At 47.7% G+C, this 283,681-nt stretch overlaps 7 protein-coding genes and 2 long non-coding RNA genes across 21 annotated transcripts; 4 read left to right on the forward strand and 5 right to left on the reverse strand.

Moving 5' to 3' along the window:
* Window positions 1–9,790: 9,790 nt before the first annotated feature.
* On the forward strand, window positions 9,791–19,069 carry KCNG1 (potassium voltage-gated channel modifier subfamily G member 1). 3 transcript variants are annotated; one of them, XM_053958897.1, is made up of 5 exons: window positions 9,791–10,178; window positions 13,292–13,405; window positions 14,356–14,544; window positions 14,689–15,493; window positions 15,979–19,069. In XM_053958897.1, the coding sequence occupies exons 3-5, from the start codon at window positions 14,459–14,461 to the stop codon at window positions 16,747–16,749; spliced, it is 1,662 nt and encodes a 553-aa protein (XP_053814872.1). In that variant the 5' UTR covers window positions 9,791–10,178; window positions 13,292–13,405; window positions 14,356–14,458; the 3' UTR covers window positions 16,750–19,069. The 3 variants fall into 3 exon arrangements, with proteins under 3 accessions (XP_053814872.1, XP_053814873.1, XP_053814874.1); XM_053958898.1 differs by having other exon boundaries at window positions 14,692–15,493; XM_053958899.1 differs by lacking the exon at window positions 14,356–14,544.
* An 8,275-nt stretch (window positions 19,070–27,344) lies between these two features.
* Window positions 27,345–29,430, reverse strand: MOCS3 (molybdenum cofactor synthesis 3). Its single transcript, XM_053958954.1, has one exon. It carries the CDS (start codon window positions 29,428–29,430, stop codon window positions 27,754–27,756), a length of 1,677 nt encoding a protein of 558 aa, XP_053814929.1. The 3' UTR covers window positions 27,345–27,753.
* Window positions 29,431–29,465: 35 nt separating this feature from the next.
* On the forward strand, window positions 29,466–35,273 carry DPM1 (dolichyl-phosphate mannosyltransferase subunit 1, catalytic). The gene is made up of 9 exons (XM_053958598.1): window positions 29,466–29,599; window positions 29,928–30,027; window positions 30,692–30,725; window positions 31,161–31,237; window positions 31,349–31,374; window positions 31,679–31,774; window positions 32,272–32,340; window positions 32,619–32,733; window positions 34,896–35,273. Exons 1-9 carry the CDS (start codon window positions 29,493–29,495, stop codon window positions 34,998–35,000), a joined length of 729 nt encoding a protein of 242 aa, XP_053814573.1. The 5' UTR covers window positions 29,466–29,492; the 3' UTR covers window positions 35,001–35,273.
* Window positions 35,274–38,133: 2,860 nt separating this feature from the next.
* On the reverse strand, window positions 38,134–42,028 carry LOC128796697 (uncharacterized). The gene is made up of 2 exons (XR_008433865.1): window positions 39,824–42,028; window positions 38,134–39,101 (listed from the first exon to the last, which is right to left on the reverse strand). It is a non-coding gene; the product is annotated as an uncharacterized LOC128796697 (long non-coding RNA).
* A 455-nt stretch (window positions 42,029–42,483) lies between these two features.
* Window positions 42,484–66,552, forward strand: ADNP (activity dependent neuroprotector homeobox). Of its 4 annotated transcripts, XM_053958228.1 has the most exons (13): window positions 42,484–42,876; window positions 43,982–44,164; window positions 44,258–44,315; window positions 44,872–45,011; window positions 47,280–47,400; window positions 48,929–49,017; window positions 52,184–52,337; window positions 53,582–53,627; window positions 54,005–54,083; window positions 54,751–55,057; window positions 59,100–59,212; window positions 60,263–60,355; window positions 62,229–66,552. In XM_053958228.1, the coding sequence occupies exons 7-13, from the start codon at window positions 52,301–52,303 to the stop codon at window positions 65,355–65,357; spliced, it is 3,804 nt and encodes a 1,267-aa protein (XP_053814203.1). In that variant the 5' UTR covers window positions 42,484–42,876; window positions 43,982–44,164; window positions 44,258–44,315; window positions 44,872–45,011; window positions 47,280–47,400; window positions 48,929–49,017; window positions 52,184–52,300; the 3' UTR covers window positions 65,358–66,552. The 4 variants fall into 4 exon arrangements, with proteins under 4 accessions (XP_053814203.1, XP_053814204.1, XP_053814205.1 ...); XM_053958229.1 differs by lacking the exons at window positions 44,258–44,315; window positions 44,872–45,011; window positions 47,280–47,400; window positions 54,005–54,083; XM_053958230.1 differs by lacking the exons at window positions 44,258–44,315; window positions 44,872–45,011; window positions 47,280–47,400; window positions 53,582–53,627; window positions 54,005–54,083.
* A 26,055-nt stretch (window positions 66,553–92,607) lies between these two features.
* On the reverse strand, window positions 92,608–110,927 carry PARD6B (par-6 family cell polarity regulator beta). The gene is made up of 3 exons (XM_053958243.1): window positions 110,765–110,927; window positions 105,887–106,109; window positions 92,608–99,266 (listed from the first exon to the last, which is right to left on the reverse strand). Exons 1-3 carry the CDS (start codon window positions 110,828–110,830, stop codon window positions 98,437–98,439), a joined length of 1,119 nt encoding a protein of 372 aa, XP_053814218.1. The 5' UTR covers window positions 110,831–110,927; the 3' UTR covers window positions 92,608–98,436.
* Window positions 110,928–120,442: 9,515 nt separating this feature from the next.
* RIPOR3 (RIPOR family member 3) lies at window positions 120,443–162,599 on the forward strand. Of its 7 annotated transcripts, none has more exons than XM_053958234.1 (24): window positions 124,447–124,821; window positions 125,351–125,557; window positions 137,446–137,574; window positions 141,009–141,071; window positions 141,882–142,028; window positions 144,113–144,191; window positions 144,583–144,606; window positions 144,742–144,795; window positions 145,439–145,588; window positions 146,038–146,101; window positions 146,475–146,518; window positions 147,152–147,277; window positions 148,414–148,559; window positions 153,549–153,678; window positions 154,050–154,634; window positions 155,582–155,718; window positions 155,975–156,107; window positions 156,552–156,660; window positions 157,768–157,932; window positions 158,087–158,245; window positions 158,979–159,181; window positions 159,858–159,941; window positions 160,768–160,858; window positions 161,636–162,599. In XM_053958234.1, the coding sequence occupies exons 3-24, from the start codon at window positions 137,474–137,476 to the stop codon at window positions 161,731–161,733; spliced, it is 2,892 nt and encodes a 963-aa protein (XP_053814209.1). In that variant the 5' UTR covers window positions 124,447–124,821; window positions 125,351–125,557; window positions 137,446–137,473; the 3' UTR covers window positions 161,734–162,599. The 7 variants fall into 7 exon arrangements, with proteins under 7 accessions (XP_053814212.1, XP_053814209.1, XP_053814210.1 ...); XM_053958235.1 differs by having other exon boundaries at window positions 125,351–125,414; XM_053958237.1 differs by lacking the exons at window positions 124,447–124,821; window positions 125,351–125,557 and adding an exon at window positions 120,443–120,530.
* LOC128796516 (uncharacterized) lies at window positions 122,067–124,578 on the reverse strand. Its single transcript, XR_008433829.1, has 3 exons — window positions 124,551–124,578; window positions 124,225–124,271; window positions 122,067–122,641 (listed from the first exon to the last, which is right to left on the reverse strand). It is a non-coding gene; the product is annotated as an uncharacterized LOC128796516 (long non-coding RNA).
* A 504-nt stretch (window positions 162,600–163,103) lies between the features above and the next one.
* Window positions 163,104–194,763, reverse strand: PTPN1 (protein tyrosine phosphatase non-receptor type 1). Of its 2 annotated transcripts, none has more exons than XM_053958240.1 (9): window positions 194,624–194,763; window positions 173,351–173,441; window positions 171,663–171,763; window positions 170,331–170,429; window positions 168,795–168,932; window positions 168,145–168,354; window positions 167,602–167,763; window positions 166,755–166,990; window positions 163,104–166,257 (listed from the first exon to the last, which is right to left on the reverse strand). In XM_053958240.1, the coding sequence occupies exons 1-9, from the start codon at window positions 194,684–194,686 to the stop codon at window positions 166,053–166,055; spliced, it is 1,305 nt and encodes a 434-aa protein (XP_053814215.1). In that variant the 5' UTR covers window positions 194,687–194,763; the 3' UTR covers window positions 163,104–166,052. The 2 variants fall into 2 exon arrangements, with proteins under 2 accessions (XP_053814215.1, XP_053814216.1); XM_053958241.1 differs by lacking the exon at window positions 194,624–194,763 and adding an exon at window positions 179,472–179,524.
* Window positions 194,764–283,681: the final 88,918 nt, after the last annotated feature.

The following is a 283,681-nucleotide window of genomic DNA, read 5'->3' on the forward strand; positions in this document are numbered from 1 at the left end:
CAGTGGCTGGAAAACCATAAACCAGGAGGAATGAGACTGAGAAACAAACGCAGGCAGAATCCAGTACAAAACACCCCGAAGCATATCCATAAAAACAACTGCCTGAATTAATTATTAAAGTAATTTTGTACACTCTACACTACAAATTGCAGAACTACTTAAGTGACTCCCAGATATCCCCAGTGAAGCACTTCTGAGAATCCCTGCTGCAATCAGTTCTGTTCTGCACCTCCTGGCCCTGCCACCCTCCCCACGAGAGGACAGTTCAGTCACTTACGGAAAGGCAGGAGATGGGAGCTCTCCCCCACACGCTCTGCTGGTGCTCCAGTGCCCATTTCCCAATTAAACTGGCCCAGTTCATCTTCCTGTATGACAGAAAAAAGAGTAGCAGCCAAGAACTCATTAATGTCTTTCTATCAGGGCACTGCTAAGCTAAGATCTGATCAGCAAAGCAATCAGACTTGTTATAGCTATGACATGGCATTGCAGAGATTGTTTAAAGACTGAAAATGTGGAGATTTCTCTTAAATTTGTATAAAATCAAATCAATCTTCACCTTTTGCTGTCCTAGAATTGCCTGCAGATGCTGGGGAGCAGAGTGACCTCAGAGTGTGTGTGTTCCTGGAGAGGAACCATCCATTTGTGAGTTATTCCAACAGATTTGTCAAGAGATTGCTGGTTTATCTATTTTATGAGAGAAACAACACATGCTAACATTGTTCTTCAGTTCCCAACAGCCATGAGACCCAACAGAGAACTCAGTGGTTCAGTGCACCCCCCCAGCCCCCCAGCTTTGACAGAGTAAACACAGAAGTGGCAAAAAGCACAGATTTCTTGGGCTCATGCTGGAAAATTACTCTTCTTTATTTGTTTTGTGGCAGCTTCAGGAGCCACAGCAGCGGAGCCCATCCCCGCTGCACGAGGACAAACAATTCACAGTGCTAATTAAACCTCAATTTGCTCAGAATCTGAGCCAAAAGAAAAAAAAAAAAAAGCCAAATTAAAAGAACTGTGATCATCTGTGAACTTCCCTTCTGTCCACACCACGCCAACAGAGCAGGAAAAGCTCTGGATGCCACGAGACCGACAGAGCAAGAGGGACAGAGGAGCCTCAGATCTGTCTGAGCCTGGGCCAGGATGGAGCTGGGACCCCCCAGCAGCTCCCACTGGCTCCAAGGCAGCAATTTCAACAGCAAAACAAGCCCAAAGCTGCCATGCCCGAGCTCCAAAGGTTTGCAGCTGCAGCCTGCTGCTAGGAGGGCTCCATCAAACAGGAAATGCCAAAAAGTACTGCTGATTTTTAGATAAATCCATCAGCTTCTAAAGTGCAGAAAATGTGAATAGCTAGCCCACAGTAAACTGCCAGTGAAGAACCCGACCTTATTCTCATGACTTCTACAAGAATTATTCTCAGAGCAATATTTCATGAACTTATTAAGAAGGAAAAGGATCTTATTAAGCAGAAAGCTGGTCTACATTTGGTGGTGATTTTGCTGTAAGCAAGTCACCCAGCTGAGCAGTAATTAGGTGTAATAACTGCATTATGCAAGTCTTGCCTCTTGTATGTGTGGTTCCATGTCTGAATTGTAAGAATCACACATAGGTTTAACTTTGAATTTATTTATATTGATTTTATCACGTACTAGGAAAGCTAAACCTCTCCATGAGATATCTTACCTGGTCTCTACTGCCTTTTCTTTTATCAACTGTTAATAGTTTCAGCAGTTATTGAATCATAATAAGGTGAAGATAATAGTCTGGATTTAGCAAAAGAGATGTTCAGGTTCACCATAGAGCCATGTGGAAGATTTATTTACTATTTTAGAAAGAAAACAGTATTATGGAGCTATATACTTCCCCCCCCCCAAAAAAGAGTAACCCACTAGGAAATTTTAGAAGCAGGATCAAAAGCATTTCTTTCAGAGCTGCATACAGCTAAAAATTAATGAGTTCCTGTATTATTTGCACTGCCAGGTTTATCTGAGATAAACACAAGTTTATGTGTTTATAATAATTACAAGTTCATGTACGTGGGAGTTTCACAGAGCTGCACCTCTCTTTCACAAAGAAAGAACTGAAGAGGTCAGAAGGGAACTCCATCAAAGCCAAGGGGCACTGAAACTCAGCAAAGCCAAGGGGCACTGGCACCTGGGAGCCCCCGGGAGCCCCCGGGGTCCGGCAGGGTCCGGCAGGGTCCGGCAGGGTGCAGGGGCACAGAGCTCCCCACTGCAGCTCCCTCTGGCCATGGCATGCAGGGCCACTGCAGGAGGCTCCTCGGGGAAATGCCTTTGCTCCCAGAGAACAAAGCCCTGACTCTGAAATGCTCCTTAGAGATCATGGGATCACAGCATGGTTTGGGTGGGAAGGGCCTTGAAGCCCCCCTCCTGTGCCACCCCCCAGCAGGGACACCTGTCCCAGGTGCTCCAAGCATCCAGCCTGGCCTTGGACACCTGCAGGGATCCAGGGGCAGCCACAGCTGCTCTGGGCACCTGTGCCTTTCCTTCTGTAGGTAAATTTACCTTTTCCTCTTCGGATAGCAGCTCTCATCCCAGACTCTGCCTCTCTCGTGGGCCAAATTCACCCTGGAGTGTGAATGACTCACAAGAAGTTTAGAAGTTTAGGGCATCACCTCCCTCCCCGGGAGGAGTTTCTCCTGCAGATCCAGCCTGAGGCAGAGTGAAGCCATTGCCCGTCCCTGGCTCTGTCGGGGGTGTGGGATTGCCCTGAGCCTGGAGGCAGAGCAGTGGTGGATGTCAAAACCTCCATCCCTGCACCCAGGCTGTGCTGCCCCCTCCAGAGCCATGATCCAGCCGGGCACAGTCCCATGGGAGCAGCAGGACACAGCCAGCAGCAGGGATTCCCTGTGCCCACCTGCCTGCCACAAACCAGCCCTGGAGAGGCTGGGAGCTCCTCTCTGCTGTGCCCAGCCTCAGCCTGGGCACAGGGCTGGGAAATTCCTGTGTGTTTGCTGTGCCCAGCCTCAGCCTGGGCACAGGGCTGGGAAATTCCTCTGTTTGCTGTGCCCAGCCTCAGCCCAGGCACAGAGCTGGGAAATTCCTCTGTGTTTGCTGTGCCCAGCATCAGCCTGGGCACAGGGCTGGGAAATTCCTCTGTGTTTGCTGTGCCCAGCCTCAGCCTGGGCACAGGGCTGGGAAATTCCTCTGTGTTTGCTGTGCCCAGCATCAGCCTGGGCACAGGGCTGGGAAATTCCTCTGTGTTTGCTGTGCCCAGCATCAGCCTGGGCACAGGGCTGGGAAATTCCTCTGTGTTTGCTGTGCCCAGCCTCAGCCTGGGCACAGAGCTGGGAAATTCCTCTCTTTGCTGTGCCCAGCCTCAGCCTGGGCACAGAGCTGGGAAATTCCTGTGCCAACGGCCCCAGAGACGTGCCTGGGATTTGGGACTGTGATTACAGCACCGACTCTGCTCCACACTGAATTATCCACACCTCCCACCGAGCCTGAGAGCTCTCCCTGGGCCCGTTCCACCAGTTGCTCTCCAGAGGATTCCCTTTCCAAAGGGAAGCTCTCCAGCAGTGAACATGTGCATTTTTTTGCTGTTGAAAATGTTCTGCTTTGCAGACACAACAAACGACAGAGGGAAAATCAGCCCAGGCTGAGCAGGAATTTCCCCGGTGCCCAGAGGAACTCAGATCTCTCTGTCCCATCTCCCCATGTCCTATCCACTGCCTTATTTGCAGAAATACTGAGACAGAAATCATTTCCATTCTACTGCATCCCCCCAGCTTTTAGTAACAGCAATTACAGGAGTCGTGCACGATGGCTTTTGCCTAATAAATTTTTTCCTTTATACTGTCAAAATCATTTTAAAAGCTGCAACACAATATATATTTTCGTATGAATCAAAAGTGTTATGACTAAGATAATTATTTCCCATTCACTGAATATATCACCAGTATTAAAAATTGACTGAGCTAGAAACAGAGATGTAATGGAAGTTGATCTCCTCTTCTGTATACTTCTGAACAGAAATAAATGACTGAAAATGTCAGAAATAAATGACTGTGCCAGGTGACATTTGACAGTTTAAGTGATCTATCGTCAGGGAACCGGTAGATTCAGTTTGGAGTTAAGGACCCTCTTGCCCTTGAAGTGCTCCAGGGCACAGGTTCTGTTCAGGCTCTAACCTGAGGCAGATGCAGTAATGAAGTATTTAGGAGCATCATCCATTCTCACTCATAAAGCTGAACAATGCTGCTGCTTAAGCACATGCTTGGGAAGGCATTTCTCAAATCCTTGCAAGGCTCTTTCAGTTCAGTAATCTGAAAGAAACCATGATATGTTTTGGGAAGCCTGCCAGAGTCATTATAAATAATCCACTGGTCCTGATAATTTCAATACAACAGTTCCCTGAAACTCATTTCAGCCTGAGAACCTCCCTCTCCTGTAAACATTTTCCACTGCTCTTGATACACAATATAAATTAGTTATTTAAACACACTCGAATTTCTGCATTTTACCATTTTGGAATAGAAGCGTTTTTAAAGCTGGTTCCTGGTTATGTGCCACAGTTACAATCGCGTTCCTCGGCTGCAAAGGAATCCAAAGGGACAAGAGTCACCTGCAGACAGAAACTCTCCTGTTCACCCTTTGCTAGGGAGTTACTCACACACTCAGAGTAGGCAGGAGTTATGCTAAGCACACAAACGTATGCATGCAGAGGTTCCTCTCCTCGCTCACGCAGTCCCAGCGTTTTCCAGGCTGGGTTTTCCAGGCTGGATGCAGCCTGGACTGGAGCAGAGGCTGCACAGCCAAACACTTGAGAAATCCCTGAGGAGGAAAAGCTGCACAGCTGAAACCAACCCCCGGGGAGGCTCTCTGAGCACATCCACACCTCCCCACTTCTTCAAATTAAAGAGTTTTCTGCCCAATTGACTTCTCTCTGGTTTCCAGTTCATTTCCTGCTCGTTTCCCAGTTTCTTGGCAGAGGAAGGGTTGATGCTGGTGCGGGTGTCCCAGGCAGCCTCTCCTGCTCAGACACTTTGCAGCAGCCCCCAGGTGCCAGCACACACCATCCAGCCAGGGGAGGATCCAGAACACTTCCCCGTGGATCTGCAGAGTGAATATGGGGGAGGCTGGCAGCACGAGGCACTGGAGTAAAATCTCAAGGGTTTGTAAATTAATTTTAGTCGCACCGGGCACCTTGCAAACACAAACACAACGTCCCCAGAGCTGTGTTTGGAGGAGGGATGTGTTACTCCTCGCTCCTCCAGTGCCACTAACACGACACAGACGTGCAGGAGCTCCTCAGGAGCTCTCCTGGATGATTTGCAGCAAGGACAAACAGAAGCAGAATGGGAGAAGAGCCTGGTGCAGCCTGTGCACAAACACAAAAGCTGTACAGGGAATAAGGCTAAAGGAAAGCTTCTCTGTCAATACAAACCCGAGGAGTTGTTAAATGATTAAAAGTGAGAGTAAGATACCTCAGTGTAATCCCCTCTCTGCTGCAGACCTCCTGTGATCTAATCCAGGTGATGGCAGGTGGGATCCTGCCGACCAGAAGTGAACATCAGTGCCAGAATTGTGTAAAATGCCCTTACAGTGAAATGAGCCCTGAGTCACCCATTGAGACAGCACCGTTTATTCATGCTGGGCACCCACATTGCCTCCAAAGCACCTCAGCTGGCAATAAAGGGACCACAAGGGGATTAAATTCATGTTTATCTCAAGCAGGGCAGGTGAGGAAACCTTTACCATTCCTTGGCAAAAGGCACCAAACCCAAACGCTCCTGTACCTGCTCCATGTGCTCGAGGGGAGCTGCACTGAGAGCTTTGAGAGCCACTCGGAACAGCAGCTCTGAGGCTTTTGGGCAATTCCTGGTGGCTGGCAGAGCCCTCCCTTCCGTGGGCACTGCAGGGGCACAGGAGGGGCTGGCAGGGACGGGTGCCCAGGCAGGGCTGGCAGAGCTCCTGTGGATCATGGTCTGCAGGCATGAAGGGCTCTGCTGAGGGCTGGTTCCAGTGGCAGGAGGGGATGCAGGACGAGGGGAGCAGGAACTGTGGCTTGCTGAGTGCAGCCCCCTGCTGTGGAGCCCTGAGTGATAATCCCTTTGGATCCAAGCATCTCTGAGCTCCAGCACGGGGTAAATTGCTGGCTTGGCTGGGTTATTTGTAACACAGCTCAGGGGCAGGTTTGGAAGCTCTATCCGTAGGAAGGTGCACTCCAGAGGCACTGCTCTGAGAGTAATGGAGCTGTTCATGAGAACAGACAAGAGAAGCAAGCAACAAAAATGCCTGCATCGGCCATAAATCAGCAAAGAAATGTATCACCATGCAGTGACAGGAGGATTGGATCCACTTGCAGGAAATCTGCTCACCTGGAGGGGCCAGAGCTGCCCTCAGTGCAGTCTCCTTGATCTCAGGGGATGATCTCAGGCAGCAATATTGCAAACAGCAATTACCTCCCACCCAAAATCATTCAGGCTGGCACAACCCTTTTGGAAAAGCTTTTCTTTGGCACTGGAAGCCATCAGGAGCCCCCAGAGCCATCTCTTCTCCAGGCTGCACAAGTCCAACCCCAGTGTCCCAGCAGAGCAGGCGTTCCATGCACTGACAATCCTGGTGCACCTTTTTGAACACACTCCAGCCTGGGGATGTTTTCCTGCCCTGAGTGCCCAAAATGAATGCAGTTCTTCAGAAGAAAGGAATTTAGCCTCCTGATTTGTTTGGGTGGTGGGAGGTGAAAGGTGCTGTGAAGTTGGAATTCCTTGTTTTGCTGGCAGCACTGCTCCTGAGTGCAGAATGATGCTGGAATTATCTTAAAAAGCCAGGGAAACTGATAGAATAGGATTTCAATGTCAGCAATCAAAGGGACAGAAGGAAAAGCAGCCACAGGCTATAAAGGTAATGAAAGTGGGTTTAAATTTTTTCTCTGCAGCACTGCCAGTTCCTCAAGGAGCACGAAGCAGTTGATTGACTCCAGGAATCCTTGGCCAGTCCTCCATGCACAGCTGATCACTGCAGAAAAACTGCTGGGGCACTCGTGGTCACCGTCAGGAGCAGGGACCATGTCTGGTTCCCCCAGGAATTCTGTGCTCGTGAAGGACGTGGTGAGACAGGCCTGAAGGGGGAAGACCCCCATTTGCCAGAGCAGATCTAATATTGGCCACAGTCAGTGAGCTCACAGCCACTCCTCACACTGATGCCCACAAAGTCCTTGGCCTCACCTGGACCTGCCAAGGCAGAGTCCAAAGGGGAGGAGGAGTCCTACAGTGGGCACCAAGCAGGGTGCAGGACATAATTCATATTAACACTGACCACAATAATAACCATTTCCAGTCACTATTGCCCAAAACTGCACTTGAGAACTGCTTACTTGCAGTGGAGAGCTCCACTCCTTCCACTCCTGTCTGTCTCCAGATGGAAATGGGATCCTGATCCAAACAGCACAGTCGGGGATGATTTATTGGACAGCAGGAAAGCTCTGCATTAATCATATGCGGTGGTACTGAGTTGTCCTTTTGTGCCACCTCCTTTAGGATTGCTGTAACTCCATGGGCAACCAGAACTCACAGAAATAGGGGCTGGCAAGTGAAGGTTGCTGGAAATCTCCCCTGCCCCAGGCATGGTCACGGCCAGTCCTGAGAGCTCTTTGCCCAATCTTTTCTCTAAATCTCCACTGAACAGATTTACAACCTCCTGAGATTCCAGCTACTCTCCAGCTACTCGCAGGGCAATAGTTTTGTCTGGTTTGTTTGTTTTTTCTCCCCTGATATCTAAAGTAATCTCCCTAATTGCACTTCAGCAAATTGCTTTTTGTCCCATCATTTGTGGTCAGGGGACAAGTGTTTACTGTCATCTTCGCAAATGTGTTTATACATTTGAAGACAGTTGTTGAGTCCTTACATTGTGTTTTCTTTTCCAGCTCAAATAATGAATTCCAGCCTTGCGCACAGCTTACATTTCCAAGCCTCTTGCAGTTGTGGTTGCTGTTCTCTCTGCTTTGCCCACATCTCTCTGTCAGGGTGAGTGCAACGCCCGAGACTGGACAGAGCGCTCCAGCCGAGCCCGGCCAGCGCTGACTGAACAGAAATGCCGCCCTCTGATGTCTCCCGGCTGCTCCTCCTGCTCTGAGCGCTGCCAGCAGCACGGCTGCCCTGCAGCACTGCCCGGGCTGCGAGACTTCAGTCTGAGAGCCTCCTCTGCAGCCTGTGTCCCTCAGAGCGCTCATCTGACGTGCGACATTCCTCCTTTGTGGCACAGCGCTTCGTTTTGTCTCCTGCAGTTTCGCTGTGTTGCGTTCAGACAGGCTCTGCAGTACCTCGGGGTCATTGGAAATCTCAGCCTTGCGCCCCGTGCTGGAATCACTGCACAGGTTCTAGAAATGCCCTCCATTCTGTCTCCCAAGTTATTACAGCAAACGCTGACCAGAACCGTTCCCAGATTACTCCCTGCGAGACCCTACTTAATGTGTCCTTCCTCTTGGACAGCAAAGACTTTTAAAATGCAGGCTTTTGTTAGCGTGGTGCTACAGACTGTTGTACAAAAGCCAAAACTCTCGTACCTGTCACTGTGGCCAGCAAAACCAGTCACCTCCCTGCTACAGACAAAAGCCGAGATCCTGCTCAGAAACCTTTCCAAAGTCAAACAAAAATCCTGTGCAATATCAGCGAAAAGCAGCCCAAGCTGACAGCCCTCTACACAACTGCTGTTCAACAGCTCCGGCTGAGGAATATCAGCACGACTATTCCTGTGTGCCCACACAATCCTGAACCACAGTCCGATTTAGTTTAGGGGGAGAAAAGAGGTGTTTTGCTAAAATTACCGTAGTATAGATTTTTCATTTGTATTACCATAGCAACAAAGGACTTGGCTTGAAACGAGACCCCTCAGTGAAGGGGTGAAGGGCACAGTACCCCCAGGAACAGACAGCCCTTGTCCCTTTGAGGTGGCTGTCCCCATCACCTGCAGGAAATTCCCTCCGAGAGCAGTGCCTCGGAAGGGAAGGGAAATCAGAGCCCAGAGGTGTCGCGACCTCTGCACCCACGGGGGGACAGCAGCACACGGGGTGGGAGCGTTCTCTCGAGAGTCTGTGACAGAGCTTGAGCTGCTGGTGGCTCCTTAACCCTGGCACCGAGATTCAGCTCGCTGCTTTCAAATGGAGATTACATCCACACAGAGGAACTTCCAGCCAGATGTCAATCAAATGTCATTGTAAAGTAGAGCTAGCAAGCAAGTCTGTGACAATGACCCCGTGCGCTGATTGCTGCCGTGCGCTGCAAGGGCGCCCCGGGAACAAAGCACGGGCTTGGCTCTCCTGGAGCCGCTGCGCAGAGCGGGGAGAGAGTCGGGATGGGATTTGTGCTTTCATTTGTAATCCCACTTCTCCCAGCAGCGAGCGCCCGGTCCGCGCGGCAGGGGCAGAGCAGCGGGAGCTGCCGGCGGCCGGGGCAGCCCGGGATGCCACCTGTGCGCGGCGGGCGCGGGGCAGGGCTGCGGGCGGCCCCGGCTGCGCTCCTCCTCGGCTCCGGGAGCTCCTCCTCCTGCTCCTGCTGCCGCTGCCGCTGCTCGTCCGGCGCGGGCGGTGCGGGGCAGCGCGGCCCGGGCGCTGTTCCGGTGCCGGTGCCGCACGATGCGCGGGGCCGGGGCTCGGCCGGAGCGCGCCCGTCCCGCCCCCGCCCGCGGCCCCGGCGCTCGGCGCGGCGGAGGCGCAGCGCGGTAGCGCCCGGTGCCCGCCCAGCCGCGGGGGGCTCCGCGCTCGCCGCCCGCCGCCGCCGCCGCGGGCAACTTGCGGGCAACTTCGGGCAACTCGCCTGGCTCCCGGCGAGCCGCGGGGCAGCCGCGGGGGCAGCGCCCGGCCGGGGGTGGCCGGAGCCGCCGAGCCCCCGGAGCGGGCGGGGCCCCCTCGGCTGCAGCAACAGGTTCTGTCCCTCGGCAGGGATGGAAGGGAGGGAGCGGCCGGCATTCCCTGCCGGAGCCGGGCTGGCCGCGCCGCCGGCAGCGGGAGGGGCTCGGCTGCTCCCCGGGACCGCTCGGCTCGTTCGTGCCCTGCCCCGGCCCCGCCGCGGAGGAGGCTGACGGCGCTCCAGGCTCATCCAGCGGGCTCGCTTCGTGCTGCTCGGGCTTCCCCTGGCCGGCTCTGCCGCTCCCCGCGTCCTGGGGCTGCACAGCGCAGGATGGAGGCTCGCGTTTCCAATTTCTTCCGCCTTGCCTAATCTGAAGGTCCTTTATAGCTTTCATTTCTAAATAATTAAGGGATGTCTTTTATGTTGGTGTATTTACTGACTTCTGCTCGTTGGTGACTGACAGACACATCAAGTGAACTGTTCTTGATAGGCAATGTCTTCCCGGTAGATTTTTTTTCATTGGAAAAGACTTGGGGAGGGGTTGAGGACAGGACGAGCATGAAAGAACTCTTCCATGACTACGTATCTTAATTTCGGTAGCAAAATATTTATCAATACAAGTAAATGTCAAATCCTTTACTTTTTAAAATTATGTTTAAGAGATTGCTATTAATGTGACTTTGTTTGAAAAATGTGTTGACATAAATATGTTTCACAGCAGGAGAGTAACTGCAGTTATTAATCCTGATGTATTTTGGAACATTCTCCTGGGGATATAAGTTATCTGCAAAGTTATTTCACTTCCGATTATTATCAGTAGAATAAGGCTCAGCTTTATAAAACCAAACAGTGAGTAACATATTTGACATAATTCTCTTTGTGGGTTGTCATAAGATGCCACAATTGTCCAGCTCAGGGAGAGCAAGACAGAGCATATTTTTTTCATCTTACCTACTTTTCAGGAGAGTTTTATTTCATGTTATATGTTGACCTTTCTGAGTTTTACTTGGATTTGGCTGGAAGTGCAGTTTTGCAAGCAGAGTTGAAGTTTGAGATCTGTTCTTAGGCTGTAAAGAGCTGCAGGAGTACGGCGTGAAGTGTGGCAGGAGGCACCTGGCAGTGAGGTACAGCAGAGAAATCCTGTGCCAGGAGAGAGCTGAGTGTGGCACTGCTTGGAAATGCTGCCTGCTTGACTAAGGAAAGACTAAAGGAGGAGGGATCAGTACATTGTTCCTTATGGAATTCTTTCCAAAAATTCACTATATTCATGTTCAACCTGCACTGAAATCTGAAACTTTTTTTAATGGCTTTTTAAACTTAATTTACAAATGGTAAAAAGGAACAGAGATGAATTGCAGGCACTGGAGTTGATAGAAGAGACTGGGGGAAGGTCTGCATCTTCTTTGCAGGCTTGTTATCATCCAGGCACAACTTTGAATTGTCTGTGCCGTGGAGCAGGAGCAGGACTCCTTGCAGGAGCTCTGATTACATCAGAGATGCACTGCAGAATTCAAAATACTGCAGCGGACACTGGGGGGGGGGAACAACACTTGCAGTGGAATTTTATCATGTTTCTCATGAGTTCTATTTGCTTCCCTCAGAAGGGCATCTTTAATAATTCTTTTCCCATTGCCTCGGAGTCTGGCATCCTTCCTGAATTTTGGCTGCAAGTAAGGGCAGTACGGATTTCTAATTTGATTTCTTCAGCAGACATAATGGATATCATCTTGTGCGGGACAGATTTTTGAAAATACGTCCTCTCTTACTTGCCATGCACAATCCATACACAATCCATGGACAATCTTGGAGTCACCCAGAGCCCTTGCCCTAGGCCAGTTATTCTCTGTTGCTGCAGGTTCTAAAAGCCAGAGCAATTCCCAGGCTGGATAATGCAGGAAGAGACAGTTCTTGCCCCAGTAAGTTTACAGAACATGAGAGTAACGATGCTCAGAGAGCAGGGATTTGCCCAGGAGGAGAGCACAGTGCCAGCAGGGCAGCCAGGAAGCTGAGCTGGGCTTCAGTGAGTCCCAGGCATTCCAAGGGCAGGGTGCAGCTCAGACCTCTGGCCAGGAGGGCTTTTACCATTGGGCCTGACTTAGCCAGAGCAGAGCAGAGGTTTTTTCTGTTACAGCAGAGCCTTAAAGTTCACCTTGTTTAGTTGCTGGGAAGGCTGGGGCTCTAGGCTCATGTGTATGTCTGACCTTCCATTGCTGTGTGTTGTCTCTACTCCTGAAGGCATTTCTTACCAGCTGTCCCCAGTGTCATCAGGCTGCTATGGAGGAGTAAAGCAGCTTGCTTGGGCTTTAAGCTCAGTAGCAAGGAGTCCTTCCATTAATTAGATCTCTGTCATCCTATAGCAATGCTGACCATCATTCTGTCGAGGCACCCTCAGAAGGAAAAGAAGAAAGACACAGAGAAATGCATTGGTTTATTTTGTCTCCTTTCTCCCTTCCTTCAAGTCAGGCCACGTTTATTATTGTCCTTATTCTCCTCCTACTCTTCCCCTGTAGATATGATGCTGCGTGTATCTGAGGCAAGGAACATGAAAATAACCCATGTGGAGCATCAGATCCTACGTGGGATTTGGAGGCTTGCCAGCTCTGGTTATGGCAAACCAAGGAGCAACCTTTTCTAAGTGCAGCCACTCAGTGTGGCACACGGGGGATTCATTTGTCCAATTTGTTGTCTCACACAGGTCGAGGAGCTGGCAGCAAGGAAAGAAATCCCTTTTTCTTTGCTCTGCTCTTTCACAGTTGCTGCCTCAGGGTTACAGCGTGTGTCTGACACACGCAGAACATTTACATTTCCCTCTCTCCATTTCTTCCCATTGTGTCAACTGTGGATGTGCTGGGAGATCAAACCAGTGACAGAGATGAGCTGCCTCCTCATTTTTCCTGGCTGAGATTCAGAGGATAAGTTGTTGCTAACCAACATCATCTGGTATTACAGAAGGGAAAATGGTTAACAGCTCCCACTTACCCATATCTTATATCAGTCATAATCTTCATTCTGTTTGGACCAGCCCTGCATTAGACATGGCTGAGGCAGAAGGGAAAAGGCATTTTTAAATCAAACAGCAGTTGGTCTGGGAGATGAAGCCCTACATAAACATCCATTAGGCAGCCCTGGTTTCCATATCAAACCATAGCTTGCACTCCAGTGGCATTTCTTCTGCTGATCCATGGCAGGGGGTGGGACAAGATGAGCTTTAAGGTTCCTTCCAACCCAAACCATTCTGTGATTCTGGACGAGTGAGGAGTCAGGAGATAACTCTCCACCCAAAGCTGACCTGGGGCCACCTGTTTGTCAGTGTGCACAGAGCTGCTCTGTTCAGCCCAATCCCCCCGGGAAGCTCAGGAGCAGGACTGAGAGAGTTTTTAATTGAAGCACTGTAAGTACCCTTGCAGCAAGGAGAGCTCTTAAACTGATATGCAGCTGTGCTTTGAGTCCTTTGCTGTTGTGTAATCATGGGTTTTTCTTCTTTAATAGGTATGTTCCACTCCTGGTGTGGTTTATAAACCCAGCTTCTGAAAAGGAGGGTTCTGTGGCTCAGCAAGTGGCCCTAGCAGGGGGTGTATCCCTGGGGTGCACATCCAAGGGGAGGTAAGTGCAGCCAGGACAAGAACAAAACTCTACTGAAGTTCCAATCAACTGGAATATTTATTCCTTTTCTGTGAACCGGAGGCCAGAAAGCCAAAATACTGGTGCATATTTAATGTCTCTGTATTGTACAAGCTCCTCAATAAATAAATACTCTTATCCAGTGAAACTCGGGGACTCCATGCACTAAGCTGAGGCTGAGTGTGCAGATGAAAGGTCTTGGAGCAGTGCTGCTGAGCCTCCTGTGGGTCTTGGAGCAGTGCTGCTGAGCCTCCTGTGGAGGAGCAGGTTCCAGGCTGACACTTAAAGTGCAGTGACTTAGGGAGGCCAGAAGTTTGAACACGTCCAGCTCCTGTGTTTGATACCCAGCTGACCTCTGTTCTCTTCACTCCCTGGACTTCACGCCAGTGCTGCATGAGCTGAATTTGAACAGGATTTTCCAAGTTGTCATTGGAAATGTTTGGGTTCTTACAATCAGAGGTAAAGGCAGCTTGGCTCAGCATACTGCAAGGACAAAGCCCTACTACTGCATGTAGGGTGTCAGTGATGACTGAAACAGCGCTCCAAGGTTTGTATGGAAATCCTGTGTTTCTCTGCAATCTTTTGTAAATGAGGCCATAAAAAGGGAGTTGCCATGTCATTAATTGTGTATAAACTCTATAAAAATGTTTATGTGATCACCAATACAAGTGAGCTTTTTTCCCCCAGGTTGTTTCCAGATGGCCTTTTACAAATTAGTCTTGTACTAACTGGTTTTTAGAAGTGTGTATGTACTGAATTACAACATAATTGACTTCTGATTCTTTCTATATATTGCATGGGTGCTAAAATACTCAAAGGTTTTATGAGTAATACTTTAAAAAATTATACTATTTCATTTTCTACAAAACACACTTGAATTCTGTGTCCTAATGTGATACTGTCATCATTTTTATACCTCCACTCTGAACCAGAAACATCCTGCCATGTGGAGGAATTATTCCTGGTTTCCATCTTTATCTACTGGGAAGTGAGACCTCTGTATCTGAGACAGGAGAAGCCTCCAGTGTGATAAATATGCCAGGCAGAGCTCCTGAACCAGACACGGCCCCTGGCACGGGGTCAGTGCTGCCCAGCTGGACAAACCCAGCCTGCCCAGAAAGGTCTGACCATGCTCAGCCACTGCTGTTTCCTTTCCAATTGCTCTCATCATCCATAAATGCTTTTGAGCTCCAACCACTACATTTGCTCAAAACCTGAAAGCAGCCTGCCATTTCCTCACCCCCCGTGTCTGTTTTCTGTTCCAGAAGACACTTGCAGAAGCAGCGAAGGGATGCAAAGCCGTCTTCCAAGATGACTCTTATGCCTGGAGAAAATTCCGACTATGACTACAGCGCCCTGAGCTGTACTTCAGATGCTTCCTTCAACCACACGTTCTTTCCAGAATCTGAAACCCTCAAGGGAGTGTTTTACCAAAGAGCCAGGCTAATCCACCCTCAGGAGGATCTCCTCAAAGGCTTCCACCCCGACGACCGCAAGCGTCACATAATCATCAACGTGGGGGGCATCAAGTACTTGCTCCCCTGGACCACGCTCGATGAGTTCCCCCTGACACGTCTGGGACAACTCAAGTTCTGTACCAATTTTGACGACATTCTGAACATCTGTGACGATTATGATGTGACGTGCAATGAATTCTTCTTCGACCGCAACCCGGGGGCGTTCAGGACAATCCTGACCTTCCTGCGGGTTGGCAAACTCCGGCTCTTGCGGGAGATGTGTGCGCTGTCCTTCCAAGAGGAGCTGCTCTACTGGGGCATTGAGGAAGACAACTTGGACTGGTGTTGTAAAAGGAGATACCTGCAAAAAATGGAGGAGCTCACAGAGATTAATGAACGGGAGGATGACCTCCTAGAAAATGAAACAACAGGTGAAACAGTAGAGGAGACAAAAATTGGTTTGTGCATGAAAAAGTTGCAAGACATGGTGGAAAGGCCCCAGTCTGGCCTTCCTGGAAAGGTGTTTGCGTGTTTGTCTGTTTTGTTTGTAACTATTACAGCAGTGAACTTATCCATCAGCACCATGCCTGCCCTGAGGGAGGAGGAGGAAAAGGTAAGTTAGCTTTCAGGATGCCAAGTGGTATGTGCTGGGAAGAGCAGAGCCAGTACAAGGTCTGAGGTTATTGACTTCAATGGGGATTCTGCAGCTGTCTTTAGAGGGAGGAAAATGTTGTGAAGAATATTTGAAAATGTTAAATGACTCTTCAATTACTTGTAAGAGAACTAATCATATCCAGTTTTATGTCCAAAGTAAATTCCCTTAGCGTGCACTCTTGTGTATATTACCTTGTTAGACTTTGTATTTGCTATGTAGAAAGCCTGAAATTCCTGAGCAATATCTTCTGTGGAATAAGCAGTGCCTAAGTTTTGCATTTAGCATGTTCCAAACTGCCAACGTGTTCCCCCGTAGCAACAGCTTCAATTCCTTTAATATTTTGGGTTTAAAAAAACCAACACAGAAGCCTCCCCTCCTGTCACCGCACCGACTAAAACAGTTATTACCCAGAGCCGATTACAAACTCCTCCTCTTTCCTGCAGGGTGAGTGCTCCCAGATGTGCTACAATATTTTCATTGTGGAGTCTGTGTGTGTGGCATGGTTCTCCCTGGAGTTCCTGCTCAGATTCATCCAGGCCAGGAGCAAGTTCGCGTTCCTGCGGAGGCCCCTGACACTGATAGACATAATCGCCATCCTGCCCTACTACATCACCCTGCTGGTGGACACGGGCTCCGAGGGCTCCAAGAAGCCCAGCTCGGGCAACATCTACCTGGACAAGGTGGGGCTGGTGCTGCGGATCCTGCGGGCGCTGCGCATCCTGTACGTGATGCGGCTGGCGCGGCACTCGCTGGGGCTGCAGACGCTGGGGCTGACGGCGCGGCGCTGCACCCGCGAGTTCGGGCTGCTGCTGCTCTTCCTGTGCGTGGCCATCGCGCTCTTCGCGCCCCTGCTCTACGTCATCGAGAACGAGATGGCCGACTCGCAGGAGTTCACCAGCATCCCCGCCTGCTACTGGTGGGCCGTCATCACCATGACCACCGTGGGCTACGGGGACATGGTGCCCAGGAGCATCCCCGGGCAGGTGGTGGCCCTGAGCAGCATCCTGAGCGGCATCCTCCTCATGGCGTTCCCGGTCACCTCCATCTTCCACACCTTCTCACGCTCCTACCTGGAGCTGAAGCAGGAGCAGGAGAGGATCATGTACAGGAGAGCACAGTTCTTACTGAAAGCCAAGTCTCAGATGAGCAATGAGTCACAAGGCAGCGAGGTTTTGTTCACCACTCTCTCTTCCGAGGCTAGGGACAATGAATGAGATTTACGTTGCTGTTTCTTTTGCTGTCGTTGTTATCAGATTCCATCTTTTAATTCGCTCTGGAAGCACCTTACAAAGGTAATCCTCGTATTGAAACGAAGAGAAGGGGCTCTAACTGGGACCTGATGTGGTTTAAGAAGTCTGTTATTATGCTGTTCCTTCCCCCCCATATAATGTATAGGGCAGAACTTTCACTGAAATCATGCAGTGGGATTTAAGGAATTCAAACTTCTCTGGCAACAACAAAAAAAAAAAAAAAAAAAAAAAAAGAGCAACATATAATTATGCACTTGACAGGCTGTTTTGCCATTTGTAATACACATTTTTCCAACCGAATCACAATGTACATAATCATTAAACAGGCTACCATTTTTCTTGTTCCTCTTGTATATAAATAATGTAAATACATCAGGATTAATGGCTAAATTGTCTCCCAGTAACACGCCTTAGAGCGTAATGGAAATAACCACAGATGTTTGTCCCATTGTGCTTTTAAGAAACGTCAAGTAAGATTTGTCACTCAGCACAGAACCAGCTCTTTCTTTGCCAGTCAGCCCTAACCACAGCAGAACAGAAGAATCGAGCTGTTTATAGCCTAACCTTGCTAAAGATGTAAATACCCAGAGCTCACCAGCTTCAAAATTTAATTGATGTTATAGCATTGATCCGATGCCATGGAATGCAACATTCCAAGGAACAAAGCCTTGGAGTTTTGCAGCACTTAATGTTATTATCAAGAGGTGACTAGCTGCAAATCCAGTGAAATATGCATGAGGAGATGCCAGCCTTCCCCACCATCTGTTCCCAGCCTCACTCTCCCCCGGCTCTGAAAGGGAACTGGGAGAGGGCAGTTTCCAGGGACTCCCAAACTGGGGCCACCCCTTGCCACGAGCTCTCGCTTGGGTGGCAGGAGCAGGAGCTCTGTGCCCGTGGGAAGCTGCCGGGGTGGGAAGAAGAAAATCTGAGTCATGAAGAGGCACACAGAGAGCTTTGTGCTTCCCCGTCCTCCATCAGGACAGGATTCACCTCACCTCTGCCATGGTTGCTCACCTGGTGGCAATGGGGAGGGTTTTAAATAGGACAGGAAAAAGCAATGAACACCCTAAAGCAGCACCAGGTGTTGTTCCTCTTGGTGCAGGCTCTGTGCTGAGGTCACTGTGCAGGTTTCTGTGCAGGTTCGTGACAGACCCTGTTTGTTTTAGAGGGAATGACCCTGACTTGCAGAACAGCTCAGGAGAAAAACTCCAGAACTTCAAAAATAATGAAATCCACTTGTTTGACTTCAGGTGTGCTTAGAGGTAAAGAAAAGCTGATTTAAAGAGTTTCACCTATTTTACACTCTTTTCCAGTAAAATGACTTACTGGCAGTTAAAAGCTTGGGGAATTTAGAAGTGCCCATCACACTGACCAATGCTTCCTTGTCTTAATTTTCAGAAATACTATTTCTTATTGGCATTTCTGAAGCAGGTTGCAAGAAATGTCAGAATGCATAATGGTTTTATGGTTTAAATGAAGGCCAAGGACACAATATTGTCCTTCCAAAAAAAGTAAAATCAGTTTCTCAGTCTGTGCTGTTTGGCCAAACCCACAGCACACTGATTTTCTGTTCAAATGTCTTTAAAATACAATTTGAAGCTGTTCTGATATGCTTATTCCTGAAGGAAAATTCCAAAACTTTTAAAAATGCACTTTACAAATAATTAGGGCTCTAGCATTCTCCAGCCTGCGGTAGGGAAATGTGCCTATGGAACATTGCTGCAGAGTGCTAAAATATCCAGTCTAAACTCTTGGCAATTAACTCTGTGCCAAAGCTGCAAATGAAGCAGCTTTTCACTCTTGTTCTTCATCTTTAATTAGAGTTGGACAAAAAACAGGAACATCGTGACAAAAAATTCTTCTCCCCATTTTTTTTTAAATTTCAGAACTGTTTGATCATCTGGAGCATTGGCTGCAGCACAAGTGCTATGCATCTTCTACCTTTGTGTCAATATTCGTTATAAAAAGAACTGGTAATTAGATTAGTCCTGTGAGCAACAGTTGCTTATCTAAGAATGTGTTTGACAGGCTGAGCCATAAATAAGGAACTGTACGTGAATATAAGGAGAAATCAAGACTTACCAAATAAAATCTAAGCTCATTCCCATGTTCTGCTAGCTAATAAATGCTGTAGGGCCATCCATTTTCTCACTGTCTTTACATTCATGTTCATTTATTTCATGTATCACTGAATTTTTTTATCCCAAAACTAGAGCTTGATTCTAAAGCCCTTGTCCAATAAAAATAAAATAAAAACACCACCCTGGAGTTGGGTGTTGGTTGAGCCAAACTGTGAAAGCGTGTTGCCTGTTGCAAGCTGTGCCAAGGCAGGGACAGAGAAGCTGTCGGGGATGTGCCCACCCTGTGTGAGTTGTGCTTGGCAGCAGATGCTTGTGACCAGCTGGACGTGTGTGACTGGATGGCTGGAACCACCACCCTGGTGTGTTTTACAGGGGCAACTCTTGCTGTAGTCCTCGTGCTAAATAAACCCAGCACAGAGCACAGCCTCAGTGTGAGCCCCACCTGCTGGGTCCCAGCTTTCCTGGGGGTCTCCACACTCTATTATCTGGATCTTTAGTCAAATCCATGAAAATTACGGCTTGGCTCAAAAGCTGGCTGTTTCCTGTGAGCCAGCTGAGGGCTGTCACTCCTGTTTGGCCTTTCAGCAGCACGTGCAGCCTCCAGGACAGCTCCAACCCAAGCACTGGGTGCTTTGGTGAAGCCAGAAGGGCAGTGCCTGTCTGCAGCAGCAGGGGCTGGCATTGCTCTGATTCCTGCTCTGGGTGCTCTGGCCAGCTGGAATCCCACAGCAGGAGCTGTGTCCTTGCATTAATAAAGTGGTGGGCTCTCCCTGCCTGTCCCTGTGCTCCTTCAGGAACAGAGGGCTGGAGGGTGGCACAGGGAGTGGGGCTGGGGCACAGCTCGGCTCTGAGCAGGGCCAGAAAGCCCCAGCAAAGGAAATGATCCCCCTGCAGGAAAATCCAGGTACAAGATTGTACAGGGACACCTCTTCCTTGTGTGCTGTCCCCAGAATCACAATCACAGCTCTTTGGGACAGAACTTTAGCATATTTTAACAAAAAATACGTCCGAATCAGAAGAGAAGGAGGAAGGACCTGTAAAATCTGAGACAGAAAAGTCCCTGCTGAAAGCAGAATTTCCAGGTAAGGCGGTACATTAAATTACTTTTGCTAAAATCCTTCCCTTTCCAGCCTCCTCCTGCCTCAAAACCAACACAAGCCCCTTGGTGGGCGCAACACAGAAATGAAGGCAGAGCCACGTGGCTCCTCTAACAGCACACCAGAGAAGGTGAGCTGAAACCATTCCTAGTGCACTGACAATCACTACGGCTCAAGGTCTTCAAAAATTCTCTGTAGGGAATATTTAGAGCTCGCCTCCATTTGCCCCTTTACAATGTTCCCACTGTAATTCAGTACCCCAGATCTCCACAGTCAGAGGCTTCAGGAGTGTCACTGAACAGGCAGAGGCTTCAGCAATGTCTGATTAAAGGAGAAGCTCACGCAGGGCTGAGTCACGGATTCCCACACCGTCAGATGCACGTCTGGGAAGGAAACCTGGTGTGCTCCATACATCCCTGGCTCGTGTGGGAAGAGTTTCACTGCGGGCTCAGCCTGATGCAAAAGCAACATTGTTCGCTGCAAAATTTCACACCCCTCTTTTGGGTTTGCAACGGGCTGAAAACTGGAGTAGATACTTCTAAACCTACACAGAGTGGGTTGGCTGTTTAATGATTAGAATTTAAGCTAGAATAATTAGAAATGAAACAATAAAAGAAGTGTCAAATGTGACTTTGAAGGCCATGACAGCAATCCCTGCTCACACCAGTCGGTGCCATCAGCCCCTGCCCTGAGCAGCTGACTCTGGCTGGGGTGTCAGAGATGTCACCATGTTCACAATCATTACTCACCATTTACTACCGGGAGTTGGTACAATACTGCATGGCCCATTTTTCCTGTGTTAATAGTTCTGTTGGCTACCTCATGCAAGATTTGACAGTAGATTTAATATCTATTTATCCAAAAGGTGACAGTGGTACCAAAATACAGGCGGGAAAAGATCCCAAGTCCCACGAGCTGGTGGATCTGGAGTATCCCAGACACAGAGAGTGCAGCCTGCAGAATCCCAAAAGATCTGAAGGCATGGAACTAGGGTCATTCATCTGACTGCAGGTGTCAACAAAAATGCACCTCCAAAGTTCTATTGCTACAGCAGAAATTGCAAACCACTGGATTTACCCCCTCACATCCTCTGTGGCATCTTAACCATCCCCTTCCAGCATCCCTCCTGATCTCAGCGTTCCTGACACAGCAATGCTCAGAGCCAAAGGAAGGTGAAGGCCAGCTTAGATGGCAAATGTGTTCCCTGACTGGAAGCAGCTCTGTGTGAGTCCTCAGAACAGGACTCCTTGTCTGGCTGTCAGTCACTCTGCAAAACCATACACCACTAATAAAGATACATTTCTACACCACGAATAAAGGCAAGGAGAATTTTGTGTGCTGCCACCCTGAAAGTGTTCAGAGTTTGCCCTATTAATTTTTAACAATAAAGCTAGTCCTCCTTTTTGCTCATTGTTTTACTTTGTCATTTCCCAGTGTCTCACATCTCTGAAATACTCCCTAGAAATCCCTAATGAGATGAGGAATGTTATTAGCCATGAGCCTGCCAGGAGCACGGTGAGGAAACTGCAGGATTGGGATATCAGGGGATCTTCTGCCCTCTTCAGCAGGGCTTTTACTTTTTCTTTGCCTGCAGGAACTAATCCAGAAGCAAATGTCACTTGAACAGAAATTAAGTTCTGCCATAACTGGAACCACAGCAGGCCAGTTAGGGTAATTAGAGCATATTTGCTACACTTTATAAATATTCATTCGTTATCCCTGTAGCCCTTGTGACAGGAGCTGGAGCCTTGGGCAGCACCAGAGGCAGGCAGGGCACAGAAACCTGTGTAACTCTGTCAGGCTGAGGTCTCAGCTCCTCCTTTGTCAGGGCCCCTCATTAATGACAGCAGCTTTGTAGCCATCCTTAATTATGGTCATAATTTAACTCGTACATTCCGTGTGGGTCCAGAAAAGCTGGGCTGTAAACCACAATAATTAGCCTGCTCAAGGGACAGACCTGGAATATAAGAAATTGCCAGCCATCATCTGCAGATTGGGATTTTTAAAAAAACTTTACAGCTCATCTGACAGCTCTCAGTCATGCAAGTGAAGTGGTCAGCAAGATAATAATGTTTATCTTTTTGTTCAAGATAACAATATAATTGTAATGGTCCCACTTCAGGAACAAAGTAGACACCAGCATAAATTTCTATAGTTAATTCTATAGAGAAATGAAGTTTTGACACAGACTTGCTGAATGATAAATTGAAGTGCTGCTCTCATTCTCATTAGGGATGCACCTCATGTCACAAAGCAGCTGAGAGAAATCATCCGTAACTTTCACAGTGCTGGCAGCTCCCAGGTCAGCCAAGGAAAAGATGACTCAGTTTCTTTCACTCACAAAGAAAAGCACATTTTGGGAAATCGATAAATATTATCCTCATGCAAACCAAACCAAACAGCGCAGTTTCAGGTGACTTTAATTTTGGAGAGGGATATTTCTGGGGACAGCATCTGTGAGCAAAGTGAAGGCTGCAAAGCATCTCATGGCAGAGTGAGGGGAGGCTTCCAGAAGCCCTGAAATTGGTTTGAGAAAACTTTCCTTTGAGAGGGACCTGGGGAAAGCCACAGGTGCATTTTGTCCCTGCTGCCTCCTCACTCTCCACCTGGAGCAGGAGCTCCAGCACACAGCTGCAGTGCTGCAAGCACCTGCACAGCACCATGAGAATTCCAGAGGAATTTCCCCATGGAAGGGGTGCTCAGGCCTTGGCAGGGGCTGCCCAGGGAGGGTTGGAGTGCCCATCCCTGCAGGTGTCCCAGGAATTCCTGGAGGTGGCACTCAGAGCTCTGGGCTGGGGACAGGGTGGGGATGGGGCACAGCTGGGACTGGATGTTCCTTGGAGGTCTTTTCCAACCTCAGTGACTCTGGGATTCTGGAATTCTGGGATTCTGGGATGCTGGGATGAGGTTACATTTTTGCACATTGCTGACAGGCAAAGCCAAAGGACAAGTGTTCCCTGTAAATGCAGCTCTGGTGATGTTCTGTACTGTGGATATTCATCACTAGGAGAGGGACAGTGCCCCAAATGCCCACCTGGCCCCAGAGGTGGCTCCGTGCTGCTGGAAGAGTCAAGAATCGCTGGGAACCGCCACAAACCCAGGCGTGAGCCGGAGTTTGGGGAACTGAACGGGATTTCATCCAGCAGGAGCACGCCCGATCCAAGCATCCTACATTGCCATCTACGGGCCGCTCCCGGCAAACTCCTGTCCTGAAGCACCCACCTGCACCAGCCGGCTCCAAAAGGGTGGATAAAATGTTTTGGGAAGTTCTTTTTAAAAATCCAGAAGAAAACATTCAATCCATTGCTTCCAGAGCGGGCTGGTGGATCTGCAAGGAAACAAGGATGAAGATATCATCATCATCACTTCTGGGAAGGGTGAAACTCCTGGAAGTATTTATGCAACATTTATTTGCTTGCAATATTGACAAGTGATACTTTTCAAAAGGCTAATGCAACTTTAGCTGACTAAAATTAAGATTTTCAAGGTCACATGGGCAACGTCAACACCTCCATCACCTGTACAAGAGCAGCCTGGTAAGTTATGGTTTTATTTATAAAAGAAATGACAAAATCTACTTCAAGTGATTAAAAAAAATTAGTAATCTAATTGAGGATGAGAAGGCAGCTATAAAGAGCTTTAATGAGTTCCAATCACTGTCACACCTGCTACCTCCCACTACTCCAGTAGTAAAGTGAAACTGAGAGCAGAGTTTCAGAAGCGTGTTTGAAATGACAACATGCAAGTCCTGGAAATGACCTCAGTAAATTCTGCCTAAAACATCTCTGTCCCCCATCTGGAATACCTCTCTGTGTGCAGATACATATGTGTGCATATAAATACATATATAAAAGGGCAAGTTTAAACACTTCAATGATTTTTGATAATTTCAAACCCTTACATAGTGACGTTAGAAATGTGCTTTACAAAATGAGAACTTTTCAGCAGGGCCTGGAGCAATAGGACAAGGGGAATTGATTTTAACTAAAAAGGGTAGATTCAGAATAAAGATAAGGAAGATTTTTATTAATGTGAGCGTGGGGAGGCCCTGGCACAGGTGCCCAGAGAAGCTGTGGCTGCCCCTGGATCTCTGGAAGTGTCCAAGGCCAGGCTGGACAGGGCTTGGAGCAGCCTGGGATGGTGGAAGGTGGGTTGGGATGAGATGAGCTTTAAGATCCTTTCCCACCCAAACCATCCTGTGATTCCATTCTCCTTCCACTGCTCCTGAGCAGGTAAATGCCCATTTGCCTAAGGGACTTCATTTCCCAATCAAATTGCTAAGGAGCCATTTTAAATTTGGAGAGAACCTTTCCTCACCAGCAGGGATTCGGTCTCCTAGCAACAGCACGAACACCTTGTGAGCCCAGCTACAGCTTCCTCTCCCAGCAGGGCCCCGGGAACATCCCACTGCTGGTCCTTCCTCCAGAGAGTCCAGCAAAGGGCCAGGGCAGCAAATGTGACAGCCAGCACCCAGCTGAGGGTCCCAGGGAGCAGGACAGCAGCTGGGCTGTGCACAGGGTGCTTTCACAGCCTGCTGCCTGTGGCTGCAGCTGTAGCCTGCCTCTGGGTCCCAGTGGATGCCATCATTTTCATTATCCCTAATGCAGACTAGGAATGGTTTCTTCTCTGGCTGGAAAACTTTGTACCACAGCAGGACTAGACTGAATTTGTATCAGCTTGCTTTTCTGGTAAGGTTCACATGACAGCCATCAGTTTGGAGGGCAGCTATTTTTTGTTCTTAGCAGGAGTATGAAATACCAGAATTGCAGGTACTTCACAATGAGAAGAACAAGAGGGCAAAGCAGCACCATCACACAGATACATTTCAGTTGGCTCTGAATCAATCACATGAAATATACTGTAAAGGGTATCAAACGAGCACAGTCAATGCTAAAAGCCTGGAGAGTGGGCAAACAGAAGTGATTTTCTTTTCCTGTGTTGAGAGCAGTGTCCCAGTTGCTTTGCTGCTGCCAGGGGAGCACAGAGAGTGCAGCTCTGTCAGTGCTCCCATCAGAGCAGGTGCAATGCCCCACTGCCTCGTCCAAGTCCCACAGTCCATGAATTTGAGCTATTACAGCTTTTAGAACATCCTTATTAAATTGGTTCCTTGGAACCTGCTCACTGGAGTAAGATTTCAACATAACACACACGGAGCAGAGACTGGGGGAAAAGGGATGTGCACCAGAAGGGTGCAGAATAAAACTTTGTAACCTCTGCATTTCTTCTCTGCCTTTTGCCTTATTCTGCTTTTCTCTGCTTCTTTTCCTGCCCTGTACATATTTCCTCACCAAGATGTTGAAGCTGCAGAGTGAGGTAAAGCAGCAGGGCTGCTATATTTAACCAAGCAACACAAACCACAAAAGGCTAATGAAACAAACCAATTTTTTGTGCATTTTCCTGTTGTTTACATTGCTCCAAATTTTGCTACCCTAACCCATGTTAATATGCAACTCCATTTTATTTTATTTCCCTGGTCTTTTTTTCAAAAGACCTGCACAATGATGGATTTGATGCACACCTCAGCTCTTGCTAAGCTTGAATTGCATCTCTCAAGCTCAGGAGTGCTGTGGTTTGTTAACTTGCAGTGCCACCTAGCACAAAACCCTCACATTATTACTTTCTGTAGTTTCACAAAGGACAGCTCAAAGCTTTTGCATTAAAAAAAAAAGAATAAACTTATGCTTGGATTATTCTAAGGACCTAATGCAAAGTTTTGTTTTGAACAGTTAAGTTTTTATTAGAAAATGCAATCCCATGACATCGAGGGCAAAGGCCAAGATCTTGCCCTGACCTCATCCCTCCTGATAACAGAGCCCAGCCACGCTCAGAGCCCCCTGGCCAAAGCAGCTTCTCTTCATTCACAATGTCCACACACCCCAACCTTTCACCAGTGCTTTGGCAGCAAAACAAATCATGAAGTTTTAGTGCTTCTCTTAGAATTTTTAAGTAGAATTTCTCCCAGTGAACATAGAAACCACTACATGTTTGGAATTCAAGAATTAAAGCACGTCAAAACAAAAGATAAGCCAGCAATAATAAGAATGGTTTGGGCTTAGTTATGATTTTATGATCCTTGATTGTTCAGCCTCTCTTCAAAGAGTCCAGCACTGCCAAGAACTGCACTGCCAGGAGAACACGTAGGCAAAACAATCTTGGAACAAGGGAATACACTTCACACACAATTTCTACACACAGATTTAGAATCAAAGAGTTTTTCCCTTCTCGCCAAATCCTTGGGTTCACCTTGCTTGGAATGACTGAAAGGAATCCCTTTGTGAGGGCAGAGGGACGTGTGACACAGCACTCACTGCGGGTATTACAGAATTACTGCTACTGCTGCCTTTTCCATTTCAGTTTCTTCTTGACATCAGAACGAAGAAAGAAAAATTTCAACCCAGGTCAGGCATTTCAAACAAATCCCCCTGGTTTCTAATTCCCAAGAGAGGAAACCCCAGAATCCAGACATTGTGACTGAGCTGTGCCTCCACAACCCAATGACTCTTGGGCACGCACCACAAACACTGAAGTTGACTTTAAGTCCTGGCCTTTCATGTTTTCATTGTCCTCTAAAGCGCAGGATCTGACTCTCTGTTTACAAATTCACTGCTGTTCCTTCACGAGACTGCCCTTGCTAGAACCATGGCACGTTATAATGCAGCTGGGAGTGTGGCTGTTCTCAAATTTACTTTACCAAAACACACCTTTTCAACTACTAATTATAATGGCACTCTTCCTTTTTTTTCCCCCGGTACAATGTGAAGATTAGTCATGACAGGTGTTTTTTTTTCCTCCTCAGGAAGAAATCCATACCTTAATTAATATAAGGAGATAATTACTATGCTGAGGTGATGAGGCCTCAAGCAGCTCTGTTGAGAAGCTATTTATTTCTCTTTCTTTTCATTCAGTTAAGTACAGACACTCCCCAGATGTGCAGAGCTCTTCATGCCAGCGAGGAAATCCAACTGGGGAGGTGCCACTGCCACAGCAACAGGGAGAAAAGTCAGGAAACAGGTCTTTGTCCTTGCAGGAGGGAGGATAAACACCTATTTTTTTCCTCTCTCACCTCCTCATTATCGCTCAAACTCTGAAATCTTCTAAGCACTGATAAAAGCATTTTCTGTCTGTTTTACCAACTTTCCGGGGTCAAACTTATGCCTTATTAACAGTTAACCTCAGTTTCTCTATTCAAGCTGGGGAATCCACTGCTTTGCCATCCAACAAATGAGGATGGATGGCTCTGGAAGTTTTTAACACCCTGGTGCTCTTCTAGTCCATAAATACACACGGCTTCTACAGAGAACTGAAAGGTGTTGACCACCATGGTCTCATTAGTGCTGTCCTGGCAATTCCCTGGGACAGATTAATAGTGCTACAGACCAGCTAGAGATTAACAGTAATTATTTTTTATTCATTTCATGCACTGTTTCAATTTGTTAAGCAGTCCAGAGACTGAGTAATAACATGATTCCCCTGTTTTGTTGTTTTCCAGGTTACAATTGCTAATTAGGATATTCTCAATCATCACGTGCACAAGTCAGTAGTTATGCCAAGCTTTTACTATTAAATCATAACCAAGGAACACATTTCTTTCCACTTTCATGGACAGATTTACATATTTATAAAAATAATCAGACAGCTACAAAAATAAGCATTTTTCTTAGGAAAAAAAGGTTACATAAAAAAGCAGTATGGTATCTGGTTTTTCCATGTGATATAGCCATTACACAGAGGAGATGGAACCCTACAGAACTTACTCTGAAAATACGTGGGTTTTTTCACCATTTAAAATTCTAGTACTGAGGAAACGTTGAGTCAATTTTAGCGGCCCAAGCCATGAGCCCCCCTTTAATATCCTTAGCTGACACAGCACCAAATTCTTTGGCAGGTAACTCCTGCAGAATTTTTACAGCCTTCTGGGAATCATTTCCTAACTTGCAAACAACGTATACAGGGAGAGACATTTGGCCATCAGTTCTCTGCTTTTCTTCGCAAATTCTTTTTTGTAAACGCTGCAGAGATTCTTCATCTTTCTCCTCCAGCTTCCTCAGCGGGATGTGGAGAGCGTGCTGCAGGCGGCAGATCTCCACCTCCACCTGCGGCCGGACATCCAGCAGCACGTGCGGGACCCGCGCATCCAGCAGCTCCTTGTACTGCCGCACGGAGATCCTGTCCCCGCCGGGCAGCAGCTGCAGAGTCCTGCACTTGTCCGTGGCAGAGGAGCCGCAGAACGCCTCGTAATCCTGCAGGCGGGTGATGCTGGGGTTGTCCCCGCACACGGCACAGTCCGCTTTCTTCGGCCGCAGCTTGATGTTGCGGAACGTCCCCTCGAGGGCATCGAACATCAGCATGTAGCGGTGGAAGGAGCAGCCCATGCCCGAGGCGATCTTGAGCACCTCCAGCGCCTGCAGGCAGCCGATGATGCCGGGGACGACGCCGAGCACGCCGCCATCGGCGCAGTTGGTGACGGCGTCGGGCGGCGGCGGCTCGGGGAACAGGCAGCGGTAGCAGGGCCCGCCGCCGTAGTTGTACACCACGAGCTGCCCCTCGAGGCGCAGGGCGCTGCCGGACACCAGCGGCTTGCCGGCCAGCACGCAGGCATCGCTGACCAGGTAGCGGGTGGGGACGTTGTCGGAGCAGTCGGCCACGATGTCGTACTGGCGCACGAGGCGCAGCGCGGAGCGCGGCCGCAGCGCCCCGCGGTACGGCACGTACTGCACGGCCGAGTTGAGCCGCCGCAGCGCCGCGGCCGCCGAGCGCGCCTTGGGCCGCCCGCGCCGCGCCTCGCCGTGCAGCACCTGCCGCTGCAGGTTGCTCGTCTCCACCACGTCGTGATCCACCAGCCCCAGGCGGCCCACGCCGGCCGCCGCCAGGTACTGCGCCAGCGGACAGCCCAGCCCGCCGCAGCCCACCACGAGCACGGAGCTCCGCGCCAGGCGCAGCTGCCCGCGCACGCCCAGCTCGGGCAGCACCAGCTGCCGGCTGTACCGCAGGATCTCCGCCGCGCTCAGCGCCGACCGCGCCGGCAGCGGCGGCAGCTCCGCGGGGAAGCCGAGGGCTCCCTCCTCCTCCTCCTCCTCCTCCTCGTCATCATCCTCATCCTCCTCGTCGGCATCCCCCGAGTCCCCCCGCGCCAGCTCGGCCGCCAGCCGCTCCCGCAGCCCGCGGGCTCCGTCCTCATCCTCGGCATCCCCCGCGTGCCCCCGCGCCGGCTCGGCCGCCAGCCGCTCCCGCAGCCCGCGGGCTCCGTCCTCATCCTCGGCATCCCCCGCGTGCCCCCGCGCCGGCTCGGCCGCCGAGGGCTGCCGCACGCCGCAGGCTCCCTCGTCCCGCTCCCGCTCTCCGTCCTCCTCCTGCTCGGCCGTGTCCCCCCGCGCCAGCTCGGCCGCCAGCCGCTCGCGCAGCCCGCGCAGCTCGCGCTCCCGCCGGCGGATCTCGGCCCGCAGCCGCGCCGCCGCTGCCCCCGCCATGGCCGCCGCCGCCGCCGCCGCCGGCCCCGCCGCTTCCGGCGCGGCGCCGCGTCACTGCCGCCATGGCGGCGCGGGGCCCCGGCCGCGTCTCCGTGCTGCTGCCCACCTACAACGAGCGCGACAACCTGCCCCTCGTCGTGTGGCTGCTGGCGCGCACCTTCAGCGACAGGTACCGCGGGCACCGCAGCCGGGCGCAGAGCCGCGGGGGGCCGGGGCGCGGAGCGGGAGGAACGCTCCCGGTGCGGGCAGGGTTGCGGGGTGGCGGCTGTGTCTGTAGGGCTGGGAGTGATCCGACCATAAAGTGACCCAGGTGTTCCTGTGTCACACGGCGCTCGGCTGGGAATGCCTCCCAGAACGTCCCGTCCCAGCCGTGCCCCATGCCCAGCACAGGGCCCTCAGTGCCGCCTCCAGCCCTTCCCGGGACACCTGCAGGGGTGGGCACTCCGAACCTGCCTGGGCAGCGCCGCCTGCTCATGGGGAAATCGTTCTCCTTTCAGTGGGATCGACTTTGAAATTATCATCGTAGATGATGGAAGCCCGGATGGGACACAGGAAGTTGCTCAGCAACTGGAAAAAATATATGGATCAGATAAAATAGTGAGTTGTGTATTGGGTAATTTTTTTTTCTATCTTTTTTGTATTGGAAAGTACTGTAAGTCCTTGGGAGCTGGGAGGGATTCCCTGGATTCTGCCCTTTCTTCACATCCTTACACAAGTTGTTGTACACTTGAGACAAGTGTAAGCTCAGGATAGTTCATTCTGACCAAACATGCAAGATCATGAATTGTTTGCAAAGCGTTGCCAATCCTTGGTGCGTTGCTGTGTGCTCCTGAGCAATGACTGGTGAGTGTTGCTGTACTTGGTGCAGGCCTGAGGGAAAGATGGGCTTTGCATAAGATTTAATTTCATTTTAATTGACTGCAGGAGTAAGGAAATTGGAAAGATGAAAGCTGGGCTGGGTTTATGATTTATTTTTAATATGTCTCATTGCATTCCTCAATAACAGGAGTTTTTGGGGTTTTTTAATCTATGTAATATATTATTGCATAACGCTTAATTATATACAAGATGCTGTCATTTACTTAGTGGCAGTCAGATACTTTTTCAGTCTGTTACTGCATAAATGCCAAGATTTTCAAAGTATTTCTGGACTAAGTTGCATTTATGAAGATTGTTTTAAGGAAAAAATATATAAGAAATAACAGAGTCTTTTTTAAAACTGTGAAGCAAGTAATTTATCTGTTTTTTATATCTCCTGTAGCTTCTGAGACCCAGAGCAAGGAAGTTGGGCCTGGGTAAGTCCTTTTTAAACTCTGATCAGTAAAAGTAAATAAAAGAATCTGCTGTATACTTTGATTGATCCAGTGTATTAAGGTCCAGAAAAAAAATCACAGTAAAGCCCAAAAGCAGAAACACATTTTCATCCAGTTGTTTGTAAGCAAACAAGCTTAAAAAATGCACATAAAAATCCCAGTGTGTTTCTAAAAGGTTTCCCAGAGCCTCGGACCAGCTCCTGGGTGGTGCCCTGCACCCACGGAGCCCAGGATGGGGCTGTGAAGGATCGGTGATGATTTGGAGCCCAGTCTGTTTCCTCAGGCTCCGGGGTGCAGGCGGTGCTTTCACAAATGTCAGTGTGCAAGACATCTCAAGTAGTGGCCCATCCTCCAGTGAAGTTTCTCTGTGCATTTCTGTGTTAAAAGAGTGAGGGCAATTGTTTCTGTGTCCATCAGGCACTGCTTACATTCATGGAATGAAGTATGCCACTGGGAATTTCATCGTCATTATGGATGCTGACCTCTCCCACCACGTAAGGCTGCGTTCCGTGTACTGTGGGCACAGTCTCTTGTAACTCAGTTCTCAGTGCTTGCTCTTATTTTACCCCCGCCCTTTCTTCTGACCTGTCTTTCTTTCATTTCAGCCAAAATTTATTCCTGAGTTTATCAGGTAGGTGCCGATTATAGTATGGAAGTTGATCTTTATAAATTATTTATGAGGCAGCCTATGAAATTCTATGCCATAGTGGGTAAAAGATAATGATTAGATTCCCTGAAGTAGCTCTTCATAAGAGAACAATCAACAGGTGTTTGAATAATGCTCATAGCCACCCTAACTATTGCTTTCCTCTCTTCTTATTTGTTCAGAAGTTTGTAAAATACAGGTTTTGTACTGAAAGAGTGATTGTTCTTGCTTTGAAATTTGAACTTTGAAACATTCCTCCAGTTTTTCTGATAAAACCAATTGTTTATAGAAAGCAGCAAGAAGGCAATTTTGATATTGTATCTGGAACAAGATATAAAGGAAATGGAGGAGTGTATGGCTGGGATTTGAAAAGAAAGTTAATCAGGTTAGTACTTTTCAGCTCTTCACACAGAAATTTGTTACTTGCAAATAATAATTCCAAGTACTCTGAACTCAGAACTGCTGTACCTGCTGGGCACTGCAGAGTCACACTAAATACCAGAAGCACCCGCCACTGGCCAGTTCTTTGGTTCAAATCCACCAAGAAGGACTGGAATGACACAGGTGGGCTTGGAAAATGGGTTGGAACAGTGGCCTCAGGCTGGGACACACATCCAGCTCCACCAGCCAGGGAACAAGCTGCCTCTGAGACCTGGCAGGTGTGAGGGACACCCTCAGCCTGCACAGCTGGAATGCTCCTGGCCCTCCCAGAGAACAGGCAGACGTTCACGTTGATTTATTTATCCTGCAAAGAGACTGGAGCACAAGCTGTGTTACAGTCTGATCTGCAGGTGGATTTGGATTGTTCCTGGTGTTTAGGGCTGGAGTAAGTGCCCATCTTTTTGTACTAAACACCTCTGACATCGATGTTTTCTTTCACAGTCGTGGAGCCAATTTTCTGACTCAGGTCTTGCTGAGACCAGGGGCATCGGATCTAACAGGGAGTTTCAGGTAGGGGTCTGCAATTCCTAACGTTTATTGGAAGTTCAGAAACTGCTGCACAAGGAACTGGAGTAAGAACAGATGTTCTTTTCTGAGGACTGTGAAATCTGTTTGGAAAGGGTGGAAGTGGATTAGATTGCAAGAACTGCTGCTCCCATGACCTCGTTAGGGAGTTTTATAAATAGTAATGAGCTGAGTGATTGCAGTTCAGATTCCTACACACTGTCTGGATTTCTAAATTCCAGCAATTGGGCTTCAGGCTTTATTTCCTTTGGAATTGTTTACAGGTTGTACAGAAAAGAAGTCTTACAGAAGCTGATGGAGAAGTGTGTTTCTAAAGGATACGTCTTCCAGATGGAGATGATTGTCCGGGCTAGGCAGCTGGGATTCACCGTTGGAGAGGTATGGGGCAGGCTGGGAGAAGTGCACTGGGCCTCCCTCCCAAGGGACACACAGACACCTCACTTCTGGGTACTTCCAAGAAGCAGCCAGGATTTTCAATTTAATAGAGAAGTTACATGTGTAGAGTTCTATTTTTCCAGCTTTGTCAGGTGAGTGCCAGACCTGACGTGCAGTTATTTATTCCCCTGGCTTCTCAGATCCTTCCTCTCTTCCTGTTGCCATTCCTTCGGCAGCACACAATTTTACAAGGTTCTTCAAAGGAGGGAAAGAAGTCAAAATACACCACAAAGCTGCTCTGAGCCTTTTCTTCCCTGCTTCCTATTGTACAGACATCTCAAGTTTTTACAAATAATTTCATTTTTCCAGCAGCCTGATTCTATTTCAGATTTGTTCTCTGTCAACTATCACCTTGTTATTTTCCAACTTTCACAACTTTCAGCTCTCACAACTTTCTGCTTCTAAACTCCATGAATGTGCTGTCTACAGTCAGTGAAAAAACCCCATGCAATTGTTAGATTCTCTGTCTCCAGCAGTCTGCTGCCTTTTTTATTTCATTGAATTGCTCTTGCTGCATCTTTAAAGATGCTTCACTGGGAATCTCTCTGCAGGAGAATTTCAGAGCCAGTTCTTCATCCTCGTTTCCAGGACTATGAATTGTCAGAGAATTCTGGTGCTTGTACTTCTCTCTCTAAACTTCATGTGTGGCACTTCTCCGTCGACACAGGGTAGAGCATTTCCTCCCAACAAGCAGCTCTTTTCTCCCACCTTTTTTGCTTGTGGAACAGCATCCCAGGGAAAAATATTTCTTCAGCAAAGCTGAGAATTGAGATTGAGCTGTGCCAGTTTAAAAGGAGTAAATGGCTGATGAGAACTGACACAGGCTGTACCTGAAGAGCTGCATGCACATCTCTCCTGTTCTGCTGTCCTTCACCAGGTGTGCAGTGTCCTCCAGCACATGGAATAGAGCCCTGGGAAATGCTGCCTGTGAGGCCAGTGAGGGAACCTCTTGTGCAAGGAAGGCAGAGGTACAGAAACAACTCAGTGCTCAATTCCTGTGCTGAAGGGTAACACTGGAGTCCCCTCATTAGATGAGATATTAACTGTTCTTCATCCTGGTCAGGAAATGCCATCCTGCCATCCTGCCCTGGCTCCATACTCAGTGACTTCTGCCCATTTCCTGTAGCCCAGCTGAGTGAAGTTGCCAGGATTGTCGTTGGGATCATCAAGGTGACACTGCTGAGACAGCAGAGTCATTGCTGAGTCTCTCTGCCTGCCTTTCTGGGCATCTTCTTCCCGTCTTGTCCTGGGCTCTTTTCTGTCTTGGCCTGACCTGCTGGAATTGTGAGAGACCCTCTGGCACATGTGCAAGGGGCTGGGTGTTTGTGTGTTCCTCTTGCCACTGCCACTCTTGACACTGCCAGTGAAACACCAAGCCAATTTTTTAGTGCCTATTGCAATTGCAATTCTTTATTTTAGTTCCTGAAGTATTTCAGTTTTGCAGACAAACATTATGGAAATGGTTGACAATTCTAACATGGGGTTGGCAGAATGTCCTGTCACATGTCCCTTGTGTGTGCTCGGAAGAGTGAAAGCAAAACATTCCCAACATCTCATGAGCAGTGAGTTCATCTGGACAGTGTCACTTTGTGAAGGAGACCAAAATTAATGTGTTAAATGCCCATAAATGCTGCAAATAATCTATAAAATGGCCAAAGGCTGATAAAAACAGGTCTTGTCATGGACTGATAAAAATAGGCACTGCCATGTTCTGAAGTCATCTCCCAGGCAGGGTGAGGTTGAGCTGTTCTGTGCTGGGGGCAGATTTGTGCTTCCTGAGGCACTGACTCAAAGGCTCTGAGTCTGGCTGACAAGGAAATGCTGCAGGCTTTGTGAGCTGTTAGTTTGCTCTGCCTGGCTGGATCATCCAGCCATGAGTAATGTCTTTGGATCAGCTTGAAAGGTGATAAACCAGGTAATTCCATGCTCCCCAGCTATGGGGCACCGCTAAAGGCCCCGGTGAGAGCTGCCACAAAGGAGCCAGCCTGGTGCTTGCCTCCTCCCCGTGCCTGAACAAGCTCCAGCTCAAAGGCCCTTCTTTTGTCCCCAGAATTTCTGATGGTTTCGATTTTGAACCTCAAAACCAATTCTGCTTGTTTCAACAGGTTCCCATCTCGTTTGTGGACCGTGTCTATGGAGAATCCAAACTGGGAGGCAATGAAATTGTCTCCTTCCTAAAGGGGCTCTTGACCTTGTTTGCTACAACCTGAGAGTTCATCCTAAAGTAATTGCTAGACAAACATTTTCTGATGTCTGTGTAGATTTAAACATAATGGCAAAAGCTTGATAATTTGTGTGGTGGCCAGAAGACCTGCTATGACCTAACAATTAAACAGCCACCAACAATAAATCAAACATTCTGCAGCCCAGAATGCTCCTTCCGACAGAAATGGACTGTATGTTAAACTAAAAATTAATAAAAGCTAATGCTTTTCTATTTTTGTAAGAATAATTGTCTTAATAAAGAACACAAAGCTAAATGATCTTTTGCACTTGGAAATGAATCATTATTCAGCAGAACCTAAGGATAATTTTGAAATAAAGCCGAGCAAGGACAAAAAAAACCTGGAATGTGTCCTGTCTTTGTCCTGTGGTTTGTAGATATTAATTTAAAAGATACTAATGAGTGTCCTTTCTTTCCCTCAGCACATGTACACATTGTCATGAAGCAGCTCCAAAGAACTGCTCATGGCTGGGGCAGTTTAAGAGGAAATCAAAGTTCAGTGTTTGTGCCTTGACTGGGAAGAAGGAATATCCTTTGGATAGGAAAGGGAACCATATGTGTGGAATACTTTTGTATTCTGTGTGTTTGTCCAAAAGCAGACGAGTCTCTTTCCTTCCCTTCTTTATAAACTAAACCTATTTAGAGTCTGTGAAATGGGACCTCACCAGGTTTAGGGGAACAGAAGACCCCATTCACTCAGGGAAGACACTGCAGATTTTTCCCTTATGTCAAGTACCAGTTAGCAAGGTAAGTCTGTATTTGCTCCAGATCCTGAGGGAGGAAGTACAGACAGAGCAATGCAAGTTTTTGTTTCATGGCCAGAACTCAGAAATTATGAAGCTCTTGTAATTAAATTGCATTTGGGACGAGAATGAGATTATTCCAGTAACGGCTTTATATATATATATATATATAAAAAATATGTCCTTTTTTTTTTTTGTGGATACCTGTGGAATTTGTGGACACCTGGATCAGAAAATTAATGGTGTGACAGGGGAAGCAACAAGTATCTTAAAAATGCTGCTTGTTTTGCTCATGTTTGTCTACATTCCTTTAGCACACTAGGTGTTAATGTTAGAAAAAAATTTAGAAAGTCTGTAGATAAATGATAAATTTATATTTCACAGTCATTTCATTGATAAAAATAATTCAACAAAACTTGCAATAAAGGTTATTTTCTAGTGGACTGCTTTGGATCTAGTCCTCTGTTCTCTAGTGGGGTAGTACAGATTCTGATAGCTTCTCCTTTGCTGACTGTCCAAAGCAAATGCTACAGATGGAATTTGCTTTAAAATAATAAAAGATGCAGGTTTTGAATCCTCATGTAACTGGATCACAATGACTGAACTGTATATTTTGTGACATTTGCCCGGACTTTTCCAGAAAATTACATACAATTTCATTTGCTGCAGACTAATCAGAGCAATAATATATACAGAAATACATTTCTGGATTTAAGGCCCAGTGAAATATGCAGTTAATAGGTTTTATCTATTTATATCTCATTTGGAGATTTAATGGCAAAAAGCATTATTTTAAGTTAAAAATAGTTACACAGTTTTTAATGACCAAATAATGAGGGTTTAGATATTTTTTTTTAATCTACATAATGCAGATCATTTGCTGGAATGCAAATTAAGCCTCATGAAGTTAATCTTTTCCTCATTTTTATGTAGGGATATATAACTGAAGTCCAGTGTATGAATTATTCATCATCTGACTGCTGTGAATTGGCGTTCAGCTTTTAGAAGGTTCATGGCTACTTTTTTAATGATGAAAATTACCTGGTAAAATTCCTTCATTTATTGATGAGATCACGTTTGGAGGAAGGTGCTTTCACACACCAGTCAGGGTCATAGTACAGGAGTATTTTGTGTGCTGCAGTCTGTGAAAGATTGAAATGTGACAGGGCAACAGTCAGGTTTTAGGTAAATAGGTGAAATTTCTCACTATGCTTAAAGGTAATGGATTTATCAGGAAAAAAAGTGCTATAAAGGAATAAACCCAAGAGCTCCATGGCATCAGGACATGGGCAGACAGCACAAGAGTGCCTGAAAGAAGGAAAACTGATCTCAGTCTGCACCCACCTGCTTGCAGGAAGCCCCTCTGAAGGAACTAATCCATGGATCCCATGGGCAGGGGAAGCATTAGGAACATCCAGGCTTTCCTGCCTTGGTGGGATCTACACACACACATTTCACCACACACACCACGGAAACCATTTGGCTTTTCCTAGCAAAAGAAAGTCTTGTGATCTTGCTGTTCTCAAAATGTTAGTAACAGACTATAGTGGAACAGCACTTCTATAATCTTTGGGGATCAGGTGCTGGAACTCCATATAATGTCTTAAATATTCATGTACTAGGGATTTATATAGTGGCATTTTAATTCTCAGTTCCTTAATACCATTGCAATACTCTCCTTGCCTTGTTTTGGCCACCACAAAACACTGACTTGACATTTACTGAGAATTTTTCATTTTATGTCCTTGGCTTTACAGTTCCACTTAAATCAGCTTTTCTTAATTACATCCATATTCATTTCCTATGAAGGCACAAATACTCTGCTAAGGCACTTTCTCTATTATCCTTTCTCAGGAATCTGTGTCTGCAAGCACTCAATCATCTGGCAGGAGCAGGAGCTTTAATTGCTGCCTGGCTGCCAGCAGTTCAGAGCAGGGCTGGAGCTGGGCATGTTTCATGCATGGGGAGAAGGTAACTCAGGTTTGGCACCGTGACTTCCCTGGCCCTGAGCAGATTTAGGGGGTCAGGCACAAGCCCCAGCAGTCCAGTCACTCTGACACAGAGGATGCTGAAGCTGGGACAACCACTCAGAGCCCAAGGCCTGGCTTATTGGTGTTCTGGGATGTGAATCCAGAGTCAGTCCCAGACCCCTAGCTGCTCTCTTTGGTGAGGATTTGTCTGCTCTGAGCTTCAAGGGAGTCAGCTTCACTTTTGCTTTGGGTTTTTGACAAAATCTGAGGCTTTAACCTCAGCCTGCAACGAAGATGAACCTCACTGCCAAGATAAACACTATAATCAAACAGATTTTCCAGTGGACTATGTAGAAATCCAACTGCAAGGCTCCACAACCTTCTGCATATCAACAGTAAAAAATAATGATGACTAATGAATAATATTTATTTGAGGGTCTATCAGGATCCCAAGTACAAGCCGGGATTGGAATCTTGGCAGAAATGAATTCAGTGACAGATTGCCTGCTGAGTTCAGTGCAGGGATGACTTCACAACACATTTCAGTGGCTGGCATTCCAGAGCTGAGGCAAATGCTGCTAGCAGGATCAGCAGGAGCAGGGGGTGTGCAGGGGACAGGACTGCTTATCAAACTCTTCCTTGCTTTAGAACATGTTTATTACCTCCCCTGTGCTGCAGGAGACATGGGCAAAGAAAGTAACTAGTGCCAAGCACAGCAACTTTGAGCATCTTCTCCTCCTCTGTTCCTGCCACATTTTACCCTCTCTCTCCAGGCATTGTGGCAATTAAAAACTTTCTTATAGACTGGTTGTTACTGTTCAGGAGGAAATGTATTGGAACCAGAAAAATGAATTGCACCTTTTAATCCAAAACTAGGTCTGAAAACTCAGCCATTGAGAGGGATTTCAACAAAGCAGAGAGCACAAAATGGGAAGTTATCCCTGCAAGGTGGTGGCACTGACTGTTCAACAGAAACTGGCACCAATGCTGGCAGGTGATGAAGTGTCTGATCAGCACAGGAGCTGGGTGGCTTAGTGGGTCTTAAAGATCATTGTGAGACCAGTGGTCCTAATGCTGATTAACTTACTTGTATTTATTAAATAATGAATTATGTTGTGTGTAAAACCATCAATAGTTGTCTTAATTATTTTGTATTTGAATCAAACCCAAGCATGACACTGCTCCTGAGCTGGTACTAGAATGAATCTGGGCACAGTTTTGACCTGAAGCAGCAGCACAACGCATGTGCAATTAAACCTATTCAGCTTGGGAGTGCTAATTGTCTCCCCTCTGGTGTGAAGTGTTTCGTCTCTTACAATGCAGTGATTTTACTGATTTTTCCAGTGGCTGTATTGTGAGAAACAATACCCACTTCTGCAATAGAAAAAGTAGATTAAGACTATTAGCATCAACTTCTGTTTCATTTTGTTCACTCTGTACACACAGGAGAAAAATGATGTCAAGACTCCTTTTCTCCTTCTTCCCCACTGCTTGAATTTTAGCTTTACCATCAATCTTTCCACACAAACTTTGTAAATTCTCATCTTTCTTCCCCAGCTCTCTGTTGACAGCTGTCACACTGCAAACCGCCCCAAGAACCCTCCTGAGCTGAATGAGAACAAGATCTTGTCCATCATTCAGGACTGCTTTCACACCCTCTCAGCCTTCCCCCCATTTTCTCAGCCCTGTCACTGCAGATTTTACCCCGAGGCAGGCAGTGGCTCCCTTCTGCTCCAGCTTCTGCTGCCACATCTCCTTTCCCTCCTCTTCTCTCCCCTACCCTAAAATCCTCTGCCTGCACTACCCCTCTTGTGCACTGAGTGAGTATTTCTGCCTCCCGACACTCTCCTTTCTATCTGGGTCTAATTCTATCCCCTCCCATGCCAAATTCCAGTTCCTAAACTCTTCACAAATGGTTTTCCATACTGTAATCATGGGCTGAGTACCAACACCATGGCTGGGAGTGTTCCCAGCTGGAAACTCCTTGATACTGCTGCTCTGGGGGAACTCTCTAGCCACCTCTATTTCCATCCCAACCTTATCTTACCTTGTCTTCTGATAAGTATATTCAGCAAGATAGAAATTTACTCAGATACCTTCACTTGCTCCCAGAATTCAGGGCAGGGAATGATGCCCAACAGCCTGTTCAGTTCTCCTGTCTGGATCCCAAGTCTCTGTGTTTGAGCTGTTGTGTCCTTTGCACAGATCTTTGTGTTGTGTTCACTCCCTCCAGTATCTCTCAGATATCATTTCTGTCTCCAGCTGCATTGTCACGTCCCACTACACTCAGTTCCTCCAACCTTCAGACACTTCTGCCTACTCAAATCCAGCCCTTAGAGCAGGTCTGTGGGTTGTTCTTCTGGAGCTGTTGTATTTTTTTATATTAAGTGATGGCTAAAAAGTGGTCAGTGGAAAGGCACAAATTGAATAGTGTTGAAATAGGAAGGTGCTCAGGTTTGGGGCTGTGTATCTTAGGCAGGAGCAGACTGGCTCAAGCAGCCATGAAGTTAATTGAGAGTTTCTGAATATGGTCCTGGCTTAGTGACGTTTCAGAATGTTTCCCAACATGCTTCAATAACATGCTTCAATAATTGTGCCATCAGAGAAAAAATATCTACTCTTGGAAGGCAAAATTATGTTGTTATAGGAAAACCAAACCAGCTCTTTTTGCTTTCCTTCCTTGAGACAGATGCCACACATGTCTCAGGGAGCTCTCAAAGTACCTCAGTTCTTTCTTTAACACCAAAGCACCAGCTTTGGTTTCCAAGTTTTGTGTATTTCCTGGTTTTTAAATTTACATTTCCATGTAAAAAGATTTTGTGGCTTCCTGACTCTTATGACCACTGATGTGAAGATGCCATGGGAGCACCCAGCGAAACCCAGGTGTGACTTGCAGCCACAAGCAGGGGATTTCTATGTCCCACTGAGCCAGAAAGTCTCAAAGCAGCCTCAGAGACACAATAAAATGTCACTAAATTCTTCATAAACACTACTTAAGTGGATTGTGATAAACAGCATATACAGATTGTCAGGACACCAGTCACCTGAAAATGCAGGAGATCCTTAAGTTACATGAAGTCTAAAGAATTGGTGACAACTTTTCTCTGCTTCTATACTTCAGGCAAGGAATCAAATTTCCTTTCTGGCATTGTGAGGTTGAACTCCAGTGTGTCACTGAACCAGAGAGGGTGTGAACACTGACGATGGAGGGAATTTCACTTTACTTCCTCCTCCAACTGCTTGTGTCTTTCTGAAGTAACAAAAGCCTGTCACTCCTAGAGGGTTTTTTTTTAGAATTCATCCTCGTTTGTTAAAGAGATCTTGAGCAGTGCCACGATCCACAAGTGGGGTCTTGTCCTGATCCAATGTTCCTGCTGCGAAGTGGGATGTCCAGTGGCTCTGCACAGCTGTGTGTGACCACACGTGCACAGGGCTCACTAGAAAGATCACAGCCCCGCCTCTGGGGCTTGTTCTCAGGGTGTTAACCCCAAGTGTGAAGGCACACGGAGGGATTCTTGGGGCTATCCTGTGCAGGGCCAGCAGCTGGACTCGATGGTCCTGGTGGGTGCCTTCCAGCTCAGCGTATTCTGTGGTTCTGTGACGAATTCGGATTTCAGAGCGCGGCAGCGCGTAAATCACACAGCTCCTGTGTGATTCCCTAGCAGTGCCGCTGTCCCAGCCCGTGGCAAGTTTGCCAAAGGCTGTCCCAGCGAGGCTCCCCCATGGCCATCGCCTCACACGACGCCTCCTTCCCTCCCCGGGCTTGGGCCGCAGCAGCCCGGCCAGGCTGGATGGGCACAACCCAGAGGGACGCGATGGCTCAGCCGGTGCCACCTCCCTGCTCCGCCAGGGCCACCCCAGAGCACGTGCCACAGGACTAGCCCAGACTGTTCTGGAATCCGACCCCACAGCCTCTCTGGCCTCTGCTCAGGGCTGGCACTGCCCAGGGCAGCAGCTCTGCCTCCTGTGCAGGGGGAATTGCTGGGCTCAGGCCCTGCCCGTGGCTCTGGTGCCACTGCTGGACCCCGGAGCAGAGCCTGGGCCTGCTCTGCCCCTCCCTGCACACAGGGACAGCCAGGGACGGACTGGGACACACAGACAGGGACAGCCAGGGACGGACTGGGACAGCCAGGGCTGAGGGCCCCTCTCACTGGGGCTCCTCACCAGGCTGGGCAGCCCCAGCTCCCTCAGCCTCTCCTGGGCACGGAGACGCTCCAGGCCCTTCAGCATCCTCTCAACCTGCGACGGATGGTGACGGCGCGCCCGGGCCGCCTCGAGGCCGGGGCGGCAGGGCAGGCCGTGCCGTGCCGTGCCGTGCCGTGCCGTGCCGAGTGGGGCCGCCCCGGGGCCCGCGGGGCCGGCCCGGCCGCTGCCCTGAGGCGCCGCTGCCCTGAGGCGCCGCTGCCGCCGCCGCACGAGGCCCGCGCGCGCTCCCGGGGCCGCCCCGCGGTCACGTGCCCCGCCCCGCTCGCGCCCCCGCCCCGGCGGCGGCGGCCCCTCAGGACGGGATGTAGTCCCGGCCGGGGGCGCGGCGGAGGGATCCCCGCGCCGGACCCAGCCGCAGGGCGCGGCGCCTCCTAGCGGGGCCGGGGTAGATCCCGCCGCCGCCGCCGCCACCGCCGCCATGGCCGCGGCCGCCCCCGGTGCTGCCCGCGGGGGCCCCCCCGCGGCGGGGCCGTGTCGCCGCCCGGTGCCGCGGTCGCGATCGGGGCCGGTCCCGCGGGGACCCCCGGGGCTCCCCCCGCCCCCCCGGGGCGCGGCCCCCTCCCCTCCCGCCGGACAATGAGTCCCGTATGCTAATGAGGGTCTGGCGTCACTTCCGCTCTTTCTCGGCCGCCATCTTGGCCCGGGCAGGCTCTGGGCAGCGGGACCCGGCTGTATTGTCTGAGGGGCCCGGGCGCTGCCCCCGCCCGCGCCCCCGCCCCGGGCACCCGGCCCAGTGACCGCCGCCCCCGCCCCCGGGGCCGCTTCGCACCGCCCGCCCCGCACACTGCACCCCTCCCCGTCATTTCCCCCCTTTGTCTCCCCCGCGCCGCCGGCGGCTCCGCTCCGCCCGCCCGCCCCGGGACCGGGCGGCGCCGGGGAGGGTCCGGCGCCCCCCCCCCACCCCCGCCCCAGCCCGCCCTCGCTGCGAGGAGAGCCCGGTCAGGTAGGTGCGAGCGCGGGTCCGCGGTGCGACCCGGGCGGGGACAGCGCCCGACCGCCCCCTCCCTCCCCTGGGCATCCCGCGCCGTGCCCGCCGCCCTGCCCGCCGCACCGGGCGTGCGGAGCTGGCAGCGGCCCCTCCCCGCCCGCACACATGTTGAGGAGCCCCGGCGGCTGCGGGCACCGCGGCGCTGCTCCCTCCCCGCCGCCGGCCCCGGCCGCCTCCCTTCCCCACACGGACGTGTCCCGGCAGCCCGAGGGAGCGGGACCGCGAGCTGCCGGCCGCGTCCGGCATCCCGGTGTGCAGCTGCACCGGGCCCCGCCGGCGGAGTTGGTGCTGGAGCGGCGCCGGGGATGCGATGAATGGGAGCAGCCGGGGGGTCCCTGCCCGCGGGAAAAAGGCGGGATCCGCCGCTGCCATCCCGAGCCGCAGCTGCGGGATGGAGCGCCGTTGCCTCACCCATCCCCTGCCCCGGGCTACGGTTACCGACACCCGTTTCACAGACAAAGGCGGGGGGACACCAAACCCGGAGCCTCGCAGCCGCACCGGACAGACGCCCCCGTGCCACGCACCCCCTTCCCCCGGCGGCCGCGGCCCGGGCGCGGGGGGGTGGTTCTAGCACAAGTGCGTGCGCGGTGCCGGGGTGTGGGCGCAGCCCCGGTGCCTCGGGGCAGCGGCCGCGGGCGTGACACCCCGGCCCCCCCCGGGATCCACCGCAGCCCGGCCGGGGCGCTGCGCGGCGGCAGCCGGCAGGGGGCGCCCTGCGCGCCGGGCACCGCTGCGGCGGGGGGAGGGGGCCGGAGCGGGGGCACCGGGCGGCTCGGGCCCGGCGGCGGGCCCGGCTCTGCGCATCGCCTGCAGCCCCCGGTGCGCGGCGAGCCTCGAGGGGCTTTGTGCGGGACCGCAGGGCAGAGCCCCCGTGGCGTAGCTGGGCGCTCCCAGGTGTTGGTGGTCGTTGTTTGCTGGGTGCATTTAAGCCGTTTTGTCGGTGTCAGAGAGGTTTTGCATTCCGTGTAGAGAAATCCCCCTTTTTCTTAAGTTTGGGGTTTTTTTTTCCCTATCTACGTTTCTATTTATTTTTGCTGCTATTTTCTATTTCTGTTTGGAGGTGTGAGGTAACGGAGGCAGAGGATTCCCACCTGTCAGGGTAGTGTGGACCCACCTTAGCTGGCTGCTGTGCAGCTCAGCCTTGTGTGCCTCAGCAGTGCTCCATCCTGCAGGGTCTCCTACTCGGGAAAACTTTCACTTCAGGACTCTGCGAACTCATAATCACAAGCTGTCATCCTTCTAGGTGAGAAAGATGGATCAGTCTACTTAAGAAACAGAAAAGCCTTTTTTTCCTGCTTTTAATAACAAACCAAACCAAAGCTTGGTTCCCTTGCAGATGTGCAGTTGCAGATGTTGGGTAGTAATCTGATATCAGTGGATGGACATCCACCATGGTATGTGCTGAAATCTTAAAAGAGCCAACAGACCAGAAGCACCCTGTTGTTAAGAGAATTGCACCAGATGCTGATGGGTTGTAACATAATGGTTACCTTTTCTGAAGACTGTTACAGCAAATACTTCCAACTTCAGTCAAAATAGAGATGTCCTTTTTGACACACAACAAATAACTTCTTCTGCAAAACTGATACTAAGCTAGATGTTTTTGCACTATTTTTGGTGGTTAGCTGCCCTTTGCTCAACAGCATTATTTCTTAGTTAGCATTCAAGAGTGACTTTTTGGTATCCAGTAGATGTGAGATGCTCCCAGGGGATGTCTCTGAGATCATTGAAAACTGATACCGTTTTAGTGCCCCATTACTAAAAATAAGTTTTTTTGTTTTGAATTGAAGTCCATCAGGCAGGCTTGTAGAAGGCATCTCTTTAGGTTACCACTGTTTAAGCTTCAGGGTGTATTGTCATGAAGAGCCTGCAGTTCACTTGTGTTGGGCTGTGGGAGGTAGATGCTGTTGGATGTGCAGGGAAAGTGAAAGGCGACTCCTTTGCCTGTAGGTGAGACAGACCCAGTGTCACAGTTGGGAATGAAAAGCCTTCACAGGAGAGGAAGACTGAAGAGGAACTTCCTGACTGTCTTGGAAAGTTCATGCCCTGCAGTGCTAAGCATCAGCTGCACAAACACAGCACCCAGGAAGGTGTGTGTGCTCCCCGGGCTGAGAGGAGGAACGTGATGGATTTTCTGTGTAGGGCAGAAGTTGCCAGTGGTCAGAAGTGTTCCCTGACCCAGTGGTCCCTGTTATTGCCACAGCGCGTGGGTTAAGTGTGAACTCTCACTTGTTGGTGCTGCCCAGAGTCCCTGTGGCTGTAGGGAAATGCAGGACACGTGTTCTGGGGCAGGTGGGTTGTGCTGCTCACGCACTGCAGGGTGAATAATGGCTGATTACTCCCAGCTCAGCTTTGCCACTCTGTAATAACATAAATACTGAAAGTAAACATGGACGTTTACAGTAGAATTCCTGGAATACGGAAACATATCAGGATCTTATCAGTAGTCATAAGTGATATGGTGTGAATGTATATTTTATAGCTTGTTATTAAGACAGCAGCTGATTTGATTGATGCAAAGAAAGAAGTTGAAACGAGTGATTTTGTGGAAGCAAAGCTGGTGCTCCTGGGTTAATGTGTTTGCTTTGAGGTAGTTGCAAATAACATTTAGCAACTTAATAGGAGATGTGTTGGGGTGGTTTTTGTGGGGTTTTATTTTCAGAAAGGGAAAGTCATCTTTGCTCCACTACTTGAGATGTTTAAGGGAGACAAAATTCTGATGGGAATGAACAAAGCAGTATCAGACCTGAGGAGGACCAGTTTAAAGACTGCAGGAGAGGTGCCAGGAGAGGCAGGGAGCAGCCCTGGGGCTGCAGCTGCTCAGTGTTGTTTCACAGGTGCCATTGGAGCTGCTCTACCTGCATGGGCAAAATTGGCAAATTTTTAAAAGTCATTAGTGCAGCTGAGTTTGTATATTAATAATGCTACATTTTGTGGGATTATTGTCTTTAAGATGCATGCACCATGCTTGTTTAAAAAGGCAACAGCTGACTATGTTGGCCTGTATCTAAACAAGCATCACACGATTTTGTTTTTTTTGTTATATTGAGTCAAGAGCTGCTCTGTGCCCAGATTTATATATATATATATATATATATATATATATATATATACATATATATGTATAAGGTATGGTTCCTATGAACGTAATTGTAACAGGGTAATTTTTAATGTGGAGATAGTTCTGCTCATATAAATAAATCTGTTGCTAGTGATGTTTCTTGATAGTGTAAGAGATGGGATGACAATGAAAGGTGCTGCTCTGAGTCTCTGCATTGGAAAAAAAAGAACCCTTGTTGATGTTAATTTAGTTTTATTAAAAATAAATCCTGTACCTTCATTATATGTGGGAGGTTTATTTTGCCTCAGCTGACACGTTTGGGAAGAACGCCCTTGCTCTCCTAGGCAGGATGGCCAAATTGGCCTGTTCCTTTTGAGCTTTCAGGGAGAACTTAAGTCTGGTTTGAAAATCAGATGGGTGTTCCAGATTTAAATAGACTTCTTCCAGAGGGTGTAATTCCTGTTTATCTACCTGAGGGCCATGTACCTCAGGGCAAGAAGTGCATTGTTCAGAGCTTCACTGCAGCTCTGGTGTCAGAAGGCAAACGGGAGCTTGTATGTAGTGTCTCTGATTTCTCTGTAGTGCTCTTGAATGTGAATGAGGGTTGATGGTTTGGAGTAAGAATGGAGTAAATATCATTTTTTCTGCAGTGAGTCACTTTCAGTTACCACCATTTATATCCTTACTGTTTTTTTAATTTTTTTAAGGTGGCATTAGAGATTATTTAGATGAATACTGACAGTGGCTGTTGAGTCCAAGGCCTGTGTAGTTGACCTTGTGGACACATCACACCTGCAGATGTATGCAGATCACGTGGCAGAAATCTTTCATTTAATATCTACTTCTCAAGTAGTATCTAAAACAATTTACAAGAAACAAAAATAAAGCAACTTCGTGAGCAGCTGTTCCCTGAGGGAGCACTCCAACTCCTCCAGTCCTGCAGGTGGAGGAAAGGGCCTGCTCTCAGGCCTGCCTTCACTTTTGGCTGTTTCTCCCCTGCCCCAGCTCCTCTCCCAGGTCTCAGCCAATGCTTTCTCTCATCCCATTCTCCCTCTGTGTGCACTGATTTCTGATGGGACTCTGGCTGTCACAGCTTGTGCTCGTGCTGCAGCTGGGCCAAGGAAGCTGTTGGTGATGCGGCTTCATAGCAGCAACAGTAAGGGGACAAAATGGCTCTGGAAGTCTAAGTAGGCAAGACAGTGGTCTCAGAATGCTTTTTTCACCTAAATAGTCAAACTCAAGTTTGTGATCTTCTTTTTTGTTTTGTTTCCCCATTGCTGCTGCTGTTGCTATGAAGCCCTTTGCCTGTTGAAGGTTCCTGAGGCAGATGGAAGACAGCAGTAGCTGAGGTGGACTAATGCTGGAATGTAGGCAGGGATTGGAGGCCTTGGGAGCCATGCTTAGACAGAAAGGGAGAGGTAAGAAATGTGCAGTGTAAGACTGATCTGAAGCTCTTGTTTACAGCCTTTCCCCGTGTTGTAATGGCAGCGTTTGTGCCTCGCGTGTGTGAAGTGTAAGGCAAGGGAAAACAAGCGGCACCAGCCTCCTTCAGTGCCTATTTTTACCCTCGGAAAACTCAGATGCAGCCAGTTGGCGAGATCCCTCCAGTATCTGATGGATCTGCTGTCTGAGACAGCCTGGATTGGCGGGGCTTTGGATGAGCTGGGGAAAGTATTCCTGTGCTCTTTTGTGTGCTGGTTTGTGTGCCGAGGGCACAGCAGGGCTGCTCTGGGTGTGAATACCTGAGTGTCTGTGTGTGTGTGCGCCTGTGTCTCTGTGCCTGTGTCTCTGTGTTTGTGTGTGTCTGAGTGTGTCTGTGTCTGTGTGTGTGGGAGCTGCCAGGGCAGGGCTGGAGCTGCTTCCTGCTGCCTGGGGGCTTGGCCGGGGCCCAGCACCGCTGTTTGGGTGAGGGAAGGAGCTGCTCTGCCCCAAACCACTCCTCTGGCTGCATCAGGGCTCTGCTCTGGCTGTTGACACAGTGCTGATGTCAGGAAACATGACACAGAGGGCAGGGGACCATTTTCACTTGCAGTCTAATCTGGCTGCAGTTTGCCAGTCAGTGTAATCCAATCATAAATTACGTGTATATTGATTATTTGCTTTGTTCTTGCACGTTTTACAGCAACTACTGTGCTGCTTTGTTTAATTACACAAATGTTTTTGTGAGCTTTGGATTGAAAATTTTAAGATGATTCTTGATTTAATTTAAATGGTAACTGCTCATTCATTAATCATGCTTCTATTTCCAAAATTATTTTTATTCTGGGATTGTTCATGCTTAGCTACAATCTAGATGAGGATTATTTTGGAATTGTAGAGCATATTCATGCAGCCGTTTTTCCTGATCACTGAAGTGTGGATATCATGGTGTAAGCAAATAATATCCTTTGTGCTTCAATGATCTCCACTCTGGATTTCAAATTCCTGCAAGATGTGCAGGCTTTATTGCATTTCACACCAAAATCTTTTAGAAATAGCCCTGAACAAGCCTGGCTCTCACACTGAGGATGTGTATTGAATATTGATTTAACTGCCCATGTTGTGTGCATATAAACATTTATCTGTGGAGGTCTTGAACAGTCACTAAAGATATTCTCTAAGATGGCAGGAGGTGTGCAAGCCTAATTCTGGAGCTATGAGTGTCTCTTAATTCAGGATTTCTTGTGTCCTAGAGAATGAACACGATTTCAAAGTGCTGTTCAGAATGCAGCAGAGGTTGCCAGAGTTGATGTGGCCTTTATCATGTGTGTTGAAAAGATCCCTTAGAAAACATTCGACCAGACTACAGTTCCCAGCATTCTTTAACATACCTCAGCCTACATCATCAAAATCAGAAAATCCACCAGGAGGTCCCAGCAGAGCCTAGGGAAGCAGATTGTTCATCAGAACAGAAATGAGGACTTGTGGTTCCCAGAGCAATCAAAATTTGACCATTTTGTATTTCAGATTGGGGCATAGAGATGCCACAGTGCCTAGGACTCCTCCTGCTGAACCGAAGTTGATGAGGAAACAGTTAATTCCTGCTCAGTTTTGCAGTGAGTGTCCACACCCACCAGATGGAGCTTCGGGCTCCAGTGGAAAATTCCAGAAATTGAGCAAGAATGAGAAGTGTGTGAATGACTTAGGAGATCCCTGTCTGCAGGACTGCAGAGGGTGGTTTTTTAGCCTTTAAATAAAGAATGAATGGAGACTGAGGTTTATCAGCCTTACTGATTCCTTTCACTACAACTGCCTTCCATAGTTCTTCCTTGGATGGGAAGTTGGGAGTTCTTAATGCAAGAGTCAAGCTGAGGCTAGGCAGCAAGCCCAAACAAAAAGGTATAAACCAGAGTTTCATAAACCTTTGCTGAAAATTGCCTGTAACCACTGAAGCAGGATGTTAAACGTTTTTAGTCTCAGAATTTCCTCCCAAGGATAAGGTGAGGTTTTCTTTAGTACCACATTTTAGATGGACTTCTCTCCTGAGGCCATGTTTGTGTAGGATGCCCCGAAAGTGGTGTGAAATGGTCCTTTTTTTTTAACACACAACTTGAAACTGGTTTTGGAAGTTGCTGATCTAATCTCTGAAGTGGTTTTTAACATTTTGAACTCCTTGGCTTTTTGACAAAGGGGCTGCTAACAAACTGCCTGTTTGCCTGTGAGGGAGAGCTGGAGTGTGTCCTGTGCACAGCGTGGCTCAGCTCTCACAGTGCTTTGGCCAGGCAGCAGCTTGCAGCTGGGGATTTCCATCAGCTCGATAACCTCAGCTTTAAAGCTGGGGTTTTCAGAGGGTTTGTGTTGATTCCTCTTTCATGTGCCCAGTCCTGTTTTGGGTACAGACCCGAGCAGGAGGGCTGGGGCTCACTCAGAGCAGGTGCTGGCTCTGCACCCCAAATCCCTGTAATAACAGAAATGTGCTGGAGCTGAGCTGTGAGCAGCTCACCCTGCTCCTGGGCAGGAGCCTTGTGCTGCAGGTGGCCCAGGGGCCAGGCTGAGGAGGTGCTGCCAGCTGGAAATGTCCCTGTTACAAAACAGGCTCCCTCCGGGATTACAGGGGATGGCAAAAGGAGCCCTCAGTTGTCTGGGGTTTCAGATGTGCTGCTGAACTGCAAATCTCATTACCTTCACAGGAGTGTGGGTGCACAGCCCTCACAAAACTAGGCCAGAAACGCTTAAATAAGGAGGAAAGGGAAGAGTCCCAGGGAAGAAAGTGAAAATGCTCAATGTCAGACAGTGAGAGGTGTGTTGGAAGAGACTCTTCAATCACTCTCTCTACAGCCAGCAGAGAGATTTAATTGCAACTCTTACTTTCAATGAAGCTCTCAGTAGTTTCTGTTCTCCCAAATTCTCTCTTCTCTCTGATACTCCTATTCCTTTTTTCTGATACTTTGTTTCTGATACTTTTTATTCTGATACTCCTATTCCACTTGCTCGCTCTTCCCTGAGATAATCCTTGTGCTTCCTGTCTATCACAGTTCCTTGCTCAGCTGTCCAGGAATCATCAGGTCCCAGGGACAGGCCATCACTGTCCTCATGTGAATATAGAATATTCTACACCGTCACACCACAGAGCATCATTTAACCTGCATGTACAGAGAGACAGCTTTTCTGTTGCTGTGGGAACCACAGGTCCATTTTCTTGCCTATTTTCCCTGTATTTTAAGAGATTTCACTCAGTGTTGCACTACAGCCTTCTCTGCAAATCTGTTTCATGGCTGGCTTTTGGAGCATGCTATGAAAGGCAGTGTGCTGGGCAAATTGTTAAAAGTTACCTTGTTTCAAAAGCAGTTGGAGTAGGGAAATAAAACACGCAGTATCAAGAAACCAAGTCTTGTTTCATCTTGCCCAGGAACCCAGAGCTGCTGCCAGCTCTGATGTATGATTCTGTCTTGGGCTGTTAGGTATAAACCAGTAACTTCTTCAGCTTGAAATACTGGCAAAATACTGGCTAAAATCAAAGGAATCTGGGTGCCATAATATAAGGAGCATGCCAGATGCTTGGGTATCCTTGTCAGCAGCCCAGCACAGGGAAATGATCCTCAGTGTTTGGGAGACCCAGCATGGGATGAAGTACTTCCCTGAGCTCAGTATCATCAGGCTGATGCAGTAATTGCCACTGATCTGCTCTCGAGGCTGATGGGTCCTCACCCAGAAGTGTGTTTGCTGCAGGGAGGACTCCCTGGGAGAGAGTTCATTTGGACTTGCTAGACACACAGGGACACAAAGGCTGCCTTCTGGTCAGAAAATGACCCAGTGTGGAACAAAATAACTCAACATCCATCTTTGAGTGGCTGCGGGTATGGATGATGCTCTTGTTAAATAAAGCACATGCAATATTCCAGTATTCAGGTTTGCTGCCACGTGAAGTATTTTAAGGATGTTGTTTTTTTAATTTCTTAAAATGTTGTAGTGTCTTGTCTTGGAAGTGTACTTGCCAAAGAAAAGCACTCTGTACTTCAGGCTATTCTGTCTGAGTAATCAAGAGATTAAAATCTAACAATTTATATTGCCCTATTCTCTGGCAGAGGAATTATTAATGACTCAACAAGTTTTGCTTTAATAAACTTTAGATTTGGTAGTTTCAGATTTTATGGTTCTGATGTTACCTGTTGTGTTTCCAGTATGTGCAAGACTGACTTTCTGTCCGTGGGTGATGTCAGTTGAAGAGGGATCACTTCCAGCAAAGTGTGATCCTTTACATGCCATTCCCCCAAACTCCCCATCCTCTGCCGGTTTTAATCTGACTGCCTCCCAGAGGAATGTGTGTCCCCAGGGTTGTGGCTGAAGGCCATGTCACCTGTTTGATGTCCCATTGTCTTGTAAAGTGGGACCTTTTTGTATGGGAACCTCCAAGGCAGTGTCCAAGGATGGTACCAGTGTCCCTGAGGTGCCCAGGTGCAGCTGTGCTGTGGTGCTGAGAGCTCAGGTGAGGTGCTCATGGGGGTGAGCCAGGCACTGCAGAGGGGGGATGGAGTGTGAGGAGGAGCATTCCCAGCCTCTGCACTGCTGGGTTTCTGAGCTGGGTACCTGAGCTGAAATCTGAGCGCTGCAGAGTTCCCCCAGCAGAATCGGTTGCTGGAGCACAGACCTGCTCAGACTTGCTGCAGCACAGCTGCCCTGCAGCCCCAGGCGAGGCAGGGGCTGCGGTTTGTACCTGTCAGTGTGACACTGCCCTTATCACACCTCTTATCTCTTGTCTCTGCTCTCTGTTCTGTCCAGCAGGATATGAGCCTTCCTCTGTGCCCGGGCTTTGGGCTCACCCAGGGGGTGTAACAGAGCCCTGAGGGGGCGTTCTGCAAGGAGAATTGGCTTTGGAAGCTTGTGCTTGAAACTTGTCCAATGAGTCTGAGACGCCCAAGCACCATTCATTTTGGAGGTAAATGCCTCATCAGAAGTACTGCAGAGATGGGGAGGAGAAAAGATTTTCATTTGGCAAAGTATGGGCAAAAAAAAGGATAGTTTTGACTGTTCACTTCTGAGGTTTGGACATTTTGAACTTAAAGGAACACCAACTTGGACTCTAGAAAAATTGAGAGGTTGGGGGGCTTTGGGTTCAATCACTCTGGCAGCTTCACTGCAGATTAATGGGTTTCCTGGTTTAAAATTTTCCCTCTTGTGTCGGTTTAAAACCATCAGAGGTGAAAGTGAAAGCTGGTTTAGACTGCAAGAGAGATAATTCTGGTATGCTAAACAAACTGGGGGAAACTCTGACTTGGGAGAGGGAAGTTCAGAGATCTGCAATTTAAGTTGGATGTCCCTTTAAGTTATTCCTTGGAATGTGACATGACTTATTTGAATCTCAAGTGAAATGTTTAATTTTGGAAATTCAGCTGAAATGCTCTTTATTGAGGTATTTTCTATCATTTGTCTATAAACTGATCAGTCAAAGTGGGCTGTATAAATGGAGGGGAGAATCCTGTGAACCGATAAATCCAAAGGGGGAAAAGCCCCCAACAGCAAACCAAACAGAAACAAATGAAAGAAAATACAATGACAAATTGAAATCTTGGTACTTGCCTTGGGTGGGGGAGGGAAAATCATTTGCATGATGTGTTTCGTGTTATTGTTACTGAAATTGAACCAGGTTACTGATAAAATTGTAATGATAATGTACATTTACAAAGTTAATGAGCTAAGTTTGCTCTAGTAAACAGCAGTAATGTCCTGGCACCCAGCCCACAGAGCTGAAACTATGGTACAGATTTGCAATGTCTGGGTTGCACTGAGGATGCTGATCCTGGGTTCCCATTGCTTTTTGATTTTAATGCCAACTGTTACTGAGAAATATTTAATACCCAAACCCAGGCTGTCTGGTAGAGCTACCCTTTTAATGAAGTAATTTTTAGCATAATCTGAATTTTATGTACTAATGTGTTACCACACTGCATTAATTTTTTTTTATTATGGTGTTTGACTCTGCTGCAGCCCTTCACTTTTAGCATTATTATGGATATTAAGAAATTTGGGGTTGAATTATTGGAATGAAAGCCATGGGATCATGATACAGACCTAACAAAGGCAACAGACCAGAGCAGAGGGTAGAGTGGGTGGGGTGGGGTGTATTGTAGGGGAAAGGAACAGCTTTTAGAATAAGGGTTTGAAACATTGCTTTTTCTGTAGGAAAAAGATGGAGTATTGCATGCTGGGAACAAGTGCTTTCCATAAGGTAGCTAAATTTTAAAAGTACATTTGTTTCATTTTGTTTTAGGCTTTGCTTAAGTATTGCAATTTAGTAATTTTGTCCTTTCTGCAGTTTTCATTTTGATTAGACCTCTGCAAATCTTTCTTCAAAACTTAACAAAAACCCAACCAAAAAACTCAAACCTGGCCTACAACTGCAGCTTTCCATTTGTGAAACATTGCTCAGTGTGTACAGAAAAATACTTAAAGGTTATCAATAATGGTATAAATTCTTCCATGATTTCAAAATTGTAGGTACTAACACTTTTACATTTGAAAATGTGAATGTGTCGGGTGGCTACAGAGAAATGACCAAAAGTAAAAGCAATTTGTTAAATGTAGTCTCCATTGACACCTCTTTAGAAACAAAAAGCCCAAGCCTCAAAACACCAACCCCAAGAAGCCTTCCACTCCTCAGGAATGCTGTCAGCAGAAACTCCAAGTAAATAGTCTCATTTTTTTTCCCTTTGTTCCTGTGAATAGCAAGACATAACACACTTGGAGGAAGTCTGGGTAGATGAGTCAGGACTTATTTCATTAACTGCAGTTAAATGTTTTGGCCAGGTTTCCCCAGGAAACAAAGCTTACACAATTTTTCAGATTGTGGCTTGTCTCCTAATCCTCCCTCCCTCCTCCCAGCCAAGAGAGCCATTTTCACCCAAATTGGGTGGATATGGAGGTCTGGAAAGAAAAATGAGGACCTTTAAGTTGGATTAAATGTATCTCTCCAGGAAGAGAGGGGACTGGTTTGAAGGTCCCCAAGTTCCCTTCACACCTCTGTCCACCCACAGCCTGTTCCTCAGCGGGAGCAGCAAAGCCAAGGGGCTGCCAGAGGCTCTGGGGGAGGAGGAGCTGCAGGGAGGGGACAGAAATGCCACTGCCACTGCTCAGCTGGGGCTCCTGGGGTCACAGCCCGCTGCTGCCATGTCCCCCTGGAGCTGGCCAGCCTGGCCTGACCCAGCTTGGAGCGAGCCCAGGCTCAGGAGGGAAGAGGAGGAGCAGGGCATTGCCTTACTGCGTGTGTGAGGTGTGGAGCTCCAAATGAGGAGTTGTGCCTGACTGAGTGCATGTACAGAGTGCATTATTCCATGGATACGATATTATTGCAGGTACAGCAGCAGCTCATGATGCCCCGTAAAGCTTTTCTTTCCCAGAAAGAAAAGCAGGCTCGTGCCAGGGAAAGGGATATGTTAAAAAAGAGGAGGAGGCGACAAGACTATCTCAAAAGAAGCGTGGAGCCGCAGAAAAATACAGAAACAATAAAATGGCACAGGGATGATGAGAAGAGGAGAGAAAATGAGCAAGTTAAGGACAAAGATATCAAGAAGCGGTGGAGACAGGATGAGAGAGAACGACGAAAGAATGTGGACGCTATGAATTGGCACAGGGAAGAGGAGAAGAGGGAAAATGAGCGAGGTAAGGACCAAGAAGGCCAAGAACCAGCAAAGAAAGGAGGAGAGGGGGAAAGAGCACTTGAAAGGATGGACCTTGTGAAGCAGCAGAGGATGATGAGGGGGAGAGGGGAAAACAGAGAGTAAGAGCTGTTGTGTTTTATAAGCGTGCACAGAAATAACAGCAAATAGTATCTTTTAGTTCAAAATTGATTAAAAATCTGCTTTAATGAACTAGAGTTCTTACACTGCTGATTATTTTAGTAAGACAAGATTGAGCTGAGTCACGATGGGACAGAACAGGCTGGGTTTGCACCTTGCTTATACAAATGTCTGCTTTGCACACTGGTTCACACCTAATGCTTTGTTCAACAGGGTAGTTGGTAATTCTGATTGTCAGATCACCAAAAAGTTCAGGTTTTCTCAGTTTTCATAATAGGAATAAGTGAGAACATTAGGAAGGGAAGGGTCAGCCTCATGTGCTCATAAGAGAAGGTAAAACTGATGCTATATTTCATTCTTTTTAATCATGTCCGAGAGGGCTGTAATCGTGTCTGCAGTTTTATTCTGAGGTCACTTATTTAGTGAAAGTTGAATGGAAGTGTAAATTTCACAGAATGCTTTTAAGAAACATTCAGCTCAAGAGATAAAAAGAAGAAATTAGAAGACATTAAGAAGAAATTCTTTCTTATGAGCCCCTGACAGAGGTATCCCAGAGCAGCTGTGGCTGCCCCATCCCTGGAAGTGTCCAGGGCTGGGTTGGACGGGGCTTGGAGCAACCTGGAATAGGGGAAGGTGTCCCTGCCCATGGCAGGGGTGGAACTGGATGAGCTTTAATGTCCCTTCCCACCCAGGCCATTCCATGGTGATCCTATGAAGAAATTAGCTTAGTGCAGGAGGGGTAGCTGGAGTGGCCTCTGTGAAGAGCCCTGTCCAGCTCATACAGGTCTGGGGTGCCTGAACAAGATAAAAGGCACTGGGCACTAGGGGGTTTGTTTACAGCTTTTGGGGATTCCATAATTGGTTTTCACTTGCCATTTCCCAGTGGTGCTGTCCCCAGAGCCTACTGTGGGCAGGCTCCTGCTCAGTGCAGTGCTCAGGGTCCCCCACGTTCTGTACCAGGCCTCCCTGGCAGTGGGCAGGACATGGTGGCATTTCCAGTTAAGCATATATAGAATAAAACCTAGACTAGATTTGCTAGAAAACTAGAGTGGTGCTGTCATGGCTCCTTTACACAGCAGCATCTTCCTCCAGATGATTTCTTTAGCTCTTTATTTCTGGCTGAAAACCATTGTTTTACTCTGCAGCCTGTGACAGTAGAAGTCCATTGTGCTTGGTTGTTCTGTACCAAAGCTGAGACATCAACCAAGCACAGGGAGCATCCTGAATAATGTCCAGGCATGAAAGGAACACAGCGGGGCACATCTGGAATATTGGCTGAAGATTTCAGCAGAGAGAAAAAGGCTGGGTTGGTGTGAAGCTGGTGCACCTTTCCCAGAGTCACAGCAGCCATGATCACTGTGGCTGCTGTGAAGCTGCACGTGGGAAGATGCTCCTTTTCCTGGGTCAGAGCAGGAACAGCCCAGCACCTCTTACCTGGGGCATCAGAGGGGGGTGCTGACCAGGGCCAAAGTACAAAAGAACCACTGGAGAATTAAGAATTCAGTTGCATTAAAAGAAACAGCAGCTGAAGTGTAGAGACGGGTGCGGGCTTTCTGTCCTTTAGCCCCTCTGATGATTTGACTGCTGTGAAAGTTTGGTGTTTCTCCCTGTGTCTCTGAGCTGTGGGGTCAGAGTGCAGTGCTGGGGCTGAGATCAGAGGGAGGGCTCTGTGCACTGGCACAGGAATGTAGTGAAGAAAACATTCACTGTTGTAAATGTGAAATGAGATCTTAGAGTGCGGTGCTTCTAAGCTAGTTTTCTTCTGTTCTTTGATAGCTTGTCTTTCTGCATCCACTTGGCTTCTGAATTGTTCTAGGAGTCAGTACCTGTCTGGTACTGCTGGGAACTGCACAAACAGAGCAAAGGAAGGTTCCAGATACTGCTCATAGTCACAGTGCTTCCTTTGCCATCCCCTGGTGACTGGTGCAGCCAGACAGTTTGTGTACACGCACACTGGACATGAGGGAGAGCTTTGGGATATGCCTTCTGAGGCACCTGAAGATCCCACCTGGATATTTCTAGTCAGGGTGTTGTTGGGGTTGGTTTTAAGCAGTCATTTATTCATTCCACTCAGCACTTCAGTGTAGATTGATGTGGTCAGAGATGCTCCAGGTGTCTTCCCTTAAACATCAGCTTTTGATCAGATAAAGGATTCCTCATTTCCAGGGCAGTATTAATGCCTAGATGGTGATTTGAGAGGCTGTTTAATCCCAACTGCTTTTATGTCCCCATCCAAGGAGGTGCCAGCAGAGTGATGTTTACATTACAACTGGAGTTACTTGCTGTAAATAGAAATGGATGGAGATGCTAAAAGCCTTTGTTGGAGTCACAGCCTGTAACAATATCAGACTGTATCTGGCTCTCCACTCACTATGATTAAATAGTCAGACATTTCCTAAATAAAATGAACTGTGTATGCCTAAGGATGAGGGGTTTTGTTACAATTAGGTGAGTTGGATTCAGCTGTCCAGCAGAATTTGCAAAGTAAGGTTGATGTTAAAAGCTGACATTTAAAAGTTCAGGATTCAGGTGTGAAGATCTAACTCTGTCCTCTGTTATGATCCAGGGAATTTCATGTCTTTAAAATTTGACTGAGGCAGACAAAGGGCAGAGGCAAGAAGATGCTGCAGATAGACCAGAGATGTTGTTTTCAGGCAGTTGTAAACAGTTTGCTCTCTTTGAGTTTCTGTATGTCATGGTACCTGTGGCCTGTTCAGCTGTATTGGACACAGGAATTAAGAGAAAGCATTTGATGCCTTTGCTGAAGAAGTTCAGTGGCATTTTGAAATTAGCTGTTAGATATCAAGCAGTATTTTGAGACTTGTGGCTGACTCAGGTGTACAAGTGATCAGTGCCTAAAGACAAGCTCTGCACTGACTCTGGCTGTGTCATGACACAAAAAATGCTTTTCTTTGCAAGCACAGGGGTTCACTCTTCAAGTGGGGACTTGGGTTTCGACAAAAGCAGCCCGGATTGCCAGGAGCTTTAACATGCACTATGTTCATGCACTGCTCTTTGTGCAGTTCATATTAATTACCAGGAATAACATTTCTGATGATCTCATTGGATTTGAAATTCACTTGAAAATATTAACTCAAATCCTGACCATACTTGATTGAGCTGCTTCACTGAATTTGTTCTGAGAAATGGGATCGTGCAGTGACTGGAGGTGTTTCTGAAGCACTGAAATCAGTCTTCATCTTTAAAAGGGACCTGGCTTGCTCTAGGTTGTATTAGACATTATTTTCACAGTACAGATGAGGATGGATAGAGCATAGGAAAAGAGCAGTTCATGAGTTGGATTCCCTTTCAGCTGGGCAGCCCCAGCTCTCTGGAGGGATCTAACCAAGCTTTCAGGTCCCCTCTTCCTAGGAGAGTGTTTGCTGAACAGCTTCAGCCAGTTGAAGCTCTGAGTACAGTGGAGGGAGGAAACAGCATTAATTTCTTACCCTACCTACAGCAGAATAGAAGAAGCATCTTTTATCACTGAAGAGACACTGAAATCTCTTGCAAGGCTGACACAAACCTTGAAGCTCAGCTTGCCAGTTTTCAGATCAGTTAGGATACATTGCACAGGAGAGAATTGAGTTCTGAGGTACTTCAGTGTAGGGGTTGGTAAAGACAGACACTCTAAAGAAATGACAGTTATTTCCAGAGGCAGCCCATTGCTCCTGCAATAGCTGTTCATCAGTTTGTTGTCCTTTCAGAAGTGCCCCCTGCAGCCTCGTGGGCAGCCTCAGCAAGGAAGAAGCCAGAGAATGTAACAGTGTGTTAGGGGATGCTACAGCTCTGGTACCAGTTCTGTGGGGGAACGAGGCAGGCAATTACTGATAATTAAAACTGCAGCATTATCAGACAAAACACATTTGACTTAAACCTTTTCTCTTACTCTTCTTTCCCAATAGAAACTATGTTCCAACTTCCTGTCAACAACCTTGGCAGTTTAAGAAAGGCCCGGAAAACTGTGAAAAAAATACTTAGTGACATTGGTTTGGAATACTGTAAAGAACATATAGAAGTAAGTATGGCACCTCCAAGGGTTAGAGCTAAAATGCTGCAGAGTTAGGGGGACAGGGAGGTATTTGTGTATGCCATGATAAGATCCACACAAAGTAGGAGTTAATTAGAAACTTGAGATATAATGTACCTGTAAACACTTCTAGAAACATTAGTGGCTACTGAAATCCAGGAATGCTGGAAGAACCAGGACTGGTGTGGGATGTTGGGGCAGAAATGGGTCTGAGGTTTTCAGGAAGTGTCTGTGCTGCAGCAGGTCCTGAAGTTACAGAATCACCTCTGTGCCTGGGTCAGTTCCTGCAAGGGAAAGGTGTTTGTGCTGCTCTGCTGGACAAACTCCATCGCTGAGGCTTTGCCTGGTCTTTCAGTGTCTCTCTAAATAACATTTAAATGAGATGTGTAAGAAAAAAATGCCAGTCCTTCCTGCTTACAGAATTTGTGGAGCAAGTCTCATGTTTAAGGAGAGAATTCTGAACTGGGATGATGTTACTTGCATTATTCATTTCAGTGGAAGTGTTATTTTTGAGTCCTTATGTGCTGCTGACTTCATGCCAAACATTAAATGCCAAAGAAATGCTTTATAAGATAATTTTTAAAATAAGAATTAGGTGTCTTGGACATCACACATGTCCAACTTTAAAAGCTTCCTGTGTGAAATTAATTAAAAGCCAAACAAAACCAATCAAACAAAATAAATACCACACCACCACTCCCAGAAAAAGCAGCCAAAAAACCCCAAACTCACACATCAGTTTGGGAGCACTTTTCTCCAGGATTGCTTTTGGAATGAGACGAGTTTGTAACTACAGTGTTGGGCTGGTCAGGAGGATGAGTGGTGAAGATGTTCTGCAGGTGTTTTGTGATGTGGAGAATATTCAGTGCTCTCCCCCTCCCAGGAGGTGCCCTCCCTACTCCCCCCCTGCCCTGAGTGATGATTCTGCCTTGGCCAGCAGCACCTGGGAGGGTGCAGGGGTGCTCAGGGATTGCTCGAGGGAGCCCTTGGGCTTTGCTTCTGACTCTCTGTCCTCTCTTCCCATCTTCCCTTCTCCAGGATTTTAAGCAGTTTGAACCTAATGACTTTTATTTGAAAAACACTACATGGGAGGATGTGGGACTGTGGGACCCATCGCTTACAAAAAACCAGGTTGGTAAGAGTTTCAGTTCACACTGAGGCTGGAGATGGGTCGTGCCGAAGGGCACTTCCCAGACATGCCAAGAGCTTTTCCTGCACTTTTCTCACTGACTTTCAGGTGTTGGCAGCTCAAGGGGCAGCAAAAAGCTATGGGCTTTTTTTCTTAGTTTTGAAGTTGTTTTTCTGGTGTGTATCTCAGGAGCCTGGGTGGCCAGTGCTGCAGAGCTGATGGGTCCTTGCTCAAGTCAAACATTTGCACATTAGGAGCTCATTCCCACCTGTTCCCAAGCCTAGCACAATTTCACCAGCCCTCTAACCAAAGGATCAACAACTTTATACAATTGGCAATGAGTCTTTTACCTTTCCTTAAATGTTTTATTCCTGGTTTCCATCCCTTCCAAAGCTGCTTCACTCTGCTGCTTGCTGCAGGGTCACTGTCAATGCAGCTCTGGGTCCCACAGGCTGTGTCCCACATCTGCTTTGGGCATTTCTAGTTCTGCACAGCAGCTCAGTGACACTAGAAAAACTGCTGTTGTGATGTTTCTGAGCCAGTAATAAAGGAATTTTGAGTTGAGCCAGCACTGGAGGGAGGAAATGATGCTGTTGGTTCAAGCAAATGGTGTGGGCTGCAGCAGCCTCTGCTGGGGCTGCAGGACAGAGTCACCCCAGCAGTGACAGGTCAGAAACCTCTCTGCAAAGGAATCCCTGTGTGAGCGCCTCAGAGCTCAGGTACTGCTCTCAGAGGAAACTGGGACCTATCCTGTCATGGGTTCCTCCTGTGAATCTGAATGAAAATTGCCATTTGGTACTGGCTTGCATAAAATACACTGATGTCCCTTTTTCTAGGTAACCCAGAATAAAAATTGTAATATAAAAGGAGACAGCTCTTGGTTGGTTGGTTGGTTTGTTTGTTGGGGCCAGTCTCCACAGGTGTGTGAGGCTTCAGCAGGTGGCCAGAGCAGATATTTCAGCTTCCTTCTACGGAGGGAGAGTGCAGCTCTCCAGCACCCTCACCTGTGACCTGTGTGTAGCTCGGTGCACAGGACTTGTTCTGACACTCAGGAGGAATCTCTGTAACTCTGAACTCCTCGTGTTACCCCACCTGAAGTGCCAGGCTGCTTGTGGATGTCCCTAAGGCCAGTGGCACTTCAGACTGTGCTACAGCAGTTGACAAGGGCTGCATTGGCACCATGTTAAATGGGACAAAAGCTCCAGGCAAACTACAAGGGTGGAATTCCCAAATTTTTGGTTCCTCATTTGAGATTGGTTTAAAAATCAGGTTTGTGCTTTGATCACAAGGAAGAGGCTTGGTGACTTCAAGGGCTTGTATAGCCTGTGTCTTGGTAAGCTTACATCCTTCTGTTCACCAAAAAAAAATGTTTGGAATTCCATCGTTGCTGTTAAAGCGTGTAATGGATAAAGACACTGAAATAGCTTAAGTTACAGCTCTATATTACATCTATCAAGTTTGGCAGATTCAGGTGGGCAGTATCTCATCTGCATACAGTCTCATTTCCTCAAACAGTCTTGCTTGGCTTTCCCCCAGAAAGGAGCTCACAGGGACCTTCTCTTGCAGCTCAGCTGCAGGGAGGAGGCTTTTTGTGACCGATAGGGAAAGACACTTCTGACTCAGCCTCACCTGCCAAGGCCATGGTTAAACCCTTGAGGGACCCCTTGGCACTCACCACTTGGTGTGTATGTTCATGTGATCAGCTTTTTAGGGGCTGATCTGCAAGCCAGAAATGGGAGAGAAGTGAATTGAAGGTTTCAGGCAGTTGCAGGGGGCTCGTGAGTGTTGTTTAGAAAGGTAGTGTAGAGACTATCATGGGTGTTATTTTGCTAAGTGCAGTTGAATATTTAGTCCGTGCTCTGTTCTCTGTTCAAGGACTATCGGACAAAGCCCTTTTGCTGCAGTGCATGTCCCTTCTCCTCGAAGTTCTTTTCAGCCTACAAAAGCCACTTCCGGAATGTTCACAGCGAAGACTTTGAGAACAGGATCCTGCTCAACTGCCCCTACTGTACCTTCAACGCGGACAAAAAGACTTTGGAAACGCACATTAAAATATTCCATGCTCCCAATGCCAATACACCGAGTGGAGGCATCAGCACTTTCAAAGATAAAAACAAACACGAGAGCCTTAAACCCAAGCAGGCTGACAGTGTGGAACAAGCTGTTTATTACTGTAAGAAGTGCACTTACCGTGACCCGCTCTACGAAATCGTTCGAAAGCACATTTACAGGGAACATTTTCAGCACGTTGCTGCTCCTTACGTAGCCAAGGGAGGCGAAAAGTCCCTCAATGGTGCGGTTCCGTTGAGCTCCAGTGCCCGAGAGGAGGGGGGTATCCACTGCAAACGATGCCTTTTCATGCCGAAATCCTACGAAGCTTTAGTCCAGCACGTGATCGAAGACCACGAACGGATCGGATACCAGGTCACGGCAATGATAGGTCACACCAACGTAGTGGTTCCGAGATCCAAACCTTTGATGCTAATAGCTCCCAAACCCCAGGATAAAAAGCCTATGGGACTCCCTCAGAGGATGGGTGCCCTCTCTGCTGGCAGTGTCCGCTCGCTCTCGTCACAGCAGATGATGAACAGACTCACTATACCAAAGCCCACGTTAAATTCTGCGGGAGTCAATATGATGTCAAATGTTCACCTACAGCAGAACAATTACGGGGTTAAATCAGTCCCCCCCAGTTACGTTGGTCAGCCAGGGGGGAGGCTCAGCCTCAGTGGCAATGCACCTGTTTCTCTTTCCCAACAATCACAAAGCATGAAACAGTTTTCAGCGAGTGGCAATGGAAGGCCTTACACTCTGGGAGGGGAGCAGAGGTCCCAGGCCTCAGCCAGGTACTCGCTGCAGTCTGCCAACTCCTCCTCGCTGTCCTCGGCGCAGCTCAAACAGACGTCGCTGTCGCAGTCCCAGGCAGCATCCAGAGCTCTGGGTCAGTCTGGCTCCAAATCCCCCGTGGCTGCTACAGGTCCTTCCGCTGTCAACACCTCGTCCACGCAGAAGTGGAAAATCTGTACAATCTGCAATGAGCTGTTCCCTGAAAATGTGTACAGTGTCCACTTTGAGAAGGAGCACAAGGCCGAGAAGGTGCCTGCGGTGGCCAACTACATCATGAAAATCCACAACTTCACGAGCAAATGTCTCTACTGTAACCGCTACCTGCCCACGGACACGCTGCTCAATCACATGCTGATCCACGGGCTGTCCTGCCCCTACTGCCGCTCCACCTTCAACGACGTGGAGAAGATGGCTGCCCACATGCGCATGGTGCACGTGGACGAGGAGATGGGACCTAAAACTGACTCCACCCTGACCTTTGATTTGACATTGCAGCAGGGCAGCCACACGAACATACACCTCCTTGTCACCACCTACAACCTGCGGGATGCTCCTGCCGAATCCGTAGCTTACCACGCTCAGAACACTCCCCCTGTCCCGCCAAAACCACAGCCCAAAATCCAGGAGAAATCTGACGTACCCGTCAAAAGTTCTCCACAAGCAGCAGTGCCCTACAAAAAAGACGTGGGGAAAACTCTGTGTCCTCTGTGCTTTTCAATCCTAAAAGGCCCCATCTCTGACGCGCTGGCACATCACCTCCGGGAGAGGCACCAGGTGATTCAGACGGTTCACCCCGTGGAGAAGAAGCTGACCTACAAGTGCATCCACTGCCTGGGCGTGTACACGAGCAACATGACGGCCTCCACCATAACGCTGCACCTGGTGCACTGCAGGGGCGTGGGCAAGACCCAGAACGGGCAGGACAAGGGGACATCGTCCCGGCTGGGCCAGTCCCCGTCGGCCGCGCCGGTGAAACGCGCCTACGAACACATGGAGTTCCCCCTGATGAAGAAGAGGAAGATGGACGACGATGACTCCCCCTCTGCCTTTGAGGAGAAGCCTGAAGAACCTGTAGTCCTAGCACTGGACCCCAAGGGTCACGAAGATGATTCATACGAAGCCAGGAAAACATTTCTTACAAAATATTTCAATAAGCAGCCCTACCCCACTCGGAGGGAGATCGAAAAGCTGGCGGCCAGTTTGTGGCTCTGGAAATCTGACATTGCATCTCACTTCAGCAACAAAAGGAAGAAATGTGTTAGGGATTGTGAAAAATACAAACCCGGGGTGCTGCTGGGCTTCAACATGAAAGAGCTGAACAAAGTCAAACACGAGATGGATTTTGATGCTGAATGGCTGTTTGAAAACCACGACGAGAAGAATTCCAGAATCAATGTCAGTAAGACTGTTGATAAAAAAATCAACTTAGAAAAAGACAATGACAGTTCCTCAGACAGCTACGAAAACCTAGAGGAGGAATACGGCGAAAGCCGCAGTCCCTTTGGCCAGCACGTCTCTGACGTGGGTGGGAAGCCCTCGTCCGACAGCACGGTGCAGAACCCCCAGGACAGCCTAGCCAAGGAAATCATGGAGGAAAACACGTTACAGCCTCCAGAGAAGGCTGAGCAAAAACAAGAGGAAAGCTCTAAATACGAAGAGATGATTGCTGCTGAAGAGCCAACAAAACTGGTAGGTGACGTTTCAGATAGCGAAGGTGATCAGGATGACCAGGATGATGCAGTGGAATGGAAAGATGGAGCTTCCCAGTCTGAAAGCGGGCCTGGCTCCCAGCAGGTTTCGGATTTTGAAGATAATGCCTTGGAGGTAAAACCAGAAGTGTGGACAGATGAATCTTCCCAAAGCGAAGATGCCGGGAGCAGTAAACCCACTGTGGAGGCCAAAGGGGGTGGATCTGAAAGTGATGAAGAACAGTCAAAGTGGAAGAATCGTTCCTATGGAAAAGTAGAAGGGTTTTGGTCCAAGGACCAGTCGCAATGGAAAAACACCTCCGAGCTGGAGGAGAGCCTGGCCAGCGAGCAGATGGAGTGGCAGAGCAGCACAATGGACAGCGAGGACGGCGAGGGCTTCGGGGCCGTGGGGGCCGAGCCCATGCACGGCAGCCTGCCCGGGGTGGAGCTCAGCAGCCAGCAGGCGTGAGCGGCTCTGCCCTGCTGGGCACTGCTCCCCTGCCAGCTGCTCCTGCCCTGGGCACTGCTGGGCACTGCTCCCCTGCCAACTGCTCCTGCCCCGGGGCATGGCCGGGCACTGCTGGGCACTGCTCTCCTGCCAACTGCTCCTGCCCCGGGGCATGGCCGGGCACTGCTGGGCACTGCTCCCCTGCCAGCTGCTCCTGCCCCAGGCACTGCTGGGCACTGCTGCCAGCTGCTCCTGCCCTGGGCCCTGCCATGGCACTGCTCCCCTGCCAGCTGCTCCTGCCCCGGGGCACGGCCGGGCCGGGGCCGTGTACAGACCTGCTGGCCAAGGGGCTGGGAGCTCCTGCTGGGATGAGCACAGTAGCTTAATGTGAAAATGGATACGCTGGTGGCTCCAGAATGCACACAGAGAAAAGCAGAGGATTATTTTATCTGCATTTTCAACCCTCCTTTCACCTTGTCCATGTTGAGTTGTGTCTTTCCAAGAGGCCCCTGTCCGGTAGCGCCGTGCCAGTGACCCGGTGCCCTGTATAGCAGACTCTGGGGAAATGGAGTTTTCATGTATCATTCTGAATAGTTGAAATGTATATTTGTACAGTCTTTTAGACCTATTCAAGTGAAGCTTATGGAACTGTTCTTGTGTACCCATCATAGATCTGTTTCTCTTTTTTAGTGTTGCCCTGCTGTGTAATAAATGCTGTATCTAGTTTCCCTAGCAAAGCTTGAGACTGCTCTAGTATGAATTTTGACAGACTTAGTTTTTGCACATAACCTTGTACAATCTCCAACCAGAGGCCAGCAACATAAGAATATATCTGGGCTCTGTTGTATTATAGAATTTTCTTGTTCTGAATATCCTTGACATGACAACTGATGACAAACATATTTCAGAGCCATTTTCTGAAATCTTTTAAGCTAAAAAAGAAAAATCACATGCAAGAAACAAGTTTGCAGCTACTAATTTTGACACCTTTTAGATCTGTATAAAAGTGTATTGTGTTGAAGCAGCACACTGAGACAAAGTGCTGGGTTTGGATATTTAGTTTTATCTTTAGTTAACACCAACAAGGTGTTGTATTCATTTATACCATCTAATATATGACACACTGTTGTAGTATGTATAATTTTGTGATCTTTATTTCCCTTTGTATTCTTCATTTAAGCATCTAAATAAATTGCTGTATTGTGCTTAATGTAAATATTTGCTTTATTACATGCAAGTGTTCCATTCCTGATTGGTAAATCCCACCTCACTACATTCATTCCCCCTTTTTTGCCTCTGTTTTTCCAAGTGCTCCCCAGCCCTGCTGGGGCCTCTCTGTTTAGTACTTACTGAATACTTATCTCCTTCAAGGTTACTGAGAATCTGCAGAGTAACTTGGGCTGAAATGTGTTGTTCCTGTTCAGTGCTGTAGAACACAGTTATAAATAGCTTTGTACTGGTTTGCTTGCTCTGCATCCTGGGGAAAGGAGGTCTGTGAATTGCTCGATGAACAGGGCTTTGATTTCACCTGGGAAATCCTCCCCTGGGTGTCCAGAGCCTGGGCCTGGGGGCCAGGAGGGCAGTGCTTTGGAATACTGCCCCTTCCCACGGGGAGGAGCGCCCGCCTGGAAGGTAAAGTAAACTGAGCACCAGAAAAACTGAAACGGAGTTTGTTCAAAGCTGTGCTTGGTTTGGCCAGGCCAGGCCTGCAGGGTGGCCCCCGTGCAGGGAGCTGAGGAGGGGATTCACTGAGGGCACTCTGCTGTGATGAGAAAAAAACCTCTTCCTCAGTGCATGGGGAAGTGCAGCAGCCTTTATCTGTTTAGCAATGACACAAGCAATTTGGTAGCCTTTTATCAATGTGCATCACATTTGTCTCAGTACCTGGTAAGGTAATCTTGATATTAGCAAAGTCTGTAGTTACAAATCAGATTTCAATGTTCTGAACTCCTGGGTGTAGTCAGTGAAGAGTAAGACTGAAATATGAACTCATTAGGAGTGTTTCATTTGCCAGAAAATTCCAGGAAATACCATTTTATACCGTGATTAAATTAAAGGTCTTGTACACAACCATTCTCTTACCAGGATATCAAGAAGGATGGAGGGTGGTTATTTTAAGTCTTGGCATATAAACTTTCTAGTATTTCAAATCAGTCACTCTTCAAATCTGGCTTTGAGGCTGTTCACTGATTCCTCTCCAGATTTGAGGCTAACCACACTTTTGAAGAAGTCAGAAAGGGGAAGAAAATAGCTCAGTAAAACTGGAAGCACCTTAACCCGATGTGTGTAATTTAGGATGTGGTACCGTGAGCTGTACGGGCTGGCAGTTCCTCGTGTCTCAGTCCTGGTGCAGATCCCCAGGCAGGCAGATCCCAGCGCTGCAGGGAGCAGCCCGAGCTGGCCCTGACCCTGTGCTGGCCCCGGGGCTTCGGGAGCTCCCCGGGGCAGGGAGCAGCAGGACTCTGCTCCGAAGCTGGTTTCAGCTGGCCCGAGGGAAGGTGCGTTCTCTGTCCGCCGTGCCCAGCGCTGCCGAGGCTCAGGGCAGGCTGGCAGCACGGGCAGCGTTGCCAGGCTCGCAGCCGCTGAGCTGTGCCCTGCAGGGGCTGTCACCTGCAGGGTGGGGACACCGGGGGGTGCTGAGGCAGCCGCAGCCCGCTGCACTGCTGGGGTTGGTGCTGTGGCTGCAGGGTCAGGCAGAGCCGAGGTGCTGAAGCCCTGTTCCTGCGCAGGCTGCACTGAGCTGAGCAGGGATTTCCCGGCGGGGACACACACACAGCTCTGTCCGTGAATCACAGCCCAAAGCCGCCCTTCCCCTCAGCGCCTTCCTGCGGGCCGCGGCTGAATCCTCCCCCGGCTCTGGGGCTGCTGCTCGGTCAAAGCCTTTCTGATGTCAGAGCCGTGCAGTGAAGGCTCATTGCTCTGACCCTCCCTGAAACCAGCTCCAGTGCCATCTGCTGCTGCTGTCCCCCTGCCCCGCGCTGACAGCTCCCTGACAGCAACTCACCAGTCAGTACTTGAGCCTTTGACACGTATTTTCATGGCAAACCTGAATATTCACCCAGTATTTTTGTAGGAAAATTCTGTCATTCTTGCCACTAAGAAATTAGCAGGTTTCAAATACTCACTAGTACAGTTACAGGAAAGTTTCCCATTGTGTAGAACACATTTCACACACAGCTGTGGTAGGAAAACAAATTAATTTCCATTTTAGTCAGAACCAAAAGATTTCAGGAATATGTCATGTGCTTTGTCTCTCCAGTTCTGTTAATAAAGAAGCTGATATTTGCATAAGCAGGTTGGTATAACCAGGAGTATTTTGTTCCTTTTGTGGCTGATTTGCCTCTCTGTAACCCCAGCTCATTTGTGATGATCCATTACAAGAACCTGCATTGCAGGGGCAGAGGCAGCCACTCGCTCTTGTCTCTATTGCTTTATATTTTAATTTGACTTTATCTTTCATCATCAGTCCCACTAATAAATATGAAAAGGTTGTATTCATTTATTTCTGCATCAGAAGAGCTTTGGTCTCCATGGTTACAGCCATGCAGCTTTACTTTCACCATAAGCTTGGTGCTTTTTTTTCCCTTTACAGACTTTGCAGTGGGTTCTCCATCTTGAGCTTTTCCACATGCATTTTTAAAACAAGCATTTTTTTTCCATTTCTCCATATTGTACTTGATGCAAAGCCAATCATCTAAAAGGTACATCCCCTCCTCTCTTCCCTATTCAAAGAGCTAAGGGGGTTTAGTGTTCCTGGGCCAATTTTGAATTTAAAATGCTACAGGTGCAGGGATGGGCTGTGCTGCTGGTGGTCCTGGCTAAATCACACCTACACTGCAAAATGGCACATCCAAAGGCCCAGAAGAGCTGCACAGAAAGTTTATTTCTATCATTCAGGTTATATCACACAACAGCTTGTAAAACACTGCTCCTGGTGCAAAGGGTGTGCTGCAGGCTTCAGCCAGGTGGTGTTTATGGCATTTTAAAATTCTGCCATTGGCTTCAAATTCTCCTGCAAAATGGGAGTGTTTGTGGAGCTGGCAGTGTTGGCACAGGGCTGGCAGGTTTGACAGGCTGCACTGGAGCACTCTTCAAACCCCTGATCATCTCAAATATTAAACATGAAGGTAAACAAAGTGAGATTTTGGACATTGTCTTCACTGACTTTGGAAACTCAACCAAGTACAGACTCCTGGGATCAAATCTTGGAATAAATCTTCCCTCTCCACAGAGCTACAACAGGGTCAGAAATCTGTGCTTCCCCTTAGGGGTACCAGCCAAAGACCTGAGAGGTAACAGAGTCAGGATGTCCTGAAGGATGAACCGTTCAGAATAAACTCAGGCACCTTTCCTAGAAACCTCTTGGTTATCAAGAACGACTTACTTTGATTTTTGGTACCTACACAGTTCCCAGGAGAAAGGCTTCAGCTGGGGAGGCTCTGCAGGTCAGAGGGGTGAGGTGCTGGCAGGGGATGGCTCTGAAACAGAAACAGGGCAGAAATTCAGCTTCTTGCTCAAGAACAGGAAATAATACTTGAGGGAATTATCTGCTAAAAGAGACAAGGGGGTGGAATCATCATCTCAGAACTGAAGTTGCTCTCCAGTAATAATAACTGACTTTGTAAGCAGTGCTGAAAATGTGAAGTTGTTTACTCTCACACCTGATTCTACAGACTTTGAAATCATCTTAGCTGGGTTAATATTGAACAGATAAAAATAGAGTAGAACACAGGGGAAATTAGTTTTAAAGCACAGAGAAATGCAAATGAATTAGTACCACTTGAAAATACTGACTACAGAAGAAATACAGAGAGGGATTTAGGTTTGCTTCTGGGGTTTTTAAGAACTCAAATAATTGATTAATCCCGAATTGAGGAGATAAAACAATTTCTTTCTGTAGTGCAGCAATCCAAACCTCTGGCTAAAACCGCAGTCTCGATGGAAAAGGAGCCTGTCTTTCCCCTGAGGCTGATGCTCTCCAGGCCCTAAACTTCACCTATTTCCAGAGGCCAGTTTGCTATTTAGATTAAATCCTCTCATGTATTTGTGTGCAATTCTCCTCCCTGTGTTTCATCACCTCCTTCCCATGGCCACAACTTTCAATGTAACACAAACCCAAGTTTTTCTTCTCCGACTCTCAGCCTTCACAAGCACTGGTAAGACAAGCTGAGGAATCTGAACTGACCATGGAAGTGCTGCCAGTCATGTCGTGCACCCCTGTGAAACAGAAAGGACAAAAAGCCTGAAGCAAAAAGCTGTGAGAATATCCAGCTGTAATAATTCATGGTGGGATATGAACACTGTCACTGACATCCCCAAAATAAAAGCAGAGAGAAGGAAAAGACCGCTCCAGTTTGCCAAGTAAAATCACCTGTCCCTCATTTCTGGGGCAGCACTGCCAGGGGTCACCCCGGGAGCAAACGGGCAGAAATTGGGCTGTGAATGACACAGAAAAAAAAAACTAATTAAGCTTAACGAGCTGGGTGCCAGTCTGCTTGCAGGAAGCTCTGGCCAGAGCAAGCAGCGTCACTCTGGGCACAGCCTCTCCCACCAGCCTTAAAAGCAGCCTCTGGCTTTCCCACAGCTCATGACACCTCTGTCCCACTCGGCTTTGTAACCAATACTTGAGAGTTTGTGAGAGCACTTACTATCCAAAATTCCTCCAAAAAGGTGATGCCACAGTTGCAATGAGAATTTACTATTTTTTTTTTTAGATCCCTGCGATAGTAGATCTGATGCTTTGATATCTAATACTTTACTGTTTCTATAACATTGCAGCTTTTTTGACTCACACCTTCCCCTCTGACCTGCAGGTACCACGTTCTCTGTACCCCCTTGCCATGGGGCATTTTTGGGGGTCACTTCCCAGAACCATGCCATAACCATTTCCAAACCCACTCGTCCTTTGGCTGCATCCCCAGACTCAGGGAGGAACTCTTGTTACCAGGTGGAGTTAAAGGAACCACTTCATTCTTACCTGAGCTTCAGCTGCTGAATCCCTGGGAAATGAGGCAAAGCTCCCAGTCCACACAAGGTTTTCCAAAGAGGGCCCAAGGAAAGCTTTTCCACAGTGGGACAAATGTCCCCCAGGGCAGGAGGAATCTCTGTGCTGTGCAGATGAAATAATTCCTTTGTGGTCAGGCTGCTGGGAAACTCAAAGGAGAAATGAGGTGGTTGCCTGCTAAGCAGGAGGGGGATGTGGGGAAGAGGGAGAAAATGTCTTGAAATTCCAAAGGCTCTTGAAATGATCAAAAGAGAAAGGCTTAAGTAGGAGCAAAAAGCTTTTTGCCTCCAGATCACTGATTCCTCTGTGTCCCCAGATCATAAAGGCCAGATCACGCTGAGCTGGAAGCAGATCTCTCTTGACCTTCCCCTGTATTCTATTAACTTAAAGATCCAACAATGAGGGAATAAACTGAGAAAATAAAGATTAAAGGAATTACAGAGGAATTTAGCATTTGGAAGGCAGTATAGCATGTTCAGATGAGGCCTGATCAAATAATAGCAACGAAAGGATTAAAACATTTGCGAGAGCTTTTGAAAAATCAAGCACACACCACTCTGCACTTGCAGGCAAATAAAAGCACTGGCATGCAGAATCATGCCTGGAAGATTAAAACTTCGGGTGGCAGCTTTAGAGACTTCAGTCAGCTGCATTTTAACAGGCAGCCAGGTTATCCAGGGAGACAATTTGTGTGACACACTGTGGAAGGCACTAAAAGCACCCTGGAGAAACACAGCTGGAAGCCCCAGGCCCCAGATGGCACAGCAAACACAAGGAGCAGAGAGAAAATGACCCATTTAAGGGCAGAGTGGTCACTCTGACAACTGCAGCCCAGCATCAGAACAGCAAAGCTGGGTCTAAAGGTGATCACTTCCAGGGTACATCACATCCAGGCAGAAATTCTCTTCAGGACAGGAGTAGTTTCTGTCCTAAGGCAAGCACAGCAATGTCAAATCACTCCAACTTTCAGAGCACAAGCCTTGGAGCCCAATTTTTGCTTTCCTCCCACACTACATATCCTTCACCCAGCATTCCCTGGATTCCATTCTCCATATAGAGCACCTTTATTATCACAGAAAGGCAAAGGAATCAAACTACTGCTCTGTAAGCCCAAAATGACCCTATGAGGAGCACAAGCTGCAGGATTTTCTTCCTGGAGAAACACAAAAGTCCTTTCCTTCCTGTTGTTCTAAACTTTTCTGTGCAAGCACTTTGGAACAAAGTCAATTCCACGCAAGCTCCAGAAAGCATCACATAGATCCTGTTGACTGAAACTGGTCATTAATGATAACCTTTCACTTACAACATATAATTTCCTCGAGACAAGGATAAATCAGGCTTCCCTTGTGAAGTACACTGCCATGACAATACAAAAAAATCTGCCAAAGAGTTATTTGTATTTCATAAATAATAATGAGATACATGAAGTCAAGAGAATTTAGAAAAAACACAGGAGAAAAAAACAACAACCATGTCCCACTTTTCCACCCTCAGTCTCTTCAGAGCTGTTCAACAGCTGCAATAATGATCTGCACAGATCAATAATCTTGCAGAAGCCTTGGGAGCTCAGTTCATTGGCTGCTTGGTAAGAGACAGGAGGCAAGGATGCACACAGGAGTGTGGGATGCAGCAGAGGCAGGACACCACAAAATGTGCTCTGAGTGTACAGTCCCAGACGTGGTGTTTGGTCTGTTGCACACCAGGTGATGCATTCAGCTCCTCACGAATAGAATCATTTCATTTCCCCAGGATGCTGTTGCCAGAAGAGGAGCAAGTCCTTTCCAAGAGAAGGTCTGGATGTGTTTTGTTGCCATTTGTGGCTGGTGTGACAATCTGTGTCTGTGGGGCTTCCTCGGGCAGCCAGCCCTGCCTGTGGCTTGCCCAGACTCCCAACTGCCTCGTGCTCAGCTTCAGGAAAGCCAAGAGGGAACTGGATTGAAACAAGGAATGAGACAAACCAAGATAAATAAAAACCAACAGTCTGAGCATCTCAGCCTCCAGGGGCAGCAGAGGCAGAGACCTTCACAGCATCCTGCTAGCACAAATACTCTCATTTTATCAGTAAGGTAACTCCATGCATTCTTTGCCCTGGCTTTTACTGCCAGCTCTGCTCTCAGGTTCCCAGGTCCCTGTCCAGTGGGACAATCTAAGGAAGTGCCTAGGACAGGCAGATCTAGAGAGGAACTACTACAGCAAGCTGGTAAAAGAAAAGAAAACAAAAAACAAAACAAAAAACAAACAAACAAACAAACAAAAAAAAACACTAACAAAACCTTTGGGACCAGACGATGCATTTGGGGATGCTAAAGCTGCTGGTTCACAGCATTGTGAGGCTGCTGTCAGTCAGCTTCAATGCCAGGGCAATCAGAGCAGGGTCTTGATGACTGGAAAAAAGCCAAATGTCATATTCAGCTTCCAGAAGGCTGAGGAGGAAGAACTGCAGCATGTTCAGCCTAACCTCAGTCCCAACAAAAATATAGAGCAAAACCTTTTGGAATCCATTTGCAGCACTCCAAAGGAAAGGGGATGACCAGAAAGAGTCAGCACAGCTCTGGCAAGGGTGAGCAGTGGGCAGTGACCCTAATTGCCAGCTCTGCGGGCAGGGCTGGTGCCCCTCAGAGAGCAGCAGCTGCCCTGATCAGCAGCCTCTGGCAGGGGACAGGTGACAGCGGGGATGGGGACCAGCACAGCCGGGCTGCGCGGTGGCCACGGCTCAGGAGCTGCGGGCCCGGGGCTGCCAGGCCGGGAGGGCTGGACTGACACCCTGGGGCAGTCAGCACGGGACGATCGGCGTGCTCAGAGGGCTGGACACGCCCGGCAGGAGCCGAGGCTGAGCCAGCTGCTCCCTCAGCCCGAGGGAAAGCACCTTGGACACTCCAGTAAATCCTGCAAGTGTCAGATTTAGCCTGGCAAAGTACTCAATATTCTCATGCTCATTGGGAAGGCATTCAGACAGACAGAGACTGACCCACCCACAAGTCACAGGAGATGGAAAATCACGCTCATTTTCCAAGAGTAATACAGCAGGAAATAAAGACCAGTGAGGGCTGGCTTGTATGCCAACTCTAGTGAGCAGCTGGGATGCTGTTCTGTGGTGGTACAGCAGAAATTTGCCCACAAATACAAGAATAGCCAGCATGGCTGCACTGTCCAACAAAGCTGAGGAACTTGTTTCCAGCTGAGACCAACAGCTGATGCTCAGAGTATAAAAACAGGGCAAGTATGCAGCATTCCTGCCTGAAATACTCCCCGAACCTATAGGAATTTGCAGCATAAGAGTTCCTAGAAAAAGAAAGATAACTTTGCTAAACAACTTTGGTGAATTTTAACATCTATAAATCTTCTTTCAGTTACAACTGCAACAGTAAGTTCCAAACTTCAGTGACACATCACATGTCAAAACCCCTCCCTTAGTTCATTTGGAGACCATTTCTTGATAATTTCTACTTACTGTCTCGTGCAATTTCAGATTTCATAAACTCTACTGGATTCTTGTTCAGCGTGGAAAAGAGAAGACTAAAATCTGCTTAGCTGTTTCCCAAAGGGATGTGGTTCCTGACTCCTGCTCCAGATGCCTTTTCCAGTCCTGCTGCAACAGGATCAGGACTCCAGTCAAAGACGAAACCACAGATGCAGAGAGGGACACAAGATGGTTTTGATTTTCCATCTTCACACTTTTCCTAACAGTTCCTAACTTTCAATTCTTTCTTGCCTGTACCTGACCTGTGAGCTGAAGGTTTTCCTGAGGCCATCCTGGCTTACTTCATGATCTCTTTCTTTAATGGAAAATGCTGGTTCATGGACCAACACCACTCACGTGAGGCTCCCTCTCATCAGCCCCAACTGCATCATAATTTATCGACACCTTGTTTTGGCCAGAGTTTTCCTCTCAGTCTGTCAGTGTTGCAAGGTCTCTCTGCAGCTCTTTGCAGTTGCCATTCCCTTTTGTGATCTCAAAATAACCATGTCAACAACCTTTCTCACCTCATGGTTTGCCTCTTTTTCCAAATCCTTTGTGATCCACTGAGCAGCCTGCTACAGAGACAGAGAGCACCTGAAAGGCTTCTTGCCAAGCCTCCTAGCTCAGGAGCATGTGAAATATTTGTGATCCCAAGAGGATGAAGGAACCAGCACTGCACTTCCACACTTTGCAGGCCCATCATGGAACATATTTGAATATGTGTCTTTTAGCAACCTGACAAGAGCACAGCCACAGTGCTTAGGTGGGAGGAGAACAGCCCAGACAGTCCCTCCCCTGATACAGGCCTCTGTTTCTTTCTTTTGTAAAAAGAAATCATGTTTTCTCTTATGGGCTGGAAATGAGAATAGTTTTGCAATGCCACAAGGTCCTGCTGCCGAGGGCACTCGGGAAAGGAAAGAGTTCAGCATGAATGGTGGGGTCTCCGCACGGATTAATCAGACTTTTCTGGAAGGGACAGCACCAGGGAGCAGCGCTCCTTCAGCTGTGTCAGCAGAGCAGGGCACAGCAGGGCCGGGGGGGCCAGGGCACCCGAACCCGGCCCGAGCCCGCCAGCCCGGCCAGGGCAGCGAGGGGAGCCCCGCGGCAGGCAGGCCGGCTGCTGGGGCACACGGACAGACACACGGGCACACAGAGACACACGGACACATGGGCACAGGGATGGGCACACGGACAGACACACGGGCACAGGACGGACACACGGACACAGGGACAGAGACACGGACACAGGGACAGAGACACGGACACACGGACACATGGGCACAGGGATGGGCACACGGACAGACACACGGACACACAGAGACACACGGACAGACACACGGGCACACGGACAGACACACGGGCACACGGACACACGGACACAGGGACACACGGATGGGCACACGGACAGACACACGGGCACACGGACACACGGACAGACACACGGGCACACAGACACACGGACACAGGGACACACAGATGGGCACACGGACAGACACACGGGCACACGGACACACGGACAGACACACGGGCACACGGACACACGGACACAGGGACACACAGATGGGCACACGGACAGACACACGGGCACACAGAGACACACGGACACAGGGACACACGGATGGGCACACGGACAGACACACGGACACACAGAGACACACGGACACAGGGACACACAGATGGGCACACGGACAGACACACGGACACACAGAGACACACGGACAGACACATGGGCACAGGACGGACACACGGACGGACACATGGACGGACACACGGACAGACAGAGACACACGGACAGACACACGGGCACACGGACACACGGACACAGGGACACACGGATGGGCACACGGACAGACACACGGGCACACAGAGACACACGGACAGACACACGGGCACACGGACACACGGACAGAGACACGGACACACGGACGGACACACGGACACAGGGACAGACACACGGGCACAGGACGGACACACGAGCACAGGACGGACAGACACAGGGACAGAGACACGGAGACACGGACACAGGGACACATGGATGGGCACACGGACACAGGGACAGACACACGGGCACACAGACACAGGGATGGGCACACACACGGATACACACACGGACACACGGACACAGGGACACACGGATGGGCACACGGACAGACACACGGACACACAGAGACACACGGACAGACACACGGGCACACGGACACACGGACACAGGGACACACAGATGGGCACACGGACAGACACACGGGCACACAGAGACACACGGACAGACACACGGGCACACGGACACACGGACAGAGACACGGACACACGGACGGACACACGGACACAGGGACAGACACACGGGCACAGGACGGACACACGAGCACAGGACGGACAGACACAGGGACAGAGACACGGACACACGGACACAGGGACACATGGATGGGCACACGGACACACGGACACAGGGACAGACACACGGGCACACGGACACACGGACACAGGGACACATGGATGGGCACACGGACACACGGACACAGGGACAGACACACGGGCACACAGACACAGGGATGGGCACACACACGGATACACACACGGACACACGGACACACGTCCACACACAGACAGACACACACACATTCTGTTGCTGGCAGGGCACGGGGCAGTCCCTGCAGGTGTGCCCGGGCAGGTGTGCCCGGCAGCTGTGCCCAGGCAGCTGTGCCCAGGCAGGTGTGGCCAGGCAGGTGTGCTCAGGCAGGTGTGCCCAAGCAGGTGTGCCCAAGCAGGTGTGCCCAGGCAGGTGTGCCCAGGCAGGTGTGCCCGGCAGGTGTGGCCAGGCAGGTGTGGCCAGGCAGGTGTGCCCAAGCAGGTGTGCCCGGCAGGTGTGCTCAGGCAGGTGTGCCCGGCAGGTGTGCCCGGCAGGTGTGCCCAGGCAGGTGTGCCCGGCAGGTGTGCCCAAGCAGGTGTACCCAGCAGGTGTGCTCAGGCAGGTGTGCTCAGGCAGGTGTGCTCAGCAGGTGTGCCCAGCAGGTGTGCCCAGGCAGGTGTGCCCAAGCAGGTGTACCCAGCAGGTGTGCTCAGGCAGGTGTGCTCAGGCAGGTGTGCCCAGCAGGTGTGCCCAGGCAGGTGTGCCCGGCAGGTGTGCTCAGGCCGGCACACCCCGCAGGGAGCACGCCCAGACCGCCCTGAGTGCGATTCCCTCCGCAGCAGAGCTGGCTCCCGCGGCGTTTCAGCGCCCAACCGAGGGCAAACACGCCATGCTCATACCTGTCCCTTTTTTCCCCCATACTGACACATGGACTCTGCGACAAAATGAATGCTACTGAAGCCCAAAAATATCTGCACTGACTATAAATACATGATGAAAGAGCTTTAAACTCTGCCCTGAAGCACTTCCCGATTGGCTGCCAGTGATGTCACACAGCCCCGGAGCCCAGCGGAGCGCCGGGCTGGGGAGGCTCCGCTCCGCTCGGAGCTGCCGGCAGCGGGAGCGCGCACCGCGGGGGCGAGCACGGTGTAACCGCGGTGTAACCACGGTGTAACCTCACCGTGTAACCAGAGTGTAACCACGGTGTAACCTGACAGTGTAACCACGGTGTAACCGCACCGTGTAACCAGAGTGTAACCACGGTGTAACCACACTGTGTAACCCTACTGTAACCACGGTGTAACCGCACCATAACACCACTGTAACCACACCATGTCACTCCAGTGTAACCCCAGTGTAACCCCCCTGTAACCCCACGCTCACTGCCCCCTACCCACACCTGCAGCAGACCTGCCCCTTCTCCCAGGAGCCGCTGTGCCCTCAGGCCCGGCGGTGGTCACAGCCCGATCCCAAGGCACAGGACAGCACTTTACTTGGAGAGAAACCTTCCTAAAGGGTAGAGAAAATCAGCATTTGGGTATTAAAGACACACTTGTGCACGTTCAGAGCAAGTAGTTTGGTCTTTCCCAGCAGTTGTCACCTTACATTTCTAGTCAAAGGTGAGCTAAGTACTGTGCCCTTCCCTTTCCCAACAGGCACCTGGCCTTCACTCCCGTTTGAATAAACTGCTATGGAAGTGAGGAACATTTTACACAAACTCTAACAAGAACACTGTCCCAGGCTGCTCCCAGCCCTGTCCAGCCTGGGCTTGGACACTTCCAGGGATCCAGGGGCAGCCACATCTTCTCTGGGCAACCTGTACCAGGGCATCACCATGCTCACAGCAAAGAATTTCTTCCCAGTATCCCATCTAACATTGCTCCCCGGCCATTGCCCCTTGTCCTGTCACTCCAGGCCCTTTTAAACAGTCCCTTTCCATCTTTCTTGTTGGCACCTTCAAGTGAAGGCTGCATATTGTTATCCACTGTTGTCCCTTCTGCCTTTCTTTGCAGTTTCATATTAAAGACAAATGTGCTAAAATCAGTCACAGGGAAAAAAGCCCCACGAGCTCAGTGTCTGAAAAACTCCCGCTTTCCTCGATTACTCCTAAAGGACGTCTTGACCGCTGAACCCAGCACATACCACGGGTTATTTCGAGTGGAACAAGTCCATTAACTTGTAAACACTCCTGGAAAGCGGGAGGCAGCGCCAGCCCGGCTCCCTGCTCCCGGCTCAGGCAGAGCCGCAGTCCGTGTGCTCACACTCGCCATCTGCTCGGCTGCGTTTGTACCACAGGAGAAAATGGGACTGCTGAGTAAAGACTCCTCAGGAGCGCGAGAGGATAACCCGACCTCACCGAGCCATAAACTCGGGCTTATTTGGATTTTCCTTCGAGCCGCCCAGCCCTCTCTCTCTCACCGCCCAGCGCAGAGGCACCTGTGTAAAACGGGCTGCTCCGCACCGCTGCCTGGCAGGGGCGGCGCTGGGAAACCGGGCCAAGCCAGCCCGAGCCCGGCCGTGCGGAGCGCGGGCAGCCAGGGACCGGGCGGGGACAGGCGGGGCCGGGCGGCGGGCGGAGCGCGGGGATGCGCGGGGATGCGCGGGGATGCGCGGATGAACGCCCGGATGCGCGGGCGAGCGCGGGGATGAGCAGGGATGCTCAGAGATGTTCAGGGATGCGCGGGGATGCTCAGGGATGCGCGGGTGAGCGCGGGGATGCTCAGGGATGCGCGGGTGAGCGCGGGGATGAGCAGGGATGCTCAGGGATGCTCAGGGATGCGCGGGTGAACACAGGGATGCTCAGGGATGCGCGGGTGAGCGCGGGGATGAGCAGGGATGCTCAGGGATGCTCAGGGATGCACGGGTGAACACAGGGATGCTCAGGGATGCGCGGGTGAGTGCGGGGATGCGCGGGTGAGCACAGGGATGCTCAGGGATGCGCGGGTGAGCGCGGGGATGAGCAGGGATGCTCAGGGATGCTCAGGGATGCGCGGGTGAGCGCGGGGATGAGCAGGGATGCATGGGTGAGCGCGGGAATGAGCAGGGATGCACAGGGATGTTCAGGGATGCACGGGTGAGCACAGGGATGCTCAGGGATGCGCGGGTGAGCGTGGGGATGAGCAGGGATGCTCAGGGGCACACGCGGAGCTGCCGCTGCTGTGCAGCAAAGCCCCTTCCCCGGAACACCAGGACATCTGCCCAGAGTGCCCGAGGCCATGGGACCGGTGATGGAATGTGCTCCATTTCGGGAAACAGGCATGGGTTAAATTATTTTTTTTCCAAAAATTAGATTTACAGTACAAATCCCTTCTCACTCTCTGGAAAACTAAGGAAGATCAATTCTTTGCCCCAAAAGTCACACACCGCTGAGAAAAAGGGCTTTAGCAGGATACCACAAACACCTGAGCACAAGGCATTCTTTAGACTGAAAACTCCTTCACGTGGTCCCAGGTCCTTCATGCTTCACACCCACACCCTTTTACTGCCAGTCCAGCTCTCTCCTCTGCGCAAAGGAGCCCAGGTGTTTCTTGAATTCACTTTGCCTTTCCAACACCTCACTCCTTACTGTATTAATGAAACCCATATGGTTAAGTATTACTGCCCTCCCTGTCTTCCTCAAGGTCCTTTTCCAGAGACTTGAATTCACTTTATAACTAGCTTTCCCTGTACTACAAAAAGTTGCAGAGGTTTTATGAGCACCTTTCACGATTCTGAAGGCTACTATAAAATGGCTTATTTACTTGAGCCCATTTGAACACGAGAAACTAAAGATGAGTGTCTCCTATTTTCAAAAGCATCTTTGTCCAAGATCACCCCTTTTACAGCTTTCCACTTAAGAGCCACTTCAAGAATTTATGTGGCAGACTGCATATATTAAACTAGAAGCTCAGAGACAGAACAGCTTGCATGAAGAGAGCTGCAGTGATTTTCAACGCCAATTGAATCCTGAGTATAAATTATGAACTTGTTTTTATAAAGCAAAATGTTTGTAAACAGATAATAATTTTATAGCTTTTTTTTTTCCTGTGCAGAAATAAAAATAGGAACAGAATAAACACAGCAATTTTTGCTTTTGTCACACTGAGACCACAATTTCCACAGACATTCCTCTGATGGGACACCATTCCAGAAGTATCTATTACATGGTTACAGCAGTAAGGAGAGGAGCATAACGTGCTTGGAGTCAATAATCCACAGAACTATGGTAAAACAAAGTTCCCAACACGCTCACCACAACTATGGCTGGCAAGAACAGAAATTCTTCGTGTACTAACAAAATCCATTGGAAATGTTTAACCCTAACATCATACAATCTGGAGGATGTTTCCTCATCTCAGCAGGAATAGAACGTGTAGCTGGTAGAGTACAGACCAAGAAAAACAGTATAACCAAAGAAACCCGGAAACAGGAGACAGAGCCAGCCTTGCCTAGTAAGGCAATTCTAATATTTGGGAAATGTGGTTATTTTATCTTAACAGCTGCTGTATAAATGGCACACCTGTAATGAAGTTGCAGCCCAGGTTTATGAAGAGGAGCCCTGACCCGTAAGTGTTTCACACACATCCTTTTGTAACACGGAGCACCCCCAGCCCTGTCTGACAGTGTAAATGTGGCACTGAGCCTGTTCTGCAGGCAGAAATGCAAGTACAGACAGCAAAGCTGCTGCAGCTGCAGCCACCTCCCCTGCCCCAGCAGCCAGGCCTGCAGAGCTGCAGTGGAACATGCAAACACTTCCATCAGTGTGTGAGCAGCAGCTCTGCTGCTGCATTCCTGACAGGGACTGGGGTGAGGAGACGATTCCTGCTCTGTAAGCAATTCACTTTAACTCTGCACAGGGCAGTGTTATGTAAAATGCTGCCAAAGGAAGATTTTCCCTGCTTTTCAAGAGCAAGCATCAAAGCCAGCACCCGTGTGCTGCAGAGTGCATTTCAAGCTGAACTAACCAATAGTCCTGGCACTGACATGGGGGAGGAGCTCTGGTTCCGATTTTCTGGCACAGATCAGACCGGCTTACAGAAAGGCAGCATTTTACAAATCTTTACATATGTAGCCAGAAGCTTCTGTCAGTGAGATCCAATTATAGCTTAAAACCAACTCCTATGACAGAAAAGAGACGAGAGCACTAATGAAGGTGTCTCTCTGACAAATCAAAGTTTTTTCTAGTTGTTTTTGTTCATTCATTTGATCGCAGCACTGGAATTTTGTAACAAGAATTGGCTCCGTATCTTTCAAAATATAAAGGGCCTAATCCCTCCCATTAGAGAACAGGAAGTCAGAAGCCAATCTTAGCACTGACTAAAAAAAGGAATCTGGATTGTTATTTTAGCTTCTTTGTTGCACATAAATGAGACCATTTTTTCCTTGGTGCCACCGCAGCATGATGGCTCAATTAAAAGCTGATTCTCCCCAACAAGTGGCACCTGTTTACACAAGAGCTTTGCCCCAGGTGCCGTCTCTGGAGCAGGGCTGGCTCTGCAGTGCTCGCCCTTGCTGTGTGTGTAACTGCTGATGGTTGTGCCTGTGCTGCCCTGCCTGGCACAGGGTGACAAGGACACGTCTGCTGCAGAGCCTTTTCACACTGCTGGGAGTGCAGTCCAACACAATCCGTTCAGGTGGGACAGGCAGTACTTGTGTGTTTTGACTTCTGCTCCTGCCCACCTGAAAACTGCAAACTGTCACTGTCGCAGCACTGTGACAGCTGAAATCTTGACTTCTGGGCCTAGTGCATGCTCTTCTTTGAATGTTCCCACTTTAAACTATTTCTTTCTCAACACACAACAGCTAGGGCTCTCAAACCAGTTAATGCATCAGTCCAGGACAATGGCACTGGATGAACTTCAAGTGTAGCTGCAGGTAAAATAAACTGAACATCCCCCTAAAGTTCTTAACATTAAATATTTAAGCATGTGCTAGATTTTTTTGTTTTCCCCATTACTAAAAAAAAAAAAAATAAAATGGCCTGTAGTACTCAGCACTTGAAAATTAATGAGTTTTAAATATGAACATAGTACACCCCCAGTTTTGAAATATTCTGCTCTATTTTCCCTCCTCTCATCTTTCCCATCTGGTATGGTTTAGCATTAATTTAACAAATATTTTTCTTCAAGACTGTCAGAAAAATCTCATAGCACTTTGAAAACACCAAATATTATCTTGTGAGGTAAATTAGGACACAAAAAGTAGTGTGACATACATGTGATCACACATTGTCAGTGGCAAATAATAACAGAAATTGCAATATGTGCTGCTCTGGAGTCTTCAAGAAGAGAAACTGCTAATATACAGCAAAGAGTGAGGCTGACACCTCCCTCAAGTTCCATTTGAAGGATGATCCACAAAAGTTAAAAAGTGCAAAGTCTCACATAGGAAAGATTTCTTACTCCAGTGATTTATTTCTGATAAGCCACAGCTTGCTGTCTTCTACGTGAAGCAGAACCTGAACTCCACAGAGCTCCTCAGCTCTCCTGAGCTTTGTTCTGCCACAGAAGGGGGCTCCTGGCAATCTGTGGACACTGCAGCCAGCAGAGTGGGATGCCACAACCACTGGGAAGCCCCGTTAAGCACAGGTCTCTTTCCCAGGTGCTCCAGTCAGACTCATCAAGAACTCCTGCTCCTTACTGGCCTCAGGTGAACCACTAAAGCAACACAGAGAAAGTTCCATATCCCACTCTCAATTTCCCACTTCCATTTCTGAGAATCAGCTCCAGGTGTCAGGAAAAACCAGCAGCCAGCACCTCAGCCAGGACAAGAGAGCAAACCTCAGAGGAGCAGCTGCTGGTCTACAGATGACAATATTTGTATGGGAAAAAAAGACCTCTAGAACAATTATCTAATAAATGTGCACTTTTTCTTCATACCAACAGCATGAGATTTTTTTTTTTTTAGGGTATGTTTTATAAGTCTGCAATTATATAAGGGTTAAAAAATATTCTTTAAATAAATATTTGACAAGATTCTCAGCCAATGCCATTGAAAGAAAATTTCCAGCTTTAAGAACACAACTGCTATTACGAGCTGAAAACAGCAAGAGCTGCTAATGTCCAGCTTTCTTCCATCTGAAGATACAAGTGGTTTCTTTAAACTCCACATGCTGAAGTTCTCTAAAATAGATTTATTGTCCTTTCTCTAAAACTTCTGCACCCCATTCAGACAGGACACAGATAACATCTTTGAAGAAAAATGTCTGAAATTACGGTTTCGGCCATATGAAGTTCAAGCTTTACAGCAGAAAAGCTTTTCTGCCACAGAACTGCAAACTTCACAAGAGAAGGCTCCTTCCCCTGTTCTGCTCCCTCTGGAGCTGTTTTATTCTTACAAGCCAGCAGTCTTACCCAGCCATGTTTGTAATTTATATTTAGTACAAGGTCCTTTCTGTTCAGCCCACCCTGGATGTTCCAAACACAAAGAGTGAATCCTGGTAACTCACTTTTCTCCTATGGATTAGATCCCTTTCTCTTTTCTTCACTAATGACATCATTCCAAGGTGCTTGCAAGCATGAATACACCATTATGCAAAATTTCAACATTAAAAAAAAAAAAAAAGTGAAAGCACTGCACTTGTTCAAGCCCAGCTCAAGGAGGTTTCTGTGTTTCCAGCCTGGCCTTCATGTTCTTACTGGTGTCCCAGTTACACAACATTGTTTGTATGGGCAGCCCAGCCCTGCAGAACCTCCAGCTTGGATCTTTTTCCCAGATTGGGTATTTGCTGCAGGTTTAACAGTTTTGGAAAGTTTTAGGGAATAAAACCAAATCGATTCAGATAATGAAATTAAGGAAAAGTATGTGTTGTTTAGCTCTTTTGAAAAGCCCTGATGCCTTCATAAGCTACAGCAGAGATTTTAAATTGGCAGAAAAACTACCCTCATCTGGGACATATTTTCCCGTTTCAGGAAAATATGATGGAATTTGGCCAAGTTACAATTCTTTACTGAATTCTTTAGTCTACATAAACTGTGTTTTCCTGAAGATTCACTGGAGTCTGACAGCTGAGGATGAAATCAGAGTGCACCATCTCCTGTGCATGCCACATGGAGCAGCCAGTATTCTCCTGGCAGCTCCTCTGTGCCCTGCACCTGCAGGAACTGCAAGGGATTCTTCGTGCAGCTGACAGAGCGGTGAATTTGTGCAGCTGCACCCAGTGCTCAGTGGCAGGGCTGAGGTCACCAGGGCTACCTGGAGCTGGGAGAAAACCTTCTCTGGCCACACAGAAAAGAGCGTGGATCTTTCAGCTAGAATGGGGAGAACCTGGCACTGGGCTAATAGTGCAGGGAATTTTTTTGGCATTTTCAATTATTTAATCTAGAATCTCAAAGCATAAATGACCTCTGTAGATCATTTAATCCATGGATCAAGCTTTACAAACTCCACCAGCTACTTGTACATTTTACTGATTTATTTGTACATTTACATTTTACTCCAACAGGTACCTGTACATTTTTACTTCCCAAAAAGCAAAGTCACACGAGTCACATTTTTCACAAAATGCGAAACATTTTTCACAAAATGTGACTCATTTGTGTCTTTGCTTATTTTAGGTAGTTGTGTTTTTAACAACTGAGTATAAACAGAACAATACAATATATAATTACTCCTAGTAAGATTTTATGGTATTTTTATTACCAGAAGGAGTAGATCAATGCAGATCAAGTGCTTTTATAGTGCTCTAAGTGTTCTGCAATAGCAGACCAAGCAGCAGAAGCCTTCTCCTGTAAACAAACCAAGAGTGTCCCCTGCACTAGTGGTGTCAGCAGTGCAGCCCCAACGCACACCCAGGCACTCCTGCAGCAGTGGCACCACTGCAGCCCCAGACACTGGGGTGTCTTTGCAGGATGTCCTGCAGAGCCAGCAGAAAGGGGTCTGTAGGGGCTTCTAGGGGTCTGGGGGTATTTTTGTAGGGGTCTGTAGGGGCTTCTAGGGGTCTGGGGGTATTTTTGTAGGGGTCTGTAGGGGCTTCTAGGGGTCTGGGGGTATTTTTGTAGGGGTCTGTAGGGGTTTCTAGGGGTCTGGGGGTATTTTTAGGGGTGTGGAGATGTCTGTAGGTGTCTGTAGGGGTCTATAGGGGTATTTGTAGGGGTCTGTAGGGGTTTCTAGGGGTCTGGGGGTATTTTTGTAGGGGTCTGTAGGGGTTTCTAGGGGTCTGGGGGTATTTTTGTAGGGGTCTGTAGGGGTTTCTAGGGGTCTGGGGGTATTTTTGTAGGGGTCTGTAGGGGTTTATAGGTGTCTGGGGGTATTTTTGTAGGGGTCTGTAGGGGTTTCTAGGGGTCTGGGGGTATTTTTGTAGGGGTCTATAGGGGTTTCTAGGGGTCTGGGGGTATTTTTGTAGGGGTCTATAGGGGTTTCTAGGGGTCTGGGGGTATTTTTGTAGGGGTCTATAGGGGTTTCTAGGTGTCTGTGGGTATTTGTAGGGGTCTGTAGGGGTTTCTAGGGGTCTGTAGGTATTTTTAGGGGTGTGTAGATGTCTGTAGGTGTCTGTAGGGGTCTGTGGGTGTTTTTGTAGGGGTCTGTAGGGGTTTCTAGGGGTCTGGGGGTATTTTTGTAGGGGTCTGTAGGGGTTTCTAGGGGTCAGGGGGTATTTTTGTAGGGGTTTCTAGGGGTCAGGGGTATTTTTGTAGGGGTCTGTAGGGGTTTCTAGGGGTCTGGGGGTATTTTTGTAGGGGTCTGTAGGGGCTTCTAGGGGTCTGGGGGTATTTTTGTAGGGGTCTGTAGGGGTTTCTAGGGGTCTGGGGGTATTTTTGTAGGGGTCTGTAGGGGTTTATAGGGGTCTGGGGGTATTTTTGTAGGGGTCTGTAGGGGTTTCTAGGGGTCTGGGGGTATTTTTGTAGGGGTCTGTAGGGGTTTCTAGGGGTCTGGGGGTATTTTTGTAGGGGTCTGTAGGGGTTTCTAGGGGTCTGGGGGTGTTTTTGTAGGGGTCTGTAGGGGTTTCTAGGGGTCAGGGGGTATTTTTGTAGGGGTTTCTAGGGGTCTGGGGGTATTTTTGTAGGGGTCTGTAGGGGTTTCTAGGGGTCTGGGGGTATTTTTGTAGGGGTCTGTAGGGGTTTCTAGGGGTCTGGGGGTATTTTTGTAGGGGTCTGTAGGGGTTTCTAGGGGTCTGGGGGTATTTTTGTAGGGTCTGTAGGGGTTTCTAGGGGTCTGTGGGTGTTTTTGTAGGGGTCTGTAGGGGTTTCTAGGGGTCTGGGGGTATTTTTGTAGGGGTCTGTAGGGGTTTCTAGGGGTCAGGGGGTATTTTTGTAGGGGTTTCTAGGGGTCTGTGGGTATTTTTGTAGGGGTCTGTAGGGGTTTGTAGCTATTTCTAGGGGTCTGTAGGTATTTGTAGGGGCATGTAGGGGTCTGTAGGTGTCTGTAGGGGTATTTGTAGGGGCGTGTCAGGGTGTTTTTAGGGGTCTGATGGGGTGTCTCGGGGTCTGTAGGGGTGTGCAGGGCTGTGTCAGGGTCTGTACAAGTCTGTAGGGCTGTGTCAGGGTGCAGAGCAGTGTTTTAGGGTTTTTTGTAGCCTCCGGAGGTGTTTGCAGGGCAGTGCCGGGGTGCAGAGCAGGTTTTCAGGGGTTTTTAAGGGTTTTTTTAGGGTTTTCTGTAGGTCCTGGAGGTGTTCTCAAAGCAGTGCCAGGGTGCAGAGCGGGTTTTTAGGGGTTTTTTAGGTTTTTCTGTAGGCCCCAGAGATGTTTGCAGGGCAGTGCCAGGGTGCAGAGTGGGTTTTTAGGTTTTTTTTAGGGTTTTTTAGTGTTTTTTATGGTTTTCTGTAGGCCCTGGAGGTGTTCTCAAAGCAGTGCTGGGGTGCAGAGCGGGTTTTTAGGGATTTTTTAGGGTTTTCTGTAGGCCCCAGAGGTGTTCTCAGGGCAGTGTCGGGGTGCAGAGCGGGTTTTTAGGGTTTTTTTAGGGTTTTTTAGTGTTTTTTATGGTTTTCTGTAGGCCCCAGAGGTGTTCTCAAGGCAGTGCCGGGGTGCAGAGCAGGTTTTAAGGGGTTTTTAGGGTTTTTTTAAGGTTTTCTGTAGGTCCCGGAGATGTTCGCCTGGCAGTGCCAGGGTGCAGAGAGGGTTTTTAGGGTTTTTTTAGGGTTTTTTAGTGTTTTTTATGGTTTTCTGTAAGCCCCGGAGGTGTTCTCAAAGCAGTGCCGGGGTGCAGAGCAGGTTTTTAGGAGGTTTTTTTTTAGTGGTTTTTAGTGTTTTTTATGTTTTTTTGTAGGCCCCGGAGATGTTTGCAGAGCAGTGCCAGGGTGCAGAGCGGGTTTTTAGGGATTTTTAGGGTTTTCTGTAGGCCCCGGAGGTGTTCTCAGGGCAGTGCCGGGGTGCAGAGCGGATTTTTTGGGTTTTTTTTAGGGTTTTTTAGGGATTTTTAGGGTTTTCTGTAGACCCCGGAGGTGTTCTCAGGGCAGTGCCGGGGTGCAGAGCGGGTTTTTTGGGGTTTTTTTAGGGTTTTTTAGGGATTTTTAGGGTTTTCTGTAGGCCCCGGAGGTGTTCTCAGGGCAGTGCCGGGGTGCAGAGCGGGTTTTAGGGTTTTTTCAGGTTTTTTGTAGGCCCTGGAGATGTTTGCAGAGCAGTGCCAGGGTGCAGAGCGGGTTTTTAGGGTTTTTTTTTAGTGTTTTTTAGTGTTTTTTAGTGTTTTTTGCAGGCCCCGGAGGCGCTCGTTTCGGGCCCGGCCCTCAGGCGGCCCCGCGCGCGCCCCGGCGCCCCCTGGCGGCGGCGGCCCCGCAGCGCCGCCCGCGGCCAAGATGGCGGCCTGAGGGCCCGGGCGCCGAGCGGGGCCTGGCCCGGCCGAGCCCGGGCCGTGAGGGGACAGAGCGAGCGGAACGGCGCCGGTACCTCCGCAGAGCCTGGCCCAGCCTCCGCCCAGGCACACTCGCAGCGGGCACAGCGATGTCCTGCGGCAGAGGCGCGAGAGCTTCCGCCGGGCAAAGCCTTCTGCGGGACCGTGCAAAGCTCACCAGGAGCGCGGCGGCTTCGGGAATTAAAGGTCAGGATGAACATCAGAAGCTGTTCCTAACTGAAAATGTGAAAAACGCAACAGCAAGGCAACTCTCGGCGAAAAGGGGCCGAAAGCCCCGTTCCCGTTTCTAAGGTGCAGGGCCAGGCCCAGCCAGAGGGATGCTCAAGAAAACGCAGCCACAAAAGCTGTGATCAGTTCTCAAGCAGGAAAACACCCGGATTACACGGCGGCTTGGAGCACGCTACCGGGATGTGCGAGGATCAAGAGAGGTCAGCACTAAAACAGGTGTTTAATTCCAGCTGAAGAGTCTGAAGGGAACAGGATGACTTCCAAGGAGCAAAGAACATCAATGATTTCTGTATTTCTCATCAGAACTAACAGGCACTCACTTGCTGCACAGCACTGCACTGGAAAGTTGCTGGTGTCTTCTTTATTTCTTATTTAACGCCAGTACGAGTGGCACTTGACTGCACCAATAGACTCCAGCTGACACGAACTAATATTTGAATGAAACTTGTTCCCTACTAAATAATTCACTTTACAACATCGTCTTAATCAAGCTTGAAAATTCATTATTCATTTTTTCATAAATGTAAACAGCGTTAACGAGATGTGTGTCTTGCCCACGCTGCAGATGACAGAAGTAAGGCAAACACTGTCGGTGGTTTAACCACATGAAAATGATGTGGGTATCCTGGACCAAGCATTGTGCCATCACCTTGAAAATGCTGAACACAAAACCAAAGCAAAGATCCCAGGATGTGGATATGTGTAAGTGGTCTGATTATTGCAAATCATTGACAACCACATATGAAAAGATGATGCCAAGGAAAAAATTCTCTGAATAATTAAACTGAACAAGTTTCCCTTTTTTTCCCCTTGGAGACAGAAGTAAATCACATCAACATTTTACTGTCAAAATGAAGGAAGGGGGTGAGGGGAAACTATTTAAAAGGTTGGGTTAGGAGCATCTTTTATCATGACAAGAGAAAATTTTAAATAAACTGCCCCAAAAGAATATGACCAACTTTACATCACCACCAGGCTCCGGTGAGATATCAGCTTCCTGCACGGCACAAAGGGAGCACTTGGGGCTTTGGAGCCTTCCTCTCTCTTTTGGTGGTGGGGAAGTGTCTCAGCCTACAAAGGGCAAACCAAAACCTCAGTCTCTGCCTTCAGGGGTCCTTCGGGCCCTGTTGCTCAGCAGTGGAGCTCAGCAGCTGGCAGGGAGCCGGCTGCACCTCGGGTCCTGCAGCTGCACATGGTCCCACTCAGTCACTCCGGCCCTGGAGCCCAGCCTCGCACACCAGCGGGCTTCATTCCTACAGACCAAACAGCCGGTACCAGCCACGGCAATTAACGAGGAAAAAAAAATCTAAACAAACAAATGCATGCAAATACTTACCCAGCAGCAGCTCAGCTCCACCCAGCACTGCATCCCAGCCACGGGAGTCCCGCGGACCCGTCTCTGCTCATCCCGAGGGAATCCCGGCAGCTCACGGAGCATCGGCCGGGCCGGGGCCGCTCCTGGCCGGAACCGCCGCGCCGAGGGCTCGGTCCGGGCACAGGAACCTCCGCGGCTGCAGCGGGACCCGGCCGGGCCCTGCCGGGACCCCCGGCCGCACCTGCGGCCCCCGTCCGTGCCCCCGGTAGGAGCGGCTCGGGAGACAGCGCCCCCTCCTCCGCACCCACCTCCTCCCGGGCCGGGGCTGCTCCGGCCGCGCATCCCGAGCGCTCCCGGGGCATGCCGTGCGCTTCCCGTCCATCCCGAGCGCTCCCCGTCCATCCCGAGCGCTCCCCGTGCATCCCGAGCGCTCCCCGTGCATCCCGAGTGCTCCCGGGGCATGCCGAGCGCTCCCTGTCCATCCCGAGCGCTCCCGGGTCATGCCGAGCGCTTCGGTCCAACCCGAGTGCTCCCCGTGCATCCCGAGCGCTCCCGGTCCAACCCGAGTGCTCCCGGGGCATGCCGAGCGCTCCCGGTCCATCCCGAGCGCTCCCGGTCCATCCCGAGCGCTCCCGGGGCATGCCGTACGCTCCCTGCGCATTCCGAGTGCTCCCCGTGCATCCCGAGCGCTCCCCGCGCATCCCGAGCGCTCCCGGGGCATGCCGAGCGCTCCCGGTCCATCCCGAGCGCTCCCGGGGCATGCCGAGCGCTCCCGGTCCATCCCGAGCGCTCCCCGTGCATCCCGAGCACTCCCCGTCCATCCCGAGCGCTCCCGGGTCCATCCCGAGCGCTCCCGGGTCCATCCCGAGCACTCCCGGTCCATCCCGAGCGCTCCCCGTCCATCCCGAGCGCTCCCCGTGCATCCCGAGCACTCCCGGTCCATCCCGAGCACTCCCGGTCCATCCCGAGCGCTCCCCGTGCATCCCGAGCACTCCCGGTCCATCCCGAGCACTCCCGGTCCATCCCGAGCGCTCCCCGTGCATCCCGAGCACTCCCGGTCCATCCCGAGCACTCCCGGTCCATCCCGAGCGCTCCCCGTGCATCCCGAGCACTCCCGGTCCATCCCGAGCGCTCCCGGGTCCATCCCGAGCACTCCCGGTCCATCCCGAGCGCTCCCGGTGCGCTCCGGGCCCGGCTGAGCCCAGCGCGCCGAGCGCGGCACCCGGCGGTGCGGGGCGGGCGCGGCTGCGGGAGCGGGGCGGGCGCGGCTCTGGTTTTAGTCACCGGGAAATGAAAGGGCTGCAGAGGAAAACGTAGCTCCCGGTGCTCGGTATTTGTCCGTCCCCGTTTGTGGCTACTGAAAGGATTTGAGGTTACAGACGTGCCTGGTGCAGGTCCTGTCCTTACCCCCTTCCTCCTCCCTTTCTACACCACAGAGATCTAGTTAATGACCACCTGAAGCGTATCTGAAAGTTAATAGCATGTTTAATAAAACCCAAGTGGTCTTTTGCGAGGAGTTTTTTGCTTTAAGTTTCAGCTCATTTACAAACTCATGAGTTTGCAAAAAATATATCTACTTTTCTCATTTGGCTGCACAGGACAGAGTATGAATGGCAGATTTAGTAACAAGGTTTTCACAAGATTTAAGCAATTAGGTATTTAAATTTCAGAATTACAACACCAAGCATTTTTTGTAATGTCATGCAGCATTCAGAAAGTCAGAGAAATTTATGTTTCTATATTCAGCTCATTCTCCTCAACATTTTCAGAATTTCAAATAATTTGTGTTCTCCAACAGAAAAGAGAATCCCATTTTTTTAAAAAAACATTGGTACACAATATCCAGAACAATAGCAAAGAAGCAAAAGAAAAAAAAAGGCAAAAAGTCTTGAGAAATTCCAGTGTCTCACCAGAAGAATACTCTTCTCATGCCTAGAATTTACTGCTACAGCTATGAGGGTCTGAAGGGACCAGGCTTGCAGCTAGAGATAGGATATTTTCTTTGACCAACTTCTACAGCTTCATGGAACAGACAAACTTGTGGCCATTGCAGAATTATGTATTCCTTTCTGCAGCGTTTGGGACTCTCACCTCCTTCATTAGTTAATTGCTTCCTGCTCTTTATTTTTTCTCCATTTTCTCTTGCAGCTGTGGACATTAGGCCACTTTCAGCACTGATTTAGACAGGACAGACTGTGATACACACCAGCTTTGTGTGTTGTAAGCACACCAGCCAAGTGTCATTTATAAAAGCACGACCCCTGCACTGGGTGCTGTCCCTTCCTTCTCTGGCTCCTTTCACATCAGCTGCTGCTCTCCGTTCCTCAGCTCTGAGCGCTGCCGTTCCGTTTGTGATTACCAAAAAGCCATTTTCAGTACCTGGGCATTGCCAGGTGCTCACGAGGGCACTCTGGAGAAGTCACTGCACCTCACAGGACAAGAACCACGTTCTGATATGGGGACAGCAAAGACACTCATACACCTTCAACATAACACCCCAGAGCCTGGAACAACATTCTCTCACTGATGAAATGCAAGGTATTTCCTTCTGCTATCAGGTAATAAAATAGCAGTTCAATAGAAAGGAATGTTAATTGGAAAGACAGGAAATGATACATTATTAGCAACACTTCTGAACTGGGTATAAGAAGTGCTGGTTTGATACCACAGCACTGCAATTGCTTTGTGCTTCATGGCTCTAAAGCACTTTTAAATCAAGCACACGCCATCAAGTCCCCAAAGACAAATTTATCTCCTGTGTGAGAGCAAAGTACACAAGTGATCTATGAGAGCTGCACAAGGAGTCTGAATTCCTACATCTTGGCTGCAGTCTCGCCTCCCCAAGGACCAGCTGTGCCATTTATTGCATACTTCTAACAGCATCCAAGAATATTGTTACCATCCAACCCATCTTCCCTCCTGTTAGCATTGGAAGCCATTTATGAAGCTACCTTAAAGCTGATTTTTCCTCTCTAGCATTAACCACATACAACTACACTCCAGTATCTGAGTGTGACACTTGTTTTGCAAGGAACACATGCTCAGAAGACTTCTGGAAAGTCTGTAACTAGAATGCCACAGGTAATTTGAAGAAAACAAAAAAATCTTCAAATGGGTATTTAGCACTAGCCTGTATCTGTAAGCATGCATGAATTTTCAATTTCATAAAATAACCCAAGTCCTAATGCCTTGTTAAGAGCTCATCACCTTGAGAAAAGTGAAATGCTCCTGGGTTTAAAGGACAGATGAAGTTAACAGCTGCATTCCTTCCTCAAGGAGGCAGCAGTAGGGAAAGTTAGTCTTCCTTTAAATAAGTTTCTCAGTTTTCAGAAAACTGTTGTGGGTAGGAGTGCTGTGTAGCAGCAGCATTGCTGACCTGTGAGCGCACTCGAGCCTCATCCCCTGGCAGTCTGTGCTGTGCCTCCTCTGCAGAGCCAGCCTCGCTCCATCCTCCCAGACAGGCATTCCCCAGGACGGGCCCTCAGTCTTTGCTCCTGCTGCCTCCGTGGGTGACCCCAGGGCCGTGCCCGAGCCAGGGAAACTGCAGAGGATGCACGGCAGAGCTCACACCATTCCAGGAATGCCACTCTGCTCCCAGCATTCCTTCCGAGTGTCCTGTGCAGAGAGAACTCCCCCAGCTCCAAGCCACTCACGCTCCAGTGCCCAGGGCAGCAGCCTGGCTGCACTCTGAGTCACTGCTGATCCCAGTCTTGCTGTCCCCTCCCCGAGGCTCCGTCTGCAGGCATGGAAAGCCCTGAGCACACAAACCAACCAGTCCCACAGAGAGGAGGGAGGTGCAGAGCAGAACTCTGCTCAGCCCCAAAGCTGCAGAAACAAAAGCCACACACGAAGGGCTGAGTGCAGCCCGAGTCTCTCCTCCCTGGGTAAACGTGTACAAGGGCTGCCAAGGCAAGAGGTGGGAGGAAACAGCTGTAAGTGAAAAGGGTTTGAGTTCAAGCTGTCCCATGGACTCTTCCAGATACTCCCAGCAGCAGTGACAGCGTCCCAGCAGCACCTGACACAGGTGACAGGAGGCACCTGAACTGTCCCAGGAGCAGCCCTCAGGCAAGGCAGGCAGTGAAGGGTCCCTGCTGCTGCAGGCACAGCACAGAGAGCAGCAGCACTGCGGGACACCCGGCTGGGAGTGCCCAGGGCACGGCTCTGCTCCAGGGGAGGGACACAGAGAGACCATCCCTGCAAACACAGCCTCGCCCGCTGGCCAGGAGAGACATATTAAGCCCATCTGTTGTCACACTTGAGAAAAAGGATACATTCTTCCTCATTTTATCTGACAAAGTAATTGAAAAAAAACCCATTTTATTTCTATATCCATTTATTATTTTGGTCTGTAAAAATATAAGACTAATATACAACTACATCTAGCTTGATTTTTGTAAAATCAATCTTCATTCGGTGAGATACCAATGTACATTATACATTAAAGTTGTAAGAAAAATACTGATATTTGACATTTTAAACAAGTTCATTCATGTAAAAATCACATTGCAAGTAAAATTTAATTAGAAAATACATAATATTCACAAAAATACACATGTTAAAGACAGCTTGTGAGAACATTGTCCTAAATTTAATTCAGGTGTGGAAAAAAAAATGATTCACAGTTAGGCTTGACTTCTCCAGTACCACAGCAGAACTTTAAAGTAAATGCATCTTAATTCTATTAAGAATTTGTTCTTTCTATTAAGGTGCACTTGGATCTCCCAGCCACCAGGGAGGAATCACTTGTCCCCCTCTGTGCATGTACACAACATATAACACTAGTCAAAGGAATTTTAGTTTTTCATTCCATTCTGAAGTAATTTGGGAATTTCATAAATTAATTTATAAAACCTGGATTGAAAATACAATTTACACACACAGGATACTTAATACACAGATTACATCAATAGCAGCGTAATATTGTCAATCATGCGCAGCATCCTCACTATCACCTCTGGATTTTTTTCTCCTTTTTTTAGCTATAGATAAAATCTATATAAAACAGTCAAGCCTTTAAGTATTGTCTTCCAGGGAGAAAACAGTATAGATGTTAAAAATTTAGGAGGTAGTGAATGAAAGGCTAACAATATCAGCATATTTTAAAAAAATCTTATACTGAACTCCAGTATCATTTATATATAAAATTAAATTTAGCCACTCATAATCAACCATTGATCATCCCTAAGTAGCAATTTTTAAATCTTCTGTAATTAACAGTGTATGTATTAGTAAGATATGGAAGAACTTTAGAAACTTTATGGTAACTGCAGCGTTAAGCAATTACATGCTCTGCAGTCTGTCACTGTACCTGTAAATACACATTCTTTACATTTATTCTTTTAAGTTTTTATCAAGTCCCAAATGCTTATGTCACCAAATTTCTGTGAAACAGAAGAGAATCTATGTCAAAAAGAACATTATCTCATGTTTAGATTACTCGGTTTGCAGGAAAGGTCCCAAGAGATGAAGTCTCATGCAGTTTAGAGTAGGACCTCAGTTAAATTTCCACAAGTCCCTAATACTGGCATAAATATTATTCAAACTACCCACGCACGTGCCTGGCAGCACAGCAGCCTCGGGGCTGGGACCTGCCCAGCTTCCTGGCCAGACTCAGCCCTCCCAGCTGTGATCTGAGCTGCAAAATCCTCACGGGCCACACCAGCCCCAGAGTGGATTTGCATGGAATGAAAACGTTACACCTGCATTAAGTGCACTACCAGTTCCTTCTCTGTACCTCTGGACCTCTCTTCTCTTCCCATCCAAGTGCCTTTATTCCTTGGATTAGTCACAATACATTCAAGTAAACCAAAGGCACAGAAGTGCAAACTAGCAGAATAATGAATCTCACCCTCCACTGGTGATTTCATGCAGGAAGGAAAGTCTTTTGACAAAGGAAAATAAAGATATTTTCAAAGTAAACAATCTTCCGTAAAGAAAGGAAGCATAGAGCAGCACTGAGAGAAAACACGTACAGGTAAAGTCTCACGTTGCAGAATGAACATTTCTTTTTCTCATTTCACACTAAGGGAATGTAGTTACTTCATTTTTAATAATTATTAGCAATAAAGTGAAACACTTGAAAGAGCTTGCTCTTGTAAAAGGGCTCTCCACACACACACAGAGAAACCATAAATAAGTGTAGCAAAAGAGGCCCTCACCTGTATTTGCAGAGTACCACTGCCTGCTGTGCCTATTCTCCATAAATCCTAAGGGGATGAATGCCTCCCTCGGCATCTTGGACTCCAATGGCATTGGAGGTTTGAGAAAACTACTGCTCATCAGATACTAATTTCAAATGTGCACTTTGTCACATCAAACAGCAGGGAGTTGTTTCTGCATCATCACAAAAACCTGAAACAAACACAGGTTTAGCCTCCGATACTCTGTGACAACTTTTACAGATGCCCTACCATTAAGTTGAGTTGGTCGCCCATTAGTAAAGTTACCAGAGGTAGATTTTCCTCAAATAGGCTGAGGAGAAAAAAAGAAAGGGGTCAGTCTCCCTTCCCACTCATCACATCTTCCCAGAGGGTGGAACAGGCTCCCAAGCACCTGACTGCTGCTCTGGGGAGCACAGGAGCACAGGACAGAACTGGTGGCACCCTACTCCCCCTGACAGAGGCCACAGCAGCCCTGGGGAGATCCTTCTCCCCAGTCCTATTAGTCCCCAGCTCATTTTCCTGCCACAACTTCTGTTCCCAGAGGAGAGTCAGGTTTGGAACCAAGGGCCAAAGGGATAAAGCAAGAGATACAAAAAGGGGAAGGATAAAAACAATGCTAGAAGGCTCCCCTGCAGCTGTCCCAGTGAGTGCAGTGGTTACACACACCACCTCTGCTCTTGCAGCATCAGGACTTGTCATCAGTGTTTTCACACAGAGCAACACTGTAATATCCACAACACCCAGTCAGGGGCACACAGCAATCTGCATTTACTGGTAATGAATAAGTTAATATCACATGGCTCAAACAAGGTGTAGTAAAGCCTCATTCTGATTTAAAACTTCTTTTAATCCAGGGATTCAGACTGTTCTAACTTTTCAGGTTTGAAGAAAGTCACTTTTATATAATCCAGACTCATTCCAACAAACCTTTGCTAGTAGAAATCATTACAGTTTCTACTAGGACTGCAATTGTAACAGAGATTACATGATGCTATTTCCATAGCATTAAGTTTACATTTGATTTGTTTGTAATGTACTGGGATTAGTACCTAAATCCAGTGATATCCTTAAATATTGCAAACTAGAATGAGAACAGGTCTTTGATGCATTAGTGTTAAGACTTTCACATCTGAATTTCAAAATCAGAGTCATTAAAAGCAAGCTTGCCTGGCCATTAAAACCAGTAATGGTGCCTGACTAACCCACCTGTGGTTGCACATTCACTCACAAAGGAACAGTGACCTCCAGAGCCCTGCTGGCCCTGTGTCAGCCAGGACCAGACCAGTCACCCCCATCTCCTCCCAGCCCACCTCTGGCTTTCTCCCAGTTGCCTCTTGCTCAGAGCCCACACACAGCCCTGCCAGCAGAGCAGCAGCAGGACAGGAGTGAGGGGGCTGCAGCAGCTCCATCACACGTCAGAGGAACGTGACACCACAGTCCACGAGACGGTCGGCCGCACACGGAAGGAAGTTTACTTCTATAGGACCAGTAGTATACGGCATTAAAAAATAATAAAAATCAAGTACCTTTAAAAGAAAGCTCACAGTCATCTCTTAGCTATCCTTCATTTTCAATTTAAATTTTCCTCATTCAATTTCAGCTATTTATCAATTATCATCCAGCTTTGTGAATTATTTACATTGAAGTGCAGAATTAATGAAGTTAGTCAACTTATGTAATTTTGAATTTCTTGAATTTACTTTTTTCCCTCCTTTTAATCTAACTGCAGTGCTTGGTAGATGGAGAGGTATAAGATGTGTTACATATTAAGCCCAATTTAAACACGTATGGCATCCTTACTTATACAAAGTACACCAAAGTCATTTCATAGCGTTATTATAGTTCCATCTTCTTCTAAGGACTTACGCCCTGGCTCTGGGACTTCATACTCCATGCTAATGCTGCCTGCTGAGTGATTCAAGTTCATCTCACTGGAAGGAAGGAATCCATTTTGTGTGGACTCGTGGAGGAGTTCAATTTGTGATAAGGATTCTATGCTTTCGCTGGCAGGCGCAGCTTTTGGGATCTGCTGTGGCTCGCCACTGTCTTCAATAATAATGTCCTCCTCATCGCTCTCCTCTTCTCCTTGCAGCAGACTCCCCAGAATGTTTGGAGTGCTGCTGGGAAGGCTGGACTCAGTGGACTGGCCGGAGCTGCCCGAAGTCCGACTGTTCCTCACGACGTTGTTCCTCTGGTTGGCGGGTCTGACCGTGATGATCAGGTTGCGGCTGTTCGCAATCATCATGTCTGTAACTTGATCGAGGCTTTTTCCTGACACCTCTATCCCGTTCACCTCCAGCACCTCATCATTGACAGCCAGCAGGCCCGTGCTCTGAGCCAGCCCCCCGGGGACCAGCCTGGATATGAAAATGCCCGGCACCTTCTCCAGCCCGTGCGGGGTGACCCTGACGCTGGAGCCGTCGCGGATGTAGAAGCCCAGGGGTTTGTCGGTGCCGTACTTGTAGAGCCGCACCCTGCGGTGGGTCTCGGGCAGAATATCCACGTCTATGATGGAGGACACGGGCCTGAAGTCCTGGGGCATGCTAATGACAATGTGGGGTTTCTTCTTGTGGTTATCCGGACGTAGCACGTTGGATAAGACGTTCTTCTTCCTCGTCATGGTATCCGTCCCGAAGGCACTGTAGTCTGCATCTTCTGTAAGACAGAGCACACGGGGATTAGAGCCCGCAGACAGCCGGGTCACACTGCTCCCATGTGTCAAACAGCTCATCTGGAAGGTGTTAGCCCTACTATCAGAGAAACCTTTCTCTCCTCTCACGAAATGAAAGCTTTAATGTTATGAAACACGAAGTTTAGAATACTTTTGGTTTTCTACTACCGAAGGAAAGAGTGTGCGCAAAAGAAATTAAAACCAGTTAGCAGCAGCAGACACAAAGAGCTACAGCTGCCTGAGAAAGGGTAGAATGGAAAGAATGAGTACATTCCTAGAAACAATTTTATTCAGAGTAATTCCACTTGCTAGTTTTCGCTCCTCAGGTTTCAGATCATTGGAAAAGAAAGAATGAAAAAGGGAAAGCAGCCAGTGTGCCTATTATTGCCTAGTTACTGGGAGCCAGCCAAGTGACCTGGATTCAAACTCCAGAAAGCTTATTCCATTCTGCACTCTTCCCTGCCCCCACGCCATGTAGGTAAAATGGCTGTGGAGCAGAAACAAAGAGACCTCGCACACAAATACTTCAAGCAAAATTCTTCATGCAAGCAATGCTGTAACTGCCACAACTTGATACAGGAATAGGCAAATGGCTTAGAGCTTAAAAGAAATCCAAAAGAAGTATTACTCCTACAACTACTTTCAAGGGACAAGAAAACATGTTCTGTGGAAGCAATACTGATTTCTGAAATGCTTATTTTTCAAGGGTTTCATTTTCCTTTTTAATATGCAATAATTCACCAAAAAGAATCAACCTAAATACATTTGGATCTGAGCCTCCTCAGATTTACACTCATCCTTATTGCACACATCTTTGGTCTACAGGGGAAAACCCCCAATAATCATGCAGAACCAGACTGCACTAACCCCAGGACACAGAGAAGTTGGGGTTTCTTTGTATTATCCCATTCAGATGCCATTGGTACAGCCAAGAAAGTGGAAGAATGGCTATACATTTCAATCTGTGGACTGGGCTGACTGTGGCAATGCTGCCCTGGTGGCATTTCAGGACAGCTGCCAGCTGCTGAGGAAATCAATGAGTGCACTTGTTTCTGAGGCCGAGATATACAGATATGAACCAGTTGAATTTGGACTTTTCAGATGCTTCAAGCAAAATGGAACAGAGAAAGTACTCCTAGAGCAACAGGCTAGCACTACTGCAGCATGTAACACCAACTCTTCCCTTCCCAGCCTTTAGGGCTGCTGAAAACAAGAACAGTCCTTTGGCTGCTCTAGGAAGGCAGCCTTGGACCTCGTACTCTAAAAGATAAAGAACAAGAGGAAAAGAAACAAATTTAAATTAGCCCACAAAAAAAAACTCAAAGGGATTTATTGTCAACTACTGGCTTGTGTGTACACAATGGTTCATCAACATGTTTTAGAAAAATGTGTCCTGATGAAGGCCTCATTTACATTTCTTTTTTATTTCCTTTGTTTTAAAAAAATAATTACTCCATAAGGAAGGCAAAGCTCTTGCTTAGCTGTTTGCTAAACACAGAGCATCTTTTGCACTGATGTTTACAGCTAAAGTTGTTCAACAATTTAACTCACAGTTATTTCTGAAGATACCTGATTCACACAGCCCTACTATAGCCTGAAGTCACTTCTGTAGCAATCTCAGTTACTTTGCAATTTAAGGTTTAATTAACACAGCATTAGATCTTAACATCAAGCACAAAGACTTTAGGAATAGCCTAAAACCTGATCTTCACATATAAGAGTGTTAGGTCAGATGTGTTGAAGAGCTAGTGCATTAAAGAACAACTCAATCTCCCAGCCAAAGCATTTTAACAGGTGAACAGTGTTGAAGTAAAACACCTACAGAAATGCAAACTCAGCCTTTTCCCTGTAGAAGGCCCTTTGGAATGTCTGCCTAAGATCAGCTGGTTAAACCCCTGTACTCCATCCACTGCTGACAACTAACATGCTGACTTTTCAGACAACATGGAACAATTCTTGTTTGCTAAAAATTTATGATCAAAGGGAAAAGTAGAGAAGCTTTGCCCTTATCTCCCCTGACAACCCATCCAACCAGTTTCCAGTTAGACATCTGGTGTTTCATTGAAAGGATTTTTGCAATTCAATGAGGTGCAATAACTTCTCTTTTTTTATTCAGAAGTACAACTGTTTACAAAACAACCTGGAAAGGACAATTGTGAAATCAGATCCTAGACAGGTCTTACTTTAAATACCTCTTGCTGCTTTAAATACAAGGTAACACTTGCACTCATTCCTGCTGAAGTGCAAGTTGCAGATAACAGCTCCAGGATACAGGGCTCAACAGACTGGTGCCAGTCAAGCACTTGGCTCCTGCTGCTCTTAGTACAACAGCTGGTTTAGAAAAAGACACGAGGAAACAGGACAGCAAAGCTTCGTCGGGATTGATTTTGTCATGTGCATTGCAAGATTAAAAGGTATTCAATCGATGAGGTTTTCTCCTTAAATTCAAAGAGCACAAATTCTACCAGAATCAGACAGACTCTGGTATTTTACCTATTCTGTCATATCAAATATGTAAAGCATTCAGTGGTCCCAGCCTGCCACAGTGGCTATAAGGCTTCTTCACCTTCATGGCACGACACACACCCTGCAGGAAGTCTGGCACAAACTGGATCTACAAACACATTTATTACATCCAAGTAGATCTATCATGTCCTGTAAATGATCAAAGACAGTTTGTGCTCTTTACTCAAGTTAGATTTAGAACTGTTCCCAACTTCCTTCACAGAAACCACCTCCCAGCCTGCCTTCCACAACTATCAGCTGGTAACTTCTGTCCAAATCAAATTTTTCCACTTAGCAGAGAAACACGAAGATCAGCTGCAACAGGATTGGCTTCAAAAGAAATACTATGTGAATGTCTGCATGCAAATAACAGATTCCAAAGGACTTTTTAAACAAAAACTAAGAGCAGAAAAACACTTCTTGGAAAAGAAAGGAATTTTAAAAGTCTCTTTCAGAAGACAAATCAGAAATCTTAAACTGAGCTGGTGGTTTTGTTTTTAGTAACTTTCTTAAGTTACAGGACACATGGCTGAAATAAAGCCATCCCAAAACTGCAAGCCAGATGTCAAAACATTTAAGAAACTCTGACAAACCAGAGGGAAAGTTTTTTTCATTATAACTGCTCTTAATAGTTAAATAATTCAGAACTAGCACGAACCTTAAGATAGACAGTTAAGGTTAGAGAATTTGTGAAGAAAAAGTAGTGGAAGGTTGATAAACTCATCTCCCCAAATCTCAGCAGAACAGCACACTCTGGGTAACCTCTCTTCCACTACTAAACAAGTTTTCTAAAGCAATACTCTCAAGTACAAAGGCATCTTTGTTCTGGCACCTCACTAATCAGTTTAAAGCCCCAGCGAAAAATATTTTGGCCTAAAGCCAAAGGACAAGGTGTTAACTACAGATAGTGTGAAGGAGAACTCCACACGGTGCAGGAAGGATTTCTCCCCTCAGCAGTTTCAAGCTCAAGGTGGCACCAATCTGTACAGACTTATTACATGAAATTGAAAACAAAAGCCCACAAATGCCAAATCTGGTTTCAATTTAATGTTATTGAAGACAGATTTTTGAAATATTTTCCTGACCCATTTGCAAATCAATGTAGAGTTACCCTTTGAGAACTAAACTTTCAAAGCCCCCAAGTAGTAAGTGTATTTGAATAGAGATGCAATTTAGCATTTTCTAAATACGACTCAACAAACCTCCTCTTATTTAAAACTCACAAAATAAAACAAAATATGGTTTTAGGAAATCAACCTGTGTTTTTAGGAAGAGGCCTCAGATTAGCCAGGCTAGTCCACAAAGAGCTGTTTAAAAAGCCAACTGCTCTTACTTCTCAGCAAAGTAAAGCTTCTCAGTGACAAAGTGTCTCTCAAGAGGCACAAGTGGATTAACCAAAGAATCCACTTCTCACTAAATACAGCCACATCCATACAGAAATTGCAGGAGTTGGATATTGTAATTTCGAATCCTTTGAGGGACTGTTAAGGATATTATAATGAAATGTATCTTCTCTTATCTCTGTTGTTCTCGATTTCCAATGCAAAGCTCCCCACATCAAGCTGCCCTTCAGCCCGTGCAGACTGTTTCCCTCCATTTTCTCTTCAGAAGGGTTTTTCTCACAGACAGAGTGACTCCCATACATCTGGATTTAATCACAATACATCAGTTTAACCTTTAAATACCAGATGTCAACAGTACCTGTTAATCTGTTAAACTGCAGAATGGAATTCCAGTGAGGAATGTTTTCTGCAAGCTGACAGCCAATCCTGACTTGTGCAACATCAAGCCCCAGTTTAGATTTTAGCACTGGAGCAGTTTATTTTAAAGGAATTTTGTGAAATACAATTAGAGGAGCCTAAGAGGAATAATTTGTGATTTCATTACAGGGCCTCTAGGTTTTTTACCATATCAACCAAGGCACATAAATGTTCAGGACAAACAGAGCTTTCAGAGTCAACAGGAGAGAGAAGAGTTCTTACTCTGGCATAACATTTCCCAAATTCTGGAGTCCCATTATCACAACCATTGCTTATCAATAGAAGCAAAACCATCTTGCAGCTCCCATTTCAGCCCCTCAAGGTATTCCTTGGATGCAATATACTAAGAAGTTAATACTATTTACATTAGATTTCACTGCAGTCTGCTCATACCTCAAGTTAGCTTTGCACAAATTGCATGTAGTTGCTAAATAGTTAAGACAGTATGATAAAAATTTCATACATTACAAGGAATCAAAACAATCTCTCTTCCCCACAGTGGCTTTTTGTCAAAGATCTTAAATTCCCAACTACTGCTGCTGGAAATACAAAAGAAGTCAAAGTTCCATTACAAAACCCACAAAAACTCTTCAGCTCATTGAAGAGAATGCATGAAAGCCACAGGTGGAGAAGTAACTTGTATCACTTATTATAGCTCCAAACCAGCCCAGATCAAAGCAGCCCCATCAATAGCAGGTATTTGCTAAGACATTTCTTTTCCATTCCAGAGGCAGAGCCAGTAAGGTTGCTGCAATCTGAGAATTAAGGACACTTAAATCATGCTGCACAAAATATGAACCATCCGTAACTCCACCAATCCAACTTTGGTTACAGGCAAATCATCACAAATAACATACAGAATAAAGTTATTTCTGTGTTTTCCATCAAACAAACATCTACTCTATATGCAAAGGTGTCAGTGAAGGCAAAGCCTCAATTTCATCAACAGATGTGATCAGTGTGATCACAAGTAATTCCCAGCAAAGTGCAGGGGGACTGTGGTGCCAGCCTGGGCTCTTTATTCCCTGGAGCTCCACAGGCAGAAGGCTCTCGTGTCCAAGGGAAGGCAGTGACACCTGGCACTTCCTACACAGCCTTTCCTGCTCGTCACTTCTTGTTCTGCTAAAGTAAAATGGATTCATCATCTACTACTTTTGTGCATTATATCAACTCCTGGCACCACAGTAGTAACAAATAACCCACCTGGATCAAATCAAGGTAAGTAATTGTAGGAAACTAAAGAAGCATTACAAATGCAACATTAGGAACTGGCAACGTTAGACCTGTCACAGTAGGAACAATCTAAAAACATATGGTGTTAAAATACAAACTCAATAATCCCAGGCTGACAAAGTGGCTTATCCCTTCCTGTCATATGGTTACTGTAGGGATTAGATGGAATCATAGGCCTTGTCTCCCTCCAGGTTCTGCTAAAGCAAATGCTTCATGCCTTTGGCATTTCAGCACTGAGAGCACAGGCCTTACCAGTCTATACTATCAACACAAACAAACATTTTGCAGGCACTCAGCAGCTGCTGAGCAGCCACACTGGTTATGAATATTGGGTTTGTGTCAGGCTCTTGTGGAGTTGTTCATTTTTTGGAGTGGGAGTTGATAAAAGGTTCTGATGCCCAAGCATTTTCTAAGGAAAAGATGCCTGTCTTAGCAACAACCAGGAACAACACCACAAGAACAAATACAAACTTCTAACTGGATTTTTTTTCCCTTCATGAACAAAAGCAGACAGTAGGAACACACAACCAGAGCAGACACACTAATTTTAAAGGCAAGCCAACAAAGCAAGCAGCCCTCACTCCTGAGGTTTGCTAACTGATACAAGCTTGTCAACTGAAAACTTCAAAATGTTTTATTAGGAAAGTGTGATAAGAGTAGCATATTACAAAGTTAGCCTTAAATTTATACTTTAATATTGCATTTAATACTTCATGTAATAACATTCTTAATATTACTTTCCATCCTGTAACGGTCTCTCTTCTTGTCTGATCAAGATTGGAATTTTAAGTGAAAAGTATCCAACATACAGAGCAGAAAAGCTTAGAGGTTAAAAGTTTATTTTCATTTGCGTACATAAAACCAGAAAGAAGCATTTGCTAGAGATTAAACTTGACTTTAGCTCAACTAAATATAAGCAAAACATCACAAAGTATAAATAGGTTGCCTGAGGAAGCCCTTGCAAGAGAGACAAGTTGTGAATACCTTTCATGACCCATAATTATTACGGAATTTGACATGAAGAAATAGGACTGAAGAGTTTTTTCTTCCATACATCACACCATAACTGGATAAATAGATGATTCACATTCTTCAAGTGCTCTTACCTTTTCTCTGAATGAAAATCCTGAGGAGAGGATTGGCTGTAGAAACTGCTTTGTGATAATTGTCATCATTATTGATAGGCAGCAGGTCTCCGTGAACGTCCGTGTATCCCACCAGAACATCAACGTTTGGGATCTTGTGCACGTGCTGCAATAATCCATAGAACTCCTCAAACTTTCCAGGTTTGGATCTCTCCAGAGAAAATCGTCGAAATTCTGCCCCAAACTACAACAAAATATATCTTACATCATTAATATGGAAGCAACAATTATTTTATGTTAAACCAGAAATGTTATGGAATTTAAAGTGCACTAAGAACTACAACAAATGATTTTGACATGGTATAAAACAGTCAGTGAAAACAGTTGTTTTTTTCCCCAAATTATAACTAGTTTTATACCTGGTCAAACAGGTACCTTTGAGCATGCCAAGGCTGTTCGGTTGCTCCATTTAACGGGAGCTCACCAGGACTAAGGTGACAAACCGGTGCAGGGATTGCTGCAGATTCTCAGAGGCTCATGAAGCAACCACGCCGGGCAAGGGACAGAAGCGAGAGGCGGCAGGACTGTGACTAACATCCTGTGGTATGTGACCACCTGGAATTTGGTTCCGAGAACTACCAGTGCCCTTGAGAACAGCGTGTGGAGATTGTTACACAACTGTGGGTCACCCACGCAGGGCTGAGCAGCCTTCACACCCCCAGCTCTTTGGGCAGGAAGTGAAAATGCCCCTTGGCTGTGAAGACCACAAAGAATTGCCGCTGCTTTTCAGCACAACCCGCGCGCAGCGCAGCTCTGGGGAGCCGATCTCAGGTCCACTCTGCTCCTACCTGAAGAGATAACAGAGGCAACCAGCCACTGCCTTTAAGAGCATTCAGAAGATTGCTGCAATCAAACTTTGAGCCTTACTCATGCAAGCCAGTCTTTTGAATCAGGGTTCTATCCAGGGTATAGAACCTGGATTTTCCAAATCTGGCAAGGCTCAGAAAATATGGGAAAAAAAAATATTAGTTACTGACACTAGTTTCAGGGGTAGGATTTGCTTATAGTCAACATAATCATTCAACAAAAAAACCCAGCTCACAAATCCACTCAAGCTGAGTCTCCTAAATCATCTCTAAAGCAAACACTTATTAAAACACGTTGCTTATTAAGGCAATGATACAGTGGGGGCAGGCAGAGACTCAACTGCATGCCAAGAAAAGGATGAGCAGTTGATGTAGACTAGACAAATAGTGGTTTTTATCACACATAGCTAGTAAAATGTTGGTGTTCTGCCTAATAAGGGCAGGACCCAAAGCAAACAGAATATTGGATAAAAATTACTCCAAATCCTCCATATCGGGCACATACACAACATACCAGAGATGTCAAAAGGAATTCAGAGATAGCAGCAGCCAGGTTACAAAAACCAGAGCAGACTGTATACCAGTTAAAGGATAATAAGCTAATAATTCAAAAAACCTCTGTCGGCTGAGTTTTTTTTTTTTGTGTGTGTGAATTCTATTGCTGATCTACAGTGAAAAGAAAGACTTTAAATAATTTCTTTAGCAAGTTTGGTTTTAAGCAGAGCAGGACACAAAATGCTCTGAGTGCACGTTTGAGCCTCAGTATCACATACTTTGGTGTATGTTACACACAAGAGATGTGGAGGTGCACTTTACCTCACACCTGATTACAATCTTTTGGAGAATAAAAGCCTTGCAGCTCTCACATACAAACAACGCGCTGAAAATCAGGGGACAAGGACCTCGTTGTTAGCACGTTAACACCACGCTAACTCAAAACAAGCTACACCTTCAACACCCCACCTTCCTCCAAAAGCTTCAAAGAAAGGAATTATCTGGGAACATTCCTGCTCTAAAAAAACCTGCAATTACCCTAACATTAACTAATGAGGCAGAAGGGATGATTCGTACCTGCTTACAAACAAAGCCCAGCCCACGGGAGGAACTCCCACACGTCAGAGGCAGCACAGCTCAATCGTGACATCAGTGCAGGACTTCGTCCTGTCTCAGATCCGAGCCCCACAGGAACTGTCCATGCATGGCAGCAATCGAAATGGTTTGGCTTTCAAGGATTACATACTTTAAACATAATTCAGTAATATTTTTTAAAAATATTTTTTAAAAAGTTTTAAAAAGCCAACAACCTCACCCTCAGGTTGGAATGGTGAATATTATCACAGCAAGCAAAGGGGCAGATTTTCAAACGTGTGATTTTTATTTTTTCCATGTTATTTTATACATATTTGGTGCAAACACCAGAAGACTCATAACTCACTCGTATTCCCTAAGACAGTTTGCTCAATATTATTAGAAAGCAGGTAAAAGACAAGTCCAACGGTGCAATTCCATTATTTGAATCCCTGAAATGTCTGCATTTTCTACCAGACGCTGCCCTCCATCCCATGAAACAGGCCAGCACTGAGGTTCTAGAGGAGCTGAGACACTGGAGGAGTAACTTAAGCAGAGAAGGCTCCTTGCCACCTGAGCTCTTTAGAAGCCCGTGCTGCTCCCCTGTAACTCCCCCGGGAGAAGGCATGGCAGCACACCAGGAAGGCACCCGGGATGCCCACTTAACACTCATTTTTGGGTCATGTTTTTAAGTCCTCTGAAACACAGCACGGAGCTGCTCTGTGCAAGTCTCCATCATTGACAGAACATGAGCTGCAGTGACCTTTGGCTTAGCAGTTATTAAGATTTTACTCAGAAAAACATATTATTCCAAGTCATGAGAAAGGGGGAAAACATGAATTTTAATATATAGAGAACTAGAAGCTTATTTTGGGGATCCCATACCATCAGCAGAACTCTAGTCTGGGGTATAAAGTTTTGTTTTCCATGACAAGAAAATGGACTGACAAGAAAATGGCTGGGAATTCAAGTACCATGGGGAGTCGCCAGGGCAGGCTCAGAGCAGTTACCCAAACTGAATAAACTAAACTAACAAAAGGATTGTGCTCATGTAACTGCAACCACAGTTGGGCTGTGCTGGCCCAGCCTTGTCAGCTGAGGCACAATTATTGATTTGGAATATCTAAATAAAGAGCTGCACATCACGGAGCAGCCTTCAAAGCCCAGGCCACTGCACAGGAATGGTCCTCCACCTCCCACACAGGCATTTCTTCTTTCTCTTCAGAATTGCTCATTTTCATAGAAGGAAGATGACTCCTCTGCGATATTAAATTGAGGTGCTGTTAAATAATGCATTAGCAGCAAGTAGTTCTAGGAATGCCTTGAATCCTGCTCCATAATACGCACTTGAGGGACAATCCCTGTTCATCAGGGCTACACTTCTCTGTACAAACACCCAGAACACATCACATGGCTGATTCCCTAGATGTATTTTAAATCAAGGAAAACACACAGCAGGGAAAACAGTAAACCTAGAGTTCTGGGCTGAGGAAACAAGTGATTTGGTTTTATAAGCACATCATCCCGATTCTTTTCAACCTTCTAATAAAAGACTTCACCATCACAGTGCTAACTTACCTGGTATTTGAAATAACAGCTACCAGATATTCCTGTGCTTGCTGGTTTAGACCACATGAAAAATGAGCACTTTAAAGGAAATCATCCTCATTCAAGTAGAGACCAACTCACACTCTCCAGAAGTTCCAGCACTATGATGCATTATCCTTAAACATCCACACAGCTCAAGTCCTGACTGCTTCACCTGCACTGCTGCTGTAACACCTCACTAGCAGGAAAGGAGGGGACAGAACACAGGCTGCTCCCCACTTCAGAAAACAACCCAAGAGATCCATGTGTCCACCAATGGAAAACACATTCCCACGTGAATGCACTTACAATCTGCCTAGGCAACAAAAAAGGGGTTTCAACTCAACATTTATTTAACTAACAGTGACACTCCACCTCATACTGTACATCCAGCAGTTTTACAATTGGAAATTATTACAAATATAAAGCAGAACAAAAAAAAAAATCTAATTTCTCTCAGAATATCTAAGTTTTGTCAGAAAGACTTTGCCTTACCAGCAAAAAAAAAAAAAATTAAAAATAGAAGAGCTGTGGATACTCGCACGGGAGAATTTACAGAGCTGGGCAAAGCTGTGAACACCTGACAGCGGTGATCTCTGCGGGAACACACAGGTACACACTCCTGCAACACTGACAGGGTAAAAGTCTCTCGGGGCCTCTAAGAGAAGGCAAACTCCACTTTCGGATAAGCTAGCCAGGGCTCACCTCCACCTCTACTGAGAGCCTACGCTGTACCGCACAAAAAGCTACAGAAAGACATAATCATTAGGGGAAAGAAGGTAACTACAGAAACAGTCACTAACAAACGCACTCACTGCAATTCGGACAAAGAGAGGGTCTCGACGCTTGCGAATTATCACAGAACTTTTAGGGCTGGAAGGGACCTCTGGAGATCATGTACTCCACTCCCCAAGTATGTCTCTAAACACCTCTTTTGGCCCAGTGATCCCACACTTCCCCTACAGCACATATTTGTACGTCTTTCAGTCTGTCCAGAAACTCAGGGGCCAACTCCACTTACCTGTTTTTGGGTTTTTTTTTGGTTTTTTTTTGTTTTTTTTTTTAACCAAAACCATTTATGCTTTCTCCCCGCAGACAGCGCACGCGGCAAGCGGCCCCACCGCCCCTTCGGCAGCCGCGGCCCCGGCGGGCAGAGGGACAGGTGGGGAGGGAGCGCCGGGGCCCGCCCGAGCCCGCTGGCCTGCGGAGCGCTCAGGCCCCGGCGGGGCCGTGCCCCGGCGGCCCCTCGGGCAGGTGAGTCGGCAGCCGTCCCCGTCCCTGTCCCCGCAGCCACACCGCGGCCCCACGGCCCCGCAGGGCCGGCCCGGTCCTTCCCCCGCGCCCGCGGCCCTCAGGCGGCGGCGGCGGCAGCTCCCACCTTGCTCTTCACCTCCATGGTGCCCAGGCCGCGGCTGCCCGCGGCCCCGCGCTGAGCCCGGTTCATGCCGCGCGCGGTCGCTGCTCCCGCTCCTCTCTCCGCCGGAGCGCTGCGGGACGGGCAGCGGCGCGGCCCAGCCAAGAGCCCCGGCAGCCGCGGCCGCTCCGCCGCCTCCGCCTCAGCGCGGCCGGGCCGGGGCGGGGCCGCGCGGCTCCGGCACCTGCCGGGGACCGGGGCGGGGCCGCGCCTGCGCCGCCTCCGCGGGGCCGCGCACGGGCGGGGCCGCGCACCTGCCCCGCAGCGCAAGATGGAGGCGGCGGCGCGGGGGCCGCGCGGGGCTCTCTGCTCCTGTGCCCGCAGCAGGTGCGGGCCGTGCCTCCGGTGCGGGCCGTCCCGCGGCTGTGCGCGCACGGGGCTGCAGCGCGGCTGAGCTCCCGCTGCTTCCACGCGCACCTCCCGCCCCGGGGAGCCGCCATCCCGCGGCTCCGCATGCTCTGGAGGCTGCATGGCGAGCTCCGGCTCCGCATCCTCTGGAGGCTGCATGGCGAGCTCCGGGTCCTCCGCAGCCCTGAGGAGCCAGCCCTGACCCTCCCAGAGCCGCGGGAGCCTCCGTGCCCGCTGCCGCTCCTCCGCAGCCCTGAGGAGCCGTCCCGCGGCCCTGCGCCCCTCACGGCCCCGGAGCCCCCCGGGCAGGCTGCCCTGAAGGCTCCGAGCCCTCAGACATCGAGCTGGGGATGGACTGAACGACCTGCAGAGAACGATCCCTTCCAGCCCCAGCGACTCTGTGATTCGGGGATCTCGGGATCCCACGGATGTAACACACAAACCGCACCAGTGTTAGCTGATGTTTGCGCGTTACAGGAATAAACCTTGGTCAGGCCAAAAGGGTGAAGTCTCCCTCTCAGGATGTGGCTCTGTGTCCGTCCTGTGAACGTAAAGCTGTTCATGGAGCTTGTTTTCATTTTAGTCACAAATAAGATTGCAGGATCTGGTAATGTCAGAGCTAACCTTCCTTACTGTATTAATTCTGAGACAGATCAACTTCATTCAAAGGCCAGTTAAGCTACCCTGACAAAAGTACAAAGTTTACAAAAAGAGATTGTAAACTGTCTGAAAAAAAAAATGACTTCTCACATGTGTATGGACAAGAAGAAAGCATGTACATTAATCTCATTATGTCAACAGACCTTTGAATTACAGGTCTCTCCATTATCTATAAACCTGATAGGAGAGAGCGCTGTGTGAGGTTTCATCATGTACATCTTGTGTGGATGGCTGTGATGGGAGCTCAAACAATGCCTTGCACCTGAGGCACGCCGTGGGTGTCTAGTCAGCTCTCAAGTCTCAGTTGTCAATCAGTAATTAAATAAAAAGCATCCAGTGCTGAATCACTTCTAAGTCGGTGCTGATTTTTGTACAGTTGATCTTCCTCCCATCACGCCAAAGGCAAAGGAATTGCAGCTCTCACTCGAGCCAAGACAAGCTGTAATTAGCACAGAGGATATTGTTAATAGTTAAGTATAGTTTGCTGCCAGACGGCGTCTAGGCTGATTCAAGTCTTCTCATCCTTCACCCAGCATGTTTTGGTTTTACACTGCAGAAGGACACAATTCAACCTGTAAATTCAGATAGAATCTGTGATCCTGGTGCAGTAGAAGGCAGATTACAGCTATGAGAGCAAGACCAGGATAAAACCTCTTATTCTGTCACTTTGTAATTATAACAATGAAAAGAGTTTGGACTGCTTTCCTTATCTGTCTTCTACAGCTCTGTTCAACAAGCTGAGCACAGAGAAGAGTGCAAGAGACAAGGGAACAGTGATTCCTCTGGGGCTTTAAAGCTGTTGGGTTGGCTCTTTTCTCCTGAGGAAAGGGAGGAAAAACCTCCCGAAGCTGATTTCTGCTTGGAGCCGTTGTGCAGTTAATTTTACTGCTATAGATTTATGAGGTATCGCCTAAGATAATTTGTTTTCTATTGTGCATTCCTGGCATGGCTGGAGTGCCAGGCAGTGGGTGTGGGAGCGAGCCTGAGGAGTCAGGGCAAATTCATTTCAAGTCACTGGAACCAACCTAATAAAATGTATTAATCACTGGCTGGCTTTCATCACAAGGAGCTGACGTATGAGGAAGGAATGTGATAAACAATTTGATGTGAGATAAAGGTGGGGAGCGGGGCAGGCTCTTTGTGCCTGTTGGAAGGTAAGCTTATAGAGCTATTTTAGTCACAAGTTCCGTACAGCCTGTGATTCAGACCTGATCAAGCTATTCATGGCACGTTCAGTTTCTGTGAAGTTGAAAGACAGGTTGGGTTTCCTGATCTCTGAGCAGCTGGGGAAGCTTTTTTTGGGAGGCCTTTTTTCCCCCCTTTGTTTGTTTTGGTGTAGAAGTTCCATCACTTAGGTCTGCCACGCACTATAGTGAGATTGTGCCGAGATGTTGCTTTCCTATCCCAGATTTCCCAGATTTTAAGTGGAATTGTATTCCATATTAAGTGGAATTGTATTCTATCCATATATTCCATCACTTAGGTCCGCCACGCACTATAGTGAGATTGTGCCAAGATGTTCTTTCCTATCCCAGATTTTAAGTGGAATTGTATTCCATACAGCCCTCCTGGGATTTCACAGAGTATTTCCAAGAATAAAGCACAGAAAATTGCTGCCAGCATAGGTTGACTGCTATTGATGATCCACCTAATCTTTTATTGCATAGTTCAGGGCTTATGCTGATTTCATATTTAACATAAAGTAGTCTTTATTTACATTGTCAGTGCCAGCTCAGAGGAGTGATTGTTGGGTGCACTAGATTGTAATCTGATCTTGTCTTGGAGTTGATGAGAGACTGGAGAGTTTTTTGATGGGTAGAGAAAACTAAAAGGGAAAAGGAGAAGCTTTATTTTCAAAATGATAATAAGGCCCTGCTTTCTTTAAAAAATAAATCCTGTACTTACAGGCTTTCTTATTGATACCTTATGCAATTTTGATACATTAATCTTGTGCCCCAGTTACATTTCCCATTTTCAACAGCAGTGAATGCACTGGGATACTCCATTTTCACATTAGGGACCAGCGTGACCTCAAATTGCTTTTGCCCTCCCCTTGATAAGTGAGAGGTGCAGACAAACCAGTGTGTCATGAAGGCATCTGATGTTCACAGATGCAAAAATATTGTAGAGCTCTACTTCTGGGTCCCCATGAATCCAGGGAAATACATTGAAACCTCTCTGCTGATAGTGCTGATCCTGAGGCAGAATGTGAGTTCTCAAGTGCTGCATCAGAGAGGAAGAATCTGAGAAGGGGAGCTTGTTCCATTTTATCTCCATGGAACACACTCCATACCAACAGCTCTGCACAAACACACGAGCAAGGCTCAGCAAGTAAACCCCAGGGCATGGCAACTTAGCTGCTTCATTAATAGCGGGAGTTTTTGAATAGCACTTGTGTAATTAAAATATTATTTCTTACCCTGAAATTGTGGCAGTTACAGGATTTTAATTTGGGGGTGGGTTTTTTTGTTTATTTGTTTGAGTTTTTAAATTTTTATTTTATTGCGGGGGGGAAACAATAGTTGGGTTAGTAATGAGTTTTTGTGTTTGTTTCTGCCTTTGCTTTCTTCTTTCCTGTCAGGAAAACTAGCAGCATTTTTTCCTTCTGCACTCCTCCTCCAGGAACCTTTAGTTGTTACTTTGATGCAATATTTACTTACCTGTCTGTGACAAAATAAATTTATTGTTTTCCAAGTTCATATATGAGATATTTTCCAATAAAATATTTATAGTTTCCTAGGGTTGGGGGGGTTTTCTTTCGTTTTGTACTTTTATTTTGTCTGCCTTTTTGGGAAAGCTTGTCTTCATACCATGCTGCCTGTGAAAGAAACATTTGTTTCAGGTGTGTTATAAATCCAGTTATGAACTAGGTCCAGCAATAAACTCGTGAAGCTTTCTGAAAACACTTTCCTAGCAAGTCAAAAGCCGATATTGATGCATTCATTTAAATTCTCTGGGGTTTCTAGCTAAAATAATGAAAAGCTTTTAAAGCTTTTTCTTTCCCTTCATCTAGTAATCCATTTGTGTCCAATGACTCTGAATTCCTTTGGAATTCCCCCTTGTTTAACAGGGCAGCCGTGAGCCCAGCTGACACCTCACACTTGCACTCGTGTGGGGTTTAATGATTTAACTCTCCTGCACGCTGGTGCTGAGCTGCCCAGGTCAGTGGGAAACACTTCTGGGCTTCTTTACACGAAAGAATTCGTGAACATTTCCTGTTTGGTTTCCACTACTCACTGAGTATTCCTGGTCCAGAATTTTAGTGGGGGAGGAAAAAAAGGGCAAATCAAAGGAATAATTGCTGCAAAATTTACTTTAAACTTCGTTTGGTACAGATTGGGATTTTAATTTTGTCATATGCTTAGATAAAAAGTTCTGCCTAATAAGCCTTTTGGAATAAAACCTTTGCTGTTAAGCTTATCTGGAGAACATATTATGGCTATTTGTGAAGACCACTCTGCCCTCTGCTAGTGACTGTCACCCAGTAAATGTGACATAAGTGACACTTTTAAGTGCCAGCACTGAATAAGGAGCACTTGTACCTTTTGCCACAAAGGAACATTTGTACATGAAAGGTGGTTGATAGACCTCAAAACTGAAGTGGAGCAGCCTCTGTGGACTCCCCAGCTCTGTGAGCACCAGCTCCTGCTCCAGTGCCTGGCGTGGCCCGTGCTGTGCCGTGTCCCCTGTCCCCAGGTGTGCTGGGTGAACACGGCTGTCATTTTGGCCTCCCTTTGTGAGTTTGTGTAGTGCTCCCATGGCCAAATCGCTCCTGCCCCACGCTTTAGGTGCCGTTCCAGAAACCTTGCATCGAACTCTTTTCTTGAGCTGACGAGGCTTTTATGTCTGCCTTTCTCAGGGCTGCTACAGCGCATTTGTGCCCTGCGAGTCAAAGGCTGTGACAGAAACGCGTGAGGAGGGCAGCTCATGGCAGGGACTGTTCCCGTGTCTGACTGAGACAATGAATGCATCTTGCAAATGATTCCTGCATCCGGCTGCAAAAATGACGGTAGCTTTTAGACAGTAATGAACTATTCCTTGTTGAGGATGAATTATTATCGGACGGCACACGAGTCACGCAGGAGCGCTCACACAGGCTCGGAGCAGGAGCGGGCAGCGCCGCAGTGCTTGAGAAGGGGATCGGACAGTGCTTGGGAAGGGAATCGCCGGGGACTGGCCGTGTCCGTGCGGGGCCTGGGTCGCCGCTGTCGCGACTGTCGCCGCTGTCGCCACCGTCCGCCCCCGCGGGTGCAGCGGGAGCCGCCGCCGCCAGAGGGCGCTGTGCCCGCGCCGTCCCGGTCACCCCGGGCTGCTGTGGCCGGAGCGACGTCCGTTAATTACACCATTAATTACACCGTTAATTAATTACGACAGCGGCCTTGGCTGCACCAGACTGCCCAGGACATTAACTGCTCCCATAGCCTTACCTGTATTTGTAATGGCTGTATCACATTCCTGTTACCGGGCTTTAAAATGTCTCTCATGAAATCACAGAATGGCTCGGGTGGGAGAGGACCATAGAGCTCATCCCATTCCACCCCCTGCCACGGACAACTCCCGCTGTCCCGGGCTGCTCCAAGCCCCATCCAAGCTGCCCTTGGACACCTCCAGGGATGGGACAACGTTCCCAGGGACGGTGCACAGCCATTTGATTTCTTTGATTTGTCGTAGGCTTCTTGTTGCAATCATAAGATGAAGTTACCAACACTTTAGGAGAATGTAAAACAATTATAAGGAACAAAAATTTTTTTAGGGAAATATGAAACTTTTATTATAATTAGATGATCAGATTAATTTAGGTTTTTTTTGTCTCAGTATTTTATGCGTCCATACACAAACAAGCCAACCCCCTGTGAGACCCCAGAGAGTAAACAGACAGGTGTGCACACATTAATGCAACAGTTTAATAAACAACGTTTATTAACCAGATAGTGCTGGGGCAGCGGTCATAAGTAAAACTACAAAAGTACAAGCCAAGGAGACTTGAAAAGTAATTCAAATTTTCCATGCATGTCACATTTGGAAATACTGGATCCTGTGAGTTCAGCCACTGTCCCAGTTGTGTTGAGGTTTTAGAAGATACTCTTTGCTTCTGTTGGCAGGTCTCTTAGCTTCCCTCCTGAGTTATAATAGCAGGAACTAAACACTCCAGCACAGATAGATGCACAAAGAGGGAAAAATAATCATGTGCTTGGACCTGGGGATGTGTATTTACAGCTCAATCTCACTCTAACCCCCCCTCAGAGGCTCAGAGCAAATGCTCTGTGCAGGGATGCTTTGCTGGAACATGCTCTGCAATTTGCTGTGTTACAGCAGTGAAAGTGCCTGGTCAACACAGCGATAGACTGAGGGAAAATCCACTTCTATGCAGATCACTCCACATGATGAAGATGTAAAGTAGCATTCTAAAATTAAAAAAAATATAAACTAGAAAAGGGTGGGGTGGAGCCACGGGCAAATGTTGGCATACATATTGCTTGCATTAGGAGCAGCAAGAATTATTGTCTCTGCAAGTCAGCCTGGCGCAAAGGATCACAGTAACAGGCCCAGCTACTGAGTTATTAGCTCTTGCTTTTATAAACAGAGTTCTGGGTTACAGCAGCCTTTCTAAAAGTCAGTTTAGTCTGGATCTTCCTGAGAAGGCTGGGCTGGTCTGCTCGCAGGGTTGGCTGCCTGTAATCTGGTCCATTTAGGAAACAAACAATACCTACTTTATTCAGGACTTAAACAATAAAGTTATGATTAACCTGATCATGCCAGAACGCTGGTGATGCTGAAACACTAAATGTGTAATGTTGTTGCAACCACGGCGAAAGCATTGTTGTAAAATGATCTTTGTGTATCATTGGCTTATAGTGATGGATGTTGAGTGGCTGAATTTGGGAAGGGTTTTTGTGAAGCGTGCCAAGATCTTGGAGGAAACACACTGGCATTTTTTTTTTCATGTCCCTTTAGGTCTGAGACACATCAGAGTGCGTTTTATTTTTTCACTGTAAATATTATAATGGTGCCAGCAATGCAGTATTTACTGCTTTTCATATGCGTGAGAATACTAAACATATGTATTTCTAAAGGAAATTCCAGAAGAATGTGAAACTAGCTTGTAGCAATAATTTGTAAGTTTGTGTCCATTGTTTTCAGGAATATGTAAATTGTTACATTATAGAACTCACTTTGAACCCTGCTGCATAATTAGCTGCACTAAACATCAGTATTCAATTTGGGAAATCTGTAGCCAAGTGTTTTATTAGAATTTCGTGGAAAAGGAGAATGTGAACAAAACCATAGAGCAAATGATCTGAAATGCAGTTAAAAATAATGAAAACCAAGCACCAGCCACATAAACACACCAGATGAAGACGCAGCAAATGAAGACCATAAAAAGTAAATGCATAAAGCCATTCCTCAGCTGAAGTAAATGGGGACATCTGCACCAGGAGTGAGGGAACCGTGGTCACTGGTGTTTGCTGAGGGGCTGCTCTGTGAATTTGGTTGAAAGGCTCATGGTTAGGAGGAAATGACATTAACAGTAATGGCTTTTTGGGCAACTGGTTGCACAGGGCTCCTGCAGAGATTTGGTGTTGTGACAAATGTCCTCCTGCAAATCCAGCTGATTTCAGCTCGTCCCAGTGTGCTCCACCCTGCTGTGGGGCCAGCACTGGGGCCAGGGACCTGCTGCAGTGACAGCAGCGTTCCAGCAGCGTCCGGAGCTGCAGGAGCTGCTGCGGCACCACCCTCTGCCTGAGGCTGGGGCACGCAGCCACTGCTGCCTGCCTCGTCAGCCTGGAAAGCCCCACGGAGCAGCAGGACAGCTGCAGCTGCCTTTGCTGGGGAGGATTCTTCAAGCACCCAGTGGGTGTGATCATAACCCCCCAAAATACCAGGAAAACCAAGCCAGGAGTTAATAGGGTTACCATGACTGGAATGGCACGTACTCACCTGTACACATCCGTGTGTTTGCATCTCCTTGCTTTGTGTTCCAGGTGCCCCAGCTGTGACATCCATGGTGTGCCATCACTGCCATTTGCAGTGCTCCAAGCCCCAACCATTTTGAAGGCCTGGTGTGAAACCCACTTGTGCTTGTGTCTCAGGACAGTTCTGTCCAACACAAACAAAACCCAGAGTGCTTGAATCGTTGGCTCAGGCAGCTCCATCTGCCCATCTGGTTTTGTGTCTTACTGCTCTCACTTTCACGTGTCAGTTCCCTCATGCCTCTCCTCACAGTCGTGTTCAGCTGTGCAAGAGATCTTCCTCTGCCTCCTTCCAGGCTGTTCTTCAAACGTGTGCACAGGAAAATACAAATCCTGACCAACTTCATAAAGAGCTGCGAAAGAAGGCAGTAACCCTGCCCTGAGAGGTTCTTGCATGGCATCTCTGGTCAGCTGGAGCTTTGAGAACGTCACTTTGTGTTTCAGCCTCCTGCAGTGGGGTGGGTTTCAGGATGTGCGAGCCGGATGCTGCAGAGCGGGCTCCAAAGGGAAGAAAACACCATTACTAATAAAGTTCTGGTAAGGGCATGGCCAGATTCCGTGCAGTCAGCTCATTTTGCCCGTGGGGAGTGTCTGGCTGCCTGTGCTGTCAGTCAGTCAGCACGGGGAAGTGCTGCTAGAAACCAGGGGAACATGGAAGATGGATGAGGCACAGCGGAGGCCAAGTGCTGTGCCCAGGCAGGGACATGTTTGTGTGGGCTGTTTGCAAAAGGCCCGGCCAGGCATTGTTCAGGAGAGAGGTGTGAGTGCGGGGTGCACGGGCTGAGACAAGGAACAGGGAGATCCCAGCCCGCTTCCCACACGACAGCTTCACCTCCCTCTGCCAGGATTACCTGGAAGGCTCTCGGAAGGGAGCTCGTGCCCAAGGAGCAGTACCTGCCCGCAGAAGCAAGGAGGAGGTCAGTAGTGGGTGCAGCAGGAAGGACTCGGAGAAGGATTTGGCCAACAGAGAATCAAAGAGAACAAATGACATCTCCTCAGCACCAGCAAACCTATGGAAGGGCGGGATGGGAAAGGCAGGAGGCAATGAGAGAAACAAAGGCGGTGATGATGATGATGATGATGATGATGATGATTAGCGTTGTATGACCGAGGGCTGCAAGAGGAGGGGACCTTTAAAGGGACGGTGAAGAGGCAGCGTTGGGTGAGGGCAGAGGAGGAGGGAGCAATGGATGGGGAAGGTGGGAAAGGCGGGATCTGGGCACGGCAGAAAAGGCCTGAGCAGAAGAGGTGAGAGCTGGGGGCAGAGGAACGGGGGAGCTGCCGGGGCAGCAGGGACGGGTGTCCGGCGGGGGGAGCGGGGGGAGCGGGGGGAGCGGGGAGAGGGCGCCCGGGATGCTCCTGATTAACAGCAGAGGGTCGGGGCCGTGACCGCCGGCTCGGCATGTGCTGGAGGCGCGGCGCGTTCCCAGCCCCCCTGCCAGCGCCAGGGGGGTCGGAGGGGGAGCGGGGGAGAGAGGGAGGGAAGGAGGGAGGGGGAGCGAAGGGAAGCAGCGAGCGGCACGGAGCCCTCGGCATCCAGCGGCAAACGAGCGCTCCGGAGCCGCGGCTTCCTGGAAGCGGAGCCCGGCTGGGCGGCGATAAGCGGCGATAAGCGGCGATAAGCGGCGGCTCTCCGGGCCCTCCCGGCCGCCCGCGACAGCCGCGACAGCCGCGACAGCCGCGACAGCCGCCACGGCAGCGGAGCCGAGCCGCGCTCCGCGCCCGCCGGCCCGAGCGCAGGTGGGGCACAGGTAGGGCACACCTGGGCACAGCTGGGCACACCCGGGCACGGAGCGGGGCTCGGGGGGCGCGGGGCACCCGCTCCGGCCGCAGGGGAGAGCTGCGGTGCCGGCAGGGGACATCCCCTGGCGGGGACACGGACACCTGAGCCGGGACTCGGTCACCTGCGGGGATGCGGTCACCTGCGGGGCAGGCGAGCGTCTGTAAGCGGGCAAGGTTCAAAGGATGCCGAGGCTCCTGCAGAGGCTGCAGCCGCGCAGAGGCTCGCTCGCTTTTTATCCGGGGTGAAGGCATTCCCGGCAGGAAACACCCCGGAACCCCCCGGCAGGACAGCACCTGGCTGGAGCAGGTGGAACAGTGACAGGAGCAGGATGAGGTTTATGCCATCCCGTCGAGTTTGCCTTTTGGAGGTGTTGTTGCATGGGCTGGTTATATTTTAGTTAACTCTCTTTGTCTGTGCAAAGATTACATTTTATTTGCCTTTTTTTTTTTTTTTATTGCTTATTCGTGTAAATACAAGTTGTGGTTTTGGGTCACAGCCCAGTTACATTTTGATTCAGACAGAGTTTAATTTCCCCTTTTAAAAAGTGTTTTAAATAAGTTGGGCCATATGGAAGTAGAGTTGTTAATCAACCAAAGAAACTTGAAGGAGTTTGAAAAATAAGGTTATATATTTCTGGAGCCATTTCTTGAGTATTGAACCAGCACCAGTACTCAAACTCCTGATTCAGTCATTTCCTTTGTTGGGATCAAGACTTAATCTGTCCATACCTGTGTTTTCACAGCTGCAAAATGGGAGCTACACCTATTGATGAGGTGCTTACTTTTTTTTTTTTTTTTTTTTGAAAACTCTTAATTAAAAACAAGAAAAGCAGAGGAAGATCATTTGCAAGGGTAGTAAACAGTGCAAAATATGTCTGAGGGAATATTGCATGTTGAATGGAGAGGGTCACCAAAGATGCTGTGGCTGAAGGAGTGTGCAGTGAGGAGCTCCCTCCCTGTTGTATTCCCGGGTCATGCAGTTCATCCCTTCCCTGCTCCGAACCCTGCCCAGTGAATGACACGAGCACCACGTGTAGCAGTGCAGGAAAAGCTGCACAAACCCTGCCAAAATGGGCTGGAGCTGTCCTGAGTGGCAGGCCCAGCCTCTTTGTGCCCCAGGTCTGGAGAGGAACGTGTGAGATGCAACACGTGTGAGCTGGTGGTGCACGTTAACCTGGCAGCTTTCTCCTGCAGTCAGAGCCTGGACACCCTCTGGGGCAGTGAAAGGGCTTCCCTGAGGTGACAGGTCCTCGTCCTGAGCCAGGGCTCCGTCCTGGAGTCACTCAGGAGCTGCAGGGGTGTGCTGTCAGCAGCACGGGGCCAGGGCCGAGGAGGGGGAGGCCAGAAGGGAGTTATGTAATGGATTCCCCAAGGACAGGGGAAGGATGGGATGGTTTCCTTCTGTCAGGACAAGGAGCAGCTGCACAGCTGCTCTACAGTGTTCTCCCCAGCCCTGGGTTCCTGTGCAGCAATCCAGGCAGGGAGCTGGGATCCTGTAACAGCACATCCACCAATGCCACTTTATTCCCTTCCAAGCCAATTCCTTCACAAATGCTCCTTTGCAATATCCTCATAAAGAGTCTGAGAAATGGACCTGAGCCACTCTGGCTAGAAAGGGAAACCAGGCTCAGTCTGTGGGCAGGGGAAAGTTGTGATCCTCGTGTGTCTCTCAGGGGTCTGAGGAGTGACAGTGTGGGGTTACAGAGCACCAGGACAAGGCAGAGGCTCTGGGTATAGAAAGTTATCCAAGATAAAGCAAAGGAGGGAGAACTGTCTCAGAAGGATTATTAATTGGTTCCATTTGGATGAAATAAATAGACTGGAATTGAAGGAGATAATTTGTGTAAAATAGTAGGTTTCATATTATTTGAATCTGCACACATGATATTAGCCAAAAGTGTGAGAAAGAGTGAACAGAGTTGAATTATCCAGACTGTTGTTGGCCAGCACTGGCTTTTGAAAGGTGACTGGCTGGTGACAATCCAGAATTATAGAGAGTGAGTTGTGCAAGGACATCAGGCAGCCTTTAATGGCTACAGGTGCTCAGGGCTCTGGCTTCAGTTCCCATCCTCGGATGTGCCTGCAGAAGCACAAAAGGGACATATGTGAAATACCAGGTTTAATCCACTTTTTTCAACTTTTCCATTTCTGCTGCCAGTTTATTCTCCCTGAGGACAGACTGCTTTAAACCAGTATGTCTTCAAAGATAGAATGCCCGAAAACTATCATTTTTATTCAGTTCAACTTTTTAGAGCAAAAACTTGGTTTTCAGACAGACACAAGGCATTTAATCACCAGTAATTCAGAAGATCAGAACACTGAGATGATCTTGTCATTAATACAGAAATACCCTAAGTGTAGTTAGCAAACAGATTTATATGTAACTGCTCTAGATGTGAATTTAGCTGTTTCAAATTAAATAATAAAAACTATTTTATGGAGAACATATGCAATTATTATTGGGACAGTAACTGTGTAATTTTATTGCTCATGTTCTCTCTGTGAATCCATCCCTGATCTGCTTGATGAAGTAGCAAAAATCTATTTCCGTTGTTTCCATAATGTAAAATCTCTTGGTCCTCAAGAGCTTGAAGAGCCCAGGGCTGCCAGTTTTGGGAAGAATTTTTTTCACTGGAAGGGTCTCGGGCCCTGGCAGGGGCTGCCCGGGGGGGTTTGGAGTGCCCATCCCTGGAGGTGTCCCAGGAATTCCTGGAGGTGGCACTCGGAGCTGCGGGCTGGGGACAGGGTGGGGATGGGGCACAGCTGGGACTGGATGTTCTGGGAGGGATTTCCAGCGTTAATGGTTCTGTGATTCTGGGAGGGGTAGCTCGGTCTGGGGCAGATGAGTTTTACAGACACTTGAAGGGGTTTTGGCCTCGTGTGCTCCTGACAGGTCAGGTGTGAAATGGTGATGATAGAGCAGTGTTTGTGCAGTGCTGGGAGATAAGAGAGCAACATCAGTCTTGCTCCACTGCAAAGGGAGAGTTATGTTTATGATTAGGGAATGAACCTTGTTCCTCTCAGCTGGATAATTTCTTTACTTCACACGGTAGGAACAGCAGTAGCAAAGCACTCATCATTTTATTTTAAAAAACCCCTGACTTATAGACTGTGTTTACCATGAGGGTTTTCTCTAACCATTGTTGAAATGTTTTAAAACTTGCAATTTTAAGCTATGCACGAATAGCCACAGCTGATGTTCTGTGTGCCTGGGGAGGCAGGAGGGGTGACCTGGTTACGTGTGCTCACAGATCTCTCTCTGCTTCACGATCTTGCAGACAGAACAACAACATAACTTTCTTCTTTCAGGATAGTTAATGTTCTGGCCCAGAATTACAGCACCAGATGTGTTGCCACAGAAACAATTTAAAGGGAGAAGGAATTGTAAGCAAATTGTCTTTCTTGTGGAAAATGTTTGAGAGCCTCTCCTTGGTTTCCCTGTTTCTATCTATGTGTGTGCACAGCAGAGAATAAGGGACAATTTTGCTTTTGTTTCGTACATCTGCTATTGGTTTAAAATTCTCTATACAGGGTTGAAAATTGAAAAATATTCTATTATGGGCATGACTTATGTACCTCAGAGACATTTTTTATTAAATCCTGATTCATTTTTAGAAGCTTTTTTCCTTTAAAAATGTGCTGTGTGCTAGCTGATTTACTTACCTCCACTTGCAACATGCTTTGGAAAATATTTCCAGTCGCAGTTGTTTCTGTGAAAGTAAGAAAACATTTGACTTTATAGTTATCCCAGATTTGGATGCTGAGAATTAGGATCACATTCTCCTTACTACAAGTGACATGCTGATGAAAAGAGGGAATGTTTATAGGAAATATTTTGATTTAATTTTGCCTAGGAAGCCTTAAAGTAGCCAAAGCCCTTGATTTTAGCTAGCGTTTCTTTTTCTCAAAGCAGTGGATGCTCTATTCAACACACTCTTTTCTCAGCTGTTATGAAAATATTTGTCTGAACAAAATGCAATGTGAATTACCTTTATTGTCCTTTTGACATTTTTGACCACAGCATAACATCTTTATCCTGCAGGTTTGCATTCTGTTTGGGGAGAGTAACGAGAGGAACATCCAGGAGGGTCCCAGCCCTGGCAGAATTTTCAAAAGGCCACAATCCAGACACAAAGAGCCTTGTTTCCACAGTTCTTTGTGCTTCATGCATTTGGGAGGCCTTTGTCCCTGCACATTTTGAAATACTGCTGGCTGTGGAACTGAGAGAGCCAGAACTGGTTTATCCTACCAAAAGCCAAGGTGAAGTTTGGGTCTCTTTGGAGCGATGGGAAGATTTTGCCATATGCAGTTGTGTGCATGATGCTGCCCATGGCTGGGAGGGAATGGACACACAGGGTTATCCTGAGAAACCTCCTGTCCTTACTTGTCTGTTCAGTATTCCCCTGTGTGAGAGTTATGATTATTAAATCTGTTTTCTTACAGCCAGACTTTCAAATGCCCCTGAGTCTGGAAATGCACAATTTATTCCCTTTTTTACTCATTCTTGTACAAATCTGGGGTCTTCACTTTTCCTTTGATGAAAATTTTTTATAACAGAAACATACCCAGGTGTCCCCGAGTTAGGAGCAGCTGCTTGTGCTTCAGAAAGCAGTTTTACCTTATTGCAAGTGTCCTGCCAGAGCACTGGATTGCAGCCTCAGAGCTCTGGAGCTAGGCTGCATGCCGTGTCCCACACTGCAGTCCTGGCAGCTCCACAGGCATCTACATCACCCAACAAGATCTGCCAGGCCGATAAGAAACTCATTTCTCTCTTGCATTCCTTCTCCAGGCACAACTCCAGCCCTGGGTGTGGAAGGAATGCAGAGCTGGGCCTGGAGCTTGTGTCTGCACAGGTTAGAAATGAACTTGCAGTGGGAAATGTGGCTGGATCTGCATCCCTGCTTGCCTGGGACACCGCAGCTATTTGCATCCAGGTTTCTGCTCTGGGAGCTCTGCGGGGTGGAATCAGCCCTTGTGTTCACAGCCTGATCCAAAGGTGCCCTTAATTAGTTCACATCTCTGCTGTTTGATCCCATGAGAAGGCAGCTTGGTGTTTCCTTAGGCAGTGGAGCTTTCCCAGACAGGCACTGTAAACTGGAAATATAGGTACTTGTAATTTTCTTAAAAACCTCCTTTGGGCCTGAAATGTCTTGTGCTTGGTTTCAATCCAGTATTGACTAAGACTGGAAAGTGTGAATAATGTCAGTTCAGCTGTATTTGAGTTATTCAAATGAATTTTAAAACGATGTATTTTCCACTTATATTGTTCCATAATTCTCTGCACTTACATAACCTCTGTTTTATTATTGAAATTGCTACAGACTTGAAGAGGGAACTATAATTTTCCAATACTGGGCCTGAACAGATAAACAGGGAGGCAATTCCAAGGCCTCAGTGTGCTTTAAAGTCTGAATGTTTGCTGCTTTAATGTTGGCGTGAGTAGGTTTGTACTTTTACTGGTGCAGAAGAACCTCCATAACCTTCCTGAACTCATGAGATGTTTCCATTACGTAATTGAAATTTCACAAAAAGAGTTTAGAAGATTTCTCCAGGTTGTGAGGAAGGATTTTGTTGGAAGGGCTCTGTAAGTTAGAATAGCAGGCCGGGGTTTTCCAAAGGGACATTCCCAGTGCAGCTCCTTGAGCCAGCACTGCAGCCCAGGGCACGTGGCTGAGACTGGGTCTCTACCCAAGGTTCATTGGCTTTGCTAAAGTTTTGAAGGCAAGTGGTTTGTAGCAAGTTAGTGACGTGGTTTTTTAGAAAGGCAGACAAGAGAAGAGCATTTACACTGGGGGGGATTGTGTGTGGAAATGCCTGAGTTCTGCAGTAACACACTGCTGTGTAAGTTTGTTGTAAATGTAACTGCACGTTCCTTAGTGCTGTTAGTGCAGCACCAAATGCCCAGACTGGATGGAAATGTGTCACTGTTGTCTGAAATGGAGCCCCAGACACTGACCTGGAAGGTGAGGCCCCTCTGAAGAGCCCTGACATACAGCAAGGTTCCTTCAGTTAGGCACAAGAGGCACTGGGACAATAGAGCTGTCCTTTGTGTAACTCTGCTGAGCTCATTGGAGCTCCTTCCTAATTCCACTGAGGCCGAGTTGTGCCTCTCCCTTTTTCTGAAGGGTTCACATGCCAATGTGTTGTGCAACAACATAATTTGTTAACAAATAAAGAAGAATTTAAATAACCTTAGACAATCTGTGCGGGCATCCCAGCTGCCTGCAAACAAACAGCAGAAGTGCAAAACATTTAAGTAGCAATGCAAAGTATCTCAAAATTGCTTGAGCTTGGGTTCTTCAAGAACAAAACCACAACTGTAAGGAGAGCATGCTCTGCAGGAGAAGGCTCTGGATGAGAACACACACTGCATCTTCTGGTAAGGTTCAGACATAATTTCTGTGCTGTTTTCCCCAGAGCTCTAGTAACACATGATGAATCTTTTCCCCATGTGTCTATGTATGACTTTGACTACTTTTAGTTTCATTTAAAGCAATAAGTGAGGATACTTTGACCTGTAATTGTCAAATTATGTTTACAATACAGTAAAACTGTATCTTCTTGTAAAATATCTGTCTTGAGGAAGCCAAGTCATATGGAGCAAAACTCGACATTTCTGTTAGGACATGGAATGCACTGCCTGCCCCTGCTGCTGTAATTGTGTCAGTCTGCATTTAGTCCTGGTGTGTTGCTGGAATCACTTGTCAGTATGTCTTGGATCTGAATTTGGAAGGGAGCCCAAGGGTGCCTTTCTGCCAGCAAGGTCCCTGCTCTGTGCATTGTCCATGGCAGCTCTGCAGAGCATCTCCAGTGGGGGTTCAGGAGATCACTGGCCCAGAGATGCTGAGTAAACCAGTCCAAGGTCTAAGAAAAACTCCTTGTGATGCTGAAAAATAGGAAACACTAAGCAGATGTGTTAGTTGCAGCAAAAGCTTTGGGTCCTCAGGGAACAAACAGTTGGGTTCACAGTCTTTGAAGAAGTCTGAGACAGAGAGCTGATTGATTTTTTTTGTGCACAAAGCTGAAATGCATTTTCATGAGTGACTCTTGCCGTGTTTGTTGATGGTATTCATAACATTTCAAGGGACCTTAAATTACATTAGCTTTTGGCCTAAATGTTGAAGTAGTTTGATCTTGACTGATCCTGCTGAGCAACTTCTGCTTAGCACTTCCAGTTGTGTCTGCCTTTTTCTTCCAGGGAGCAGCTCTCGTGTGCTTGGGCTGGGTGTTCTGGGGGCCCTGACAATTCCAGGAATTTGTTATCTCTGGCAGAGGCCTCGTCACTGTCAGTCATTGATAAGTGGGAAAGTAAACATGTTGCTGATGAGACAGTGCCCCTTCAGTGGCTGAGCACCAGTCTGGTTCCATTGCACGCTGTGCTCCTCCGGAGAAGAATTCTTCTACCACTCATTAATTTTTTAAAATTGTTTTTACGGTATGATTTTTGTTATGACTTATCTGCTCTTGCTCCCTTTTAACGTAGAGGGGTTTTTCTTGTTTGCAAATTTCAGTCACGTTAGAGCCATCACTTCCTAGTCTTGCTAGAAACACTTCTGAAATAAATGTGGCAACTATTTAACTTCTAATGAATGTGGGAAGGAGTTTTCACATGACCAAACAGATTCTTTCTATTTGCTGCCTGTGAAACACTTGAATGGAATAGCAGTGACAAAGCCCCAGGGCTGAAGGAAGGGAGTGTGCAGAGGGCAGGGCAGGTCTCAGTCAGGTGCTCTGGTGGAAGCACAGCCACCCTCCTGTGGAGATGTGCTGTCAGAACTGGTCTGGGGAGCCCTCCCGAGCAGACTTGCAGGAAAACAACTGCCTCAGAAAAGCCACATGAAACGGCCCTTGCTAGGATGTGTTCTCCAGGCTGGAGGAGATTGAAGGGGCACTCAGGAAGCAGCAATCCCTGTAGGTTTGGTAGGGTTTCCTGGGCAAATGATGCCCAGAAGTCAGTACACAAGTTTGCCTCCTCTGATTTTATAACTTTCCAGAGAGTGTTGCTGTAATTCTGTTTAGGCTTGAAACAATCCAAAGCTGTCTCCTAGGCAGGGCCAGACTGACTAGACTTGAATATCTGGTTTAAAAGTAAATGTAGTCCAGTTTAGACTGCATTTTCCTCAGCTGCTCAGTGCACCATTTGTATCCTAATGCACATTAGTCTTTCAGCTGTTTCCAAAGCCATCTCCTTTTGAATGTTTAATATCTAAGAACCAATTAGTTCCATTTTGTTTTCCTTGGATAGTTTGCAATTAAACATTCTTTCAAGTGGGCTTTATTTAGCTAATTCCATCACAAAAATAAGCTCTAAGGGAATGAAGAGAAGTTCAAGCTAGCCAATGTTTATTTTTATTATTAATAATTTATATTATGGGAGTCCCCAGGGGAACCAGGGCCCCACTAAACCCAGTTTGCTCTGCATGCAGTGACTGTGTCTCACAAGACTTTATTCAGCAGAAGATTCCTTCTTGCTGCTGTGGCTCAGTGCAAGGGACCTGCTCCACACTGCAGGGAAAGGACTGAAGAAGAGCACATAAAACCAAATCAAGAATCATAGTTTCAAAGAAGCTTAAGCTAGACACCAGAGGGAGAATCTGATGCGTCTTTTCGAAAAAAGAAAAAAGCCACACTTATGTATTTTTCCAGTCTGAGTGCCAAATCATGACCTCCAAGGTCTCGTTGATCATGTCTGAAGTGATGGCAATGCTCCCAGTGACTCTGAGGGAGCGAGGCTGGGCAGAGAAGTGATGGTCCTAAAAATCTTATCTCTTTCTGAACTAGCAGCAGGGGGCTCTTTATATTTCAAACACACGCTGATGGGCAAAGCTAGTTTAAAAATGCTCTTGTTTAGTCGGATTTCTATCAGAAGTTATGGTTTTCACAGCATGCAGTCCTCAGGAGTTGGTCTGCTTTGTGTTTTACAGAAGCCTTGAGAGGAGCAGTTTAGAGTCCCTTCAGAGGTGCTGAATGCAAAGGTGGCCAGAGCCAGCCCTGGGTTTCTGGAAATGGCTGAGCAGAGTCAGAGCAGCTCCCATCACCTGGGGGATCCTGCTCCCTCTGGGATCCTGGGTGGGTTAAGGGGTAGAAGTGACTTTGGGGTGAGCAGGGCTGTGGGGTGCAAGTGCCTCCAAGCAAGTGCAGCATTTTCCTCCTGGAGGAATTCCCATCCTCCTCCCTTTCCCTTCTGTGGCAGCTTCAGGCTTTGCAGCACTCTTTCCATAATTCCAGAGGCACGACCTAGACAGGAGTTTTCCTGACCATGCTCCTGTCCTCATTAGCTCAGTTTAAAGGGGGTGAGACATCTGGCTCCCAGTGCAGCTGTGTGGTTGGGATGGGGGCTTTTTCTCTCCACAGGAAAAAAATCACTAAATCTGGCCATTTAAGACACAGATTTTATAGGAGCTAGAGCTGGGCTGTGCAAAGTTCACCTCATTAAAAACAAGCCCAAACCAAATAAAAGCAGAGAATAACAGAATAAAAAAATGTGGGCCATGAAAGTCAGAGCATGTGTATTAGGAACTGGTAAGAAGTGAAGGGAAAAGTACAGCTATACCCACATACCTTCAAAGTTCTTGGGTTTTTCCACAAGTAAATATTTGGCTTTAAAGCATAAACCTTTTGTCCCTTGTATCTCTCTTCCATGAAATTTTATATACTTTTCCTCTTTTTCCAGTGTTCTTTGGGATACTGATCCTAACTTATCAACTTCTTTATTTCTGTGGCACAAGATTGTCTTGGTAATGTTTATGGGAATAAACCATGTTTGCCACAGGAAGTGGGATGGTTCAATTCCTGGTAAAGGGACAGTTTTTCTGGTCAGACAGGTAAATGACACAGGGTTTGTCCCACTTCAGAAGCAGCAGGGTGCTGTGATTCACAGAATTCAGGTTTTGGAGATAACAAATTACATCCCCCATGCTGTTGGACATCAGATTTCACTCCTGCGGGAAGTTTGTCAGCTGATTTGGTTAAATACTCTTCTCAGTGTAATAACCAAAGCATTTATCTGTCCATCGTGGTGCTGCCATTGAAACTTAGCCTTGGGGCTTTCCACAACCCTAAGGCTGAGACGAAGGACTTCCTCATGTCTTCATCAACCTGGAGATGGCTCCTGCATGAGAAGGCTGGACCACACCTGAGACAGGACACACCTGAGAAGTGCTGGTAGCACACACTGAGGCACAGGCTGGGGAAAGCAGGGAGAATGAGGTCTGCATGACAGAGGGATGATCCTTGGGGCTCACCATTAATAAGGAGGAGTCTCTCACGGCCAGAGCTGGTGGGATTCAGTGCCAGGCAAGTTTTCCTTTGTCCCAAATGGAGGAGCCTTGTAAAAGCCTTGTAAGTGCACCACTTGTAAACTGCTCTGCCTTGGTGGGGTTCACAGCCAGCTGTGACTCCCAGAGCCACATTTCCAAGAGGGAAAAGGGCACAGCCCGTGGGGTGATCCATGCTGAGCTCCCCCAGCGCTCCCTGGCAGCTGCTGCTGCTGGGAGGCACCGAGAGGCCACGGCATCGTGTCTTGGAAAATAATTTCCAGGTCATTAACTAGGTCAGGCCAACTCCTGCTGCCGGATTCTGCTGGGAATCTGGAATAAATGGCTGATTAATTTCCTCTGGATGTGCACACTGTCACTGAGAGCAGAACTTGGAGCTGCGTGCTGAGATGGAAAATGATTGCAAACACAGGAACATTTGGGGTGCAGGCTTGAAAAGCAGCTCGCCCTGGACTTGAAATTTGAGTCCTGTGTTCAAAGAACCCCCCAGAAATGGGGCCATCAGACCTGACCTCCAGCACGGGACAAGCTGTCTGAGAGCACTGCCTGTGATATTCAAATTTATTGCTGCCTAGGAAGCCTGGACTCCAGAATGCCATTTCCAGAAGCTGGCAAGGAGCTATGGGAGGGCCTAATGAGGAAAGCAATAACTTGGATCAAAGCTGTTTATCTGATTTTCTTTCAGTGACTTAAGTATGGCTAGGAGGAAAGTATGTCAGATGTGCAGTATTTAAATATATATTCAAGAGCTGAATCTGCATAGATAAAATTTGCAAAAGTACCAAAACTAGTTACACACTGAAGTCCTCTTTCTAAACAATGCAAGCTCTGAATGTAATTGTTATTAAAAATCAATTGAAGTTGCTCTTAAGAGCCTAAAGTACCTATGAGAGTGGGGGCTATATTCCTGAATCATTTGATGTTTTCAAAATAGGACGTGACAGATGTAAGCTTGGTGCAGAGTAAAGGGCCCATCTCATAATTTGAGTTAAACAGGCTTAGGTCAAGAAGTTCTGTGGAACATGTGCAGCTACACAGGGCAGCAAAAGCTCCCATCTAGAGCAAAACTGTGATGTAATTGCTCACATTGCTCAATCTTAACCCAGCAGCAAGGTCTGGTGAATGGGTGGCAGCTGTTTGTGTCCCTCCTCTCCCTTTTCAGTAATCTGTTTTGCCAGATGGAGCTCGACCTGAAGCACACATTTCCCGTGCCTGCAGGGGCTCTGCCCAGTGTGTGCTGGGCAGCTCAGCTCCCACAGCTGCACAGCAGGGACAGCCACAGGCCAGAGTCCCTGCTGCAGGAATTGCACCAAACCCCCTCAGATTCTGCTGGGAATCCTGGTGCTGGGAGTTCTTGCCACAGGCTGGATTTGTCTGAAGAAAAGATTCCTGTTTGGGTGGGATGTTGTGTTAAAATACCCATTTTGAGATGCATTCTGAGACCAAGGGCTGTGTGTCTCCCTAATTCAAATGATTTTTTTTTTTTCTTTTGACAGATAAAATTTTCTTCGTTCTGCCCATAACTGTATAAATAGAATGTTTGTCAAACAGCTGAACAAAACCACTTGAAATGTAAGGGGTCTGAATGATAAATTTGGAATGTTTATGTAGCACAGTAGACATTGCTCCTGAGGTCAGTGGTTTTCCTGAGGAATGCTGGAGAGCAGGGATTGAGCTCAGGGTGTGTTTTCCCAGGGGATTCAGCCCCGGGCTGTGCCCAGAGGGTCACTGCACTGCTGCTGCACCCAGCCTCCAGCACAGCCCCCTGGGGGTGCCAGGGACCTTCTCAGTCACCCCTCACTCATTTGTGCTCTGGGTGCTCCGCGAGCCCAGCGCTGCCCAGTGCGAGGCAGTGCCTGAAACCACAAAACCTGCACTGGGTCAGGCCTAGAGCAGCCCTGAGGCTGTGACAGGATTGCAATCCAGGGTGGAAAACGGATTTGTTTCTTTATCAGCGTCGTGAAAGACCAATGCCATTGTCTGCTGTGATACCACCCCTCAGCAGCACCCAGAGGGGGCAGTTAAATCCACTGTCCCTGTCTTTGGAAATAAGCAAGAAGAAAAATAATGGTGATTACATCAATGTGTTGTAAACATAGTCCAGTCTGCAAAATCAGTCTTCAATTTAACTTACGCTAGAGATTTTATGCTAGGGTTGTCTTTTCACCCATGAAGTGCTTGCAGTATGTATTTCTTTCAGCTAAAACCCTGGTGCTGATGCAATTCTAGCAGCAGAACTGTTGTTCTGTTAGGATTTATAATAAATTCAGGGAAGCAGAATGAAAACCACAGCTTTGACTGACTTTTTTTTGAAACAGCTGATGATTAGTTGGAATCACAGCTCATTCCTGAAGTCCAGGGAAGGTCTCTGAAGGCCCTAAACGTTCATGTAGTGGATCACTGCTGATTTTGGTTCTGTGCAGCCAAAGCTGGGTTTCAGCAGAGATGGTGCAGAGCAGGCACAGCCCAATGTCACCTTTGTCTGGCTGTCATGAAGTGAATTTTATAAAAACATGCTATAAGAGACATCAATTCCAGGTGGCAAGTCTGCAACAAGCTGACGTGCTCTGCTGTGCACAGGGGAGTCTCCTGACAGCACAAATCTAAGCCCCAGAGTTTAGCAGGAAGGCTCCAGTGCCCCCAATAAACTGTTGGGCTCCCCAGACGCTGAATTAAGTTTTATGTTGTGATAGTACAAAATGAAATGAACTCTGCTGGGTTCCCACAACTAGAAGGTAAAATGGCTCTCTTGTCTTTCCAAGTAAAGCGAGTGCAATATTTACAAATGAAATGTACAAAAACCACAAGGGTCTAAAAGCATGAGGAGGAGGCTTGACCAGGCAGTGGAAGGCAAATTGCCACGATCACAAAACGTCTCCACAATCACAGGTGAGCCTCAGCCACTGGAGTCACTCACAGCCGGTGTCTGTCAGTAATTGTGTCATTTTCTATAGTGACAATGATTTGATTTCAGAGCAGGGGTGCCTGCTGGTGAGGCCCTCCAACAGCCCAGGCAAGCAGGAGCTGCTGCAGAAACACAGCCAGGAGAAAGTGTCTCCTACCCAGTGCCCATTCCCAGCTGGAACTTCACAAACTTTAGGGAGGCATGAACTCTTGCCCCTAGCAAGGATTCACCGAGTGGACCTCTCAGAGAGGCCAACACAAAATCATGGCCACTCACTGAAAGCTGAGCAGAAACATTTTGCAAGTGGGTGAGTCATATTTTCCTCATAAAATTGTTGAAACCATTGTGCCCAGAAACAATTAAAGATGTGAGTAGGACTGGAAAAGCTTAGCCATAAACACAAACAGACACCATGATTTTGTTTGTAGAGGGTGAAGGTCACTTGGCTCGAGGAGCACCCTCAGCCTCAGGCAGAGGGAGCAGGAGGTGCAGTTTGTGTGTCCTGGCTGCCCAGGGGAGCCCCAGCCTGCCTGGACACTTGGTCACACCAAAACCTGTCATGGCAAACGGAGCACTGATACAGGCCCAGACAAAGCCACTCATTTAAGCTGAAAACAATTCTGTTTTGACTTGAAGATCCATTTCTGAGACCCGGCGTCTCAGTTGTACAAATCCCACGTGTTAAAGCATCCCAGTCAGTGAGCCCCTGGCAGCTGGGAGCTGTGCCCAGGGCTCACAAGCTCTGCAAGGCCTTGCCCAGGCTTTCCCAGTCGTTTGGTGTTCCAGCTGCCCCTGGCAATGGGCTCCTTTATTTTGTGCTGCTGTTTTTGTGCTCTGCATATGCAGCCCCTGGCTCGCTGCTGCGCTCACCTTCCTGCTTTTGGGGAAGAGCAAAGGGGAGGAAGTTCCTCTGCTCCCCAGGGCATAATCCCTGGTTTTGTGAGATTTGGACACTCTGGCCTCCCAGCAGAGGTTTCAGGTTGGGAGGCAGATTTGAACTGAGCTTTGTCGGGGTCCTTATCTGATTTATTCCTACCCCAAAGGGAGGGTAGAATTTGAGATGTGTCCAGATGCTTTTTCTCAGGGACACTTGTGTAACTCAGCACTTTTATACTGACACTCCAGCTAGCAAACCCTCTGTTTAAACAACTGCATTTATAAGTCTTTCTTACAAATAAAATGTTTTATTGACATCCAACTTACAGTCTTCTGCTCAGGAGTGTGAAATGAGCCATAGGATTCCTAGGTCACCACAAAAAATCCACGTGCAAGTGTGTATCAAGGCACTGAGATCGTTGGCATTATTTTGAAGCAATAACCCCTTGAATGGTGCTTTATTTAAATCCTCTTCATTCTCAGGCAGTTGGAAGATGTGCTTGTGGGTTGCTGTTGAGAGGAGCAGTGCATTAGGGCAGGGCAGGGCAGGGTCAGTGGCCTTAGGGACTCAGCTTTGGGCAGTGACAGAAAGCAAATGACCCCAGAGGGGCTGACATGATTTTGGCCATGCCCATGTGAGGGCCAAGGCATCTCTGGCTTCTGCTGAATTACAACAGTGCATCTCCTGGAAATCCAGAATTACACTGGATTTACAAACACACGTGGTCAGGTCTGGGCAATTTGGGCAATTTAGGAGTTTTGGGGGTCTGTACATTTCCCACATAGTCCTTCACATCTAGAGCTCCGTGCCACAGATTTTACTTCAGGAGTCTTCTCATAATTTCCCCCTTTCTGTCCCCTGCCAAGGGTCTGCCTGGTTGTGTTTGTTCCATATCTGTGTGCTCCAAAGGCCTTCAGTGTCAACTTAGGCAGGCTTTAGAGCAGCAGCTCTTGCACTTTCCTCCTCCCTTTTACCCATGAACTGAGTTTCCCAGGTTAAAGAGCTGAAAAATAGATCCTGGGAATCTGGCTTAGCCTTGATGAGGGATGTGGTCAATAACCACAAGGCTATTCCTTTTATTTCTTCCTTTAACAGCTTGTTGTGCAATTACATTTTTCAGTAAGTTGCATGCTTTCTTCAGGCTAATGATCCTTTTGATGGGGTGACAGTTCACAGACTTACAAGCATCTGAAACCTAGAGGGAAGGATGGAAAACATTTTGAAGCTTCAGCTGTGATATGATGCCAGTCCGAGCTCTGGTGAAGGGTGTTGAGGGGGATCTTTTCAAAGCAAGGCAGTGCAAGGCTGTATGGTTTGGTTAAGGGGTGGGGGAGAGGCACCTGAATTTTGTGTGACAGATTTCTGTGGATCCTCCTGAGGCTGTGGGGTCCCAAGGACTCTGCTCCTCTCAGCAGGGAGGTGCCTGGCCATGCCCAGCTCCTCTTGGCTTGCAGAGCAGGTGTCTCTTGGCTCTGCTATCACTGTCACATCTGGTTCTGCAGGGTTCTGCCTGCTCTCCCCAGGTGTACTCCTGAGCTGGGCACAGCCCACAGAACAGGCAAGGAGATGGGAGTTTAAACCCAGCCCAGGGAAGGACTGAGAGGCTTCTCCTGACCAGGCAGGATCTCTGCTCCTGGAAATCCAGGAGAGCTTTTGTTCCTGCTCTGGGTGATGGTCACTGGCAGTAATTCCCTGTACTTGTAGAGTAGCCCAGACTTAGCAAACCCCTCTCCAGTCCCTTGGGATGCACTGAACCAGTCAGCCCCTTGCAGGCAGGGAGGAGGTTGCTCTCCACGTTAGTGGCAGAGCCAGCACAGAGCCTGGCACTGACTCTTCTGGGCTTGTAGTCTGGCTAGTGGTAGCCATGCTAAAAGGGTCATGGCAGGCACAAGGGCTGAGTGCAGAGCTCCTCTCCAGCACCCACTCTGAGGGATTAGGAGTGTTCTTCAGTGTTCATTACATCCTGTAATGTGGGACAAACCTCTGCGTGGAGCATTCAGAGCTCCTTCTTGGAGTTTGTACTTCTCCCTCCAAACACATCCTCCAGCTTTTTGTTATACCCAGATTTACTCACTTGTGGTGTTTACATTACAGCAGCTTGAGGGGGAAAGGAAGGGAATTTTTCTGTATATGAACTGTCTGGGTGATTTTCTACAGCTGCTTTGAAGGATATGTCTGTTACTTATACTGGGACTTGGATTCTGTAGACATATGGCAGGGAACACAATTCTCCAAAAAGCAAAAGAGTTTGACTGATGGAAAACAAGAGAGCAATCCAAGAGAAACCCTGCCAGAGGAGGAGCATGAACCTGAAATTCACTGTTGAAACCAGACTTCTGCCTTGGGCTTAAGCACCACACAGCCAATCCCACCACTGGCTGCAGTGTGGCTCTGCACACATGCAAGGAGCTGCTTTTGGGACCCAGCTGAGTCTGGAGCTTAAGTATTGTTCTGGCATCCACCCTGGTTTGGAAATGCACAGGTTGGCCCCAACTCCTGAAGCACTGGGACAATTACAGGGTTTTTAAAAAGTCAGAAATGTAGAGAGCCTCTGAATTGAGCCTATTCTGGCTTTTGCACAGTGAGTTTGTAAAATCAATCAGAAATTGAAGAGGGCATGAGAGATTTCATTTTAGACTATTCAATCCTTTATTAATTGCACCGTGGATGGCAACACAGGAAACGTGAATTGCAGACGAGTCCTTTTTTCCAATGTATTCTGCTGTGTGTTGTTTTGACTTCCCACTTCCCTGCAGCTCACCACTTGCAGCAGCACGAGAACACCAAGAAGGTTTGGCCTCATCTGGTTTTGTGTTTTGTTGCAGGAGCCAGCGGCCTCACTGAGTGGGAGCCATGTCGGTGAAGCTCACGTTTGTGTCCCCTGGGGACGGGGGTGGGATCAGCAGGAGCTGCTCCTTCACTGGGTTCAGCACCGTGCAGAGCAGGAAACTGGGGTAAGTGACAGCAGGCTGGCAGTGCAGTGCTCCCCCTGCCCTTCCTCCTGTGCCCCTGGAGCTGCTGCGTGCCCATGGCTGAGCTCCCAGCGCTGGGCACTGCCCAGTGCTGGGCACTGCCCAGTGCTGGGCACTGCCTGCAGGGATGGGCCAGCCTGGAAATCCCATTTCTGCTGGGAAGTGAAGGGCTGCAGCCCTTCCTGCTGCCAGCCAGGTGAGCTCTCACTGAGCCTTCCGACAGCCACGGGAACCAAAACCCTCCTGGGCGCGCTCCTGGTGAATCCAGATGTGGAACTGAGCCCCGGCCAAATCCTCCTGGAGCTGCTGGGGCAGAGCAGCACCACAGGGAGGAAGGGCAGGGTCCTGGCAGTGCCACAGAGGGAAGGGAGGGCTCAAACACTGCCAATTCCCTGCTCCCACAGCAGCCCAGAGCCCAGCAAGGCTGCAGCCCAGCACTGAGTCCCAGCTGGCCCCGGGAGCTGCTGAACCATCCTGCACTGCTGGTCCCACTTTGCTTTCCATGACTCGTTGGGCAGCACTGCTCAGAGTAGTAACTGCAGCTTTTCCACTAAAAATCCCGTGCTTTTTGGGAATTTAGCAATCCCCATAAATCCCCATAGATCTTGAGTGCTTTTAGAAGATATGACCTATAAATGGAAAATTAATACAATCTCTGACTGCCAGTGCATGCTAGAGCAATAACAAAGGGGATCATTTAGCAGCACCAGATAGAAGTACTGGGTGTGTGCCTCAGGAGTGCTGTACTCAAAAAAAAATCCTGCTGTGTATCAGTAAAATACCTGACTCAGGTAATGAAATATCCTTTCAGAGAACCAGATGATTGAATTAAACTTTTGGTTAAACACAGCATGGTAAAGTGTGAGCAAAAAATGAAATCCCTGTATGATTGTGATGCATCTGAGGAGTGTTTAATTTGAATAAATTAATCTGTTGGTGAAAGTGAAAATTAATGTTACCCCAGCAAAGATCAGTTGTCTAAAATCACACCAAGATCTGGAAAAAAACTCTGTCAGACTGTGTAGGAAAGTTCTGTCAGATTGAACAGAAAAGCTCTGTCAGACTGTATAGGAAAGTTCTGTCAGATTGTACAGAAAAGCTCTGTCAGATTGTACAGAAAAACTCTGTCAGATTGAACAGAAAAACTCTGTCAGACTGTATAGGAAAGTTCTGTCAGATTGTACAGAAAAGCTCTGTCAGACTGTATAGGAAAGTTCTGTCAGATTGTACAGAAAGCTCTGTCAGATTGAACAGAAAAACTCTGTCAGATTGAACAGAAAAGCTCTGTCAGACTGTACAGAAAAACTCTGTCAGACTGTACAGAAAAACTCTGTCAGACTGTATAGGAAAGTTCTGTCAGATTGTACAGAAAAGCTCTGTCAGATTGAACAGAAAAGCTCTGTCAGATTGAACAGAAAAACTCTTGACAGATTGAACAGAAAAGCTCTGTCAGACTGTACAGGAAAGCTCTGTCAGACTGTATAGGAAAGCTCTGTCAGACTGTACAGAAAAGCTCTGTCAGACTGTATAGGAAAGCTCTGTCAGACTGTACAGAAAAGCTCTGTCAGATTGAACAGAAAAGCTCTGTCAGACTGTACAGTAAGGCTGTGTCAGACTGTACAGGAAAGCTCTGTCAGACTGTACAGGAAAGCTCTGTCAGACTGTACAGAAAAGCTCTGTCAGACTGTATAGGAAAGCTCTGTCAGACTGTACAGAAAAGCTCTGTCAGACTGTACAGGAAAGCTCTGTCAGACTGTACAGAAAAGCTCTGTCAGACTGTACAGGAAAGCTCTGTCAGATTGAACAGAAAAGCTCTGTCAGACTGTACAGAAAAGCTCTGTCAGACTGTACAGGAAAGCTCTGTCAGATTGAACAGAAAAGCTCTGTCAGACTGTATAGGAAAGCTCTGTCAGACTGTAGCCCAGGCTTGAGCTGCAGTCCGAGCAGGGGTCCCTGCAGGAAAGCTTCTACCAGGAGCAGGGCTGAGCAGCTGTTCCTCCAAGGGGCACAGCCCAGCAGGGTCCCAGAGCTCCAGCCAGGATAATTCACATGTCCCTTAGGGCTATCCTAGCTGCAAAGCTTTCCTGACCGAGTGCCTCTCTCTAAGCCCCTCTCTGATGTTGTTTTTCAATATTTGAGTGTTTAGACAGACAGTTTTGTTCAGGAATCACTGCAATAAGGAAGATTTCTGTCCTAGACACTCAGTCACAGCCCAGTGAGCATGAGAGCCTGCCCTGGCACGGACCAGAAATTTTTAAATCACCCTTTCCTGACTTATCTCTCCCTCAGGCACTGTTGCAAAACGCAGCAGGAGCTCGCAGGGGCCCTGTGCAAGGTCTGTCCAAGGATGACACACAAATCAGGCCCACATGGACATTCTTCTGCAGATGCTAAATATACTTTTGCTTTTCTTTAGCAGCTTCCCCTTGGGTCTCTCAGTCAGACACGATTTTGTATTTCCCCACCACGGTCTCCACAGGAAGTAAATGTTATTACTGTTATCTGTAAAGTGGGAAATCTGATCCTGAAATTACCAGGTTCACAAGGGAAAGCAGCATGAGAACATCCAGCTTTTAGCTACTGGCTCTCCAGGCCATGTCAGCTCCTTCCCTTTTGTGTGAAATGTATGGAAATGGGATTAACAGCACCAGGGCTCAGGTGGGCTGCAGCTAGTGGGAGAGAAGGGGGAGTGGGAAATCCCAGCCTCCCTGTGTGCAGGACTGAGATGCTGCACAAGGGAAGCCACTTCCAGAATTTAGGATCTGCACTCCAAAAATCTGAAGGTCAATTCCACAATGAAACAAAACCCGGGAGTATTTGGGTTTTTAATTTCAAAATTAATTTTAATTTGAGCTTTTAATTTCAAAACAGAATTATCTTGTCTCTTCTATTTTATATCTTGCTAATTAGAGTACTCTAGATCTTGGAATTAGATGCTATTTCTTCTTAGCATGAAAGAATTTTAAGCAATGAGCATTCTAGGAGACTTTTTCAACTGCTCTTATTGGTCAGACGGCCCCTTCCAGTGTTATTCCTGTTGAAACTCTCTCACTTTGCATGGAATTCCTGAAGATATATTATCATAGTAAAGTGATATTAATGTGAGGTTCTAATTTAACAGTTATGTTCCTTGTAGGTAACCTGAGCTCCAAATGGTTTGGTTAATTAACACTTTCCATTAAAGCAGTATAAAAAACCAAGATAATCTGTGCTGTGAAGAAATTAAGTGTCCAGCAATGTTTGGCAACCCTTGGTTTATCAGATTTTTTTTGCAGAACAGGTGTTAAAAACTGGAGTAAAGTGGCAGTTTAGGACAAGGATAATTAAGGCACTCAAGGGATTCTCTAACAGGACTAGGGACAGCTCTCAGGTGTGCTGGGCCTGGCCTTTCATCACCCACACACTCATCCCCTCAGGCCTGGAACTGAAAGCAGCCACTGGGTAACTGCTGAGCCTGATGGAGTTGATAATTTCTCCAGGTGAGTAGAATTTAGGATGGAAACTGTGGAGAAGGTAGAAAGCTTTTCAGAGAGCAGCTGGCTGGTTTGGCTTGCTTTGGGAGATGGGAAACTTCTCCAGGTAATGTTATTTTAGAGGCTTTACTTACAGGGGTTATTAACAAACCTATGTAAAAATAGCCAAGACTTGGGGGAGGATTTAGAGAGAGGTAAGCCAGACAGGAATTATTTGCAGAGAGCTCATTTTCTGCTTTAAAGCTGTTTCTAACTGATGGTTCAGGGTGTTCTAACTCCTTAGGGTGGCACAAAAAAGTCTGTGTGGGGGACTTCCTGTAGAAACAATATTTAATTTTGATTTTGCAGTTGCTTTTAAAAGTAATTAGCTGAGGTGTTAGAGGCTGAAAAAAAAAAAAAAAACCCTTGATAATTATGCCTTGTGTGCAGTCTGGGCCTGGCTTTTGGAAACTGAGTAGTGCCCTGAGCATGGTTTAAATGGGAGTGCAGGCCAGGAACCAGCAGCTTCTGAAGGCTCTTTAGGGGAGCTGTGCCCCTTGCACCTGGAGCAGTCAAAGTTGTGTGCCTGGCTGGCAGGAGGGGCAGGGGGGGCTGTCCTGGCCCTCAGCAGGGCTCTCTGGGGGTGCCCCAGGCTGTGGGCACACAGAGCCAGCTCTGTGGGGTCTCTCTTGCTGCCAGGGTGCTCCCAGGAGCCCCAAGAACTCGGCGATTTTGGGGTGAGTGTGTATGGGATTGGTGGAGCTGTGCCCTGAGGGTGTGTGCCTCAGGCACCTCTGGGCTTTGCACCTTCCCTGAATCTCCTTTCTCTTCCTACAGCAAGTCCCTCAGCAGAAGCTCAGTGAGATCAAGGATGTCACTGAAGCCCCCCAAGGCCTATAATTCCCTGCAGAAGGGGGCACTCATCTGGGATCCAAAGCCACTGCAGGTGAAGAAAATTTTTGAAGCTTTGAAGAAAGGACTTAAGTAAGGACTTTTTCAATATTGTCATTTGCCCTACCCAGTCACGCTGCTGAAGTGTGTGTGGCACTGTGCTCTGGCTCCAGCTGGCACCCCTGAACTCGTGTGGTGATCCCCACACCTGGGACCCTGGAAAGAGAATTTCATTCACTCCCAGTCTGCTGCGAGCACAGGGCTCTGCTGTTTTGTGGGCTCCTGGTTTGCTGCACTCTAAAAAGTGACAGTGAGCACTGCCCATGTCCTGGGGAGCAGCTGAGGGTGGGCACGGCTCAGCCAGGCCTGGGGAGTGACGGGCACAGAGCTCCTGGACAGGGAACTGCCCGGAGTTTGCTTCAGCTCAAAAAGCTGACTTAAAACCGAGTCTGAAAGTGGGGCTGTGCCCTGCAAAGGCGGCTCATCAAGCACTTCTCTTCTCCTTGTGCTAATTACTGCACTAGTTACAGAGTCAGCTGTTCTAAGAGGGTGTCAGGATGGGTCTTTTGGTTTTTTTTCTTTATTTTTTTTCTCCCTCTTTTAATAGAATTAAACTCTGAAGTTCAGAATAACTCTGTGATCTCTGGGTGCCTTGTAAGGCAAAGGTCTAAGCAGGCTCACCTGAAAACTTCAGCTTTTTGATTTCCCAGAATGTTCTGAGTCTATTATCACAGGAACTTCATTTACAGCCTGCAGCTGCTATCAGAAGATAAAATACCTTTTCCTGGATTTGTGAACCCTGGAGCTCTTTGTGCTGGCACCCTCCTGACAGTTCCTGCAGTGTGTTACTGCTGTCCTCCACATTTGGCTACTGAACTCATTTTGGTCATAGTGTGTTTTCTTAAGCAAAGAACATCAAATGCACTGTAGTGACACTTTATAAAGTCAGAAGTGTCACCTTTTCAGTCCAATAAAAGACTATGAAGTCTTCGCCCTAAAAATATCCACCAATGTCTTATTAGAGGATTTAGGTTTAAAAGAAACCAGGAAACCAAATGTTTTTGCAGAGCTGAGAATTTATCTGAGCTCAGGGAGGAGAAGCTATAAAGTGGGTCAGAATTAGTTCCCAGTTCTGCAGCGAGTGCCACATGAGCAGCCTCCTGCCAGCAGTGAGTGGCTGACTAATTGACTGAAGCAACCTACAGAAAACAACTGTATCAAATAGCAATGCAGAGGCCAAATTTTAAGTAAATGCAGACAAAGTCCACTCGCTGCTGGAGTGACTTGAGTTTTCAGTGCAGAACATATTTTACGTGCCTGTTTCTTTATAGCTGTAGAAAATACCTCTTTATTCTGTTAACCATCTGGCTGCCATTCCATCAAGCTGGTAATTCTAACATACTTAAAGCTAAAAGTGATGAAGCTTTTCTGAAAGATGTCTTGGGGGACTTGGTTTTGGAGCAGCGAGAAAACGAAATGCATCAAAGCGAATGTGAGGAAGTGTAGCTGTCCAAAATGAAGTTATTTTGACTGCTCAGAGACAGTGTCTAAGAATGTAGTGTTTACCAGGTGATTCTGGTCCCTTTTAAACACTGGAGGAAAAAGTTACCTAAGTCTGCTCTGTATTGAAAGCAAAGTTGGAGGAGTCCCAGCTGAAAAGGTTTCAGGCCCTGTGGAAAGTCCAAAGGCACAACCCACGCATGCAAGCAGCTCTGGAGGAGCCAACTGGCACCTAGTGCTTCACACCTTGCAAAATAGATCTCATCCTGGAAAAAGGATGAAGAAATTGCCTTAACACAGCTTTCAGCTCTGTTTGCTAAAGCCCTGAGCAGCATCTGCCCCCTTACCTGGGCAGGGCTCCTGGGAGCTGGGCTTGGAGTGCAGGTGCTCCATGTGGAGAGCCTCTGCCTCTCCGAGGTGGGGCTGGCTGTGAGCTCCTCCTCCTCCTCAGTCCCTGTCAGCAGAGCCTTCCCCAGCAAATGAACCTTTCTGCTGCCTTGCAGGAAAGGGTCAGGTAGGAACAGCCAGAGAAACCCGAGAGGGAGATCTGTGATTTATGCGTGTGTTAGAATTTGATGTTCTCCTCCTCCATCGCTTGTAACGTTCTGCTGAAACAGCTCCGCAGAGAATCTCTAATGAATGCTCCAGGATCTGACACGGCCTTCCTTTCTCCCCAGTGAATACCTGGAAGCACATCAGGCCGAGCTGGATTATCTCTCTGGTCGGCACAAAGACACCAAAAGGAACTCTAGATTGGTAAGGGGTTTTCCATGTTCCACACTTCAATAAAACCACAGAAGCAGGTGCTTTCTCCCTTTCTCCCCCCTGGGACTCCCAGGGGCTGTCCAGTTAGAACACTGAGGTGGGATCCAGCAGAGCAGCACGATCAGAAATGTCCCAAGCAAGGTAGTCCCAGATGGGAGAATTTACCTTGAAATTTCCCATTTTCAATACCCAGCAGTGCTCTTCAGATCGTGTTCCTTTTCTGGGCTGCATCTCCTTGTGTCTGCTCACTGATCAGTGTTTGTAATATTAATTTTGTGTAAATTAGGATGCTCCTAGTGAGTCTTGCAGTACATATGAAAGTATTATTTAGTGGTGCAAATCCAGGTGCTCTCCTCTTCAGCCTGTGCCATTTCTCTTTCAGGCTTTCTACTACGACCTGGACAAGGTAAGGCTGTTGGGGATGGGATGGAATGTTGGAAATAGAGGAAAATGGGTGATGTTCTGTCTGCTGTGTTACCTAATGACACATTTGGGGAATAATTTCTTACATCCCTTTCTCTCTCGCTCCCCTCCTGAAAAGCAAATCCGCTCTGTGGAGAGGTACATCAGGAAACTGGAGTTCCACATCAGCAAGGTGAGGGTTTATACCGTGTGCCTGTAAGGCTCCCTCTGCTTTGGAAGTGATCTATCCATGGAAAGCACTCTGATTATAATCCATCTGCAGGGGAGGCTGCTGGGGACTGCTGAAAGCTGTAGCCACTCTTTTTACAGCAGGAGGGTTTTTTTTTATTTATTTATTTTCCTGAATGGCTCTATTCAGGCTGAATGTTGGGCACGACCCAACCTGAGCTTTCCTGTGAAGCCAGTTTGCATTTTCTGCCAGTTTTTTTTCAGAAAATGCTGCTCTGGGAAGCCTGAGGGGCCACAGGGCAGTTCTGTGTCTGCTGCCTGCCAGGGCTTCCAGAGGCTGGGCACAGCCAGCTCTGCAGGGTTTCAGTCTGTGTTCAGGGAACTGGTTTCCTGCTCTGCCATTTTTGTGAGCAAAGTGTTACTCTGCTTCTTGCCTTCTGCTCTGGAGAAAGCAGAGCTGGTTGCATTCCTGGAAGAAGCATGGGATATCGAGGAGCAAAGTGCAAAATGCAGGAGCTGCAGCATCCTGCAGCCTCTGACAGAGGGATCCGGGTTGGTTGTTGGGGTTTTTGCCAGGAAACACTGCTGATGCTCCTTCCCAAAGCTATGCCAGGGTAACTCCAGTGCCTTCTTTCTGTGTTCTGAAGGTAGAAGAGCTCTATGAAGCTTACTGCATCCAGTGCAGGCTGCGGGACGGGGCCACCAACATGAAACAGGCCTTCTCCCTGTCCCCTGCCACCAAAGCCTCCAGGGAGAGCCTGGTGGAGCTCTACAAGAACGTCCAGGAGTGCACAGAGGTAGGAGATCCTTCACACTCCTAACCAGGACCTGCCTGCTCCTTCATGGGCATCTGCTGGCAGCTGCTGCTGGCTGTTTGTTAATGGTGTGGGTTAAAAGCCAAACGTGTGTGAATGAAATACAGGTGCACTGTGTGAAAAATCCTTGGTGCTGGGGTCTCCCATGGCTTCCACTGGAAGTGTGGGATGAGAATTGAAGGAACAAGCTGTGCTATTTTTACAAAGCCAGTCATGGAGGGTAGCTGACTGTGATGAGTCAAGGAGTTCCACTCCTCTGTGGCAGATTTGCTGTTGTACAGAATCCATTCACGTTACTTTTATCTGCCTTTACTGGTGAAAATGTTTGTGTGTCCTTTGGAAAAGAAAAAGAAACCAAGTGTTTTAAAAGAAATGGCAGTGTGGGAAGGAGCTCCTCTGCAGTGCTGGTGACTGTGCAGTCTTTCTTTCAGGACATGTGCTTCATAGAGGGGGCTCTGGAGGTGCACTTGGGAGAGTTTCATGTGAAGATGAAAGGTAGGTTCCTTTCTCCTGTCCTCATTCACTGATTTGGGATTTCATTGGTTTGGGGTTTCTGGGCAGCAATCTGATGCACTGAGAGTCCAGTTACTCAGAGAGACCTCGGACAGAATTCTGGTTTTGCTCCAGTGCTATGAAACAGACCTGCCATGGTATTTTGTATTTGAACACAAAGCTGACACGCTTTCTTTTTTTCACCTCAATTTAATGTTGTCCTGTTAGGAGTGCGCTGGGCTGGTGGAGCAGCTCTGCACAGAGCTGGGGACAAGAGGGAGAGTTCCCCAGAGGGTCACTTGGTTTATTGCAGGCTGAGGTGTTGGGGGGCTCTGTGGAGCTCTACAAACACTGGGAGTTTTCCTTCTCTTTGCAGGGCTGGTGGGCTTTGCTCGTCTCTGCCCAGGAGACCAGTATGAGGTGCAGTATGCGACTTACCTGTGCATTTTGTCCCTTCTCCCTGGAGTGGGAGTGCAGAGCAGCACCGGGGGCAGGGGTGGAAGGTGTAGGAGCAGAGCAGGAGGCAGGCTGTGACACGCCAGGCTCTGTTGTGAGGAGAGCAGAGCGTTGGCACTCCCTGTGCCCTGGGAGGCTGGGCAGGGACGGGGGGCACTGGATGTGGTTTGGGTGGTATGGGAGGGTTTAAATGCTGCCAGACATTGCCTACCAAACCCAGCTGCCAGGGCTTGGCCTTCAGAGCTGCCCTGGAATCAGACAACAGGGGCTGCCTGTTTCCTGGGAGCTTGCCCTTGGCATGATGTGGATGCACCCAGTGTCTCCCTGGGTGCTCTCCTGTCCTCACCTTTCCCAGGGAGTTCCAGCAGTGAATTCTGTACCTCAGCACCACCCCAGCTGCAGGGCAGCAAAGGGATGTGCCTTTGGGTGCTTTTCAGGGGTTAAAACCTGCTCCCCCGTTCCTGTCTCCAGCTTTCTGCTCTACCCAGGGCCCAGTGGGCAAGGGAATGGCTTTGCTTCTGTGGGACTGGGACCTGTGGGCTGAAGGGAATGGTCTGGGACATGCTGGCCCAACACCCTTTCCTCTGTGGTTCCCAGGTGTTCGTGCGACTGGGGCGCCAAAAGTGGAGGCTGAAAGGCAAAATTGAGACTGATGACAGCCAAACATGGGATGAGGAAGAAAAGATTTTTATACCCAATCTGCACGAGAAGTTTGAAATCAAGGTGTGGTGTATAATGGTTGGATTGGAAGCAGTGGGTTAACAGGTCTTCTGCTACTTCCCTCTTAGGCTACCAAGGGTTTCTCAAAATTCTTAGGTAGTTTTCTTTTTTTAACTGTGTAAAAAATGGCAGTTAATCCATGCTCTGCCGAGTGAAGGGACATTAATTCTGATTTTCCTTTGGCACGAGTAAGTGTATTAGCCCATCTGCTTTCCCATGCTCTGGGATGTGTGGTTCTGTTTAGGGATTTTTGTTTGCTGTTTTTTTAAAGAACTCCTGGATCAATATCTGGGGAATTTCTAGGACGCAGCCTGGATGTGGAGACACAGATGTGCATGTAGATATTATCCTTGTCCCCCACGTGGATGTTGGGTGCCTGCAGTACTGCTCTCTGTTGGAGGAGAGAAATTCCTGTGTGGAAAACCCAGCCGTGGTTGTGGCAGGTGGGCTGAGCTCTGGGCAGCAGTGCCTGGCACCACTCAGGGGCTGGCCCTGCCAGCCTGCAGGGAGCTGAGGCTGAAGGCTCTGCTGGATCCTGTCCTGCTGGGGAGCTGTGCCAGGGCAGCCTTTGGGCTCTGCCAGGCTGTTGGAGCAGCTCCTGCAGGGCTGCCCTGCCCTGCCCTGGCAGCAGCAGCTGGCTTACACAGGAGACTCTCCCTGCACCTTGCCTTTGCACATGGGTTTATGAGGTGGTCACTGCACAGTGAGGATCAGGTGAGAAGCCAATTTAGATCCCTCTTTTACTACAACTGTTGTAAAAACTCGTCTCACTTTGTGTGGCAGTGACAGTTTTACTCTTTTTTTGTACTCTCTCAGCTGGTGCGAGCCGCTGGCAAATGTCCTCCTGACCTCCTGCCCTTTCCACTCAGTGCTCTGTGATCTCTGCCCAGTGCAAGCACAGAGCAGGTTTAAAAGCAGTAGAAGCTGTACAGCTGTGTGTGTCCCCAGCTCCTGGACCCCTCCTCTCTGCGGGTGTCCCTCGTGGGGACAGTGGCTCACAGCTTTGGTGGTGCAGAGCTGTGTCAGGGCTGGGTTTGCTGCGGGCCCGGGGCAGATCTGACCTGGGCTGTTCTCCTCTCTGTGCAGGTGGTTTGGGGTTGCCTGCCGAGCTGGAACGGGCTCTCTTTGTGTCTCTGCAGGTGACAGAGCTGCGAGGCCTGGCCACCATCCTGGTGGGGGTGGTGACGTGTGACAGCATCAACTTCTTCAGCACCAAGCCCCAGGCCATCGTGGTGGACATCACCGAGCTGGGCACCATCAAGCTGCGGCTGGAGGTGCTCTGGAAGTAAGTACAGCCTCAGGCAGTGGCAGCAGCTAGAAAACCATGATGGGAAACAGTGCAGGGCTCCCAGCCTGAGCTGCATTCAACATCGTGCTCCCCTTTCTGTCCGAGAGCAGGGTAGAGAGCAGCCCCGTGCTCCCACACCGCCAGCCCTGGGCAGGAGCTGGTGCTGGGAGCAGGCAGGGGAGGGGACAGAAGCTGTTCCTGTGACCTTCCAGCTCTTCCTTTGTGTCACCACAGCCATGGCACCTCAGCAGGGGCCTGACTTGGCTCTCTGCTCCTCACAAGGAGCATTCCACCTGCCTCCAGGCAATGTGTGCGTCTGCAGAACGCTGAAAATGTCTTAAAGGTGATGAAATGAAACTGAAAGTAGCGGTTTCTGGGCACAGTGAAAAAAATACACAGCTGAAGTTTTAGGGCAGTCATTGTCACCAAGATGTGTTCTGTTAAAAAGCAGTTTTCCCAAAGGCTTGGCACCTTTGTATGTGCACTGTAAGTAGTTATGAATACAAGGCTGCTTGTGCACTCCAGGGAAGCTGCTCACGGATGTACTTTTAAATAGCTGAGCATTGTCACGGTGCCTATGATTTGTTAAATTGTTTTATATTTTAAATCTGTAATTTGATCTTTGTAGTGGATTACTGCTGTTATTAAAAGTAAATTCTCACTGCTGTGGATGGTGCAGTGGCACTTATTCCTCCCTCCAGACTCCCCAGCCCAGGGTTTTGAGGTAGTTCTGTTATTTCTGCTTTATGGCACTGGTGTCCCACACGGAGAGAACCAGCTGCAACAAATCAAGGCTTTTTAACCTGTTTCCATTTTTCCTTGTCCAGGACTGCAGCAGCCCCTCAGTGAGGTGCCCAGGGACACTGCCCTGGTCCCTCTGCACGTGGCTCTCTGCAGCCTGGGCTCTCCCAGCCCTGCACAGCCCAGAGCCCTCTGAACACCCCTTGGTGTCAGGAGCTCCCCAAAAGGCCCCTGTGACCTGTGCAGGCTCTCAGCAGGAAAACCAGGAACAGCTCTGGTTCCATGGCTGGGGAAGGAAGAGCTTTATTGATCTAGTGCCATTTTCTGAGTGTCCCTTGTGTGTGCTGTGGTTCTTGACACTTGTACCTGCAACTGGGCTGAAAATTATTTTCAAGCATAAATTGCTTGAAGTCAGTAAGAAATAAACCCACCTTGGCAGAGTTTTGCCTGCCCCTCTTTATGATGCTTTTTCCTCCTGAGATCTGACAGTGGCCACAGTAAATGGAGTTTATGGTCTGGAAGAAATCACTTCTCTCTTCTTGTGACCCCCAGCAGTGGCAGTGCCAGGCAGAGTCCTTCATTCACACTGCTGGATCTACTCCCTTCCTGTCCTCACTGTCAGGAACTTCAGAATTTATCATGCACACAAGCTGCTCTTCCAAAAGAGCTGGATGAGGAGAAACCCCCTCCTATTCTGGGCTATTGCACAGCTCCTCCTGACCTGAATCTCCCCAGCACGTTGTATTTGGGGCAGAAGTTGGCAGGAAGCTCCGTCCCAGCGCTGCTGACGCGCTCTGGCTGCAGTCTCCAGCTCAGAGTGCAGCTTTGGGCTGGCAGGAGGAGCACATCCGTGGGATTTGGGACAGCATCACACAGCCCTGGAGCTGGCAGCAGCTGAGCTGGGAGAGGGCTGCTGGTGACTCATTGTCTTGGGGAGTTAATCCCCCCTTGGAATTTCTCAGCCACGAGAGCCCCGGCTCTGTGTCTCTGCTGTGTTTAAGTTTTGTGGGATGTGTTGGGGTCCCACCAAGTGGATTCTCCAGAGCTCCTCTGTGCAGAGCTGGCCTCTCCTCTCTGACAGTCTGTTTGCTGGGGCTGTTTACAGAAGAGAGAAGCTGTGTGGTGATAACTCAGGGTGTTTCTGTTTTCAGAGATAGAGCACTCATAATAACAGCTGCTTTTCCCTCTGATTCAAGAGTAACTAAACAAATCCATCTGATTTACTCGAAGTTCCCTGAGAGGCAATTTTTCAGTCTAGACCTGCTTTGTGAGAAATCCAAATGTAGATCTCTCTTCTGCTTCTAAATGTACATTTTCTTTAAATAGGCCTCTGGTCTTCTGGGCTCAAACAAAAAGTGCCTTCAGCTCCTTTATAGATTGTGCCATGAGGAGTGTGAATGAGCTTGGGCCGTTGCAGAACGCCTTTGTTGGCCAGTTTGGCAAAAGGCTTTGGGTTTTTTTGCCAACCTAAACAGCAGTCTGAATTCTGTGTCTCACATGCAGGATAAAGAGAGAGCTGTATTCTCCTTTCAGAGCTCCAGTAGTGCCCTGCATTGGGAGCCAGGGGCACCATCCAGTCAGAACCACTCTGGTGGCTCTGCTTTGAGCAGTGCTGGCCTGGCTCACAGGGGCTCCTGGGGCAGGGGGACAAAACCTTAAGGGAGAGTAGAAAAGGAAGGTCTGGCTTTGATTTTGGGGTGCATACCTACTGCCAGTGTTGTTCTTACAGATGCAGACTTAGGTGGACAGGCAGTTCCTCCTGCAGGACCTTCAGGCAGTGCATCTCTGCTCTCACAGCTGGTGCTGAGCCGAGCTGGATAATCTGGAGACTGGTGCTTTTAGGGTGGGTGAGAGCCAGCAACCACCTCCCTGCTGAATTCCAGGGGCATTTCCCCCAGGGCTTAATGGGGGAAAGAAAAATCTCATTATTAACAGCAAGTCCACTCCACTTGACTAGAATTGGCTTTTCTGGGGGTGTTAATGTAAACCTGGATTCACAGGCTGAGCAGTGGGACTCAGGCAGGGGGTTCTATCCACACTACTGGTCTGGAGGTATTGAATCATGGATTGGCTGGACAGGAGGGGAGGATTGGGGCACAGAACAGGGACAGCAAAGATGGGCAGACTTGTGGGTCACTTTAGATTTATTTTTTTTTAAATAGAGTTTTTCAGTCATGAAAAGCTGTTGCTGGATAATCCTGTGCAGGCATGTGGATGTTGGCTGGGAAATGTGGACAGGAAATGTGGAGCCACTATTTCTCTCAGTTCAGCCACAGCCACCCCCCACCCCCATCAAAGTACTTGCTCCACAGTTTAAGGTTAAACAACGACATTCCTGCATAGTTTTTACCTATGCAGAGGTTTTATGTCAATGATTTCAGGAAGTGACTAAACAAACTGAGGAAAAGCCAGTGACAATTAAAGACAATAGTCTGCTTGCAAAGTCTGCTGCACTGAGGGATCCCAGCCATGGATTGCCTCAAACTGCAGCCTGTGTCTGGGGAAAGCCCACTCCATCTGACTGGCTTCTCTGGCTTTCCCTGGAATATTCCCTGCTGGGCTCTGTCTGTGTCAGAGTGCTGGGGGAGATGGATTCATGGAGCTGTCCCAGCGTGAGGGTTTGTTTGCTGGACAAATGTGGAGGGAGGTGATGGATTGTGCCCAAGGAGCTCAGAGCCAGGAGATAGTAGAAGCTCCAGAGCAGAGTCCATTCTTGCTGTCCCCCTCTGCTCTGCTCTCTCTGTCACTCCTGCAGGACCAGGAGCTGGTGCTTGTCTGGAGCCAGCTGAAGAGCTGCATTTTGCTGGAGGCTTTTAGGAATTGTCAAAGGGGCAAAGCAGCTTTTGTTTGTTCTTGTTCCTCTCCTAGAAGTGTCATCTTGCATTACTGCATCACTGTATTAAAAGCTAAACATGAAAAGTCTGAGGAATGGATCCCTGTGACTTTTGTGAAGAATGCCATGGGTAGGAGTAATTTGCTTTCGTTAGCAAACACAGCAGGCTCTGGCTGAAAGGCTCTTGCTGTCAGAAAGGCGATTTATTTCTGCCCGTGAGTCAGTGCAGATGGCTGTTCCCGTGGCTCTGAGGAACGGGGCTGATGGAGCCCAGCTGGGTGGCACTGCCTGGTTCAGCCGATTCACCTGGGCTGGGGAGCTGCCAGAGCTCAGGAGGAGCAGAGTGCTGCACTGCAGGATGCTCTGCAGGACTGTCCCCGTGCAACTGGAGACGCCAGAGGGGGTTGGGACTCTGCTTTTCAACTTTTGCTAGAGAGCAGAAATTCATTTCCCTGCAATTGATTAGTCCTCGTTTTCACTTGCATCTCCTGCAATGTACAGCTGAATTCAGCTGATTTTATCCTGCTCTTTGGTTGTTATATTCAGTCACTGAGGCTGCAGCGTTGTTGCAAACAATTCATTTTTTTCAAAATGCCAGTACTCAAGTGGGAAAAAAGACTTTCTTTTGGTGCCACAAGGCATCTCAGTAGGCAACAAAAAAAAAAAAACAAACCCACATGTAGAAACTAATCTTGCTTTACTTAACTTGAAATGTGTTTTCTGTCTCCTGGTTAGCTGAGCTGCATCCCAGGGGATCATTCATTTTTTGTTTCCTTTGCACACTGCTTTGCAAAGGAGTTGAGAAACCAATGGCTGAGACAGAGTAGGTAATTAGGAAGTCTTTGGAGCAGCACTTGACAAACCCTGCAGACCACAGCCAGATTCCTCTGGGGCTGTACCTGGCTCATCCCGGGCTGTATGAACCACAGACCCTGCCAAGTAGCACTGCACAGGCTTCCCCTGCCAGCCAAAGGAATTGCTTATTAATAGCTGAAGGATAATGAGGGCTTTTATTGGTTTTTCCAGGTGGTGTGTGCTCTGCAGGAGGGAAGCTGGCAGCTCTCCTTTATTACATGTGCTGCATTTCCTTCCTCTGTGGTTCTGTGGCTGTGTCACTGCCCGTGCCTGGGCCAGCGCCGCTGTCAGGGGACAGAGCACTCCTGCCTTTGGGCCCGCTGGGCTCCTCTTCCAAAGGCTCTGGCACAGGTTTCTGTCCAAAGGCTGTTGAGAAATCCGTGTACAAACCACAACCTTTTTGCCTGTGTCTTTCTCTGCTGGAGCAATCAAAGATTCTGGCTAGAGAGGCAGATTCTGTTTTGTTTTATTCTGTGTGTTGCTGACTAAATGTCCCTGTTCGAATCCTACCAACCCCTCTGTGCTCTCTGCTCTCACTGACACTTTTTCTGCTGCAGCCCCTTTGACACAGAGAGCCTGTTTCTGTCACCTGGAAGCACTGCCAAGTTTTCTGTGGGTAGCAGGAAGAGCTCTTTGTACAACTGGACCCCCCCAAACACCCCCAGCTTCAGAGAGAGGTATTACCTGGTGAGTACATGGGGGAGAGCAAAAGGCAAAGCACAGACCTGGGCTTGGCTTTTGGGTTGGATCAGGCTGTTCAGGAGCACACTCAGAAATGTGAAAACAGCACTCTGGCACCTTTGCAGTTTATTTTGGGGCATCGTTAAATTTTTCTTTTAACCCCTTTTCTTCTGAGTTGTATTTTAGATTTTGTAAAACATTTTACAAAACCCTCAACAAAACTCTGCTCAGCAGCTGGGATGGCAGGGCTGTGGGTGTCTGCTGCACTAGTCTGTGGTGGGAATCCAGCTGGGAGCCAGGGAAGCAGAGTCCCCTCTCCCAGGTGGGACCCTGGGCTTTCCAGCTGTCTCCAGGCTCACCTGGGGATCTCTTTGCAGTCTGTTTTGCAGCAGAGGCAGAGCCCAGGGGAAGGAGGGGAGGAAGCCCAACCTCCCAGCATCCTGAGCTACCTGGCTGCCTGTGATTTTGACGTCCCTGGGAGGAACAAGCCCCACAACCCCGCGGAGACGAGCGAGGGAGACTCGTTCAGCTCTGAGGATCAGAAAGGGGCAGAATCCAGAAGTACAACCCCAGCCCTGGACCACAGGATGTTGCCTCTGGTGATTATTCAAGAGACTGGAGCAGAAGAGCTGCAGCATCCCCTCCCAGACCACAGCACTCTGGACATCCTGAAGAAGACCCCATGTGGGGATGGATTCCCAAGGAGCCCCTCCAGTTTCCCCCCCCGACACAAGGGCAGGAGAGACTCCTTGGGCCAGGCCCGGGGTCGCCGCCTGGCAGAGCAGGAAAACATCAGCCAGAAAAGCTGGAACGCTGCAAACGACCTCAGACCAGACGGGCGTGCAAAGTCAATAGACAGGACTCTGCAGGAAGTGCTAAATTTGCTGAAATCGCGGGATGAGGGGCGAGCCCAGCTGGAGAAGTTGGAGTGCCAGGTTTCGAGTCTGAGGGATAAGCTGAAGGTACGGCGGCGTTTCCCTCTGGCAGGCGGTGTGGCTCTGCCTTAGTCCCGGGTCAGCTCCGTGCCCTGCGCTGGGTTTGGGTCGCTCCGCGGCCGTGGCTCGGCCCCAGCGGGGGATTTTGGCCACCAGAGGTCGGGCGGGACTCGCGGAGCGGCCCCGGGGCTCCGGAGCCGGCGGAGCAAAGGCAGCAGAGCCCGGGCTGTGTCTGGGTCTCGGTGCCTGGGCTGGCTTCGAACCTTTCGGTGGTGTTCGAGCTCGCTGCAGCTCGAGGTGGCCGCAGCAGCTCTGTGCAGCTCCCCCTGCTCCTGCCCGGCTGCCGGGGGCTGGGCACGCTCCTTCCCTCGGGGAAAGGTCCTGGAGCAGAGCAGCCAGGGGCTGGACTGCAGGGCTGGGAGCAGGAACGGATCCAGGCTGGAGTGAGAGCTGATGATAGCAAAACTGCCCTGGCCTCCTGCTCCTGTGGAACCCCCGGAAAAACAGCATTTAAAACCCAAAGCAAGTAGCCTCAGAGCAGCCTTTCCAAGGGGGACAAAGGTAGTGGCTCCATGAAATTCAGGATTGATATGAAGCTCTTGGGTGCTGTGCTGGGATGTAACAGCCCCCCATGGCTGCTGCTCAGTTTGAGCTCAGAAACAGGGAACGAGTGAGAACTGTTAGTGACAGAGGATGCAGAGAATATCAACTCTCACCAGCCTTAGCAGCCATGGAGATAAAGGATAAAGAATCCACAGAGATTAAAATATTGAAACATGTTTTGAATTTAACTAGCAATGTCATTTTGGGGTCAGAGAGCTGCACCAAGAGCAGACTTCCCTGATGTGCTAAAAATGAAATCAGAAAAGCAAAGTGATTTATTATTAGGAATGATTTCAAAACCAACAAAGAACCACTGCAAAACGGCTGGCCAACTACAAATAACAATATTTCTGCTTCCATTTCATCAACAGCTGAAGACACTTCACAAACATTCCTCTATGGAGAGTTTGATGGTGGAGACAGTGCTGGAGAGTTTTGATTTCCTGAACGCTGACTGCAGTGCTGATGAGCTGTCCTTGTTTGGGAGCATAAGGACAGGCAGCATCAGGTATGGGCTGCAGCACCTCGTGGGACAGGCAAAGGGGTCCCACAACAGCCTCACTGGGCTGGGAACCAGCTGTGGTGTCAAATCCAGCACAGAAATGCCTGCCCATGTTTTTAGAGAGGGTTATAAATGCAGCTAAAGAAAATGCTGGTTTCTGTTCAATGCCACCTGGTTTCTTTTGCAGCTCCTGTTGAGACTGTCCATTTCAGTTCTGTTTAGTGATGAGACTTGTGACTCTCTTTTCCCCTCATCTCACCAGCACATACAATGACAACGTGCTCCAGTCCCTGAGCTGTGACACGAGACCAGAAGCACGGGATGTAACTACTGGGGATGACAGCCTAGACGTGCTGCTGATAACACACCTGAGGCTGTGCAAAGGTCTCCTGCAGGTACAGAGCAGCCTGGGGGTTTCCAGGGCACTGCCTGCCATTGCTGATTCTGATTACAGGAGAACTTGATATGTTTTCTTTGTTTGATAACAGCAGGGAGACTCAGAATGGAAATTGGGTGCATTAATGCAGTGAACACGTGTGTCCAAACAGAACGTGTCATACAAAACTCTGCTGCCTCTTCTCAGCCTCTGGGTTTTGCTGAAGCTCTAAGCAATAGCTCTGTGCCCAAAGCAGGCTGCAAACACACAGGCTTGGCTTGGCTTGGGCCATTTTAATGAATGAAAAACTGCTACAACAGGGAGCAGCTGTCTGGTGGGCAAGGGGCCTCCTGAGAGCAGCTGGGGGCCTCTCACTTGTCTTAAAAGTTGGACAAATCCTCATTTATCTGGAGCTTGATCCTGCCCTTGTTTCAGCTCCTGAGTTATGTCTGTTGCATTTCAGAAACTGAGGACACCAAACATAGCCCAGGTGGTCCAGGAGAGCATTTTGGAAGAAGTGTCAGAGCAGACGCGAGTCCTGGGAGATGTCCTGGATCTGTCTGTTGAGAAAAGTGAGTCCCTGCCTTACCCCAGGGCATGCAGAGGTGGGACAGCTGCCCTCCTCACGGGCCTGCTCGAGGCTCCCCAGACCCAGGGCTTTCATTCTAAATTCCTTGCAAACACTGACATCATTAAACCAGCTCATCATAAAACCAGGGCTCATTCTTTGGTTCATTTTTTCTTCTACATAGAAGAAAAAAATTTGGAGAAGTTGGTCTTAGAGAAGGAGTAGCTGAACTGGTACATCTTAAACATGGATGTTGTAGATGGTGGAGTTTGCAGTCAAAGAGCAGCCGAGCAGCCTTAATAAAATCCTCTTCTGTATCTGTGCTTTTCCTTGGTAAGCAAACAGCCCAAATTCTGTGCCCCCTTGCCAGAACAGTTTGGTGGGCACAGAATTTTATCTCAGGTCTTCCCACTACTAAATTCTTCCATTGGCAATTGGATGTGACAAAATGATAAAGCACAATGAGAGGCTTGGAAGGCTTTTGTTCTCCTCCTGGTAAATACAGCAGCAAGAATGCAAATTTTAGTTGGAAGCATTTGCTGCCAGATTTTATCCTGGAGGATGTGAGAATAAACTGTTCCCTGGAGCAGGGCTGCAGAGGGGCTGGTACAGTGTGACAGGGGAAGTGTGGGAGTCTGAAAGGCAGGAGCTCAGTGTCTGGAGGTAAAACTGGGGGATGGAGGATCCAAATGAGGAACCACAGGGTTCCTGAAGAGCTGCACGTGCTCTTGTGAGGAGTCTGAGAGAGCCCCGAGGTCAGAGCTCTGCCCTGGGCAAGGAACAGAGGCAGGATCCCAAAACCCCTTGGCAGTGGCACCTCCTTGGCTGACAGAAGGGCGGCCACTTACACTTCCAGAATGTTCTTCTGGCACTGACTCAGAGATACAGGGAACAGTAAGAGGCAGAAGAGCTGCTGATGGCAGTTGAGGAGCTCAGTGCTTGAGGGTGTGAACATTTGGGCGACAAATGTCCCGTTTTGAACAAAACCATCTCTACTGCAAATACAAGTTAGTGCTGCCCCATGTCCAGATGGGCCATCTGCTGCCTAATTTCTCATGTAAAATCCCAAATCTGCTAGAGCTCGCTGACTTTTTAAAATACTGGGTTTCAGTTATTCAGAAGACTAAAAAGAAGAAGCAGTATCTGAAAATCTGGAGTGATCTTGCAGAGCCTGGCAGCAGCATCTTGGTGACCTCAGCAGAAAGGTTCCGTCATGCTCTGAAATACACAATGATGCTCAAAGTGAAGGAGAAGTACCCCAGCCACCTGGAGACAGGTACCAGTGAGCACCAGGCCGTGCTGCCTTCATTTCAGTGCAGTGCTGAAAATTGCCCTTGTGCATTTAAAAACCCCAAACCCAAACCTCTCGCTTGCTTTCAGCAGCTTCCACGTAACCAACCTGTGTTCTGTGCTTGTCCTTCTCCCTGCAGTGCTGCAGAGGCTGCTGGAGCAGATCCTCACCTGTGATGGGCTGCTCCCCTCCTCCCATTTCCAAACGGAACCAGTTACTCTGTTCCAGTTCTATCGTTACCTGGAGAGACACCACATTGGCAGCCTGGAGAAACACCTGGCAAAACTCGCTAAAGAAGGTAAAGGCAGTGCTTGGCTCCTCCTGCGGGGCTGCTGCCCTCCAGGTTCCTGCTCGAGAAACAGCTCCAGAGCAGGAAACAGCCCAGCCCTTGCACTGACAACTTGTTTCCATTTTTATTCCCCTTATGACCATGTAGTTTTAATCAGAACAGGAAAAGCATGCTTGACTCCCGTATCTGAGCATGTGCAAACAAACGCCGTGTGAAGGATGGGCTTATCTTAAGTGCCCTGAAAATAGGTTCTGGGATATTCCAAAGCTAAAGCAGACACGGAGTCAGGAGCAGCCTCCAGCTGGATCCAAGGACTGAGTGCAGTCTGTGGCTTGGGTTCACTGCTGTAGCTGGACAGAAAAGAACAATAAAATTGCAGAGGTTACTGACCTGCATTCTGTAGCCTGAGGTAGCCAGTGCCTCAGTGGAGTCTTGTCCAACATGTGAAAGTACTCCAAAACTTTCTCTGTATTAGGAAAGAATTATTTAAAAATAGTCCTGCTATTGGCTGCATCTTGGGGCTTGTGCTGATGCAGGACTCGTGGAGGGGCTGCGAGCTGGAGCACTGCTCTGCTGTCCCGGCCTGGGACAGTGGCAGCGGCAGGGGAGGAGGCAGCCTGCGCTCGGGCTGTCCTGCCCCGCTCGGGCTGGCCGCGGCCGGGAGAGGGCACCGGGCTGGCGGGGCTCGTGGCCCTCGCCGAGGCGCTTCCTCCGCTGAGTGAGGCCGGTCCTTCCCCGGCAGTGATGCTGATCGAGGAGCTGCAGTGCCCCGGCAGGCTGAAGACGCTGAAGAGGCTGAAGGGGAAGAGGCTGAGCCGGCTGCAGCCGCTGCCGCGGACGCTGCGGCTGCTCGGGCTGCTGCAGCTGGACGAGAACCACCGCGTGGGCAAAGCGGCCACGGCCTGCCTGGCCCGGGCCGGCGGCAGCGGCAGCCTCCGGGCCCGGGTGAGAGCGGGGACACCGGGGAATGCGGGGGGACAGCGGGGAATGCGGGGGGACAGCGGGGAATGCAGGGACACTGGGGGGACACCGGGGAATGCGGGGGGACAGCGGGGGGACAGCGGGGAAACTGGGGAATGCGGGGGGACACTGGGGAATGCGGGGGGACAGCAGGAAAACCGGGGAATGCGGGGGGACAGCGGGGAATGCGGGGGGACAGCGGGGAATGCAGGGACACCGGGGGGACAGGGGGGAATGCGGGGAGACAGCGGGAAAACCGGGGAATGCGGGGGGACAGCGGGGAATGCGGGGGGCACTGGGGAAACTGGGGAATGCGGGGGGACACTGGGGAATGCAGGGACACCGGGGAACCTGGGGAATGCGGGGGGACACCGGGGAATGTGGGAGGACAGCGGGGAAACTGGGGAATGCGGGGACAGATCGGAGCTCGGGGAGCGGGAGGACAGCGAGGACTTTGGGGACAGCGGGGAGCATCCCCCGGGACGGCGCCACTTTCCTCGCCGCGTTCCAGCCGGGAAGGAGCCCCAGAGGCAGCGGCGCTCCGGCGCTCTCCACCTTGGTTCACGTCACGGGGTGACCCCGCTCCTGTCGCTTGGATCGGGTTTGGTCGCTTGACGACGCTTCCGACTTCGTTTTTTTGTTCTGCTCTGTTTCGGCGCAGGCTGTCCTGTTTTACAGCGATGTTTTATCGGGCTGTGACGCGAGGCTGCAGCAGGCTGCGTGTCTGGCTCTGAAGAACCTCAGGGTGAGCGCTGGGCTCCGCTGCTCTGCCCCAAGGCCGGGATCAAAGCGTGTCGGGCTGGGTTCAGCGGGGAGGGGTTACCGCAACCGGGAACTGCCCAGCTTTGGCTGCCACGGTTCCAAAGTGTTAATGCCATTATTGCCAGGGCAGCAGGAGAGGGAGCTGAGGGCAGCTGGGAGTGTCTGATCTGCCAGGCACAGCACCAGGGATGTGGGATCTCCTGTGATGCTCAGTGGGGAAGGACAGTGTCTGCTGGGGACATCCAGCACGAGGATAAACCAGCAACATTTCTGTATCAGTCAGTTCTAAACATTTAACTGTAGAAATCTGGAGTTAAATCAGGGGATATTTTTGACAATAGCTGATTAAAGTCAGAAAACAAAAGTCATATTTGCATTGCTGTTATAACAGCACAAATTTAAACTTTCCCAAGAGCTCTAAGCTGCTGTAATGGGTTTGCACACAAACAGTGAACCAATGTCTGCAGACGGGTACTCACACAATAGCAAATCAGGGTCAATTTGCAAAGATTAACCCTTTCAGTCCTTCAGAAGGTCCTTGTTGGGTGGTACTGATTTAATGGTCCCACAACTGTGACCTGTACCCTGGAACTTTCACACTTTCTGATGCCCTAAAACAGGAGAGAAGGTAACAGAGGTGAGATCATATCAGGAAATGTAACTGTAACCCAGTATGCTGGGGGAGAGAAAGGTCCTGGTGGAATTTGGGTGTCAGAGGAGATGGAAGTTTGTTTCTGTGTTTGCTTTGTAGAAAATGTCCACCAAACTGCTGAAAAGCTGCTTAGGCAAATTCTTCTTTTTTCCAACAGGCTGTGGAGAGCATTGAGCAGGTTGCCCACCTGTGCCAGTCTGAAACAGAGGAAGTGAGGAATGCAGCCAGGGAAACCACGCTGTCCTTTGGTAAGGCTTCTGTACAGCTTTAAAATGGACTGAAAGAGGGATGTGAAATAGTGCAGGGCCAGGAGGGCCTCAAGTTCAGCCTGAACACATCCAGGACAACGGAAATATTTAATGAACAGCTGTTTCATACCATGAAGATAAACTTTACATCACACACAACAGCCAAGGGCCCCTGATCAAGCTCATAGAACCAGACTAAGGGGATCCTGAAGGATTAAGTGCTTTAGGAACCACTGAACCTTTTGAAAAGGTTGCAGATAAGGACTGACAGTTTTATGCTGGTTCATTACTTGTTACTTCACTGGAATCCAAGTGACAAGTGATTGACAGTGGAGGGGATGTGATAAAATGTCAGTGCTTCCCACCTCCTACTGCCCAGCATTTGTGCTTTTCCTGGGGGCTCAACAGCTGGAATGCTGCCAGAGCATGGCCAGGTCATGCAGGAGACAACCACTTCCCTGTTCTGTTCTTCCAGACCCCACTTTGAGCCAGGTTTAGTTCTGAGCATCTCCAGCCTTGCCCCACAGAACACTCAGGCTCACATGAGACAGGCTTTTCTAGTGATGCTCCACACTGTAACACATGGAAATCATTGCAGGAGGCCTGATTTTCCATGGTGGCTTCCAGCAGTTTTGGAAAACTGTTCCCTGAGGGATGTGTTTGTCACTCTTGAGTCCTTCCTCCCGAGCAAGGCTGTGACAGGAGTGTCCCCAGAGGGCCACGTTGCTCAGGGTGCTCTGCCTGTCCCTCAGCAGGGGCTGTTCTCTCTCTCCACAGGGGAACGGGGCCGACAAGCCTTTGAGAAGATGGACAGGATCTGCTGTGAGCTGAGAGAAACAGCTCAGGAGGCCGAGATTGAAATCACAGTGTTTTAGTAGTGGAATGTGAGGAGCTGGATCCCGTTGTCCTCACAGCCACACGGGTACCTGAGGGTTTGGTTTTGTCTGGCTTCCTTCTGTTCTGTCCTGTCCCTGCTATCTCCTGCCCCAGGTTTAGTTCCAAAGGGGACAGTTTGTCATCTCCATGACGCAGCCTGGAATGCATTTTCTCAGTCTCTCAGCACACGATGAAATACCAAGTGCTGGACAAATGAAAACTGGGATCTCTCAGAATGTGGATCCAGGTCTTAACTGGAGTTCAAATCTCCATCTTGCTGGAATTAGCTGCCCCTGCTCCAACTCTGTCCAATATGATCTATTTTCCCAGGAAGTGATTTATTAATTTGGCATTCTCCAAGGAGAGAAATGCTCACTCTCCCAGACCAGCTGCCCTGTCAGTAGAACAAATCCAGCACCACTGCTTGGTGGTTTCCTTTGCTTGGGCAATTCAGCTGCAGAAGGAAAACCTGGTACTCCCTAAGTCACTTTGTGATTGTTGCAGCTCAGGCCAGGGCCAGCAGGGCCTGACAGGCTCTGTAAGAGCTGTGTGCTCAGCTGCAGGGGATTTGCCATGTGCAGGTCTGACTGAGGGAGGCACAGGTTTGTTTTTTTAAAATTCTGAATTTAGTCATAGACGAAGACTTCTCCTCCTCATCCAGCCCTGGCTGGGCTCATCCCCCAGCCCTGGCTGGCAGGGGATGGGGAGCAGCCTGGCTTCAGGTGCAATACTTGAAAGGGGGTTGGGATTGTGTGTACATATTTTTATATATATATATATATATACACATAAAAATTTTCTATTTGGTATTTATTTGTTGGATTTCATACTGTTTTCTAAAGTTCTAATAAACCATTTGAGACAAGTTCCTGGGAGTGTTTCCTACTGCTGTGCTTGCAGCCCTGGGGACAGGTAAGAGGCACTAAACCCCCAAGGAACAGGGCCCTGATCTGCCCTGTCCTGTTCCACTGTGGTGAACTTTCTCCTCCAGTTGTAGGTTTCCTTAAAAATATAAACCCAAGGTAAGTACTGGGATTCAAACACCAGGATGTGCAGCTGAGAACAGGGTCAGCATCAGCTCCTGCCCCATCTCAGCTCCTGCAGAAAACCACCAGGGTGCTTGAGTTTCTGCACTTCTTACCCTTAAAATTTAGCTGTTCAACGTGAAAGATCAGAAGAGGGAAATGGAGGTGGCAGGGAGAGATGGGGATCCTCTACTCTTTCACTGGAGCTCTGCCTCCAGGAAGTTCTTACAGCAACATTTAAATCCCTTTACTCTACAAACCTGCCCCCTGCCAGCCCTCATGTGCACGTGGGTCATGCAGGAGCCCATGGATCCAGCCCAGAAGCAGTGACACATTCAAGTGAGTTCTTTAAAAAAAGAGTTTTATTGTTACAACTAAAATGAGAACTGAAAACTTGTATGGGAGATTGAAAAACTGTACAGTTGTACTCTAACCTGGGAGGCCCAGCAGCGGCTTACACAAAAGACAAGATACCTGAAACTGTATTATACCAAAACATTCAGCTTTTTTGTTGAGTTTTTACATATTTTTTTACAAAAGTTTATTCTATGGCAATCTGTAAAAAAGAAAGACCTGATGAGTAAATATTTGCTTAAGGCAGATAGCAGAGCAGCTCACTAACTTTCTAACGAGTCTAACATGGATGTTTGTCCATTTCCAAGAACAGGTTACCCAACACCCCACTGTGCTACGGTATATACACCCCCCAACTACCACAGACAGTACAGGACAGCAAACAAAATGGGCAGAGCTCAGCACTCCCAGCCCTGCCCACACCTCCCTGGGCTCTGGGCACAGTCACTGTGTCCCAGACAGGGTCACAGCTGGGCCTGGAACACAGGAAAGAAACAGGCACCAAGAGGATGCTCAAAGCTCTTCTGTCATCTGCAGGAACTTTGTCTGGGTAGAATCATTTGCAACTGACTAACTCTGTATCCTTTCTTTTCCTGCCATACCTAGGATTTAAAATATTCCCTCTTGGGAAGGTGGCCAGAGGTGGGTTTGGTTTGTTTCTTTCCCCAGGTGTCCCAGGGCCAGGGGAGGTGTGGGAGGGCTGCCTGAGCTCTCTGGAATGTCTGTACTACACTCACTCAGCTGAAAGGAACATGCTACCACCGGGCACACGGAGCACACGGGATCCCACGGGAAGTCATGCCAAGGATTAGGCGAGTACACGGGCTCTGATAAACACCAATCGGTCCAGTGCTGAACAGAGAGACTCAGCAACACCCTCTGAACCACAGCCACAAGGATCAGGTCATGCAAATATCATTTGGGCACATCAGGAAGCAGGAATATAAGTTCTGTCACCTTTCAAGCACGTGGTGTTTCATCGGGACACCGCAGACTTCACATGCACTTTAATACAAAGGGGTACAAATGGTGCCTCAGGGCAGGGTCCTGCCCACGCTGCAGAGAACAGTGGGGACAAAGCAATCACAGAATGTATCTTAAATACACAGATGAGCCATTATATATTACCATTTTTCTATACTCATTTTTTTCCTGTTTCCAATAATATAACTAAATATTGACTGATTACAACATTCCTCCTTTCAAGTACTGGTCTGACCAACAGTCTCACAGGTAAAGGATTGATTCCCAGTACTACCTGAGGATTTATTATTGTACTCTTGAAAAGCCCTTGATGCAAGCTTAACAAAACACAGAATAGAAGTAACTCCCACCCCCACCCACCCCTTCACCTACTCACCCACTGAAGGAAGAGCTACACCTACAGCCAGCTTGGCAAAAATAAATACGGAGTGGAGGGGCTCCTCCACAGCGAGGGCTGCACTGAGGGTGGCTAAGTGCTATAAATCTAGAAAGACTTTAGAAATAAAACAAATCAGTAACACTGCTGCAGATCAGCTGTCATGGGGCAGTTCCATCACTACAGCTCCCAGGAGTGACTTTGCTCCTGTCCTCTGCACCACGACACAAGCAAAGAAGTCTCTGCTATTACTGCTGAAACTGTTAATCATTTGGCATCACCCCGAGGAACAGCGCTGGCTGCTTGGTGCAGTGCTGCCTTCCAGTGCCAGTCCTCCCCACACCCCCCACCCCTCCTTAGCAGCACTTCAGCCCCTGAGCCCTGGCTGCTGTGGGACCCCGCGGGGCCGAGCCGCGCCTGCCAGAGCCGGGACTGGGATCTGTGCTTCCAGCAAAGCAGGACACGCCAGCGCTGCCCTCCTCAGCCCCGGGGCTGCCCCGAGCCCAGCACGGCTCCTGCTGGCCTGCTCCTGGCCAAGGGAGCTGCCCCAGCAGGGACTGCCCCGGCTCTCCCTGCTCGGGGCCGCGCTGGGCCCGGGGGAGCAGCTGCAGAGTGAAACTGCATTTTACATTCCAAATGCTGAGCTTTAAGGACTGGTCCTTCCACGGGCCACGGGCACGGCCCCACTGCTGGTGGACATGGTTTGGTTGAATTTCCCTTTCCTGTTTCGCTCCCTCCCCTCGACCTCTCCCAGCCCAGAATATAAAAGTAAAAACAGCTTTAGAAAGGATGGTGCAATGTAAAGAGGCATATGTGCAAGTAGAGTGCAACAAAAGTCAATGAGGAGATACACTTAGTAAAGGAAAAAAAAAAAAAGAAAAAAATCAAAGAGCTGGACGTGTTGGGATACCCTGAGCAAATGCAGAAGCCTGGTTCTATCAACACAAGTAAAACAATCAGCTCTTTAAGAACAGTTATGCCAAGATTAAATATATCAATACCACAGGCACTGCCCACAACTCAGTCTTTAAAGATGAAGCAAATTTAAAAAAAGACAAAAAACCAACCAAAAACCAACCACAAACACACCTCCCCTTCCAAAAGTTTACATTCTTCAGGTATGTGGGTTTCTTTTTCTTTTTTTGGGAACTTGTCAATGTAAGTCATGTATTTGGTTACAACACTTGGAGAGTACAAGCAAGTTTCACTTGTGCCTAGTTTTTCTGAAACAAAAGAAAATGAACTGGCTTTTTAAAAAAGGCTAAAAACAACAATGTGTTGTAATTCTATTATTTAGTTTAAAAAAAAAAACCAAAACAAAAAAGGAAAACAGACTATTTGGCATTTTCTCTGCTTACTCCTGAATATTTCAAGGCCCTGAGATTACAATATTATGTTCTTGGGACCACAGGGCTGGATAAAACCCTAGTGCATCAATTCTCTCATGAAGCCCTACCCAAAGTTCTGGCCTTTCCCCCTAAATCTACCTGCTCTGAGCCAAGGCTGCCCTGCCTCGAGGGGCTCCGAGGAGCTGAGCGCGAGCCGGGAGCGGCGCTCCCGCGGCAGCTCCGGCCCAGGGTCAATGGAAACACACCCTGTAGCAGAGATAAGCTCCTGCCGTGAGGAAGGTGAACATGCAGATATTCACTAGGAAGGGCTTCCAAGTCGCCACCACGTTCTCATCCTCCTCCTCCGAGCTCTCCTTCACGGACTCCTCCTTGCGGGGCGAGAGCCGCGGGTTCTCCCCAACAGTTCTCCTCCGGGCTTCAGTGTCGTGACTAGTGCTGAGGGCAGAGGGAGGGACATTCAGGGAATGAATATTCCATGCTGGACTGGCCATGGAGAGAGAAGCCATGCTCCAAGGGCAGGGAACACCACAGAGCTGGAAAGCTCTTGGAGCTGCAGCAGCCACCAAAGCACAGCCTGTCTCCACTTAGGACACATCTGGCTGCTCAACAGAGGTTTAGGAAGAGCTTGGGAGGATTCTGTGCCCTTTAAAGAATGAGCTTTAACCACCACCTGCTTTCACTGCTCATCACAAATCTGCACCAAGACAGGCAGTGAACGAACCCAGCTCACACCCACAGCTGGGTCAGGAGAACACCAAAGTTCTAAACTCAGGCACCTGCCCAGAAAGCCAGAAAGGGATGGATGTGGCTGCTCGTCCAGCCCTGACTCCCAAAGAGCATCTCAAGGTGGAACTGAGCATCTCCTCCCCTCTGTCACTCGCTGCCCGTGGCTCTGTCTGCAGAGCTGCCAGGGCCAGGCAGGGAGGCTTTACCTGTCTGTGCTGGGGGCCGCAGCTGAGCGGGCCCTGCCGTCCGGAGCCGCCTCCTCCACGCCTCTGACCGAGCACCTGAGCTGCTCCTCCCCTGCCTGGGGCCTGGGCAGGACCTCGGGGTGCTCGTGCATCCTCCCGTTGTGCATCTCTGAGGTTCTCTTCGGGGGCCTGGGAGGTGGGGGGGTGTGTTCAGGGGGTGGCTCCAGGTCTTCGTTGGAGAGCTCTTTCCACTGCTCCTTCAGGGAAGGACAAACCCTGTTAAGCTTTTCTCTTTTAAGCTGTTCCAACTTTAAACTTTACCATGGCAGAATCTTTATACTCTACCTTTTAATTAACTCTTACAGTGGCTCTTCATTTGCATTGAAAAAAAAGACAGAAAAACCAGACACAAGGATTCCAAGCCCAAGCTGCATCCACTACACAAAACATATTGGCCATGTAAGCGAGAAATTCCAATCTGCTTCTAAAAACCTTAAGCACAAAATAAAATCTATTTTGCTAGAGTTCCGCTTACCATAAAAAACCCTGATGAATTTAATCATGACACTTAAACTTCAGGCATATTAGAAAACTTGTGCTGTCTGAAATGCCAGGGGAGGCTGATGCAGCAGCTCCACCCCAGTCACTGTGCAGGAAAGCACAGGAGGCACCTGCTACATAACAGGTATTTTGGAAATAAATAAAATACAGCACTTTAGGTCGTGACAGATTGTAAAGCACTGTACCCAAAAACCCCATCATATAAACATGTACTGAAGCTGAAGCAAGCACCAAATTTGAAGCTTCCTTCCATCCTGTTCCTCCCACCCACTTGCTGCAGTTCTCTGGAGCTGCCAGGAGCACTCACTTGCACTGAAGCATCTCCCATGATGAATTTTGCCCCTTCAATAACAGCTAAGTAGGAGAACCGGAGCTGGTCTGCAGTCTGGATGAGCCCCATCCTGTACTTCCTCATTTCCAGGAGAACCTGCTTGACGTCCACGGAAGAAGGATCTTTCCGTTTGTCCATCTGCGGATAAAAATGTGAAACGTTTTCTGCTCTGATGAGGTTCACTGCAGTGACTCATTTTGTGGTAGGGCCTTCATACCACCCTCCACACTACAGCATGAACAATCTCACACACAACTGGCATCAGCAGCTCGTTACTGGGTCTCCACAAACACCGAGGGCCTCAAATATGCTGCTTTCCCTGAAGGCAAAGCCTGTCTTCGTGAATCACTCTGAAAACTGGAGACTTCCCGTCCCCAGACTCAAAATGGTCACTTAGGAACGAGACCAGCCTTGGAATACACTCCTGGAACAGCGGAGTACAAGAAGGGCAGACACAGGGAGCCCTCCCCAGCCCTGCCCTGGCAGGAGAGCAGGTGGCCCTGCAGCAGAGGCCCTTACCAGCAGCAGACACGTGTCCACCAGGCAGAAGGTGCCCGACCTCCCGATGCCGGCGCTGCAGTGCACCACGACCGGGCCGTGCCCGGGGCTCAGCGAGCCCGACTCCCGCACCTTGAACAGGAAATTCAGGAACGACGCCGGCGACTCCGGGACCCCGAAGTCGGGCCAGGTGGTGTAGTGAAAGTGCAGAATCTCTCGAGTTTCCTGGGTCTGCAGAAACAGGGTTTGGGAACTCTTTAGTTTGGGAACACCAGGCAGAGGGACTGGGTATAGCTGACTAAATTGCGAGGACAAAGTTTCACCAGTCTGAGGGAGCTTTTAGAGCTGCACAGCCAAGAAACTAATTACAAGTAATGGTTCCTCGTTGTGAAGGTCTCCACTGGGAGCAAAGGGAATTGGGTGAGTAAATTTACTCACTTCTAGTTTAGTTATTTCAGTACAGTTCAAAAGCTTGTGTCACTCTGGGTATGGCTGAGACATGAAACTGCCTGGAGGGTCCCCCATAAATACCCAGGAGTTTCATTTCCACAACATCTCATGCAGGATTATCAAATCCAGGGCAATTCATGACAACCAATTTCAAGCCCTTGTTGGTGAGGAGATGAATTTCACCCCAAGGAGAACAGGACTGGATGAGATCTGGTACTCACGGCCAGGTTTTCCAATTCCAGCTGTCGTACTGTGTAGTAGGATTTGATATCTTCAGATATCAATGTTAGTTTCAAGTTTGTATCTTCAAAAAACATTTCTTTCTCTTCCTTCCGTGGCCAGTACTGTGCACACTTTACCTAAAACCAAGCAGGAGACACATAAATGTCATTACCCACTTCTGACTGAACTGCAATTTTCTTATTAAGGTCTCCCAGAGAGATGAGCTCTGCAGAGACTGCTGCCTGCCAGGGACCTTAATGAGCCAACCAAATAGGAAAGCAGCACATTTTCAAGTGTGCAGGAAAAAACTGGAATTAAAATACTCATCAGCAGCAAGAAGAGGAAAGTCTGCTCCCAAGCTTCTGATGTTGAAATGTGGGGATCCTGTGCCTGGGAGAATTGGCCTCCTCCTGCTCCTCTCCCTGGGCTCGGGATCAGCCCCTGACCCTCCCCTCTCCGAGGCTCTGCACATGGCTCAGGCCTCTTCTGTTAAAGGGCAAACCACGTGGCCAAAGCAAAAGTGGAAGAACAATGCTAAACCAAGAGCAGGCTCAAGACTGAGATGATTTTGGACTGCATTTTAATAAACAGAAAACCCCTTCAGCATTTTCTTCATACGTAGACTAACAGTGGTTCTGCTCCAACTAATTCTAGTTTATTTGAAAATACATCCTCTTGTTTATCAGGGTGTAGAATGCAGTTATAATTCTCTGCACCTTTTATCTGGATTTGTGAAAGTTATAGCAATTGCCTTTGTGTCTAATTTCTCCACAAATGTGTCTGCAAACAATATTTTGTTGTGCTCCACTCTAAGTCTCCCACTGCTGTTTGCTGAGGAGTGTAAGCACTGCCCTAAGGGATCACAGTAATTTGTTTTGTTCAAAACTAGAGAGGGAGCAGGAATGGTTAGAAAGGAAGAAACTATTGAAAAATTTGGTTACTGCATCTCTTTTGAAGATTTAATTTCACTTGTAGCACAAAACCCAGCAAAACACTGAAAAATCCAGACTGCAGTTTAATGAAACACAGCTCACTGCCCAAGAATTTTCCTGATTATTGGGAATGTTTTCCTGATGATGCAAAAGCACCCAGTTATCACTGGTGGTACCCGATACACTCACCAAGTCTTTATACATGGTTACACTTTATTGATGGAAACCTGGAGCCCCAGAGCTTCTCCCTCTACTGCAAAGCCACTTCACACTGCAGAGCCCTGAGAGGTGCAATCTGTGCACACTGAGAACAACTCCAGACCCCCTGGTTAGCAGCAGAGACTTCCATTTGTGTGGAGTCATGGTGTGTTTATCTTTTTTTCCAGCCAAATTCATGAGAAATTAGGCCCTACAATTACAAACTGAGTGATTTTCTGACTGCAGTGAGATCAGTTCACCAAGTATTCAATTCCAGGTACAATTTCTTAGACAAAGCTACTTGCAGTCATCCCATCCCATTCTTTGGTTGGTTTTACTTGGGTTTTTTATTACAGAAAACCATAAATGTGATGAACACATAGCTAGAACTGGGTGAGTACTTACGGATCCCTTTTCCATCACTCTGTTCAACATGACAACACCACGGCTTTTCTGTTCCCAAACCATCTCCCAAAAGTGGCCACAAGTATTTGGCAAAGGTCCCTGCAGAGACAGAATCCCCAGAAATAAGCATTATTTTCTGTAAATGTCAGTGCATTCTTCCCCAGTAACAGTCCCTGCACAAGGCAATAGATTTAAACAAGTAACAAGCAACTTCTCATTTAAAACTGTAAAAAATTGCAGTGAGACAGATTTAAGTTCCATGCTATGAATTTACCCATGAAAGCAGGTTAATCTTTCCCCCCCATACATAAGAGGAAGAGAGACACAATCTCATTTGTGAGAACAGAACTGGGAGTGAAAAATGCTGCACTTTCTCAGGAAAGATATACAAAGGTCATGGGGAAATAAACCCCACTGACTAAAAGCAAAAATAACATCTGTGTCAAACTGCTCTGCAATCCCTCATCCTTATTCATGATACTTCAAAATTACTTACTGAAACATCCAAACGAATGAAAGGATGCAAAATCAGTCACAAATTATATGGTTTTCCAGAATCTTCACAGATTTGCTTTGGGACTGAATGAAATAGTGACTTCTTTTAAAGACTATCTATTCCCAAAGTAGATTTCCTTATAATTTCCTACTTCTGCTATGTTCCTTTGCTATTTTCTACTCTGAAGTTTGGGTTTGATCCACTCCTGTGGTCACACAGAAGAGCAGGTCCTCAGGAAGAATGACAGGATTTAAATAAAGCCATCCAATGCCATTAAATGTGGATCAGGACTGTAACCAGTATCAGTCAGCTGCACATTTGACTATTCCCCACAGACTTCACCCCTGTGATCAACCCCCTGTCCTGAGTAAGGGCAGTAAGAGCTGTGTTCAAAGAACCATTTTTACACTGCACACTGCTCTGCCCATTTCTTCCTGAGAAGATTTATCTCTGTTCTTTAGAAACAGGAAGGAAGAGCTGTCACTTGAAAATATTAATCCCAGTCTACCTTTATCTAAAGTGTGGGAGGAAGGGGTAAAAAAAGAGCCAAGATTAGAGATCAGGACAGTCTCTGGGGAACTGAACATTTAGCACAAACAAGAAGCCTGGCACGGTTGCTGGCTCTCAGAATAAGACAACAGGGCATGTGGGTACTTTTAAATTTGCTATACAGATAGGTGTGGAATCAACAGGTTCAGGGAAAAGCAGTGACTTTTATACACACACAGATGTTTGTATGCACTTAAGTAGCTTTACAATAAAGAAAACAAACAGAAAATCCATGAAAAACAACTCCAGCCACCATAAGATTTTAATTATCCACTGCCAGAAATTACCTGGGTAAGGATGTAGCTCCTTTGGGCCTCTTCCATTTTTATCAAACTAGCATTGATATAGTCATTGTCACCTTGGTTCAGCTTAATTCGACTGTGATCAACTGCAGCACAATTAGAAAGCAGAGGTTAATGAACGTGGACACAGCACAGTCCAGGCACGTCCTCATCAGGTGAGCTGAACAGCTCAGCAGAGCTGAGCACAGCCCACACTTCACCTCCCAAGAACACCCTGCAAGAGTGAGGCCTTGGCATCTGAAATAATCCCCACTGCAATCTGCAAACCAGATCACACTGACCTATCCATACAGTTATCGAGTTGCTGGTTTTAATTAAATCCAATTACACCATTGCTTATCTTTTCAGCTTCAACATGCAAATACAGCTTGTTCAAGGTTGTTAAAGGTTTGTCTAAACATATATTGGGCAAACAGGACAGAGACCTTTTATTCTTATAGGTATTTAGCTACTGTTCCCAACCTGACCACCCTTTCATGTACAAAAAAAAGGATCAAAATTAAAGAAATACAGCAAATGTAAATTATTTGCTCTTTTGTTAGTCACTTGCTCAACTTGGGACTAAAGAAACCAAACCACCAACTGAAAAAACTCAATACACACAGGGGCTCCCACATTTTGCAAGAAAGCAAACAGACTGGGAACAGGATTATCTAAAGGCAAGAAGGAATTTGTTACTCACATCCTCAAATATTAGAACTGCTTAGCAAAGCAAACTATGTGCAACATTACTGTTCTGGTTAACTGCCCCAAAGGCTTCAGGAGCTTTTAAGCACCAAGCCAGAAGCTCCGTGCCACAGAGCAGCACTCTGGGCTGGGACAGCAGCTGGACACCCGTCCTGGGTCAGGGCCTGAGCTCAGGGGTGCTGCACCCTGAGGGGACACGTGGCCCAGCACTGGCACTGTCCTGTGCAGGGAAGGCTGCTCAGAGACCTCCTGGGAGCTCCCTGCACCGTCAGACACATCAAATATTATTTCTGACCAGCCCCACGGAGCATCACTTGTGCCCGTGTGACTGCAGCCCAAGGCCCTGGATGCCAGGTGTGGGCAGGTGGCAGTGGGACTGTCCCAGTGCCTGTCCCTGGGATGACAGCAGGAGAGCCAGGCTGCAGCAGCTCAGTGAGCTGTGCTTGCACAGCACCCCTGCTCAGAGGTGCATTTCCCCCAGCACAGGGGACACAGGATTTCAAAAACCCAGCTGTGGCCTGGGAGCATCCCCTGTGCTCCTTCTGTGCTGCAAGGAGCTGAGCTTTATCTCTGGCAGAGTTCTGTGCCACACTGCTCCCAGCTCCCAGGAGGGGCACGCTGCCACCTGTGCTGCCTGGCAGGAGGCTCTGCTAGGTGAGAGCTGCACAGAAACCCCCCCTGCAACTTTAGAAATGCTGCTGCAGCCACCATTCTTCTCTAGCAGAAGAACTCAAAGGTAAAGCAAGTTTCTTTCTTCCAATTTCTGCCCACAAATACAGACCCTACTGTGTGCTGCTCCTGTATAACCCTGTGGATATAAAAGCATCCTGTGACACCAGTCTGACAAATAAATAAATATAATCAAAAGGAGTTGTCTTGGGTGCTTATCCAGCTAACAGAATCTTGTCCTTACAAAGAACATTTAGCTGTGAGAAGTCATTAGAGGTCAACAGTCTTACAAACAATGGAAAAGAAAGTGTACTTACAGGGGCTGACATCTCTGTACCTATTTCTATTTTTGTTTCTGGGATGTTTGGCCACTTTACATGGAAAATCACTGGCTTCATGCCTGATGTCCTGAAACAAAAAAAAACCCACCCTGTTATGTATGAATCCATCTAATTTCATACCACTAGCTATTTTAAGACAAATACCCATTTGACTTCACATCTTCATGTGAGGAAATTCTGGACAGAAAGCACTTCAGGCCTCATATTAAGGATCGAGTTTAAATGTCTCAGAACACAACACTAACATTATTTATTAAAATATTATTAGTTTGCATAATAAAGTAGCACAACATTCACCAGACATGATGCCTTTCAGCTCCTGAAGGAGCAGGGTCTCTGCCCCAAAGCACTTTCACATAAACTGCTTTAAGCCCTTGTTTGCAGCATCAGTGAAAATATCAACCCTGCTTGTGAGTCAGCAGCAGTGAAAACATTCATAGTGGCAGAAAAGAACTCTCCTGGCCCCCCACCATCACACACACACACAGAGGTGATTTGTGTAAGACCACTTTCACCATTATCCTGAGCTATCAGCACGATGTCAGAGCTGCAATGGCAGAAGTCAGTTGTACTCAGTTCACGTGCTCAGCTAAAACAGATGCAGCACCTCCAACAGATCACCAGGGTCCTCTCAGGCTTTTTTCAGATGCATGAAACAGCTCAGCTATCTGAGACAGTTTCAGAAGTTCAAATAAAAACAATTCTGCTGTCCTTAGACATTAGCTCCAATTTGCTGAAACAGAATTTCACATTGTAAATAAATCCTGTGCAAGCACAGTTCTGCATATAAAGAATTGTGTACAATGCTAAAGATTTTTTCAAGTGGGCCATCTACTGCAGCACATTACCCAATTATCTCTTGTGCTGCATTATTCAGGTATGTACCAATTTACCTTGAATGCTACATGTCAGGAGAAGAGTTCTGATTTACATAAACCTGCCCAAAATTAGCACAGTATTCCAAAACTGAAATAAGGGCTGACATCAGCTGCCAGCTTTTTATAACTGAACACATGGCTGCCAGTATTTCTGCTTATGAAGAATGCAGTCTGGAGAATATGATCTGGACTGCCACAGTCTAATATCTCACACATGAGGCAGCTAAAATGGGTGTTTTCAGAAATTTGTCTCTGACACTAGGTTGGTGACTTTGTACTTTACAGGGATTTATTCTTCTGCACTGACTGTACAGGATTAACAAGAGAAAAAACCAAGGAACTAGGAAAAATGGTTTTCTAGGTCACTAACCACATTTCCCAAATGTGTGTTGAAAATCCCTAACACCCAATACCAACACAACTCCCCCCCACTCAGGATTCATATTATAAAAGCATCAAAATGCAAACCAAACCAAGATCCCTAAGGAATTTTTCTGTAAATGCTGGGCTATTTTAGCAGCAGCACTAATACACAGTTTCATTTCACACCATTAACAGACTTGATAAAAAAACTGTCCCCTCTTTTAAAAGTAAATGGATCAAGTGCTTCTTTACAAAATGGAATTATATGAAGGAACTCTAATACAAAAATATTACACTGAAGCATCCACATGTATGTGCACACACAAACTACTGCCAGTCCCCAGGAGTTCCACAGATTCCAATACCAACATCAAGTATTTCAGGAACTGAAAGTGGCAATTTATTATGCAGGGAATAGAGAGCTGGCTATTGCCTCAGCAGCAAATATCAGATCTTTTTCAAGATGCCACACTGCCTAAAGGTACTTGGAGAATAATGGAGTTCCAGAGATACTGAGCTCCCACAGGCCCAGAGAAAATGGAGAGAAGTCACTCGTGTGCCTTCAGCAGACTATTTAAAAGCAGCAGTGTATTTCTGGAGCATGTTTCAAGAAACAGGAAAAACCACGGGGTGGGGGTGGGATGGTAACAAAAGAGGGATGGAGGCATGGCAACAGGCAAGCCAGCACCCAGCACCCACTGCTGAGCGTGAGGAACACGGGAAAACAGAAAGTCCTGGGGAGCAGGCAGGCCTGCACATCAGACAGGGCGTGTTCTCCTCAGCAACGTGGAAGGAAAGTGGTTTGGAGTTTTGGTTGGGGTTTTTTTTTTGGATACAGAAGTTGCTAGAACATCTAAAGTGACCAAAGAAAATTTATCACCCAAGGTCACTTCCAGGATATGCAGCTGACTTTAGTGGAAATGCAATTGCCTTCAACAGAGAACGAGGCTGGAGAGAAACAACCCAGTGCCCACAGGAGCTACCCACAGGAGCTGTGTGGCCACTGCTGGTCCTGGTCACTGCTGGAGTCACATCATTACTGACAGCACTCAACTGCTGTTAGGGGAGGTCCAGAACATGCTCAGAACAGTACCACAAGGTCCCCACGCTGGAGAAGTCACTCATTCACAGCATGTAATTATTGTGCTCTGAGGAACTTGAAGGCAGCGATGTCACGAGAGCTGAAGGTAGTGGATGAAGGCAGGGATTCATGAGGTTACAAAACACCTCCCTGAGTCACACCCAGTCACACTGCAGAGATCCTGCCTGTCAAAAAGGAAGCTTGACATTTCATTTAAAAGGTCGTGCAATATAAAACTTTAAAGAGGAAGGGCTAGAACTGAAGTCAGTTTTCCAAAGTCAAATGCTTTGGGTTTGGAGCATGAGTCACTTCATGCCACTCATCTCCTGGTTTTAAGCCCTGTCCCCCAAATACTTCAGGGCTGGAAAGAGGAAGTCTGCTGAAGCCCTGCTCTTCAAACGGGAAGTTCCTGTAGCTCTGAGCACAACAGCACATTGGGCTTCACCTTCCCCATCCTGTTCAGATGCCAGCAGGAGATTCAGAAAGAGAAGATGCACCCCAAAATCTTCAGGTAAATATTATGTAAGACCATAGGAAGAGGTGGCCATGCCATCGGCCATTCAAGCACCCTGTGTAGATTTGTGTATCAGTATTTAGAACAGAAACCAAAGGTGCAGTCTCAACGTCTTCAGCTTCACCAGACAGACTCCCAGGAAGCCTTGCAGCAGGGCTCAATCTGATCACACTATTTAATTGCACCATAAACCCTGGAGCAGATCACACTCAGAGATAACAATTTACTGTCATTTTAGCAGTCCTGCTCCTACGGGAAGCAGCAAATGCCAAGATCTTATCAGGTGCTACAGAATTGCTCCTAGTCCATCTACTGAGGCACTCACATTAAGGACAGCACTTCACAAAAATTATAAAGACTTATATAAAAAAGTAATCTTAGCTTAAGAACAGGTTTCCTCTTAAAGCTGCCACTGGAAAAAATGATGACACGTGATACTGCTGGAAAAGGTGGAAAAGTAAAAAGTTACAATAAAGACAAGTGGAAGGTGCTCTTTCCCCAAGATGTCACTCAGGCTGGTTTCAGAATGGAAATACCCCTACAATCCAATGAGGTTGCAAAGACTTGTAGAGAAGAGCACAAGAAAACCAGCAAGTACCAAGAGATCCACAACAAACACCCACTTTACACAAATGGGAAAAGGTCTCCAGATTCAGCATGGGAGAGAGCAACCTGAGGCCCTGAACTCACTTCCCAACAAAGAACTTCATGAAGATATAAAGCACACAACTGCTCACGTAACCCACTTTGACAAGGAAGATTTGATTTCATAGCCTCTATTAAGCTTTACATCAGGGTATTTCGGCAAGAACAAGAAATGAGGATGTAACTTGTAAGTAAGAGGAAGGTCATCAACAGATCAGATAAATGAACAGACACCTGCATCACACAACATAAATCTTAACAAGCAGCTGCAGAGTTTTAGCCAGCTAAGTGAAACAAATGTGGATTTTAATACCCTTTAAAAACATTTTATCTGCTCTCCTAGTTTGGCTTCTAACTAAGATATGGTAGTATTGATTTCCTTACTAACCAGTTGCCTGCTATGTGAAGCTTCTTCCTGAGGTTGAGCAGCACAGGGAGGAAAGGACAGGCTTGTTTGAAGTTCAACACCACTATTACACGAGGTTGAAATAAATAAATAAGTAAGAAATCACACACTTGCAACACAGTTTCCTAGAAAGCCCCCTGCTAATTCAGCACTGCCGGGCACCGTGAGCCGCGGCCTCAGAGGGTTTGTGACACCAGGCAGCTGCTGGGAGCACGGAAATAACCCGCCAGGAGAATGCAAACCGGGCATGACTGCCATGTTAAATCATATCAACACGTGGCACAGTGGGCTCGTTTTCCCCAGGGCCGTATTTATCACAGCTAGCAGGTACTGCAGGTTGTCCCTCCCCACTCTCCAGCCTCACTGGAGAGGCTGCTGGCAGCAAACCCCGCAGTCCTGTACTGCACCCACTTGATCAGGGAGATCACCACACACCTTAAGGGCTCACTTTAACACCTGCACCCAAACGGCTCCCAGGGCTTGGCTGTACTTCCAGAAGGGAGACAGCCACAGACCTGTGCCACTTCCAAACTTTACCAGCGCATTTATTTTGCATGTTCCCAGAAGGAAGGCTCTGCTGTCAATAAAGCACAGCAACACTGCACAGTTCAGCTGCTCGGATTCTCGGATTGCCTCAGTGTCATCTGCAATGGGCAAAAAGTGATTTTTCAGTTCTCGTTCTTATGAATGTTGCAACACAGATGGGGAAATCAAAGAGCTAAACTCTAGTATCAGGTTAAAGAATTACATGAGACTTCTCAAATTTCACTAAGTTCAAAATATAGTTTGTCCTTGAAATTTATGACCCATAACAGAAGAAGTTCAGAGCTGCTGGCAGGAACATTCTACTTCTGCTGTTTTGTAGCCATCTACTCATTGCCAAAACAGGAAACAACTGAATGGAGCATCAGCGCAAGAAAACAAGTCAAGTTCCCTTCTTCTTCTTCACATCCATCTCTGTTTTTCCTCCCAGATACTCAATCTGCTCCAGAAGTGCATCTTGGACATTATTGGAAGGATAGAGACGTTTGAGAATGCAAAACGGCTTTTTCTTCACAGCTGCTGTGCAAAAGCAAAGCCTTGCTATCTGTATCATCAAATGAAGTCAGTGCCAGGAAATAAACCACACTCTCATTAAAGTGTCAAGAGGTTCTAACTCAGCTGCTCTTCTTCTTCTGTAAGAAAAATAACCACCGCAATGAGATCCACATCTTGATTTGCCCAAACATTAGGGGTCTCTACACAAAGAGCTCTGGTTTAACCTCATCTCAAACAGACTGGTGTATCCCACAGACCAGATATCCACAAAACTCCTAAAGGAGTTTAGTCTGCCTAGCAAATCCAGACCTTAATTTGTTTGCAGTATGGGTTTTGTGTGAGTTTAAAAATGTATCACTGCTGGCCCGTAGGGTATTCCAGGCTTCACAGACTGACAACTGTGGTTATAAACAGTCCTGCTTTCCTAGATACCCAATATTTTCATTCTGACATCTCACAAGCCATCTAAGAGCATTATAGCTTTTACAGAGCTACCACCACCAACAAAACCCAAGGCTTTGGAGGCTTCAGAGGACAAAAAAAAAAAACATGAACCCTGCAAAAGTTAGAATGTGAGGGATGAGGAACACTTCTCACACCCTTCCATGTGCTGCATAACCAAGGTATTTTCTAGAATTTAGACAAGCTGCAAATGGCATGTTTCAAATTGGAAACAAAAGGACATGAAATGCCCCCCACTGCAGGTAGTTTAGAGTTTCTCAAGGGGATCTCTGCCTTCATGAAATAGCAACCATGGAATAATTTACCATGGAATTTTTACCTATACTCACTCAGAGCCCTTTACTCTCTTTCAGAGACACTGCTGATAACCTCAGTTAATGTTAAGAAAGCAAGACTGTACTATCTCCCCCAAATGTTGCATAATCCATTACCACCATGTAATCTTAAAAATAAATGAACTAATTTGATTAATAAGTAAATAAGATAATCAAATGTAAGTCTTGCTTCCTCAGCAGGTAGCACGTTCAAAGTCTTACCAGTTAAAAGCTAAACAGATCTTTACAGATTCTTCTTCCTTTTCTCCCATTTTTGATCCTAGTGTATGCATCCAAGACTCCTGGCTCTGAACACATCCTGCTCTTCTATTCAGTTGGGCATGCTGGCACAGTGCCCACTGAAAGAACACAAATTTGCAGAATATCTGGCATTACCTGCATCTGAGGAGGAATCTGAAAGGCCACTGCAGAACTAGGTATTGTCCCAGCAGAGAAGGACGTTATCACCTTCTGCCTGAAGAGATTCCAGGACATGGCTTAGTACTGGATCTACTGTCACAGTCATTAACACACTCAGCTAATGACCCGTGCCAGCCCCACTGCAATGAGCAGGAGCACACAGACACAGAACAAGCTCTCTGGGCTCCATGAGTAATATCACAAGTGAGTTTGAAAGCAACCAGCTCTGAGTTCCACTCTTCCTACTAAGCCTCAGTGAAGATTTTTAAAAAGAGCCTTCACTTGAGAATAAGATGTGCACTTCACATGCACTGAGCTACAACCGAAACTCGTCTGTGGTGTTTGTGTCCTTTCACCTTTTCCTGGAAAGTGTGTTGACTAAAAGCCAAACAAACAGCACAGCACTTTAGCTGCTTAACAAACACCACAGTCATTTCACTCAGGACAAATATTTTAAAGAAAGACAATAAGATTGCAAATGTTAGATTTATTTTTCAAAAAAGAAATGCCAACGTTCATGTAGTTGTCTCAACAGCAGTTTAAACTCACATAGATACAGAACTACCACAGCATTATTTTTAATCCTTTTGGAGATTACATGAGTTTAACATGTCTAGGTTACCAACTGGTATCTTAAAAATACTGTTCACAATAACAGATGAGACAAGTCCAGCATTCCCCATCTACAGCGACATCTGCTCATCTGTGACATGCAGAATTTGCTAAAATACCAGCACTGTCACAGAAAAAAGGCCAGTTTGCCATTCCCAAGTGATCTGAACCTCAGAGTTGGGACAATTTTCAACACAAGGTACCATTTGTGAGAGAGCTACCTGCCTAGCACACAGCATGACCAGGAGGTACAGAGAAAACCCAGCTCAGCCTGAGAACAGATTCCGTGCTCCAGGGTGGCCAGAGGCAGCTCCACCACGAGGGCCATTCCCACAACACGGCCCACAGGAGCTCACAGCCACCTTCCTGCTGTGTTATGAACTTAGCCATGAAAGCAGAACACGGCCCAGAGCTCCCCAGCAAAGGGTGATTGCCCAGACACTGCAGCTGCCCTGACACACGATCCTCTTCCCTCCGCAGGCTGCCAGCACAGAGCCCACTGCTCAACCCGACCCTCTTCTGGGACAGGAGCTGAAGGAAAAGCACAAGTGTTTTAAACGCTCCCAAAACACCAACCACACCTTCCTGGGAACACAACCTCACCAACTCATTAGCTTTCCCTTTCGTCCCTAATTGAAACTAATTAGGGAGCAGCCATGAAGCAGCAGGGAGTTTAGTCAGGAGTAAGGCTGGGACTCCCTCAGGGACAGGTACGGGACCTACAAACACACAAGACCTGAGCAGCACCTGTGGTGTGGCTAAAACTTCCAGCTCCTACAAAGTCATCATCTCTCCTAAATCCATCATTTTTGCTTATCCAGCAGAGATAAATTATTTGTCAAGCTTTGGGACATTCTGTAGTTCTAATCCTCAAGGCAATCCTAACAAGTCAGAAAAAGAGAAGGTTTTTTAATGGTCTCCCAGTGCAATGCTGGGGTTTTTTTCAGTTTGATTTTATACCCATACATTTAGCACCAGGACAATTCCCTGGAAGGCACGTGATTCCCTGAATAAGATGACAAGGATTTCTAACCCTGGCTTCAGCAAACAGGACAATGCTTCTCACACTTCTCAGCCCGTTCTGCAGCACTGCTTCAGCCGCAGAGAGGTGAGGGCGTTCCAAGAGAAGAAAACAGACACCCCTCCTGAAAGGTGCCATTGACTACATTGAAGGGGTTACCAGTAATGAAGACCAAAGAAGTTTACATTACTGCTTGAAAACAGGAAATAATCTGGCTTCAGAAATTCTGGTGGGTGCTCAAAATAAGTATTACAAACTAGGTGGAATCAGAGATGTCTACACAAAGTCAGAGCAAAACCTTCACCGATGTCAGAGAGGCCTTACAGAACCACACGTGCCTCAAAACAAAACATCTGAGTTGTCAAAGAGCTCCACACTTCCCATATTTACTTATTGAGCTCATTACAAACTCGACAACTTGACTTGGCACCTTACAACACCTCCCAAAACCACAGGCAAGGCAGTGAGTAACAGGGGAAGCAGCAGACTTTGTACACTCCAAGACTTATCATCAATTCTTTTTGTTATGCTGTTAACACACCATCAGCACTTGCTGCAGAGGGAAAACACGGGCTGGTTGTGAGAATGTGCACACACATAATCCTTTGCTCATCAGAGACTTAGAGCCACAAAAACATACTTCTAGGGTTTACAAAGCAAAATACCACACATTTTTTCACATCACTGCTATTGTCCTTTGAATACCCTCATGTCAAGTTTGTTGTTGCCATTACATTCCAAAATAAACATCTCTGTCTTCTTGGACTGCTGAAACATTAAAGGGCTTCAGTGAGAATGAGACCTTATTCCAGAGCAGGGGTTTTGATCTACGCTCTCTCTTCCAAGGAGAAGAGGAGCCTCCCTGAGGAGTGGTGCCCCAAGACAGCCCCCAGCCAGGACAGGCAGCACCTCCTGGCTGCTCTAAGGGATGCTGCTTGTGCTCCCCACGTGGATTCGTTCCCAGCTGGGATGCTCCAACTCCTTCGTTTCTACCTTAGTGTTTCTCACTACCATTTCAGGAACCCAGTCCTTTGCTGGAACCAACAGCTGTGCTGGGACAGCTCCGGAGTTCTCCTTTCAGCAGGGAGGCCATTTCTCTGGGCAATTTTTGTTGTAGGCTCTCGTAGGAATGCTTTTTCTTCCCTGGTTCCTGGAGGCAAGGGGAGAAAGCTTTCGATGAGCTCCCCTTTCCCATCATGAGCACTGTGGAGAAAAGAAGTGGCCCTGGAAGGGAGCACTGTTCAGGGGCAGGCCTGGGAATCCTGCACTCCTCTTGCAGCCTTGGTGAGAAACCCCTTGTAAATACAAAAGCACTTCCAGATTAACTCTCAATGGCTTATTTTCTTATTTTCCATGATGACACAAAGCCAGAAGCCAAAGGATTCTTACCTAGGAATCAGAACTTCTGGAGTTTGCCTCAATTTTATTTTCTTGATTTGAGTTGGTTCAAAAGTCTCTTATCATCATGGAAACATGGATTTTGTGAAAACAGAGTAAATTTGCAAGCCTCATTTTCTACCCCCAACACTGACTAAACTAAACTCAGATTTTATCTATTATAATTTATAGGCTAGAGTAAGCAAGCTATTGGTGTTCACAGAAGAAAATATTAATTACAATGGCTTTTCTTTAATATTTATCTGGAGTTAAACAGGTTATATATGCATTTAAAAAGTACAGCCAGTTAAAGCCGTTTTAGACACCAGCTTGCCATATGCTATGTTAAAATTAGACTGATTTTTTTTTTAAAGGAACAAATTTATGCATGAAGAAGGTCTATTCAGAACTCAGATTTTGAGGAATGCTTTTTCTCATCCAGTAATCTTTGCAGAAAGGTCCAAACAAAGTTTAGTAGAAAAAAGAAACTAGTTCAGAATGTGATTTTGAAGCTATCTTCACAATATCTCACAGAACTGCAAACACTTTGTTCAATTTAAAAAGTAATGGACTGGTTGCACTAAAAATGCTTATTGTCAGGGTGATAAATACACAATACAATTTTTAGAAGCAATAGCATGGGTATCATTGAAAACTAGAGACCTTGTAAGGTGGCTAAAAATAGTAATTTGAATTCCTAGCTTAGTCAGCTTGGCCAGAAACAGCCGTGTTCACTGTAACCTCTAATTACTTTGCATATTATAAGAGCCCCAAAGATTTTTTCCCCTCTCCAAAACCTACTAAATTAGCCTTCACAGCACAGTGCTGTTACCACACCAGATGCAACAGAATATCCAGAGTTTAGAGACTTCCCACTACTCTTTCTGAAATGTTTCACTTATAAAGGCAGGTATTCTCATTTGATCAGGTAAAGGCCAACTCCCCTCCACCAGGAGCATTCAGAAGAGCCTGCCTTGAAAGGTAAAGGCAAGGTCCAGTTCCCAGCTGCTTCAGATGAGAAAGGTCCTGGTTCTAACACAAGAAAACTGTTTACTACTTTGAAACACAAAGCAAAGTCAGAAAGAAAAGAAAAAAAAAAAAAAGGCAAATTTCTCTTCCCTCATGGCTACATAAATAATTTCACTGACACTGGGTACCCCAATGTGAATCTCTAAAAGCTAGACTGAACTTTCTAATGTATAAGCACACATTAATGAAATAGTCACCATTACTACAGTGGGGCCCATGTTCAGACCATGTCAGTGTTATTTTTCTAATTAGAATACTATGGGACAAGCAACAGCCATATTTCCAACTTTCTACTAATTCCACAAAAATTCTCCAACATATAAGGTTGTATGTAGAGGAAGTACTAAAACACACCAGAAAGGGAGTGGAGGAATTGTTACATAGGAAACTGTGAACTCTGCTTTACCTATTAACAAAATATCATTATCTACATCTTATTCAGTGGCAAACTTCATTTCCTGGAAGATGTTTGTACCGTGTGCTGCTTTACTGGCTTTCTTGAGATGCAGACTTTAAGTCAGATGTATGAGGGGGAAAACTGAATTTATTTAATATCAAGGAACCCCATGCATTCAAAATTATGAACATATGTTACACAGGTACCAGCTCCATCATGTAAGTGGGTCTGCATTCTATCTGCAATTAAGGGTATAAGACCAAACTCCAGCAAGTTCTAATCCATGGCAAAAGAATGTTTCACCACATTGGCCATTAGTAACTCAACAGGCAATGGAACTACAGATTCATTCTGCCAAAGCATGCTCATTACACTGCTACTAAAAGCTTTTTACCATTTCTAACCTAACAAGATTCCAAGAGTTTAAAGAGAATGTACAATTACCAGGATTGCACAATGCAGGTTCATGCCTCTGCATGCAGGGAAAGGTCAAACCTGAGCTTTGCTCCTGCTGCAGAACCAGCAACCAGCCCTGCTTTCAGTAGCTTTGGTTCTCAGCCATCTGCCCAAATTCCTCTTTGGGAACTTAAAGTAGCTGTTAACTGCTTAACTTTTCCAGAAAGAAGTTTTAGGTATCTTTCCTTGAGAAAGGCTTTCGGACAGCAATTGAAGGAACTTGCTGGATTACAAATTTGCATGAACAGCTTGCTTCAGTTGGGATCTGCTTAACGTGCTGGTTGCAGTTATAATTACAGATGCCCACTCCACTGTACTTAGAATATTCAAATTTGGAAAGGAAAATCGTAGTGATGATTAAAACCATACTGAATTCACTGAATGGTGCAACCTACAGGTTGCCAAGCTACTGCAGTGCACACAAAAACCTGCTGAGAACAAACAGTACTGCTGAAAACAGATGTTAGATAAAGCAGAATTAGGATACTCCTGGTTTTCCACATGACTGTCTGATTTGTGTTTAGGAAAGCAACCTAAGTGAGCTAGGTTAATATTAAACCTTTCAGCACTCTGAGCTGCCCAGCTCCCAGTGCCAGCAGAGTTTGGGGTGAGGCAAACACCGCTGCCCACACCTGTGGCACTGGTGTGCCCTGCAAGGGCTGGTGGCAGAGGTGGGGACAGCACGGACTGCCCAGCCCCCAGCTGTGTGTTTCAAAGTAGTAAAGAGTTTACTTGTGTTAGAATAGTGAACAGTTTACTTGTGTTAGAACCAGGACCTTTCTCATCTGAAGCAGCTGGGAACTGGACCTTGCCTTTACCTTTCAAGGCAGGCTCTTCTGAATGCTCCCGGTGGAGGGGAGTTGGCCTTTACCTGATCAAATGAGAATACCTGCCTTTATAAGTGAAACATTTCAGAAAGAGTAGTGGGAAGTCTCTAAACTCTGGATATTCTGTTGCATCTGGTGTGGTAACAGCACTGTGCTGTGAAGGCTAATTTAGTAGGTTTTGGAGAGGGGAAAAAATCTGGGGCAGGATGCCTGTGCACCTCTGCTCTGCACCAAGGTTTAAAAGAAGCTGCACATAAAAGCACAATGTTTATGCAACTACTTCCAGAGTAGTAAACTGCTCTAAAGGTCAGAGAGAAAAAGCCAATACACTTTTTGGAAAAGGAAACTTAACCCTTAAATACTTACAGCAGAGATGTAGATGTGTAAGAAAATCCACCTATGGCCAACAAGCCTGGGAACTGGCACAAAGACAACCCCTCCCATAACCCCAAACCAGCCAGACCTTACAAGCTCAAATGTATTCAGTACTTTTAGTTCTCCAAGCTGCAAAGCAATGCTTCAAGACACTGACAGAACCAATCCTGTGTTATTAGAGGATGTTTGAACTGTCACTGCAGGGACAGAGAGCTTTCATGCCCTCTGTCAGGACATCTTCTCATCTGAAAGCAACTGAGAGTTTATAAAAACAAATGTCAGTGTTAAACAGGGACATCACATAATCAAGACAAATGCTCACAGACATCCTAATGCAGGACAGATTCCCACTCTGCACTCCAGCACATGAAAAAGACTGCAAAACTTGACAAGCCAGGCCTTCAAAGGACTGCTGAATGCTCCCCATGCTAATGAAACAGACTGCAGTGAGAGTCAGTTGTGTGCATCAGATGAGATAAACAGTTTTGCCACTTCATACATCTACTCATCCTGCTAGTTAAAAATAATTAATTCTGAGAACTAAACCAGCTGATTTAGCACAGCCAAGCAACCCTCACAACTTCTACCTCTTGTAGTGGCAGTATCCTGTCTGGAAACACATGACTGCTATTACTTCCAGCACTCCTTGCCAGCCCAGACAGAGCTGCACTGAACCCACCACACCCCGGGCTCCACCAGACTCTTGCTCATCGTGTTCCACTTCCTGCCAGCCAAAGCCAGTTATCAGTTGTGACTAAACATGCTTTATCACCCAATGTCTACCTCAAATCCTCATTTGCAGCTGTAGAACAGATCTGGAACACTTACAGAAAAAATAATACTAAAAAATGCAGTAAATATCTTTAAATAAACCCTTCACATCTATCACAACTCTTTCCATTCCCCACCCCCAAAAGACAGCTACACCAAAGGCTTCTGAGCACTGATCCACAAATAAAAGTTATCAACTATCAGAATCACACACAAATGCCTCCTTTATTATCAACACTGCTGAGGGCAAAGCATTTTTAGATTGTATTATTCTTCTGTAAGTATTTCAAGACAATTTTGCCTGTAGAGAGAGTTTAATATGCAGAACACATTGTTAGCAAAGACTCTGGAAGAAGAAAACCCAAAAGACGTAGATGTTACTACATGAAAGCAGTAAATGTTTGAATGCTTGCTCCTAATTGAGTAGCAATATTAACTTATTTAGCTATTCTTAGAAGATAATAAGCACATAACAGTTTTAGCACCCCAGATCTCATGTGGTAGAGAACTCAGCAGGCAGAGCAGCACACGAGGAATTTCCTGCTGTCAGCCAGTCAGTCACAGAGGAGTATCCTGTACACTGGATTGTGTGGGTGACCAAGCAAAGCCTTGTCTGATGGGCTTGGCTCCCAGTGGAGGCTCCTGATGGTCAGCTTTACACAAATTACAAACACAAAATCAATGACAGATACGACATAAGGCAGTAGTTTCCATGAAACCTTTCTGCTCCGTCTGCTTCCTGACAGGCTCTAAAAAGACTGGTGGGTTTAGACCTCTCCACTAATGCTCTCACGTGGGCTAATAAATCCAGGAACTTAGCAGCTCTAAAGATTTCACATATTTTCAACCTCCTGCTCCAATCTTTTGCCTCTACTGAGCACCAGATGAGTCTGATGGACACAGGGCAAAGATGCTCCAGAAGCTGAGGGCCCCTGAAAAGAGCCCTGATCCTGAGCCCTTCTCCACAGAAGGGCTGAGCACCGTGGCCTTTGCACCTCCAAGTGATCAGACCTCCCCTCTCCCCAGGCCAGCAGTGCCCAAAGTCAGCAGCTGCCGTGCCCTGCTGCTCCCAGCCAGGTGCCACGTGCTCCTGGTGTATCTCTCAGGAGCTGTCAGGTATCAGGGACTGCTGCAGAACAGAAGGCAAAGGGAATGATTTCCAAAGGGAAGTCATCGATGAGCCAGGCAGGCAATGCTGCTCAGTGCCAAGCAGCGCTGCCCCAGTGCTCACCCCAACCCCAACCCTGCAACTTCAGTGCCCTCCCAATGCCACCCCAGCTCAGGAATGTGCAGGGATCAGAGGAAGGCCCTTCTTGGTTCCCAGCATCCCCTGTCCTGCACACATTCCCTACAGGAGCTTTGAAACAGCACGAGGGCAGATCTGCTCTGCTCATGGAACACTTGAGGCCAGTTCTGAGAAGGTTTCAGTACTGGGAATGAAAAAAAAATACAGCTGAAACATGATTCTTATTTGTGACATCCCACAGACCACAAAGCTCTAGGTAGCAACTGCGATTTACTCTGAAAATTCTCCATTGGCAGAAGTTTAAGAAAGAAGTGACAGTGTCGATTTCCAATTTAATTAAACTCTTAAGGAAGAAAACAAAAACATTTTCCAGAGTTGCGTGGCTGTTCACCCCCACTCCTTTACTGGGTAGAATTCCCCATATCTCTTCCACTTCCAGAAATATGAGGAAATTCTGTCAAATGTGTCAATATGTATTTTAGCAATATGTATTTTAGCTATGTAGTATTTTTTCCAGTTCTTGCTCCAATGACCCACCCTTTCCTTCTTTCCAAAAGAAGTTCCTCTTACTAAAACCTCTTGCTTGTGTCAGAGTTGTGTTTTTCCTGTAGCCCCCATCTTTAGTCACTGATGGTTGTGCAAATGTTAAGAAAGGAGATACAATTCCACATGAGGATGGCAGAGGTTCAGTCCTACTTCAAGCAGCTGCAATGACTGTACAGAAGACTGGAAAAAATAGACCCCACACAGTAAAATGGAATTGAGATCTTCTGAACGAGCATGGGTTATTTTTCCTGTCAGAAAAAGGAAGTATACTCTTCCTTAGTCAAAGATGCATTTTTAAAATAGATTTCACATTTTACTTCCTGCCATCGCATTAAAAGGTCACGCTGTTTATGTTACTGTAACCTGTTACTGTGGGATCAGGAATGGTATAAACAAGCAATTCTCATTGAACTGTGCACAGGGGAAGAAGGTTATGAGAACATTCCTCTTTATGTGTAGAACACTTGTTCCATATAAATATAAAGAATCTGAGAAACAGAGTGTCTTTTGTAGGATGGCTCTCAGCATCAAGTACTTGACAAATCAAGTACTTGACAGAAGCAGCATAAAATTCTGGGAACTTCAGATACAAGCAAAAGCACCTGACAGATCACAAATACAATAGCTGCTTTAAGGTCAGGATAGCACCAGGTAGTAGCATTTTGAACTAGCAATTATTCTAGTACATGAAGTACAGAGAGCTGTCAGCCCAGAGGGGAGGGTTTCCTCTGCCTGCAGCAAGGTCTGCCCAGCTCCACACTCACCCCTGCACTCCACAGAGGTCCTTCTGTAACTGCCTAAACTGACAGAATGCAAAACCTGCCGTATTGTTGCTTTATTTTCTATTTCTGTTCATGCAGAAATTATTTGAACTTATTGAAACTTATTCTTCTAAGGAGAAGAAGAAGACTGCACAGAACAATGCAAATCTGATTAAATGATCTCTTCATCATTAGTGAAACAGGTAAATCTTCACCACTGATCTCTTCACCCTCAGTGCTGAAGGTGACTTTTAAGCCCTTAAACTACATGTTCCTAAAGCATCCACAACAACCAAGAGCTGAGACAACTGTACACATGGAAAGTGTAGAGAATTAAAAGCAAGAAAGAATAGAAAAACATTTCTAAAAGTTTCATGTTATGCCAGCTCATTTTCCTTCCCAACCAGGATGTAAATTTTTTGCTACTGTTCTATGAACCTGCTTTCTTAAATGCAGAAGATACAACCCAACTTGAAAGTAGATCAGCTATCACTATTAGCAGAATCACATGCATTTCCAAGAATCACTTTTACCAGTTTTTCTTGGTATAATTTGACAGGCAAGCTGTTGAATCTTAGCTATATTCTGCGTGGGTGAGAGAAAAAGCACATCTGAATTCACAGAGTATGGTAGAAAATGAACTGGCATTTGTACTACACGATCTACAAAGTGAACACACAAAGGCATTTGGATGCTCTATCAAAGTGCCTCTCCCAGTCAAACCAGCAAGGGCATGTCTCCTGGCACCAGAGAGGAAAAAACCACCTCCTCTGCAAATCAACATCAAACAAGTTGACCAATGACTAAAAAAAACTCAGAAAACCTCAGTGGTAAGAGCTGCAAACATCCAAGCCCAGCGATCAGACCAAGTGTGTGCTCCTTACGAGCACTGCAGAGAAACAATCACTTAGTAAGGAATCACTGAGTATCCTCAGGTATTTAACGAGGCTAAATTCACAACCCAAACACATACTTAGCTCGTGCAAGTGACACTGATCTAAAACCTGGTAATTCTCATGTTTACAAGAAAGTAGCAGTGATATTTCAGCGTAAGCCGCATCTTTTGAAGACTCAGCTACAGAGAGCCCTTGGAGAAAGTCCATTTGCAAAGCAAGTATTACAGGAAAACATTTTATTTTAATGTTTAGTTAACTGTAGGATGAACTGTTATTTCAAACCTACCCAGTATATTTAGAAAGTTATTTTAGTTTGAAAAATATTTGGTCTACCACTACCACATTTTATTCTCTGCTTAAAAGGGCTATTTCTATTTGAATTTACCATCATTTGGCACTGCTTTCTCCTTAACAGTTTTCTTTCATGCATCTGTGCTTGCAGCACACATAGGAGGCAACACTACCATGTGGAAGAACACACTAACACCATAAATCCCTTCCAAAAAATGCTCAGAAACAGGTGAGCACTGTGTGTACATTGTACAATTTCCAAATTTTCAGCAAATGATAACCATAACAGGCTCCATTTTTCCATGCTCTGCTTCCAGCAAGACTATCACAGAAGCTGTGGGTTCAAGTATTTCGATTTTAAACTCGGTAGAAAAAGCAAGAGCAAGTGGCTCAGTAGCTTTATACAATGGGACTTAGCCATTCTCAAATCTGCCAGCAGCAGCCACAACTGGTGCTGCTGTGAAAGAGCCAGCAGTAAAGCCTAACCCAGGCAGCAGAGTGCCCTGAGCCAGTCCCAAGGGCACAAAGCTGAACAGCAGCTCTGCTTTTCAGGGAGGATCCCGACTTTGGGACACTTTGCTTCTCCATCACTAACCCTGCACACACGTAGGAAGACTCAGTGTACAGCACAGGAAAACACGGAATATCTGCAGCTTATTGAAGGAACAGAGAGACTCCCTGCAACCCTGAGCTCTAAACCAGCTTTCCACAACCAGAGCCAATTATGCTGAGCCTCAAATGAATCAACAGAGCACAAATTAAGCACTGTCAAGGCACTGCATGCAGAGACCTGCAGCTAGAACTGGCAGAATAAAGCACAAAGATGCATTTACCAAAAGTCATGTTCGTGCCACAATTTATCTGCTGTTTAGCACCCGAGCAAAGGAGAAACCCAAATGCTTTCAGAGTGCAGCCTGCACTCTTGCTGCAGCTTAAAAACCAACAACACTTCTAAAGCTTCCTGTCCATTGACTTTAAATACACAACACAACCACACTGTTACAATTCTTCAAGGTCAACCATTTCACAGTTTACTTCCAGCATCAAAATCCATCTGCATATGGAAATATTCTACAAATATTCTTCCAGAGACAGTGAATACCTAAAAAACTTCCCATGCCTTTTACATCTTGACAGAAGGATATCCAAAATGTCCACGATACCTTTCTATCTTCCTCCCATCATCTGAATGAAGTTCATTCATTTTCATAATCTGTAGTATTTTAGTTTAGCTTGGAGAGGTTTGAAGCATTCAAACATTAATGTTAATATTTGGTTAAAAGACTCTCAAAAATGAATAAAGAAACTGAGAACAGTTATTTACAGGCCTCAAACCCAACTCCAACTACACCTCAGCTTTCCAGAGGTAAGTAGTTCTGTTTTCAGGATACTCACTTCCAATCATGCTGGAAAATCTAAACTATACCCATTTCTTATTATATACTCCACTAACTGTACAAAGTAGAAAAGAATGTACGTTTGAGTTTCATTTTGCTGCCTTCACATGGACAACTCTGCATGAGCGGTCCCCAAACGTCAGCTCTGCCTCCATCCATAGTGAATGGAATCCCCAGTTGAATTTACATCAGTAAATAATTCAGAGGTATTTTTACTGCCCCTGATAAGCACATCAAAGTTAATATCATTGGCCAGCATACTAAAGTCAACATATCTGGTTTATTTAAACACAAGAAGCAACTCTATCTGTATTTGAGGGATGTGTTTTTAAGATAATATCTCGTTCTATCACCCTGTGTAAGAAGTTAGAAACTAAAGTATCTCCTAAAGTTCTGAAAGACTTCTGCATGTAAAATTACTATGAAAATCTGATACTGCACTCACTGTGAGCAAATGACAATCCAGTCACTGTTGTTTTGATGATATCCATCCAGTTGTTTTGATATTCTGGACAAATATCTACTTTTCCTCCCTTCTCTAAGAGCCTGAACTGTGCTTTCCTTAGCTTTGGGGTATGGGTTTTTCATTGTGACATCTCCAGAGTGAATGCTTCTCATTCCAATAGATACTTCTAATGATATTTCTGCAGGGTGCATATCATTCACTTACCCTTAAGCATTTTTTTTCTGTTGCACACCTTTACCACCGTTAGTAGATGGTAAAGCTCACATTCCTCTTACTGTTTTATGGAGGATTTTAATTTGAATGTGCATTTCTTACGCTTATATTTCTCAAAAACACAAGCAACAGCCAGAACCTTAGCAATTCTTTTTCTCACTTGGGTCCCTGAACAACCTCCACAGAATCTCATGGCTCATAGTTCTTGTAACAAGCAAACCTAGAGAAAAGTAAGGGATAAAAATAGGTATTAAAAACCAAACAAACATTCAAAAAAAACCCTAGAATAACAAAACACGAAGAACTTCATCACTGTTCACCCTGTTCTGACCAGCTGTACAGAGAATGGTTCCACTATTGTGCAGTGCCCAAGACATGATCGTCACAAAATCACCTAAACAAGGTCTTCATTTCAAAATGTTTGTGTCCCCATCCTGGGATGACTCCTGCTGAAAAAAGGAGGTCATCTCAATTCTGTCCTTTCACAACTGTACTATCATAGCTGAACACAGCTTCCGCTCGTCCACAAAAAAAGAAGCACAGACAATTTTAACCCTTCCAAGCCATGCGGCACCCAGACACGTCTCCCTTGGCCACAGCTCCCTGTCTGCTGCTGATTCCTCCTGGAGATGCTGTGCTGGATCTCGAGGTGACACACTGAGGCAAGCTGCAGAATGCTTCACCTGCAGCACTGGTGAGCATTTCTGGATTTCGGCAGTTACAACCTCGGTCACACTGAGGTACCGTGGTACAGTGACCCTGGGGGAAGATGCTTTTCTGCACCAATCACATACACTGCTCTACTTACTGCATTCCTCAAGCAAAAACCAGCCTTGTAGGAAAACTGCTTTGCTAATGTCACAGCTCAGACACCAAAAGCACAGCTCGTAGACAAGTACATTGTCCTTCCAGATGTACACGACCTGCCAAGATGCCATTTCCAACAGCTTACTTAAAAGCAGGATGCAGTTGAGAAACTGAATTTCATGACATAGATGCACATATTTACTAATCAATCAGGAAAAAAAAAAAACAAACGTAAAAATCCCACCCCCTGTGCTTGTCAATAGTTGGATGCAAATCAAAAAATCACTTCAGTCCTTTTTTAAATTGAATTTTAGTCCTCAATCAAAGCTCATGCTGTGCCACAGTCTGAGCAGGCCACTGAGTCATATCATTCAAAGAGAGCAGGACAAAAATATCACTGAATGTTAATCCCTCATTGAAAATGGGCCATTCCCTCATTCTACTTCGATACTTCACTTCTGTAATTAAATTGTACCTGTAGAAACGTACCACTTCAATTACAAAGCTCTGTTACTCAAAATCATTTCCTGAGCACTAAGCCTGCAGGACACCAAATCATCCAGAACAGTTCAGCAAAAACATAACGTCATATATCCACATGACTTTCAACTGATACAGTCAGCAAGCACTGACACTCGGCAGGGAAATGTAGGAAATGGACCTTCTGAAAAGCAGGCTCCACATGTCATGCTTATTCTCCAAATGCCAGACAACTGAAGATGCTCACCCTGCAAGCTATTGCTGTTAAAACTTGCCTGCTGCGATTCTGAAACTGAAGTCCTTTTATTTCACTTTTATACAACTCCCCTCAATGGTCTATTGCCAGAGAAATTCACACTGAAAGGAACAAAGCTCAACGTCTGTGTTGCAAACATGAACTTCAAGTCATTCATTTATGCAATATACCAGCTTAAACATTCAAATGGATGTTACAGCAACGCTGCCTGATCTGACTGAACACATCCGCCCAGTCATTCATGTATTTCAGCTTCTCTTAAACTTCATTTTAGATAAAGGTGTGAAGAACTTTTAAAGATAAAAGCACGAACTTCTGTGGCTTGTATGCGAAGCCGGATCCAGAAGGCAAATACTACTGCAAGCATTAACGTTTGTCACAGTGCTGTTTTAAATATCACAAAAAAAAAAAACCCTAAATGCAGTAAGCGACACAATAAAAACCCAGTACCAGCTAGCTGCGCAAGCATTGCTAATACGCTGTTTCAGGCCCTGTTCTTTGATTAAGGTGACCGAAAAGCAAAATGCATTCGCTGCTTCTCTGCCGTAAGCCAACGGCAGCTGTGACGGATCCGCGGTTCGGGAGGGGCAGCTCGAGCAGCTCCTGCGGAGCGCGGTCCCCGCGGGGCTCCGGCGGCTGAGGATGGACGCGCCCGCGGCGGCTCCTCGGGGCGGGCAGCGCCGAGCGGGGCCCCCCGGCCGCGGTCCCGCCCGCCCGGGCAGCGGGGGCAGCAGCGGCGGCGCCCCGTGAGGCGGGGAACGAGCGGGGGCGGCAGGGCAGGGCAGGGCTGGCCCTCGGGGCCGGGGCAGCACCGGCGGCACCGCGGGGAGCGGAGGCAGCGAGCGGGCGCGGGAGCGCTGCCCGCCCGGTGCCGGGGCAGAGCCGGCCGGGCGCTGCCCCTCACCTGGTAGATGGCGGGCCAGCTGGCGGCCTGGTCCAGCCGCTGGAACTCCTTCTCGATCTCCATGGCGGGGGCCCGGCCCCCCGCGCCGCTCCGGCTGCAGCTGCTGCCGAGGCCGCGGCGGCTCTGCCCGGCCCCCGCCCTCCCGCTGCCGCCGGAACTGCGCACCCGCCCCGGCGACGCGACGTCCGGGGCGGTGGGAGCGGGGCCGGGCCCGCCCCGCGGCCCGGGGGGCGGCGAGCTCCGCCCGGGCCGCCGCCGTGCCCGCGGCCCCGCCGCTGCTGCCCGGGGACCCCCCCCCCCCCCCCACCGGCCCCCGGGAACGGCGGAGGGGCCGCAGGGCGGCGGCGAGGACGCGGCGGAGCGGAGCCGTTGTGCTGTCCGGGCCGCCCGGAGCGGCTCGGTGGTGTGTGAAGGGCACGGAGGGGACCCGCGGAGCGGTGGCAGGGCCGTGTGGCAGCGCGGGGGGCTCGGGTGCGCGTCCGTGCGCTCGCTTAGCGGCGGGCAGCGCCTTCTCCCTTGCTGCAGGCAGAAGATGCGAGAGGGTTTTTCACCCTTGCACGGTCTGCGGAATGAAGTCAGTTGTGTCGGTTGCCCCATACCGTTTGATCTAAGGAAATGGACAAGCTCCGGATGGTTTCTGATCACCTCCTCTTGGTGCTTGCATTCCTGCTCCGAAATGGCCAGAGCTATCCAGCTGCTCTGGATAGGAGATAAACCTATCAGTCTACCTCTATCAGTCTACCTGATAAGGAGATAAACCTATCAGTCTACCTCAGCTTTTTCATAAGGCCATTCATTTCCAAATGGAGTTGTAGCCTACACATCTCAGAGAACCCCCATCCTTAGTCCTGGATTTGAATCCAGACATTCCAACCATACAGATACAGATATCCCAAGTCATATATCCCAAACATTGATATTTGGTTGAAGATTTCACAGAGTAACCTCAAAAATCAGTGTATCTTACATTTCTTCATAAACCTCTGTCCACCACAATGGCAGTATGTGTGACTGGTAACATTTTAAACATGTCAGTCTGGTTCAAGAAATGATTTTCCTAAATAACTGGAAATTTGTGAGTGGGTAGACTACTTCATAAATATTTGCTTTTATCTGTATATGCCCATATAAAAGAAGTAAGAAGCAATTTGCAGAGTGACACTCGTTATGACTCTCCTTTTGGCGAAGCACAGCAAATTGATGGATGTGCTATGGAATTCTGGCTTTCCTTTCACATGCAATGATATCCAGGGCTAGAAAACTGAGACCCTCACAATATGCAGATACCAATTTATGCCAAATCATAGAATCCCTCCAAGACCATCCAGTCCCAGCTGTGCCCAGTGCCCACCTTGTCCCCAGCCCAGAGCACCGAGTGCCACCTCCAGCCCTTCCTTGGACACTCCAGGGATGGGCACTCCAACCCTCCCTGGGCAGTTCCAGTTCCTGACCCCCTTTCCATGGGGAAATTCCTGCTGGTGCCCACCCTGAGCTCCCCTGGCCCAGCCTGAGGCCGTTCCCTCTCCTCCTGTCCCTGTTCCCTGTTCCCCCCCGGCTGTCCCCTCCTGTCAGGAGTTGTGCAGAGCCACAAGGTCCCCCCTGAGCCTCCTTTTCTCCAGGCTGAGCCCCTTCCCAGCTCCCTCAGCCCCCCTCACAGGACACTCGGACCCTTCCCCGGCTTTGTGGATATGCTCCGGCATAAAAGCTTTATCTCTTTGGCACCTTGTGCCCACGATCTTCAGGTACCCAGTCCTAGAGAGGGCATTGGGATGTTCATGGGGTGGCCTCGTTTGCTGGACCCTTTGTTGCCTGCCCAGCGTGGGAGCAGCAGCAGCTGTGAGGGGCCGGTGTCACCTCAGTGTCTGCATGGGGAGTGGGACAGGAGCAGGGCAGCGACCCTCGGCAGTGGGGACAGCCGGGCAGTGTCACACAGCAGTGGGGACAGCCGGGCAGTGGGGACAGCCGGGCAGTGTCACACAGCAGTGGGGACAGCCAGGCAGTGTCCCTTGGCAGTGGGGACAGCCAGGCAGTGTGACACAGCAGTGGGGACAGCCGGGCAGTGTCGCTTGGCAGTGGGGACAGCCAGGCAGTGTGACACAGCAGTGGGGACAGCCGGGCAGTGTCCCTTGGCAGTGGGGACAGCCAGGCAGTGTCACACGGCAGTGGGGACAGCCAGGCAGTGGGGACAGCCAGGCAGTGGGGACAGCCGGGCAGAGGGATTCAGCTGGGACAGACTGGGGGCAGGTGAGCAGAGGTGAGAGTGAGGACAAGGAGATGCAACATCGGAGACCAGACTGGGACTCAACGCCAGGCTCAGCGAGCCACGTCAAGCCCGTGGTACTGCAGGTGTGAGAGAGCTGAGGGGTCTCTCAGGTGTGTGAGGGCTGAGGGGTTACACAGGTGTGTGAGGGGTCACACAGGTGTGTGAGAGCTGAGGGGTCCCTCAGGTGTGTGAGGGCTGAGAGGTCACACAGGTGTGTGAGGGCTGAGGGGTCACACAGGTATGTGAGGGGTTACACAGGTGTGTGAGGGCTGAGGGGTCCCTCAGATGTGTGCAGCCGGGGTCTCTCAGGTGTGTGAGGGCTCAGAGGTTACACAGGTGTGTGAGGGCTGAGGGGTCCCCCAGGTGTGTGCGGGCTGGGGTCCCTCAGGTGTGTGAGGGCTCAGAGGTTACACAGATATGTGCGGCCGGGGTCTCTCAGGTGTGCGGCCGGGGTCCCCCAGGTGTGCGCGGAGCCGGGCCCCTCTCCCAGGCCGCAGCCGGGTCGCTGTCGCGGAGGAGCCCCGGCAGGAGCCCCGCAGCCGTGGCAGGAGCCCGGCAGGAGCCCCGGCAGGAGCCCGGCAAGAGCCCCGGCAGGAGCCCCGCAGCCGTGGCAGGAGCCGTGGCAGGAGCCGTGGCAGGAGCCCCGGCAGGAGCCCCGGCAGGAGCCCCGGCAGGAGCCCCGGCAGGAGCCCCGCAGCCCCGGCAGGAGCCCCGGCAGGAGCCCCGGCAGGAGCCCCGCAGCCCCGGCAGGAGCCCCGGCAGGAGCCGCTTGGTGTCACTGCTCCACCGGGAGTGCTGCGAGCGCCGGAATCCAGCCCTGCTCTCCGCCCGCGCCTCCTCCCGCAGCAGCGCCGGAGGCAGGTGCGGCAGGGCAGAGCTCCTCTCGTGCAGGTTTTTACACTATTTCTTTCCATTCCTCCTTGTGAAGATGTACTTTTCCACTGGCCGAATATTCCCGTCTAAAATGCTTCTGCAGGGAAAATTTGCCCTGGCATAGTTTGGCTTGTTTTGTAAGGTTTCTTTGGTGGCTTCTGAGCTATTTCCTTCTTAGTAGGAAGCAGTACAAATAAAAAAAAAATTAAAAAAAAATAAAAACAAACAAACAAACAAACAAAAAAAACCCAATACAATTTATTGATGGTTGGGATAGAATAGGAGAGGTAATAGGAATGTCTGGATTGGAATTGTTACAGGAAGGTCTGTTTTCATGACATTTTCAGTCCTGGCTTGCGATGGAAAAAGGGTAAATTAATCTCTGGATTTATAACTTCAGCTGAAGCCAGAGGGGATTTACCCAAGTGCTGAATTGGACTCAACTGGCTCCACGCTTTTGGATACCTGTCCCAGTAGAGTTGAAGGTCTGAAATATATTCCAGCCAAGAATATGGGCTGAAAACGGCCACTTGGATCAGACATCTGTGCCCTACAAACGTGTTCACCCTTTAATACACATTTAATCCTCAAATTGTGCCTCCACACAAATGCAGAGCAGCAAAAAATTTCCTAACAACCTTTATGAAATTTATGATCTACCTTACAAAATACTAAAAGTTGCAAAATCTGTGAAGCATTGCAGGGAAAAAAAAAAACACAGAAGAGATTAAAAGCATTACTGGTGACTTAGATCCATATAATAATGGTGGATTAGGTAAATGAAAACGTTCTGTGGTCTCAGGACACAACCCTTCTTGCACTTTGCACAGAGAAAGGCAGTCTATTTCCAAAACAATTCCAACCTGTGCAACTTAAGGCACACTGTTTTTTCATCCCAGTATAGTCTGATTCAGAGGTTTTGGTTTTCAAATTGTCCACTAGAGCCTGGCCCTTGAAATGACAATGAGAATCCAGGGGAAAGGGTTGGATCGTGTTACTTATTTCTACTTCATAAAAAAGGCAGGTGCTTGTCCAAACTCAGTCCTACATTTCATATCCTCCACAGCTCAAAGCAACTTGCTGGAGAAAGCTGTGGATGCACAAAAGCACAAACTGCACTGTGGAGTGGCAGGGTGTGTCACTCCCCAGCTCGCTCTGCCGGCGCTCAGGGCTTCAGCTTTTGGGAAACAGAAGTTCTGGGTGGGATGGGATGGAACTTGAGTGCTGCAAACAAGACTAGGATACCAAAAACTCTGCTTACTGCCTCTGTTAAAGGAAAATAACTTGTGTGTGTGCCTGGGCACCTTCTGCTGGATCAGATCTTTTAGAGCCTCCGTGGGTTTGCAGGCTGTTTCATACCCAGGTGGAGGCAGAAATCTTTAATCAGAGCTGTTAATGACTATCTCACCGTTGGATGGCACTCCAGTCCTTACTGCTCGTGGTGATCACAGCCTGGATTTTACTCGTTCACAGGATTTTTAAGTCAAGTAGTAACGATTAGGAAGACTTTTTTTATGGCTAATGTGATAATAGAGTAAAATTACACTTGCAGAGCTGGCTTTTTCTTTCACAGCATTAGGCTTTAGGAGATCTGCGTTGAAATCTTGCCAGATTGTTTCGTTTTCTAAATAAAGATTTCCAAATGCAGTTGGTTCTGTCACAAGGGACTCAGGTGTGATGGACTCTCTAGTGTCAGGAGAGAAGTGCGTTTGTTTATGATTGTCAGGTAATTTATCCCCAGGCTTTCAGTCACTGTTTCATGCTTTATGCAGTGTTTTAGATTAACGGGAGAATGTTTTCTGCAACCCTTTCCTTAAGTGATCCTTTTTCCTTGCAGCAGATAGAGCATCCCTGAGTCTGGAATCTCTTGCACCTCTGCTTCCCAGCGCTGCAGAATGGTGAGTGCTCCAGCCTGCACATCCCTAGTCTGGCAAGCAGAAATATTTTTCCCCTCACACTGAAGATACAAATGCTCAGTGTCTGCATTTCATTCAAAGTTGTGGCTGCGTGGCACTCAGGGCGAGCAAGCCAGCTGCACATTTACCTGGGATTCCTGCAGGGTTTTGCAGGCTGCCCCGAGTTCCTTGCTGCCAGCAGCCTTAGCTTGGAGCAAAGGGAGTTCTATTTATGATTTGCTGACTGCACTGGAGGTGGGTATCCAAGGCAAAGTGTGTGGCAGCAATACCGACCGAGCCTCACCTCCTTTGCCACCTGCTGCTGGTTTCTGTGGTATCCCACCCCTGCAGTGCTGCCAGCCCCAGTGTTTATGCAGCTGCACTTGGGAATGGAGGTGGGAGCACAGCTACTTTAAAAAATACCAAAATCCACCAAAAAACACCACCACCAAGAAACCACACCCCATCAAAAAAAAAAAAAATAGTTTTCTTCTGGAATAGTTTTAAGCATGATTATGTCTCTAGTACAGTAAACCACATGGCACATAAAGAATATTTCTAGAACAACAGATCACATTGATGATGGGGCAGGAGGAGAACAGAAGATTAATATGAGTACCATAAACCAGTATTACCACTCAAGACTCCATCCTGAGACACCGCAGCTAATTCTACAATTTCAGTGATCCACAGTGTTCTAAAATGTTATTTGTAATAGTTGTAGTAGTAGTAGTAACAACATTATTATTATTATTATTATTATTATTATTATTATTATTATTATTATTATTATTATTATATTTGTGACAAAATCCATGCCAGCCATAAGTAAGACTGTAGTTACAACAAATACCTTGTGTGGAAAGAACAGCTAGAATTCCTTTTTGTCTAGGAGGAGAACAAAAGGCTTCTCATTTCAGGTAAGCCTTTAAGATGAAAAAATAGTGATAGGAAAATAAAATCTTATCCATTTTAATCAGTATTTCCTTGAAACAAGTGTGACTATTTTTATATTGTCCTCTAAAGAGCACTCCAAGATAACTCCAAGAGTTATCTCTGGAGGCACATCTTGGTACTTTTACAGTGTGAGAGTTTTATCACTCTTTATTTATTTCCCATAATGGAAGAGGAGCTCAGATCAACTCCCTTTTGCTGAGTCCGGGGGGCTCAATAAAACTGCTCGGGAAACTACCACCACATTTGGGATGGCAGCAGGGAGATTTACACATTGTATTTCCCCAGCTCTGTATATAAACAAGTATCTTTCAGCTGAAACTTTTTTTTTTTACAAGTGAGATACAGGAAAAAAGTCTGGCCCAGTTTGGAAAGTAAATGAGACAGAAAAATCCTTCTGCAGGGCAATGAACCTCAGTGCATGGCTGGCCTTGGAGACCACCTGCCAGGAGAAGAGGGACCTATGAAACTTCCTTCTAATGGGTTATCTGAATCTTATCTGCTCAAACTCTTCAGAGTTCAGGAAAAGCGGCCAAAGTCAATTTCTGCTTAGAGTGTTTAAACCAAAAAATAAAGAGAAGGGAGAAGTTGTGCGTGTGCAGGAGGAGGTGTTGGGCTGGAGAATGGGCAGGGTGGTGGGACTGGGCAGGGAATGGTTTAACCCACACTGGCTCTTCTGAAATCCTCTTGGATCTATCCACCGTTTTCTCAAATGAAAACGAAATTGCACAAGCCATAATTGTGGTGGTGGAGAGCTGCTGGTGCTCTCTCTGGCCTGCCAGGTAGGTGAAACAATTGTCAGTATAAATTAGAGAACAACTGTGTCATTATTCAGTGACAGTTACCTGCTTCTGCAAAGCCTGGAAAATGCCTTCTGAAATGGGTGAAACAGAAACAGAGTTTCCAGGTCTTTGTTAATATTTTAAAGTACTTAAAAAAACCCCAAACCAAACCCCTTCTCAGTGTGCACTGTCTGAATATTGAGATGAGTTATCTGCTCTGTGCCTCCAGCCTCCCACCTGAGTCAGGTGTTCTCAGCCCAGACATCGAGCTGCCTTCACGCTGAATGGAAATGGAAATGCTTGTATTTCACCTGTAATTTCTCTCTCAGCCTATTAACACATTATCTATTGAATGTCAGGGCTTGTGTTCTTTGCTAACCTGTCACCACTGGCTTTCAGAGCTGCTCTGTTCCAAAGGAAGCTCCAGAAATGATTGTGCCAGTTCAGTGTCTTTAAAAATCAGTCACTTTCTCTGTCTGTGGCATCAGGCACACCACGTATGAATCCTCTCTGAGTGCTCGTGATAAAGAATTGTATCACAAGCTTTTCTTCATAAAAAAAACCCTTCCAACAGGAATGAATCTCTCTTTTGTAGCTGATAAAATAGGAGAAAATTTAACCAAAGCTATTTATTCTGGTTCCTATGAAAAATGTTGTCAGTGAAAACATGGAACTCTTACAAAATATCAACATTTCACTCCTATCTGCATGTAGATCAATATGAATGGGTCACAGTGACCTCTCAGGCACCAGGTGTGCATGGCAACCAAAACTAATATGTATTTTAAGGACTAAGGTCCTTAAAAAAACAGAAACCACCTTTATCCACAGAGGATCTGTTCCCAACAAGATCATTTCTATACTATTTTACAGTTGGTTTCAGGGAAATTTTAGTTTTTTAGTTGTGGTTGTTGTTGGTTTCTTTCCCACAAGGAACTTTTAAGATGAAACAAGGGACTTCATTTCTGCTGCAGCAAAGCATTTTCATTGCTTTCAATTAGAACATCTTGTTTCATGAAGTGAAAAATCCCTGCTGCCAGAGCATAGTTTTACGTGCAGGAAAAGGCGGCGTCTTCACAGGAAATTGCAATTTTTCAGTGAAGCAGCATCTCTGAAATTCATTCCACCATGTAACACTTCAGTGAATCACAGTAGTCTGGAGTTCAAGGTTTAGTTTCCTTATCTGAAATAGAAGCATGTAGCTGAGCTTGGAAGAGCAGGGGTTGAGCACTGCTTGGGAATGTTTTAGCAAGGCATCCTTTGTCTAAAAATGCTGTTTCTGGAAAAGAAAACACTTGAGGGCTTTTTACAAAGGACATCTGAGCCTCAGATGGAATTTGTAGCCAAAGGGAGAGAGTGTGAGAGACCCTCCCACTCTGGAAGATGGAGATGTCCAGCAGTCAGTGCTGGCAGTCCCAGCTTTGCCTCCCCTGCCTCAGAGAAGTGTCTTAAAGAATCGGCTCTTTGAGATGTGCCTGCCTGTTACAAGGCTTATATGCTTGTGTTCTCCTCTTGGAAAAGATTTGGAAGGTCTTTAGTTTGTTCCAGTTTGGAACACAGCCAGATTTTGATACTTGAGGACATTTCTCAGATATTTATTCCTGACCAGCCCCAGGTGGTCCCAACAGTGGTTGCACCCAATGGCTTCCATGGTGCATCTTGGTTTCACTCCTCCTTGGGAAGTGTGTGTACCCTGCTTGTCCCCCATGTGTTGCCCAGATGAGCAGAGCCATGGGATGCGTGATCCACCTCGTGGCCTGGAATTCTGGCACCGGGTCCCTGCTTGGAAGAGGTGGGGCTATGCACACCCAAAACCCAAATTGTGTGTTGGGACAATAAGACAGTTGGGGCTTGTTTGTGTTTAGGTTTGCACATTCTGCACATAAGCCATCGATCCCAAGTAAATAATGAACAAGAGGAAATCCATTAAATAAGTTATTCAAAATATCATAGAACTTGTCCAATTAATGATTTCACAAGAGGCATCCAACCAATTGTTTTTGCAATACAGCAGTTTTTTGGGGATTAGAGAAAATCCAAACTGTTGGCAGGCAAAATCCAGCTGAGGTGAGATCTAAATTTTGCATTAGAGCTTAAAAGTATAGAAAATGTTGAATTGAACAATTGTCATTTTTTTTTTCCCTCTCATGAAGCAGCTTTTATCAATGCAAAGCCAGGCATAGGAGAAGGATGAATGTATGAGCCTGAGGGCAGTTGATGTTGACCAAAGAGTGGTAAATGCTCAGTAATGAAGCTTTAGTCAAAGAGAAGTGGCTCAGTGAGATACGAAGCAAGCAGAGCATCCATTACAAATTAAGAGGTGGCTACTTTGAAAATATTCTTTATTGCTCAAACTAAGTCCATAAGAACAACTTACAAAGGGGATGGAAAAAATAATGTTACTATTATGGTTTAACTGTTATGAGATTAGAAAATGAAAAGAACTTCTAATTTAGTCATTATGAAGTAATGCCAAATTGATAGGTAATATTTTCTCCATGTTGGGGTTTTAACTCAAACTAACATTTCTGCAGCCAGGATAATCTTTCAATGCTAATGTGCCTTGACAAAAATTCCCTTTTGTTAGTCCATGTATAGATGTGGGCAGGTGGAGCTTGCAGTTTGCTGTAGACACTGTCCCATGGTATTTCAGCAGGGCTCAGTTTTATCAGCTGCCATTATTACCTATGCCCATATTGCTCCTGCTGATTAGCAGGTACTTGGCTAATGAGGTAAGCAAGGTGTGAGAGGTTTATTAGACACTGGCTCCCCAGTTAGAACTCTCCCTGGCACAGATATGTGGGCTTGGGCAGGGCATTTTTTCTGTGAGGAGTGGGGATGCTATTGTCCAGATTTGTGTCATTTCAGCTTAAGTAGTTCCAGATTTCAATGAAACTTGATGTTTGTGAACTTATTTCACTTCATATGTCCCTGATGACTGGGTACTTTCAGCTGAAAAGGGATTTGGACACTCCACTCACTGATGCTGTGAGTCTGATGACCTGGGCCAGAAGGAATTGCTGGAATTGGCCTCTGGAAAGTACATGAGATATTCATGAGTCTAGTTCACCCTCACACTTGGAAGGAAGTGCATAGCTCGTTTCCCAGGATGTCCTTCCTGCCTGAAGTGAGCAGGAACAGCGTCCTTGGAGAGGCACTGAAATTCAGAGAGCTGTCTGGTGGCAAATTCCAGAGTAGTCAAAATGCAGCATTTTCTGTGAAGAGCCCAAGAACTCCAACAATCAGGAAGGTGATGGACATCTTCAGAAGATTTTATTGAGAATCACTTTTTAAATTACTGACATATACATTTGTTTCCAAAATTAATTCCATGATAGACTATCCTAAGATTCATAGACAGTTCAGGAGATTTCTCATGTAAACTTCTATAAGTCAGTGGCTGCAAAGCTACAGCTGTGGATATCAGTGATGGAACTCTGCTGGTTGTCAACCAGGCATTCTAAATTCATATCAGCAACACCCATTGCAGTTGTTGCTATTCAAATATTTCTTAGACCTTTTTATATTTATTATTATTTTACTTCTGTGCTTAGTAGTTAGTTTGGAAGCTTGTTAGTCTTTGTTTTTTACCCAGCACCTCAATTATGGTTATGAAGATTTACAAGATTGTTTTTCTGTCCTTAAACCACCTTCTGAGTTTTGTGTACTAACACTGCAACGTCTCTACTTAAGGACCTGTTTAATATTTAACTCAAATGAACAGAACAGAGATTTTTAAAATACAAATCAATTGCAGACCAGAAAAATAAATCTTTGGATTACTGTGTTTCAAATAATTTGAAGTAAAAAGCAAGCAAGAACAGACCTTTTGGAGCACTTCAGCAAGTGCTGCAAAGAGTAGAATGGAAAGTGTTAAGTATTTTAGGACATCTTTTTGCTGTGTGCTGTCTGTGTTAATGAGATTGGTGCTTTGGAGTAGTAACCTAAGAAGGTGCCGTGCAGAAAAGCAAAAGCAAAATATTGGACCTGACATAGCTCATTGAATTTTCTGCTGATTTGCCCTCGGCCTCATTCTCTAAACTCCCTCTTCCCAGCCACCGTGATAAGTTTCTACTTGTTGCTGTTTTTTTCCATAGTAGAGCTCTTGTCCCGGTGCCAGCACATCATGTTCCTGGTTAGAGCCGTGACGTCAGATGGCACCTGGCTCCAGGCCAGGGAATGCTGCTGGGAAGGAGTGAATGAATGAGAGAACGGATTTTTGAGCTCCCATTGTAGCTGCCTCTTTCGGGGCCAGGAATCCTCGTGTAATGCTCAGTCAGCTGGGCAACGTGCATTTGTCAGTGTTCCTTAACAGAACTGCGAGGAACTTCACTGGGGATTCACAATGTGGACAGCAGGTCGGGAAAAATGTTGTGATTAACTTCTGGTTCAGAACTGGGAATAATCAGGAGAAGCATGAAGGAAGAAAGATGTGCAAAGTGACTGCTAAATTCTAAATATAGTAAGTGGAAGAGGTCTGAGCCTGGAATAGTTACTGAGTAGTGCTCAGAAACTGAAACAGACCACACATTCCAAACTGTAAACATTCCTGTGAGCTAACATCATAACAATGCATTTCTTTTAAAAATAATATCCTTATCTCTGCATGACAATACACTTCTGTTACCTGTACATTTGCAAAACGGAGGGATCCAAATTATCAAAATTCAAATCAGGATTCACCATCATTGTCTGAATGAAGTTTTAGTTATTGCAATCAGGTTCCATGTCCTCTCTAATGCCCAGCCTTGCATGGAAGAAATAATCTTCCTATGACAATACTGTACCTGCTTGCCTTCAGTTTCATTATCTGGAGCTCTTCAACAGCTGTTTGCACAGAAAGAGTAAATGAAACGTTTAGAGCATCCTCAGAAGTTAGCTACTGCTTAGGTTTGGCAGGAGAACAGAGCACAGTCTTGAATTTATAAGGGATAAGGGAATTCACATATGGAAGCTACACGGATGGATGATGTGGCATAACATGCCAGCTGGGCCCTTCTGATGTGCAAAACCAGGAACTGATGAATTGAGGGCTGTCTAGTAGTACTCAGAGTTCTCTGTGACACACAGAACAGCATTGAACACGTCTGTGCACTCAGAGTATTATATTAAATGTTTTACTGTTTCACAATTTAAAGTCAGTGTAGTCCAGACTGAAAAAGAATTCACACTTCTAAATTAATTTTGCTAATTGCTGCTACTCATCCATGAATAGAAAGGTGCACTTCTAAATCTTCCACTCAGTAGGAAGCAGTATAACAATTATAACTGTTTTGGCATCCAAGAGATTCACAATACCCTTTTGTAGAAAAATACCTGTATTCCTGGATGTATTTACTTCTTTGAAAGGATTCATGCATCTCAGAGAAAGCGTGACTTCCTGAGTATTGTGTAAAGTGACAAATTCGTTTTTCATGCCAGATAAATCCAAAGATACATAAAACTCATTGTTCCACGTAAGTGACTAAGTTCTCTAATTAAGGCATAACGCACATGAACGTGTGTGCTAGCCTCCCTCACTTGGGCCATGCTCTTGAAATTGGAAGTGTTTGTGATACAGTTAAGGACACAAATAAGGATCTACAGCAGCGAGCTGGAAAAGCCTGGGTTTAAACAGGAGCCTCTCAAACCATGGTCATGCTCTACAGAATCCATCTGATTAGTCGGGACCGTGGAGGAAAAAGCTCTTTTGTAATCCTTTTTTTTTTCTAATTCGAATGACAAAAGGATAATAATGAAAGGAACAATAGTCCCTCAAGAAAGAAGAGATACCATTTGCTTCTGCACCTTGTTTTGCAAATTAAGTAGGACTGCCATGAATGCTTTTACTTTCTGGGCCCGGCAGGATTCTCGAGAGCCCTTGCAGAGGTGAAGGATCTCTTCTCATGCAGCGGGGCGCAGTCTGAGACAATTCTCTTCAGACGGGAGCAGTGGCTTCCACGCTCCTCTGAAGAAACCAGCAGCAAAGAAAGCAGAATTGTTCAGTAGATCTTCTCAGAGGCCGCTGTCAGTGAAAACGTGCCAGTCTGTGTGCTCTGGGACAAACCCGGCTGGGATGTCTGTGGACACAGCTGCCCCTAACAGCGCCTGGGCTGTCGGCTGGTGAGCAGCCATTCTCCCGGATCACATGGAACCAGGAGAAACTGGGATCCCCAGGAGGGCTTGCAGTCACTTCTGACTGCTCTGGCTGTAATTTTCTGAGTTTTGGCATTGTAGCTCGGAGGATGGTTTTTACAGAGGAGTGTGAGTGGACAGGGAGGCAATGAATTGTACGGGGAACTGTCACAGCTGGTGGCAGAGCAGAGTGTTCCCCTGGCTGGGGCTCACCGGGACAGGTACCTGGCAGTGAGGTGGCCCTTGCTGGTGGCCCCAGCTGGGACCTTTGCTGGGAAAGCCATCCTGAGCAGCCGAGGAGCCCGAGCTCTCCGGTGTCACCGTGCCAGCGCCGGTGCCTCGTGCGCAGCGTGCAGGGAAGGGAGCACAGCGGAGCTCCTGCCAGGGGAACCAGCTCTCAGCAGCCCAGGGCTGGGCACTGCTTTGCTTCTCCCTCATGGGCTCCTCCAAGCACTTCTCATGCCCCTCTTCACGCCTCTCACCTGGGCAGAGGCCCTGGTGCAGAGCCAGCCTCCGGCTGTAATGCTCCAGGGCTCCTCAGAGCTTCCACAGCTCCTTTTCCCCACAGAAGTAAAGGGAGCAGTAGTGGCTGTGGGGATTTTGTAATGGGTGGACCTCAGAACTTCATCTTTTATTTGGGTTAGTTCCCCCAAATTTCCATGCTGCTGGCCCAACCAATTCACTCTGTTTTAGTGGCTGATAATGGGGCTGGACTATATGGTGGCACTTTTGAATCCAGTGTCACAACACATGACTACAAACAGCTTAATAATGACAATTAACTGGACTTCCTTGAACCTTCCGAGAAATATTCTGATTTATTCAGAGCAAAGGTTCAGAGCTGCTCATGTTTTAATTGAACCACTTCACTCATCCCTAAATGAAAACAGTTGCAAACAGTGTCCAACGTACATAGCCCCAGGCACTGTAAAACAATCAGATGAAAAGACTTTTCTTTGTCTTATTTATTTACTTGAAGCTAAAGAAAATGCCAAAATTCTGCCCTTGAATAAATCACCACTTTTTACATACTTTACCCCAGGCACAAGTTCCAGTTTTTCCTAACTTATGAGTTGTTTTTGTTTGTATTTGTGTTTGTATATTTTTTTATATCTGAGTTGTTTACTTTTCATGCTTCTTAAAATTGTCTCTTCTCTTTAGAAGTAGGGGAGAAGGAAAGAAATTGAGGTGAAACCACAACATGTTTTCATTTTCATGTAACAAACAGATCTTTTTTCACAAGCTTCTTGAGGCACTAAATACCAAATATGGCTTGAGACAATAAATTATAATATTCTTCAGAGAATGCAGAGCTGGGAAAAGAAGAAATTCAAGTGTTTGCAACATGTTTTAGGAGAGATAGCTGACTGAGATTTCATTAACTCTACATTGTCTCATTTGTATGTGTAAAAGATACTCATAATATTATTTATCCTTTTGCTGCTCACTGCCAGCGGGACAGCCCTTACAAGTGTGTGTACCATTACTTCTGTTTTTCAGATGCCTCTCTTACAATTTTAGCAAAATGGCCATGAAGCTGAGGCTGCCATGTTCAGGATGAGTGTCTGTGTCAGTCTGCACTGACGCTGCTTGGTGAATGCTCTGTGTTTGCAAATTGAATCCTGAGTAGTGCAACAGGGCAGCTAATCAGCCCTAGAGAAGTCTCCTGCAGGGGCAGACCTAAAACTGCACTTGCCCCTCGTTTCAGAGAGGGCTGAGCTACCCATAACAGCATTGTCCAGGAGCATTCCCTTTCTCGTGTCACCGCAGTGTAAAGAGGGACGCTCAGTTTGTACCATCCCAAGGGAAGGTTCTGCAGAAACAAAACGATGTAAGGGGGCCCCAGGGTAAGGAGACAGAGTTTGGGTTGTTCTGACTGGTAAATTACTCTGTATGTGCCTTCTGTCAGAAGCTTCAGACACCTTCACTCAGCATTGGATAGCATTTCCTAGAGTCTCTCTGTGGGGCATGGAATCGTCCAGCAGAACAGCCAAGGAGCTTGACCCCAGTGTGCCCATGTCCTGCAGGGACCCAGCAGAAGCAATTTATTTTCTCCACCCTGGGTTCTGTCACTGTGTCCCAGCTTCACCTCCTCTCACCCAAAGTAGAATTCTTTCCTTCCTTGATCATTCAGTGTAACATTCATTTCTTATCACCACATGAGCCTCACATACCTATGTGCTCAAACAAAAATGAGCTGGGCAGGTCCTGCAAAAGGCCCAAGCATTTAACGTGTGCTGCTTTAACAACCTCCACTGGAAAATGTAAATGTCATTGATAATGAGATGATGAATGAGATGGGAACAATTCCTGTCTTATACCTCCTCCTGCTGCTGTAGAACTCAGAGGTAAACTCTGCATGTTGAGGTTTGTCCTGCGAAAAATGAACACTGAAAGGTAAATACTTGTTTATTAGGTGAACTTGCTTTATCAAGGACTGCACTGATTATTTTAATTATGAATGGAAAATATCAGTCTTCTGGCTTTGGAGCTCTGAAGTGGTTAAAATTGTGAACTAATTTTATACATGAGACCTTTATAGATTAGACCACATGCCTGACATGTGTTACAACCTCCCGGCCCCTTCTGATGGCAGATGCTGCAGAATGAAAAGCTGAACTCTGTCTTAAGCCAGATCAGCACCAAAGGTATCCAAGCAGAGCATTCCTGTGATCTCGATGGGATAACCCCACGGCTCTCTGGAATATGTTCTTGGAGAAGCTGAGGAGAGGGGTGAGTGTCAGGATTACTGCCAGACTGGTCGTTCCTCTCAGGTGCTGATTAATGGGATGCGGAGTTTTTGAGGAAATGCACAAACTCATTCATCCTTATCAGCAGATGTGTCCCGAATAAGCACTGTCAGCTGTCAGCCCCACGAGTGCTGCACACGCTGTACCCTGGGAGCCCGGGCACCGCGGGATGATTGTTTACTTTGCTTTTCTATCTCAGCAGCTCTGAGGTGTGTCCCGTGTGGGCAGATAGGGAGGGCGCGGGCTGGGAGGGAGGCAATGTTTAAGAAGTAGGGTGATAATGAGCAGAGCGCCGTGTTGGGAAGATCTGACTGAGCCCCAAGTGATTTTAAAAAACACGCCGAGGGTTCGCAGTGCAGAGCAGAGCTGCTGGGTGCTTTGAGGTTTGCTGCAAAGCGAGCTCACAGTGTTCAAATACCGACATATATCATTATGGTAATTGTGGAATATTGTAGTAATAGGGACTTTTGCCTATGCAAAGTGCAAGTAATGGGACTTACAACATAGCTAGCCTAGAGAGAGGGAAAAATGCAGCTGCCTCGCAGAACAGATGGGAGATGTCAGTAGTTTGGAGCACGTGGTTTTAGACTCCCCAGGTTTTATTGAAATCAGGCTGCATGCCCACTGCCCACCTGATTTGGGGTTGGCATATTGACACATGAATATTTCCTTCTATTGACACATGAATATTTCCTTCTACTGACACATGAACATTTGGGGTTTTCTTCAAGATGTCAGCGTAGTGTTTATCTAAGAGACTAACAGAGACACTGGTTGGAGGGGGCCGTTATTGAAAACTTGTTCCAACTTTCCTTGAAGCAGGGCGAGCTGGGTCACTGCACGGGGTAAGTCAGAGTTAGGAGTCGCTGTACAGCCAAAAATCGGAGCTGTTTGACAGAGCTGAGCTTTAATTTGCATGAATACAAGCCCGTTCTGACTGATAAAATTCCCTGGGGGTAAAGCACCATTCCTATGTTGCCGTTTGCCATGGGGGAAGTATAAGCAGTGCTTCTGTCACTTGAGACAGAGATTTCTACTCTAAACCATATCAACTGAGAACTCCTTCATTTACAAGCAGTTACAAATTGTGAGGAATTGTTTTCCACTCCCTTTTGCTGCGTTTCTACGTGTATTGCTTCAGCTGCTCCTACTTTGAAGCCACCCTCATTTACACCACTGTAAATGAGAGGAGAAATGGGCTGCTTTGATTGCTTGGAAAATTTACCATGAAATGTTGAGATTGTCTACAGGGGCGTTCAGTGTCTGCAGGCAGAGGTGGTGCTACAATAAATATAAAAGAAAATTAAAAAGAATAGTGCTAAAAATCTGCATTTATGCAAAACGATAGTTCTAGACTAAAGTCTAGTCTAGAAATAATTTAGTTCTAGACTAAATTCTAGTCTAGAAATAATGTCGTTCTAGACTAAATTCAAGAAAACTCCCTTGACTCTCTTCCCATGGTGTGGAATACATCAGGTATCCCAGCGTGGTGGGGAGCAGGCCATGATCCAGCTGAGCACACCCCAGATGGTGACACTTCCATTTCCACTAAATATTGGGGATATTTGCATTGAAGAGATCACTTTTGCTGGTACGGATGAAACAGCAGTGAAAACATTATTGTAGGATCCTGGGATGGGGGGTTTTGCCAGTTCATAAATGCATGAAATGGAAACAATGCTTCTGAATAAAATCAAAATGCTAAATGAACTCTTCAGCCATCTCAGTGTTTCCATGTGGAATGCTGAATAAAGAGTCCTATTTCTAATCCAAGGCAGTTTTTATTAGCTCTCAGTGCCTTTAGCACAAGCACAGACCAGTTCTGGAATCAGCCAGGGCACAACTTGAATAAGAGGGAAGTTATTTTCTGCACAAACACTAGATTTATTAAGGCCTATTTTTTTCTCTCATGAAAGACTAGTTGCAACTAGTTTAAGGAAGCCATCAGAACAGTTTATACATCCTCGGGATCTTTGAGAAACGAAGGTGCAGCACAAGCAGTGCTGCACCCAGAGCTGGTACATCTTCCACAGAATTCCAGGGAATCCTGGTGCAGCAGTTCCCTGCTCTGGGACATCCTCCTGCAGAACTGATGGAAAACTGGGATCGCACCATGTGCAAAGTCCAGCTGGATAATTCAGCTGGACAAGTTCCCAGCTGTCTAAAATGAAGACCGCTTTTGCTTTATTGTCCATCTCACCCTTCCAAGGACACTCCTGACACTGGCAGGGTGAGCGCCGGGTGCTCTGCACCGATGGTTTTGTTAATTACCCTCTTAATTGACTTGCTGCTGTCACAGCACGTGACTCACAATACAGACACAGTGGGAGACCGAAAAACGGGTGATGCATCCAACTCCACTCATCTTCATGCTCCTCAATAAAAATTCATTTTTCTGTTGATCCCTCTCTGGGGGCCTGTTTCATGTTTCACACAGTACAGGAAAACTGCAGCAGAAGGTCTCACTGCAGAGCCAACGTCCACTGTGACCTTGTGCTTGCAGCACAGCTTTGGGAGGGTAAACTTGGCTTTCTCCAGGAGCTGCAGCAGCTTCCTGCACTTGGCTATCTTCATTGGTTTCATGTTTCTTAAAGGCACGCTGAATTCCATACAATGTTCTGCTGTTCTGGAGGGAAAAATGGAATATTTACATATTTAATTATTCAGATTTTTCCTGACTTTTTACTAACTGAAGCAAAATGATGAAGTGTTTGTGTATATTTTCCCCGACACTTGTGAATTAACTTGGTTTGGTCATTAAATGTCTTTGGTTGGTTGGTTTATGCTTATTCAGTAAGGGTTCCTGAGAAGATTTTCTATGGAGATGTATTAATCTGAGTGCATTTGGAAATTGAATTTGAAGTTTATTCTCTCAGGACTTTGTGTTTGGTGTTTTGTAGGGTAATCCCCCTGACTGCCTCTTTTTCTGGTATATCAGATCTACTTAACTCTGACCAGCTGCTGGATTTTGGAACAAGAATTCATTTTTATTGAGTTTTAAATACCTTACCAGTTTAGAAATCTCTGAATGTGTAGGCACATCTGTATGCCTCTGTATGTGGTCACCAGTGGGGCTGACATAAAGGGAAAGGCAGGAGAAATGACTGTGCAGTAAATCTACCATCAGCTAAAGTTGAGCTGAACTGGTGCCAGAGCAAATTGTTGTGTTGCTGGAACTAAGTAAATGCATATTGCAGAGTAAATGAAAATGTGTAAGGAATGCTGCCTGTTTGTAAGTGCATTAATCTAACACAACTGTAGGCTGTACTCAGTGTCATGATTGAATGCAAAGAAAAACAAAATTGTGCCTGATGAAAACATCTGGGTTCAAATCTTGATGCCAGTAAATTCTTCCCCCACTGGTTAAAAAAAAAAAAAAATTGTAAGATCACATTCTTTTTGGGTTATGTGATTCCTCCACAGAATCTTCTACAGAGAATTTTCTACAGAGTCCTCCAGCTCTTCTCCTGAGGCCACAGCTGGCAATGGCTGTGTTTGGGATCCAGCACAGGGGGCAAGGGGCCATGGCCTCACCTGTGCTGAGTTTGCACCTGGCAGGGAGGGGAGAGTTCACCTCCATTCTGGGACTTACGGACTAAATGGACATGATTGTCCATAGATGGGATATGTGATTCACAGCCTGAGAATTCCTGCTTTTCTGTGAGGTAGGAATTGTCTTCAGACACAAGGAGTACAGAACTGGAGAGGTGGGAACGTGGGCTTAGGGAGGTAAAAACAAAGGATAATATGAGAGTGGGATCTATTGTAGAGAAATGAGGGGCTCTGAGGATAGAAAGGGGTACAATTCTCAGCCCCATGAAAATTTTAGAATGTGACTCAAAAAGTTAAGATGTTAATACCTCTGCACCTAACCCGTGTTTTTGTGGCTGCATTTACTTTCCTGTTGTAAACTGGTTTGGCTCATTCTCAGTTACCTGCCAAAAATTCCCACTCCCACCCCGGCAGGTTCTGTGAGTAGTGTGCCCTGCTCCTGCTTTGTGTGCAGCCCGTCCTGGGGAGCTGTGCCTTGGCCCCGTGCTCTGCAGAGGCTGCCCCTCCCGAGGGAGAGCTGCTCCAGGTGTGGCAGCAGCCCTGAGCGCTGGGCACGACAGAGTTAATGAGCTGTCCGTGGAAGGGCAGTGAGTGTTCTTTCACTGAATTACGAGCAGAGAGGGAAGGATGGGGATATTCTTCTCGAATTTTATTCTGAACACGAGAAAATGCAGAGTAGCAAACCTTGCCAAGGATATTACTTGGTTATTTCCAGTAAAAACATGCAAAGAGTTTGTGAGCCCTGGGACGGTGGTTGTTGCTCAGGATAAACTCCCAGTGTGAGCCCTCTGTTCAGCCAGCCCAGCCCCAGCCTCTGCCCAGGCCGTGTGTCATTCTGCTCCAGCCATCCCCCAGTGTCGGAGCCCAAGGTGTCCCTCAGACACTCTTGGATGTTCCGTGCCCAGGGCAGAAGCCTCTGAGACCCTGGCAGGCAGCCGGAAACCCCTGTGGTCTTGAGTCTGACCCATGGAACAATTTACCAACCTTGCAGGAAGAAGAAATCACAAAAGTTTAGATATTATAATAGAAGTAATCACAAAGTGAAAGGAAGGATTTTTGAGTGCTGTACAGGGGGGTTTCAGGCCTTGTACAGAGGGGTCTGAGTTTTGTACATGGGGGTCAGAGGTTCTAAGATGGAGGGATTTGGGCATGCCCTGTCCTCCTTCTTTCTCCTTCCTATCCCCCATGTTCTTGGTGGTGTTGGCACTCACAGATTGGTTTAGAGTAGAAAGTCACTGTTCAATATAGGTAATAGGCATTGGGGAAAAACTATAAACATTTAACACAAAATGTGTGATATAAAAGATGGCACCAGCCCTTGGGAGGGGGAGACAGAGAGGGAGGGAGACAGAGAGAGACGCAGAGGGAGAAGGAGTCAGGGAGAATGCCAGGGAGTCTGTGTGCCTTGAGATTATTGCAATAAACTGCCTTGAGACAGGACCACTGAAGACTGCTGAGTCTTTCTTTGAAGGCACGGGTTGGAGGAGACTTTACCACCACCCGGGGTCACCCCAACCTGGGGGAGACTCCGGCACCCCAGCGCGGGGCTCTGTCCCTGGCCCCAGCTGGTGCCAGCAGCCAGAGCTGTGGCAGGGTAACTGCAGCCCCTGGAGCCAGCACAGCAGGAATTTTGGGTCACATCTCTGCCAGGTGCTTGGACTTTACTCAGCTGTAATCGTGGCTGGGATCCTAATTCAAACAAGCCCTGGGGGCATGTCTACAGCAACCCAGAGCATGAGCGCGGCGTGCAGGGGCCTGGGTGAGCTGCCTTGGAGCAGCAGCACGGGTGGGATGGCAGCATCAGCTTTCCAAGGGTTGGCTGAGCACCCCTGGCACTGGGGACAGGGACGCCAGGGACAGTGACACTGAATTTCAGGCCTCTGCTTCCCACTGCACTTGTAATGGTGCCTCTGACTGCAGTGCAGGAGTTCTATAAAGCTGCTCTGCCCTGGTATAGAAAATAGGCCATTGACTGGAAAAAAAACCCAAATAATGTAAAGCAACTTGTCTTTGCTCATTGCCAAGAGTGTGATCTGAGGCTCAAAGCCACAGGAAGCACTCACGCAGTTTCCTGCTCACTGGAGAGTACATGTGTGACATCTTTTCAGGTCAGAAAGGAGGTACAGGCTCATCGTGACCTCAGTGCAGGAGCTACTGATCAGGTAGTTTTTTTAGTGTTGCTCTGGTTTGAAATTAGAACAAAGGAAGGAAGCACTTAGCTCTTTCTAGTGAAATGTTTATCTGTCACAAGAGGCATGTGGCTTTAAAACTTTTTCTCTTGCTTGTCTCAGATGCAAATAACATGCCCTGGATTTGGAGTTCAACCAATTTCTTAATTAAAGACAGTTTTATGGTCAGCTTGGAACCTTATCTATTCCAATTTCAGTTGTTTCAGTTCACAAATAAGTATTTTCCAACGGCAGTTTTAAAAAGAAGAAGATTTTCACAGAGTAAACATAGAATTTCTGCTGGGGAACAACTGGCTCAGTAGTCCTGATAATGGACTGGAAGGCATTTTTGTATATAGCTTATCATTTTTACTCCAACAGGCAGTTATTGCCTAAATGGCAATCTTAATTGAACAGCTCTTTTAGGGCCAGAATCAGACAATTGGACTAATTTCTCTTTCTAGAGGCTAAAGGTGTCTGTATTGTAAAATCAGCCTTCTAAGTCTAGCTCTAGATTGAAAAAAATCAGAGAATTCAGAAAGAACTAAGAAGAGGACTGAAGTATTTGAAAGGTAAAATTCATAGTGATGTGTTTACTTTTATTTTATACTCCAAACCAGACCAGATCTGATTTAAGACCCCTCACTGCTGGATATGATACACAATATGAATCAATACTGGGGTCTGAAGTCAGACATTCAGTGAGCAATGAAAAACATGTTAACAGTTAAAAAAAAAAAAAAAAACAGGCATTTTATTAGATTTTTTGCTTGCACAGTTCTAGAAATATTTTTCTAAATATTTTCTAAAATAGATGTATTCAATGAACTCAAAGAAATCAGGAAGTGATTTTCTGTAGCAGGTCAGGCCATGCAGTGTGTCCCTGTGACCTGTTAATATGCCTGGAAACACCTGGCAGAGGCTCCTGTCACTGCGTGTCGCTGTGCTGATGTCTCACACCTCGTGCTGTGCCCAGAATGAGCAGGAGGTGCTCACACCCCTTTCCCCAGTGCTCCTGCAGGGCTGGGAAATGAAGGCAGCTGCAGCTGACGGGGAGGTCAGGCTGTGCTCTGCTGCCTGGGCGTGCTCATCGGAGCACAGGGAGCCCAGCTTTGCTCACTCCCTCAGCTCGCTTGGGTTGCTGCTTGGTTCCTGCACCGCCCAGCTCGGGGTGACACTCAGCTGCTCAGTCTGAGAGGGCAGCACTGTGGCCCTGCAGTGCATGCACATCTACAGGCTCTGGCATAAGAGATCCCAGGAAAAGAGGCTTCCAGGAATTGGTCTGTCTGCAAGGTTATTCTCCATCCTGCTGGTGGTGGAAGTGAGAGCCACCAGTGGATGTGGACTGTCCTTAGGAGCTGGTCAGCTCCAGGGAATGCTGTGTGCTCTCACCCCACCAGCACCTGAACAGAGCCGGCTGGCCCAGTCTGGGAAAACACAAAAATGCTTCAGATGTTACAAATCAATAAAATAGAAATGGATTCAATAACATTCAGAGATGGGTATCTTCGGGTTTGGAGACTCAGTGGCAAAAGCTCATTTGCAAGTACTTCAGGACTGACCAGAAGCTCACAGTGCCACTTAGCAGTAATATATTAGACATAAAACAAGTTTGTGAGGAAAACAGTCTAGAAACACTGTGGGGATGGAACCCAAAATCTCAAAGCAAGGTGAAACAAGGTGAAACTGGCTTCACCAGGAAAGGCAAGCAACTTAAATGGACTGCTATTCCTGTCACATTAAAACCTTTTAGCTGCCTTTCTCCCTCATGGGGTTTTGTTTGGTTGCTCCTTGGTAGGTTTGCTAACTGACGTTGTAAAGTGTTGATTTCAGTATCCAGGAGAGACTGATATGTGAGATAAGCAGATGATCTGAGCTGGCTTTTCAAGACTGCTCACATGTGTTTACAAATATTTCTGTTTACTTAATTTGTGACAGCTAATACTGACTTCCAGCTCTTTATGTGGCTGTGTTTTCATGTACTGGTCCTAAGGATTCATTATGAAAACCTGAAAAGAATAAAACTAAAGAGTGAAGCTATGGAAAGCCAATAGAGAAACCTTTCAAATCCGTATTGTTTTGATGTAAATTGTAAATCTCGAGGCCACGTCTGTTCAGAATCGAAATGTTTATGTGGGATAAAATCTGAACTCATCAGTATCAACACAGGAACCTTGTACTAGAGAGGGGCAGTGTCAGCTTGTGATACCAGGAGTCAGCTTCCACCAGAGATAACCACAGAGACGTAGGTTCACATAATCTAGCTACGTGTGTGCACAACATGTGTTGATGTAACCCTCTGGGGGCCACCTCCTAGGTAAATAAATGACATTTGTGAGTGCTGTGTGCTGGCAAGCGGTCGATAGTACCAGAGGAAGCTGTGGATTCATTAGACCTGTTTTGCCTGAACCTCAGCACAGACTCAGATTAAACAAGAAACAAACCCTCAAACTGGCAGTAACGTTATGAAGGTGTTTGACAAATGTCTTGCCTTCCAAAAGTGGAATGAAAGTAGAAGCTATGGAACACAGTTTCAGTCCGCCTGTTGTTCATAGAGAGCATTAATAAAGACAGGAGATTTAAACCTCACGTACATCTGAGTGTAGTGAAACATCACTGAAGCCTGTGAGGATCTCGAGCCTAGGTTTAGGTTTGATTCTCTTTATGCTCAGCTTCAGGCCCATCGCCAAGGTCCTTGGCATTAATCACAATGATCAGAGTGGAAGCTCAGTGAAATTTGTTTGAAAGCCGTGACACTTGTGGCAATGATTTGAAAATGAAACATTTGTTTTCATTTGGTTTGGGAAATAAGATTTAGTAATCAGTTGGCTGTAACAGAATGAAGTGCACTCCCTCAGCCACTCCTTAAACTGGGCAAGGGCTGCTCAGGTGAGCAGTGTGCCAAATGTCAAGGCTTGCAGCGTGTTCAGAAGACTGTCACACAGCACTGCTGCAGTCTGACAGCCACCTGTGACTTCTGCCTAAGGTCACCCTTGATGCCAGAAGCCCAGCACATTCAAGCAGATCTCTGCAACAGTCTGACATGTGCATGGCGTTTTCCAGGTCTTTTGATAAGATTTTCAGTGACATGCTCTTGTTTGTTTAACATAAATCATTAATTCTTGGAAACGCGTGATACTGTGTTCTCTGTGAAGAAGAGGAAATTTGTTGGAGGTGGGAAGAGGTGGGAGCAAAGTAAAACATCTGCCAGAGAATACTGTGGTACAGTAAAGATAAATACTGGCAAGCACCTGGAACGAGCTTGGCTCTGCACCCTCTCTCAGTAGGATGGTAAATGGGAGAGCAGTCCCACTTTAACACTTCACTGGATGATTTTCTGACCTGTCTCCTGAGCCTTGCTCCCAGTGCCTCAGGAGCCAGAACTTGGCCTCAGTGGCTGAGGTTATCCATGTGGTTTAGTGAGGCAGTGACTGGCTCTGCCTTTGCAAAACAACACTACAGCTTTTTTTTCCAGTGCACCCAGGGACTTACAGTGGGTGTTATGAACTCCTTTCCTCCGTGCCAATCTTATTCTTGGTCTGTTTGGTCTGTCTTGAAACTGATAATGATGAAAAGGGAACAAATCTGTTCTCCTGAAGTCTTTGCTGCCTTGTTTAATCCCTGTGGGATGAATAGATTTTGGCACATTCAGTGGAAGAGGTTATTTGGAACAGACAAAAGTACCAAGCTGGCAAGTTCTGGATGCCTGAAGGTGTCTGTCAGAGGGGCTTGCTTGTGAAATACTCGGCTGCAGGCAGGACTGCAGTTCTGAGCTGTTCTTTCACTTAACATGAGGAAATTCCATAGAAACAGAATAGTTTGAGTTGGAAGAGACCTTAAGTGTCAGCTAGTTGCCCTGCACACACTTCCACGGGGGAAGGTTTGCTTTTGTTTTTCCCCAGAAACCACTGAGACAGTTTGTCAGCATGATGTGATACTGTCTGAGCCATGTAAATGTGCCCTGTGACAACAGCAACGACATGAGCCCAGTCCCTGCCTCAGGCCAGTGGTGCTGCTGCTGCTCACCAGGGTTTGGGGCAGCCCTGAGGGTTTGGGGCAGCCCTGAGGGTTTGGGGCAGCCCTGAGGCTGCTTCCCCTCCCTGGGCACCCAGGACAGAGCTTCCTGCCCTTCTGTGGAAGGTCCTGGCTGACCCCTCTGGCCTGTTTTTCACACCAGTGCAGAAAAAAAGATGAATGAAGCCTTTCCTGCTGTTCTGAAAGCCTCAGAGAGATGTTTTCCTAGCAGAGGAAAGCACGAAATGCCATGTCACATCTCACAGACACCCTCAGTGCCACATCATCCCTTCTGCTCCTGGGGGCACGAAAGGCTGGGACCATTTGCTGGCCACACTTGGAGCATCAACATTCCTGACAGCTTGGGGAGTGGAATAACACTGCAGCCAGCATTCATAGGACTGCTGGTGACTGAAAGCAGGATGCCATGCTGTGGGTAATTGTCCACTGCCCTGCTGACTGGCAGCTGCAGTGTTTGATCTCATATTTGTTGCGACTTTTCTTTTAGTTTTTGATCTTTTTCTCGTTGTTTGTTTGGGTAGTTAGGTTTTTTTGGGGAGGTGGTGATGTTATGTAAGGTCATGAGTAGAAGGCCCCAGTTCTATACACTTTTACTCATGTAATGATGGCCTTGGCTTGTCCTCACTGTTTATTTACAATGCGGCCTCGTGGCTTAAAACAGAACAGAACTTTCTGAAACAAACAGCTTGCTCTACATTTCTGTCTCAGGTTTCATGCACTCTGCCGAGTGTTGATCTCCCTGGGGCAGGCGCTGTGTGTGTGGTGTGTGTGTTGCTGCCCACTCCAGGAGCCACAGGGCAGCCAGGGTGCCCAGCTAGCCCTGGACAGAGCACTGTAGCTCTGGTGAAGCAGAAGCAGGATCTGCTCAGAGGAGAACACCTCTCTCTTCTGTCCCATACCCATTGATATCCCATCTCTGCAGCCTGCAGGATTTCCGTCCCACCTTGCTGCAGTGGCCAGTGACAGTGCCACAGTGGCCGAGTGCTGCTCCTGTGGCAGGCTCTGGCCCTGCCTGTGCCCCCCATGCCACGCAGGGCAGCTCTGGGCTCCGTGCTGCTGCTGGGGGCACCAGGGACTTTGGGACAGCTCCAGGAGATCCCCGTGGCAGCAGCACTGCCCAGCTCTGAGCGGGCTGTGCTCCCTCCAGTGCTCCTCGCTGGGCTTTTTCAGCTTTGCTTGCACGTCACAACAATGTGCTTCTGCCAGCACTACCAAAGGCATGTCAGCGGGAGCTCAAAATGTAATTTTCTTGTCATGTACTGTTGCCTAATTATTTATATTGCTTATTAGAAATATGGATAATTTAACATAATCTGCTGGGGATCAAGGCAGAGACAACCACACTGTACATGTATTTCAAATAGAAAAAACAGAAATGAAGGCTATGAAAATCACCTGGCAGTCAGCATGTGACATCTCTGTTACAGCTCTATTTCTTCTGCCAGGCAGGTCTTTTGTTTATTTCCTTACTTTCACATGACTAGAAAGGAGGATTGGGAGAAACAGTTAGATCCAGCCTTTGTATTTAGCATAGTAAATCATGTGGTTCAGTTGCTTTGCCATCATTATTTCACTGAACCAAATTTATCCCAATGCATGTACACTTATTTAAACCAGAAATTAATTTAGCCCATAACTTTTTTTAAACACAAAAATACTCAAGTTGGGTGGAACTAGAACTATAATTGGAATCAGAGTCTGAAACAAAAACATGAAAGGTCAAATTCTCCTTAGAGGACCTGACCTTAGACATCTCATGTCCACATTAAAAAAGAGAAAGGAAAAAGGCATGGTCTATTGTCTCTTAAACTGGAATATATGATGTCATACTAGGACTCCAAAGTAACTCCCAGTGAACAAACAAATTATCAGCAAAGAACTGTGTGTGTATGATTATGAATCATTTAATAGCTGAGAATGACTGCAATGCAAGAGATATGGAAGACCTTGTAGGAGCATTAAAAAAAACATTTGAAGTGTTTCAGTTTGTGTATTCTCTAAGGGCTCTATTTAAAAAAAAAAAAAATTCTATTGACATATCAAACATCATCCAACGTGTGGAGTCCGACAGGACTGGGGGTCCCTGGGACACTCCTGCACCCACCTGAGGCACGTCCCAGCTTCTCCTTGGTCACAGCAGAGGGGTGGCTGTGCCCTCTGCCTCCCTGCCCTGTGACCTGGGCAGAGCTGAGGCACCAGGACGCTGCACAAGGGCGGGAACAGCTGGACAGATGTGGTGCCCTGAGGGCTCTCCCGCTGCTGCTGGAGGTGCTCGGCCAAAGGCTGGCACCTCAGGCTGGCTGGTGCACACCCACCTCCGCTGCCTCCGAGGACATTCCTGCCCTGTTTGCCAAACGGGCTACAAGAGGAATTTGGAGGGGAAAAGGGCCACTAGTACAATATTCATGATGTCAAGTAAACTAAAACAAGAGCTGAAGAAAAGATTAAATCAGTCACCCAGGTCTAAGACAGAAATATGGTTTTAGCAGTGAGTGTTGAAACCTTTGGAACTGTCAAACACAGGGGAAAATTCTCCATGACTTGTCCTCTGAGGAGTACTGGAACCCTTCTGAAGGGCATGTTGTGGCCAAACAACATTACTGGACACACTGAGATGTTACTGGGGTGATATCAAAGGACCCAGGGTTTATAAGGGGTCAGGCCAGAACAAGGTCCCCTTTCTGTCTTTGAGTCATGTCAGTGTAAACTAATAAAACTAGAGGCTGGAATTTACAGCAAAACAATTTAAGGTGCAAATAATGTATTTTGCAAAAAGTTTCATTTGGGGGAGGGGAAATTAAACTGTGGAAATTCCAGATAGAAGAATTGCAGTGAGAGAAATCTTGACAAGGTGAAAGAGAAAACCCAGTTTAGTGGGCATCTGGTTTAAATTGCTAAATCAGCCATGTCTGGATAAACAATAGTAAGTGGCACCAGGCACCTCTGAGTTCCAGTAGGCACAGTATCAGTGTTTCTGGGATGGAGTGACTCTCAGGTAAATTCTGCTGAGGAGACTGGGAGTCAGTTCTAACAATGAGAAGGAAGAGGAACAGGGAAAATCCCAAGCACCTTCCCATAAGCCACCTGAAGAACTTGTCCCACAAGCCTCAGCTGTTTGTTTCCATCAATACCACCCTGTGCACACAAAGAAACAACCCATGCCTGGACCTGCTGGCAGCAGGGAGAGCAAAACAGCCGCGGGAATGAGACGTGTGTCAAGACTTGCTCTTGCCCCGCAGTGGTGTAGCCAAGGCAGGGATGAAATATGGGGAGCCAGCCCCTGTTCCAATTGGAAGGGCCTGGTTCGTCATATTTTGGTTGGGTTCAAAGCCTTGAGATATTTCAGTGGTGGCAATTATGGGGTTTTGTTCTTTACCTTCTGTAACTGGAGTTTAAAAACTGACTCTAAGTATTACCTTTCCTTCATGAAGCCTGGACTTCTTATAGGAAGCGTGAGGGTTTCTGTTGGTTTCTGCATTTATGTGGTGGGAGAGGCCAATCTACCCCTCACTGGCCACGTGTGTGACCAAGGAGTTTGATCTGGTTTGTGAGAGTGGCTGAAGATGGGCAGAACGTGCATCAGCACATTTGGCAGCAGCAAATGTGCCCCTGCTGTGTTCATCCCACCTTGGACAGATCTGGTGCAGGAGGGAGTCTGAGCTGCACGAGCAGCTCGTGTCCAGGAACCAGCTGGACACTTCTGAGGGATCACATTTAGAGAAACACTAAAATCTTGCCAAACAGAACAAAATCCTGAGGTATCTGGCCAAGAGCTGGGTGAATACCACTGGCAAGTATTCGTTTGACTAATTTGTTTCCATCAGCTTTGAGTCATGTGTGCTGTGTGCTCATTCCTCATCTGGCTGCATTCTTCAGTCAATTCAATTCTTTTTAACATCGCTCATTTAACTTTTGTTCTTGTAAGCATTTCTTATTTATGTTGCTAGAAACAGTGATATTGACATTTCTGAGGCTGCTCTGTTTGCCCAGGCTCTGGGATATAAATGGTGGTTTGTGATTCCAGCAGGGCGGTTTATGAGCCACGGCGTCCTTGCCCAGGGAATGACAGCCCTGCTGTAAATGCTGATGATTTACTGTCTTGTTTTGTGAGTGGCCCAGTCAGGACTTGCCATGTTAGAAGCTTTTGCCCTCTGGAATAGATCAGACCTACCTGGGGGTAAACTCAGCTTCATGAGAGGCAGGCATTCCTTCAGGAACATCCCAGCAGGGAACTTTCTTACAAAAAGAGAAGGGGAAAACAGAATCTAGGGCAAGGTCACTTCTCCCCTTCCCTACTCCCGAGGTTGTCTGGGGTCACTTTTTATGTTCATCCTCATCACAACACTCGCTGTGGAGAGGATTGATGGAACCAAAGGACAGAAAGCTGTGGGAAGGGGAGCATGTGATGGGATACAGCAGAACGAATTCGCTGGGAAAATGCAGAGCTAGGATTGATTTGGAGATTCAGAAGCACACAGAAGTGTGAACAAGCTCCTGCAGAATAATATTGCCCTCCCTCTGCATTTCCTGGGGGGTCAACAATAGGAAATGGGATGAAAAAAATCTCCTGGGGGGCTGGCAATATGAAACGGGATGCAAAACTTGGAAGGGTGAGGGGGTGGATTTTAAAAATCAAAAGGTAGATAGATCAAAACTAGAAGCTGAATAAAAGTGCTTTCCTGGGTTTGCATCATTCTTGTGACTGCCTGGAATCTGAATATTGATTTTACCTTTTTGACAATTGCTGCTGTAATTCCTGTCACTCCTGAAAATTCAGCTGTAATGATGGAGAGAATATTAGCAGACATACTGATGCCATGGAGAATTTTTTGTTTTACTGTCTTTAGGCAGTAAAGCCATCACAACAACAGGGATTCAAAGCAATATTCTCAGTGTTCTATTCTCATTTATCTAGATTTCAATATGATCCACTTTGTGCACAGTTACAACTTGAAGCTGCAATTAAGGCAATATAAAAGAATAAAAAGTAGCAGAGATTTCTGAAGTGCCATCATGTATGTGCTCAAATACATTTGGCCTATATACATGTGTATCTGCATCATGTCTATCTACAGTTCCCAGCACTCTCAAGCCCTGATCTCTGCCTTTCTTATTATACACATGGGTTCAGACAGTTTAGATTTATATTATTTAACATCTCCTTTACATACACACAAATTATACTTAATTTGTCTTTAATTACTGAAAGCATATTTCCTTAAAATTGTGCAGTTCCATTCATTCTCCTTCACCTGCCTAAAAAGCCTTTTAGGTGAAATCCTGGTTTGTGGGAAATCACATTGAAGCCGCAGTAACAGAGCAACCAGCAATTAAAAATAAGCTGATGCAAACAACAAGAACAGCAAATGTAATCAAAAGCCAGACCTGACACTCTGCATTCTATGGATTTTTTCTGATCCTATTGGGAGCAGTTGAATTTGCCTTGCCCTTTCCTTCAGGCTTTCTGTGGGTCTTATTAATTAGAATTTGTGCTTATAAATTGCTGTTTAAAAGAAAAAAAAAAAAAAAAAAACAAAAAAAAACAACAAAAAAAAAAAACCCAAAACAAAACAGCCTCTTCAGTTTTGGCTTTTCCATTTTGATTTTTGTTTTTCCCCCTCCTTGGAGCTCCCCACCAAATGCTGCAATTGTTTACCCACAGTTGGTTTAAACAAGGTGGGATTGATGCTTGAGACTGTGCTAGAAGACATCTCATTGAAATTTAATTGCGATCACAGTTTTTCAGTGTTACTGGTTGGGGTTGCTGATTCCTTTCTTGGTGGAGACAGTGGGAAAGGAGGGTTCCTTCATTTCAGGTGTGGCATCCACTGGTTCAGTCCTGGCACGGAGGTGGAAGATTTTGCCTTCAAACTAAGAAAGAATAAACCTGGAACCAGGGAATAATTATGGAGTGGGCAGCCATACGCCAGTTTCCAGCCTTCTGCAGCTCTCTCAGTAGTGACACTGAATTGAGTGCAAATATTGCTTGTCCCACCAGCAAAATGTGTGGAAAATCATATTATGTCATTTGATGTCCCAGTGGCACAGCAGCATCAGGCCCAAGGACCAAGAATCCCAGAGTTTCCCACGAAGAAACACTTATCTCTGAAACAGTTGCACCAAATTCAAGTCTTGCCAGCGAGCAGACAATCCCACAGAAGGTGCCATTGTGTCACTGTCGAGCAGGACGGGAACAGAGAACTCCAGATCAGAAGGCAAAGAAAATGAGCTCTGATTTATTTCAAATGTACCGCTCTATATATAGAGAACATCGTGCAGACTGATTTCATTGGTCTTAGAGTGAAAACATCCCCCACCATTGGTGTGCAGTGAATGATGCACAGAGGCAGAACATATCTATAAACAATGTGAACAACAAGATAGATTAGAGAATTATTTACATTCTTTCCCAACTGTTTCCCAGGCTCTTGCCTGGTTAGAAAACCTTTCTCTTTCTCTCTGACTGAGCTGAGAATATCCACACCATTGCTTCAGCTGGTTCAGTTCTGCAGCCGTGCTCTGCAGTCAGTGGCCAGCAGGTTTGAGCTGAGCTCAGGTGGCAGCAGCAGAGCAGCCCCAGGGGCACAGAAACTCTGCCCAGCCTCGAGGGATGGACTCGCTGCTGGGGTGACAGCCCAGCAGCGCTCAGGGCAGCAGACACACGCCTCGTGGTGCCAAGGAACCCGTGGAAATGAAAAGGTGTTATCACCTGGAGTTTGTGGCTGTTGACATGCACATCTATTGCTGTTGTGCAAGCAATAAATTTGGTTGCGATGCAACAGCAGAAAATTCTCAGCGTGAAGTCAGAGAGAAGAGTTATTGAGAGGTCTTGCCAAGGTTTGAAAAGAAGAAAGGAGTTTCTAAGGGAGAAAAACAGCTTGAGGGACAGTCTAAATTTAGAAATAGGTCTCCATGTTTAATAAGATAAATATAAGGCTGAGTCAACAGTAAATATATCCAGAGATTAATGATGAAAGTGGAGCAGACATGAAGGAATCACATTGTCACAACTCAGGAGCACTGGGAGAGTTCTGAAAGGAACAAAGATGCTGGTTGGCAGGACCCAGATCTGTTCCCCAGCCTGCTGAAGCAGAGGTGTGCCCGTGTGACTGTCTTACACACACAAACTGTTAGGTAAATATACATATTTTAAGGAAGAAGCAGCACTTCATGACGTGAAGACAATGAAAGTGAAGGTCAGAGATCAGACACGAAGGTCTGTTCCACCTCCACAGAATAGCTCATCAGTTTGTGTGCTTCATTTTGCAAGTGGATCCTTAGCTATTGTTTCTTTCTATTAGGAAAAGATAGTGATCTGTCTTCTCATAGCTTGTATAGAAAAACAATCTTCTTATTCAGCTGTAGCTTTGCTGTGGCCAGATTTTCCACCAGTCCTGTGGTTTAGCTCAATTGACTTCACTGCAGCAATGTTTTCTCACTCTGGCTGAGGATCAGCTTTGGCGCTTTGAGTTTTTGATTGAAAATATTTCCAGAATGAAATATTTCTGATCTGTTACAGAAGGGCAGTAACGAGCACTTACTGCTATAAATCCTGTTGGATCAGGCTCCAGCCTAAATGCCTGTTTATTTTGGTGACATGCTGACTGAAGCATTTCATGGAACCTGTTAGTTGACAGAGGGGGAGAGAGTCGAGGGGGGAATGTTTGAATGTTTGAATGTTTGCCCTTGGTGTTTATCTTCCCTGTGCTGTACAATCCGTTCATTCCACTCCTCAGCTGGGATGGAAGAAGCACAAGTGCAAGTTCCTGCTGCTCCACTGGACTGGGAGCAGAGTGCCAGACGTGGCTCTGGATGGAGCCTGCCCCATGTCCCTTCTCCAGGAGGGGTGCCCAGCTGGTCCCTTCCCCTCCCTGGTGGCACGATGGCTGTGCAGTCACACAGGATGCTCCTGCTCCAGGCCTGGGTGTTTTACTGCTCTCACACAGCCTCCTTCTCCCACAGCCTGGCTGTGTATGCATCACCTGAAATTGCAGAACGGAGATTTCATCTCTGAACGGACATTTTGGTTCAGATACTTAGGGGAAAAAAAAACCAAAAAAGCCAAAATCTGAGATTTAAGGGTGCTTTTATGTAAGGCAAAACGGAATGTTTCTTTTTCAGACTTCTTAGCAACCTCAGAGCAGAGGGTGGCTCCTTGTTCTCATTGCCCTCCCTCAGATGGCACCGGGCTGTGAGCCAGAGCCCTCCCTTAGCTCCCAGGGAACTACAGCCCAGGGGGTTCTGCTGAAGGATCTTGTCCTTACTCTTAGCCGGGCTCTGTGCCAGGACTTTTCCATCGTTTGGCAGTCCCTGTGGTCAGGAGGGACCTCCTTACGAGGTCGGTGATATGTCTAAGTGCCCAATTTGTTGTGCACGTGTTTACAGAGTGCTGCACTGCAATGTGCTTGCAGAGAACACGCACACCCCTCCAGCTGAGCTCTGCAAGCACCTGGGAAATCACCTGGCCACGAGGAGTCTGGAGTCTGCCACTGCCACAGAAATTCCCAGCCCAAAGATGAATTGTCCGTGTGGGCCACACAGAGACCAGATGCTGGATGTTGTGCTTTATGTCAGGAACTGTTCTGAGACAGAAAATCTTTTCCTGTTTGTACCTAATAAAAGGCCTCATGACCCAAGACTGGCCTGTAACCCCCATTACGATGTGGCACATTAAATGTGTATCAAAATGTGTGCTGTCCCCTTAGACAGGTCTGTTTGTTTTCTCCTGGTTTGTTATTCCCCTAATCTAAACCACAAAACAGTTTTTCTGAAAGGTTTGCTGTGGAGGAGCCTAAAGAGTCTTTGTCTGTTAAACTGCAGGGGAAATGGAATGCTGAATTAGAAGTGAAAGGTGAACCAGGTAACAGCAGCCTGTAGTCAGGGGCAACAATGCCACCTGAAATGAAAATGTTTGTATCTGGGCTAGCACACTTCCCTGTGGTGTTTTACTGTTCACAGGAACATTTACATTTTATGCAAGGAGGAACCAAAAGAGTTAATAATTGTGTGAAAGCCTTAGACATCAGAATCCTGACAGCCTAAGTGCTGTGCTGACAGCAAGGGCTGCTCATGCTCTGGGGGATTTCCATCCCCAGAGCTTGTGCTGGATTCAGCAGGGGCAGGGACTCAGACACACCTTTCTAAAGCACCTGCTGGCAGGGAGGATGTGTGTGGGTGGCTCCCAGGGAACAACAGGCAAAAGCACCTGTCAGGCAGTCTCAGCATTCCCTTTTGTGCAAGGGGATCAAGCCCACATTTAAAGGTGCTCGAGAAAAATTAAATAATAAACAGAACTTGTTCCAATTTTATCCAATGCTCATTTTTCAGTTTATCAAGGTGGGTTTGATTTTTGCTTCCATCTTGAATAAAAGAATAAGGGATCCAAGACATCTTTAATCAGAAAGCGAGGGGTGAAGTATTGAGATTGGTATTGGTATTGATCATGAACTGCTGCTTTGTCTGTGCATTTGTGCCTTCCTTTTGCTCTGCACAGGTGCCATATTTGTTGACACTGCTACATTTAATAGGCTGCTGCTGAATAAACAGTCAAATATTCTAAATATCAGCTCAGGTCATTTGTGGTGTAAAAACCTGGAATGTAGTGAATGCCGTGATAAGATTCTTGTGAAGATGGGGAAGGATATAGCTGAATTCTCCTCAGGACATTTCTTTGGAAGTTCCATTCTGATTTTGCTTCTCATGTTGTAAAAATATTTGCAGATTTGAGGAGTGTTCTGGTTTTGCATTTTGCTAGGATTTTTGATGCTGTCCCTCATACTGATTGGCAAGACAAGCCCTGGCTGGTCTAGCAAGTCCACCCTAATGCTTGCTTATGCTGGAAAAAAGAACTTTATAAAGCTAAAAGTTTACAGGAGTTCCATAGGAAGCTAGAGGAGGAAATGACTGCACTGTGTTTTGCAGGAAAAATGAGACTTTGTTTTTTGAAAACTGAGCAATTTTCAAGCAACTGTGGCAACTGGTGAGGCAGCTCCCTGTGCAGCCTCTGAGCTGCTGGTATTTCACAGTGCTTCATTGCATCCTGGTTCACATGGTCAGCCTTTAAAAAGGCACCTGAAAAACACTCTAACAGGACTTATAGGTGAGGAACACAACGGGCTTTTCTTGTAAGTGTAATGTGAACTTTGAGTTACTTCCATTATTTAGCTGTGGCATAAACTAGACTGTGTGTGACCGTGTCCTGCAAGAGAGCTGTGGTAAATCTCTATACAACAATGTAGAACCAAGGAAAACTGTTCCAGAAATTGTTTAAGGAATAACCCATGGGGCCACCAGGGAGCCTGAACATGTGATCTGACGCAGCAGTTGCAAAAGGGGAGCTGAATCTTCTCCCAGGATTTAGTTCCATCCCCCTGAACAGGAGCTGCTTCTCCTCAGCGCCTGCAGTCACTTGTTAACATCAGCTGGAGATCTGCTCTTCAAATGCTTCATTTTTTGGTCTGGACTGTAAAATTATGGTGGGTCTTTCAACATGATGCCCTGTGTCACTGAGGGAGAAAAGACAGCCATAGCTGGGTGCTCCAGGCCATTTCAGTGCAAGGCTCTCAGTCAGCTTCAAGGGCCAGGGAGAGCAGAGCAGTGAGGGAAGGCTTTGAAAAGCCCAGGCCCTCGTCCTCACTTCCACTCAGCTCTGTCAGAAATTCACTGCAGCTTTTTAATGTCATCTCAGTAATTGAAACCAGCACCAAAACCCGACCGTTTCAGAGAAAAGAAATTAAAAGTGAAGACTCTTATCATGATACAAACTAATACTTCTTAGAAGGAGCAGCATTCTGAGTTTGTGCTCCTGCCAGCAAGAGGCCGAGGCCAGAGGAGTCAGGCTCTTCCATCTGCAGGACTCAGACGTCACTGAAGCACCCATGAATCCTCCGAGTTATCCTCTGAAATGTGGTCACTTTTTTGAACTTGTTACCAAGTGACCCAGACTAGCCAGAACAAAACAAATCCAAAAAAGCCAAGTCGTGTTAGAATAGAAATTTAAATGCTTAACCTTTTCAATGAAGAAAACTCCAAATTAGCTAAGACAGAATAGAAATAAAAGAACTCATAAACAAATTCCCCTGCCCAAGCCTGGGCAGCAGCTCCTCCTCTGTCTTCCCATCACCTCTGAGCCTGGTGCTTGCTCAATCGTCCCTCTCAGGGCTCCTTGCTGTGCCTGTCTCTCTCCATTTGTCTGGCATGTTCTTTCTTCTGCCCTGGAAGCTTCTGTCCTGAGCAGCCTCAATTGCTCCTCAAGGGGAAAAGCAATTTCTCACTCCCTCCACAGGATTTCTTCAGACCCAGTCACTTGTTTTTTAAAGGCAAACAACACACAAACTAGCGACAAATCAAACAGATATTGGCTGTCACAGAAATCCATAGCAAACTGAATAAAAATGAGATTTAAATGATCTCTCTGAAGTTCCACTGGGTGTTTATAGCATGGGCAGGATTAAAGCCAGTGTCCTTTGTCTGGTTTGTGGGTATGTTTCCTCTCTGAATAATGCCATGCTCTTGCCTGGAGTGCTTGAGAGAGAGAAGATTCTTTGTAAATTCTGTTTTCATTTGGAAGTCTGTAGGAATTTTCACAAGCTGTTCTGTGACACTCTGCAATGTCCACGTCATGTCGAGAAGGGACATCCAACACTTCAGTCCTGATGGCCTGGCCATTGTTCTGTACAAAATGAGAACACCCATGGCACAAACACCTTGCTTTGGCCAGAGTGGGAAACCTCGTGAAGTCTGAGCTTGGTTTGTCAGGGAAAGGAAAGGGAAGATACGTGTGCTGTACTGCAAACCTTGGTTTGTTTGGGATGAGCTCCCCTGGCTTGTTCTCTGCCCGTGGCTGTGGGGAGGGCAGCTGCTGCTGCTGGGCTGCCAGCAGCAAAGAGCAGCAAAGCCTCCGAGCCTGGAGCTCGCTGTGCTCCGGTGGCAGCAGCTCCCAGCTGACCCGGGCAGGACCTGGCCTCAGGAGCTTCATCCCTCTCAGAAGTGAGGAGAGACACTCTCCTGCCCGAGCACCAAAAATGGGGCTGCAGGGAGGCACAGGCTGCCCCGTGCCAGCTCCCACCCTGCAGGTGAGCTGCCAGAGCTGCTGAGAGCAAACACAGGAAATGCAAGAGGCTGAGACTGTAAGAGCTGGGATACTGCAGTTAACTCAACCTGGCGTCTGGCCCAGATTTCAAAGCCCTGGTGGAAAAGTGCTCCAGCTCCTAAGCAGGCTGTCAAAATGATGGAGCTATTGAGGTGTTCCATTCCTGTTCCAGTTCAGGCATCCCTTCCTGCAGCTGGATGGACAAAGGCAACCTGGGCTGCTGCAGCTCTGTTCTGGTGCCCAGAGCCCCGAGGAGGTGTCACCCAGAGCAGCCCCATCCTCACTGGTTGCAGCAGCCTGGTGGTCAGAGAAGCAGCTCTACAGTCCAGTTTTTATAACAAACTGCCCTGAGCAGCCAGGTTCTGAACCAGGTGCACCAGGCTCTTAGACCCTTGCTGAGACAAGTAAAACATTAAATATACACTATATTGGTTCCCTTTCCTCTTCTAGTTTTTATCATTAAAAACAAACAAACAACCGAACAAAACCAAACAAAAACCCCAAGAAACCCAAAGAACAAAAGGAAGGACAACTCCAGTAGTCCTTATAATGTGTGCAAACTCTTGCCATGAGGCTATAAGCAATACATGAGCAGCCTGCATCTCACCACTTCTCTTTTACTATTCCTTTCACTGGCCCAGTAGGAACAGAAATCCAACTGGATCAGTGGGAGCAGCTGTATGCTTCCAATTCCACTGCCATTTTTGATTCAGGACACTTTTGCTTTGGCTCAGTACGTTACCCAGTGCATTTAAATCTATATTTAGTTTCTTGTAAGGGAGAAGCTCGGTCACACGAATCCCAGCTGCAGTAGATGTTTTGACATGCACGCTGTAAACCAGTGATTAGCAAGCTTTTTCACAGTCCCCACAAGCCAAGATGAGTTATCCCACTGCGATTCTCTTGGTGAAACTATTTGACATCATGGGATCCTGTGATGCCAAGTGGCCAAAAATTACAGGAACTGTAATTCATCGGCAAGGTGAGGACAGCTTTCAGGGAGATACCACAACATCCTGTCACTTTGGAAATTCTGGCTACACAGCCGGGAAGCTACAACTTGCTTAACTTCTGGTTCTAATTCTGGCTCCCAGATGTGTGGTTCCAGCTGGAGAGGGCTAGCACGCAAACCTGCAGTGCCAGGGGGACTCAGGAAATGTTGGGGTGTGTGACACCAGCCCATGGCCTTGCACCTCAGAAACACTGAGCACCTTCCACTTCCAGTGAAGTGACTTCCCTTCTGAATATAAACGAGAAAAAGGGTTTTATTTTTAAAGCACATGCAACATAATGTTTACTTCTCTAATGTGTCAAGAAGAAAATACAAAATGAGAAAAAATGCACTGTAATTTTTCAATAAGCTGAAATAAAAACCAACCCCTCCCAACAGAAGGGTGAACGGGTGCTTTATGTGACAGGTTATAGTTATCCCATGCATGAGTTTTGCAGGCAAATCAAATCCAAATGGATTAAGGACAGCCAAGTTGCTAAAATAAGACTCATAATAATTAAAACCAGCCCAAATGAATCATGGCCTGTATGGGTAGAGTGGTGAATCACATTCCGTGACAGAAGAGAGTCCCTAAAAGTTTTGTGACTCTGTATCTTAATAAAAAATAATTTCACAGTGGAACTATTGGGCATTAAAATGACAGCTATGATGCAAAGCTCTCTGGATAATCTGTGTTTAATAAATAACCCTCAGAATGTAATGTTCAAGCATAGGGAATTCCCCCCTGGGCCAGCCCAGTGGTGTGGTTTAGGTAACACAGAAAGGAGGTGCTTTTCAGGACAAGCCCTGAGCCTGGCCACTTTCTGAATCCCATTTCCCTGGCTTTGCCATGGCATCCAGAGCTGCCATGTTCCACTGTGAGGGTGGAGAGTCCATCCCTGAGGGTTCATCCACCCTGAAGGCAGCAGGGAGTCAAATATGTGCAAAGAGCTTGGTGGTGCCTGGAGCAACAGAACTTTGTGACTGCCCCAGTGGTGGTTTCAGCTGTGCTTTGCGTGGGGATTTATTGACTATAAATGGTGCCAGAACCCCTTGGAGAATCCTTGACTGGGAATGTTTGGCTATTCTCTGGTTCTGGGTGGTGGGATCATCAAAGTGCCTCGGTGTCTTTGTGGCCAGTTCTCCAGAGCCAAGTCATCACCATTGCAGCACAGGTGCAGAATGCAAGGAGTTAAGTCCAAGCCAAAGCCCTCCCACCTCAGCAGTGCTCCTATTCTGCCTGTGGAAGCACCTGCTCCTCCTTTTCCTAGGGAGATATAATTGGGCTTTGTTTATGGCAAATAAAGGGTTTCATTGTAAAGACTGATAGGTCCTAATTGGGAAAAATCTGGCAAAGATTATTTGTCAGTTTTATGGAATAAAGCTGCTTGTCATGCTTTTACCTCCAGGAACTGGAGGAAGGCCAGGGGAGATTGTTCTCCTCTAATTTTTCATTAAGAGCTTCTTTTCATAGCTCACAAAAAACAAATTCTGAGAAGAAAAGAAAGGAAAAAACCAACAAAGAAACCTCCCAAAACAACATAATTTCAACACCCAGGATCAGGAAACAGGAGTGGCTGAAGAGCCAGGCTGTCCCTTGAAGTTACACAGTTGTTCATGGGCTACAAAGCCATTCGACCTCCAGAAAAATGAAAATGATTCCATGTTAGGAATGCTCTTTGTTAAATACAATGTTCTGATGTCCACTTACTCAAACCAGGATGCAATAATTCCAAAGGGGATTGAAAAGACAAAAACAATCCAGTAGCTGGTAAGCAAATTTTGGAAGCTAAATTCATCTCAAAGAAAGGATTTTAGAAATTATTTGACCACCCTGACTAGATCTTTGCAGTCAAAGTCATGTGATAGTTGGGGCATTTCAATTTTGCAGACAAAGACAGGACAAGGTTTCATGCTAGAAGCAGAAGTAAAAAAAAAAAGTCTCCTTAAAATAAATAATATACAACATTCCAGCAGTGAAGTTAATTAAACATTGTAGTTGTTTATCAGGGACAGCAGTGGCTTCACCAGGTTTTGGACAATCACAATGGAATTAGATCCATTTTGAGAACATGTGTGTTAGTTTAGCCCTGAAAAGAATTGCAGCCTCTGTATTCAGGACAAATTAAAGGACCACAATATTCCCTTTCATGTCTTTCAGCATTTGGCTCTATAAATCTACTTCAGAGAGACTTCTGTTGGGCTGGGAGTTTCAGGATGTCACCGTCCTGTCCCCTGCACTTTGCTTCTAACGTGCTAAGAGCAGGTAACATTTTTAGGATTGTGCCATAGGGCTCTGCTTTCCCAGGATCATAACTGGGAATTTAGCTGCCTTCTCTTGGCTGCCTGTCTACTGAGCTTTGGTGCTCATGTGGTCAGAAGTGATCTTTTGACATCCTTCCCACTTTAGGAACTCCTGCTTATGGAATTGGGAATAAGCAGAAATAGATTCTTTTTCATTGCAGTTCTCCTTCCAGGTGAAGTGACTCCCTGCAGTGGGTGATGTTCAGGGTATGTCCCCACCTCCAGCTGGTCCCAGCATGAAACATCATCTGAATGGTTTTGCCCAGCCTCCCACAAGCAGAAGGGACATATTTTTTACACACCTTCTGCACACCTGTATCTTGTTATATCATCAGGTGGAATGTGGAATCTGCTGTTTCCCAACTATTTTGGTGAAGGCTAAACTGAAATGCTAAGTGTCTCCTTTTTATGTATGACAAAATGAAACTCTGGTTTATTCTGGCTGATTGATATTTTCCTAAATATTCAGTAGTCTGTCTCTGTGTAAGAGCTCTCCAATGGATTTTGGGGTCTGACACTTGTGTACTTTTAGGGCTTTCTGTGCCCAGAGCAGCCTCAGCACATGCACCGTGGTAGCTGTGGCACAGTTTTACATGTGATTCCCAGATTTTGTGCAGCTAAGGCCTTGTGTCTATGCAAGGAGTCAGAACGAGCTGTGTTTGTGCTTAGCTGTGTTTATGATCAGTGCCTGTATTCTCTCATGCTCACTGACCTCTGTTTTTGTGGCATATCCAGCCTGTGATTTTTCAGATTTTTGTGCTAGCAGTATTTACTAGAGATTTTGTAACTTACTAATTTCTCAGACAAACTCAGTAGTCAGCACAGACCCAAATCTTCAAGGATCAGTGGGAGAGGGGATGCCACCCAAACCTTGTCACTCCCAGAATGATCTTGCTCCATGAAGCACACAGGCTTGCCCAAAGTTCTCCCGTGAGCTATTGAAGAGGCTCCCAGGTGTAGATATCGGTTTGAAATGCCAGAAGGAACAACAAGCCAATGCTGCCAGCTGTGTGCCACTGCCCTCGCAGAGCTGAGGGCTGGGCAGGCTGTGCTGCAGCCCCAGCAGTGCTGCCACTGCCTCGGCAGCCCGAGCCCCTGGCAAGAGCTTTGTGCTCTGTGCCACGCGACAAACACGGGGCACAGACAATTCTTGTGCCCAGGGCTTCGAAACAGGGCAAAGAGGAGGGCACCAAAAAAATCTCCTGGGCATTCTTCTGTGTCACAGGCACCAGAGGATTGTAGGTCCAGAGTTAAAAGCCGGGAAAAGAAGGAATGGAAACGGGAGACAAGGAAAGGACAGGAGAGGGCAGTGGTGGCATTTTCCCCGGGAGGAGCCGATCCTGCAATCACGTTGTAGTCAAATGCTACAAACCGGCAAGTTAAAAACCTAATCAGCGATCGCAGCCTTGATGAGAGCCTACTCTAAAGAATTAACCCTGATAAGAGCTCTGGGCAGAGATGTTTGCTGAGTGTCCACCTCCTGCCGTCCCAGCCAATTCCATGTTTTGCACTTGCTAAGCAAACCATCTGTACTTCTGAGACTGCAGATGATAAAGGATAGTGCTTGCTAACACTATGGGCTATCCTGGGAATAGCAGAGCCGATACTGGAAGCAAGGGCAGGGCACTGGGGCAGGGTCTGGCCTGCTGCTTGTGGTCAGCTTGGCTGGGTGCCACAAACTGAGGTTTGCAGTTTTGAATAAACGCTTTAAGAGATGCCTCAATCAACCCACCCTGTGTGGATCATGTGCCTTGTTCTTCATAAATAATGAAATGTGGAAAGAAAAAAGTGACAGAGTTGTACTGGGAAATGTAGCCTTGTGTCTTTGTGCATGAGGGGAAATGGAGAGGGAAGGGACCTGGCCCCAGAGACAGACATTTCCTGAGACACCCTGCATCCCCATCGTGGTGGGCTTTTCCAGCCAGGGTCTGGCTGCCAGGAGCTCAGTCTGTTTCCAGTGCTGAAGAATCACAGAAGCAAATCCTGTGCAGCTTGGAGTTGCTGTGGGGGTGCCAGGGAGGCTCAGAGGAACTGGGTTGTGCTGGTGCTGGGCAAATACTGCATGACAAAACGTCCCTGTCCCCAGAGGTTACAGTTCAAAGCAGGAAGAGCAAACAATGATAGAACAAACACATGTCAGCCTTCTGAACCAGGTGACACAATTTAGGTCCTAAAAATGGCAAAAGATTTTTGCTCTTGTCCATAAAATACCATAAGGACAAACAGCTGGCTCGTCCCAGCAGAGGGAGACTGGAGAGGGGAAACTGAGGGAGTGAAGAGCACCCCAGCCAATTTGTTGATGACTAACATACTTTAAAACAACAGGCTGCTTTTTAAACTTAGAAGGTGACTTGCTGAGTGGTTATTGGCTGTTCACTCTTGGTCTTGATAAGAGCTCCCACAGGACATTCAGTTCTTTCCAGCTTCTCCCGCATGGGTTATCTGTGAACATCAGAGCAGAGCAAAGGGAAGGAGGCCGAGCAGGTTTGTTCCATCTCTGCTGTGACTAATCCTGGTGTGCTGGGCTGGCTGCTCTGTAACACATTGATAGCACTGCCCTGACTGGCCCTTGGCAGCATCTTCCTGCTTTAGCAGGGGGCTTGCCCTAGATGATCCCCCAAGGTGCCTCCCAAGCCCAACCATGCTGTCATTCCGTGCTCTTCTGACAGGGTTCCACTGGTAATTATCACAGGACCACCAGTGACTCTAAGAGCAAGATTCAAACAAAATTAATTTTTACCAAGCTGGGAAACCAGAGATCTGCATGAACATCACAGTGAGCATTGCAAAGGCTTTGGCTGAGGGCATGCAGGACTGTACATTCCTTGGCAATCGAGGAAGGGGACAGGCCCCCTCTGGCACATCTGCCTTGTCAGAGACCCTCCCTACTCAGGGTGATTTGAGCTGGCCCTCTGTGAGCAAAGCAGCTGGACTAGATGGCCCCCTGAACTCCCAGCCTAAACTGTCCTATAATTCTACAATTCAGATTTTTATCCTGTTTTCACAGGATAAAATACCACAGTTGTGTTTAATGTTAGTTATTTACCAGTAGTGCCATGCGAGTGCATCTTTAGGCCCAAAGAGATAATTTCACCTGTACCAATGGTGTCACTTTTTTGGGTTTCAAAGGTCCCCAAGATGTTCCCAAAGCACACAAGGGAGCCTAATCACACTATTGAGGACCAACTCCTTTTGTCTTATGCTTGCTCACAGCATGTGCTGATTATATATACACCTAGTAGCAAACACTTTGGAGGGTGGGCATTGTATTCCACATGAGAGCTGGGGCTGGCTCTGCAGCACTACCCAGCAGAAGGATGGAATATGGATCTATTTTTATCTGAGTCAAAATGTGTGGAAGCAGAATGATAAGGAGCAGGCAAGAAGTCAGGGACTGAGAGGCTGGGCAGGAGGGGACAGGAACCCCCCTGGCCAAGTGTTTCATGTCTTAGCCCCTGGACTGCAACACAACCTCTCCCCTTCCTCTTTGGTCTCAGAAATCAAAACATTCCTGCAAGTGGCATGAAAGGGAAATGCTTGTCTGCTATGCAAAAGCAGCTAAAGAAACCAAGGGAAACTTTCAGAAAGATGGGGCTACAAAGGGCTGCTTGGGATGCTGCTGGCTCAGGGCTCTTCTCAGAAATACCAAGCTATACAATTGGCTTTGTTGCCTTAACAGCTTTATTCCTAAACCAGAGCTTGGTGTCTGTTGCTCCCATGTTTGACAGCCCTACAATCAGGTTGTAGAATTGGTTGGGAGCCTTCTCATTTTCATTCAGCCTTAGTCTGTTAGTCAGTTCATGCCTATTTACTCTTACTCCAACAGCAGTATTTAGCTCAATCTGTTCTTTTCCTTCCTTTCCTATTTCCCTTGATGCATTAAGAGCCATAAATCATATTCTTTTTTGCACTTCATTTTGCTAGGTTTACCAACCTTCTTTCTTGTATCACTCCCTTGCTCAAAGAAAATTCATCTTTACTATTTCTGAAGACTTGAGGGACTGGAATTACACTTCCCCTTACACTGCTTGAGCTTGTGGTAAATAATACATCTACGTTATAATGTGGGAAGAAATCAAATGTTCTGCAGAATAAGGGCTGATCTTAGCAAACAGGCCCGTGCACAGGGATTTGGAGGCTGGGATGGAAAGCTGAGAGTCTCTCTGGCTGTGCTGCAGCTGTACCCTGAGCTAAGATGAGGAATGGGGCCAGAATGGCTCGCTCTGTGCTCAGCTTCCACAAGAGTTGTCCTGTGATCCATTGCTGGGGCCTGAGCCCATTTTGGGTGGGGATCTGACCATGGGCACTGACCACAGCCCAAGGAAGAGGTGGCTGCAGTATCAGCATTTCTAGAGATGTTGGTTTTTTTGTTTTGTTTTCTTTTGAAGTTGAGGCTTTCCTGCCAGATGAGAAATACCAATTTTCATGTTAGTTGAGAAAAATTTGAATGGATGAGCCATAAAAGCTCAGGACTTAGAAAGGAATTGAGGGGAGCCCAAGCTTTGCCCGGGTGAAAGTGGCAGTGGTGGAGGCAGCAAAGCCATGCAGGGAGGTCAGGCAGGGGACAGGAGAGCCTTTGAGAGCCTTTGGGATGTCCCACGAGCGAGGGGAAGAGCTCCAGCCTCTGCTGCTCCTTGCCTGGGAAGCACTGCCCCACTTTTCCTGTCAGGTAAGTCAATCAGAGTGTCCTCTGTGACAGCAGCAGCACCTCGTGCTGAGCAGGCTGGAAATGCAGTTCAGCCCTTGCTGGAGTCACTCATGGTTTCATGCTTTGGACAAGTCTATACTGTTGAAGAATGCAATCAGTGCATTTTAACTTGCTCTGATTTTGGATGTATTTGTGTTTTCACTACCAATTTTCAAAAGCACTCACACTTTCTGCTGCCACCTCAGTCCATGAGGTTTGTTCTGATGTGTCTGTGTTAAGTTTTTCATTGTCTATCAGTACCTGGAGAGAAGAGCGGGGGGGCCTGTCCCTGCAGCTTAAATACAATTTGATTAGTAGAGATTAATAAATGAGATATTTGATTATTTCGGTCTGGCCTGAGTTCAAGCTCTTGTTCCCTCCCAGCTGTGGGAGGGCTAGTTCAGCCAAAAAAAATCCATGCCTAGATTTTTACTTTCGGGAAGTTCAGGCATTTGAGATCCAAAATTAGGTTTTCATTTTGTGCCAGGAAGGAATCAGCCACCAGATTAATAATTTGGATGCTTTGCCTCCCAAAAATTTTTGGGAGTTGTATGTCAGATCCAGGATTTCAGATCTATTCCCAGAGTAAGTTCAGCACTAAAGCTATGCCTCATCTTTTCATTGCAGAGGTAGGAAGGAAAAAATAAAAAATAGCTTGAAGGAATGGGGAGAAAAAAGAAAAAAAAAAAGAAGTAGGAAAGAAAAAGTGATAAAGGTGGTAAGTCACATGGGTGATTGGGGAATGAAGCTCAAGGGCACAGGGATGCAGATGAAAGATCAGATAATAAATGTTGCTTTGTATAAAAGGTTCTCCTTTCCATGTTCCAGTGGCTGTCCCAGACACTTAGGGTCAAGGGGTTATTTTTAAGTTGGCCATTGATTCATACAAGATGCCTGGTTATGAAATATGGGAATCTTTCACCCGAGGGAAAAACTTCCCCACGAGCGACTGCCTGGAAACCCGCAGCAGGGAAGGGTTAATGGTTGCTCAGTTTACAGCTGGGAATTGCTGGTATCCAGGAAACAACACAGAATGCACAAACCATGAGACCAGCTGGAGCCTGCTGGAATCCCATTCATTTTGGCAGAGGTGTCTGTGGTCTCCAATTCTGACATCACTGCATTTGCGTCACACAGGAATGCCTTAACCACTTCTCCCTTTCTATTTTTTCCTGTCCCCCTCTTATTTCTGTGGCTGACAGATTAGCAGAGCAGTGAGAAGAGGCAGATCACAAACCCCCCAAAGCTCCTGTCCTCGATGGAGCTGGCGGGTGGCTGCACCTGGGCTGTGAGATGCGGATTTTGGGGCGTGGGAGAAGCCACGCTCAGGGACTGGCTGGGAATCCTTCCTGCTCCCAGTCCTGTGCATCACCTGGCTGGAACAGAGCCCAGAGGGGAAACACTGCTGGGTCCAGGAGCCTGTCCAAGAGCTGGACACACAATTGCACTGCCACTTTCTGAGTTTGGTTGGTCAAACACGACCAACTGCCACGAGGCAGGTGAAAATGCAGGCAGCTGCCCTTTGCAGTGGCGTGCACAGGAGCTGTGGGTCACCTGCTGAGGCTGGCTGCTCGCAGCAGGAGCCCCTCTGCCCAGAGCAAGCTGTGCCCCATCCCCACTTTGCTCTGGAAAGGCCTGACAAAGGTGTCGAGTGTGTTCTGCGTGGAACACCCTTTGTTTTAGAAAAGGCTGTGACCTCAAAGGGCTGTGTTAAGGGAAATATATTGTGTTTCAGTATTTCAGGACTGCTCCTGAAGCCTGCTTGTGTCTGGTATTTATCCTCAGCAGCTGATTTGCAACTTCACAGCTCTGCAAGCAACCACTGGTTATCCTGTGATTCCTCTTCTCATGATTAACATTCTAAGCCTCAATGTTCAGCCTTATTTTAAAATGCAGAATAAAGAAATCATCACAAAGGAATCGTTGTGGTAATCCTGAGAAGATGCATATGTGTGACTGGGTCACCAGGGAAATGGAAGAAAATCAAAAAAGTGCTCTTGGAAAATTTGGAAAGAGATAGACTGATCTAGATCTCTGTTCTAGAAAATATTTTCTAAAAAATTAATCCTGAATACCTGTGTGGAAGTTTTTCACTATTTAATCTCCCTTTCTCAGAGTGTGCTCTAATTTAAAGATTTGTCTTCTTTTCCTCAACATGTTTACACAAATATTTGTCTTGCTCTAAAAAGATGTGCACTCACAGCCTCAGCCAGGTTTTCAGACCTGGAGGAATGTCTCTATTGAAAGATTTCTGGTTGGGTGCATGCAATGTTGAACCTGTCATTCAGACTCGAGGCCTGCATGGGCTGTGCTGTGGGCAGGGTCTGCGGGATGGAATCTGGGACTTCCCATGTCTCCAGTTGAGAATGTGCATCCCATTCCTTCTCCAGGTGTGAGGGACATGGGCTCAGCTGGTGTGAGATGCTGCTCAGGGGGCAGCCTGTGCTGTCATGGTCCCTGTGCCTGGGCCAGCACCTCTGTGTGCACAGGGGAGAAGAGGAAGGCAGCCCTCCTCCTCCTCCTCCTGCTGCTCCTCCTCCAGCCGTGCATCCCACTGCTGCAGCACACACTTGGAGGTGTTGGAACAATCCAGGCTGGTCTGTGTTTTGCTTCCAGAGGGTTGTAACTGATCCTGGTGAGAGATTGAAAGGGTGGAAAGGAGAACAGGATGGAACATGCAAGCCCCAGCCCTGCCAGGCTGAGGAACACAGCCAGTGTGAGTCCATGGCACACAGGTTTCACAGCCAGCCTCCAGAGCTCTTACGAAACTGCCTCTGGTAGCCCTGGACACATGGATTCTGCTAGATTCTTTGGCATTCTTAAATTTAGGTATGCCATGAATTGGTCATTTATAAACTGCAATTCCTGAAGTAGGGTCCTAACACAGAAAGATTCAGATTTTCAGGAATTCTGAGTTTTAGCAATTGCCAGTAGCTTTCCTGGGATCTGAGGATGTTTATTGCAGTGACCTCTTTAGGCACAGAGCATCTGAGAACTTCACCTTCCACTCTCAAAGTTAGCAACGCATTTATGTGCATTTGTAGGCACCTCTTCTTTCACATGAAGTGTTTGCTCACTGGCCTGGGGGATTGGGCTCAGAAGTTCCGAGTTCAGCTTGGTAGGAGGTTTCAGCTTTTCAGAATGCTCTGATGATCTGGACTGGGTGACGCCTCGGGTCTTGTGCTGTGGGATTTGAAGGGGTGCACCTACTCGTCTTTCCATTCCTGGTGCACTTTTGTCACTGGCAGCAGTAAGGCTTTTCCTGACAGGCAGGACAAAGGCAGCAGAGGTGAATAACCCCTCCAGCAGAGTGCAGTGCTTTAGGCTTGTGTCTGTCACACACACACCCGACCCCTCCATGGGGCTCCCAGGCAACGCAAATAAACAAACACGGCAGCTCCCAGTGCTCTGCTGGGCTGGCACCCACACTCACAGACGTTGCTGTCTCACAGTGTCACAGGATGGATCTCTTCCATCAGGAGCTGCATGTGGAGTCACCAGCAGGTAACTGGTGCATTCTGAAGAGCTGAGTTCCCACTGCTGGGAAGCACAGGCTGAGCTCCGACGATGCCTCTAGTTCAGGCAACCAGAGCAAACACCTGGCATCATTTAACTTGACTCAAAATATGTTTTTTCACATTAGAGCTGAGGAGGAATGTGCCTCTGAGCCTCCTGGGAGTGGTGTGAGGAAAGCCACAGCCATTGGGGAATGTCATTAGCGTCAATCAGGCAGTGATCAAACCCACCCCGCCCTGGCTGCCCTGGTGTGAATGTGTCACAGCGCTGCTGGCAGCAGCTGGTGCTTGGCATGGCTGCACAGCCCCATCCGAGCCCTTGATGTTTATTTTTTCCATGCATGATCTTTCCTTGTTTACCACCCTTTTTCATAACCAAGTCACCCATCTTGGGTTGTTCAAGCTGGGGTCATCCCAGCACTGGGAGTCACTGGGAGACTCTGTGCTTGCCAGTCTCACCCTCCTTATCTTCCCATTTCTGTCTCTACAGACCCTCTCTTCATGATAAGCAACATTTCAGTCTCAAAGCTGTGCTTTGAAAGGTAGCTTGAATTTTAATCAGAGTCTCTCACAGATGCTGTCCAGCCTGTCTGGCTGTTTTTGTGCACAGCCCCCTGAGTGGGAGATCTAGCAGTCGAGGAACTGTCTCTGCCTATCCTGAAGTGTAATGATGACAAACTAGAGTTAAGTTTGTAGTACAGCATAGGAAGTTTTGTGCCGATCTGGATGCAGTAATGACATCTTTAGATGAGCTCAGTACCCACTAAAGTCAATGGCAGGACCATTGTTTATTTGAATATAATGTAACTTAAAGCTCGGGTTTGGTCTTGCACCTACTACTTGTAACAGCAATGTATGAAATGATGTAGCAGACCAATCAAAAGAGCTAAACATTCAACATGAGGTGCAGAAGAAGCCATACATATGAAATGATCCTGATTTTGGATCAAGACTGGGTCTGATGCCGTTAAAAATTGAACACGTTGTGCCACCTTCTTCATTCACCACGATCAGTATTCATATTGCATCTTTCCCTTTCCTTGTCATCACTGTCTGTATTTTATCTATGATTAGAAGAGGAACTAAAGGTCTGAAAGGCCATCAGAAGATAAAAACCAGCACACTGAAGTAATGTGCCTAAAGTCATGTGACAGGTCAATGGTTGCTTTTAAATCAGGCAAATAAATGTTGTATTCCAACATCAAAATAATGGAAAATATTGTCTGGCAGCAGCTTGGGCTGCACTGTGGAGCTGGGTGCAGGAGCTGCTGGTGGTTATTGTGTGCCTGGGGTTCACAAAGTTAGTCCTGAGGGGACGTTTTGCAGTCAGCTGAGGGCTGAGGGCTCTGGCCCACCACAGTTTCCTGTCTCCCTCCCAAGAAAAATCAATGTCTGTCACATCTGTAAAGTCACACTACATTTTGATTATTCTCTGCGTTTTTTTCTTTAATTATGTCCCCTTTTTGCTTCTTAAGAGACTCTTAAAATTTTCAAATATAATAAGAAATAATAATAACCAATTAAAAAGCTGTGGGTATTAAATGGGAAATAACAGACTGAAACAAAAGTCAAGGATTATCCTGGGAAATGACGTTTATGGATCCTGGACCACTCAGTTCTGTGAGGCAATCTGAGGTTTTGGCTGGGCTTAAAAATGCGGCAGCACAGCTTTGCAAGGAGAAGCTTTGACAGCAATCACCCAAGTGGATTTTCTGCAGGGTTGGGTGTGGAGGTGAGCAGCTCTCACCTCCCCTCAGCAGCACTGCTGGCTCTGTCACACTGGACCCCGTCTGTGGCAGGGCTGCAGCTTTCCCTGGGTGACCCAGGATGGTCCTGGCAGCAGCCAGAGTGTAGACATGGTTATACAACCAAAAAAAAAAAAAAAATCCCCTGTATACTGCATTTCCCTTGTAAAGTTAATACAAACCAGATGGGTGAAAACTTTTTTTTTTTTTTTTTTTAGTTGTAACTCCACCGGGACAACCAAATATTATTTATGCACCGTATGGTGAGCACTGAAGGGTGAAGAGGTTTTGTATGGAGAGCTCTGTCAGGCACAGCCCAGCCATGCTGAGTGGGTGCAAGAGGCTTGGTGCACACGGAGCTCTGCAGATGGGATTGTGAGCAAGGTGCCACAGCACAGAACAGCCCAGCCCCAGCTGCCCTGCTCAGGATGTCTGTGTAGAGGGGACAGGGTCTGGGAATGGTACAGGAATGTATAAAATCATTTCAGATGACACTTGCTTTGAAAAGACAGCCAACAGGGAGGAACTTGCAAGGTCCAAATGTTGCATTGTTTGGTCTTTCTCTTCTTTTATGGTTGAATAATGGCGTTCTAAGACATCTTACCCAAACATCATAAGTTTTGTCATCCAAAGGGGCTGAAAAAGATTATACCTTTTCTACTAAAAATCCCTGTCCTGAAAACCAGCATGTGAAAGCATTATCTACTAAAAGTAAGTCAAATTAATTTAACCTTCATTATAGTTTCAACACCTTAGGTCTCGGTAATGAAGACACTTTTAATTTTAACTGAATCTTAGGCTTCTAATTTTAACTGACCTTAGGCTCTTGTGTGGCATCTCTTGAAGTCTGCACTCAGTGGTTGATGAGTTACATTCTGATAACACCATTAGACAAAACAAAGTCGAGAGGGAAGAAAAGCTCTGAATCAGCAATGCAAACATGAGCATGAAGTGTGGGACCAAGGATTTCTCCTTATAAATCCCTGTGGCCATCAAATGTTAGGTGAGGTTCAGGACAGTGAGCAGACCAGCAATGGGTGTCATTGCTTTAGCTCGGAATACTCACCTAGGAGAGGATGGGGCCCAATCTCAACAAGGATTTCTGGACCTGATCCGCTTTGTGCAGCCTTTCTCATGTGAATCAGGCCTTCAGGATCAGGATCAAGGCCCTCATCCAAAGGCTGCTCAAGTCAATGGAAAAACTCTCATTGTCTTTAGTGAGCTTTGGATCTGGCCCCAAACGTTGAGTCATACTTTGAATGGAACATTGTTTGAAGCAAAACAGGCTCAAGGCTTCATTCACGTAGAGGTTTTAACTGTTGAGTGAAATTTCCCAAGCACTTCCTGTGCCCTGCTGCCTGCTTCCTGCTGTCACTTCTCCCGAGGGGACACCTGCCCAGGGAGAACATCACGAGCCCAGGGCCTGACTCCAGTGTCTTCAGCCTGTTCTCCACCTTTTCTCTAAGAAATCCTGGCCATGTGACCAAAGTGCAGATGTCCCATTTCCCCCCAAGAACACGGGGGGAAAACATCTTTAGTTCTTTTAACTTCAGCCTTAATATTACCATTGTTATAGACCAGTGAGTGTTTGTTTGATCAAATTTGATTTTCAATTCCCACATACGTTCCTGTGTTCTTAGGGAGAATGTTGCTTCTGGATGGAGAGGGGCTGGAGCATTTGGCCAGAACTCTGATCAGCAGAGGTGGCAGACCAGCTCTTCTCTTCAGTAGGGTTTCAGCACACAGAAATAGTGGTTATGCCTCATACTTGTTGCTTTAGTGCTTGTTTCACATCAGCTGGGCAAGGACACTGGGTGGAATGATGTGTTTGTGCTTATTTTTACATGTGACATTTAAGAGGCAAAATAAAGCGTGAAGATTTTCTCCAGATGTGTTTGTAATAGAGATCTAGAAATTTGAGGGATGTTTTGTTGACCTTGGGTACAGGTACTTTGTATTTACTAATTCACTGTAATCACTATACCAGTGACACATATCCACTGGAACTGTCATCACCCCAAAATCATTAACAGCCCAGTAGGTAGGACAATTAGCAGGGATGTGAGAGATTTCTGGAGTCAAAGACAGGAGAAGAACTCATGCCCAAGTCTTGATGTGAGGATATTTCTCACCAGAGCAGTGGCTGCTTTAGGGCTCTCCGGTTGCGATCTTCAATTTTGATTAAAAATTCAGCAGCTCACTGGACCTAAATAAAAAGATCATTTTGAGCCTGAAATGGTCAGAGTACTTCTGTGGGAGACCAAGTTCAATGCCTATTTAATATTTATACAAACAGGACGGTTCCAATGCCACATTCCCATTACACATTTCGGGTCCAGCGCAGTGTCATTTTCCTTTAAGGAAACCTACAGAGAAACCCTTCACCAGAAAATTCCCAAGTAGCTTTTCCTCTAGATCTACCTACAGGCTGTGCCAGAGTAGCTGACGTACAATGAGATTCTGCCCTCAGTAATTTTAAGTCCATGGGTTTTTCCTAAGGGTGATTCATTTTACAAAAACACACAACAAATAAACAAACACATCACTGGAGTTAAGAAGCAGCATGTGCTATGGATTAGGGAAAAGAGCACCCCTCGAAAGCCCAGCTGTCATCTTCAGTAGAAAGATAATGTTGGCTTTTTCCATTCCATTGTCTTCCTTTCTGTCTGCTCTTTGCTCATTGTGTCTCCCCTCATTTAGTCCTCACTCTGTGTCATTTGTTTGTCTCCCTTGCTTCTAGGCTTTGTCTAGACTGGATGTGGGATGTCTTGGCCAACACCAGCTAAAGTAGAGCAGATAAGACAGTGAGCCTTGGACTTGCTTTGAATGGACTGACTTAGATGCACTAAAATATTAAACTAAATATGATCTCCTTTTCTAGACGAGCTGTTTTTTTCCTCTGAAATGAATGTTGGTCCTTTCTAGAGTAGGGTCAATACCAGTCCCATCACCATCCCCTCTGAACGCCTGCCAGCCTTGCACAAAGCAGCACTGATCAGCCTGGCATGTCCAGCTCATTCTTGATCTCTCCCCAGAGGGAGAACTGGGTTTGCAAGCAAATGGTTTCCTTTCTGCAGCCTCAGAAAATGACATTCCTGCACTGTGCTTGACTTGAGAAGGTGGGTCAAAGCACATCTGATGGTTGGAGTAGGACCTCAGGAGCTTGAGGGATGAGCATTCCAGGGATGCAGGGCCCCTAACAGATTAAGCATTTCCTTCACAAATGAACTTTAACTGAAGTGGGCACGCAGGGCTCCAGTGTTTGCCAATCTGCATTGTAAATACTGTGGAGGGACACAGGGAGAAGTAACCAGAAGCAGCTTAAGACACAAATAAGAAGGAAAAAAAAATTTTGATTTAATGTATTAGTTCCCACCTAAACTGAGATTTCAGTTTTCTCTTTTTCCATCTCTCTCCCCACCCAACTTCTTCCAGCAAGACTGAGCCTTCTCCAGTGAAATTACAGTGATTGTCAGCTCAAGGAACTTGATCAAAATTAAACCCATTTCCCCAAAAAGTCCACCCAGGTTTTTTCTTTTATCTGTAGGAAATGCACATGTGTAACTAAATCCAAAATTGGCAGAGATAAGGCTTTTGAATCAATTCACAATGAGTCTCTTTCATTCTGCTGTAGCTGAAGCACAGCATCTCACCCTGGAATGTGATTCGTTTCTCCATATAGCAATATCCCTGCCCTTTTATTTTCTTGTAAACATATAATTGGTGAGGCAGAATGTATCTGCAATGTATCTTGCTGCAGCAGACACAACAGCTCTGCTGTTTGGAAAGCGACACTCAGAATTTCTTAGCTACAGTCCAGTTGTCACAAGAAGAGATGATTAATTAGCCACGAGCTGGGGCGGGACAGGGGGAATGAGGGTTGGGAACAGGCAGGGAAATGGCTAAACAGATTCAGGGAACAGTAAAGCAGGCCAAGAGCTGGAGGAGAAGTGCTGGAGAGATCTCTGGTTTGAAGGCCAAAGATTTCCAGGCAGAAGCCAGAAGGGCTTTATAAACGTAAATGAGTGGGTGGACAGAACAGATCAGCCATGTATTCAGAGGTCTTTCGATTCACTGACCCTCTTTAGCAGCAGATGCTGCTTTTATTGCACAGCTGGCTGGTGGAGGAGTATCTCTGTGTAAACAGACTGGGAGATGGATCTAACATCCAGGCTGGGGCCCAGAGCCGTGTGCCCAGTACTGTACTGCTCCTGGCTGCAGGCTGGGATCTTTCTGATCGTGTCCCGCATGTTGTACTGTACTGGGATGAATCACTTCCTGCCTCTGCCCTTTCTGCTTGTGCTGCATCACGGCACTGCTGCTCTGGGACTGGATCCTGCAGCCCTGGGCTGAGCTGTTTGTGTGCTCTGAGCTCGTCCTGGCGCCTGCTCGCACGGAGAAGAGGCTGCTGTGTGTCTAAACTGCTGTGTCATACTTGGTTATTAATGACCGAGAACCACATGACACAAAGTTCTGGGAAGCTCCAGCAGATTCCAGGAAGGGGTCAAGGAGTTCAATAAACAGTTTTATTAGAACTTGAATTGCAACCAAAAGGCTACACACTGATTTTTTTTTTTTTTAATAGAAAAAGTTTGTGAGTGTTACTTGAATTTAGAAATCCTGTGAATGGCAGCAGAAGCACACAGGGTTATCTTTTCTTCCTGCTGACTTCTATGTCACTGCTAGTTCACAGTTGTCCTCGATAAGGAAACCCAAGTGCACCCTCCATTTACATTTTCCAGTTGCCTTTCCAGCTTGTTGGTAAACTGTAGGGTTATCTGAATTTCAAGGGTCAAATTCGTGCCTCAGTGATACTGGTGGAAATTCAGAGATGAGCAGAGAGATCCTAGACTGCACCAATGCCTCAGGTGACTGTAGCACCTGGTGTGGGCAGGTCACCCGTGCAGGCAAAGGAGAAAGAAACTCCAGGAGAGTGCCTCACCTCAGCGGGGTGCAGGTTGCTGTTCAGGACAGCAGATTCCACGTGAACAGGAAGGAACCTTGGGAAGGGAACATGCACCCACCCAGGAGTCGTGTGGCTGGGCACAGGACCAGGGCCAGGCTCAGCAGGCAGGTGGCCACCTCAGTGTCCCCAGTGTAAGTGGCACTAAGTGGCTCTGTCTCCTGGCAGCAATCCCACCAGCTGAGTAAAAAAATACTTTTTCAGTGAATTGCCTTTGCTAAAGTAATTGCTTTTACAATATCTCTACCACACACTCGTTCAGACCAAGCTGCAGTTCTGTCTCCCTGAACATGATTTCAATTAATGTTCCTGGCTGCACTTCTGTGTTTGCTTCAAGCCCTGGGAGCTGTCTAGCACGGTGTATGGTATAAACGGCTCAATTTGTTCATTCATCAGCTTGTCTGTATCAGAAGAAATGGGAAACAGGAATTCATCTCCCTTTCAAAGTGATCATAAAGCATCCATTGTAGTAAATATTAATGAGCATTAATGAGCATTGCTATTTCACTGTTACTAATGAGTATTGAGGCACAGAAATTAAGGGTCCAAGCCAGCTTATTCTGATGTAAAATTAAGGTGCTTTTTGCCCTTGCTAGAAAGTGACCAAGTTGCTATTTGAAATAAACAGAAGAGCTACAGCCAGAGGCTGTGTGTACCTCATACTCTACAGGACAAAATCCTTAGTGCTGGCTTTTGTTGGCTGTTTGCTGCCAACCACGGCTCTGAGGGAGAATGTTTAGCAGTTCTCACACAGAACAGACAGACCAGCATTGCCCCCCAAACAGAACTGAATGCAGAAAGCTCTGTGCTGGGTCATTCCCTGGGTGTGAAGCCACCTTTGGGGTGAAGCACAGCAAGTGCTCAGCACAACGTACAGAGCTACTCAGCAGCCTTTAATGGAGGAAGTGAAAGACACTACATCTGTTTGAAATAAATGGGGAATTTTAGGGAGGTAGAATGGAATTACCCAAGCTGGGATCTGACTTCAGTTAACTGGCGTTAACTCTTGCAAAAGCAGCCTCAAATTTTTCAATGATCACACTGGTCAGAAGTGCAGTCTGACCTCTTGTCCTAGGGATGGCATTCCAAACATCCTGGTGCCTCCTGCCATGGGGAGGTGGGCTGGCTCATTGCTGACTCAGAGAAAAGCCTGTTGCTGATCTCTGAAGCTGCTCCCACAGCGCTTGGAGTTTCTCAAAGCCTTCACCTACACTGTGCCATCACTTGCCATGGCTGTTCCAGGGTTCCTCAGTGGAAAAGCTTTCTGTACATGGCATATCCAGTCTGTTGGTGCTGCTGGACAATGGCCAGCCTCTGCAGCAGTCCTGTGCCATCCCTGCTGATCATTCCTGGCCTGATGCACATTATCTGCAGAGGCTGCTGAAGCTCTGGGTACTACAGAAACCTCACTCCATGTAGAAGTTGCACATAGATATGCAAAAGATGCTTTTTCATGCCAGACAATTTGCATCTTAGGGAATGCCTAAAGCTGTGACTGGAAGGTGTAACTGTGGCATATCCAGGGAGCTCTGAACCTCTTTGAGGAGGCAGAGGTAAGAGGAGCACGCAGACAGAGCCTTCAGCTTTCTGAGGCTGAGTCCCTGGTTCTCTGCTCGCCAGCAAGGGCAGAGCTGCAGATCACCTTGAACAAAAGCACTTTGCTTTGCCCCAAAATATGAACCACCTCCAATCAAACTGGTGCACGTTCACAGCCAGTCTCACAGGTTCTGAGGATTTCCAGCCTCACGGGAAACACAGCACCAAGGGCAGCAGAACTGAGTTGTGCTGCTGTGTGCCTGCATGCCTGTGGTGTCTGTCCTGATGGGGGTGAACTCCAGTGGCTTTTCCCATAGTTGGGCATTTACTGTTCTCTGTCTCATCTCCTTGCTGTGCTAGAGAGTACAGGGCCGCTGCTCCTGAAGCTTTTCCCTTCACAGATGCATTCATAAAATTTATTTTCAGTCTGACAACTACAGTGAAGCACAAATGTTAACATAATTTCGACCTGTCTCTTTATATCAGATCTGGTGGAAAGCTGCCAGTTGCTTTGAAATTATACTGATGGATAAAGAGACACCTGTAGGTAGCATATGCAAACATAGCACAGCGACATAAAACCCATTTCCTTGGGCAATCAGGTCAAAGATAAGAAATCTGGCAAGAAAGAGCCACCACAGGATGCTCAGCCAAAGACGAGGTTGGCATGAAAATGGAGGAGATGGCAAAGGAAAATTTAACATTTCATTGGATAATTATTTCTCCCAAAGTTTCAATCAAAATGTTTTAGTAGGATTTATTTGTTACAAAATAAATAATATAAAATGATACTTGATTTTCTATCACTAAAATTTCCATGGAAAGTTTTGATCAGGCCCAGTTAGAAAGACCAAGAAAGTTTCCAGGCAACAACAAAACTAGACAGACTGACCTCCTTTAGCTGGAAAACATAAGGATCAACAGAAACAGGACATGTGGGAAAAATATACATGGACTGAGGAGAAAGTTCTTGGGAAGTGAGGACCATTCAGTAAATGGCTTTGCATTTGGGTGACAGTGAAAAAAATTACCCCCAGAAGTTGTCCAAGCAACAGTGTCCTGTTTACATCTTGTGGTCTTATGAGTAACTGACTGGAAAAAAAACAAGAATGAAAAGATAACAATTACAATAAAATTAAATTAAATAAGCCAGTGACTCATTACAGAGCAGTAAAAACAAAAACAAAATCATTTAGGTCCCAATAACAACAAGAGAATTAAAAGGAAACACAAAAATGGCTGGACTGCTTTCCTTGTGTATACAATCAACCACATGGAGATAGGAGAGGAGCAGAACCCATCACAGTTATTCAGTGGAAGGCAGAGAATACAGAAAAATATGGGCTGCAATGCTATTGGACTTCAGCAAAGTTCATTTGAGCGGGACGAAGGTTCTTCTGAGGTGCCATGGAGGGACACTGCTCTCCACACATCCTGGCAAGGCACCCGCTGGAAGGGACAGCAGGACTCACCCCACAGTCCTGCTCCATAAATGACTTCTATTAAGCAACATTTTCAGGCTTTAGAAAAGTGTTTTCAGTGAAGACCCATCCATGATCTCCTTCATAATTCTGATAAAGGCTCAGGGCTAATCCCAGAGTAAGTGCAAGCCAAGGAGCCCTCGGAATATTTAAGCAAATATCAATTTATCTCAGTTTCATATGACTTTGCAGGGACAATTTGTGAGGTTCCTGTGCTCCCAAAGCACAGTAGTGTTTGGGACTGTGCATCCTGCACTCAGAGCTGTTCACTGAAGTCTCACATGGAATGAGTTCTGCATGGCTGCAGTGCTTTGATTTAGCAAAAACCCTCAAAGATTTATTCTGAAGGGAAAAAATGCATTATACAAAGGGGTACCTTGACTTTTCAATGCTATTCAATTACCAATGCCAATAAGAAGCTGAAAAACTCAGGGTAGCATATCCAAATTCCCAAAGTGTGGAGTCATTTGTACTGGCTCACCTCTGAACAAATTTTATTTCTCTGCCTCTTTTCAGATATTCCAGTATTACCCTAAAGAATTCCTTCTTTGGTGTCTGAAGTGTGGTGGAGAGAGGAGCACAGGGACTTTTGGACTGGGTTGGAGTTATTTGTGATAGAGTTTACAGTCCTTTACCTTCCAGCAGTAGGAAGGCTGACCAGCTGTTTCTGGAGCTTTAGAAATTCTGCGTAAATACATCTTGTTTAGTTCTGCTTTAGCATTGCATCCAAAGTACAAAAGGCACTTTATAAACACAAACAAAGAGTGTTCATTCCACTAATAAGGTAAAGTAGCATCTCGGAGGAAAACAGGACACAAAGCAGCAAAGTGATTTCCCCACATTTGCTCTGGAAGCCACCAGGAGAGCAATAAATAGAATCTAAATCTCCTGACTGCTTGTCCTGTGCCTCAGCCACGAGACCAGGCTGCATCTGACAGGCCCTGATGTCCGGAGCGAGCACTGCGGTGCTGCACGGACGGGGAATGCTGTGCAGAGCCAACCGGCTGGGCAGGGAGCAGCTGCTCCTGCCTCTCCCACGGGCTCCGTGCCCGGCACATCTCCTGCCCTGCCCCTGTCCTCACTCCGCTCAGCTCCTTACAGCCTGCTTCCCTGGAAGCCAGCACAGCTTTTCTCAGCTAGTCCTTCAGTTCCTGACAAGACGTGACTCAAGCATTTAACCCTTCGCCTGCTGTGGCTGCACCGCGCGCTGCTGTCCGTGCTCGGGTGGCCTGTGCTGTGCTCAGGAAAGTTCTCCTGGGGTGTTCCTGGCGCTGGGAGCTGCAGCCACGAGGGCAACGCAGAGCTGCACTGATTTCAGGCTCCCTTGCCTTCGCCAGGCTGTACACTTCAAGGCTTGTGGGCTGAACAAACACGTCCTTCACGAGCTGCTCAGTTCTTTCACCATGAAAGGTGCTGCCTAACTGAGACCACATAAGGCAAGGCCACTCTCAGATTTTGATTTGCACACATGGGCCTTTCCCTAGGGAAGGAGTTGTCTCTTCAGTCAAGAAAGCTTAGTAGGAAACATTTTCTTGCCCCCAGCTTCTCCAGTCCTGGATTACCAAAAGGTTGACACTGACCCCTCTCCCGTTGCGTTTGTGTTACAAATGTTTCCTGCTGACTTCCAGTTCCAGTTTGCTACATGCACACTCTGGTTTTGATAAAAGTGTGCTGAATTTATACTTCTGCTCTAAAATAGTAACTTGCCAACTGGGCTTTATACTTTGACATGTCACTGCCAGTGACATAACAGATGCTCGCAAGAAGCTGACAACCCAGATTTCCCACTGAGGAATCATTCATGGGTGCTGCTGTTGTAGCAGAATCTGACAGTTCTCCAACTCATAACTCACCTCTCACCACCACTTTGCTTTTCTTTAACTGCTGAAGATTGTGTCCCAGGTGATTATAAACATTTAATTTCATTTAATCCTCAAAATGTGTTCAGTTTGCTACCAGATGAATGTAGCAGAATCAGTCCTTGTCGGGAGATTACAAAATAAAGGGTGATAAGAGAGAAAAAAAAAGAGTGAGGAGCTTAGAACTATGAACAATGCAGAATTTTTCTTAGAGGTTATTGAAAACTCATTGTAAACCACCAGACTATAAAATCAGAGGCTGAATTCTTCTCATCTTTGCTGACACATATCCAGTTCAGCATCAACTAAGAGGGATGGACTGAGTTCACTTTTTTCCACCTCTTCCAAAAATCTAGCAAACATCCAGAAAAACCATCAGACTGAACTGGCACGTGCCAGGCTGCATAGCTGGGAAGCAAAGAGGAGGTGTTCTGGCAGGAGTGCTCCCCTCTGGTTCCTGGGGCTCTGGAAAACCACGCCGTACCACTCCGGGCAGAACGCGCCCCACACATGGAGCACAGCTGCAGCACGAGAGGTGCAAAGGTTCACCTCGACAGGACAGAATGGCTGAAGAGAGAGGCACAAAGGGGGACAGGATCTCCTCAGACACATCAGCTAAAGGAGGGCCATAACAGCAGCAGCTTAAAGCTATCACAGAATGTTTATTATTCACCAGCGTTACGCACTGCAAAGCTGTTTGATGTCTGCTCAGCTCAGACCTGGAAGAGCTGCTGAGCCTCAAGCTGCAAGGTTAACCCAGCTTGATTCCCAGCCTGGCCAAAGCCTGTGCTTAACCCTGACATGTTTGAAACTTAAGCTATAAAGTGTCATAAACAGGCACCACTTGGTTTTAAATGCAAGCATGGAGAGCCATTTTAGGACAAAATGGTCCAGCAGGATGTTCTAGTGTCTCTGTCCATAGAATCCTGGCTCTGCTAAATGAACTGCTGGGAAAATGAGTCTGACTGCCAGAGAAGAAGATGTGTTATATCCTGCAGATATCAAACCTGTTGTTTTAGTACCTCTCTGAAATTTGTAACGGGTTTGCACCGCAGCAATGTCATCAGGCAGTAAGATTGGTGGGCAGTTGAGGTTCATTAACCAAATTAAGCCACATTTGTTTTGTGACAGTGAATCAGTCTGGGCCTTTACCAACACACAAATGTTATGGGAAAAAGTGTTTATAACTGCCATTTGTACTCCAGCAAATATTTTAGCAGAGAGCTGAACTGAGAGCAAGTGCAAGTGCTGCCATGTGGTTCAGAGTGCCAGGGTGTCACACGGGTGCCCAGTGAGCTGGGATTTGTTTCTCTGCAGTCCACAGGGAGCTGGAGTCATTTGCAACAGAACTAATTCTTGTTTTGTGCAAGGCAAAGCCGTGAGGGGAGAGGGGAGGAAGCAGCAGGCATACATCAAGCACTCTTTAGGCAGCGAGCCTCTGCCAAGGGGAGATAAGGAGAAATGAATTAGCTACTCTGGAACCAGCTCTGCTTCTTCTTCTCAAATAACTTCGGCTCAGTGCCTAGTGAAAGCACATCCTTGCTTTGAATGTCTTGTTTCCGTTCCATGTCAATTTTCTAGTGCTAAACTAATTTGCTGAGGCTCTGCTAATGTCCCTGCCAGAGGAGCTTCCATCGCCCTTATCTTTATTTACTCAGAAACATCATGACAGTATATTTTAGCCCTCTTTGCCTTTCAAATTATTTTCAGCAACATTCCCCATCTATCCCAAAAGCTGCTTCCTGCACAGGGACACATCTTAGCAAGAGGAAAATGCAAATGCAGCAGTCAGGTCCTGGACACGTGTTGCACAATGCTGGTGACAGAGGAGTGAGTGGCTGGCAGCCCTGACCTTGGCTCAGCCAGCAGCCCGGGGTGCCAGCAGCACCACAAAGCAGCACCGAGCCTGCAAATGCCCTGGACCTGGCCCTGGGTGATCACTGCAGGCAGGAACCCCTGTGCTTGGAGCAGTGGGGAGGGTCCCTGTCAGCTCTGAGCCACGGGCTGTGCCTGTCAGGGGGCCTGCTCAGCTGACTGAGCATGGCAGGTCACAGCGAGGGCTCTGCACTGCTCAGCAGCACTCTCTCCTTTGCCCTTCCAAAGTTTGGGCTGCTTGTTGGACTTTCCTAGCAAGTAACTGGGGCGTGCCTTAAGTGCTGGACCAGTGTCATGAGTCGGGCCCATAGACAGTCCAGGGCCCTTCTCTTGCAGGACCTGAACCGAGTGGCTCCACGACATTTATTTTGAGTTCTTCAGTCAGTGGAGTATTTCATAGTTTTGTAACTAAACCTGTCCTTAGGTTTATCCATTCTGCCCATGTGTGCACCTTCTTCCCTGTGGAGGTCTGGGATGGGGCTGCACAAGAGCATCCACGCTGGGCTGGAGGAGGTTACTCCAGGGCAAAGGCTGAGCCCTCCCTCCCTCCCTTCCTCCCTCTGCGGGCTGAACGAGGAGCCTCCCTCGAATGAGGCAGGAGGATCCTGTTCCCTAGAGCTCACCCCAATGTTCCCCGACAGGCAAAGTGATCCCTGCCAGGAGCACAGTGCCTTTTGAGGGACAGCACTGAAGATCTCCCTCCCCACAGGCAGAATGCCTCCAGCAGGACGGAGACATGGGGCCCTTCCTCTCTCCTGGAAGCTGAAGGTTTGGAGGGAGCCTGTCCCACACCTTTGGGGACGCAGCCATCTGCAGCTTCTTACCTTCTCCTTCCCTGGTTGCTTATGACACTCACTGGAACCAGATTTAATGCTACACTGCTTAGAACAGGTGAAGAGCCAAGCCCTCCTGTTTTATTTTGTCTTTGGAATAAAGTCCAGGGTTACAACGATTGGAGGTTCTCTTCAGTTTCCTGTCAAATCATTTCTAATTATGCATCTCTGTTAATCACGACCTCTTGGCTGATGACAAAAGGGAACGCAGTAGGTTCTGGTTTGGACATCACAGCTAATGACTTTCTAGTAGTTTCAGAACAACAAGGTACCAGTGCCACCTCTTGTTAGTGAAATCTGATAGCAACCAGCCAGTGACGAATGGTCCAGGACCAGCCTTGCTCTGCTCCACTGCTGTCACATAAAGTCACTTTCTTGCTTAGCTTATGGGGCCATTGGAGATGTTGGACAGGTATTTTTTACACCTAGAGTACATTTACAGCATTGAAAAATTCACAATTGTGCAGTGCTGGTTCTGGGGACAGGCAGCAGCGCAGGGGTGAGCATGGACAGCAGTGCCCTGAACCCAACAGGTCAGCCCTGGGCACCTGTACAGAACCCAGGGCTCTAAATCCTTGCTCCTCTCAGGAGACACAGGAGACTTTAGGAAAACAAAAGCCCTTTTTTCTTGCTCTTTCATATTGGCAGGGAGCGCATGTACTCCAAGGAACAAGAGTATCACATTTGAATTACTGCTTATTTCTACCACAGCCATGCCCAAAATCTTGGACTGAGTTTGGGACCCTGCTGCCATGTGCTGTTCAGAACGTGTCAAGAGAAACTACAGCATGAATGAATAAAACAGAAACAGTGAGAAAAAGAAACAAACGTAGAAGGAGGGGAAATAATCTGCATGGAATGACAGAACTTGGTCAGAAAAAGCTAAGTGCAGACCCCACACCTCTGGAGTAGTCAGTCATACACTGACTTCACCACAATGCCCAGATCCTTTTTGTATTCAGAAAGATGCCTGTAACCAGAAGTTACAGCAAAGTTATTACGAGTTCTAGTTCAGGCTTGTCTTTTGTACAATGCCAGAGCTCATTCCAGTGAGAATGGAACAGAATCCCTATTTCAGCATACTTTTGATATGAACACAGATGTTAATCCAAGAATCTGTGAAAAAACTAGGAACACTTGCTTTAGTTTTATAAATGGATGTAATCCCACTGAAATTAATAGTACAACTCATCCCAGCTGCAGAATTAAATGTACATTCTCTGCTCTTTGAAGATCAATACCATTATTTAGTACCATGTCTTTAGTAATAATTGGCTAAAACCCCTATCCTGTGCTCTTGACAGCAATCTCCTTGGCACAAATATATCCAGGGCTGAGCCCAGGTGTCCGTGCTGGCCAAAGCAGAGCCTCAGACTGTGTGTGCCTGGAGCAAGGTCCTGCCTGCTTGGCTGTTCCGTGGGTGGGAGCAGCAGCCCAGCTCCCTGGCTAGGGCAGAGATGCTGAGCAATGCAGGCAGTGCTCACAGGGCAGCTGCTCTGAGCTCAGGGAAGCGTTGTTTGCCTTTGGCCTGAAGGGCTGAGCCTCAATTCTGCTGCCAAGCCTTGGAGCTCTCGCCCCATGGACAGACGCACACGGCTTTCCCCCATCAGCTTCAGCAGAACCAAACTCTTCTGTGGTTTCTTGTTATAAACTCTTTACAGGAGCTAATTACTGTTGGCACGGAATTAACCACCGGTTGTTTAAGTGAAATTTGCTCAGCTCTGGATCCTGCCTGCACTCACAATATGGTGAGAGGAATGTGCTGTGGGTGCTACCCACAGGTGCTCTGCCAGGCCAGACCAACCCCTCTGCCCTTCAGGTAGAATTAAAAATCCCCTTTTACCTTTCCAATAAGCAGGGGGTAAATCCCAGCATCCTTGTCAACATTTCCCCTCCAAACAAACTCCATTCTAATGCTCAAACTGCAGCAGCCTGCAGATGCTCTGGCACCTCTACCCGTGTGTTCAATCTGCTCTGTTCCAGTGGCACACGTGGTGTGCAAGGCTGCAGGGAAAGAATCCCTTTCAGTGCTGGTTTGCTGAGCAGGTGTTTTTATACCATTCTGAATAGCTGCTTTGACTGTGAAAATGAAGGGGAAAAAATCTCTCCTGTGGAGACCAACCTGTGAGGTTTGCACTTTATTTATGGGAAAATAATTCAGCAGGGTCAATGGGGCATCGGTTTACAGGGTGCCCTAGCTCCACTGGTGAGTAATCTGCTAATTAATAGCCTTGGAAATGCTGCCAAGATGCTGCCAGAGTGATTGCAGCACACCAGCAGACCTCGCTCAGCTCCTGAGCAGACATTCTCAATAGCAAGCAGAGCTGCTGGGATGAGCAGGATGGCCTCTTACTGCTCCTTCCAGTCTGTTTTGTAGGCTAAAAGATATTAGATCTTGTGTCTGTCCTCAAATATAGATCTTGATTTTTGTATTCCTGGCATCAGGAGTCTCTGTAGCTGAAAGTCAGCCCTGACTTCCACCTAAGCAAGATCTCAGTGTTTTCAAAAAGAGCAACAAAAATGCAAAACATCTGACAGTTTCCTCTTTGGCCAACAGGAATTCAACAAATAAATCTGCACGCTGTGTCTTTAAATATAAGTCTTCCTGCTGAAGCTGAGGTAGAAAAGCTACCTGTTCATATAGAAAATAATGAGTTATGCACCATGGTCTCTTGTTCTTGCATCTAAAAGGCAATACTGATCCAAACGACATCTGTCAGTGAGACATAGATACTTGAAGGATTAGTTTTGTGGGATTGTCAGTTCTATTGCCAACTGCTGTCTCCCAGGAGGGTTGAATATTTGGAAAATCTGTTCTAGATCTAGAAATTAATTAAAAAACCCACAGGCCCTTGTTCAGTATCTTCAGTGCAACATCTTCAGTGGGCATTGAGGATGTTGGACTGAAGAAAGAATGCTGTTCCAGTGCTTTCTGCCCATCTGTTCCAAATTCACCCTTCATTTTGCATTAAATGTGCTGTTTCCTTGCCAGACCTGGCTGCTGGGGAAAAAGAATTCCGAGCAGAGGAGAGTTGATGTTTGGGTGCACATGGGTTGGGCCAGGCTGTCCTCAGCCAGGGCTTTGCAGGGGAGGATCTGCTGCTGGACCTGCTGGCAGTCATTTCCCTCATGGCCACGTGCCCCTCAGTGCCTCCTCTGCTGTTTGTGTGCAGGCACAGAGGAGCCAGCTTGTCCTCCAGACCAATACAGGGGTTACTGTGGCACCTTTTCCATGAGTTTCCAGATCAAGAATGGAATTTGCCTTGTGTCCTTAGTGGGTGTGCACCTCATGCATACTCGACCACTTCTTTCCTCTTTCAGTAGTGGACGTGGGTCCGAGCCCCTTATGACAAACTTTTCATTTTTATCATTGAAGTGCTATCGTTTCCTGGCTTCTGTCACCTTCAGGAACCTGTTACCCAACTCTGGGTGCTCTTTGAGGAAGCAAAGATTAAGTAACAGGCAGCAACAGGGGATGTATGACAGTGCACTGAGAAACTGCATCTCTGAGGGACAGCAGGTTCCGTAAAAGCCACCCAGAGCAGGGCACCACTGGGTGCTTCCCTGTCTGAAGTTCCTTTCTGGGTGCTTTCTTCACTCCCTCGGTGTTTGTTCTCCTGCAACACCAAGGAAATGAAGAAGAGGAAGGAAAGGAGGCGATGAGCACACATCTAATGAGGGAGGGGGCAGATGAAGGTACCAGAGGTACCCTTCCAGCTTGTGCAAGTGGCCTGTGCTCAGCCAGCAGTGTCCCAACAGGGCACAGGGGCACTTCTGCTGTTAGACAAGAGCCTTGAGAAGGAAAGGAGAAGTGGGGCCCTGTGGGTTACAGGAAATCAGTATGGAGCGACCAACGCCCTGTCCAGACAGCACAGGCCCTGCCTTTGCCCTCACCCACCACCTCGCAGGTCTCTATCAGCCACAGAGCAATTCTGGGTGTTGCTCAGCACCGGCTAATGACGGGTGTCTCTGTCCCCAGTGAAGCAATCTGCAGAGCCATTCCTTCTGTGTGACTTGCCCGGAGCCCTGGGGGCAATTCCGGGGACCAGTTTTTCAGCCTCTTCGCTCTGTTATTTTTGCTAAACACAGTCTAACGAGGCAGTAACTCTTCAAACGGAGCGCTGGAGGGGCAGAGCCCCTTCTCCCCAGGGCACAGGGGCAGAAGGCAGCGCTGCTTGGCCCGGGAGGCTGAGGGCAGCAGAGCAAGCCGAGCCCTGGCAGCCCAGGAGCCCCTTGTCCCTGGCCGGGGGAATCTCTGCCCTCGAGCTGAGCTCTCTGCACCTTGTGCTGGACCCCGAGGATCCCGTGGGTATGAATCACCTCCTGCTGGACCTCTGAGCCAGATGAAAACCTCCCCTTCTCCAGAGGTTCAAGCTGTACGCAGCTGATTTCTGGTAGCTGCTACAACCATACTTTTCAGTGGCTAACCAGAGTTGCACTTTTTGGCCTGAAATTACATGATTTTTATGCACTGTTGTATTTTTGCCAGGTGTCTGAGCTTTCCAAGTGCCATGGCTATCAGGCCCAAAGGAAGCAATCTATTTTTTCCCGTTGCATCTGTCATCACAAATTTTAAAAAGGACCTGGAAACACACCTGGAGAGCCACTCCCAAGACAAAAGATGTCTAACCTTGTATTCTCAGTGCCTTCTTAGATCTATTTGTTACTTAATTGTGTTGGCTATGGTAGTGCTTTGAAATTCTTGCTGTATTTGTCAGTGACAGAGCTGATGTTTTAGTTTCTGGTCTGAAGAACAGCCTGGTTTTTACAGAGGATGGTGTGTCGTGTTGTGCTTGAGCTCCCTGCTCAGTCTGCTGAAGTTGAAGGGCTGTGGTTTGAAATGAACTCGTTTGCAGCTTAGGTTTCTACTAAAAGAGATCAGTATTGCAGGCTGCTGGAACACCAGCTTCATCTCCCAGCAGAGCCTGCAGGGCTCAGCTTCATACTGGGAGTGCTCAGCACCTTGCTGACTTAAATCATTCTGTGTGAACGTGTGCTGGGACTGGCAAATGCCCCCGGCCCTGCTGGGCACACCTGGATTATTTGTATGGATGGTAAACGTGTCGAGGAGTGCCAGTGCTCACCTGAGCTCTGCAGTGCTGGGTGCAGGACAGACAGAGTGCCAAAGCTGGCCCTGACCAGCAGGTTCTGTGAGTGGGGGCCTTGTTTTGCACTCGGGAGAACTTGGGGTTTGAAATGTGTCAGCCCCAACACTGCCATTCAACTGAGTCAAAGGCCCCAGCTGAGTGGGTGGATTTTTACAGAAGGCCTGGCTAATTTTTAGACCATTAGTAATGTAGCTGAGGAAGATAAGGTAATGAACAGTGTGATCCAGTCTCATGCTGCAGAGTGCAGAGAGTTCAGCTGCAAGAGTTAAGAAAGAATTCTTTTCCCCGTCTGTGCCATTGCACAAGAGCAGAGGTGCCTGAGCAAGGGGACAGCAGCAGAGCCAGGTGATGTGTTTATTGATGACCAGTGTGGAAAACACATTTCTTCTTACACTCCAGAAGTGGGACCTGTGTAAGTGGCTCTGGACAGGCAGCCTTGCCCTTCAGTTCCTAAAGGGCCAACGAGGAGCATTAAGAGAGGAGCTGCAGCCTGGGAAGTGTCACAAGGGCTGGAGTTCATTCCATCTCTCAGTGCTGAGAATGGGCAATTCTGTCCATGGGACTGTGCACGGTGCTGTGAAACACCTTTGGTGCTTGTGAGCACTTCACATAGGGACAAAAGACCATAAAGAAAGGCACTGTTTAATATTTGGATGCATCGATTGCAAGGTTTAAAATATGGGATTCTTTCCTCAGTGTGGTTTAGATGGATCAGTGTCATCTCTCAAAACAAGTGATCTGGATTTCTCTGTGATTGTGAAGTTGCTAAATAAGTACAAAAAATGCCTTTTCTTTCTGCACAAATCTCAGTAGTTTTCTTCTTAATATGTGCATCTGTGATTGAAGGTAAAAATTATCATGCAGATTTCTAGACATGCTCCCAGACAAGAAAATGGTGTAAATTCGGCTCTAATTTCACCTTCCAAAGAAAAGAAAAAGGTAGAAAGAAGTGTTGAGTGACAGAGTGCATGTAACTCTCCCTACATTAGATATTTTATTAAAGGCTCCATTGGGGCACTAATTTATTTTAATTTTTGCAGGCAGCACTGTGCAGATCCCAGACTTCTTCACTGTCTTTGGCCCCACCAAATTCATCAGCTAATGCTCTCTTCACACACAGCACACACACGGGTGGTTATAAGCCTGTATCTACTGTTACAGGACATTTTTTTTCTTGAAGTTAGATTACAGCACAGTGCAGGTAATTAAGCAGTGATCTCTATACAAATTAAAAGGGTTGGGGCATACTTTATTTTGGAAGCACAATTACAGTAATTTCAGTGCATGCTGACTGCATAAGAGCGCGCTCGGAACCCGGGGCCGATTCGGGGATGTGTGAGTGCTGCTTGCACATGCAAATGTGAGGCTTACTCACATTTGAAGTGCCTTTGAAGTGCCACCGCTGCACAATCCCTAGGGAAATGTGCCTGCACTCCAAGGCTCCCCAATTTTCAAATGGTTTGGGAAACAATACTTGAAAATTAAGACTCTTCATCCCATTTCCTGCTGAACATCACCACATCTGAGCAATACACAACACAGGTGAATAGATGCATTTCCTTTTTCTTCTTGCCAGGTTGTGCTGGAGCTGCCCTGGGAGCCACGGCAGGCACAGCCTGCCCCCAGCGCAGCTCCTTGTGCAGTTCATCGCTGCCTTGCTCATCGCAACCACTGCGCGGGCTCCAGGGGAGCTGCCTGCGCTGAACAGCCCGTGGCACACCTGTGGCCAGCCCGGGCAGGCAGCGCATGCTGCGTGCAGCGCTGGAAATGCCTTCATCCGGCCAGGCTGGCTTGGAGCGAGCTCGGGATTTAACTGCTCCCCACGCCACTCGCCTGGTGCTGAGGGGAACTCTTGAAGAGCGCTCACGGTGGTTTTGCCTCATGACCGGGCTCCAAGCCAGAGCTCCTGTCCAGGAGCCGGGAGAGGAGCACGGCAGGCTTGCCTGGCTGATGGCGTGTGCGCCAAGCAGGGGCAGCAAAGGATTTAACACACTGCCTGCGTCCGAAAGTCTGATCTCAAAATCAGCTGGGAAGGCAATGTGATTCCAAGAGACGGCTCACGATGTAGGTCAGTTGAATGCAAAAGTGAAAGCAGATGCACCATGAGATTCCCACGTCTGCAGAGGGAGGGGATGTCAGGCTGTAAGCGCAAAAAGCCCCAGAACTCATGGTGTGACTCGTGTTTTCCCATGAGCGACAAGCGCTGCCCTCCTGCCTGCATGGGAAGCGGCAGAATCCAAGTGCGGGCGTGGATGTGAGAGTGCAGCCCCCAGGAGGGGCGAACCGCGAGTGTTGGTGTGCGCGCACAACCCCCGGCATCCCCCGGCATCCCCCGGCATCCCTCCGGGATCGCACCCTGCCCGGATCGCACCCTGCCCGGATCCCACCCTGCCCGGATCCCCCCCTGCCCGGATCCCACCCCTCCAGGATCCCACCCTGCCCAGATCCCACCCTGCCCGGATCCCCCCCTGCCCGGATCCCCCCCTGCCCGGATCCCACCCCTCCAGGATCCCCCCCTGCCCGGATCCCACCCTGCCCGGATCCCACCCCTCCAGGATCCCACCCTGCCCAGATCCCACCCTGCCCGAATCCCACCCCTCCAGGATCCCCCCCTGCCCGGATCCCACCCTGCCCAGATCCCACCCTGCCCGGATCCCCCCCTGCCCGGATCCCCCCCTGCCCGGATCCCACCCCTCCAGGATCCCCCCCTGCCCGGATCCCACCCTGCCCGGATCCCACCCCTCCAGGATCCCACCCTGCCCAGATCCCACCCTGCCCGAATCCCACCCTCCAGGATCCCCCCTGCCCAGATCCCCCCCTGCCCGGATCCCCCCCTGCCGGATCCCCCCCTGCCCGGATCCCGCCCCTCCGGGATGTGGGTGCAGCCGCGGCCGGCCGGGCTGCGCTGCCCGCGGGTGGCCCGGCGGGGCCGTGCGGTGCCCGGTGACCGCTCGGTGGCTGCAGCGACAGGAACGCTCCCGGCCCGGCTGCTGCCGCTTCCCCGAAACCGCGGGGGCTGCGGGAAATCCCCCGAGCCCGGCCCCGCCGCACCGAACTGCCCCGGAGCCGCCGGGGCCGGGGAGGTGCCCACGGGCACCGCGGGGATTTTCTCCCGGTGCCTCAGAAATGATTTGTTCATACAGTCATTAACTTATATTAAATCTATGTGAGAAATTTAAACGGATCGCTGTAACATGGATACTCTTGCAGGATGTAAGCATTGCAATGCAAATTAATTCTTCTTACTTCCAAAGTGGATTCCAAATTTACATCCACACAGGGAATTAATTAGGAGGAGCTTTTGCCTCTGAAAGAAAAAAAAGTCTGTGGGTGTCCCAGGGCACCACAGCAAGATGGGACAGATATTTGAAACATGTCACTTGCCTCAGTCATTGCTTTCAGAAAGTCAGAACCCTCTGAGCATAAAGGCTTTCTTCATATTAAACCACTGAGATCGATCACCTGATTTTAAATTCCTTCTAGACAGCATAATGTATTACTAAAAGCCCCCAAGGGAGCAGTAGAAAGAATTCTTTCTCCGGGTATGGAGATGCAGAAGTGCTGCTGTGGGGTAAGGTAAGGTGAGGTGTGCTCCTGCTGCACAGCATCTGTGCTGTGGTTTGCCTCGTGTTCTTGCTTTTACCCTGTGGTAAATGAGCAGCTCCCCCAGGATGAAAGAGGAAGTATCTCTCTAACTTGAAATATCTTGGTAAGCACTGGAGCAAAATAGTAATATTTTTATTTCTCCTTAATGACTCGAGAATATTTTTAATTCTCTCACATCTAATGCATGAGTGCTGTCAAATTCTGGCTAGAGAATTGACAGTGTCCCATGGCAATGTGCTTCTCCATTTGACCAAAAGGAGCTGTCCAAGGAGGTGATGGATGAAGAGTTCAAACTTCAGTGCTGAGGGAGGTCAGGCTGTGAGTGATGATCTGCCACTGGCCCCACATCACGAGCTGTTTGCATAGCGTGGGCTCAGGACAAACCCAGGCTGAAGATGACAGATGATGCCATGTAAGCTCTCCCAGTTGGCTCATTCCAGTCTGATCCAGATCATCTGCAGCCCAAGGTCATGAGCACTCCAGAGCCAGTCACTGGCAAGGGTGACGGGCTTGGTGGCCTCCCTCCCACGGTGCTGAAGCATGACGAAAGGGAAGGTAAACAAATAAGAGGAGTTCTCTGCCACTCATGGCCTACTCTGAAGCTTCAGCAGTGGGAAGAGCAGGGGTGAGACCCCGGTGAGTAACACAGGCCAGTGCTGTTTCTTCTCAGAAGTCACTGCCCAGCTGATGGCCCCGGTGGCCATGTGATTGCTGCATGCACAGATGAGAGCAGTATCACACTCTTCTCAGGATTTAGCCACTTCCTAAATTTGTGGTTTGGTGAGCAGAATAGAATCTGGTGTTTGATGGCCTCAGAAAGTGACTAAAATTAGAAATAGAGATGGATGTATTTTTCAACTTTTTTGGACCGAGTGTCTTGGCTGGCATTTCCCCATTCTGTTCTTCCCTTGCCCTATGAATTAGGTCTTTTTGATCTATGGCTGGCATTTCCTCATTCCCCTTCTTCCCTGCCCTGTGAATTAGGTCTGTCTGATCCATAGAGAGCCCTTCTCCTTGGCAGATGGTATCAGGCTTCACTGCATCTTCCTTGTCCTTCCCTCTCTCTTCTCTTGGGTTTGAGATGCAAACAAAAACAGACACCGAAGTTTCACAACCCAGATAACCTAATTTTCATCATTAATCCTCCCTCCTTTTGGCCTGGCCTTCTCTGGAAGCGATCACATGGTAGAATCATGGTCATGGGGAAACTGCCTCGAGGATTCTGGTAAAGTACCCACCCCTCCTCCCTGTGGTCAGGCTTGGGCTACTCCTCTTTGCTATATTTTCACTACAAAAAAAAAAAAAAAAAAGGAAACCGTTAGGTCAGCAGCCCAGAAAATCAGGGAAGGAAAAGGCTGCTCAGCCAAGGCAGGGCCCTGCAGGGAAAGAAAAGGAGAAGGAAGAGCCTCTGCACCCAGGCTGTGACTCCGTGAACGCTGCCACAGGGGCATCTGGGTGTCTTGGCTGCTGCATTTCAGTGGGTGGGGAAGTTCAGAGTGAGGGGCTCCCTGATGTTTGTCCTCACTCTGGTGTTGGGAAGGGTCTGGTGAATAATTTTTTCCTGGTGCTCACATCCGCTCCTTTGTCAGCGCTGACTGTAGGAGAGCCTCCCTCCTTTTTCCTCATTTACTCATGATCTAAGTGGGGCAGCCCTGGTGAGTGCAATCTGCCCCTAACACTCATGTCTGGCACCTGTTACAGTTCAGCTGGTTTCTTTCAGATCCCCATGGCATTATTTCCTTCTGGGACTCAGGCCAAGCCTTCTCCATGACGCCACGTGAGGAGCCCCCTGCTGCCCTGGGGATGCTGATGTGGCTGGGGCTGAAGATACCTCATCATCTCATCTCATCTCATCTCATCTCATCTCATCTCATCTCATCTCATCTCATCTCATCTCATCTCATCTCAATCTGCAGCAAGGCCCTCTCCAGACTTTGGCCTGAACACCAAAAGACACTTGAGGGGAGATTTTCATTCTTCCCTCCTATCATTGTCCATCTGGGATTAATTCCTGTTCTCCCCATAGACCGCTACCAACCATTTTCTGTTGGAGGGCCCAGTAAATCCAGAGCTTGAGTTCTGCTCACTTCTGCTTCTATTTCTGTCAGAATCCACTGGACTCTGAGGTAAAATCCCTTGGAGAAAGGAGATCATTTTAGTCAGTCTTTCTAAATCTCTGAAATTTGTGCTCATGTCAGGACCCAGAAGGGAAGGAAGTTTCACATGGATGGGGCCTTTGCTGAAAGAATGTAACCCGTCTCTTACCTTTGTGACCTCATATTTTGGGGAGCTGCAGTTTGGAAGCAAACAGCAGCACTAAAAATAAATATGTTTTGCCCTCATCTCCACACTGTTAGTATAAAAGGATGGCTGAGTGGGTGGACTGACTCTTCTGTGTTCCTTTTTCTTTCGGTTCTTTTTTTGTTTAACTCAAGAATGTGTCGTTGTCATGTTCACGAGGCTTGACCCCAGGCCTTTTCACTTCTTTCCTTGTTCTCAAGCAGGACCTTTCTTTCCCCCTTGCAGGCAGCCTTGGCCTCAGGCATTAAGATGCAGAGTGAGGGGTTGCTGGTCTGATTTTTCAGTGCAGCTTCTTTGCAGTTGTTCTACTTCTGGAGCACCAGCACAAGTCTCCTCCATTCTCCTCCCTCCTGCCTTATCATAAACCCAGCCCAAGACCCGTAAGGGCCACCTGCCAACACGTAACTCTGCTCTGCCATGGATGAAACTCTTGATACTGCCTTTTTTAACTTGTTTTTCAGGTAGTTCCTACCCTTTGAACACTGTCATTTTTCAGACTGTCACTCACAAAGTTCATCAGGTCTCAACCACAGCCTCTGAACTGAAAACATTTGTAGGCCTCATTTTTGTGGGCTAGAGTAAAATGGAGCAGAAATTTTGAAAGTGATGAATGTTTTCTGTCCTAGAGAATTCCTCTAGAAACTCCTACACATGCACAAAATACTGCTTCCAAAGTTTGTGCCCAGAAAGCGTTACCCTTCTTCCATGAGTAGTTATCTTGGATTCCCAGCACAGGACCTCCGTGAGTTCCAGGCTCTCTGGTGTGGCTGCGTGGCCCAGGGTGGGCCAGGGCTACCAGAGTTAGGGGTGACAAATGGATCTTGTACAGGACATAAAATCTTATGCTTCCCAATTAGGATCAGCCTGTTGGGAGTTGAAAAATCCCTTCATGTGGAACATCATGACTGCCCAAAATGAGAATCATGGCAGCCTTTTAAGCACAAGACTACGCTCTGTAATTAGCCTGTGCCCTTCTGGAGGGAATGAAGGAAGACAAGCCCTGCTGTGGCAAAGGGCCAGGCCTGGCCTTGCCAAGCTCCATCCCCGGCTCCCACCCCTCAGTGCCCTGTCACCGAGTGCTTGCTGGATGTGTGGGCGGTGCAGCACATCCCTGCATGATGTTCTGTGGCAGAATGGGAATTCCGAGTTCCTCTGAGACAGAGGGGCCTAAAGTAGAGCAAGGAGGCAAGAATCACTGGGTTCTGGTGTCCAGGGGTAGTGCCAGCTCCAGTTCTGCTTGCAGGAACCTTTCAGTGTGCAGTCGCTCGGTTTTTGGTCCCCTCCCAGAGAAAACAGTGGTGTGTGTTTGGTCTCTAAGAGCGCTGCCTGCTTTGGGAGGCAGGCCCAGCAGAGAGGACAGAAGGTCCCCTGTCACTTAGAACATGGAGCCTTGCAGTGGAGTAGAAGAGAATCCCACAGAAATGCACGTGTGTGTGGAAGGCTTTGGAATGGCCAGCTTGAACAGAGCGGTGAGACCTGATCAAAGAGAACAAACTCCATCATTTAAGTCAGTTTTGTAATTGCAGCGTTCTATTAACAAGCAGATATTGCTGGAAGGGCTGGTCGTGCAGATGTGTAACATCTGCACACATTAGGCCTCTGGAAAGTGTCCTGGTGATAGCTCATTCCAAAAATGTCACTGGTTTTCTAGCTTTTCTCTTGACTGGATAAAGGAAGAAAGCTTTTTCCAGGGTCATTTTTGGTGGAAGTGTTTTCTGGTTCAGATCAAGTGGATGAGGGGAGACAGATCCCAACAGCAGGACCAGAGTCCAGTTCTCCTGGTGAAGATGAGCTCCACAGCCTTGTCACAAGGGTCACTGACAGAGGAGAAGGACAATGCAAAACCCCATGGCTTTGCTATTCCCCTTCATTTTGATGACTATGTTCTGTGGTTTCTAAATTCCTTCCCAAGGGCAGGTCCCTGGGCTAGTAAAACATGGAGGTTTGGATGGGACTCTCCTGAACAGCCTCAAAGGGATGTGGCTCATGACAGGCCTCTTGCTCCGCTCCAAAATTCAGGGAAACCTGAACTTTATATGGGGGAGAAGAAATTTATCCCCCAGTATGATCTTTCCTGGCCAACTCTGCTTTCCACCCCCCGTGAGCATAAACTGAATGATCTTTTATGAAATGCAGACTTTATGGGTAACTTGGTTATTGATTGTTCAAGGGGATTTTTGTCAGGATGTTCCTCTATGACCTTGGGGTGGGGGGAAAACAGTCACAGCCAGGCCAGCTAATGAATGATTTAATATCAGTGACTGTGGTTTAAATTTACACATTTGTACTTCGTCCAAACAGCTGTAAGTGCTTTAGGAAAGGTGATATTCCCCCATTTTGTGGAAAGAGAAACTGAGGCACAGTGCAGCTCAGTTATTTGTCCAGAATCACTTGCTGTTGGGAATAGAAAACACCATTCAGGCTCATGTGAGAATCATTAGATAATACTTATTATTAAGGAAATTCCCTCCCGTCTAGAGTATTACTGAATTTTGAGATCTTAGGACCATATAAGCTCTCTAAGTTGGGCAAGGAAGTTCTTGGTTCTCCCCTCAGCTCTCTGCAGCGCGTAATGTTTTGTTTAAACAAAGCAAGAACATTAACGGGAACACAGTTCTGTCTTTTCCTCCTTTTTCCTTCTCTTTCAAATTCCGTACATCTGGTGTCATTTGCCTGAACCAATCCCCTGCACCGGAGGCAATCAGGCGCTGTGGCCTCTCGGTTTGGAGGTCCGTCCAGGGCGCGCTGATCCCTGCGGGCGGCTCCGGGCTCCGGGATGCGCGGCGGGCCGGGCGGAGCCGCGCTCGGGGCCGGGATGCGCCGCGCACCGCCCGGAGCCCCGCGGGCTTTGGCCGAGCCGCCCAAAGCGCTGCCGTGAGATCAGCTCGGCGGATGGCTGGGGTGGTCCCCGGCTGGCCTTTTAGCTTTTGCCTCGCTGGGTTTTGTTTGCAGAGGGATGAGCACTTTGTCCCCGGAGCCAAGCTGGCCGCCCCACCAGCCGGCCACTCTGCAGTCGCTGATTGCGCCACAGCTCCTGGAAAGCCTCTGGCACCAACGTGCTTTTTGAAAGAAAGGTGCAGGAGGCAGTTTTGGGCAGTCTGGGGGGTGGGGGTGGTTTTGTCTAATTCCTGTGTGTGCACTCAGGCATATGGAGGGATTCTTGGGGCTGGCCTGTGCCAGGCCAGGAGTTGGACTTTGCTGTTCCTTCTGGGTCCCTTCCAGCTCAGGATATTCTGTCTGATATGTGTCTGTCCCAGTGAATGTGACTCCAAAGACATCCTGACTGGATCTCTATTTGCACAGGAGCTGCTTTGCATGGTGCTTTCAATCTGTCTGCCACCACTACTACACTATAAATGTATTGTATATGTGTAGGTAATCCTGAAAACACCACAAAATAGGATTCAAATTACTTAGGCTTGGTGGGATTCATTTTGGGGTTTGGATATTTTGGGGGGGGTTTACCTTGAAATGATTATCCTTCGATATTTAACATTTCTCCTGTTTTGCTGGCTTCCAGCCGAGCCCTCCTTCCACTGCAGGTAAAGAGAGCAGAGTTGGGCTGGCAGCCTGCTCTGCTCCCTGGGAGGGTGTGCCTGTCACCCCCTCTGCAACTTTCACCTCCCTAGACACCAACGTATGGCACAAGACCGTCCTTTAAATGTCACATGAGATTCTGGGAATAGTCTCCCTGGTCCCAGAATCCTTCCAGAACTGTTTATCTAAGCTCTCATGGTACGCCAGCGCCAGGTGTTCTGTGTGCCTGAGGCCCCACGTGCTCTGGAAGGCTTCCTTGGTTTTTGTTTGTACAGAGGTGTGCTGGTCTGCACAGCGGGTTCAGTGAGCCTCTCCCAGTGCTCTCTGCACATTGCAGCTGATGGAGAGAACCTTTCTGTGCTCTCCCAAATGACCCTGGCAGGATTGCTCTGACCTCACTCCAGTGTCCAGCTCCAGCCACGACCTGCAGTGGGAGTGGGACAGGTCAGTGCGATGGCTCTTTAAGCTGTGTCTGCCCTGATCCTCTTAAACACCACCTGTGGGCATTTCTTGCTTCTGTAGAGCCCGTTCCTTCTCAGGCACCTGGCCGTGCATTTCTAAACGTGTTTGTTTTTGTTACGCAGCAGCCACCATGTTGTGCTTATTCCAGTGAAAACTAGGTGAAATTCCACTGCCTCGTGTCATGCAGAAGGACAAACAAGGTCTCCGTCACATCCAGGAAACTATAACTAGAAACTGTACAAAAATCAGCAGAGGATGACTAGAGGAGAGGTGGGCGTATGAAGCTGCAAATTTATGTGCCCGGTTTGGGAACTAAAGTTAACGTTCCCCACATGGAAAGAGATCAATTTCCTTTGAATTGCCCTCTGGAAGAGAATTCCTTGACTCTTTCCCTAAGTGCTAGAAGGGTCTGGATCAGTGCACACAGGATCAAACCATCAGCCCTCAGCTCCAAAGCAAACAGGTCCCAAAGGAAAGAGCTCCCAGGCACTGTCCTGCTCATGCAGGTCTCAGGCCAAATTGTACCAGGAGAAACCAGCAGAATGATGAGGCCAGGAAGAGCAAATTACAGCTCTTGGGTACCACATCATCACCCTCATTTTTGTCCTTTAGAAGGACAATTATCTGTTTAATTGTTTTGTCATCACAAATAATAGTCCCGAGCTGCTCTGTGACACCTGGGCTGGTGGTGGTTTTGGTGGGAGCGCCCTGCGTGCTCCCCTGTATTTACACACGAGCCTGGCTTGTGCATTTGCAGAGATTACTCTCCCTTTCCAAACAGAAAGCAGTGACTGGACTAAGCCCAAGCATTGTTTAAGAGTGGGCTGTGACTCTGTGGTTTGTTTTCTTGTTTTGTTTGTAAAGGTCAGAGACGTAATGATTTTTTTGAGGTAAATGCTGTGCTCAGATCTTTAACTGGGCTGAGCTGGAGGGGAAGTGAAAAAGTAAGTCTTGGTCAAAAGCATGGTGTTTCTTTGGTGATTTCTCTCATCAAATATGTGCCCAAAGTGGAAGTTGGTTGTGTCTCCCTGAGGCCACATTACCTTCTGTAATGTCCCAGTCTGCTTGCCCAAATGTAACCTGCTGCACGTGGGCTCACATCTAATAAAAAGCCTGGTTCTGATCGGATTGTCCAGGCGTGCCAGATTGCTGTAAACTGCAGCGAGGCATGTTTCCTAGTAAGCATTTCCCAGCACTGCACCCCTGCCTTATCTGGGCTGTGAGTGGGCCAGGCAGGAGGATTTGGACTCTGCTTTGCACCAGGGATTTTCACTGGAGCAGCTTCTCTGAGGCACCTGGCAAAGTGACAGAAGGAAGAAACTGCTCATGACTCACAAATCCTTCCCACTTCTCTGGGGTGAAAGAGACCTGCAGTGGATCATTCTTGGCTTGTTTTCGAGGCAATAGCCTGGGTGAAATTTTTAGTAAGGGATTGCCTGTTTTAGACAAGCGAGTCCAAGTGGCAGTGCTATTTTCTGTGGGGTCTGATACTTGTGGGAGGTCTGGGCTTTCAGGGTTGTTTGCTTGGAAATACCATAGACATTGTACAGAAACGCTGGTACAAAAAGGCTTAAGAACTAACCCCCACTTTTTACAGCTTTCTGCATGCTCAGTAATAGCTAAATGATGCAGACACACATTCAAAGTAAGAGTACAATTGTTGTTGGACATTCTTCTGAATATGTCAGATTTTTACAATTGAAGAATTGAGAGGTGGAGAAATGGTGTCAGTGAGTGGTTTGTATTGGAAACAAACAACTGAGATATGTTTTTGAAACAAAACTTAATTGACCCATTCAATATTTTTTTTTTAGTCCATCCCAATTTTCTTTTTTAAATTTCAAAGTAGGTACCAGAAAAGCTTCTGAAATCTCAAAAATATTCACAGAAAAGGAAAAGCATTTCCTGTTGATCTCAGCTTGGATGCTTGGGGGAGTATGACATTTTCTGCAAAACTGACAGAAACCAGGTAGGATTTTCACTGCCTGCCAGGCAGGTTTGAAAACCTGCTTGATTTCCTTCCAGCTCACCCGCCCAGCTCCCAGGGATCCTGACAGAGGGAGCTGCGAGCCAGAGACCCGGCCGAGGTTCTGGCTGTCACCTGTCCTCTTCTGGGGCTCTCACGGGGGCAGCTGCTCTGTGCAGCCCCTCAGAGGGCTCTTCCCAGCGGTGTCCCAGGAGCTGCTGGGATCCCTGTGGCTCTGGGCAGCTCCGGCTGACCCTGCCCAGAGCGGCTCCGGGGGCTCCAGGTGCCCGCGGCTGCTCCCACCTCAGCTCCCGGCCCTGCAGCCTTTCCCCTGCAGGGCAGGTATGCAGGCTCTCCAGCTGCCCCATGTCCTCTTCAGCTGCAATCCAGCTATCCCCTTTTCTCAGGAATGTGAATTTGGCCACAAATTCACAGCAATTTCACTGAAATAACTTTTGAAATTGAAATGACGCCAGTTGAGGAATATTCTTTGGGGTGTATCTAGGAGTGTTCTGTGAGAAATAGCAATCCTTTGGAAGCTAGAGATGAATTGCCTCCTGGATCACTCTGGGAACTGAATCTTCCCATCCTTGAACACCTTCTGCCCTAAGCATCAGTATTTAGTGAAAGCTGATGTGGGTCAGAATCACAATCACTCAAACTACTTTTGCTGGTTCACGAGGAATGGGGCACCACCAGTAAGAAGTGTGAAGATAAAGAAACCTGGTCTAGGGCGCTGTAAATGCTTGGTTTCAGACATGAAATTTTGAATTTGAGAAAATTATCTGACAAAGAGCCTGGGGGGTTTGTGTCTTTGCTTCACCTGCCTCGGCCAACAGAACTGCCATGAGGCTCAGCAGCTTCCAGCCAGCTGAGGTCCCTCCGTGGCTGGCAGGAGAAGGTGCTGTGGCTCAGCCCCACACGGCTCATTCACTCCCTGTTGGTGGGATGGGGGGAGAAATAGGCAGGGTGAAAGCGAGAAAATGTGTGGGTTGAGCTGAAGGCAGTTCAGTAGGTGAAGCAAAAGCTGTGTGTGAAAGCAAAGCAAAGCCAGGAATTCGCTGCTCACATGGCGCGGGCAGGCAGGAGCTCAGCACGGCCGGCACAGCCGGGCTCCGTGGCAGGAGCAGCGACGGGGCGGGAGCAGCATCACTCGGCGTGTCCCTCCCTCCCTCCCTGCCTCCCTCCCTCCCTGCCTCCCCGGGCTCCACACGCTGCTGGGATGGACTGGGATGTCCCTGGGCTCCGCTGGGCTCAGCTGTGTCCCCCCAGCCCCTGTGCTCCCCCATCCCCTGTGCACCCCATCCCCTGTGCACCCCCATCCCCTGTGCTCCCCCATCCCCTGTGTCCCCCAGCCCCTGTGTCCCCCATCCCCTGTGCACCCCATCCCCTGTGCTCCCCCATCCCCTGTGTCCCCCATCCCCTGTGTCCCCCCATCCCCTGTGCACCCCCATCCCCTGTGTCCCCCCTGCCCCTGTGCACCCCCTGCCCCTGTGTCCCCCATCCCCTGTGTCCCCCTGCCCCTGTGCACCCCCTGCCCCTGTGCACCCCCATCCCCTGTGTCCCCCATCCCCAGTGTCCCCCTGCCCCTGTGCACCCCCTGCCCCCTCACTGGTGCGGCAAGTGAGGAGCAGGAAAGGCCTTGGCTCTTCGCAGGGGCTGCTCAGCAGTGAGGAAAACATCCCTGTGTTATCAGCACGGTTTCCAGCAGGACTCCAAAGCACAGCCCCACACCAGCTACCGGGAAGGAAATTAACCCTTTCCCAGCCAAGGCCAGCACAGAGATCTGTGGGAGCCCTGGCAGAGGCTGTGCCATGCTCCCTCCTGTCTGGGACCACAGGAGCTCATTTGGTCCAAGCAGTTTCCTGAGCTGTTGCCAGGAGCTGGAGGGTGAAGCCTGGAGATAAAATGTCTGCACAGCTCCACTGGAGAATCACGGGGACCCTGTGGAACATGGCTTGTGTTCAAAAGGTTCACATTTAACCTCGCAGAGCTCTTGGGCACTGGGACCTCAGTGCTTTAGCCTTTACTAAACAAATACTTTTAATGATTTGAGTCTTAACAGGAAAGTCCAGTGGGGGCTGTTGAACTCTGGAATTCGCTGCAGGGGGGCATCGGAGAGATTAGAGGCCATGGCTAATCAAAGAAAATCTGCTTTACATTGTACTGCTGCCTGCACAACTCCATATCTGTGACTCCCTTTTGCCTTAGAGGGAGCTGCATGTGTAGACTGACCCTTTCTGTGCTGAGCTTTCCTATCAAGATGTCCCAGGACAACCTCAGCTCTAGGGCAGTGTGTTCATGACAGTTTTTGCAGTGCCACTTCTCTCCCTGAGCCAGCTGTCGCAGTTCTTGCCCTGCTCCTTTCTGGATCAGCACACCTTTTTCCACGGTTGTGGGGTAAACGGAACTGTCAGCTGAGAGGAATTTTTCAGCTGTTCTGGTCGAGTGTGCAGCTGCACAGCCAGCTGTGGCAGCAGCACGGGGAGTGTGCAGGGCGGGGGCTGCAGCCACTGGAGGTGAAACCACAGCCTCCCTGGTTAAACCGAAACGCGCCGCGACGGCACCGAACCGCCAACGGCTCCTTCTGCCGGGCAGGGGGACAGAGACAGAGATGGACCTTCAGGGTGTGTGCAGCCAGGAGCTCTTCAGCCCAGAGGGTGCAGACATTTGGAATAAAAAACCTCCCGACTGAAGTGTGGGTGTCAGCTGGCTCACTCCGAGCCAGCTGTCGCTGGGGTCTCACGGTGGCACTCGGGGCCGTGGATCTGTGCGTGATCCCAGCAGGTCACACTGTGGAAATGTGAAACTCCTCTGCCCACAAGCTGCTTGCTCCCACGTGAGCCAGAGCTCATGCCTCTGGAGCACAGCTGGCAGGGCTTTGTGGAGGAGCTGCACATCAGCTCTAGGCAAAGCCTCACTTGAAGTTGGAGGTAGTTGGAGGCAACCTGGATGACTTTGTACCAAAGCAGATGAGGCAAATGCACGCTGTTGTGCTAACTCACCTTCCCTTCAAGCACTGTGGAGCAATGCCTTTCAGAAACACAGTGGAAAGGTGAAGCCAGTGTGAAGAAACAGCTCAAACAGCTTCCTCTGTTTCTGCAGTGCTTCTCAACCATGTTTGTAAACAGGTTTGAAAGCCCTGAGCTGTGCACCCACACTGACCCCTCAACTCCTCCTTGCTCCTGAGTAAAATTCACATTGATGGGTCCAAGCACCAGGGCACAGCTACACACCCCCCTAACTGTCCTTTGGCAGCATCTACATCCCAGTTGGAACATGTCCTTTAGAAGGCAGCTTTTTGCAGTTTCATACTTCAACTACCAACTAAACTCCTTATCAGTGTGATTCTATCAACAGGAAACTGGTAAGAAAAAAAAGAAGTACCCACCCCATAGCCCACGATGTTATCTAATCTCTGTCCAATCTGCTTTCTGCTTGGGGACACATGCAACAGGCTGCAGCAACCGTGTGTCAGAAGGTCAGAGAATGCAGACAGGGGACAGCAGTGCAAATAACCAGCTGCGACGCAAAGAATCCAAAGTTGAAGCAGATTTTTAAAGCTGCTTAGTAATCAAAATATCTCACTGTGCAAATCAGCCTTTTTCTCGTGGTCACAGCTCCTCTGTTTGTGCTCCCTGGGGTGTTTGTCACTGTGCCACAGGTGTGACAAGAGTCTCATGAGCACAGAAAGAAGCACGAGGCGTGGGCTGTGGTGGGCTTGGCAGTGTGGGGTCAGCAGCTGGACGTGATGATCTTAAAGGTCTTTTCCAGCTTAAACATTCCTCTGATTCTATGATAGAAACAGCATTTGGGGTAAAACCATGTACCTGTACTTTGCAGGCAGAAAGTGGCTTAACTTACAGTAAAAGAGACTTTTTCTGAGTGCAAAAATCAGTTCCTGAAGTGTCCAGCTGTTGCAGTCGTGTGGGGATATCAGACTTAGCTAAAAGCTCTTACAAAAATATATTATAAAATGATGTATAGGTGTGATTGTTGGTGTTTGCATTTCCAGCAGTCTGCTCTTGGTACTGGAAGATGCTCTAGAACTACTTTATTTTTCTACATATTAGAAAATACTCACTCTCTGGTGCTTCTTTTCAGTTGAGGTTGTGTCACAGCAACTGAATGTCAGCTGCAATGACTGCAACAAGGCCCTTATGTGAGGCTCAGCCCTGGCTAAAACTAAACCTGGGGCCGCAGATCACGTCCCTCTCCTGCCCTGCAGATTGGGTGCAGTAAGAATGACAAAACACAGGCCAAGGCACCTCTGAGCAGCTGGAGCAGACAACCTTGTTATCCCTTCCCACTGACCCCAGGGTTGCCTAAAACCTCTGCAACCCCATTTCTGCTGTTAATCTGTTGGTGTTATTGCACTGAGCATACTACTGAAGGGCTGTGCAGGTATGGTGAGCTGGAACTGGTGTGAGGCTGGAGAATTAAAGGGATTAATGGAAGTGTGCGTGTCAACATCCATTTCCCAGGAGAGTGAGGAGCAACCAAAGTGGGAAGGTTGAGAAACAGAGTCAGAGTTGCTTAGCACTTTCATGGATCATGGAAATAACTAATTCCAGTTCTGGGTTGCTTTTCTTGGAATTGGTAGGGTAACAAAAGAGTTTAAGGTTAAATGTACACAATCCTGCTACACGGCTGGGGTGAATACAGAAAGTGACCCAGGTCTTCAGTATGTAAAGGCCTAGAATGTTTTTATTCATAAAATAATTGGGAAAATTTGCTTAGTTGGTCTAGGAGTTTAGCAGAGCTCAGTAGGAAAACTTGTTATCAGCAAAGCAGCAATCACACTCGGAAGGACTTTAACCCACCTGCTCTCCTCTCCCTGGAAAGACTGGGATGTTTTCTTTTTTTTCTGGCTATGGCACTTCTTAGTATTCTATTTCTAAGCACTTAGTTATTTCAATAAAATGTGTCATTAAGGTCTGTTTTAGAAGCAGAGCTCTGACTTGGGTTTTGCAATCACTGAAACCTGTGAAAATTGTCTTGTTTTCTCTTGCTGTGTTTGACAGCCAACGTTCAACCTGTGTTACTGGTGTCATCTCCTCGGCTGGCTGGCCCTGGGCTCACTTCCCTTCGAGTGGTTAAGGCAGTGGTTGGTTTGTGTCTCTAATTTAGCCATGGGAAACAGATCTTCCTAGCAATATGGTACTAGAAAAATCCCTAGAACTATTTCATGGTTTTTTTCTTCCCACTCAGTATTATGAAACATTCATGGTAATTACTGAACACTAGCAAAGGCTGTGCTTGATGAGGTGTGCAGCAAGGCTGATAATATGCTTTTTATAGCATAGGTAAGTCTATAACAAGGACCTCTAAGATCCTCCTCTGCTCTGGGTGACACAGGGGGGTGGCACCTCACTGTTGTTTCTGCCCACAGCTTTAGCTGAAGAAACACCTTTTGGACATGAAGAGGGAGGGATTGTTTGTATCACTTTACAGCTAAAATAAGATAACTCTAATTACATTTCCTTTAAGGTGCCTTTATCAATGTAACCTCTTGTGGCAAGTTAATTTAGGCCTGTTAATTCAGTGATGTTTATGGTTTGGATTGGGGTCTTTCTGCAGAGATAGCTGTATGGGTGTGAAAATACAGAGTGGAATGATTGTATTAAAAGAACCCACACATCCTTCCTTACACTTGTTTCTTGCTCCTTCCCGCTTGGATAGGCTCCCAGCAGTCGGAGAGATTCCCAGCACGGTTTGTTTCACAGAAACTGCTGGTCTTGAGAATCTGCAGAGTCCAGGCTGGCCCTGGGAAGCTTCCATGTCCCAAAGCATCCTCAGAGGCTATGGGGCAGCTGAGAGGAAGGGAAAGCTGGAGAATACGAGGTGCTAAACTGCCACATTGCAGGTTAAAGTAGTTCTTTCTGAAGTTTGTGCTGACTGAGGGAGGTCCACGTCCAGGAGCTCCGAGCTGTGCTCGGACAGTGCCCCTGTCACAGGTGGCCTTGGGACATGGACCTGCAGAGATGAGCCCCTGGACAGAGCTGTGCGGGGTGGGTCGAGCCTCAGCAAAAAGCAGGGGTTATATAAACCAAGCAGCCTGTCCCCTGCACTGGAGAGAGAGTGTTTGTGAAAGGAATGTGCCAGAACCCACAAGAGGTGAAGGGACACGCAGAGCAACCTCCACCCTCCCTGCTCCTCACGCGCAGCCACTGCAAAAACAAACAAACAAGACACGACTGGCTTGGCCGAGACGGTTCTAGGGACTGACTCAGGCCCAGCGTTCTGGCTGTGAACAAAAGGGAATCTGCGTTATTTGGGGAACAGGAGGGATTGAGGCGAGGATCTGCGTGCAAACAACAGCGAGCGCTGCCCGGGAGCGCCAGCGCCTGGCTGGGCACCAGGGCCGTGTGCCCGAGCGTGGCACCCGCACACCGGGAGCCTGCGCAGGGCAGCACCGGCCCGGCCGTGTCCCCGTGGTGGGGAGAGCTCGGGTGTGTGCCCGTGATGGGCACAGCTCTGGTGTGTGCCCACGGCAGGGACAGCTCGGGTGAGTGCCCGTGATGGGCACAGCTACAGCATGAGTCTGTGCCAGGCACAGCTCTGGTGTGTGCCCACGGCAGGGACAGCTCGGGTGAGTGCCCGTGATGGGCACAGCTCTGGTGTGTGCCCACGGCAGGGACAGCTCCGGTGTGTGCCCGTGATGGGCACAGCTACAGCGTGGGTCTGTGCCAGGCACAGCTCGGTGTGCATCCCTGCTGGGCACCGCTCAGCTGCCGGTGCTGCCCCAAGCGCGTCCTGCCGTGTGCAGGGTCCTGCGGGCACGCAGGTGTGCTTGTGAGCACAGGTGTGTGCTGCACAGACAGGTGTGTGCGGCACACAGGTGTGTTTGTGAGCACAGGTGTGTGCTGCACAGACAGGTGTGTGCTGCACACAGGTGTGTTTGTGAGCACAGGTGTGCACAGACAGGTGTGTGCTGCACACAGGTGTGTTTGTGAGCACAGGTGTGCACAGACAGGTGTGTGCTGCACACAGGTGTGTTTGTGAGCACAGGTGTGCACAGACAGGTGTGTGCTGCACACAGGTGTGTTTGTGAGCACAGGTGTGCACAGACAGGTGTGTGCTGCACACAGGTGTGTTTGTGAGCACAGGTGTGCACAGACAGGTGTGTGCTGCACACAGGTGTGTTTGTGAACACAGGTGTGCACAGACAGGTGTGTGCTGCACACAGGTGTGTTTGTGAACACAGGTGTGTGCTGCACAGACAGGTGTGTGCTGCACACAGGTGTGTTTGTGAGCACAGGTGTGTGCTGCACAGACAGGTGTGTGCTGCACAGACAGGTGTGTTTGTGAGCACAGGTGTGTGCTGCACAGACAGGTGTGTGCTGCACACAGGTGTGTTTGTGAGCACAGGTGTGCACAGACAGGTGTGTGCTGCACACAGGTGTGTTTGTGAGCACAGGTGTGCACAGACAGGTGTGTGCTGCACACAGGTGTGTTTGTGAGCACAGGTGTGCACAGACAGGTGTGTGCTGCACACAGGTGTGTTTGTGAACACAGGTGTGTGCTGCACAGACAGGTGTGTGCTGCACACAGGTGTGTTTGTGAGCACAGGTGTGTGCTGCACAGACAGGTGTGTGCTGCACACAGGTGTGTTTGTGAGCACAGGTGTGTGCTGCACAGACAGGTGTGTGCTGCACACAGGTGTGTTTGTGAGCACAGGTGTGCACAGACAGGTGTGTGCTGCACACAGGTGTGTTTGTGAGCACAGGTGTGCACAGACAGGTGTGTGCTGCACACAGGTGTGTTTGTGAGCACAGGTGTGCACAGACAGGTGTGTGCTGCACACAGGTGTGTTTGTGAGCACAGGTGTGCACAGACAGGTGTGTGCTGCACAGACAGGTGTGTGCTGCACACAGGTGTGTTTGTGAGCACAGGTGTGCACAGACAGGTGTGTGCTGCACACAGGTGTGTTTGTGAGCACAGGTGTGCACAGACAGGTGTGTGCACGCCTGCTGCAGTGCCCCGAGCCAGCCCGGGTGGAGCCGCAGGTGTGGGCAGGACTGTGCAGGTGTTGGTGGCAGTCGTGTGTTCTGCACGTGGCTGTGCAGGAATCTGGCTTTGTGTGGATGTGCTGCCTGCACGTGCCCAGGTGCTGGCCCAGCTGTGGGTGGGACTTTTCCACAGCAGGGAATGCTGCTGCCTTTCCTACTGACCACTGGCAAAAGAATAAAGCTGAGTGAAAAGCTTATGCCAATCCCAGCTACCGGCTGGAACAGGATAACTCCAGTTCTCTAATGCAAAGGGGAATTTTGCATCACCTCACCACTGACATCAAACTCTGCAGAAGGGGAAGGTGTCAGTTTTGTTTCCACCCGCCCTGGGATCTGTTTATCTTCTCTAAATGCAATGTGTCCTTTGGATACGGTTTTACCTCAGATGTTAAGATAAGGCTGTATCTTTTCTGCATCACTTATGATCAGTCTAATAAATTAGATTGCTTGTCCATAGATCAGCCCAAGAACTAAAAGCATCTGGAAGCTCCCCAGCCTTGGGCAAGCAAGCAGTTGTTCTGATGGCAACTTCTCAGGGTCCTTGGGCCTGGCACTTGCAGTGACTGAGCTCCAAAGGGGTTCAGAGGGGAATTTGGAGTTATGGCTGTAAACAGGCCTGCAACTCGCCTGGCCCCGTTAGTAACAGTGAATTGCCCATCTGGGATGCTTGCATTTATTTCCCCCTCTTCTGGTTGTTGACATTTCCCCTTTCAGGCATCTGGTTGTTTTAGTTTCTCTGAGCATCTTCTACTAGAACACTGATTTTCAAAGCCAGGCACCAGTCAGTGTGCCTCAGGTGT

Source organism: Vidua chalybeata, chromosome 17 (assembly GCF_026979565.1).
Source record: "Vidua chalybeata isolate OUT-0048 chromosome 17, bVidCha1 merged haplotype, whole genome shotgun sequence".
NCBI classification, from domain to species: Eukaryota; Metazoa; Chordata; class Aves; order Passeriformes; family Viduidae; genus Vidua; species Vidua chalybeata.

Bases quoted from the DNA above. Each gene is read 5' to 3' on its own strand.
- RIPOR3 (XM_053958237.1), top strand. From the start codon at position 137,474: ATGTCGGTGAAGCTCACGTTTGTGTCCCCTGGGGACGGGGGTGGGATC. The intron at 141,072-141,881 runs GTGAGTAGAATT...CTCTTCCTACAG, and splicing joins GGAGTTGATAATTTCTCCAG to CAAGTCCCTCAGCAGAAGCT. The intron at 146,519-147,151 runs GTGCAGTATGCG...TGTGGTTCCCAG, and splicing joins GCCCAGGAGACCAGTATGAG to GTGTTCGTGCGACTGGGGCG.
- ADNP (XM_053958228.1), top strand. From the start codon at position 52,301: ATGAGTCTGAGACGCCCAAGCACCATTCATTTTGGAG. The intron at 52,338-53,581 runs GTAAATGCCTCA...CTTTTTCTGTAG, and splicing joins AAGCACCATTCATTTTGGAG to GAAAAAGATGGAGTATTGCA. The intron at 59,213-60,262 runs GTAAGTATGGCA...TCCCTTCTCCAG, and splicing joins ACTGTAAAGAACATATAGAA to GATTTTAAGCAGTTTGAACC.
- PARD6B (XM_053958243.1), bottom strand. From the start codon at position 110,830: ATGAACCGGGCTCAGCGCGGGGCCGCGGGCAGCCGCGGCCTGGGCACC. The intron at 106,110-110,764 runs GTGGGAGCTGCC...ATTTTGTTGTAG, and splicing joins CCATGGAGGTGAAGAGCAAG to TTTGGGGCAGAATTTCGACG. The intron at 99,267-105,886 runs GTAAGAGCACTT...TCTGTCTTACAG, and splicing joins GATTTTCATTCAGAGAAAAG to AAGATGCAGACTACAGTGCC.
- PTPN1 (XM_053958240.1), bottom strand. From the start codon at position 194,686: ATGGAGATCGAGAAGGAGTTCCAGCGGCTGGACCAGGCCGCCAGCTGG. The intron at 173,442-194,623 runs GTGAGGGGCAGC...TTTTTGTTTCAG, and splicing joins GCTGGCCCGCCATCTACCAG to GACATCAGGCATGAAGCCAG. The intron at 168,933-170,330 runs GTAAGTACTCAC...GCTTGGTTTTAG, and splicing joins GAGTGATGGAAAAGGGATCC to GTAAAGTGTGCACAGTACTG.
- MOCS3 (XM_053958954.1), bottom strand. From the start codon at position 29,430: ATGGCGGGGGCAGCGGCGGCGCGGCTGCGGGCCGAGATCCGCCGGCGG.
- DPM1 (XM_053958598.1), top strand. From the start codon at position 29,493: ATGGCGGCGCGGGGCCCCGGCCGCGTCTCCGTGCTGCTGCCCACCTAC. The intron at 31,238-31,348 runs GTAAGGCTGCGT...CTTTCATTTCAG, and splicing joins ATGCTGACCTCTCCCACCAC to CCAAAATTTATTCCTGAGTT. The intron at 32,341-32,618 runs GTAGGGGTCTGC...AATTGTTTACAG, and splicing joins GATCTAACAGGGAGTTTCAG to GTTGTACAGAAAAGAAGTCT.
- KCNG1 (XM_053958897.1), top strand. From the start codon at position 14,459: ATGCCAGGCAGAGCTCCTGAACCAGACACGGCCCCTGGCACGGGGTCA. The intron at 14,545-14,688 runs GTCTGACCATGC...TTTCTGTTCCAG, and splicing joins AACCCAGCCTGCCCAGAAAG to AAGACACTTGCAGAAGCAGC. The intron at 15,494-15,978 runs GTAAGTTAGCTT...TCTTTCCTGCAG, and splicing joins TGAGGGAGGAGGAGGAAAAG to GGTGAGTGCTCCCAGATGTG.